This window comes from Solenopsis invicta, chromosome 2, assembly GCF_016802725.1.
Source record: "Solenopsis invicta isolate M01_SB chromosome 2, UNIL_Sinv_3.0, whole genome shotgun sequence".
Classification (NCBI taxonomy): domain Eukaryota; kingdom Metazoa; phylum Arthropoda; class Insecta; order Hymenoptera; family Formicidae; genus Solenopsis; species Solenopsis invicta.
Genome location: NC_052665.1, coordinates 22,188,530 through 22,432,322, shown reverse-complemented (window position 1 = coordinate 22,432,322; position 243,793 = coordinate 22,188,530). Strand labels below are relative to the sequence as shown.

Sequence of the window (243,793 nt, the reverse complement as noted above, 5' to 3'; positions counted from 1 at the left end):
ATGTCGGAAACAAATCAAAATTAATAAAACAATTATTAATTATTAGGTACATATTAAAGCATATAATATTTCAAGCATATCATATAGAATTCCTGTTTATTATAAACTTAGTAAACATAACTTTGAAATTATTCAACTACATTATACATTAATCAATATTAATTTATATGTTAAAAATCAATAATGTTTCTAAAAATGTTCTTTTTATTCTTTTCCAAATCGTAAATAAACTTCAATTCCATGAATAAATAAAAATTACTGGAAAATGGATTTATATGAAGAGGGCATTATTGAACAATATCAATTTGTGCTAACTTAAAATTTGTAAAATCTACTTTTCTTTATTAGTTGTTTATTAGAGAGTAATAATATAAAAATGTAATATACGCATCATATATGCATACAATTATTTTAATTTTATTTATGTATATTCCGTTCTTATATTATTACTCTCTAATGAACAACTAACAAAGAATAGCAAATTTTACAAATTTTAAGTTAGCACAAATTGATAATGTTCAATAATGCCCTTTTCATGTCAATCCATTTTCCAGTAATTTTTATTTATTCTTGGAGTTGAAGTTTATTTACGATCTGGAAAAGAATAAAAAAAACATTTTCAAAAGCATTATTGATTTTTAACATATAAATTAATATTGATTAATGTATAATGTAGTTGAATAATTTCAAAGTTATTTTGACGGAGTTTATAATAAACAGGAATTCTATATGATATGCTTGAAATATTATATGCTTTAATATGTACCTAATTAATTTAATATGTACATAATTAATAATTGTTTTATTAATTTTGATTTGTTTCCGATATAACCACAAACTTTAGAATAGATTAATTAATTTTTACAAACAGAAATTTAAACAAAATCCAGTGTTTAGACAAAAAAATTACAATAAATCTAAATTCAAATCATTCTTTTTAACTTTATCTTTGATTTTTTGTGTTATTATTTAAAAAAATAAAGAGACTTTCCAAGCATGCTTCTCGGTCTCCACGCTTTCGTCATCAATCGGATTACATTTGAGACAGCAATCGTCAATCCGATTAGCCTAGGGAAATTTTCTATACCTACGTTGAGTACCATTGTTCAATCCAATCCGAGATCCGATTAGTTATCGTAAACACCCTCGAAGTGTTGTCAAAGTTCAAACGTGAATTCACTTCGCAAACATAACATCGTGCAGAAATGAAAAGACTTCAAAATAGTCCAAAGAAAGTATTTTATGTTTAATAGAGGCCTACTAATAGGAACCATGTTTATATGCGATAAACACACCAAATTACCATAATAAGCACAGTAAAAGTAAGGCATTAAAGAATGTATTGACTGTCGACTCCATAAACGTCGGCGATATTTATTTTGTTGTCGCAATTTTTCAATAATTAAAAATAATGCAATAGCAATTTTACGACAATGTACAACTGTTGCAATAATTTCATCCATCTCATCTATCTCATCCATATGTAAGCGTGCCGCTTCTATGAAACAAATTTCAGTTGCTCAGCCCGTACGAAAACTCACACCGTGTGAAGCCACGGCCAGTAGCACTGCCAGTACCATTGCCCGTACGGTAGCAAGTAAGAAAATCCAGTTAGAAATCCAGTAAGAAAAAACGTATCGTCTGCGACAGGCTTTAGTGCGCGTATCAAGTGCTCGGTGTACACTAGGCCAATATGTAACGTATACTATGGTTTTCGTTACACCGAATACTTGATGCGCGTAATATTTAGTAACTTTCTATTCAATTATGTTAATTTCGGTAATAAATTTAATGATTAGTATATTAAGCTGGTACAATATGAATCAAGATAATTAATTAAATATAGCCCTAGTTTACACCGAGTACTTGATACACGTACTAACTAGTAATTTTCTATTAAATTATCTTATTTTCGGCAATAAATTTAAAGAATAGTATACTAAGCTGGTACAACATGAATTGAGATAATTAAATATATGTATCATATATACACGCATCGTCGAAAATAAGATAATTTAATAGAAAGTTACGAGTTGGTACGCGTATCAAGTACTCGGTGTAAACTAGGCCATAGATATCACGTATACATTTACACGTATTGTCGAAATTAAAACAATTTAATAGAAAGTTACTTGTTAGTATGCGTGTCAAGTGTTCGGTGTAAACTAGGTCTATAGTCCTAGTTTACACCGAGTACTTGATACGCGTACTAACTAGTAATTTTCTATTAAAATATCTTAATTTTGGAAATAAATTTAAAAAATAGTATATTAAGTTAGTATAATATGAATCGAGATAATTAAATATATGTATTATGTATACATTATCGAAAGTAAAATAAATTAATGACCTACTTTACATCGTTAAAACTTTGGTACTCGTATTAAGTTTGGTGCGCACCAATGCTTTAATACAGGCTCGTTTACATCGTACGTACTAACGTTTCTTACACGACATTTTTTAATATGTTATCGTTTCAGAGAGACCAAATAAGATTACTTATCATAGACCGGTCAATTAAGGTTATATTTAATAGGCCTAATCCGCTATAAAATACGTTTCAGTGTTTACATCGTCATTTGTATCATTTGGTACGCGTATCAGTTTGGTACGATACTCTTGCTTGATACGTTCGTACCAATTTGATCCAGCATCGTTTACATCGTGAGTACTAAAAATTTAGTACGAATTTAATACGAATATAATGCTTACTACGCGTATCAAGTGCACGATGTAAACTAGGCCAATAGAGTTATGAGTTAGTACGCGTATCAAGTGCTTGGTGTAAACTAGGCCATAGTATTTTCGTATATTTTTGTATGCGATATTTTTCGAGAATAGGCCCCTAGTTTCTACCAAGGTATTAATCCGCATTTAATCCGGTGTAGCAAATTGAAGTCGATGGAAATCGGCGGGTCCCGATAGCACACATCCCGATAGGACACAAATCACTCACAATGGCAGATGCCTAGAGATTTTCCGTTGGGTTAGATAAGTCTAAGATGATTGGTTGATGGGCTATCGGGATGTGCGCTATCGGAACCCTCCTGATGGAAACGTGTCGAATTGACTTCAGTTAACTCTCATTTCGATCCACAAGTTCTAGGGTGCTTTTCAGCTATGACACAAGTCGACACTGGCTGCGTTCCGAAATTCACTGCCAGTACTGAAAATCTATAGTATACGTAACATGAACTATAGATTTTCAGTACTTGCAGTGTATATCGGAACGCAGCCACTGTGTAACACAGTGTCCATTAGTGTAAGTAAGACAAATAAAATTTTCTCTCTTACACTAATAAACAGTGTTACACAGTGTCGATTTGTGTCATAACTGGAAAGCACCCCTAGTAAAGTGGCAGCAAATTAAACCCGGTGGAAAGAGTTACAACTAGTTTAAACTGAGTAATGCCAATCTGTACTTATCTCATTCCATGTTTGCAGGTGCTGGGTGTTGTAAAAGTCTAAAAAGGTTAGAAATCGCATGTAATTTATCATAGAATTTTAATAAAAACCTATAGCTTTAGATAAAATGATATAAAATAATTATATATATGTGTATATATATAACACATCGTTCAATAAGTCCCGAGACTAACCCAGAGATAACGCTAGTAGTATAGGGAGGGTCCCAGATGCGCACAGACCCAATTGGACACCACCAATTATAGCGGCCGATGCCTAGAGTATTTCCGTTGATTGGGTTAGATTAGATTACGTGATTGGTGGTGTCCGATTGGGTCCGTGCGCATCTGGGATCCTCCCGGTTGTGTCAACGTTTTACCATAGGAGCATGATTTACCGATGGATATATATTTCTAATAGCGATTTTGGCTGGAGCGCACCGGTGTGCCACCTTACCAGTGGCACACAAACTGGATCCGACTATTTTCTCGGGTCCACACTTTGTGTACACCCAATATGCACTTATGAGGTGTATTAAGCCTAGACGAACACGCGGCTCCATTGACAAAAGTTGCTGCAGTTGCTATTTAATTGGTTCAATTTTATAGATTCAATGTACTGAAGATGACTTGTTATTAAACGGTCGAAACATTTACTCTATTTACATATGTATTTATTTTGTATTGGCGCACAACACTCTGAACGGCCCTGAAGCTCTTCCTGCCTCATTAAAATATTAAGCATTTTGATATTGAAATAGTGCTTAATACATGTATCAAAGTGCTCAGGTATTTGTGTTACTCTCGTTCCTCTTTCAACTCCCTCTCACAGACACTGTGACTTTGTACGCATGCGCAAACGAGAGAACGCACAATCACAGACACAGTCTGTCTTTTTCTACCCGAGCATTACTGCCAGTCCTCAAAAACTTGAGTAAATACTACACACCCATAAATTTTATTTTGAGTCCGTTTGGGACTGTTAGCGTGTTGGGACACTTCGGACGTGTTTGTCCGTTACCAAAATATTTTTTTAACCGTCGATTGCAACACAATCAGCCAGCCGGAGCAATTGATGTTGCTTTGATTTCTTAACTGATTATCTGACACTGACTTTGTTTTCTAATACCGATTTTTATTTAAACACAACTCGAAAGTTCTTGACTTTGCTTTCAATATTTTTTACTTGAGGGATGGCCGTAAGCCTGGATCCTTATGCAGACATCGGCGCTTTGTCATCAAACGTTGATTGGTGAAAAATGGCTGGTGGGGATAAATAGTACTAGTTTTATTAGTTTTTCACCAATCAGCACTCGGTGTCAAAACGCCAGTGTCTGTATGGTTTAGTTTCCATCGAGGCATTAATCCGCATCCAATCCGGTGTAGAACCAAATTGAAGTCGATAGAAACATGTCGGATTGAGCTCACTTCACTCTTACTTCGATCCACAAGTTCTAGTGGAGCGAATTGAACCCGGTGGAAACGGTTGCCAATTGTTAAAACTGAGTAGTGCCAACCTGTACTTGACCTAGTTTACACCGAACACTTGACACGCATACTAACAAGTAACAAGCCCTTATTTCATTCCATGCCTTTGTTTACACCAAATACTTGATACGCGTAATATTTAGTAACTTTCTATTCAATTATCTTAATTTCGGTAATAAATTTAATGAATAGTATATTAAGTTGGTACAATATGAATCAAGATAATTAATTAAATATAGATATCACGTATACATTTACACGTATTGTCGAAATTAAGACAATTTAATAGAAAGTTGCTTGTTAGTATGCGTGTCAAGTGTTCGGTGTAAATCATGTATGCGGGTACTGGGTGCTCACCATTGAACTATACTCTAACTGGAATGGGCACTAGCCGCCAGAAAACGTGACGAGAGAGAGTCATTTCGAAGGGCCACCTCTCTTTATCAGTAGAGTCACGTTAGAAAGTTTTGCAGTACCGGCACATAAGAATAGATAAACGAGCGACTTGAGTGACATACATAAATAAAACAAAAGCAAAATTGTATTGTATTTTTTTAAGTATTTAAGTAACTTTTTAAGTAAAAGTTAATTTCTTCCTCGTTTCCACGAATTCCGTTACATGCTGTATCAACATGAAAACAAAGAAGAAATTTAACTTTTGAGTAGAAATGTAAGGTGAATGCTGACGCATGCGCAGAGGACGCTTAGAAAAAGAGAGGTGGCCCCTCGCATCATGCTATTTCTATCACGTTTTCCGCTTACGAATGTTATATGGCAGTGCCCATTCCAGTTAGAGTATAGTTCAATGGTGCTCACCGAAGTGAAACCGAATTGAGCGTATCAGTGGAAACTAGACCTATGAAGATCCAGCCTAACGCTTCTGGTGCAAGGTTCAGAAACGGGTGCCAATATTGCCTAAGAAGAAGAAAATTTTATTAAAATCGGCGAGATTACTTTCAAGGGTTTCCCTTGTCAGTCCTAGGCCCGGTTTTTCATTATCTGGTTAACTTGTGGTTAAACTTAACTTGATGTTTTAACCAATGAGCTTCACCTATGGCATCATCATGGGTAAAGCTCATTGGATAAAACATCAGGTTAAATTTAACCATAAGTTAACCGGATAATGAAAAATCGGGCCCTAGAGATCCTATGTCTATGAGACCACCACACCGTTACCGGCGTAATCAACTCTGCTTCTCGAGGCGCTCGGAATGGAAGAAAACGCAACTGAGATCTGGTAATTTCCCAGTCAACTATATAACTGTTATATAACGGGGGAGTGTCCCAATTGCGCACAGACCCGATTGGACCCCACCAATCATAGCGGCCGATGCCTAGAGTATTTTCGTTATATTACGTGATTGGTGATCTCTGGGTCTTACCCTTCCAACTAGAGTCCTATATAAAGAGAGAAGCGACATCAAACCCCCACCACAACTTTCAGTATCCAATTGAGTCCTCCATCCCATTTTGGGACCGCTCTAACGACCTCCGCGCCGCCAGCTATCGGACTAACAGATATAACAATTTTGAAGGTGTCATTCGTTTGCTAGTGTTTGCATGTTTTTTTGTTTCGTTTGTATATTAATTAGTTTAAACAAAAAATCGAAATTAAAATTTGGACAAATTTGGACAAGCAAAAAGTCGTTTTAGCCTTTACCTCATGATTTCCTGAATAATTCAGTGTCGAATCGTTTGCTAGTCGTTTGCTAGTTCCGAATATATAAGTATTATGGGGTGCGCACGATTGGACACCACCACTCATGGCGGCCGATGCCTAGAGTTTTTCCACTGGTCAAGCGCTGTGAGTGGTGGTGTCCAATCGTGCTGTGTCCAAAAGGGTGTCACCCAGTATTATTCTAATTATATCGATAAATAATGTAATAATTCATTTATTAATAAAAGGGATTTTTATAGTAACTTTAGCCTTAGTAACTTTCTAGGTGACTCGATGCGCATGCGCTAGTTTTATCTCCAGTAAAATCTGTGGGTGGCATAAAATCAAAATTAAAATTTGGACAAGTAAAAAGCCGTTTTAGCCTTTATCTCGTGATTTCTTGAATAATTCAGTGTCGAATCGTTTGCTAGTTCCGAATATATAAGTATTATTCTAATTTATATCAATAAATAATGTAATAATTCATTTATTAATAAATGGGATTTCTATAGTAACTTTAGCCCTGGTAACTTTCTAGGTGATCGAGTCACCTAGAAAGTGATCGAGTCACCTAAGGTTAAAGTTACTATAAAATCTCATTTATTAATAAATAAATTAGTACATTATTTATCGATATAATTAAAATAATACTTATATATTTGGAACTAGCAAACGACTACCAAACGATTCGATACTGAATTATTCAGGAAATCACGAATTAAAGACTAAAACGACTTTTTACTTGTCCAAATTTTAATTTCGATTTTTTGTTTAAACTAATTAATATGCAAACAAAACAAAAAAACATGCAATCACTAGCAAATGACTAGCAAACAAATGGCACCTTCAAAATTGTTATATCTGTTAGTCCGACAGCTAGCGATGCGGAGGTGCTCTAACATCATCAAACACCATTCGTATCATTCTGCAAACAGTTGTGGTCACAATATGGCTGCTCGCTTAGCCAATCAAGTATCAATCAGATTACAAATCAGAGCTTCGGACATCAATTGCTTCTCTCTTTATATAAGACTCTACTTCAAACCCCATTTTTCTTTTGCGAAGGAATTTAATAGTTGTCTGACAAAAGGTTATAGAAAATGAGGGAAAGTATTTTTCAAATTAATTTAGTCAGTGTATTGTATAATAAAAACAATAATAAAATACAATGTAAATATAACTCAAATAAATCAATCAAATTAATTACAAATATAAAAGCCTTTCTATAAGCCATAGTTGTTATTAGTGCATACAAAGTAATAATATCCTATTAATGTTACAATATCCAAACGTTTCGATCCTTTTATTAGATCGTCTACAGTGAATGGCGTAACTTATAGATCACATCCACAATAGTAACTCGGCATTTAAACCTCCTCCCGCAAGCTCAAAAAGTCAAGTGTATGGAATTAATTATTATCGTTCATGATAGTCTAAAGATGGAGCAAAAGTATTAAAGTCAACAAAGTTAAATTAATTTAAAACATGAAACTTATAAAAAACGGAAAGCAGGCCAACTGACAAGGGCACCACACACAACCCGGGTCACCGATTTTGATGAAACTTTACAGTTATGTAGTATTAGTATAGAAGTACTAAATGCTAAACGGAGACGATGCACTACTCAACCGTTGACGTGAAATCGTTGTTTGAATTTCACCATATAGCTTTAATACCGTAACATTGAAGGAGTTTGGCAAGTAGCAGCGTGGTGTGGCGGACAGCGCGAGCGCCTATAGTTTTGCAGGTCGCAGCCGTCGCGGGTTCGAGTCCACAAGTTTTTTCTTTTTTTTCTTTTACCCAGTACTCTTATTGTTACAATATATATATATATAATAAAATATATAATAAATAATACACAGATATAGATATAATAATACGCAAAAAATCTTCTCTGCATTCGAACTTTTGTTAGTTTACTTTATATACATTTATATATATATATATATATATATATATATATATATATATATATATCACACACATAGATTTATATAGATGGCGAGATATTTATATGATATATTTGATTGTGAGAGTTAATATGCATATTTATTTATGTGTAAGTACAAAAACAATTACAAATGAATTTATTCGTCGTCTTGCTCTGTAATTTTGCACACTTTCGGGTCATAATAATTACAAAAACAAGTAATAAAATTCACAGCTAGTTTTAAGAATGTCTTTTATGTCTTTTATGTCTTTTATGCATTATTGAAAAAAAATGTGCTTGCGAAAAAATTGGATTTATAAAATGTTCGTGGTGTAAATCAGTTTTATGTTTTACTTGTTTTTATGATTATTATCACCCGAAAGTGTGCAAAATTACAGAGCAAGACGACGAATAAATTCATTTGTAATTGTTTTTGTACTTACACATAAATAAATATGCATATTAACTCTCACAATCAAATATATCATATAAATATCTCGCCATCCATATAAATCTATGTGTGTGTATATATATATATATATATATATATATATATATATATATATATATATATAATGTATATAAAGTAAACTAACAAAAGTTCGAATGCAGAGAAGATTTTTTGCGTATTATTATATCTATATCTGTGTATTATTTATTATATATTTTATTATATATATATATATATATATATATATATATATATATATATATATATATTGTAACAATAAGAGTACTGGGTAAAAGAAAAAAAAAAACTTGTGGACTCGAACCCGCGACGGCCGCGACCTGCAAAACTATAGGCGCTCGCGCTGTCCGCCACACCACGCTGCTACTTGCCAAACTCCTTCAATGTTACGGTATTAAAGCTATATGGTGAAATTCAAACAACGATTTCACGTCAACGGTTGAGTAGTGCATCGTCTCCGTTTAGCATTTAGTACTTCTATACTAATACTACATAACTGTAAAGTTTCATCAAAATCGGTGACCCGGGTTGTGTGTGGTGCCTGTTATGTACACACACACACACCAATGTCGTGCACGACCCACACTTACACAGTTCGATAATGTCAAAATGACCATTCATAGCTATGAATCATATTATATATTTCACTTTCTAAAAAACGAACGATATAATTCATAGCCGAGGAGATAACGGGCGAGTTTCGGACAATTGCCGAATGTTTGTACACATGCATTCCTTGAAAGGCGATAAAGGGTCCGACGCCGCGGCGTCGGACTCTTAAACCATAAAAACGATGACCCGGGAACGGCTATTGTCGCGTTCGTCATCCTAGGTGCGGCGATCGTTGTCTTAGTTGTTCACAGCTCATTCGTCAAACTAAAAACTGGTCGGTTTCGATTTGTTATCCTGGACGTACGCCTACCCGACCTGAGTGCCAATCAGGACGAAGGGTCGGGAATCAGAAGTTATAAGAACGGCGTGCCCAAGGATGAGGGATCGATTCCATCAGATTACGAAACGCGCAACAGAAATCGCTCGAACGTGTCAAGTCCGAGCCTAGCAGTGTCCGAACGGTCCGATCTTCCTCGACTAAGAATATCTAAGCGAGTTCGCGACTCGGGACAGCTACCCCTAGGCGTCGTCTCTTTAGACTCAGGGCCGCTGCTTCCCTGAGGCGTTTGTCGCGACGAAGCGTGTCATCTCACGCACATACAAAATATCACGTCACACGTGAACATTGATTATCATGCGAGTGGATTGAACCTTTGTTACTTCGAAAGAAATAAATTCATAAACGAAAGACGAAACTCAGTGAGTGAATTTTAAGTGATTCCCCACACTACATTTTGGTGCCTCCTGTGAGGTTTCACGATCTACGCAGAGGACGAGCAAGCGGGACGGAAACCTTCTACATACACGACAACGGCCTTCCACATACACGACACCAGCCAGTCTTCAACAGACGAGCGCATCACGGGTCGACCGAATCAGATCAGCCAAAGAGTTGAGCGGGGAATACCGAACATCGAGCAATCACACATAAAGTAAGCCATTCGAATTCAATTTATTACGGTCGCTAAAATGCCTGATAGAGTCAAGCTTCTATTACAAAAACGGACTTCATTGAAGTCGCAGATAACGAATTTAACGAATCTCCTCGATAAGAATGCGTTAGATAATGCTGCAATAAAACTGCGGATTGCCCGTTTAACCGAAGTATACCACGCGTTTGAGGAACAAAACGACGAACTCGCGATCTTGGATCCGAATGATAACAATCAGGAGGAATTTTTAACTCTACAAACCCGGTTTTTCGATCTCGCGGGCAGAATCGAGAACATCGTGAACGTTGGGAGCACGTCGGATCCCGGCACGTCGAGTAACGGATCACAGAGCGCTGTCGCGGATTCCATAACCACCGCGAAAAAACGGCGAATCAAACTACCCGAGGCGCCGCTGCCTACCTTCGACGGCAAATTTGAAGGTTGGCTATCGTTTAAAAATGCCTTTCGTAGCATGATCGGCGATCAGAACGATCTAACAGACATTGACAAATTACATTATTTAAGATCGGCGTTAAGGGGAGAAGCTGCAAATAAAATAAAAATTCTTGAGATAGACGGAATAAGTTACGCGAAAGCATGGGAGTTATTAGAACGCTCTTATGAAGTTAAACGAATTCTAGTTCAGCGGCACATTTCGTGCATCGTAAACTTACCGGTATTAGATAAGGAAACCACCGCCGGCTTGACTAAATTGGCAGATGAAACTCAACAACATCTCGCTTCGTTATCCGCGTTAGGAGCATCGGTCGGATCCGATGTGATCGTCTACCTACTTGAAAGCAAACTGCCGAAAAATACGTTAAATAAGTGGGAGGCGACTTTAGACAGAGAGGAACTTCCGAATTTAGACCAATTGTACGAGTTCATATACAAAACCGCGGTCTGTGCATCGAGACGCGAGAAGACAAAGACATACGATTCAGATAAAACTATCGGCGAGCCCGCGGCAAAAAGAAAGCGAATGCACCCGGCGAATCGAATTTTTGTAACAAACGCGTCGCGTAATTGCGTGACATGCAAAACTAAGCGACATCCGCTTTATTTGTGCGATGAATTCAAGCAATTACCTGTGCCAAAGCGTATAGAAACGGTAAAACGCGCAAAATTATGTTACAACTGTTTACGTTCCCACCGCGAAAGCCCGTGCAAATTTTCTAATTGCACAATTTGTCAAAAACGGCACAATACGCTGTTGCATCTTGACAATTTCTCGAAACCGATCAAAGCGACTGCATCAAATACCGAGGAGTCCGGCACTAAGACCGAATGACTAACCGACAATCGAACAATGAATTTCGCGACCTTACACGTTTCTACACCACAATTAATGACGAGCGCATTAATTTACATTCAAGGCGATAATCACAAGCAAATCAAATGTCGTGCACTCTTGGATACTTGTGCCACTGCTAATTTTATTACGGAATCGATGGTAAATCGTTTAAAATTGCCTGTGACGATGCAATCGTTATCAATTAGCGCAATTAATGGCACAAGCACTGAGTCGAAAGGCATAGTGCATATCACAATACAATCCATACACGACGATTTTACAAAAAGTCTGACGTGTTTAACAATTCCGTCGATTACCGATTTCGTTCCATCCGAAACATTCCCACGTAACTCAGTTAGAATACCGCGAAATATCAGACTCGCAGATCCAGACTTCCATTTACCGCAGCCGGTCGACTTATTAATCGGTTCCGGAGCGACGCTTTCCTTGTTCGCAGTCGGTCAAATAAGTTTATCAAACGAAAAACACGATCTTTACATACAAAAGACGCGACTCGGATGGGTAATCGCCGGGAATGCGACATCGCAAAGACCAGCAAATCCAATATGTCATTTAACGCGTTTAGAAGAATTAATCTCTAAATTTTGGAAAATCGAAGAGGTCGCGACAAATAAATCACTTTCCCCAGAGGAAATCGCATGTGAAGAACATTATCAAAGAACGGTATCGCGTAACGAAGACGGTCGATACATAGTTCGCTTACCGTTTCGAAAAATTAACGCCCGTCTCGGCGATTCCCGAGTCATCGCGCTTAAACGTTTATCGGCATTGGAACGCAAACTTAACGCGAACAGTACATTAAAAATCGAGTATACTAAAGTAATAGACGAATATATAAATCTAAACCACATGTCCGAAATCGAGGAACCTGAAGATGACGGTTATTATATGCCTCATCACTCGGTAATTAAAGAATCAAGCAATACTACGAGAGTGCGAGTAGTGTTCGACGCATCGGCAAAGACAAGTAACGGTACATCTTTAAACGATGCGCTGATGGTAGGCCCGACCGTACAAGACAAGTTAATTTCGCATTTACTTCGCTTCCGTTCTTACAATTACGTCTTAACAGCAGACATCGAAAAGATGTACAGACAAATACTCGTACACGACGAAGATCGACGCTATCAGCGCATATTATGGCGCAAAAACGGGAAAATAAAAACGTTCCAATTAAATACGCTCACTTTCGGGATTGCATCTTCGCCGTTCCTGGCAATTCGAACCATCCAAAAACTAGCAGACGACGAACGATCGTCATATCCGCGAGCAGCCGAAGTAATCGAGTCACATTTATACGTAGATGATCTATTAACCGGCACTGAGACAATAGACGAGGCTCGAAAATTACGAGACGATATAATATCATTACTAGCTCTCGGCGGGTTTAGTATAAGACAGTGGGCGTCCAACGACAAACGCGTAATTAATGATTTACCGATGAACGCGTTACACGAGAATTTCGCGTTAAATACAGATCGCGCTCTAAAAACATTGGGCGTATCGTGGAATACACGCGATGACGGAATATATTACTCGACGAATCCGATTAAAAATATCGGAAAAATTACCAAAAGAAGTATATTATCCGAAATCGCGAAGATATTTGATCCTTTAGGATTATTAGGCCCGATTATTCTATACATTAAGAAAATAATGCAAGACGTGTGGCGGTGTGGTCTACAGTGGGACGAGTCTGTGCCACAAAACATATATACCGAATGGTTAGAGTTTATAAAACAATGGGAAGCAATGAGTCGAGTTTCCTTCCCGCGTAAACTGCTAATTGAAAATTGTCAAGACGTACAATTGCACGGATTTTGTGACGCGAGCAATGTAGGCTACGGTGCATGCATATACGTGCGTTCGACGGGAGAATGCGGAGACACAATAGTTAGACTACTGTGCGCAAAATCGCGAGTAGCACCATTAAAAACAGTCACTATACCACGGCTTGAGTTGTGCGGCGCATTAATAGTAGCGCAATTATACAAAGAAATAAAAGACGTGCTAGATTTTCCCATAAACAAAATCGTTTTTTGGTCGGACTCGACTATAGTATTGCATTGGTTAAACACATCGTCGTACTTATTAAAGACGTACGTCGCGAATCGCGTAGAAAGCATTCAGGAAATCACCGGATCACATGAATGGCGACATGTCAGAACTGCAGATAACCCCGCGGACGCAATTTCGAGAGGACAATTACCACGAGCGTTTACCCAGAATAAGGTGTGGTCGTCCGGGCCTTCGTGGTTGGTCGAGGAGGAAGACAAATGGCCAAAACAAGATCCCCAAATAATTGAAATACCAGAACTAAAAAAGAATGTATGTCTAATAACCGAGGCACACGATTTCGGATTCGGATTAATTAATAAACATGCCTCCTATTACAAATTGCGTAAAATTGTCGCGTACTGCCGTCGTTTCCGGCCCCGTAATGAATACTCCGGTCCATTACACGCGAAGGAGCTAGACGAAGCCGAAATTCGAGTATTAAGGTGGCTACAGGCTAGCCGTTTCGCCGACGAGATCGCGAAATTAAAAAAGAACAATTTGAGTCACACAAATAAAATCGCGAAGTTGAACCCATTTTTGGACGAAAACGGAGTAATCAGAGTCGGAGGACGGCTACAAGCCTCGAATATGTCTTTCGCGCAAAAACATCAGATTTTGCTTCCTAGCCGGCATAGCTTAACTGATAGTATTATTCGCGAAACACACGAAAGACATTATCATCCCGGTATAGTAACTACATTACACCTCGTTCGTCAAAAATTTTGGTTACTCGATGGCAGGAATCAAGTACGGAAAATTATACGCTCCTGCGCGCGTTGTTTCCGATTCAATGCCCAAGTAGTCGAGCACAAAATGGGAAATCTCCCAATCGCACGCGTACAGGAAGCAATACCGTTCACTAACACCGGTATTGATTTCTGTGGGCCGTTTTACATTAAGGAAAGAAAGTATAGAAATCGAACGCGAATCAAGGTATACATCTGCATATTCGTGTGCATGTCAATCAAGGCGGTGCATCTCGAACTCGTGAGCGATTTGTCGTCCGAGGGTTTTATTGCAGCGTTGCGACGATTTATTGCAAGGCGCGGAATGCCAGCGCATATTCACTCCGATAACGGCAGCAATTTCGTGGGCGCGAATAACCAACTCAAGGAACTGTATGCGTTGTTCAATTCTGAACAACATCAGACCGTTCTAAATAAATTCATAAGCGATCATAAAATTACATGGCACTTTATACCTCCCGCCGCTCCACATTTCGGTGGAATTTGGGAGTCGATGGTTAAACTTTTCAAACACCACTTCAAACGAGTGGTAGGAGATTCGTTATTCACATTTGAACAATTGAATACATTTATTACTGAAGTCGAAGGCATTCTTAACTCACGGCCGATCACATCTCTATCATCAGATCCGAATGACTTGCTTGTGTTAACCCCCGCTCATTACTTAATCGGCAAACCGTTGACGACCCTTCCGGAGGGCGATTTGTCATGTGTTCCAGTTAACCGGCTATCTGTTTGGCAACACATCTCGAAGATCCGACAGGACTTCTGGGCTCGATGGAACCTGGAGTATTTAAATGAACTCCAAATCCGGAACAAATGGACGAAAGATGGACCCAAGCTCGAAGCGGGGAGTATTGTCTGCATAAAGGACAAAAATCTGCCCTGTAATCAATGGATGCTAGGCAGAATCGTAGAAACACATCCGGGCGCAGACGGAATAGTACGAGCCGCCTCCATAAAAACTGCAACCGGCATCATCAAGCGAGCGGCAAGGGCCTTATGTCCACTTCCCATCGAGCGATAGTCATGTAATGATTTGCGTAAATACATGATCAAACACAATATGCGAAAAACCACTGTAAGCGTTATCACGGATCGACTCAGGACGTCAGCCCCTTGATATTGTCGTGAAAACAATTGTAAACTGATCCCAAGATTATAACCATTCGATTTATAAACTCATCATTTGAATGTACAAATAACATTGATTACATTATGCGAATAGTTGATCGGCTCACCCTCTCAACGGGGGGAGTATGTTATGTACACACACACACACCAATGTCGTGCACGACCCACACTTACACAGTTCGATAATGTCAAAATGACCATTCATAGCTATGAATCATATTATATATTTCACTTTCTAAAAAACGAACGATATAATTCATAGCCGAGGAGATAACGGGCGAGTTTCGGACAATTGCCGAATGTTTGTACACATGCATTCCTTGAAAGGCGATAAAGGGTCCGACGCCGCGGCGTCGGACTCTTAAACCATAAAAACGATGACCCGGGAACGGCTATTGTCGCGTTCGTCATCCTAGGTGCGGCGATCGTTGTCTTAGTTGTTCACAGCTCATTCGTCAAACTAAAAACTGGTCGGTTTCGATTTGTTATCCTGGACGTACGCCTACCCGACCTGAGTGCCAATCAGGACGAAGGGTCGGGAATCAGAAGTTATAAGAACGGCGTGCCCAAGGATGAGGGATCGATTCCATCAGATTACGAAACGCGCAACAGAAATCGCTCGAACGTGTCAAGTCCGAGCCTAGCAGTGTCCGAACGGTCCGATCTTCCTCGACTAAGAATATCTAAGCGAGTTCGCGACTCGGGACAGCTACCCCTAGGCGTCGTCTCTTTAGACTCAGGGCCGCTGCTTCCCTGAGGCGTTTGTCGCGACGAAGCGTGTCATCTCACGCACATACAAAATATCACGTCACACGTGAACATTGATTATCATGCGAGTGGATTGAACCTTTGTTACTTCGAAAGAAATAAATTCATAAACGAAAGACGAAACTCAGTGAGTGAATTTTAAGTGATTCCCCACACTACAGTGCCCTTGTGAGTAGTAAGACACTGAACCCATGTCGATGTGAAGACATAACAGTAATGATGTGAAGATAATCCATCGAATAAAGAGCTCTCCCTACCACGTTTAGCTCACCGCCTTATAACCAATAAAAAACTCATTATCTATGAGATTTCATCTAAAAAATTCCGTTCTGCTATTATGAATGTGATCTATAATTTATCCCGTTCACTAAAGAGGAACGAATAAGAGAATTAATATTCCAGTCTTGAGGCTTTCGTAGCCATTGATATCGTTAACCGAGAGGGTTTCCGGAAGGGAGCTCAGTATCGGAGCTCTCAGCCCTGATGATGCAAGCTGCAATGTTTGCAAAACGTCGGCAAAGTGCCCAAGACGCACATGGCATCAATTCGGAAACCCTCTCGGTTAAGAGAATTAAAATGTTTGAATATTGTAACAATTAATAATAGATATCATTACTTTGTACACACTAATAACAACGGTGGCTTATAGAAAGGCTTTTTTATATTTATAATTTTTTGATTAAATCGATAAGTTTTAAAAATATAAATAAATAAAAATAAATATGAAACATAAATAAATAAAAATTTGAAAAAAGGTAAAAACTTTTGCATTCTTTACATGTAATATTTTTTACGAAGTATATATTATACCCTTAAGTATTATAACCTGAAAGAATTTTGTTTTTATTTATTAATATCAGTTATAAATTTTTACACAAAAATAGAAGGTTTATATTAGTCACAGGCGGTTTTTGATGCCGAATAATAATTTTTAATTTTTACAATTTCCAACTCAAACTGCGTGCCGCATATTCGTCAGACTTAAAACACAGTCATGGAACCAAAATAGTAATATTAATACCTTTAGATGCATATATAATATCCCCCCTCTACAAAATAAAAACTGTCAAGTATTTTATTGCAAAAAAATCAGCCAGGTTCAAATCTCCTGGATCTCTTGAATTTCATGCGGGCGTCCTACCACTTCGACCACCAAGGTACATGCCTCGGTAGAACGCCCGCACAGAACTCGGGAGATTTAGGTTTGAACCCTAGCTGAAGTGTTATTTTTTTCCGGAGAAAGGGGGGAGATATTATATATGCTTCTAAAAGCGTTAATATTACTGTTATGGCTTTATGACTGTATTTCAAATCCGACAAATATGCAGCGCGCAGTTTGAATTAAAAATTGTAAAAATTAAAAATTATTATTCGGCATCAAGAATCGCTGTGACTGACATAGGCCTTCTATTTTTATGTTTTAATTTCGCCAGTTTCATATAACTTATTATTGTTTATAACTTTAATCAATATTGTTTGTTTTTAATTTTTTTAAAACTCCTATTTGAATTTATAAAAAATAAATATACAACTTCTATAATAGTAAAAACTTTTTAAAGGATCAACTAGAAGTATACTAAATTTTTTTTCGATTTTTATATAATCAGGAAAAATAAAAGAAGTTACTCTGTTTTTTAAAATTTCTTATTGCAAACGGTAAGGTCAAAATTCTATCCCGATAAAGGGTTAAAAGGCAGAAAACAAAAATAAATTTCATTAAATCTTTACAAGCACAGAAAATTTAATTCTTCAAAAAAAATTACGGTTGGTTTCAAATAATCGTTTATAATTATATAATTGGTCAAAAAATTAGGGGATTACTTTTCCTTAGAAATTTTGTCATTTTTTAAACTGTAATTATTTAGCTAATAATTAAAGTAAAAATAAATAAAAGAGTTTTACAAATTTTCTACTATAAAGTGTTTTAGTACAATTTTATTCAGATCATTACACAAAGATGTGGTCAGCTTCGAATAAGAACGTATTTAAGATATCAAAAATCTGGAAATTTACAGTTCTCCGTCGCCTAACAAAAAAATTAGTGAACATAATCATTAATATCATCTCTCAAATACGGAATTTGTCCTTTTAAATAAAAAAAAAAACTTTGATCTACATCTATTATTTAGTAAAATATCGCAATTTGAAGTATCCCTGTTTTTTATGATTTCTACACGATATCACCGGCATTTGCGTAACCCGATATGCACCACGGGAAGCTGATCGATCAAATTTTGAACATTGCGCGCGCGCGCGCGCGCGTGTGTGTGTGTGTGTGTGTGTGTGTGTGTGTAATGACATGTACATGTATGTATATGTAGAAATTTTTTTTTAATAAAATGTGTTGTCACTACTTCAACGTATTACGTTGCGCAATATTAATTTTATGTTGATGCACTTTTTTTATACCAGATTAAGAAATTTCATTCCAAATTTAACACAGTACCTCTTCTAAATTTACCAAAGTAATACAAGATAATACAACAAAGAGATGGCAACATTTCTTATTAAAAAAAATTCTACATACACATACACACACGTTATCATAGACATATACGCACGTACGCACGCACGTGCGCACATATGATATGTAAAATCCGACCAAGTAACCTGTCCGTGGTACACATCGGCGGTTATACAAATGTTGGCGGTTTTGTATTAAAATCATAAAAAAAACAAAAGATATCCCGGGTGGAAATGTGTCTGGGCGATCAAAATTTTTGTATTGGGCCCCGTGGGGAATGTCGTGGCATGCCAGTATCGAAAATCTAGCCGGGCGCTGCCTAGTATGTCATTTAGGCGCTAGACAGAATTGTGCGGGTGTGCCAAGATGGAAAAATCAGCCGGGGGCTAGCTAGCGCCCGGCCAGTGAGGCAGGATCATGGTAGTCATATTTTAATGTATCTAATATTATTAAATAATATATAAGAAAAATGTAAAATAATTCAACATTTCGTAAAGGTATTCGACACTCAAGCTATTATCGTGGCCTGTATCTAACTATCAACCCCGTTGCACGTACAGCCGTTGCATGTAGTTTGAGTTGGCCACAGCTACAGTCTCCTATTGTACCTAATTTGTATTGTACATTGCACATTGCACCGACTGTATATGGGACTTCTTTTGAGTCTTCAGGCGCAGATTCGCAGCCCTCGACATTAGGGCTGCGTTTTGTTAGGATGCTTTTTATGTTTACAGCGCTCACTTCATCTTTGTTGTTTATCAAATGTTAAACAAAGAACAAATAATACTCACAGCGTGTGAGCGTCCAAACGGAACGCAGCGGTGACTACAAACAGTTGCGTGTCACTTGGCAACTGGAATCGACAGAGTAACGTTACGAGCTTTAGTTTGTTTTGTGATTACAAGTTGCACCTTAACGTGAAATTTGGCGATTGTGTGATAATTCTTGAAATCTGGGGCTACACCGCATAGCGAATCAGGGCCTAGATAGTTTTCCAATATTGGGGCTGGCCATTATAGCCGTTACCGCCCAGTATAGTCCCAGGCTAGCCTTCCATCATAGCGCCCACATTAACTTGTGGAAAACTAGCCGAGGCCCATACAGCGCCAAGTCGTAATTTCCACCCGGGATTTTAAACTGCAATATCTAAAATTTTGGAAGTTATTATTATTGGTCTTTTTCATAATATACAATAATAAATACAAAAACTCATGACAAACAGCAATTCAATGTTACATACTAGCTCATATATCGAAATAATGGATGTAGAGCAAAAACTTTTTTTATTTGAAAGAATAAATTCCGTACTTTCAAATGGTATTAATGATTAGATTCATCAATTTTTTAATTAGATAGTGAAGAACTACAATTTTTTAAGATTTTAAATATCTCAAATATATCCTTATTCAAAGCCAATTACATCTTTGAGTAATAAATTGAATAAAACCTAAAGTATAGTAGAGTTTTGCTCTGTAAAACACATTTTAAATTAATTTTTGCGTTAATTATTAACTGAGTAATCATAGTTTAAAAATGGGCAAAAATTTTCTGAGGAAAAGCGATTCCCTAATTTCTTGAGTAGTGTATATTATGTTATATAAATTATAATTTAATATAAAAATACATATTTTTTATAACATAATTAAAAGCAAAATTAAAAGTTTGTTTTTATACGTTTAGTAAAAAGGGAAAGATCAATATTTGATCGTAACGCATTTTTTCATCCTTATTATACAATTAATATGTATATTAATCTATGAAAGTTTAAATTTTGGAAGTTATTATTATTATTGCTCTTTTTCATAATATTACACAATAATAAATACAAAAACTCATGACAAACGGCAATTCAATGTTACACAGTAGCTCATATATCTAATTAAAAATATATGTTAGGCTAATATAAAAATGTGAATTAAAATGAACTGAAATTCAGATATGTATACACGCGAATGAGATTTGTAGGATATTTTTATAGAACGTTTATAGTTTTATAGCTCGTTACCACGTCATCATACACAAGTTCTACAGAATTCTATCGAGTTAAGAATTAAAAAGTTTTAAATTACGCAAGAAATTGTATCGATTTTTCGATTAGATTGTAAAGTGCTAAGGCACCAGAGGTAAATGTAAATAATAATAGTGATTGACACTACGTTACGTTTCTATCAACATTAAGATCATTAACTGCAGAAGTTTTCTTTGCGTGTAAATATGTTGAATAATAACACATATTTTGTAAAGATATTTATTCTATGTTTCTCGATAGTCTCAGACTTCTCGTTCTCGTTTAATTTCGGAGAAAAAAATAAATTAATCTTTTTTGGATGCACTCATCCCGTTAATTGCCATTACATAATATTCATTACAACTTTAAAAATTATATTGTCGGACTGAAAAAATAAATTGTCTTATTGTATCTTTTTTTTTAATTTTCTCTTATCATATAATTTTTATAAATTATTTTCATAAACACAAATAGACAATAATCAGTATAATGATTAGAGCAGTGATCTGAAAACAAATATTTAATTTTATTAAATATTATAATGTCATCATATTATTAAGGTATCACGCACACGCGCGCGCGCGCGCGCGTGTGTGTGTGTGTGTGTGTACAGGGTGTTTCAGAATAACCTTATGTCCTTGAAAAGACATTCCTGAGGTTATTCTAAAACAACTTTTTCTTTGGCAAAAACTTGTCCGAAGCATAGTTTTTAAATAATAAAAGGAAATAGTTAGCCAATAACTGGGCGCGTATAGCAGTGAGACAGGGCCGGCTCAACTCACCGTTCGATATGGACGATTACGTAAGGCAATCGCAGTGACAAGCTGACAGCTTTCCTCAACACTGCTTTCCTCTCTTCCCCCTCTCTCTTATTCTCTCTCAAAACTTTTATCACATTCTCATTCTCATTTTTTTCTTATTTATTTATCAATTCATACACTAACACTGAAATAATGCTAGAATTAAAAACAATATTTAATTATTTGACGCCTTGCTTTTAATAATTCTGTACGTGTAAAACAGGCATGGCACACAAATTATAGCTCGAGCTTCTCCGCTTCCCCTTCCACACGCGCGAGTCACGTGCACATACTGTAGCATAGTAGGGATCGAGAGCGGTCGTATGGAGGGGATAGGTGGATCGCGGAGTCAGAAGGAAAGACGAGAAGAAGCAACCGTGCGAAGAGGGAGCATGTTCTCCTCCTCGCATGCTTCGTGGGCGCCCACGGGGCCATGCCTGGTGTAAAAAAATATTGTTTTTAAGCCAAAAATATGGGCGATTTAAAATGGTGAATAAAAAATAAAAATGCAGAGTGAGAAAGAAAGAAAAAGAGATGAATTTGATCAAATTTGAACGTGTATACTCACTTATCATTTTGCACAGCAATCAGCCTTTATCTTCGCAAAGACAAAATATCCATATTAAACTCGATATTTTTTTCTTTTCTTCTTAAATCACATCCGTCCGGAATAACCGTGAAATCTTCGAGTTCATGGTCACAGGCATAACACACGGGAGCAACAGTATTTTTAATTTTTAGTTATCGCTTTTTGAACGTCAATCACGCAGTGATACCGCGACTAATAAAATTAGTCGACTGCTCGCTCGTGAAGCAAAGAGGATATAACCTAACCCAACCTCTTTGTTGCAAACACGTGTCGTGTGTTTGTCGTGTAAACACGTGTTTCTTTCTTTGAGTAATTCTCACGCGTGATTAGTAGTGACTAATAGTAATTGACGATAGTGATTTGTATAAAGTGATTAGTAATTATCGATCAAGACAATGATTGCAGTGAATGTGACAAGTGATGTGATTTAAGAAGAGGAAAATCTTGAGTTTAATATGTGTTCTTGAGTTTAAAGGATGTTCTGTCTTCGATAAGATAAAGCTGATTGCTGTGCAGGATGATATGTGAGTATACACGTTCAAATTTGATCAAACCTCTCTCTCTCTCTTTCACTTTGCATTTTTATTTTTTATTCACGCATTTGAAATATGATTTTGACTTAAAAAAAATATTTTTTTACTCGTACAAAATTATTAAAAAGATGTCAAATAATTAAATATTGTTTTTAATTCTAGCATTATTTTAATGCATGAACTGATAAATAATTAAGAAAAAAATGAGAATGAGATAAAGGTTTTGAGAGAGAATGAAAGAGAGGAGGAAGGGAGGAAAAGCAGTGTTCGAGTTGTCTGCTTATCTCTGCGATCGCCTTACGTAATCGCCCATATTGAACGGTGAGTTGCGCCGGCCCTGTTTCACCGCTATATGCGCCGGTTATTGGATAACTGTTTCCTTTTATTATTTAAAAACTATGCTTTAGACAAGTTTTTGCCAAAGGAAAAGTTGTTTCAGAATAACCTCAGGAATATGTCTCTTCAAGGACATAAAGTTATTCTGAATCACCCTGTATATGTATGTATGTATAATACCTACATATACATATATACATACACACACGCACACGCGGCGTGCGTGCGTGTGTGTGTATGTGTGTTTATGTATATAATTTCTGTATTATATAATTATAAACAATGAAAAAGGTAGCATCTTACACATGGCAGTTAATAAGACGAGTTCAACACTTGTAATTGTACGTTCATCACTTTCGATTGTTTTAATCACACGTGAATAAATTAGTTTTCACTTCAAAAACATTTTTTATAATTCAGTGTTAGATGCTTTACTGTGAAGTTATAATCTAATGATATACATGGACCGGACAATTTTTCTTGTACAAATAATGATTCTAATTAAAAATTGATGTATAATTGTGCCTTCATAAATGCCTAAACAATAAAGCCATCTCACACACATCGCTCTCTAATCTCTACTGTTTGTTGTGCTGCCACGACCGCAACAAAACTGCTTCTACATCAAATGTTCTAGAATTTTTGTTCCGATCCACAAGATCCAGTGATTCCTTACGATATCATAATATTTAAAAATTTATAGTCTTTCTCTAAGAAAGACGAGAAAATTACGGTATAATATCGAAGATAATGCTCGAGACATCGTGATCGACAAACGTCTTAAAATAAAACTCTAGATCTGAAACTGTTATGTACAATATTTATTGATACAATTATAGTCAAATTTGACAAAATTCCTGTCAAAACATATTTTCTACGATACTGTCCCAATACGTGGATGCACTCCATATTTCCTCGTTTACATAATTTGTATCTTTACACACACCGATCCTAAGACGGAATTTTTCTTTTTATTCTCTACTCTGTCGTATGACCTACTTTAATATCGTATTATGCTGTGTCACATATTTTTAGATTATTAGCTCCAACGTTAAATCATTCAAAGATTTTAATCGAGATAACACAACAGATACTACATATGGATATATAAAATATACTTAAAGAGACTATGAATCAAAAAGAAAGTATACACGAATGTGATATAATTACGCTCGATGATTGATTTTGGTTTTAATAATTGCAGGCGATTTAGCAGTTGTTGCTAAACATATAGATTCTTCCCCTTTCCCCCTTCTCTCTGTTACCTCTGTACACAGTAGATAGTTAAGATTGACAAGAGGTATAAGAGAAGTAACTGCTACAGAAGGCAGTAAAATGTCAGTACGACAATCAACGGGACAGCATGACAGTCAAATGTCAGTGTGACAGTCTTTTGAACACCATGAGGTCATGGGAACACTGAGAACTGGCCGCGTTGTAGTTCGCTACGATACCATCTCGTGCCAACCGCTGCTATTTGAAGAGTTGGTTTCGAGTGAAACTGTGAAAAGAATAAGAAGTATGAGAGAGAAAGGAAGAAATGCGAGAGATTGCGTATTAACATGACACATTGGACTGAATTTAGTGAATTTCTTATTTGCTCATACAGCATTATTTGCTGCGAAAAGTCTTTAGAAATGTTTCAATCTTTCGCATTTCGTGCAATAATTCTGAAAGAATTTTGTAAAATGTCATATGAAATGTTACAACAAAAATGTTTCTAAAATCTTATAATTTTAGAAACAATTAAAATGTTGTAATGTTTTCATCACATGGAATAAATTAAAAAATATCTAAGCAGAACAAAAAGCTATCTTGATATCAAAATAACTAGGTATGTGCTGGAAATCTGATAAGTATTCGGTATCTGACTTATCCGGTTTTTTTATTACTATTCGGATAACTGAGTATCGTTAGTATTTGGCAATATATCTGACCATTATTTTATTTTAAAAGTTTACACCATAAATGTAAGATTCGAGATTCAAAATTTTCTAGAAATAAACTTTTATTACATATTATTAAATAAACTTTTATTACATAAAACGTGTTAAAATAACACGTTTAAATATCTCCAATTTTAATATACTAAACTGGCAATTTAAATTAACACATCAATGTGTGTTGAGTATTAAGCCATTCACATGATATGACAAATATAGATGACTGACATAACTGGAGTTGGCGTACAGTATTTTTTCAATATTAGTGTATGTACATTAGTCATTTTCTCTGTAAGGATTTATCATTAACTCTTTGCTATACGAAAAAGTGGAAGGACTTTCGAAAGTTAATAGAATTACAAGAAGGGTTAATGAGAGTCAAGATGCTGATGTTGGTGCGTATATTCTTTTTTGAGTTTATTCCAAATGGATTCAGTACGTTTCGACTCTGTTTCGAGTCATCTTCAGCAATAAAATCAAGGTCAGAAAGCCTCCATTTCACATGGCCCAATAAGATATAAGACCAAGCCATGTGAAGTGAAGGCTTTCTGACCTTGATTTTATTGCTGAAGATGACTCGAAACAGAGTCGAAACGTACTGAATCCATTTGGAATAAACTCAAAAAAGAATATACGCACCAACATCAGCGTCTTGATTCTCATTAGCCCTTCTTGTAATTCTTTGCTATACGATATAGCTCTGGGAGCTATAACTATCAACCAAGTTTGTTTTACCAATAAATCAATTGTCTCACGTATTCCTTTAGCATGTTTGGTATTACTGGATTGTTACAAGTTTCCTCTAATAAATAAATCAATTTTTAAAACCATATTTTAAATCAGTTAGTGCTTGCAACAAAATGCACATTTCGGGCTAAAGTCTGAGAAGATACCTTACCGCCTACTCTCTCCCCACTACTGCTCGAGGCTCAGCGGCCAAACCGCCGATTGCACGCAAAGCGCTATGGCCTCAGGGACGTGCCCATCTCGTCAGAAATATGCTGGATACCCCTTCAGCTAAACCATTATTAGAGCATTTATCAAAATAATTTATTTTCATACTTAAACATTAAATTTTCTAAAGACTTTGTTAGATGGCGAACTTGATTAAATGGCGCGATGATGTATGGATGTGAATGGAGATAGAGTGAAACTGAGTATGAGTGTTTGTAGTATAGGGACTGTCCCGATTGCGCACATAAACTATCGGACACAAGAGCATTTCCCAATCGGACACGGACCCGATCGGACACAGTAATGATCGGACACACATCGGAAATGCTCTTGTGTCCGATAGTTTATGTGCGCAATCGGGCCTCACTCGTAGTATATTAGGAAGTATTGGAAAGTAAAGAGGCACGAACTAGAGAGGTAAGAAGGTAGAGAAGACGGGTAATTGGAGGCGGATGTAGGGGAAAAAGAATTGAGAAGATATTGTAAGACATAGGTGGAAGGAACAGGAATAGGTTAGAGCGGACAATGAGGGGGGAGAATCCGGAAGGGCCGGTAAGGTAGGAATTAAACATGGAAGGTAAGGAAAACAAAAAGGGCAAAGAGAAAGAGTGTTAGGAGAATAGGTTAGAGGAATAAAAGGTTAAAAATAAAGGCAGAAACAACTATAGGAAAGAAAAGACGATAGATAATGCAAGAAATCAGGCAGAATGATTTATGGAGAATGAGTGACATATTGTAAATGAAAGAAGAAGGAATGAATGAAAGAAAAGGAGATTGGAAGGAATGTATAGAAATACAAAGACGGTGAGAAGAGTGATATTATAGGAAAGAAATAGCGAAAGGAAATTAGAATGTAAGGTAGGAAATAGGACCAGGTATAGACATAAGTATAGAGATAGATATTGTAAAAGTAAACGTAAAGGAAATGGAAATGTAAAGGTATAGTTGAATTGCATAAGTAATTGGTTAATTAAGAATCCTGGATGACTTGGTATGTGAAGAAGGAGACCAAGGAAACTCAGATCACCGGCCGTTGGAAATTGAGGTTACAAAGCATAAAGGATGGAGAAAGAGGTACAGGAGATTGAGGTTATGAAGCATAAAGGATAGAGGAAAAGATACAGGCAAAAAAAAAAGAAAAAAAAAAGGAAATAGAATAAATATATAGGATAAGGAGGCGACAGAGGTGTAAGCAGAAAGGAAAGAGAAACCGGAATTTTAGTAAGAAAAAAAAGAGGCTGTTGGATTGTTAAAGGAGAAAGAGAAATGGAGCCGGATCTTTTGCCTTTGGAGACTGTGCTTACAGAGGTTGAAGAAAGATTGTATGGAATAAGACAGCAGAGGTAGATGCAGAGGGGACGGAAGTGCGCCGTGGATCTCCTCTGCAGCAACAAGTTCACACTGTGGGTAATTCTTGTCACGTTGTATTGGAACAATTCCATAATTTCTGCATTTCTGCGTAGAGATAATAAGTAATCTCTGGAAGGCTGAGTAAAAAGGAGGCTATAAGAATTATTAAATATATTTGGTATAAGAAACAGAAAAGAGAAGAGAGAGGAGAGAAAAGAAAGATGAAAGAAGAATCGAGAAGAAGAAAAGGAGGAACCAAGGAATGGAGGTACAAAGAAAGAAGAATGTGAGGATACGCGAAAGAAGAATGTAAATTAGGAGTTAAGATGGAAACAGAATTAGGCATAGGTATAGGTATAGATATAGGAATGTGTGCGGTGTGTTGCTAGAGTTCGTTCGGGACAGACTTGCTGTACATGGTACGGTGTTTGTTTGCCTGGGCGGACTGTTGCGCCGTGATGTACCAAGGATGGGTTATAGAATAAGTATAGGGAGTTAGCACCGCGAGCGCGTGGAAAAGAAAGAGAAATGCGTATAAAGAGTAGGAACAAAGATAGGCTAATATGGAATGGAACAAGGTATGGATGGATGCGTGAGTTAAGGATAAAGATTGTAAACCAAGTCCCTTTATGGCTTTTTTGTAAGCTAAAGTTAATAAATATCATTAAATTTTCTAAAATTATAAACAAATAAAAAAGTCAAGACTCCTCTAAATGACAATTCAAAATAGACAAAACGAACTTGAGAGCTGTGCTGGATGTTGTACGCAAAAACAAAAATAATCATCAAAATAAATGAAGTAAACGTTTCGATTAACCTTTAATAAACGGTCTTCTTTAGTAGAAATCTTAGAATTTATAACAACAAATAATTAAATAATTAAATTACAAATCTTATCATAAACTTAACGCATCGAACTTATTAAGAAGGAAGTATGTTTGGATACAAAAATAGATTCTAATAAAAATAAAAAATGTAGGAAACAATGATACATGATCTTGATAACGCATTGTAACATCCGTGTGAATTGAAAAATTATAAATAAATAAGGGAGTCAAGGCTCTTCTGAATAACAATTCCAAATAAAAAAAACGAACTTAAGAGCTGTGCTGGGTGTTGTGCGCAAAAATCAAAATAATTATTAAAATGAAGTAAATGTTTTGATCTTTAATAAACGGCTTCTTCAGTACAAATCTTAGAATCTACAACAACAAATAATTAAATAATTAAATTATAAATCTTATAAACTTAACGCATCAAATTTATTAAGAAGAAAACATGTTTGGATACTAAAATAGATTCTAATAAAAGTAAAAAATTTAGGAAACGATGATACATGATCTTGATAACGCATTGTAACACTCGTGTAAATTGAAAAATTATAAACAAATAAGGTGGTCAAGGCTCTTCTGAATGACAATTCAAAATAGAAAAAACAAGCTTAAGAGCTGTGCTGGGTGTTGTGCACAAAAATCAAAATAATTATTAAAATAAATAAAGTAAACGTTTTGATCTTTAATAAACGGCTTCTTCAGTACAAATCTTAGAATCTACAACAACAAATAATTAAATAATTAAATTACAAATCTTATAAACTTAACGCATCTAATTTATTAAAAAGGAAACACGTTTGGATACCAAAATAAATTCTAATAAAAGTAAAAAATTTAGAAAACTATGATACATGATCTTGATAACGCATTGTAACGCCCGCATTAATTAAAAAATTATAGTTTTGGGCACAACACCCAGCACGGCTCTCAAACTCGTTTTGTCTATTTTGAATTAAATTTTCTATTATTAATGTATTATATGTATTCCTCGTAATAGTATAATTGTAACAATATTTAATAATTATAATGTGTTAATAGTTTCCCATATCACCCATAAGGTACTATTGTTTTTTCTTTCATGTTGGTTCCCCAGTAAGCCTATTCCAATAAAGAAGACGAGAAAATATGGCATGGCAAAACAGTAAAATTCTATATTGCAAAATATATATTTTATGTCGTTTTTATGTTGTTTGTACGATTGTACTAAAGATAGCATATATCCACAGAGATATTGAAGGAACTAGTTCGCATAATAATTCTTGCTGAGGCGCACTAATTCTTCCTATCTCTGGTAGCTATACTATCTTTGTTACATCATGCAAACAACACAAAAAAGAAAATTAACATTTTTATGCAAATTGGTTACTATTTTTTTCTTTTTTTTTAATTTTTCGTTTATTTCAAATATAATATGTATATACTTTACAATATAGAATTTTGCTTTCCTGTCGAGCCATATTTGCTTATCTTCTTTTTTAATGGAATAGGCCTACAGGAAAAGTGATTAAAAGAATGCATTAACAATAGTACCTCATAAGTGATTATGGAATGATATTGTAAACACTGTATAATTATTATATATTCTTACAATTATATTATTACACAAAACACATAATACATTAATAATAGAAAATTTAATAGTAAAGAGATATTTTGACCGTTACTGTATCAATACAAATTGAACAAGAATGCCTTCAACGGTCACAACTAGATCTTCGTGGTTGTATTGTTTGTGTGATTTTATATACTTTACTCAAATTCAATAAACTGCGTGCCAAATTAATTTTTAGTCATAACAGTTCTAAATTGAACAAGATTAAGTAATATCACGAATTATTAAATTGAGATTAATATTACCCCCCCCCCCCTGAAAAAACTGTAAAGAAATTATTGCAAAAAATATAGAAAATTTAATGTTTAAATATAAAAATAAATTATTTCGATAAATGCTCTAATAATAGTTTAGCGAAAGAGTCTACCCAGCATATTTTTGAGATGCGGACGCTCCTGAGGCTCCAGTGTTTCACGCACGATCGGCAGTTCAGCCATCAAGCCTCGAGCGGTAGTGGGGAAATAGTAGGCGTGGCCTCAGAAATCGGCCCGAAATGTGCATTTTGTTGCACTGTTTTAAATAAATAACTTGTTAGTAATAAATATATCAAAATAATTAGTAGTAATAAATATAACAAAAAAATTGTAATTTTTAGAGATTAAATTCGTTTAAACAAAGTTTTAGTTAATAACTATATTTTAAAAGCACTATCTGAGGATTTTTGGGATCGCTGATTACAAATCCAAAGTCAAAAATTCAAAATGACTGATACAATATCGTAGACAAAATTATTAAAATTGACCAGATTTGCTTGAAACTTGTTATTCAGGTGTTTTCAAGGTCTCTGATTACTCGCGCCTGCTCGAGGGTGCCTGTTGGTTGAAATGCCTTGCGATACCGAGGCGCCTCCCTAAGTCCCTGTATAGGATGGACCACCACGGGGTTTTTAGCCGGTAAGAGTCCGGCGTAACCTCCCTCTCCGTTCCAAAAGGGGGATATTTTATGAAGATTTCCCAATGTAATAAAAGGTCACTGATTATGAATCAGCTGTCAAAAATACAAAATTTGAAAGACGTAATATAGCGGGTCAATATGGCAAACGTAATTTTCAAAACTGCGGATTCGCTTGAAAATTTTGTCCGCTAGATTGAATGGGTAACTTTAAATTTTGTATTTTTAACATCGAATTCGTAATCAACAACATCCAAAACTCTCAAGTAACAAGTTTAACAAAATTATATTCACTAGAAAAAAAAGTACGACAAAGAGTTAACATAAACCAAATAAAAAATAAAATTATTATGATAAAGGTTCCAATCAAGGACAAAGCGTGATTTTAACAACATTCGATACCATCTTCCAAACTTCCAATAATTATAAGATTTTTATTATCACTGATATGCTATATATTTTTATTATCACTGATATACTTTTTGAAATTAGTATTAAATACCGAAAAATATTCGATATCGAGCTAGATAATTAGGACACCAGATATTTAGCCGGATTTCAGTTTCTTAATCAAATAAGCGTAATCACATGATTACGGTTAATCTAGTATCAGACAATTTCACTATCCAATACACCCGGAACAAAATATTTTATATATAAATAAATATATAATTATATATAATTACATATAAATGAATATACACGATTATATACAGAGTGTCCCAGACTAATGTATAAAAATTATCACGATGAGGTAGAAGGGATCGAGATAGATGAAAAAGTCTATTACCATATTGCGATATTTGTAATAATTTTTGAGTAATAAAATATTAAGGTCAGCCGAATAAGAGCGCGGGGAGAGACAAGCGGTCGCTTGTCTGAGCCGTAGGACCGCCCACTGCGGCCCGATTGTAGACGACGGTAAGTGGCGCGCGGCGAGGGAAAGGATAGCTTGGCACCGCACCGTGTCGAGCCGGGCGGTCTTACGGCTCAGGCGACCAACTGTTTGCCTCTCCACGCGTTCTTATTCGGCTGACTTTAATATTTTATTACACGAAAATTATTGCAAATATCGCAAACTGTTATTAGACTTTTTGATTTATCTTGATCCCTTCTACCATATCGTAGTACTATCTTTATACATTGGTCTGGGACACCCTGTATAATTATATATAATTATATACATTTGGACATATTAGACATATTTTATATATGATTATACATAATTATACATAAAAAATTTTTTCCCGGGACATCACTAAAAATAATATTACGAATTTCCGAAATAATTATTAAGGTTAATTATTAAGTAGTCGCCGCGGCCATATTGAATAACACGTAAAAGTTTGATCCGTGACATTTAAAAATAAAAAGAATTTGGATAAAATAGAATAATAAAATTGCTTTGAAACACTTGTAAAAATGGGCGTCGGCTATCCTTTTTTCTTCTAATAGTTAGTAAATAATCATAAAAGGCTGGTGAAGTAAAGCCTATTCAGGAGAAAAATACACAGTTGAGCTAAAGTTTGATCCGTGCCATTTGTAAATAAAGAGAGTTTGGATAAAACAAAATTCTATCTTATGAAATTGCTTTAAAACATTTATAAAAACGGGCTTTAACGGGATTTTCTTCTTCCAACTAACAGTCAATAAATAGTCGTAAAGAGCATATAAAATGAAGCCTATTCAGGCATGAAAACACACGAATAGCTGTGAAAGAAATGAAAAATATGCTTTTACGTATAAAATTCAAAGACAACTTTACTTGTAGTCCATTTTTACGAATTTGGTAAATACAAGTGACATTTTTACAATAAAATATATAATAAATGACATGCAAGACAAAATTTCATTGTAACTATATTACATTTCATGTCTATTAGTTTTAATTTTCTCCGTGATACTATGTCGCCATTGTCAACGTGGAGTTCTCGACTCAGAAGCCTTAAAAGTTAATTTTTAATCAGTTACAATTCTTTTCAATGTTATTTTGATAATTGATTTGTTCTACTTAGATAGAACTTGTGGTAGTACCAGTGTAACAGATTGATACAATTATATGTATTTTATATAATTAGATTATGGAATGGTAATAACTAATAAATAACCATATTAATAAGTTAGGTAGTGTATTCGTTAAATAGTAAATTGCAATGCATTAAAATAGCTATTATGTTTTGGCTTTGTTTTTTCTTAATCTTTAATTACACTAGTAGGGTACAAACATCCATACAAATATAGACTTCAAAGAAGGATAAAAAAAGGTTATTTTTCGGCCCGAACCGACACCAAAGTTATTTATTGGTAGCTGTTTATGGGACTATTTACAAGCAAAAAATTATTTGTCTATCAGGTTCAGAGAAAGTTATGAAAAATCGAGATTAATTATTATTGATTGCCGAAGTAGTCATATAATTGGGTAACATGTTTTTTAAGTTTTTTACTATTAAAATAAAATTAATTATGTATTTATGTGCTAAAAAAAGTAAGTAGTACATGTAAAGAGTATGAGATTTTTCTTCGCATAATATACAAGGTGTCCGAAAATTCCTGTACCCCTACAATGTTTGAAGTGTAAATACTGTTTTCTCATTAAGTATTTTCCAAGTTATGAAACGTGAAATGTACAGTACATGCATGTGCTGGACACCGCTGTAAAAAGCAGACCTTCCAGATCCTGAGATTCGGTATCTGCTTATTATGTACATACATACACGTGTCATTCTCACTGATGTCCGCGATGCCGAAATTTTTACAGAAGAAATGTTTCCAAGTTTGAACGATGACGCAGAATAAAAAAATAAAAAAAAAGGTAATAAAAAAATAGATGATACAAAAGATAAAGACAAAAAATTATAAATTATAAATAAAAAAAAATGCAAATGCGTATATATTGACACACACATACATGCAACGACACGCACGTATGCACACACACGAGATGTAAAACTAATCAAGCAATTTTTGCTTGATACGCCTTTGGTGATGTTAAAGTCGGTTGTACATTCAAAATCTCATAAATTGAGAAATATTAGGGAAACATTTCAAATAATAAGGAATTTGAGAATTTTCAAAAACATATTATGCAAAATCTCATACTCTCCACATTTCCTACTTACCTTTTTTTGTACATAAATATGCAATTAAATTTATTTTAATGACATAAAGCTTAAAAAAACTCACATAACTACTTCACCAATCAATAATAAATCACGATTTTTCGTAATTTCCTGAATCTGGTAGGCAAATAATTATTATTTTCTGCTTTAAAGGGTCTCATAAACAGTGTTTAATGAATAATTTAGGTGCCGATTTAGGGCGATAAAAGGTCTTTTTCAACATTCTTTTTATTTAAAAATACAAAAATGTTACGCAAATAAAATACCAGATTGGGTTATGTATGTGCGTGCATATATGTGTATATATATATACATATATATATATATATATATATATATATATACAGGGTGTTCCAGACCAATGTATAACGATTATCACGATGATGATAGAAGGGATCAAGATAAATGAAAAAGTCTAATACCATTTTGCGATATTTGCAATAATTTTTGAATAATAAAATATTAAGATCAGGCGAATAAGAGCGCGCGAAGAAAGCGGTCGCTCGTTTGAGCCGTAGGACTGCCCACTGCGGCCCGATTGTAGGCGACGGTAAGTGGCGCGCGGGGAGGGAAAGGATAGCTTGGCACCGCACCGTGTCGAGCCGGGCGGTCTTACGGCTCAAGCGACCAACCATTTGCCTCTCCGCGCGCTCTTATTCAGCTGACTTTAATATTTTATTACACAAAAATTTATCTTGATCCCTTCTACCTTATCGTAGTAATCTTTATACATTGGTCTGGGACACTCTGTATATAGAACACTTTCCAAAAAATTAGGCGCGCGCGCGCGCGCGCACGCACGCACGCACGCACGCACGCACACACACACACACACACACACACACACACACACACACACACACACACACACACACACACACACACACACACACATGGTGTCCCAAAATTCCAGCGTCCCTAAATTATCTTGAAAACTAAGCATTTCTAAAAAAAAATTTCAGATAAAAGTTGCAAAGTTTAAAATGATCTATTTATTGATAATATCTTTGACTTTGGGTAGCGTTGTCAAGTATAGGTCAAGGTTACGTCAATTTTTTTCATGCTATTTCTAATTCTAGAATCTAATAGCTAATATCATAAATTTTTCAAAATATGTAATAAAGCTCATCTTCAGTATTTTTCAAATTATAAAAAAGAAAGTTACAGAAGTGCTGCAATTATGATTGTAAAAGATCTTATGTATAAGCAATTTGTAAAATGTGGAAAACAATCATCCCACACTACCCTAATTAATGAAATAAGAATCAATCAATTGTTACTTTGCCTCAGGTAGTGCTATTAGATATACTTAAACTAAGCCGAAAACTACATAAGTTAGAGATCTGTGGTACTGCAAATCCACAGACGTCGGAAGAGCCTAGGAAGTCCTAAAGATTTCTCCTCTCACACTCATTCGGTTGCTACACGTCTTTCTGAGATTTATAAAATTTGAAATAGTAATGCTTACTGAGCAAGTGTGTAATCCCTTTTGATGATACAAGGAAAACATAGGTTGAATTTGAATTATATAATAAAAATGTTTTTATTTTTTTTCTTACGTGCCCTACGAGTGAATATATATTTCACTTAAAAGGGTAAAAAAAATAGTTACTTTTACAAAAAATTTTTTCAAAAAATTTATAAAAAATGAGAAATTCTTTCAAAGTCCTAGTAGTGAGAAGTTGGCAATTTTCTTTTCTTAGAGTCTCTACAACAGATTCAAGTGAAAATCGCCGAGAGTTGGAAGGACATAAATTAGGAGAATATAGATAAAAAGAGATGCTTTGCTAAAGTGCGTCAGTGTATATACGTACGTATGCACACGTGCAAACACAAACATACGCACGTATAAGAAGAAGAAATTTAATCGAATTTTAACACGATCTTGAGTAATGGCAGCGATTCTGTAATTTTTAACCCTTATAACTTAAAAAGTACCTAATGAAAATAAACTTTATTATAGCGTTTCGGAAAGCTCTTGGCACCAGTTATTAGATTCTGGAATCAGAAAGATGTTTCATTAAAACCAATTGATGTAACTTTAGCGACCTAAGGTCAAATTGATATCATTAATAAATACATATTTTTAAACCCTACAATTTTTGTTTGAAACTTTTACAGAAATGCTTAGTTTTCAAGATAATTTTGAGACACCCGGAACTTTAGAGACACCCTATATATATATATATATATATATATATATATATATATATATAACGTGTTGTTTTTATTGGATATATTTCAGAAATTAAATTTACATTTATAATATTGATTAAATTACAAATACTAAATAAATATGTGTAAAAAAAATATATTTAGAGATGATTTTGTTGTATTTATATATAATTCATTGAACATAATAAATTTAAATATCATTTCTAAAGCACTTTAAATTTATTAAGTCACACAAAGTTAAAGTATTTCAGAAATGATATATAAATTGATTATATTTAAAAGCTAATATAGGTATGTATATAATCAGCAATATTTTAAAAAAATTTTAGCCATTCTTTACTTTTTTGATGACATTTCAGAAAGATTGCAGATTTTTTCAGTAACGTTTCAACAACTTTTCTATAAAGTTTCAAATCAAAGAATCGGCTAGACATTTTGCTATTTTAGAACTGTCTTAGAAATGTTGCAAATATATTTCGTAACTTTTATAAAATGTTTTATTTTTCAGTTAAAATATTTATAAGATACCTCTGAAAAATTTCGCTACAGTATATCACGTTATTTTAAACTGATAAAGAATACTGATAGTATTAAAAATTCAAATCTTCAAATATAAGTTTATATTTAACATATTTATAATTGAAGAGTTTTCTACAGAAATCAAATAAGTCCCAAAAAATTAAATTTTCATGAAACAAAAAAGCTTCTTCTTCAAACGTTTTTTGTACAATTTTCGGGCGAATATATAATAAATAAAAAAAATTGGACCAATATTTTGAAAGACCATTTAAATGAATAAATAAATAAATAAACTTCTAGACTTGTTTGTGTACGGTTCTTGTGGATTTTATATTTACTATTTATATATCACATAATTTACATTTACTTTCTTTAAACATTAATAATGATAAAGGTGGAAAAAGAAATATTATTTAAAGCAGAACCTTCTAACTCTTGCACAGCGTGCTGTTTACACCATGAGATTCCTCTGCTTCTCGCCTGCTTGCGCTTGCTCTTCCATGTAGCTCGATTTTCCTCCAAACGATGCACCATCGGCGCATGTTTCTATTTTTATCAAATCGAAGACGCGATTTCGCCGAAAGAAAGATTATAAGAAAATACGTTGTAATAGTACAGCGACGTACATATCCGCTTGATTAAGAGGGAGATTACTTATTATTTTCAAATTTTGAATATAATAAATAAACTAAATAGCAATAAAATATCAAAATTTAAAATTTAATGAGAGTATACGCTCGGTAATTGGTACGTGCGTGCGTTACGTGTGTATGTAGAACCATAGGATGCATCATATGAAACAGACCGGACGAATGTTAATAATCGAACATGAATCAAAATGAGATCCGGAGAAACACCGACAAACATTCAGTTATCATTATACATAGGATGCAGCACAATCATGACTTCAATTGGGAAAATGTGGACATTCTAGAACAGTTCCTTTATAAACGCCGAATTTCTGAAATGTTGCATAGTTAGATGCAAAATAATGGATTATTTGCAATCAGATACTGAATTTTTACACCACAATTATATTTCTATTTTAAATAACTTAAATTAAATTTTATCTTTGTAATGACATGACAACTGTTCATGCACAAACTTGACATCTGTCTTATTTAGTTATTTATTTTTTGTACGTCCTAATGTTATTGATTCTTTGTCTCGGATGTCTTCAATCGATCCATGTGTCAGTAACAAATCGTTCACCGTTTACACTAGTCACTTTATATTACATTACATCAATCGTCTTATTTTTTTTCAATTAGTGCGGTTGTATGTACAATGGTTTTTGAAGAATTTTCTTGTAACGTACACCCTCCATGGCATGGATCGGTGAGTCCCCAAGTTTTGCTTATTCCATTATTTGATTTGGCATCATCAAATTTTAAACTTTAGAATCATTAAATCTGTTACGGGTCCTTTCAACCATGTGCCAACGTAACATCATTGATTCATCGAGAGAAACTCGCTGATCCTGCCTCGAGCATTGTAATCCAAAATTTATTGTTATGCTGAGAATGGCCCTAGGAAGCGAGGACAAAACGTTTATGTAAAAGATAAGTTGATTAAATAAAAATTTTTGCGCATCAACTACTGCGCGTTTAATCTCATTAGCTCTTTAAATTTTAAATTTTGACAATTTTAAAAGTCTAAAATGTCTGCTATATTTGCAATAAAACATATCTGTTTTTTTTTAAATGGCGAAAAGATTAAAAAATTTGCAATTGTAAATAACATGGAAAAATAATTTTTTGCTCTCAATGATAATGTTAATGTCGGTATTACAGATTTTTTTAAACGGAGAATTAATTGATATGTAGTCGTGTGCAGGACGAAATAAGAGGAAGAAGGGAGCGCTCTTGCCATTTTTTAATTTCAGTGCCATCTAATGCAAGATTTGTCGCATAATTGCTGTTGTGTTTACCATGATTCATTTTCGTTGCAAGCACACATTTTTAGGCACGTTAATCTTTCATATCATGCGGGATCTACGATATAATTGTTACTATGTTATAACGCTACGACAGATCAAAGAAGAAAATATCATATATTCTCCTCTTTAATTGATCCGTTGCAATAACAAGCATCATAATGACTGCAATGTAAACACCGCATTAGAGTTTTAAAATAAATTTCGAAAACTATAAACTATTGTTTCTATATGTAATCTGCATCTCACACCATTCTGTATGAACAGATTGTTAAGCATTTGAATGAAGTAAATATTACCATCTGTTGACAACTCTAGATGTCATATTGGACTAAGATTAGATAGATAAAAAAATATTTTTTATTTTAGGCATAAAGTCGATCTGTGTGAGGTACATTAATGCTTTAAGCAAAAGGATTTTTAAATCTGTAAATATAATTAGAAAAACAGTGCATGCAAAAATTAATCTCTTTTAAACAGTAAAAAAGAATGCTTTTAGCATTCCCTTAATGTGTCTTTGTGCAATGCACAACTTGCACACTTGTTTGCGGCGCCGGCGATAATCGCGTACGATGTGAGGAATAACTTCAAGCAGCAACCGTTTACTGGTAGAATCTTAGTGGGGAAACAGTCACGTGACTAGTTGGAAGGCTCTGAATTTAAAATATAAAATAATAATTTTTTCACTTTTCATTTACAAAATTTTATAAAAATTAATCTTAAGAAAATATCTTATATTTCTGTTTATATTCGATAATTTTAATCCAGATATATAATAAGTATAAAAACAAAGTTTTAGACTTTGATTAATATGTTAATACTTCATTAAAAAAACAAACTTCTGGACTTGTTCGATTCTTGCGAAATTTTATTTCCTGTTTTCTGTTTAATTTTTATCGGAATAAAATTGTTTACGATGTGACACTACTAATAGAGAATGATTTATAGTATTATAACTAAAATATAAAAAAAATATTTGTTTGATTTTTATAATTCTTCGAAGTTTTTATACTATAAAAAACCATCAACTTTAGAAGATTTAATTATGTAAAGACTTACTTGTCGCATCATTTTCTCCATCAGAAGAAAATGATCTTGGGCCCCATATCCTTACTGTAAAATCATCCGATACTGAAGCCATCATTTGATGATATACAGGATTCCAGGAAACACAATTGACTGTTCTACTGTGCCCCGTAAGAGTCGCTATAGGCAGTTCTCTTTTGATATGCCATACATACACTTTATTGTCTATAATAGAAAAAAAAAGAGAAAACAATTATCTTTATTAAGCATGTTGCATAAGTACTTTAAAGAAACTATCAAAATATGATGATATATCTATACATTTATATAAAAACTTATTAATTGTAAATAATAGATTTAATTGAAATAAATCAAATATAGTGTGTAATGCCAATAAAGAACCAAATGCAAGATGTTCGCGTGTATATTAATTATAGTCTTCATGAAATTGTTACATATAATAAAGATGTTTCCGAAATTTCTATCATCCTCAGTACAATAAAATATTTATTAGCGATATTAATCGTAAATCGAGTTACATGCAAACAATGATTTAGACTATCTGTCATATAACAAATTAATTGTCAACAAAAATATACTAATAATTTAAATATTTTTTCTAAAAATCTTTACTGTACTCACATAAATATTTGAAATTATTCCATATTTTAAATTAACGTTTAAAAAGGCTTGCTACTTTGAATCTGGCCATCAATTTTTAATTTTGGACTCAATCAAAAATTAGAAAAAATTGCAAAGTTTAGGCAGACCATACAGAGTACAATTACCTTAATAATTATTTCACTTATTAATCAAGGTCCACTAATTTAATGAACCTAAAGAGTATTTGCAAGCATTTGTCAAGTATATTGCAAAGCATGAATAATTCTAAGGAAGAAGTTAGTTTTCCGCAAAGTTCACTTCGTTCTGTATAACATTATTTTCGCATTTTGAATGCTTAGATTTATGCCTTGTAATATGCTTAACAAACGTTTAGTAAACGTTCTTTCAGATCATTCGATTAACGGACCTCAAACTAATAAGCAAAATAACTATTATATTTTGATGTTCAAATTAACAGTTAGATTATACAGGGTGTAACAAAACAAAGGGACCTGAAGTATACCATGAGTTAGAGGACACAAATCCAAGTCGAAAAGTCCTAAGTCATTTTTTGATCTGAGCCTTCTGTTCCATGCTATATAATGTTAAAGTTAGCGCCCGTCTATAGAAAGAAAGCAGTGACGAACAATAGACGGGCGGAGCGGAGCTGACAAACTACGCGGCGGGAGAACAACGATGAGCAGCGAAACGGTTGTAATCAAAAACACACTCTCTCTCGCACTCTCTCTCTCTCTCCTCTCTCTACCTTGTTAAAAAAAAACCTAAAAGATCCCAAGGTGCATAACTAAAATAAACGTTTCGGTGTTATTGTAATTTGTCAATTCAACCTGAATTAATTATTTATTTCCTTATAATTATAATAAATATTCGAAGTGTGCTCCTCCTACTTCGATTCACGTTCTTGCTCTTTTCTGTACATTTTGCATAGCTCTTCGAACTTGAACATTACTAATTCCCTCAATAGTGCAGAATACTAATTCCCTCAATAGTGCGGAATACTAATTCCGTCATCTCGTCATTAAATTTATTCAGTAAATGTTTGATGTGGATTGTTGGGAGATTAAATCGTAAGTATTTTAAGACAATTTATTAATCACATTAAATTTAATCTATTTTTCTCTTTTTGAAAGTTTTTTTCCTGATATTACATTTTTTATTATGTCTCTTAACGTCTCTCCAAATTTGAAATTTTTTTCCTTACAAAATTAGCTTGCCTTCTTTGATACTTTAAAAATGTCTATTTAATCGAAATAGAAGAAGATTCGATTGTCTCGAATTAAATATCACTGTTTGTAATAAATGTTTTAGTGCAAGCAACTATTTAGTGATGAAGATACTTATTGTTAATAAAGTGAACAAAATATGATTCTAATGAAACATTTAATTCATTCTACTGGATCTTTTTTCTCACAATCAATACGATAATAATGTTATCTCATGTAACTAATGTTATTGATGTTACATTAATAATAATATTGATGTAATCTTATTAAACAAATTCTTAGATTGAGCCTTTTATATTACCAGAACGATTAAATTCGCAAAGATATCTCGACTTTTTAAGAAACGATCTGCCGAATTTGCTAGTCCCAGAAAATAATTTCGACAATGTAGCACTAAATAGAAAAGCTCCAATATTCATGCACGATGGCGCACCTGCCCATTCTGCACGTAAGATATCCTTTTATTAAAAAAATATTTATTACTTATAAAATTTAAAATCTATCGAAATTACAAGAACAAAAATTTTCGTGATTCATGTAAATATGTTATTAGGACCATTTAAGCAAATCGTTTACTTCTCACAAATAAATATTACTTCAAAAAAATAAATAATACTTTAAAGAAATAATATTTTTTACAAACAAGTAATATTTATTTATGTAAAGTAAATAACTTGCTTGAATGTCCCTAATAACATATTTACTTAAACCACAAAAATTTTTTTCACAGTGTACATACATAGAATAACTTGCTTTTATACAATGATTTCTCGTTAATTGGATTAATTAGAATTAGTATTAAAAACATCGTTTGTTTGAGACAAACTTTATATTCAAGTGTAATTATCCATTAAACTACTTTTAATATCAATTTCAATAAATCTTATTTAAAGGTATAGTTCGCCGTTATCTCGATGAAACTTTCCCCCAAAGGTTCGGAAGAGATTCGATAACTCCGTGGCCTGCCCAATCTCCGGATTACAATACGTGTGATTTTTTTCTTTGGGGAGCAATAAAAGAAAATATATTTATGCACACTAACATCGAGACAGCTGACGAGATGACAGAATTAGTATTCCGCACTATTGAGGAAATTAGTAATGTTCAAGTTCGAAGAGCTACGCAAAATGTACAGAAAAGAGCAAGGACGTGTATCAAAGTAGGAAAAGCACACTTCGAACATTTATTATAATTATAAGGAAATAAATAATTAATTCAGGTTGAATTGATAAATTACAATAACACCGAAACGTTTATTTTAATTATGCACCTTAGGATCTTTAAGGTTTTTTTTAACAAGGTAGAGAGAGGTGAGAGAGAGAAAGAAAGAGAGAGAGAGAAAGAAAGAGAGAGAGAGAGAGAGAGAGAGAGAGAGCGAGAGAGAGTGTGTTTTTGATTGCAGCCGTTTCGCTGCTCATCATTGTTCTCCCGCCGCGTAGTTTGTCAGCTCCGCTCCGCTCGTCTATTGTCCGTCACTGCTTTCTTTCTATAGACGGACGCTCATTCGTTAACTTTAACATCATATAGCATGAAGCAGAAGGCTCAGATCAAAAAATGACTCAGGACTTTTCGACTTGGATTCGTGTCCTCTAACTCATGGTATACTCCAGGTCCCTTTGTTTTGTTACACCCTGTATATAATGTGATTCACATACATTTTTGTTGACAATTAATTTGTTATACAGAAAATAGTCCAAGTCTTTGCATGTAACTCGATTCATAGTTAATATCGCCGACAAATATTTTATTATATTGAGGATCATAAATCTCAAAACTTTATTATACATATACAGGATAACCCATTTTAATCGATCACCCTAAATATTTCCGTTCCCTTGCATTTTACAAGAAAATCTTTCAGATAAAAGTTGTATGATTTCGAGGAGGACATAAAATGGTGTCATTAATTTAACCTTGAATAATTGCTTGAAGGTCACGTAAAGGTCAACTTCAATTTTTAAAATAGAACTGCCTACTTTTTATTGCATATTATTGTAGCTTATCTTGAGACCTTTCCAAAACACTATAGATAAATGTTTTTTTGTTAAGTATTTTTCGAGTTTCAAGACTTGAAAGTTACAGTACCGCCGACATTATCATCACTTAAAGTGTACCACTTGGAGATTGCCTAGTTCGATTTATACTTCTTTTGTGTTCGAAGAAAGATTAAAAGATGATCCAACCAGTCAAGGTAAAATCAGTCGGTAATCCAGTCAGTCAAGACAAAATTGATTGGTAATCCAACCAGTCAATGTAAGATCGGTCGGTGATCGAGTTAGTCAAGATAAGATTGATCGGTGATTAAGCCAGTCGGGAGTATCCCGATTGGACACGGAACGATTGGACACCGCACAATTGGAAACCGCACGACTGGAAACTGCACAATTGGAAACCGCACAATTGAACACCACACGATTGGAAACCTAACCTCGTCGGTAGGAAAAGACTGAGACGGGGTGGGTGCGGGCCGTTAGGTGGGCCACACCAGCCAGTCAAGGCAAGATCGGAAAAGATCCGGTCATTTATGACAATAGTCTATCGCAAGAAAGCTGTAACTTTCAAGTCTTGTAACTCAAAAAATACTTATAGAAAAACATTTATTTATAGTGTTGGAAAGATCTCGAGATAAGTTACAACAATATGCAATAAAAAGTAGGCAGTTTTTTTTAAAAAATTGAAGGTGACCTTCACGTGACTTTCAAACAACTATTCAGGGTCAAATTAATAACACCATCTTATGTTTCCCTCAAAACCATACTTTTGTCTGAAACATTTTCTTGTAAAATGCAAGGGAACGGAAATATTTAGAGTGATCGATTAAAATGGGTCATCCTGTATACAGGGTGTCAGATAAAGTTCGCTCGTGGTCTTCTGGGTTGATAGAGCAAGTCAAACTGAGCAAAAAAGTCCTCTACCATTTTTCGATATTCACAATAGTTACCGAGATAAAAATTAATAAAATCAGCAAATGAGCACGTACTTTCCCTATCCACACGCGGGAACCGCCCGTCGGTCGCCAAACCAGTGGCAGTCGCGAGAAGGGAGAGGCAGCAAAGGCTATCTTACCCGTCGCTATCTCACCATGCCGCGAAAGTATGTGCTCATTTGCCGAGTTTATTAATTTTTATCTCGGTAACTATAGCAAATATTGAAAAATGGTAGAGGATTTTTCTGTTCAGTTTGACTTGCTCTATCAACCCACGAGACCACGGGCAAACTTTATCTGACACCTTGTATAACGTTTTCATGAAAAATCTGTCAAGAGATTGATATATACGCTTTGTGTTTGGCCATTTACTGGTTATATAGACTATATTTGATTATTATTATTATTGTTAAATGTATTCTTTCTTATATTACATTTTAATCGTAATTTGTATATTTTTGTGTAAAAATGTTCCTACTCGGGTAGAATGTGTAAATACCGGAATGGGCCAAAATGTAAAAATGTAAAAATGTAAAAATGTAAAAATGTATTAGGAGTTAGGTTTAGTTAAGGGGAATGGAGGGGAGGTAGAAACCGTTAGAGAATTAGGGGCAGGGGGCTGTGAGGAATGGCGGAGAATGTTAGGTGAGAGTATGCGTGAGAGTGTGGAAGGATGCGTGGGTTTAAGTTTTATATGTAAACCAAGTCCCGCTTCCTGGCTGCAGCTGAAGTGTAATAAATTTCATTCATTTTAATCGTAATTTTTAAATAGTTAACAATATTATAAACCAAGTTATAAAAATTATAAAAATTAAACAAAATTAATTTATATTTACACATCTATGTTTAGAGTTTGTATTTATGAACGTCTTAATTTATTTAAGACGTTCTTACAATCTTTTTAAAAAACGTTTTTGTTAAAATATAATATTGATTATAAATAAATTTATATTTTGTATTTATTAGATATTTTTGGCCAAATATTGATATATTGATTCATTCAGATGCAAGTTTTTATTATTTTGGGCATAATTTAAACATTTTTCATATTTTTGTATGTTAATAATAACGTTCTATATTGCATATTTCAATTAACAATTAATTAGATCACTTTATATCGTAGATCCTTACAAAAATTTTACTAAATCTTGGCTTTGTATTGTTACATGTTCAATTACTGGGACATTTATTTTTACTTAAATGTATAAAAATACATTCGATTCTTGTGTTTCACGAACCTTCACTGCCAGAGGCAATAAAATCTTGATTGACTCCTCCGAAACAACTATGGATAGTAAAATGTCCTTGAGTGACGCCTTGAAAACGTCTTACAAGGCATTTATCTTCTAAGTCCCAAAGATGCACACCTTGATTTGCCACGTTAAGTAGTGCGAGTCGATCTGTCTTGTTGACGCTAAATGACATAACGGGATGATCTTCTTGTAATCTACAACAATGCAAAAATATCTCGTTAAAATATTCGTTCAATAAAATTATACATGTTAAAGGTTACTATAAATCGTACATAGTGGCATCGCCCAAGTCGTCAAAAGTGTAGCTACGAATTCTATGGTGTGTATCAGCCGCTAAAACGGTCCGTCCGTCACTGCGACACCATAGACATTTCACTCTGACTCCTTCCCACGAATCCGAAACATTGCCGTCCATATCCTAAATATTTTTATTAAAATTTAGTACATTGAGGAAGAATATTGGGATTTTAACTATGGCCGCCTGAACAAGAGTATTCTATGTCTATGTTCGTACTACACATTCATATTTGAGAGTGTAGTATAAACATAGACGTGGAAAATCCTTATTGATGTGGCCATAGTTAAAATCCCAATAAACAAAGAGAATTTAAAATCATAGAACAACACAAAATTTTAATATTTTAATTAATCAATAAAATAAAAAAATTAAAATAAGTAAATTGTCCTAAAATATTAAAATTATTTGATGTCCATTTTGTCCTACAATTACTATCACTTTAAATTTTGAAAGAAAAATTCTCTATGTGCATTCTTTCTCAATGTAAGTAAAAATTTTTTGATATTTATACGTTGTTCCATGATTATAATAAATTCTAGTAATAATAAAAATCTAAACTTTTCTTGTTAACTATTTGACTCCAAATTGCATGTATAACTCTAGCAAGAATTAAAAATTTTTAAACATAAAATTCTTAAATAAACAACAGTGTAATAACAGCGTACCTTGTTCTTAAATTATATTATTTTATATTAATTAGAAATTTTTAAGATTTTGCGATTGTAAAAAATTTCAATTTTACTAATTAAGATTTTTTAGAAAATAATTGTAATTTTATAAAGTTAACATTAAAAAATTGTACATATTTATCGAGCTTGAAACACAGTCAAAGCCGGAATATAAATGTTTTAGAAGTATATTATAAGATCCCTCATCGGAAAAACTAAAAAAATTTATTGCGAAAAAATAATCTGAAGCAAGATTCAAATCTGGATCTCTCAGCATTCTGTGCAGATATCCTGGCAATTCAACTACCAAAACATGCTCATGATTGTGTTTCAATTTCCACGAATATGCGGTTTGAATAAATTAGACATTGTACAAATTAAAATTATTATCCAGCACCAAGAACTGCTGTAACTGACATAGGCCTGCTAACTTTATGTTTAATTTTGTCAGTCTGCTGTGACTTATTATTGTATAAAAATTGTATTTGTTATTTATTTCTTAGAAAAACGTACACATTGATAAAATTGACCGCGAAGGCCTCCTGCTACAAATTTGTTCGAATCGCGATGCCAGGCGCACGCCGTCAGTGAATCGTCCGTGCTCTGCGTCAGTTTTACGCGCAATTCGCAGTCGGGCGTGTCAATGCTCCAAAGCCACAATTCCGGGCAATCTTCGGGACCGCAAGCGATTAGATGACTGCTGTCGGGGCTCCAAGCGATTAACGCCACACCATATGTGTGGCCTTCAAGGGTTTTCCTATGTGTCACTTTTAGCGTTTCCTGCACATAGAAAAAATACTGCGAATTACTTGAATTAAGTAAATATTACTTGTTTTAAGTATTTCCTAAGTTTATATATTCGCAAACCTATCGTAAGTTCATCGTAAACATTAAATTTATTAATATGTATCCTAGTAAATATACACTTTAATCAAGAATATTAAATTAAAACAAAATTTCAATTTATTTATTATTTCAGCTTTTCTTTGATAAAATTTTACAATATTCTTCGAAAGAGTATAAAGAATCTCACCTATTGTATGTGTGCGTGAGTACGTGCACGTATTGCGTGTGTGTTAAATATATTGTAATTTTATAAAATACATTATTTTATTTTATAGTTTGAAAAAAACTGTTTTTGTTCAAATCACTGAAAAAAACCAGAAAAATTTCGATTTCTTTAAATTGCATTGTTGCAAAAAATTTCTGTTTTTGTTAATGACATGCTATCTAATTTTACAGTATAATTAAAATAAGACACCTAGATATAGTGCTGGAATTAATATTTGCTATTATTTTTATTTAAAATTTACATATTACATCACTTAAGATTTACAATTATTAAACAAACTATTGTAAGAATGTAATCATAAAAACTAGTTTAAAGATTAAGTTTAAAGATTAAGTAATATTTATGTTAACTATTTTATGAAGAATTTTAATTATATCGTAATTATCAAGAAGCATACGATTTATTTTATTTAAAAAATACATTAATTCTGTTTTTATTTATTTTCGTGGTTTGCTTTTTGTTTCGTTCCTTTACTTATATTAATATAAAAAAAGTAAAAAACTTTACAGACAGAAATTAACATTATTATAACTTTATATGGAACATTGTTTAGTTATTTCTCAAGATGGATTTTTAAACAATAAAAAATAGAAAATAAAGCAAGTGAGACTACAGCGCAGGTATAGATACGCAATCACAATTGTAATATTACTATAAATGTTTATTTATTTTAAGTAAAACATGCAAACGTTGCGAGATAAATAAATATTTATAACAATATTAACAATTGTGATTGCATATTTATACTTGTGCTGTACTCTCACTAACCCTATTTTCTATTTTTTATTGTTTAAATTTCGAGAGTCCTGATTTAATTATATATTACTTGTACAGATTTTTAACCCTAGTTTGCCTAATCTGGTGAACTCCTAAAGTATAATCTCGTTTTACGCAATAGAAGTTTTTCACCTCCTCTCAGGAACATGGGCGTAAATGGGCAATCTTTAGGGTGGGAGATATTGCCGTCCGTGGACATTTCCGTAAGATGCGCATGCGCACTTTTGCCAAGAAATTTTGAACGTTTCGTGACGCATGCGCTGAGCGTAGAGTTGAATGCATGTACGAAGATAGTGCTAAGCTCTCATAACCTGTAATCGGGACAGACAGCAGTGTTGCCAGGTCTACCGCTTAGCGGAAGATATACCATTTTTTTAGCTTCAAATACCGTGTGACTACCGTTCCACCATTTTTAAATCACGCCGGTTACTACCGCTTTATAAAAATCAGTTGTCAATTGATAACCACAGTTTTAAATTAAGCTAACGGCAAAAGGCGCATTCGGAAACTACTCAGATAGAGTAATTTTGAGTGACCAATTAGGATAAAGAAATCTTTGCTTCTTTTGTTCTGATTAGTCAATCAAATGCTGCTCTATACAAATTCTACAAATGAAATTTACGAACGCAAACACGATGTGTTAATTGTTGAACAGTAAACAATATCTAATAAGAGTTCTGCTTTTTCTAACATAGCAATGTAATATCTAAAAATACAGAGCTTTTATTTCTTGTTTTTGTTTACAGATTATAACATTTTATTTCTTATTTTATTTAAAAAAAAAACAAAAAAAACAAAAAGAATTTAATATACATTTTATAAAGAAATAAACAGTTTTGTTTAATTTTGAAGTAATAGAAATGCATTTTTTTATCAAAAAAGACAAGAGTGATTTAAAAATTTTATTTGTAGTATCATTTTTTTCAATAATTTCTACAAGAATACAAGAGTCTTGTCAACTTAATTAAAGCCCGGTTGTTCCACCTTTTGCTAAGTATCAAATAAATTTAACTATTAGGTAAACGTATGCGGATGCACTGACAGACAGTGGAATCCAACGCCCGTTGCGCCATGCATCGAAGTGTTCAGTGAAGCCTATAAAAATTGTGCGTTTTTAAGCAGCTAAAAGAATGAAGAACAAAGAAATGTAATCCCACACTTTGGAACCGCTATATGCTGAAAGCTGAGATCAAAAGGAGAACATCAATATTGAGAATTACACGCTTTTTCGATCAAGATTAAATATTTAATGGAAACAATGAAAACTTGGGAAAAATTTTTATATAAGAATTTAATAATGGTTTCGTTAGAATCAGGGAGGCTTTGCCCCCTGGACCCCGATGGGGGCTTTGGCCCTCCAGATCCCCCTCGTCTCGCAACATAGCTGAAGATGTTGCAATACTCATCTGCGCTTGTTTTTCCTGGTATGCCGCAAAAAAGCGTACTTCTATTGCATAAAATATGCACCATGGAGCCGAGCGCGTTCGGACGCTGTTTTCAGTCGAAAACGGCAAAGCTCCGGGATATATAATGTACTATTATAGTTTACTTTGTCCTGTTATAAATTTAATTATTTCAAATTATTCTCTCGACCTGCTATTATCATATGAGTATGGTATTATTTAGACTATATATTTTTAATTTTTACAATACAAGCTTTAAAATATTAATTAGAATAAAAGTGACAAGACCAAAAATAGAGCTGTTTCACGGATCAAAGTATGGCAAACTACTGATTCAAAAATAAGTGTGGCGAGCTACGATTAAGAAATCATATCACAAGTTTGATACTAATGAGAAACCACCATAGTACAATACTTTTTAAATTTTTCCAATGCATTTTTCTATTATTTGAGAAAAAAATCGAAAATATCCATGGAAAAATTGAAAGAAAAAACAAGTTTTTTCCAAGCCTTTAAAACTATATTTTAATTTATAAAATATATATACTATATATTTTATATATAAATTTAGGCCCTTCGCGTAGAGATAAATAACAGTACGTCAAATTACAGAGCATAAAGACTAGATTAAAATTGACATAGATGTCAACTATAAAGTTATAAAACATTAAACTTTATTGGACGTTTCGGCTCATCTTTCGAGCCATCTTCAGCATAAATACATCAATGTAATACAAAAAGAAACGGCTGATGTTGAGCTTCTTCATCAGGAAAATGTTTTAAGTTTAAACAAGTTGTTAGGTTCGAAAATCAAGAACATGCTTCAAGTTGTGAAAAAAGAATATAATGAATCATGATTTAGTTGAAAAAGTTATTTAGAATATAGAAAAACTCACCTCAACATCAGCAATTGTCCATTCTTTACAAAAGATTCTGGCGTAAAAAATGTGTCACGTGCCATTAAAACATCACAAATTGAAAGGTTAAAATATGAATAAATTAACAATAAAAATAAATTAAATAAGAACTGTAAACAAGCGATAAGCACGTCTTGTAAGTACAATAGTCACAATTACAGTAAGAAAAGAAAAGATGCGAACAGGTCAAACTAATATTCAGATAAGATAAACAAACGAGAAAGATGAAAATAAATAAAGATAACAACACAAACCATAAGCTGTCAATGATAGATAAGTACGCGTGATGTAGATATTCTGTAAATAATTGTACATTGAGCCCATTACATTGTTGTTTAATGTATAAAATTTCCCAAATAAACCGCTTGTAATAAAATCTCTCGTGGTTAAAGACTCTTAGTCCATCCCAATCAAATTCGTGAACGTACAATAATCTATGATCGGTAATAATCAAATGAGTGAAAACATCTCTATGAATGATTTCAGTGTTCTAAAATGCGGATTTTAACTTGTCTAAAAGTCTGTCTCATGTAAGATGTGTCACAATCATGACACGAGATTTTATAAACAATACTCCTACAAGAAGAAATTGAAAGAGCATCCTTTTGTACTGTAATAAATCTGCAAAGTTTGTTTAAATTGTAAAAAGCAGTTTTAATAGTAAAAGCAGTTGTTAGAATTTCTAAAAATATTTTTGAATTTGAAATTGAGGGAACATACGAGAGTACAGTAAACCAAGAAATTGTTTCTACTTCTTCAGAAGTTTAGTCATGCAATTGTTTTTCAGATCTCGAAAAGAGACATCTAAATCGTTCGCGAATGATATAAAAAATAAAATCCAGATAATAGTCATTCTCTAACAGGATGTTAACAATAAGTTCTACATTGTTCTTGTGGAATTTCGGATGAGACAAAAGAAACGCTCGATCAATGAGGCCTATAACTACTCCGCGTTTCTGTAAGACAGAATGCCAAGAATAGAAATTAAGATACCGGCCTGAGAACGTTGGCTTGTGATATCAATCAAACTCAACGGAACCATAAGAATGATGATGTTACCCAACAAATTCAGTTTTTTTATATCCAATTTCAGTAGTGAACTGTAAACGTGGATGGAAAAAGTTAAAAGCTTCTAATGTAAAGTTCACTATATCACGAGAAACCACCATAGTGATATCATTTACGTATCTAAAAAAAAGAACGGAACGTGGAAGTTCAGCATATTTAGTACATCAATCTCTAGATCCTGCAGCATCAGATCAGCAATAACAGGGGACAAGGGAGAGCCAATGGGAGTATCAAAATTCTATTTGTATGTAATGTTGTTAAATTTAAAATAGGTTAATTCTAAAACAAAAAGTACTGCATTTAAAAATTCTGTTCTGGGAATACTACAGTTTTTGGATATGTGTTCCCATCTATTGGAAATGCTGTTTATGACTAACTCAATAAATATGTTGGTAAAAAGAGAGACCACATCAAAAGAAATAAGGATATAATTCTCTTCAAGCTGTATGCCTATGAGTTTTTTTTTTTTATTAATTGGAAATTATTTTTAATGTGACTATTAGCAACTAAAACGTTACTCAAAATTGTTTTGTGTAAAAAACCCGCCAGAAAATGTAGCGAACTGTCAATGGAAGACATAATAATGGAAGACATAATTCTCAGAGGTTGACCATCTTTATGCAACTTCAGTAGACTCCTAAAAAGCATAATATGATTATTTGAATAATAATAGTGTGAGATGTGATCTTAGAAATAAGATATGGCTTTGAGCTGCGCGCGCGATTTCGACGTATCAATCGTGTTGAGATCGATATCGGGAGGATCGTCGTCTAGCGAGAAGACTCAGGAGGAGAAAATATCATGGCGTAGTGCGTGTCAGAAGCATCCTAACGTGCTGTATCCAATTTACTCGTGATATCGTTCTCTGAAGCTTGTCTCATTTGTTTCATCCAATAAATATTGGACTCTCACACAACAAACCTTGTAATATCATTATTTTTAATCGTACAATAGTATTAAAAAATTAAAACTTTAAAAAATATATTGTAATTTTTTATTCGAGATTTTATTCTCTTAATTCATAAAAATTATTATTGAATAACGATGTTTCTTGATGAAAACTACATAATATGTTCAAAAAAAGATTGAAATTTTGTAATAGCGCGCTAACCAGTACTTTATTTGTAAAATCGTGATTTGTTGATTTTTCAATAACGTTTATTTTCGATATTTTAAATAATTAAACATAAACATTTTAGGGCGATTCATATCGTACTATTTTTTTATTAATCTAACTAAAAACCCTATTTTTATGCTTGAAGGTTAAATTTAAAAGTATGCAAATTTTTTTAATTCAAGGTAGTCGGGTAGCTTTTTTGCAAATTTTTATGGAATAAAATTTGTTTAACCAATTGTAATTACTCCAAAATAAAACATTTTTTATCTCTGTAAAGTTGGCCCCACTTTTTCAAAATTAAAAAAAAATAAGCACAGTTTTGGTTGCCCCACGAAGAGTTCTATAGTTCTCGATCAATTAAAAAAAAAGTTCCATCAATTAAAACGATCAAATATCATTTGAAGATTTGAGGGGAAGAAGGGGGAGCCAACTTCACAAATTTCCAACTTCAAACGGCTGTAACTTCTTTGTTATCAACTTTAATATATTTTTTCACTAAACATAATCGATAAACCTCTTTGGGGAAGGAGGAGCTATCAGAACTCTAACAAAATTACAGAAATTTAAAAAAATTTTTGAAAAATTTTTTTTAGTTTTTTTTTCGGAAATCTGGTTTTCTGCCACGAGTTCTGAGAGTACTCCAAAGAGTTAAAATTCGCAAAAAAATTTTCGATCAACAGGACTTGGAAAATTAACAATCTTCAATACGCAAAGCACCAGAACGTTGTTTTTGACTTTAACAATTCGATCCTTAATGATAAAAGTTAGAACTCTTCGGGGGGCTACCAGAACTCCGAAGAAATTAGCTAAATTCGCGAAAAAAAATTTCGGTCAACGGGTCTACAACTTCTCAGCCACGACGCTTTCTTGGATAGTAGTTCAAGATTCCAGTACTTAACGTACAGTACTGTGCTTATTTTTTTCAAATTTAAAAAAAGTGGGGATAACTTCACAGAGATACATTTTTTAAATTTTTGATTATCTATCATTATCTTACTCTGAAGTATTGATTTTTCACGTATTAAGCTAAAAAGTACTTTGAAAGATATAACGTGACAAAGTTACAGAATTTTACAGACTCTGGTGTGATAGGAAAGATAATTAAAAATAGTTGGTGAGCTATTTAATTAATTAATAAAATGACATTTTTTGTTAATAAAACACGACGCCAACTTCACCTTAAATTATCTACACAAACACGCGCGCATGCGCACGCACATGCATACATACAGGGTGTCCCAAAAAGGTCCGGACACCTAAATATCTCGGGAAATATAAGTTTTACAGAAAAATGTTTCAGACAAAAGTTGCATGGTTTTGAGGAAACATAAGATGGTGTCATTAATTTGACGTTGAATAGTTGCTTGAAGATCACGTGAAGAACACCTTCAATTTTTTAAATGAGACTGCCAACTCTTTATTACATATTCTTGTAGCATATCTCGAGACCTTTCCAAAACACTACAAGAAAGTTTATTTTTGTTGAGTACTTTCCGAGTTGTGAGGCTTGAAAGCTACGGTGTACTGTAACTTTCAAGCGTCACAACTCGAAAAGTACTTAACAAAAATAAACTTTCTTGTAGTGTTCTAGAAAAGTCTCAAAATAAGCTACAAGAATGTGCAATAAAAAAATATATATTGTTAGAGAAGTATCGATACTCTTTAATTAAAGAACTATCAATACTCTAATATTGTATTTTTTATTGCGCATTCTTGTAGCTCATTTTAAGACTTTTTCAAAACAATACAAAAAAGTTAATTTTTGTTAAGTACTTTATAAGTTGTGACGCTTGAAAGTTACAGTACACCGTAGCTTTCAAGCCTTACAACTCGGAAAGTACTCAACAAAAATAAACGTTCTTGTAGTGTTTTGGAAAGGTCTCGAGATAAGCTACAAGAATATGTAATAAAAAGTTGGCAGTCCCATTTAAAAAATTGAAGGTGTCCTTCACGTGACCTTCAAGCAACTATTCCAGGTCAAATTAATGACACCATCTTATGTCTCCTCGAAACCATGCAACTTTTGTCTGAAACATTTTTCTGTAAAACTTATATTTCCCGAGATATTTAGGATGTCCCGACCTTTTTGGGACACCCTGCACACCGAACCGCATACATATTATTAGCTAAAATGTTTTAATACTTTTTCACACTACCTACCATTATAAAGTATATATAAATGATAATACCAAAGTATTTGTATTTTACAGTTCTATCAATTCTTTGAAAAAGATCGAAATTTTGTAAGCGCGCTAACCAGTACACGGAACGTATTTCAACAAATGGCATTAGCTAGCGGCAACTTTTACGTCATTTTTGGTGTGTTACGTTACCATTGATAGTATTTCAGATAATAACTGAGATAAAAACGTGTATTAACCTTTCGTCGAATTTTTAACAAAAATAAAAAAAATTTGTGTAAAAGTTTTACCGAGTTTGAAACAAAATTTAATACAAACACACTGCTCTTCAAGAACTGTATTCATAATATTTATGTATATATACTCACTGGATCCACGTCCCATACTATTACAGTCATATCCTTAGAACCTGTGGCAAGCTTGAGACCATCGGGTGAAAACTTGCAGTACCAGACTTCATCGCAGTGATCGTGAAGTACCTGTATGGTATGGCACGGAAACTGCTCCTTGCCACAGTTATGATCGACGAGCAAAGAGACATTCTCTAGACTTGCCTGCTTTAAAAAAAGAAATCATTTTATTTTCAACCATCACAAAATAAGATAATATCTAAAAAAATCAATAATTTACGAACTAATTTAAGTTTTGATATAAAATACATTAAAAAATATTGAGTTTTTGATTCCCTTTTTATTTTAATCAAATGATATTATTACAAAAAAACAAAATATCTCCAATATAGAAGTGTTTATTAAAAAATCGATTTAAAACTTCCATTTTTATAACGGTATGTATACAAATAAGAAGCCTAAATGTGCAAACTTTTTGTGGGAAAATAGAAAGAGACGGCAAAATTGCGTTTTATGTTATTGTAAAGATCATCCTTTTCATTACTTAATATTAAAATTTTATTTAAAATTTTAACATATTTATTTAAATTTTATAAGAGAATTTCTTGAGAATGTTCACATTTTCCAGAAATTTTATTTAAGAATCCAGATACAATTACAGAATTTTTAATATAATTAAATTTTGAAATAAATTTATTTTATATAATTAACCCTTATTATCATGGGGTTACTCGCGTCCGAGAAAATTTTGTTATGTACGCCGGTACAGTATGTGCTACATGCGCCTATATCCCGCCTAAAAAATCTTTGTTGGCAAGAGAATATAGCGCCGCAGTAGCGCTTTTTAACGAATGTTATTTCAATAATTAGGTCGGTGTGAAAAATTCACAGTGCATGACTGACCCTAGCATGCCGGGTAAAGTTGCTAAAATTGGAAGTAAATAAATTTTATATTTTTTTAATTTTATCAATATATTTACACAATATTTCTAGTTTTTAATTTTTTATTAAAAGTATTTGATTTTTGTTGTTATAGAAATGTTGCTTCATACATACACGCACGCATGCACGTACGCACACACACAGAGTATCAGAAAATATTCACTTGTGCTCTCGTGGATTGATAGAGCAAGTAAAACTGAGAAGAAAAGTCCTTTATTATTTTTCAAAATCCGCAATAGTTACCACGATAAAAATTAATATAGTCGGCAAATGAGCACATACTTTCCCTACCTAGCGCACGCGGGAACCGCCCGTCGGTCGCCAAATCAGTGGCAGCCGCGGCAGGAGGCGCGGTGAGACGGGTAAGAGAGCTATTGCTGCTTCTCCTTTCTCATCGCGTGTCTACCGCGGCTGCCACTGGTTTGGCGACCGACGGGCGGTCCCCGCGTGCGCTAAGTAAGAAAAGTACGTGCTCATTTGCCGACTTTATTAATTTTTATCTTGATAACTATTGCGAATTTTAAAAAATGGTAAAGGACTTTTCTTCTCAGTTTGATTTGCTCTATCAACCTATAAGAGCATAAGTGAATATTTTTTGACACTCTATATGCAAGGTTAGATACCGGACCTCTGATTATTGTAAAAACTAAGAATTTTAGAAGAAAGTTTCAGATAAAAGTTGTAGAGTTTTAAAAGATCTATTTACTGATTTTATTAGTTTCACCATAGATGGCGTCGCCAAGGTCATATCAAAATCACATTAATTTTTTTAACTGAAACACCCTATTTTTAATTCTAAAATCTAATAGCTGGTGTCAAGAGCTTTCCAAAACACTATAATAAAGTTATTTTTCGTTAAGTACTTTCCAAGTTGTGAGGCTTGAAAGCTAAAGTGTATTGTCACTTTCAAGCGTCATAACTCAAAAAATACTTAATGAAAAATAACTTATTTGTAGTGTTTTTAAAAATTTTCAAAATCGACTACAAGAAAATGCAATAAAAGATATAGAATGTTAGAAAAGTACCGATATCGTTTAAGTAGGAAACTGCCGATACTCTAACATTCTATATCTTTTTTTGCATTTTCTTGTAGTTGATTTCGAGAATTTTTTAAAACACTATAAAAAAGTTATTTTTCATTAAGTACTTTCCGAGTTGTGAGGCTTGAAAGCTACAGTGTACTGCAACTTTCAAGCCTTATAACTCGGAAAGTACTTAACAAAAATAAACTTTATCATAGTGTTTTGGAAAGCTATTGACACCAGCTATTAGATTCTGGAATAAAAATAAGGTATTCCATTTAAAAAAGTTAATGTGATTTAGACGTGACCTTGGTGACGCCATCCAAGATCAAACTGATAAGATCAGTAAATAGTTTTCATAATCCTATCTAACTTCTCCAAATTTCAACTTTCTATCTAGATTCGTTCAAAAGTTATGAGGGTGTATCCAGACTTTTGTCCCACTTTATATACCATATGTATATGTGCGTGTGTATGTATTATTTAAAAAAATATAAAAATAAAGATATAATATTTACTTTTCAAGATTAAATTTGTATTAAAATTTATTAAACTCGCAGAACTGAAGCTATAATTATTGTAAATCCCACATTTTCTGCTAATTTTATATTTAAAAAATAAGCATTATTCATGTTGCAAAATTAACTTTTAATTATAAATCCAAATTAATAGAACGTTTTAAAAATAAAAATATGATAAAATAAAATAAAATAAAATAAAAATATATCCTTTAACTTCAACTTCTTTTTTGAATTAATTCTTGATAAGTTTTAAGAAAGTCATAATTATTACAACACGTTATTACAAATAATGACTGATGTAACAAGAAATAAGATAAAAAAAAATAATAAATCAATAAACATAAATTAAAAGATAAAAAAAAATAACTTATTATTTTTGTTAGGAAAAAAATAAGAATAATTAAAAAATTACTCTGCATTTGCTGTAACTTTGTTCACATATTTGTCATAATTATATACTTTTACCAATTGTTATTGCCATTTCACTTTTTAATCATATACTAGAAGGTTAAGATTAAATAAAATTACGATTGAAAACCATCGCATTACGGTGTACCTTTTAATAGAAGCGTAAAACGCGAGTAACCCCACGATTGCTAATGAGAGACAAAAAATTACAATGGCTAAACAAGTATCGACTTTTTAATGTTCCTTAATCATAAAAAGAAAAGATATTTAAATTTTAAAGATTAAGTTTGAGAAAGTATTGAAAAAAAATAACAAACTAAATGATATAATGATCAACATACAATATATAATCTGTTCGCAATACATTAATTTAGTTCACTAATAATACAGAATTTAAAAGATAATTAAACAGACAACTTCAATTTGAAACGATGTATTGTCTTTTAATTAGGGATGTGCCAGATATCCGGTATCCGGCTATCTTTTTACAATCCGGCCGGATAATCAAATAGTTAATCATTAGTCAACTATCCGGCCTATTTTGCCATTTTCTATAATCCGATAATAATTACATTAAAAAAAATAAAAGATTGTGCAAACAACTTTATTAGTGGACATTAGCTTACAAATAATCATTTATGTATATCAAAATTACTTATTTTTTAAATTTTATATTTTTTATACGGAATATAAACATTTCTGCATTATTTGGAAGTAATCTATTTCTGTCTTCTGTATAAATAGCTGCTGCGGCGCTAAATAACCTTTCAAATACCTCTTAGGTACAAAATATGCAACTAAAAGAACAAGCAAGCGTTTGCCGCTTTTTCTTTAAATAATTCAAAAAATTTATTAATACTATTTATATAAAATTAAAACAGTTAATTATATGTGCAAAATAATAAAATATACATATAACTTTAATTTTAATTATTTCTTTACTATAAAACACAGTTACATTAATTTTTTCAGTTTCTTTGCATAATTACCGAATAATATACAGTTATCCGGTAATAATAAGTGCCGAATTATCCGGTATACGATTAAGCGATAAATTCATTATCCGGCACATCCCTACTTTTAATGTTACTAATTTTTTTACAAAAAATCGCAAGTCACGCAAAAATGTACGTAAAGGGTATAGCCGTATTTGTATATAAAATCTATCCTCACCCCAAAATAGATTTGTCATACATTAATCCTTAGCTCTCTATGAAAGAACAATTTTCACCAACTTTTAACTCGCTATCCTTGCTATTACGATAGTGACAAATAAAAACACAATTATTCAATTATATTTTTTTCCTATCCTTCTAATTCACGAAAAATGATTTAAAAAAATCATGATGTTTTAGTCATCAAGATACATATCTAGAAATTTTTCGAGATTTTTAAGATGCAAGTACAAATTTTTAAAAATTCAAGAAATTTAAAATTGTTAATTTTCAAGTGAAATTATTAAGTGACTAACTTCATATTTTTTTTGGTACTTCTTTTCAACATTATTTACCTCAATTTTTTTTCGATTTTAAAAAAATATGCGTATTATTAATATTATCAATATTAAAATATTAAAAATAAGATTTTTTCAAGTTTTTACGCAGAAGATTAATTTAATATTTAATCTATGAATTTTCTAATGTTCTATTTTATGTGTCTAATTATTAATTGTATACTTCAATAACTTAAATTTTGTTTATATAAAAAGATAATATAATAGTTTTTTTTTACTGAAACTTCTGCATTTGTTGTAGGATAAAGTCGCCTATTATGAGATAGGTTCCTAATATGAGGTAGCGAGGTTTCTACTATATTAATAAACGCATGTAATTGGTATCATTATAAATTTATTACTCTTGTGAAATCTAATTAGTAAAAAATTCATTATTAGATCATGCGTGCAATCGGTAAAGAAAAATAGTTTTGAAATTGTATGTTGTCAAGATTTATTGAGATGAGTCTTTAAACCTTGTTTATTATAAAATAAACAAATATTTAATAACAAATTCTGTATGAAGTGATAGAGTTAAGTCGTATTAATAAAAAAATACGGGATGTATTAGGTGTAACTTTGCTTCCGCAGTTTTCCAATAAATGGCTTTAGCAGTATGTAATGGTAGAAATAAACAGATGTAGACGTCATACAATAAGCTTGGGCATTTGTCAATATAACCCTATCAAAATATTAGTCGATTTGTGTCCGCATCGTAAAGTTATTCTCGATTGAAACTGTCAGTTTACGAGCCAAATTCTCGTCATTTGCGGGAGGTTTTAATTTTCTGCTTCAATATGAAAAAATCTGCGGCTGAGGCTCATCAAATACTTTCAAATACTTATGGCGAGACCGCTATTAGTGAAAGAACATGTCATGAGTGGTTTCAACGCTTCAAGAACGGTAATTTTGACATCGAAAACCGGCATGGCGGTGGAAGAGAGGTTTTCAAAGATGCAGAATTGAAAGCATTACTTCATGAAGACTCGTATCAAACGCAAGAAGAATTAGCAGAATCATTGGGAGTGACTCAACAAGCCATTTCAAAACGCCTGAAAGCCATGAGAATGATTCAGAAACAAGAAAATTGAGTACCGTACGACTTAAAGTCGAGAGATGTTAAACGGCGTTTGTTTGCTTGTGAACAGCTGCTTGAAAGGCAAAGACGGAAGTGATTTCTGCATCGCATTATGACCGAAGACAAAAAATGAGTTCATTACGATAACCCCAAGCGCAGAAAATCATGGGGACTTCCCGGCCATGCTTCCACGTCAACGGCCAAACCGAATATTCACAGTTTAAAGGTCATGCTCTATATTTGGTGAGACCAGCTCGTAGTGTATTATGAGCTGCTAAAACTGTCTGAAACAATCACAGGCAATCTGTATCAAAAGCAATTAATGCGTTTAAGCCGAGCATTGAAAGGCAAACGGCCGCAATACGAGAGACACGATAAAGTGATTTTGCAGCATAACAATGCTTGACCCCATGTCGCAAAACCGGTTAAAACATACTTGGAAACGTTGAAATAAGAAGTCCTATCCCACCTGCCGTATTCTCCAGACATTGCTCCCTCTGATTATCACTTGTTTCGATCAATGGCACACTAATAGGTCTGGCTGACCAGCACTTTCGTTCTTATGAAGACGTCAAAAATTGGATTAATACGTGGATCGCCTCAAAAAATGAGCAGTTTTTTCGACGCGGGATTTGTACGCTGCCCGAAAGATGGGAGAAAGTAATGGCCAGCAATGGACAATATTTTGAATCGTAAATGTATAACCAGTTTTTTTTACAAAAAAAAACCTCAAATGTCGAAAAAAAAACGGCGAAAGCAAAGTTGTACACCTAATACAATTGGCACATAAAAAATGTTCATGTGTAATTTCTTGCTGATGACGTCACAATTTCAATATAGACGCAGCGACTACTTAGAAGTCTTAAATTGTAGTTTATGTCATTTGCAATTCATTGTCATTTATACACGCGCACATTTCATTCATCTTGTTTGTTCACATGTTTTCTGTATAAAATGATAAACAGAATTCTGTTGCAGATTATAGATCGTGTAAAGTAGGCATGTTTCACATTCATTTTATTCAATTTTTTTAACAATATAAAAGTATTTGTAACAGAAGGAAATACGAATTTGTTTCCCGTGCTAAAGATTCATCTAACTCAAATCCACCCAAAACAATATAACTCTAAATTGGTTTTTACTCGGTTTTTAATTTAAAGGTAATCGCCACCTCTTGGAAGACAAAGGCAATCCACCAAGAATAACTGCCTTTTTTTTCCATCAAAAAGAAAGTCTCTTTTAATAAGCTATTCAAAATCGGCGTTAGAACTATAGATCCCATATAACTACGGATATATATAGAAGAGATTGCGCTGACAAACGTATGGCACGCAAACAAGAAATAAAAGTATTTAATCTCCAAAAAAGTAAAAATTATGTAATTAGGGTTTTATTAATAAATTACATTTATATATTATATTTCTTTCTATAAAAATATCCATATTTTCTTCCTATAAAAATTGTATATTTTTTCTGCACAAAAAAATTATATCTTTAAAATTACAAAATGAGCTACCAATTTAAAAAAAATATTTTAAATTTTAATTAAACTTAGTAAGGTTAAAAAGTTTAAAAATATTATGTTTTGTATAAAATCTTAGACTAATCTAGTTAGTCAAATAATAATAAAAATAATAATTTTTAGAATTTGTCCATTTATCTTTATCTATTTTTTGAGTTGGAAAACCAAATTAATGAAATAAAGTTAGTTCTATTCTCTAAAAAAAAAAAAATTTATTCGTTCATGTAATAATAACAAATTTGGAATAATTCTCCATTATCATTCCTGTGCAAACGTTCGAAATCTTTGAAACCGTGCCAAAGGCCAAATCAATTTTTATCCTTAATTAATCTATAATTCAAAATAAAGTACTATATGTTTACTTTAACTGTACAAAGTCGCATTATGGGAGGCTCATCCAATTTAAAATATAATTTCAAAAAGAAAACGATGTAATAATAAATTTAAGTATTTTTCTCAAATTCATTATTTTCTGTTTTGGTACAAGTATCCATTTAATTTCTCATAATATTTTTATTTACATCTACGTAAATCTTTAAAACCGCGTTGTAATTAAGGGCCGATATTAATTTTTATCCTTAATTCAACTGTGAAGTACGACAATATACTTTAATTGTACATAGAGTAAAAATGCATAAAAAGAGAGCAACTTTTGATGATATTGAATTCGCTACATGTTATCAAAGTCATAGTTCTGAATAAACTTCAAAAAGTTTTAGGTCATAGTCACTCTTCATTAAAAAGTTATTAACAAAAAATGTTTATTAACATTCCACTATAATGTACCGTTTTATACAAGTTTGTAACATTCTGCGCAAAGCAAAGTCCACCTCACACTCCTTCCCTCCTCTCTCTTCTGCTTACGGAACAAAATAAAATCTATAATTGTATTCTTCTACGCAAGTTTGCAACATTCCACGCAAAACAAAATTAAAAAAATTTTTATAGTATTTTAATAACTTTTTAATAAAAAGTGACCATCATCTAAAACATTTTAAAAATCCACTCAGAACCTTGACCTTGATAATATATGTCAAAATCATCAAAGGCTGATTTCTTTTTATCCCTTTTACCATTTTTACAATTAAAGTATACTGTAATACTTTAGTTCAAATTATTAAAGATAAAAATTGATATTGACTCTTAATAATGGCGTGGTTTCAAAGATTTCAAACGCTTGAACAAGAATAATAATGAAAAGTTACTCAAAATTTGACATTAGCACGTAAAAGGATAGACAGTATCACGTAAAACATTTATTTTCTATAGAAAACAAAATTAACTTTATTTCATGAATTCCTTTTCTCACTCTAAAAAAAACTAGATAAAAATAAATAACAAATTCTAAAAATTATTCTCTTTGCAACTATTCAACCAGTTGGTAAGTTTAATAATTCAGTAAATAATGATCTCAAGTAAAGTTGGGAAGAAAACTTTTAGTTAAAAATTTTATCCTCTTACCCCCCGCAATATTAATTAAGAGTTATGAAACAGCCTGTAAGCGCGCGCGCGCGCGTGTGCGTGTATTTATTTTTTAGATACCAATACATGCACACGCGCACGCACGCACGCACGCACGCACACACAAAAGATTCGTTAATTATGAAGCGACAAGACAGTGTAGTTAAGATTTGATGACAAATAAAAACTAGCTTTATAATCAACGAATTATCTTTACTTCTTAAATATTCTTTGGATATCAATCTTTCAATATATTGGGTTGTTCAAAAAGTTATTACGTTTTTGTTCAGTAATTTTCAAAACCGTTTATTTTATATAAAAGATTAAAATTAATCAATGATATATTGCTCACTTTATTCGATGACATGCCATCTTTCAATAATTCATGATTCCATTCTTGAAAAACTTCCTATCTCTATTATAAAAAAATTGAACCAAGTGCCTTTTGTTAACGTCATCTAAAGCATCCACTCAAGAAGTTTAGTAAAGATCAAAATAAATAGTAGCCTGATGGTGCAAGGTTTGGTGAATATGGTAGATGATGCCACACATCCCAATCAAATTTTAACAATTTTTCGCCAGTCATCATCTTGTGTGTTGTAGAGCCATTGTCGTGATAAAAAAGCACTCCTTTACGATAAAAAAAAAGAAAAAAAAAGAACGGTTCCAAGCCTTTTTAGTATCTTATAAATAGTAACACGTCTATTAGTTTCAACGACTGACTTTATTTTCTCATCATTAATATCCGATGATTGACTTGAGCAAGATACAGCTTTCACACTGTAATCATTAGAACAAAAACGAGCAAACCAGTAGTGATATTAGCGTTCTTTTAGAGAGTTTTATCATCGTAAATTTTATGCAACTTTTCGCAAGCCTGTACATTCTCTCCTTTCCGAAAGTAATGAAGTAATACTTGGCGAAAATGGTTATGTTCTCTTTTCATTTTCAAAACACTATAGAAAAAAATTGTTGATTGATTCGCGCACTTTTTTTAATGGAAGCTAGAAGTGTCAACTTAAACGCGCGTGAGCTCATGAATTTATAGAATCCATTATAAATATAACTAAAACCATTTATGTGTGTGTGTGTGTGTGTGTGTGTGTGTGTGTACATTAAAAAATAAAAATAAAAAAAACCCCGCAATGACTTTTTGAACAACTCAATAACCGTCATTAAAGAAAATCTTCAGAGAATTATAAACTTCATTTAAAAAAATAAAGACATTTCTCTCCATCTTGACTTTCGTGAAGAAAGGAATTAATATTTATTTTAATTTAGGAAAAAGTTAGAATTTTTATTTTAAAAAATAGAGAATTTAATGATCTTTTTGTGCTAATTTATTGATCTAATTCTAATCATAAAGAAAAAATAGAAAAAAAATTGTCGAAATATAGCCATAAAACAAAAATAAAAAGTAATACCGTAAGAAACAATACAATTTATAATTCAAATTGTAATGCAGTCGTTAATATACCTGCGAATGCGTTATATGGTACGTGCAGAGTTGATTTTGCATTTCCACAGCCTGACAGAGTAAAGAATGAAGTCTGCGTGGCGGTAACATAATGGAAGGTGGCAAGAATCTCTGCAGTCTATCCATAAGCGCAGCTCTGGAAGCTGGCCCTTTGCCGTCCCAGCCTGCACGTGTCTGTCAACAAGTGTCCATTTGCTAACGATCAAATTTTCAATTCTAAGTTAGTTTTATCAATTTATATCTTAAGGATAAAATTTCAGTTTTCGTGGAAATTATTAGTAGAGGACATCCATAGTTCAACAAAATTAATAACAATTAATACCATTACTACGTAATTTGCGCTCGTTATTTAAAGCGAATATACCTGTAATTCATCTCGTCCACTGCACATCATAAATAAAGATAATTGATGAACACGACCGGTATTATGGCCCAAAGGTGTAAGTTCGTTGCGTAGTACGTGTAACGCGTCAAACACCATGCCTTCTTCTAAATATTCTAAATACTTTTGTTCTAACAGTAAGAATTTCATCTCCTGCAAATAAAAAAAAAATATTGATAAAATTGTCAAATAGAGAATAAAAGAATTCCAGATAAATAAAATATAGGTAAAATATAGGTAAAATATACCTAAAAATATTAAGTACCTATACTTTATTTATTTGGAATTTTTTTATCTGCATTATTTTCTTTTATTCCCTATTGATTACTGTATTATATTATACGTAAGTTTGAAGTATTCTGAAAATAAAAAATAATTCGCATTTTAATTTTTATTTAAATCCCTCTAATTTAAAATATTTTTTTTTAATTAAAGTGTCTAATATTTTTTATTAAAACTGTACGCAAATCTGACTCAATTAACAATTAACTCTTTAAAAGTGCATTGTCTTCTTTCTTTTATCATTACTTAAATATAATTTAACAGTATTTAAGTGTGTGAAAAAATACTGTAACTTTGAAACAACAATATTTTCGAAGTTAACCAAATCATATTAAAAAGTTATCACTTAGAAAAAAGAATATTTTATATTTACGTATTAATTTTAAATAATTCCAAATTCTCATAATTAAAAAAAAATTTTTTTGGAAAATATAATTGAGAAAAATTGCAACTTTACAATGATATTTTGAATTCGACCAAATGATGATAAAAAGCAGATATAAAGAGTACAAGTAACCATTATTTAATGTATTACCATTATTTTTATTTTTTTATAACAATTTGCTAATGACATTACAATTTTCTCATAATGGTAATAACGTCAGAATTGGGATAGTCACTTTTAACAAGTAACTCATTATTATTACTCATTAAAAAAAAAAAATTAGTAAATCTATTATGGAACAAGTTACAACTGATGTTACCATTATCGTTATAAAAGTATTGTATAACTTCATTACTAAATCATTATTATAAAAAAAGTCGCAGCAACAACTTGTATGTTACTTATAACTCAATACTGTCTATCCGTGATAAAAAATTATCGCTTAAAAAAAAATAAAGCTTTATATTCAGGTATCAATTTAAAAATAATACAAAAATACACTTGATTTAAGATATTTTTTGAAAGAATATTATTGTAAATGAGTCTTCTAGAATGCTAAAATTTTGTAGTTATAATACACTTTTCATTAGAGTCGTCAAACTGTTCACGTTTTGCTATTGTATTTGAGCAATGTCAGCAATATAAACAATGTTTAGACACACATTTGTCTACAGATTTAAAATTCATGTCAGAAGCTGTATACTAATATAATTTTCAGTGTATCAGAAAATACATAGATTATATTTCACGATCTAGAAAAGTTAAAAAAAAAAAAAAAAAAACAGAAAAAGATGCTATGACATAATGCTTAACTTACATAAATGTTTTCAAAATTTTATAAAAATTTTTTATGCTTAATTTTCCGTAAAATAAGAACATTTTAAGCGTATTAAAACTTTGGAGAGATAATTGGAATGTGCGCATATATTTCGCATATATGCATACAGCAAAAAGAAATGTACATATTTTATCTTGTATATCAAGACACGACACAAATTGCACCTTTCGGTCGATTTTCAGCTTGATGCTTTTCCTTTACCTCATTACTCCGAGCGCAATCCAAATCCTGCTTGATATTCGGATTGTGCGCGGGTTAGTGAGGTAGGACAAATAGCGCTAGATAAAAATCGGCCAAAATGCATAATTCGTGCCGAGTCTTGTTATATATGATAAATATACATGTATATATAAAAAAAAAACTAATAAAAAATGTATAATATAATAATAAAAAAGTAACAAAATGTAAAAACAAAAAAAATCATAAAATATATAATAAAAAATGTATGTAAAAACTATTTACATATTTTATTTTTCTGTTATTAGTTGGAATATGTCAATTTGATCAAATATTTTAGAAAACGCTATGACAACGCTACGTTTGGAAACATCACCTGAATGCACTCATGAATCAATTTATCCTTGTTTATTTGATAAATAAACATAAAATTATAAATGGAAACACCAGTGATATTTCTAAACGCAGCACAATCGTCAATTATATGAGGAAAGAGATTTACCACTAAACTCTGGTTTGCACTATTTAAAAAAGACTTGAGTTCATTAAGATCATGATCTGCCTTGTTCCAATCGCCGTCCATAACGTGCTGCCTAAATTTCGCCGCGGCAGGATGATCAAGACGACAACCTGATTCTTGCATAAGTAAATCTGCTGTCCGACTAAAAAATAATATTTTTGTTACTTACTAATCACAAATTGTATATATCTTAATATTTAATCTTACTAGAAACTTTTTTGTAAAATTTCTTAAAAATTTGTATTAATAAATATACAAAAACGAATGTAAATACTAAAATAAATATAAATATTGTATCTTATCTATGTCAAAGTTATTAAATAATAATAAAAATAATAACACTTACTATTTATCATTAAAATAATTTAAACATACAATTTTCTCGAATTTGTGTTATATACATCGTAATCTCAACTATTGTTTTAAAGATATAATTCATAGTTACATAATTATTTTAAAAATATAATTTAGTTTTACTTAAAATTTAAAGAAGGGCGCTGGCGTCGTCAATTTTACCAATTAAACTTGACTTATACATATACAATTTACAATACATACATACGATTTATGAAACAGTAACTAATCTATATACCATTTCATTGAGATCTTTCGTACACACAATTTGTCAAACATTACATTCTCTTAAATAGGCTTCTTTAATTCTAACGCTTAAACATTATTTATTTCACATCTGGCTCTGCCTTTATTTCGCATAACTTTTCCACGGAGTAAATGTTTTCATAACTTGACAACTTTGATAGTAAGAAAGCCTTCTTCGGTCGTAGCTAGGTCTTAGTGCTTATATTTATTTATGTGATTTTATATACTTCTCCAAATTCAACTAGAATGTGCGCCAAATTAATTTTCGGTTATAACACAGCATGTCAAATAAGAATTAGTAATATCACTATTTATATTAAATTAATTAATTTAATATAATAATTGATGCTGATTTGCATCTATATACCCATTCCCCCCTGAAAAAACTGTAAGAAATTTATTGCGAAAAATAACACCCTACCCAGGGTTCGAACCTGGCACCTCCGGAATCTCCGGTCCCGGTGTCTTATCACAGGGACACAGTGATATTTCTCGCAATATTAGTATATGAGTGACAACGCATTCTAGGCGCGTGATTCAAATTACAAATATGTTATTGGACCGATAGTGTAACAACACAATGATAGTAAGAAAGCCTTCTTCGGTCGTAGCTAGGTCTTAGTGCTTATATTTATTTATGTGATTTTATATACTTCTCCGAATTCATTTTCAGGGGGGAATGGGTATATAAATGCAAATCAGCATCAAGTATTATATTAAATTAATTAATTTAATATAAATAGTGATATTACTAATTCTTATTCGACATGCTGTGTTATGACCGAAAATTAATTCGGCGCACATTCTGGTTGAATTCGGAGAAGCATATAAAATCACATAAATAAATATAAGCACTAAGACCTAGCTACGACCGAAGAAGGCTTTCTTACTATCATTGTGTTGTTACACTATCGGTCCAATAACATATTTGTAATTGACAACTTTGATCGCCATATTGAGATAAAAGTTGATAAGGTAATCTATAATTTTTTACTTTTTCCTGTTTCTTTCAAAAAATAGACTAAATCTATATACATTAGCACATGTAATTTAATTGTGTAAAAGAAATTATTTTTTCACACTGCTATCATTTTTTTATAATTTGAAGACCTAGATTGAGGTTCGAAACAAAAATTATTAACACATAAGCCTGCAAGGTAATTTTTTGCATTATTCTCAATATGAGTGTACAAAAAGAGGTACCTCATACCCCCATGTTTAACTTGTAAGTTTTCGAAATTTCTGATTATTCTTTTATTTTTTATTAAACATAGAGGAAAGAAAGTGATGGTAGAATACCATTTCGTTTTTTAAAAATAACTTAGTAAATATTAACGTAACACAATTTTTATCAATACCAGTTTGTTAACCATAGAGCTCTACCAATCATCTTCGTAAAAATTCATCAGGTATATAGAACAAAAGTAAATTGCAATTTATTGAATAAAGAAAAAAGGATGCGTTTGTGAGATGGAGGGTCGTAAAATACTGTAAACAACTGATGTCATAAAAGCAGGTATGAAAAGTAACAAGTTACTTGTAACGCCGTTACCATTACAGTTACTTTTTTTGGTAACAAACTGGTAACAGCGTTACTTTTTATTTTTTGTTATCTTTAACGATAACGTAGTTACATTTTCCTAGTAACGAATTTAACAATTACTTTTATCGTTACTTTTTAATTTATGATATAATTTTCAATCTTTATTTTTCAATCAATATTCGAAGCTCGTTATTATATTTAAGGTCGTTTTAAGAACAGTTGTAATATAAACCACAACTTTCATCAATCAAAATCGGCTTCTGAATCTGAAGAAGAACTGCAACAATTTTTTTAAATCGAAAAGGTCTAACATCGAATTATTGAAGAATTTTCCCAAATTAAAAAAAAAAAACATTCATTAAATTTAATATTGCGTTACCCAGCAGTGCATCAATCGAAGACTGTTTGGTGTAGATAATTTTGTACTATCACATTTAAGAAGTCATCTACAAAATAACATAATGGAGTACCAACTTGTTAACAGTAAATAGTAAATTAATACCAATAAAAATGTAATACTATAGTAAAACCTTTAGATGGTTTTACTTTTATATTACATTACAAAGTAAAATCTTCAGACACACAAAAATCAAACCTTTGCGACATAATTAACCTTTGTAATGTAATTAGCTTCCTATTAAAAATATCGATAAAAAAATTTATTAAGTTTATATTTAATAAATCCTATATAAATCTTATCCAGAAAATCCTATATACTTTTTGTTTATTTATTTATTTTAAGAACTGTAGATTTAACATTATATTAAAATTTTTTAAACATAATCTAATTTTATTTTAAAATTAAGTAACAAATCATTACTTTCTATGTAACGATAACGGTAACTAGTTACTCTTTTTTATTCTGTAACGAGTGACGGTGACGAGTTACTTTTAAAAAGTAACTTTCCATTCTCTGCATAAAAAGTACCTTAAAGTTAAAAAAAATCACTAATTAATAATTCTTTGTAGATTTTACACATTAATAAGTGCTACCAAACAAGGTTTTATAAACAATTTATAAAATGCATTTCATTTAAAAATAAAAAGTATATATTAATAATTATTTTATAAAATAATTTTTTTTACTTGAAATTTTTAAAATAATTTCTGTGCTGGTAATAAATATTATGCAACGTCCATTATGAAATTGTAAAGTCGCAAGAGCGGTCTTACACTCGTAATGCAAATGTCTCTCTCACTACATGATATAACTTTATATTTATATCAAATTCATACACATCTTATGATACACATTAAATTCAATTACATAATTTAAAAACCATATTCAAGATCTTCAAACTAGACTAAAGTTTAAAAATCAATATTTAACAACATACTTCTTAAAATTATATAGAGAATGTATATTTGTAAATATTGCTGTAAAATCGTAATTCAGCTTTTATAAAAAAACAATGAATACTAATGACCAGTAGTCATACTGTAATGTCTAAATAGACTGTAAAAAAGTAATTTTAACGGTTGTTCTTAGAATTCAACGCAAATTATATATCACAATATCTCAGAATCCTACGCGTATTTCACGACTCTCGTTTTTTCTTTATGGTTAGATTAGGTTAGGTTAGAATAGGTTCTGAAATTCACTGCCAATCTATAATATACGTAACGTAAACTATAGATTTTTAGTGGCAATGTATATCGAAATGTAGTTTATATTTACTAAAGATAGTATAAAAATAAGTGCTTGAAATTCTAGAATTAAAAAAAAATTATTTTAGTATAATGTATGTGCATTATTATATACCACATTATTACGTTCTTTCGCTTTTTGCATACTACCGTATGTAAACACTGAAACATTTAGGACCTTCTTCTCGAGATCCGAGTTTCTTTAATTATGTATACAATGATCATTATATATAAAATAATATTATTTATTCATTACAATCCATTATCCACCATTTTATATAGTTCAATTAATACAAATTTGCTCATTATTTGTAAAATCGTGATATGTTGTTTTTTCAATATCTATTTTCAATATTTCAAATAATTAAACATAAACATTTTTTTGGAGCGATTCATATCGTACTATTTTTTTTATTAATCCAACTAAAAATCTTATTTTTGTGCTTGAAGGTTAAATTGAAAAGTATGCAAATTTTTTAAATTCAAAGTAGTCAGTTTTTTGCAAATTTTTATGAAATAAAATTTGTTTAACCAATTGTAATTACTACAAAATAAAATATTTTTTTGATTTTTGATTGTCTATCTTTATCTTACTCTAAAATATTAATTTCTCACGTATTAAGCTAAAAAATGCTTTAAAAGATATAAGGTGACAAAGTTACAGGATTTCACAGACCCTGGTGTGACAGGAAAGATAATTAAAAATAGTTGGTAAGCTAGGTTTAATAAAATGACATTTTTTGTTAATAAAATAGACGACGCCAGCTTCACCTTAAATTATCTACACACACACGCACACATGCGCACGCACATACATACATATACCGAACCGCATACATATTATTAGCTAAAATGTTTTAATACTTTTTCATACTACCTATCATTATAAAATAAATATAAATAATAATACCAAAGTATTTATATTTTACAGTTCTATCAATTCTTTTCTGCTATTCAAATACAGTTTATATAATTTTCTTGATAAATTAATAAAAAAACCAAAAATTATATGATATCTAACTCAGGTTCAAGTACTTTATGTATTTAAATTAAATATATAAATGTATATACGTGCGTATATGTATACATAAATATATATGTATTTTAGTTACACACATACATTATAGATCTAACATAAATATATGTACAGAGTGTTGCAGATACATACAGTGCAGTCTGCGAGTTGCATACCCAGTAGCGGGATTCTGTAACTCCTTAGCGACAATTCGGTATCGTTAAAGCGTCGTTGCGCACGTATTATACATAGTAGAAAAGCTGCGCAACGACACGTAACGATATCCCTAGCTGTCGTTAAGAGTTACAGAATACGTCTACAGCATCGTTGTACAGATATTATATATGGTAGAAAAGCTGCGCAACGACACGTAACGATAACGATATCCCTTTCTAGTAATATTGTTGTCATGAAGTTACAGAATAGAGCTACTGGCAGTATCTGGGTATGCAATCCGCAAACTGCACTGTACGTATCTACAACACCCTGTATGTAACTGAAATACTTATACCTATTTCCACCAATGCAGATTAACTTTGATCTCAGTTTAACTTATTCTTTATCTTTCTTTAGTTGTAAGAATTGAAAAAAAATAAGAAGTAAGTTAAACTGAGATCAAAGTTAATATTGTTGGGAATGGGCATTAAAAAGTAATTGCCGTATCCATATTGAAATTGTGACGTCATAAACGAAAAATCACATGTCAGTTTCTTGCGTGCTATTCGTAAAGAGAATTTAGATAAAACAAAATAATGAGATCATTTTAAAACACTTGTAAAAATCAGCCTCAATTTTTCTTTTCGTACATGACAGTTAATAGTCATAAAAAATATATAAAGTAAAGTCTATTCAGGCAGAAAGATACACGGACAGCTGTCGAAAGAAGTAAAAAATATGCTTTTATGTATAAAATTGCAAGATAATTTTACTATACTTGCGGCCCATTTTTATGAATTTGGTAAACACGAAACAAGTGGCATTTTCACATTAAAGCACATAATAATGAAGTGACATGCAAAACAAAATGTTCAATATGTCACTTTCACGTCTATTATAAATAGGTCTAATTTTTCCGCGATACTACGTCGTCACCATCAACACGGAATTCTCGGCCGACACTCAGGTGCTTTAAACGTCAGTTAATAATTGATTCACTTGACAAACATATTTGTTTCGCATATATTATAATTTAAGAATAACTTTTTTTAATCTTTTAAAATTAGGAAATAACTCGTTACATATGAAGTTAGAGCAACTTTTTTTAGTAACTGTAATTTCATTCCTTTTTTATTTATAACTGTAATTTAACTTAGTTTACATTTTTGCTATAATTAGTATCTAATTTAGTATTTTTTCAGTTTTCAGGTACTTTTAAAGTTTATTTTATACATTTAAAATTTATTCATCAACATATGGATTGTATTTAGCAGAATTAAATGATAATTTATCTTCAAAAGTGCCTATCATATAAAGTGAGACTACTCTTTAAAACAAGCCTTGGATCATTAGTTTATGATTTTATTACAAACCAATGAGATAAATTTGTGTGTTTAAATTTGACAAATTTTTTAGCTGACAAATAATGTTCCATGTAAATTAATAATAATGTTTCATGTATATTAATTTATTGTAAATTATTAATTTAGCTATATATTAAACATATTTTGTTCTTAATATAAGTTCTTAAAAATAATTGATTCATTATATACAAAAAAATGCAGTATGTAATTGAATATTTAGTATAAGTAAAATAACTTACTAATATTAGAAATGTAAAATTCTTGTATGGAAAATAGCAATGTATAAACATACCAAAAATTTAATAGAAAAGTAACGGAAAAGTAACGGCTCGTTATTTTTTGAGTAGTTGTAGCTGTTACGTGTTATTTTTCGAAGTCAACAACTTACTTTTAGTCAATAAGTTACTTTTTGAAGAAAAAAATTATAACTAATTATTTCTACAAAGTTTTCCTAATCCTGATGTTTTGACTAGATTTAAAAAAGTAGAAAATTAAATCAACGATGTTACATACTCCAAACCGACTGTCTTCAAATGTTGACCGATAAGTCTCACAATGTCTTGATTAGTTTTGTCCATTATTTTTGGTGGTCCCAAACTTTGATTTATATCTCCGTTCACACCATTAATGTCACTGTCCGATTCCGGTAACAGATTACCATTGGTATGAGGCCCACTGGAATCTGCTTTGGCTCCATTTTGCTGCAGTCCAGAAGACACACCACCATTTGAGGCCTGCTGCTGCATTATGCTGTCGTGCATACTGTAACGTTATTCAAAATGGCAATACTAATGATATCATTGTTATTTACTCAAGGATATATCAATTAGTACAAACATTTTCTTATTTTGATGGACACATTTTCTAGTAATGTTAAAAAGTTTGAAAACAAAAGGGTCTCATTAGCGGACGATAGCATACATTTACTCTAATTAATCATTGCCTAAAAATTTTCTATTAATTTTATACTAATCAGAAAATTTTATGTTAAATTAGCTAATTACCGATGTGGGATATCGGGAATTTCTAAAAATCATGACTTGCATGTCAGTTTAAAAACAAAGATAAAGTATAAAACAATAATAATAATTTTTATAATTTATCTAACTTATGTAAAGAAAAAAACCTTATAAAGAAGTTGTGTGCATGGAAAGAGAATATAGGAGAAAGAAACAAATATACAAAAATGATTAGAGAGTCTGAGAAACACGAATAAATATATACTAAAAAACAAGTATTACCTAAATTTTTCAGCTTAATTAAATTTTATTCAATTCAAATGTTTATGTAAATTTTATATTTTGTTTGCAATTAAATTATTTAAAATTATCCTTCTTTTAAAACTCATTGTTATTTTACAGTTATACAGTTTAATTTTAGATATTTCTTAAGATGCTGCTAGTATCATTATTAAATTCATGATTAACTTAATTTGATAATATTATATTATTTCTAGTTTCAGTTTATGTTTGTATTTGAAGACGGTGTTTCAATCCCCTGTATTATATATCTTAAATATATGTTATTTAACTTAAATTTATCTTAAGTACACAATAAGCATTCCTGAGTTTTTTCAAATTTTTTGATCTTGTAGTTTTATTTTAAACTTATAACAATACTAATTTAAATTAGATCATAAGTGTATTCACACAAGTAAGTAACAAAGTGTTAATTAATAATTAAGACTGGATCTTGATACGTAATATTATTTTATATGTAAATCTTGATACATTTTCACGTTTTTACAAACTGTGGGTTAAACATCATTAAATTTGAAATACAATCATAAACTGACGCTAGAAATAATATTATAATATTATCAAATTAAATAAATAAATTTAACAATAAAGCTACCAACACCTTAAAAAATTGTAACAACCATGTAAAATAAAATATAACTATTTAAAATAGCAATGAGTCTTAAAGAAAGTTTTAAATAATTTAATTGCAAACAAAATATAAGAATTTTGAAAAACTATGTAACAAAGGCCAGAGCTTAAAAAATTTTTTGAAATTAAAAAAATAAAATTTTACTGTTACTATTTTATCTAAAAATATAAATTATATTTTCTTTAAATGTGACATCATGTAAAATGCAACCACAATGCTTGTCACTACATTTCAATTATTATTATAATTTTTCTTCAATTTGTTCCACATCAATTACACTAATTTACAAACAAAATACATTTTTTAATTTTGCATCAGTCAAGATGTTTCTGATAGATTTCTGGATGCTGAAAATGATGCTACAAACCAATTTCACCAGCATGTCAAGTTTTCAAAGTAATTGAGGTTTAATATGCAAAAAAATAGCTTTTATTGCAATATTTAAAATCTTTTATAAAAATGGTCAATATTATCTTGAAATTCTGATCAGAAGTCTTAGTAAATATATACAGTGGATCCATTGGAAAAGGTGACTTAGGCTGCGGTCCACTTGACGCTACAAATGCTTCGAAGCGTTTGATTAACCAATCAAAACAATGAATTTTACAAATTAACCAATCGAAAAATACTTAGAAGCATTTGTAGCGTCAAGTGGACCGTAGTCTGGTTCTATCTCCACGCTGCTTACAGTGCCATTTCTGAATATAAACATGTGTAATGTAGTAACATATTTCAGCTGGCACCAGCTAAAATTTCAAGGCGTTAGCGTGTCTGCTTCATTAGTTATAACATAAAATGTTGCAGTATCTTTTAAGTGTTGGTCAAAAAAACATGATGCAGTAACATTAAATTTTGTTTTAAATTGGGCAAAAGTCACAGAAACATTTCAAATAATTCAAACTGCCTGTGGTAGTAAAGCTAAGAGTAAGAACGTTTTAAAGTAGTTTATAAGATTTTGTGAAGGCAGAAAAAGCATTAAAGATCGATGGCTAGGTCCATCAAAAAACATTCAAATCGTAAAGATTGTAGAAAGTAGCTGAAATTCTTTGAAAAAATCGCTGTGTATCTACAAGACTTATTGAGAAACTTACTGGCATTCCTAAATCTGAATATCATTAACAGGACTTTTGATTATTGTGTCACAATAACGTACCAGACCACAAAGCCGAAATTGTACACGAATTTTTAGTCAAAAGATATTGTAATGTTTGACCATCCACCTAACGTATTTGCCTGACGTGGCTCCACGTGACTTCTGACTATTTCCAAAACTGAGTTTGGTGATAGAAGAAATACATTATGATTCGATTAAAGACAACCAAAAAGCTTTGATAAAGATTTTAAAGGTGATTCCAATGGAAGACCTTAAGGACTGCTTCAAAAAGTTTTACAATCATTTCCAGCAGTGTATTGACTCAAAAAATCTATTTCAAATAACTAATAATAAAAAGAAAACAAAATTAACTTGTATTTCATTTTACACCAGTCACCTTTCTTCACCACCATTGGACACACATGTATTGTTTATTCCCTGTAAAATGCATTTTTTTTATTTCAGTATCTTACTTTTTAGTCATGATATAAAGTAATTTAAGTATAGAATTTTGCTGAGATAACACATATTCTACTTATAATGATAAAATCCATATACTTATAATATCTGTAGTTTGAGATTATTGAAAGACATATGTATTTCTCTTATATTTATTCTGCTAAATTACACTAAATGCATATTTATATTATAGTGTCTCGCTTTAATTGCTCACTTCAAATTTTCCAAAACAAATGCATTAAAAAAAAAAGTTTTAGACAAAAGTATGATCTAAAGGAAGAGAAATAATGATAAAATCATTCTTTTCTTATCGCCCCTCAATAACTGAGCTGTTGATTGTGCGTGCAACTCTACCTCAAAAGTAGTTCCAAGCTTTAATCTTTCATAGCACAGCTTAAAAATAAGATGTTGAAAAAATTACATTTTATAAGGGATGAACAATACATTCAGAACAATGACAAAAATTTCTAGATGATCCTTGCTTTCCAGCTATGTACACAAGCAACACTGTGTAACAGTAAATTATTTTATACTTGTTTATCAATATTTAAAAAAATGATTCATTGTGTTACAATGTTACTTGTGTCATGTAGCTGGAAAGCAACCAATGTTAATCTTTTCTACATAAAAAATCTTAAATATTGCAAAAAAACCATTTTTTATAAATAAAACCTCAATTATTTTAGAATGATATGTGGGTAAATTTTGGTTTATGGCATCATTTTTAGCAGCCAAAAATCTGTAAAAAATACTTTTTCTAATTTAACATAATTTTTGGCTGTAAAGTGTTCTAGTATTATATTTTGACAAATTATTGTTTTTATTGCTTAAATTTTATTCATTATTTATTATTTTAATGACAATGCCAAAAACTCCTTTGTTAGAAAATATATATAAATGAAAAGACATGAAAACTTTCCTCTATCTTTTTAAATTGTTGAACTTTCTTAAATGATAGATAATATGAAATACTTTGACTTCAGCTCCATTATTTATATATTCAATTTAAATAACTAGAGTATTTAAATTTTAATTCAATTTTTTATATAATATTTAATTGAAATATATAAAAGACTTAAACAGAAATAATTTAATTAAATTAGTAATTTAGTCAAATCAACAATTTTTTTTTCAGTGTACGACAAAATTCTACCGTGTACTCGCGCGTAGAAAGATGCCAAGAAAAATCTGATACATTACCGATAATTATCCATGTCCGGACTAGGGGAGTGGTGCTCGTCCGCTGGTCGTAGGGTAGTCGGTACAGAACTACGGGACCTTTTGCGCGGTGGCGGAGCGAGTCCACCGTCGTCCGACTCGCTGCTCGAGGCCAGGCTTACGCGCGTACCGCCCCGTTTTTCACACTATTATTGTCCCCCGGGATAGCCGTTGGCGAATAACGCGGCGCGGACCTGGGACTGGGGCCGGGGGTTTTGAGGAAGCCACGCGCGCAGCCACGATTGCGTCGGGATAGCAAGGAAAAAAAGGGACCTGGCTTAGCTTTCCCCCCGTTTTTTTTCCCGTCTCCTCTCTCGCCACTTGTCGCGTCCGCAGATCTTCAAAAACGTTCGCACTTCCTCGCGCGCGTCCCTCTCGCGCGGACCAGCCACTCTTTAGTCGCAATCTTCGCCGTTTTTGCCAATCGCCAAGACTCGATGATAATATTTTGGAGAAAACGGGATCTGTCTACCGAGACCGACACGAATCAGGGGAACAATGACTGCAACACAGCTGATACTTGTTTGGATCTGTCGTTTACGTCACGTCGTGCTCTCTTTGCGAATAGATTGGCGATCGTCGCGCCTACTACATCCGCTCGTTGCGTAGGCTGCGTTCTAAAGCCCAAATCACACTAGCGATTGACAATTGCAATTGACGATTGGTGATTACTTTTTAAACCAATCAGAGCAAAACAGTCGGTAGCTGCTTTGCTCTAATTGGTTGAAAATTAATTGCCAATCGTCAATCGCAATCGTCAATCGCTAGGTGTGATTTGGGCTTTAGGCTGTGTTCCAAAATTTAAGCCTGCCGCAGACGATACGTTTTTTCTTACGGGATTGCTTACGTGCTCTTATACTGGCAGTCTTACGTACTCCCGTACTGGAAATGGGTAGCTTACGGGCTACGCTACTGGCTCGCGTACTGGATTTTTGAAATAGAACATGTCCTATTTTTCTTACGTGATTCTATACTGGTTTATTGTGAGAGCCAATCAGGACGCAGTTTGTATAGGTTATACTGGGTTATACCAGGTTATACTGTCGAAGTGTTGTCAAAGTTCAAACGTGAATTCACTTCGCAAACATGACGTCGTGCAAAAATGAAAAGAATTCAAAATAGTCCAAAAAAAGTATTTTATGTTTAATAGAGGCCTATTAATAAGAACCATGTTTATATGCGATAAACACACCAAATTACCATAATAAGCACAGTAAAAGTGAGGCATTAAAGAATGTATTGACTGTCGACTCCATAAACGTCGGCGATATTTATTTTGTTGTCGCAATTTTTCAATAATTAAAAATAATGCAATAGCAATTTTACGACAATTTACAACTGTTGCAATAATTTCATCCATCTCATCTATTTCATCCATATTTAAGCGTGCCGCTTCTATGAAACAAATTTCAGTTGCTCAGCCCATACGAAAACTCACACCGTGTGAAGCCACGGCCAGTAACACTGCCAGTAACATTGCCCGTACGGTAGCAAGCAAGAAAATCCAGTTAGAAATCCAGTAAGAAAAAACGTATCGTCTGCGGCAGGCTTTACTTAAAATTTACAGTTTACGTTACGTATACTATAGTTTTTCAGTACTGGCAGTGAATTTTGGAACGCATCCATAGTATTCGGAATATATCAGGCTGAAGTCTATTTTAAAGGGTCTCGCACATAAAATGCATAACATAACATAAGCACAACATAAGACCAATAGACCAATGAAAATGTTATGTAAATAAATATGGCGACTTTATGCTGGATGCTCATTGGCCCATCGGTCTGATGTTGTACTTGTGTTACGTTATGCATTTCATGTGCGAGGCCCTTTAGTGACTGCTATTTTTCGCGTAAAGGGCCTCGCACATAAAAAGCATAACATAACATAAGCACAACATAAAGGGCCTCGCACATGAAATGCATAACATAACATAAGCACAACATAAGACCAATGGGCCAATGAGCAACCAGCAATAAGTCGTCATATTGATTTACATAAGATTCCCATTGGTCCAGAGGCCTTATGCTACGCTTATGCTCTGTTATGCATTTCATGTGCGAGGCTCTTAAGACCGACGGACCAATGAAAATGTTATGTAAATCAATATGGCGACTTTATGCTGGATGCTCATCTCTTTTATGTTGTGCTTTGGCGAGTCCTGATAGCGCACATCCCGATAGCACTCACAATAGCAGATGCCTAGAGATTTTCCGTAGGTTGGGTTAGATAAGTCAAGATGATTGGTTGGTGGGCTATCGGGATGTGCGTTAAGCTGCGAATTCATGCAGCGATAAATCGCTGGCGACTTGGAAGAAGTGGGGGAAAAGTAACGCCAGCGTCAAGTATCTGTCGCTTTCTCCCAGTACATATTCATGTGGCGACAAATCGCTAGCGACTAAAAATACAATAAATATAAAAAAAAGTATTAAAAAAGTATAAAATAAAATAAGTATTATTTTTATTAAAAATAATACTTATTAATCTGTAATTATTAACTAATAATTTACTGAGTTGATTGCAAAAGGCGCAATAGGCGTTTAGTGTCAATAGGCGCAATCAACTCAGTAAACTATTAGTTAATAATGACAGAGTAATAAGTATTATTTTTAATAGAAATTGAAAAGTGAAGAAAAATGAAAGTGACAATACGTTCAAATAAGGTGTATTCTGCTGAATGCGCAAATATTTTGGGAACAGCAGTAGCAAGAGCAATTAATAAGCGACAAATAGTGATTACAACTGCTATAATGTTGGAATTGCAAAAAACACAAGAGAAACGGCATTACAAAAAGAAGCAGTATTGGGTAGCTCCATACTTAAAAGACCGTCAGGATCATAGCTTTTTTCACGTATCCGTTCCTAAACTAGTATTTGAAGATTCCATACTGCTCACGATTGTGTCGACTTGTCGCTGAAGTTCAACCAAGTTGAACTTCTGATGATTTGTCGACGGATTCGGCACAAGTATGTGTAGAAGGGGAAAATCGAGGTAGAAGGGGAAAGTCGCCAGCGATTTATCGCTGTATGAATTCGCACCTTTATCAGAACCCTCCCGTGCACTCGACTCACGAGATCTCTAGAGGTAGAGAGTCTGGACATCTGCCCCTAAAATGTCGGTGATGAATATGCCAGTGTATGTACGTGAGCTTTATGTGTGTGTATGTTTATCATTGTGTGCACTAGTCGTGTGTAAGCTGTTATCACATTGGCTAAAGAGGATTAAACAAGGATCCGTATTGGTGCTGCCATTTTAGGTGCACAATCACGTGCATCCAATCACGTGGAACCCCGAGATATCCAGATTCTCTACTTCTAGGGACTCTAGAGGTTTCCAGCGGCGCAGCCACCTAGCGGTGGTGCCAACACTCAGTTGTTTGCATGGATTCTTAGGCCGATATTCATAGGCCGGTATTCGTAGTCGATTCTTATAGCGTTTTCGATTGGGAAAAAGTTAGTGCGCACTAGAGTCCTATATAAAGAGAGAAGCGACATCAAACTCCCACCACAACCTTCAGTATCCAATTGAGTGCTCCACCGCCATTTTGGGACCGCTCTAACGTCATCAAACACCATTCGTATCATTGTGCAACAGCTGTGTTCACAATATGGCTGCTCGCTTAGCCAATCAAGTATCAATCAGATTACCAATCAGAGCTTCGGACATCAATGTCGCTTCTCTCTTTATATTGGACTCTACTCTACGCGCTTCAAGCGTAATGGCTCTTGCAGACCAGCGCGACGACGCGACACGCGATGCGCGATACGCAACAAATCGCGAGATTAAAATTTTCTATCTATTCACACAGACGCGATGATGTGCAATATATGTTTTTACGCGACCAGCAAGTGAGTTATTGTAATTCTACAAGTGTATTATAAAGTAATATAAGACAAATCAATAACGTGTCAATAACAAATAAAATAAGGTAATATAAATATAAAATTTTTATTAAATTAAGTCATACAAAATCTATAAAATATCTAAAATTTAATAAAAATATTTAAAAATCTAATGGCTTTACATTTTCTTTTATTTGTTATTGTTTTTACATTTTCTTTTATTTGCTTTTCATAATACGAGCTTATTATTTTTATTTTTATACATTCTATATTATTTTTTAGAATACTAATGATGAACAGTAAACAGCAAAAATGGTTTTTACTTTTATTATATCTTTTACAAAAAAAAAGGTAAAGAAATTGATACAAATATGAAATTATTTATAGTTATTTGGTGGATTAGATTAAAGAGAACTAATATAAATGAACGAAAACTTCGATGGTGGGTTTGACCTATTAATCAAAAACGTAATAAACAAAGTGATGGCAATCACTTTATTGAAGAAATGATCTGCTTTCTATGCCTCTTCTATGTAGCTTTTGTCTGCATTTGATTTTGAATGAAATTCAGATTTATTTAAATCTGTAATTATTTGTATATTGCTGAATGTTCTGAAAAGATAAGCAAAAATATTTTTATACAACATATCTGTATAAACATAACTCTAATTTATTCTAAATCGCTATCAATTATTATGAAAATAATATTACTAATACAAGATATAAAATACAAAATGTAATTAAAAGTTCTGACCAAACTTGAATAGTAGATACTATATGTATAAAGTATTATATATGTATATATACATGTATAATACATACATACATACATACACATATCAATAAAATGTTTATATACACAGAAAACTTTTTTTTAAGATCTTATTAATTTTATATGAATTTCGTTTAGAGATATCAAATTTAATAAAATATAATCAAATCTTTTGATTGCATCCTGTATATAACAGAAATAATGAAAATTATTTGAGCAAACTGATATCTTCTAAAGTTTTAAACATACCTTCTGTGTTTTGTGGTCGGTTTTAAAAATTGCATTTGTTCATAATATTTCCAATTCGTTATTTTTTTTGTGGCTGCCCTACCACTTGCAATATAACTTCTCCCATCTTTATATTTCCTCAAAAATGTATCACGTAAATTTTTCCATTTTTTGGCAAATTTTTGAATCTGCATCTTTTTGAGTAAAAATTATATATTAATATATTATGTATAATATATTAAGTAATAAATGCCATATAATTTTTAAACTCATAATATAAAATCTATATAAAATATATAATATAAAAAAAATATAAAAAGAATCTAGGTATACATATTGACAGCTTTACCGACTTCTTCCCATGCTTTTCGTATTGTACTCATTCCTCTCATGTTTATATCTAATTTATAATCCCATAAACACGGCCTCTCTTGCACTTCTAATATTAATATTTCTTCGAACACTTGTGAGTTAATTGTTAAAGAATCATTATCGGGCTGAAATTGTATATATGAAAATTATTTACAATAATAATAAAATTGTGAAATGTTTAAGAGAAAGACAAGGAACAGTCACAGCTGAATTTTCCATCTTAGTTCTAAATAAAATTGTGTTTAAGACTAAAAGTAAAACCGGCGTGCAATTTGAAAAATGTATTATATATAAGCAGGGATGGGAAGTAACTCGTTACTTGTAACGAAGTTACAGTTAGAGTTACCTGTTTTTGGTAACTGTAACTTAACTTCGTTACTTTTTTTCAACTGTAACTATAAACTTAACTTAGTTACATTATTTGTGTAACTAGTAACTAAATTAATAGTTATTTTTATAGTTACTTTATATATTTCAAACTCATTTGCCAATTTAGATAGCATTTGCAAACATCACCCGAGTGGCGTCGTGTATCATTTTATCTTTATTTAACAATCGGTAAACAACAAGGATAAAATGATATATATGAGGGTACTCAACTGATGTTTTCGAACGCAGCTTTAATGTGATTGGTGATTGGTTAGACCTAAAAGAATACACTAATAGCAGTAAGCGCTCACTCAACCACTGAGTTTGCTGAACGCAGCTACTGTTGCTCGATGCAGTGACAATTCTATGTTCTATGCCTCTTATGTGATCCGAGAGAGATGATATGATGAGAGATGATGTGATCCGAGAAAAAGTTCTGTCTAGAAAGATACACGTGACAATGAACGGTTATATGTTATACATTTGGCAGCCCCGTATCAGTAGTCATAGGTTACAAGTTATTTACATGTAGATACACGATTGTATGTACATACAGTCGTGAGCTAAAAGATTGAAACACATTTTCTTCGATGGTTTTTAAAATATAGACTTGCTCATCGAACGGCGAACGTAATTGGTTCTTACTTGTGGATTCAACCAATTATGTTCGCCGATCGAGGAGCAAGTCTACATTCTAAAAACCATCCAAGAAAACGTGTTGCAACCTTTTAGCTCACGACTGTACTTGTAGGGCCCGGATATTCAAGTACGATTCCGGGATGCTCGCGAAGAATCACTGCGTGTTGTGTGATCGTCTGGCTGGTCTATCGTGTGATAATCAGCCAGCAGAGAATTGGTTACTAAGAATGCCTTTGAGTCTAAATTCTATACTTAGTCTTAAAGTTAGTTTATAATAGCCGTTACCATAAGAAATTGATCAATCATAGTCAATTATTCTTTTATAAATCAACTATGATTGACCAATTTCTTACGGCTATTATAAACCAACCTTTATCCTCAAAAAATTTAGAACATAATTCACATAGTTTTCATCTGTACATATAGGTAATTAATATTTAATATATGTAAAAATGTCACATGCATCTTATGCGTCGTCAATAAAGACTATAATAAAGACTTAAGCCTTTAGCCTTAAGAAATTGGCCAAACACAATCGATTATTCTTCTATAAATCAATTATTATTGGTTAATTTCTTAAGGTTAAAGGCTTAAGTCTCTATTGTAGATAACGCTTTACACAATTAAAGATAGAAAAGACTTTACGTGGATGCTCTTCAGTAAAAGTCTCGTATTTAAATTATTAATGTTTTATAATATTACAAAAAAAAAAAAACAGAAAAGTAACTGAAAAGTAACTTTAAGTTACTTTTTCAATAACTGTAACTGTAACGAGTTATTTTTTAAAGTCAGTAACTTGTAACGGTAACTAGTTATTTTTTGGAAGACAGAAACTGTAACTGTAACTAGTTATTTTTACAAAGTAACTTTCCCAAGCCTGTATATAAGATCACATAAGAAATATTATGCATTAAGAGCTTGTTTCGTTCCTTAACCCTTTTCTTCAATTAATTGTATTATAAGTATTTATTTAAAGTGACTATTGTTAAAATAAGTATTATCATTAAGTAACATGCCTAACCTCTCATTTTTTAATGAATTGATTAATATTTATACTTACATCAATATTTTCTGTATCAAATTCTCCTGCTTCGTCTAAATATTCGTAGTTTTCACAATCTGACATGTTTCTTATTATCTTTAAATTCTCTTTAAATTCCCCGTGTCCCGTGTTTGCTGCAGTCTACCGGTTCTGTTGGCCCGTGTTGATTCGTTATTTGTGTCGATTAGAGGACTAATGACTCTGGCAGACCAGTGCGATTTGCGACACGCGACGCGCGATTATCCAATAGGCGTTTACAATTTTTTGAAAAGACGTACGCCTATTGGATAATCGCGCGTCGCGTGTCGCAAATCGCGCTGGTCTGCCAGAGCCATAAGTTGGGTTGTGTCGCTTGTCGCGTGCGACAAATCTTCAAACTTGGCCAATTTTGTTGCGATGTCGCGATCCCTAGTGCAACGGATATGACGTGGAAAAGCTGTACGCTCATTGGGTATCGCGTGTCGCGTATCGCGTTGTCGCGCATGCTGCAAGAGCCATAAGGCTCAATGCACACAAGCTGCGTCAACGCGTTATGCGTGGCGGATAGCCAATCATTCTTTTGCTTTCTTATTTCTTTCTAGAGTCCTATATAAAGAGAGAAGCGACATCGAACCCCCACCACAACCTTCAGTATCCAATTGAGTCCTCCACCGCTATTTTGGGACCGCTCTAACGTCATCAAACACCCTCAAACACCATTCGTATCATTCTACAGCTGTGGTCACAATATGGCTGCTCACTTAGCCAATCAAGTATCAATCAGATTACCAATCAGAGCTTTGGACATCAATGTCGCTTCTCTCTTTATGGCTGCGTTCCGAAATTCACTGCCAGTACTGAAAATCTATAGTATACGTAACGTGAACTATAGATTTTCAGTACTTGCAGTGTATATCGGAACGCAGCCTATATAGGACTCTATTTCTTTCCATAAAAGAGAAAAAATGATTGGCTACTTCGCCCTACGTAACGCGTTGACGCGTGCTGTGTGCATTGAGCATAATTCGGAACGCACCCACAGTGTGTCTAGCTGGAAAACGACCTATAAAAGAGCAAATTTACTAGGTGTTGACCAATGAAATTATAAATACTTTAGTAAATTTGTTCACTTTTATAATTTTTACTCTAGTAAGGGTGCGTTCAGATTCCTCACTCGGGTGCACCCAGATGTCATTTTATTTTTGTTGTTTATCGAATGTTAAACAAGGATGGAATGATGCCTGAGTGCACCCGGGTGAGGAATCTGAACGTAGCTTAACGTGATACACAAGGCTTGTTTTCTATTCCTGCACTAGACTGCACTGGAACGTTCTTTCTTGCTTTCGCTAACTTTGAAACATCTATCTATTTCATTTTAAGTGTACACTTATTTAGAGAGGTCAGGAACAGAAAACAAACGGACAATCGACTCTCTGCTGAACGCATCCATTCATGCGTGGTGGGAGTAGTCTATTCCCGCATTCATGTATCTCATCGTAGATGCCACCCGTAGCAGTGCTCGTCACTGCATGATAAGTAATTTTAGTTAGTCCACAAAATTTGTGTATTTTGTGCAAGGATATTTTTACTTTTTCAAATAAAAAAATTGCTAATAAAAATGGTAAGTATCTAATTATTGATACACATTATATTTCGATTCCATTCATTTAACACTACAAAGAGAATTTCTAAGTCTTTTTAATGTCACCATTTTTATGGTTATGTGTATTTGCACATAATAAACGTCAAAATACACATAACTATGGCAAAAAATAATCGCATTTTTGTTATAAAAACGACATTGCGTGTGTAAAATGCGATTAAATATTTTTCTTTATGCATATGGTTATTCAGCTATTTACTTGGAGCTTCCTATAGGTACACGAGAGAAAGAAACTTATCGTATCGGTTTTTAGGTAACGAGAAATATTTTTGTAACTGTTTATTATTTAGAACGAATAATATTTAAAAATTCGTGCGTTTGCCGTTTTATTCATTACATTCATTCATTCAGATTGTACTATTGATAATACACACTATGATAATAACATACCTACATAATTGCTAATCATGTGTGCAATTCAAAGACAGGATATATTTTATGATCTATTTAAATATGAAAATAGCTTAAATGGAAAATTCAGTATGGGCAACCAATGGTACACATTAGGGCCATTACTTTTGATAATTTCCAAAAATTCTTTCAAAGCTTCAAAAAATACAGGGTGTAACTAAAATAAGATAACAAATTTCAGGGTTAAGCATCCTACACCAAAACATGAAAAAAAGTTCATACATCTGAACATGTCTGTAAACCTACAGTTACTGAGATATAGCTTAAAATGTTCAAGTATTATGTCCGCTAGCCATTGTAGGAGGATCTCAATCCTCTAGATTTTTATTTGTGATGACACTTAAAATCCTTAATGAAGTTCCAATCATCAACAAAGATATGCTATGTCAATGCTTTTTTGATGCTTGTAACACTATTTGCAATTGCTCTGGGATCTTTGAAAGAGTGCGATAGTACATGATCCAACATATTAAAGCATGTATCCAGATAGCAAAGTGTGTAGAAGCAGACTTTACGTGTGGTGTACTATCAACTTTTGATGATAGAATTTCAACAAATTGCACACAGTGTTTGTATTATCTGATGCTATTGACAAACTGCTGTCAAAAATAAGATAAAGCCTGCTGCTCATGCTATGTCAGCAGATTGGTTGCAGAAATCAATCAGGATATGCAACTTATACTTGTTTTCTGCTATTAGTCTACCATCAGATTGCCCCCCCCCCCTACACACACACACACACACACACAGATCAGTGCAGATTCTGCTCGATTTTTGCTTCCAATCTGCTTAACATGTTAGCAAGCTTTGTCGACAAATCCTGAGCTTAATGTGAACACAGATGGCTATGAATCTGCTGTCATCATATCTAATTGAATCTGCTGCCACTGCGCGTAGTTTGCGCGTAGTTTGCGCGTAGTTTGGTATCAGGGATATTTAATCAAATGGAAGATACTTTGAACATTCATTGTAATTAAAAATTGAAAATAAGTATTGAATAATAATAGATATTACTTTTTTATTTTCCCATATTAATAAACATTTTGAGCTATATCTCAGTAACAGTGAGTTTACAGACAAGTTTATATGAACTTTTTTCATGTTGGAGTGGTGAGATTGGCCCTGAAGTTTGTTACCTTATTGTTACATCTTGTATATTCGTGCAAATAACGAATTTGTTCAGAAAATGCTAAAAATATTATAAATAGAAAGAATTATTATTTATATATGTATATTAGGATGATCCTTATTTACTCTTTAACAAAAATTTATTTTTGAATTTTTTTCGCGACATTCTCCAAAATGGTTCCAATCTACAAAAAAATAATTCTTGCCAAATTTCAACTCGGTTGAACAATAGAAACCCGTGTCACTGGCTTGTTGAATATTTGAGTTCTCTTGTATTAAGCTTTTAACATTGGTTTTTACAGTGTATTTTCCACAAAAATCAACCTAGAGAACTTTTTTTTTTATATGTGTATCTTATTCTTTTGAAATGTTTGAGATCTTATACATTTCATTTAAACAATTAGGTCAATTGTTAATGACTAAAACAAAAATGAATAGTTATTTTTGATTTTTTGAGCTGGTAAAATAATCCATGGACTGAAAAAGTATTAGTATGTTTGGGGACAAAATGAATGTCAAACATGAATCTCACCTGTTTTCATTTATAAAGCAATTTTTACATTTAACATTAGAAAATAACTAATAATTATATTATAAATATAATTGTTAGTCATTGACACCATCTTCAATAAGTCCAAGTCACTATTCATACAGAACAAAGTTTGCAGCAATGTTTTAAAAATATTGTATACTATACTTTACCCAGGATCAGTATGCGCCACCGTTAGTAGACGAACTTGAAGAGAGTTTTACTTGTCATAATTTAAAAAAAATTATAAGATAAAAAAAGGTGCAGTGACAGATAATTTTCTGGTGTTAATTTTTTACTCTTGATGTTTTAATAATGGAATTTTCCCTATTTGTATACACTATTTGTTATAATGATTTTAAGAAATAATTTGCATAACAAGATATAGGAAATTATTCCCAGCAAATTATTAGAAGTAAATTGCTATTTGTTAAATAAGTTATGCTGTTTTACAATTTTTGATTAGTAAAATTGAGTATACGGGATAGTGCATTATTGATGATACAAGAAGTGAGACATTTGAAAAATTACGAACAGCTTGAACTTAGCTTCAATATCTCCATTTTTCATATAAAACTTCTAATTTAGCAAAGCAATGCTTCACTTCTTTAGATAGAATTCACATTTTCTCTCAGAAAATTAGCACACTTGTATCACCAATCTTGCATTATCTCGTATACTCAATTTTACTAATCGAAAATTATAAAACGCACACTCAAAACTTGTTTAATACATGGCAATATACTTTCAATAATTTGCTTGGAATAATTTTTTATGAGATATATCTTGTCACGCAAATTATTTCTTGTATTTCTTTATTATGCATAATATCAAATAAGAAACATTTTACTATTAACTTCAAGAGCAAAGAATTAAAGCAGAAAAATTCTCTAACGGTGCGCTTTTTATTTTATCTTATGATTTTTTAACTTATGAAAAGTAAAACTCTTCGTGTTTATTTAATGATGTATATTGCTCGTGGGTAAAGTACAGTGTACAATATTTTGGAAATGTTGCTGCAAACTTTGTTTTGTATAAGTAATGATCTGGATTTATTAAAGATGATGTCAACGACTAACAATTACATTTATAATTATTAGTTATTTTGTAATATTAAATGTAAAAAAATAGCTTTTTTAATAAAAACATGTAAAATTAATCTTGTTCGACATTTATTTGTCTCCCAAATATACTAATAATACTTTCTCAGTTTATGGATCAATTTTACCAGCTCAAAAAAATCGAAAAACACAATAACTATTTATTTTTATTTTAATTATTAACAATTCACCTAATTGTTTAAATGAAATGTATAAGATCTCAAACGATATAAAACAGCAAGATATACATATAAAACAAAAGTCCTCTAGGTCGATTTTTGTGGAAAATACGCCTTAGAAATCAACATTGAAAGTTTAATACAAGAGAATTCAAATGTTCAACGTACTGGCAGCACGGGTTCTCGTTGTCCAATTGAGCTGAAATTTGGCAGGGATTATTTTCTTGTAAATTAGAATCATTTAGGGGATGACGGGGGGTGCCGCGGAGAAAATTCAAAAGTTGAAAAATAAGAACCATCCTAATGTATATACACAAAAATATGGAATTATTTCTAAATTACAATTTGGAATTATTATAATATGAAATACTACACATTACATATAATATTTGATATATTAGAGTTTAAAATAAAGAATCCAGTGATTCTCATTAAATAAACTTGAAGTGAATTTTGATTAGTTAATCAGATTGACTGTTTACGTTTATATTTATTGTCATCTAATTAAGTATTATTTTGATTCACATTACTGATGATTCAGAAGGCTTCGACATTCAAACGTCGAAGTTTTAAATTGTCGAAGAATTAAAGTTACACAATTATTAATTTAATATAATAATAGCAATAGTATCGTATGGCGTTACATATTTATACAATTATATGATAAAATCCGAAATCAAATTTTAATGTTGTAATTCTGTTGTTAAATTATAAATACATAATTTTAATAACATTTATCGATTTTACGATTCTACCTTAACTTTCCATTCTTAAGATTATTATTTTATGCTGAGGAAAAAACTTGATAAAGTCCAAACATTCTTATTTTGTTCTTGTTATTTTATTTTTATTATTTAAGTAATGGTTAATAATACGATACACTTAAAAAGATTAAAAGTAATAGTACGAGGGTAGGCTGAAAAGTAATGCACACATGCTTGTAGAGCGCGAACAAAAACAAATAGCAAAATCGGGCCAAAAGTACATTAAAGTACAATTCTTAAGCTTCAAAATCATATATTTATTTTTCAACATAGTTACCGTTAAGGCTAACACATTTCTCCCAACGTGTAACAAGTTTTTTTATTCCATCACTGAAAAATTCTTCCGACTTTTTTCGAATTCAGAACTCGACAGCTGCTTTTATTTCATCGTCTGAGGTGTAATGATTACCCCTGAGATGTCTCTTGAGCAGATGAAAAAAATAAAAATCGCAAAGCACGAGATCGAGGGAATAAGGAGGGTGTGGAATCTAACTTCAGGTTTTACAGAGCCTCTCTAGTTGCGCGAGAGGTGTGTGGACGAGCGTTGTCATGTTGCAAGATTATTGGGGCTAGGCTGCCTCTAACATGTTTTTGAGTGATTTGCCGGTTATTTTGAATCAAATCGTCAACGAATTTGCGGTGATTATTGTCGGTAGCAGTGATCAGCCGTCCGTTGCGTGTTTCATTAACAATTATGGCTTTGCAGGCTTGCAACCACGAAATTTCATTACCCATCGATTTACAGTAGACTTATTAATAGCATCGTCATCATAAACAATCTTTAAACGACGATGAATTTTAGTAAGACTCACTTTTTTAGCAGTTAAAAATTCGATAACAGCACGCTGTTTAATTACCGTTGACATAGCACTAGAACACGTCTTCATACTTCCGCTTCTCGAAATACACTGGATGAACGCAACGACAAAAATAAATATATGATTTTGAAGCTTAAGAATTCTACTTTAATGTACTTTTTGCACAATCTTGCTATTTGTTTGCGCTTTACAAGCATGTGTGCATTACTTTTCAGCTTACCCTCGTACATTATGCAACATGCAAAAATATTTTTGCCTGGGTAAGCTAACCTCGAAAAAAACCAGAGACTCACAAAAACTTTATAGATCTAGATGACTTTAGAGATTGTTATTAATTATACCTGTTTATTGCTACTACTACTACCATATAAAGAATTTAAAAAAGATGTAGATTTTTTCAACATTACTGAAATGTTCCAATTTGTATAAAAAAATCTGAGAAATTTTTTAAAAAGTTATAAAATTACTTATACAAAAATTCTAAAAAAATTTGATATTAATGTAAAAATTTTGAAAAATTATGATAAATTCTGAGAAAATTTTCACTAAAGATTGAATATAAATATGTAAATAATTTCTATTAATTCGATGATTGAATATCCTTTCATAGTTCCGCAATCAGTATGATAGTGACGTGACAGTATGGAGTCCGCAAGGACGACTGCATCAGGTGGAGTACGCTATGGAAGCTGTAAAGCTGGGATCGGCTACTGTAGGTCTTAAGAGTAAAACACATGCTGTTCTTATTGCGCTGAAAAGAGCGTCATCGGAATTGTCGGCTCATCAAAAGAAAATCATACCTATAGATAAACATATGGGAATCAGCATCTCAGGTTTAACAGCTGATGCAAGAATATTGAGGTATACTGTTTGCTAGTTTCTTGTCATTCCGTTCTTTCTTTTTTATTATATAAACTGGTTATACATATATACAGGGTGTTCAGAAAATCGCTACGAATATTTAGGGACGTGATTTGGGACCCCAAAAGAAGGAAAAAGCTATATAGACAGACATTATTTCAAATATTATTACTTGAATTCAAATTCCCTTCAAATTAAATTTAAATTGAAGTTTAGAAAATGATATTAAAGTAAATTTTCTATTTTAGAAATTAGCATACTATATTAATATGATCAAGATAAATAAATACATTTATTTAAAAAAAAGAAAAAAGAATATTGCACACATCCGGGAGCGAACCCGGATCATACGATTGTGAAGCAAGCACCTAACGCACGGAGCCGACTGCACTGGTTGCGAGAACAGTTACTGGGAAGGTTCATATAGCGCGCCGCGGTATGGCCAATTTTCACAAATTTATTATTTCAAAACTAAGGCCTATTCGATGAAACGCCGGGAGACGTAAACTTTTTTTTTTGTCTCCAGAATAACTAAAAAAATTAGGATCAAAATCCCAGGGTCTTTTACCTAGTCCCTAGTCCTCCCCTTGTTAGTCTCCTTAGTCACGCGCTTTAACCTATCGCACAATAGTACTTAACGTACCGCGCGGCGAATGCCAATCTTCACATGCAAATTTCTCTAAAACGAAGGCCCATGCACTCAAACGCTCTGACACTTTTTATACCCTCGACTCTTCCTTTCGAATAAACCATGGCTCATCTCATTTTGTATTTTACAGTTCGCGACATCTTGTTAACGAAATAATTCTTTAATAAATTGGTTGTCATTCTACAAGCTTTCATTCAAAAACTTTAGAGATATTATTTTATTCTTGTTTAATGTTAAACAAGAATAAAATAATATCTCTAATGTTTTTAAACGCAGGAATTGTAAACCAATGGTATATTTAGAATGTTTTTTTACCTTTAGCATATACAAAACCGAGAAGGAGACTAGGTTTACAATTGATACTAAGGATACATTCATCTATTCATACCTTTACATATCAGTGTTAACTATACTTTTTTATATTTATCCTATCCTTATACTTATACCTATGCCGCCTATGCCTATGCCTATGCCTATGCCTATGCCTATGCCTATGCCTATGCCTATGCCTATGCCTATGCCTATGCCTATGCCTATGCCTATGCCTATGCCTATGCCTATGCCTATGCCTATGCCTATGCCTATGCCTATGCCTATGCCTATGCCTATGCCTATGCCTATGCCTATGCCTATGCCTATGCCTATGCCTATGCCTATGCCTATGCCTATGCCTATGCCTATGCCTATGCCTATGCCTATGCCTATGCCTATGCCTATGCCTATGCCTATGCCTATGCCTATGCCTATGCCTATGCCTATGCCTATGCCTATGCCTATGCCTATGCCTATGCCTATGCCTATGCCTATGCCTATGCCTATGCCTATGCCTATGCCTATGCCTATGCCTATGCCTATGCCTATGCCTATGCCTATGCCTATGCCTATGCCTATGCCTATGCCTATGCCTATGCCTATGCCTATGCCTATGCCTATGCCTATGCCTATGCCTATGCCTAATATCTAGGGGGCGGATGTTCGTGCATAATTTCGTGTCGCGCGCGAAGAACCGCTGCGGCCTATTTAACGCGATCTACTTCATGTGAACATAAATATAAACAAAACACGAAAAAATTTTCTGCATTAATTCGAGATTATGTAAAAACACATTTCTTCAAAATGCCGAAATTTTTACACGAAAAATTGGCAATGTCAATTAAAAATGACAAAAATGTTTATGATGTGTTCACCGGATTCAATTTATTAACAGATTCTGATTCTATTAAATTGGCAAGCATTGGGTCTTCTCGAGAGAAATGCAGCGAGCACTCGATTCACTCGCACGTAGCGGTTCTTCGCGCGCGACACGAGAACATCCGCGCCCTACTAATATCCATACTATGCCTATGTTTATGTCTAATCTTCTTTCTGTTTTATATTCTAATTTACATTCTTCTTTCCTGCCTGCAAATATTACTCTTCTCAACTCCTCCATATTTCCAAACTTTGGCTTCTTCCTCCTTCTAAATTCTTCCTCTACCTTCCTTTTTTTGCTCTTTTTTTAAAACAATTTTTTAATATTCTTATCAGCCTTCTTTTTTTCCAACTCTTCCAAATTATTCTTCCGACTACAACTAAACACAAGGAATATTGTCAAAATACGTATGAAACGGGCCATCGACGTTCCACGTGGAATGAGGCTGATCTTACAAACTATCAGTACTGTTCCGCGCAGTGTGCGCGTGCGTGTGCATGTGCGCGCATAATCTAACCTAACCTAACCCATAATTTCAAATCTAATGTCATTACAAATTTCAACAAAAATAGGGGTAGGTTAGGTTAGAAAAAATATGGGGAAGGGAGCTCCTCCCCTGCTCACCTGTTTTCTGTACCACATTTTTATGTGTATATGTGAGTATATGTGAATATATGTGAGTATATGTGTAGTTATCGCTTTTAATTTTTATAAACTTTTTATGATTATAACTTTTTAACGAAGGGTGAGCGACGGCTGAAACTTGTTGGACGTTACTCAGGGTCATGATCTTGACAACATATGTCAAGGTCAAAGTCATCGGGGCCGTCTCCCCTATTTGATATATTTACCTGGAAGACTTTCTATAATTCCTAACAATTCCTAACATTTTCTGCTTGTTTTTACTTAGTTTTACGAGAAATTTAATGTTGGTTATGACATCAAATAACGCTAGATTAAAACATCTTGTTCCATTTCGACTGCGCAAAAAAACTGCATTCACAAACAGAAAAATAGGTATGCCAAACTGTAGTCAAACTTGAATTGATGACTCATAAGGCTTTCCCCTCGACATCGAACTAGCATAGAAGCCTACATGTTATCACATCGGTAGAAAAAATTCAGTGCACGAACGTTTTGTTAACTTCTCGTATGTTTTATTATCTTTCGAATTTTGTATTTCTAATAAGAGATCCATATATATATTATAGACACAGATTTAATACTTTTCCCAATTTAATAGTCAAATCTCAAGTATCTTTTCATTATAATATTGTGTTTATAGAATATTAAAAAGTACATGTATAATAAAATTTTAAAGCTGTACGAGGTGTGTTCAAAAAGTATCGCGAATTTTGAATTTTCGCGGGTTACGTATATTCGAATTTCGATCTTTTTGTGGCGTTATGTTGGTCTCTCACTTATGCCGACAAGCTCGGCCATTTTGAATGTTCACTTAATTGTTGACAGCTGCTTTGCTTGCACGTGTTTTGGATCGTCTTCGATTTTTACCTATTCAAAAAAATGGATCAAAGAACCTGTATCAAATTTTGTGTGAAAAACGAAATTAAGTGCGCGGATGCATTCCGAATGTTGACTGTGGCATACGGAGAAGCTACCTTGGACCGAAGCAACGTTTATCGGTGGTACAAAATGTTCTCAGAAGGCCGAGAAGATGTGAACGACGAAGAGCGTGCCGGACGCCCGAGCACTTCAACAACAGACGAAAAAATTAATGAAGTGGAGAAAATGGTATTGGCCAATCGTCGAATCACCGTTAGAGAAGTTGCTGAGGACCTAAACATATCGATTGGCTCGTGCCATTCGATTTTTATCAATGATTTGGGCATGAGACGGGTCGCCGCGAAATTCGTACCAAAATTGCTCAATTGCGACCAAAAACAGCATCGCATGAACATTGCTAATGAGATGTTGGACTCTGTCCGCGACGACCCAAATTTGCTCCAGAGGGTCATAACTGGTGACGAATCGTGGGTTTATGGTTATGACGTGGAAACCAAAGCTCAATCATCTCAATGGAAGCTGCCGCACGAACCAAGATCGAAAAAAGCGCGCCAAGTTCGGTCGAATGTGAAAGTTTTGCTGACAGTTTTCTTCGATTGCAGGGGCGTGGTGCATCATGAGTTCTTGCCACAGGGTAGAACGGTCAATAAGGAATATTACCTGCAAGTTATGCGCAATTTGCGCGAAGCAATCCGCCAGAAACGCCCGGATTTGTGGAAGAACAAAAATTGGCTTTTGCACCACGATAACGCCCCTGCTCACACATCGTTGCTTGTGCGCGACTTTTTGGCCAAAAACAACACACTAATGATGCCGCAGCCACCGTATTCCCCAGATCTGGCCCCCTGTGACTTTTTCTTGTTCCCTAAACTGAAGAGGCCCATGAAAGGACGACGTTACGCTACGCTTGACGAGATAAAGACGGCATCGAAGGAGGAGCTGAACAAGATAAAAAAAAAATGATTTTTTGAAGTGCTTCGAAGATTGGAAAAACCGTTGGCACAAGTGTATAATATCTCATGGGGATTACTTTGAAGGGGACAAAATAGATATTCATGAATAAATAAATAATTTTTGAAAAAACACAAAATTCGCGATACTTTTTGAACACACCTCGTATTAAAAAGTTTTCTAAACTTACCTGGTTTTGTTTAACTCTCAGATGATACACTGGTGCCCAGTTTTTTATTATCAGGTTAACTTGTGGTTAAACTTAACCTGATGTTTTAACCAATGAGCTTCACTTATGTCATCATCATGAGTGAAGCTCATTGAATAAAACATCAGATTAAGTTCAACTCTAAGTTAACCGGATAATGAAAAACCGGGCCTGGGTGTCGTACATCCGGGTTGTTTACAAAAATGCTTGGCATTTGTCGTTTGCTCCTTCTCTTTTGAATATTTTGAATATGTGCAACTTCTTGTTTTTTGCACCTATTTTGTCTTCTTCTTGACCTAGTGTATTGATTAAAAAAAAGTTTAAAGTCTATGTATTACATACCGAGATGTACGCAATTTAAAACGATTGGGTGACGTACACCCATATGTGGCAAAATATCGAATCTAATATAGTGTGTTAACTGAGGGTTAACCCTTAAACACATATTGAAAATTCCCTTAGATTTTTGATCGCTTACTGTGTGAAGACGGATTGAGAAAAAAGATTTGGGCTAGGTGGAAAAAAAGTTTTAAGTCTCCTCTATCGACTGTTACAATTAAATAACTTTATTGCTTAACTAAAATAAAATGGCACGAAAGTAAAGTTTTTTGGGAAGGTTTCCCAGACCTACTTGTGTTTAAGGGTTAAAATTGCTGGAAAAAATCTGGAATTTTTAGGGAATTAATTTATTTTGAGCTGACATCCTATAATACGAGTAATTTTAACTTTTAATATAATATAAAATATTGATTGCTAATAAAGTTATTCAATAGAATATAAATGGATGTCCATAATATCACTTTCACTTATACTAAAAAAATTAGATTTTTTTGAAGAAAGCAAAATTTTATTAGAAAAAAATCAGAATAATAATTAAAATAATTTGAATTTATTTCTTGATTGAAGTATTAAATCATTTTAGAATTTAGAATATATAATAAATTTGACGCTTATGATGAACTTATAATTTACGGATGTATGAACTTATGAAATATTTATGAAATAAGTAATATTTACTTAATTGAAGTAATTTACAGTATATATCTTTCTATATGTACACAAAAATTTACTTTAAATAAATGATATTTTAAGTTAATGATGAGAATATATTTTAAGACTATTATTAAAGAAACTATCTTATTGTTAGGTAACAATTGCTTAAACGAAAAAAAAAAAAAATTAAAATTTCGCTTTTCTTAACATTAGAATGATATTTTTTATGTAGTTCTTTTTAATAGCGAAAGAGTTAACTTAAAATAGCAAATTATTATTTGCAGCCGTTATATGCGAACTGAATGTCTGAATTATAAGTACGCTCACGATGACACATTACCTGTAGGCCGTCTGATTACATCTCTAGGAAATAAGATGCAAACGTGCACGCAAAGATACGATCGACGTCCATACGGCGTGGGTTTACTTGTGGCTGGATACGATGTAAGAATTTATTGAAAATCATAGCATATTCATTCTCTAATAATGATCTTCAACAGGATCAAGGGCCGCATATATATCAGACATGTCCATCAGCGAATTATTTCGATTGCAAAGCAATGGCTATCGGAGCGCGTTCTCAAAGTGCAAGGACATATTTGGAGAAACACCTAAATGAATTTTTGTCGTCCGATCTTGACGAGCTAGTCAAGCATGGCCTTAGAGCGTTACGTGATACTTTACCGAATGAAGTCGATCTATCAGTGAAAGTAAGTAGACTTAATCTAGTTTTTCGAAAAAATTATATTGTTTGCAAAAAAGTAACTGTATGTATTTTTTTATATCTATTGATTTTTTTCATTAGTCTGTACACAAAAATATTAACATAAATTTATTTAAAAAATTAATAGTTTACAAGATATTTAGTGTTTTACATCAAAATATTATGTCAGAAAAAATATAAAATATCTATATAAACTACTGATTTTTTGATAACTTTAATACTTTTATATGCAAAATAATTAGAAGAATCATTGTGGGAGTTTGTGCCCTTTGCGTTATGTGCAGTGCTATTTTCTTCAACCGTGTGGTTGCACGTGGTTGAAGATGGTAATTGAATGGCTTGTTTTTCAGTTAGTCGTTTACTTCTTTAGGATTTTATTCACGCTCGTGATGAGCTAATCTTATAACCTTTATACTTATACAGTAAACTCAATCTAACAAAAAACTTAAACATGTACGGACGCCTATGCGTTGCTGCCGATATAGAACGCTTCGATAAGAATAAGACTCAGATAAGACGGCAAGACAAAAGCAAAGCGCGCCCGAAGAGGCTCGCGTAGAGAAGACGGAAGCGCGATTAGCGACATCAGCGGAACCGCGGTGACCACTCGCGTGACGGCGCCAAATTGGTGATTATTGGTGGCGGTAATAACGTTGTACTTGTGCGCAGCGCGTATGTACAATCATTATTATGTAGCGGAAAAAATAATGGGTTTTTTCAAAAATTAATTTTATTATTATTTGTCCTCCTTCAGATATAAAACTTTTGTCTAAAACATTTTTTTTTCAAGTTTTTTTTATTAATATGAGACATCTAATATATAAAAGTTATTAAAAATTATAATACATACGTGCGCGCGTACATAAATGCGCACACGAACGCGCACAGGAACCTCGAGAACTTGAAACCATCTGAATAACAAATTTCAAGTGAATCCGCTTGATTTTGATAACTTTGTTTGCCATATTAAATCCGAAATTTTAAATTTCGAATTTTTGACATCGAGTTCATAATCAACGATCTCAAGAACCTTCAGATAGTGATTTTGAAGTATAGGTACGGTAATCATTCGTCCTTTATTTAAAAGAACAGTCCTTTATTTCAAGTAGCTGTCCTTTAGATTTATTCATTTCTTGAAAACTCAATTTTGTCCTTTTTTTTTTTAAATTGTATCCTTTATATTACAATTTTGTACTTTATTTACAAAATTACAGTCTTAATTTGACACTTAATTTGTCTCAGAAAAGGAAAAGTAAAATTAATTCTGATACATTGAATTGCTATTGGCACTTCTGCGAATTTATTCGATTAATTTAACTAAAGGTTGTTGAAAGAAAAAAAATGTTTCAAAAATTACAGAATTTTATTTATATTTTCCTGACTCAAACGCTCCTACTAAGAGAATGTTATCAATAACAAATAATATTTGGAGTAAAGAAACAACCCAACTTGAAGTTGAAGATTCTTGAAGCTGGTATTTATACAAAATGCAATTATAAAATTGTTTAAAATTTCATGATTTTTAAAACAATTATCATCATTCTTTAAAACAAATACATTTTTCTCGGGAATACATTCAAAACTTATTATTTTTGTTAAAATATATATATGTATAAATACTATTGTTAAAAATGTATAAAATATAAATATATATACATAAAGATAATTTTTCTTATATAATTATATACTTGGTTGAAATTCAGATTAGATCCGTTTAATTTTTTTTTTTTTTTTTTTTTTTTTTCATTTCAAACCTATTCCAAATTCAAAGAATTTATTCCAACGCAATCAAACCAGTTTAAAATTATTAGAAAATTACTAAGTGCTTTATTTTGATACACAACACAAAAAAATTTTGAAATGCTTCGATTCCTAACTACCATAAAATGATTTAGAAACATTAGGAATAAACCCTTAAAATTTTGTCCTTTATTTTCTCGAAGAAAATATGGTCACCGTAAGTATAGGTTATGTTAGGTTTACATTTTATGCAAACAAATTTAATTTCTAAAAATGATAATTTTTCAATATTGTTATGCTCGCTTTTTGGCTGAGCTTGAGAAGCTGGCCGAAGGAAGATCGATCGATTTGATAAAAGAAGCGCGGTCGGCTTTTGTTCTGTTTCGGGACGCGGAGCTGTCAAGCGATATTTAAATAATTCCGCTACGAATTAATTGTACATAGTCATTTGATTAGAGTCAGTGTTCCTTTTTATAAAAGAGTGTCTAATCATTTCTTGTTGTGCGTTCGTTCTTTTCTTCGCGAGTGTTTTGTGTGCTCGTCTCGTCGAGTATAACATTATGTATTTATTAATAACAAATTATTTATTTTACAACGTACTTTTTCTGCGCTTGTCAGCCGTAAGAGAGTACGCTTAATTGAAACTTAAAGGGACGGTAATCGCAACTAGATTTTTGGGCGCCAGGCACGAATTCTCGCGCCACTCAGAAATTCGTTAAGCGGTACGGTATACAAAAATCTCACTCCCTCCTCGCTCACAATCAGCCAATGGTAAAGGTTCTTCAGAGTAGCGGAGAAGGAAGGAAAAGGAATGCAATTATGACACGCAATATCTATAATGACAATAATAATATATTTAAAGTATCAATTTATCAGTGGTACAACAAGGATAATGGTAAAGCAGTTTCGGTGGAATTCTAAACTAAGGTCGTTACTACAATCTTATCGGAATCAATTCTAAGTTAACGAAGTAACACAAGCGCGGCGGAATCAATTCAAAGTTATTATCGTAACATAATCGCGGCGGAATTAATTCGTAGTCAACATTGTAACAAAATCACAGTGGTATCAATTCTAAATTAACGTCGGTAATCATCCAATGCCTCGCGCATGAAGTACTCTAATAATGGTTAAGCTTCGTAATATGATAGCCGATTCTTTAAACGGTAATTTCATAGGGGTAACGAATCTCGCAGAGATCGACGGGGTCAGTACCTCAAATCTTGCGGAGATCGTGGAAATTCCGTGCACCGGACTGCTTTTACTAATTTCTGAAGCGGCAAGACTCACACGATATACGGTAGATCTGTAGTAGAATTTCTGAAGAAATGGTAATGTCCTCGCGGTAATGCCACGCATAAGCCGCGATTGCACGAGTTTTGCACACGCAATTCGCCCAATCAAATACGGAATAACGACAATTACACTCTTAATGACAGTCTGTGCTCATTCCCCCCCCCCCCCCCAAGAGGGATCCAGTATGGTATTGGGTCCTCGGCTGATCTCTCGGTACTTAACACGCAATTAATCCCGACAACTAAGCCGGTACGTAGTTTGGTACTGCGGAAATATCGGCGGGACGAAATCGGAGAAGATCAACCTTCACTTAGATTTTATGCGTTAAGGTTATCGGAGCAGCAGCTTACAATAGTTTCGGTAGCGGCAGTTGTCATCTGAGTTGCTTCTTTTTGGTTGTTGACGCACCGAACAGTGACGAGCCGGACCGCGCCTCTCAGTCCCGCCAAATTTTCTGTGGTATTGGTGGGGGTAGCGCCGTGACATATTTCTTTCTTTCTCTCCATTAACGGTTACCCCAGTAGTGAATTATCTCTTCTCCTTTGCGCCTCTTGCCCTCGCTCGCCGATTGTCGCGGTAGCGGGTTTATCCTTTTCTATCGTTGACTCTTGTGGTAGTGGATCCTCTCTTTTGATATTAGGTTGGCTTGCGAGCGGCTATTCGCCTGGAAATTTCTCGTCGGTAGCGATCTGTTCTCTCGTTTCGTTCGGACAGGATGTTGTCGGGCTGGCCAGGCCTTGACAGACCTCGACCTTCCGCTTCTCGCCCCGTGTCCTGCAGTACGCTCGGTCGTGGATCGTTCCTCTGTTGGTATTTCTACAAGATCAATTACAGTTGCGCATATTCGTAAATGAAGAATACTCGAAAAGAAGAGAGAAAATACAGAAATGAGTGGAACTCTGAAATTAGCTTTCATACGCGTCGCCGGTACCAGTATGGCTCCTCGGGTTCCTCCCACGATGTCCTCCATCCGGACGACCACCTTTACATACTTCTCGATACCGACCGCTCGAACGAGAACCTACATCTCTCTCGCATTTCCTGTCTTTTGACAATTTACATAGAAGGGCGAAGCAGAAAGAAAAGGAGTAATGATACAAAAAAATATTGCAATTAAAATAGTCGCGTTTCCGTTTTCCTTCCGGAGAAGAAAGGCGCAATCCAAGGTACCACAACCCGCCTCGCGGCCATGTCTTCGGTGTGACGACACTTGCGAAGCGTCACATCACAATTTAAAATATGATTCTAAAACTTAATTTATTAGTTAGAGGAAATCTTTAGCAATTCAGCAATACCAAACATGCTAAAGAAATACGTGAAACAATTGATTCATTGATAAAATAAGCTTGGGTGACAGGTGTAGCTTTCAGTTACATTGTGATACAAAGGATTAAGATGCTGGACTGGTCTCTATACGCGATTATTTTTGGACACTCTGATCTTTTAATTGATTTTATGGATTTCAAAATTCTTTTCCACAATTAAAGTAATGACAAAAATATACAATGGAAATTATAATTTAATACGAAAAACAAAAGATTAAAGAATTATAGTTTAATGGTCGGCTTCTACAATTGACTCGTGACATGTGTCCCATATAAAAGTTTTAGTACAGTTTTAGTAAAAGAGCATCAATAAAAAGACTTGTTTTTTTGGTCCATTTCTTGGACCTCGAATTTCAAACTTTTCTTTATGCCAAATAGTATTATATAATGGAACATTAATCCCAGAGAAATTTTAAGATGAGCATAAGCGCGATTTCAGAGCTATAAAGGATTGAAAGTAATGGTTTCTCATAACACAGGATGCCGTTTTTAGATTTCTTTTCTGTTGTTTGAATAAAAGTTGCCATTTCCCTTGTATTTTTGCGCATTGAACACGAATCTGGTAAGTAAATTGTTATCACACCAGATTTCTTAGAAAAGTGTCAAAAATGATCATTTTTACTTCACCATGGCGTTAAAAAAGTCTATTTCTATCTATCTAAAAATCTATCACTCACATTAAAAAAGCACCCCAATCTGTGAGAGGCAAGGGAACTCTTAATAGAAAAGCATCTCGATTCGTGAAAGACGGTGTCACATGTCACTTCAACTCCATCTATCTCGGGGAGTTTTCATACTAGACGAAAACTGTGATAAAAATCTATAAGAAACAATGTTTCACTTCGTTACATATATTTTATTACTAATCTCTAAGAACCGTGAGAAAGTCTTAGTGTTTGTTTACTTAATCATGAGAGAGACTAAGGAGAGGCGTAGGACGGAACAAACTGTTGGTTTCGCGTACACATGTTATAGGGCGTGTGCAACAAGTCGAACGCAGCAAGTGAGCACGAAATGGGTTAGTGTTACGAAGACTATGACTCCTTTTTGAACTTATGTGTCTGTTAGGTCCTTATTGTGTGTAAGTGAATCGAATCGCTTTTACACGGGATCGGACCAAGTGCTATCTTTTTACGAGAGAGAGGAATCGGAGGTCTCGGGTGTCAAATAAAGTAGAAAGGGTTTGATGTTAAAATTTATACATGTATTTAAAAATAAAAATAACATTATTCTTTAACATTTAAATTTACTTGCTATTGAAATCATAATATAAAAGAAATTTATAACTTCAGATCAAAACTTAAAAATATACATATGCATACGATTATTGTACATGTGATTTTATAAATGAGTATACAGAGTGATTATTAATGACTGTTTTCATGTTTTACCATAGGAGCATGATTTACCGACGGATACGTATTTCTAACATATTAATATATTAGAAATTACAAATGCGTGCTCCTATGGTAAAAAGTGGGAACAGTCATTAATAATCACCCTGTATGTGGGTGGGTGTGAAGTGAGTGAGGTAACATTGTAAGAAGTTTCTGTTTTACTGATGTAGAAGCAGGTTTCGTTTGTCGCTATTGTAGAATATTTGAAAGGAAAAAATCCAAGTATAAATTTAATTAAAATTTATTGTGACTGACTCGCAGAACAGATCTAAACAGAATGTCTATATTAAAATGACGCTCACTTCTTTTTCTTGTAGTTTACATTCGTTGCTACACGACGCTTTCTAACGCCGTCTTCGCTCGCTCGAAGAGCGAAAATCATATTGACGGATAACTTCGCACAGCGCGTTCAAGATAATTATATAAATTAACCTTACACTATGTTGTTGTTACATTGATTATTAGAATTTAATTTGCGAAATCTTCGCATCGGGTCGTTGCGAATTCCGAGACCCCGTGCCGACATTCGCCGGCAGCACGTCGATCTCCAAATTCGTGTGTGAATGAGAAGTATTTACTTTAACATGGCATCTGATATGACAGCTTCTCATATCGCACTTTTTTGCTGTACTCGCTGGACGGTACCCGTCATAGGCTTTCGGTATAAATTTCAGTGCGAAAGCCTACGCGGTTTTTGCATCGAGCGCGTCGAGCCATCCCGAGACTTTCTACCGACAGTACGAGTGAAGGAAAAGAATCGTGGAGCTCGGACGTAATAATTTTTTTTAGATAGATTTTTAGATAGAAATAGATTTTTTTTAACGTCATGGTGAGGTAAAAATGATCATTTTTGACACTTTTCTAAGAAATCTGACGTGACAGAGCAATTTGCTTACCAGATTCGTGTTCAGCGAGCAAAAATACAATGGGAAATGGTAACTTTTATTCAAACAATAGAAAAGAAGTTTAAAAACGGCGTCCTGTGTTATAAGAAATCACTTTCAACTTTTTATATCCCCGGAACCGCGCTTATGCTCATCTTAAAATTTCTCTGTGATTAATAGTTCCATTATATAGTACTATTTGGCATAAAGAAAAGTTTGAAATTCGAGATCCAAGAAATGGACCAAATTTACTGATGCTCTTTATTTCGTACTTTATACGTATGAAATAGTTTCCATGATGTGAATTAAACAAAAGAACAATACGGTACTTGTAGAATTATCCTACATAAAATCTGATATGTTGCTAAGTGTACAAAAGAAATTGTAAATACCTGCAATAAGAATCTTGTCAATCTTTAATTTTAAGAATTTAATTTTTTGATTTAGAAGATGTTGAATCCGGTTTATATGTTTCAGAATGTATCAATTGGAATAGTAGGAAAGAATTATGATTTCGCTATTCTCGATGAAACCACAACAGCCGCTTACTTATCCCAAATTGAGGGAGATGATAAACGTGGACGGCCTATCGAACCACCTGTACAAGATGACAGCAGACCACCACAAGATCCACCGGCTGACGAAGGTCCTCAGGATCCTCAAATTGCTATCGCCATGGAGACGGATTGAAATAGTAATCTGAACTTTATTTGCATTCAATTTATATATAACGTAAAATTACATTTTACTACATTTCAATTTTGTAAAATCTAAACAAAAAACAGAATATTTATTATCAATATATTAACAGTAATATGTTGGCTTAAATCATTCTATCACTAAAATGCAACAATTTTTTTTTCATAATATCTGTGAATTTATTGTTTACTCAATCCTATTGTACCTTAACTAAACACATCTACATTGTAGTATTTTTCAATCACAATGTAGTATGGTCATCAATTTGCTGTTTCTTTCGTTGTTTTAATATGTTTGTTAAGAAGTATTCCCCGGCTTTGTATGATGACCGAACTAAGGGACCGCTGGCTGTATATAAAAAGCCCAGTTGATTTCCGATATTTTCCCACGTTTTAAATTTTTCGGGTGGTATATATTCGATAACTTTCAAGTGTTTCTTTGTGGGTTGCATATACTGTCCCAGTGTTACAGCGTCCACACAGGCGTTTCTCAGATCCTGCATAGTCTGCTCGACTTCCTGATCAGTCTCACCCAACCCCAGCATTATCGACGATTTCGTGATTAGATTGGGATTGAACTTCTTAGCTGCTTTTAGTACGGCAAGCGACTGCCTGTCAATAGTAAAGTACGTCAAGATTAATTCGAATTAACAAGCGTAAATTCTGTATATTTCATTGAATATAATATACAGGGATTTTGGCAACAGATGAGAAAAAATCTAAGGATGATTTCCAGATGATACAATAGACGAGAGTAAAGGGTAATAAAGAATAATAAAATTGCGATTAGGACTTCGCTTTTTAAATTATAAACGTTTAAATATTCATATACTTCAAAGGCACTTTTTAATATTTAAAATTACAAAATCCAAACTAATAAAATTTCGGTGCAAATTTTGTTTTTTAATTATAAATATTTAAAAGATAGGACTTTATAGCAAATCGAAAAATAAGGTATTTTTCAATATCATGTAAAATTTTTATTTCAAAGAGATAAATAAATATTTCTATAAGAAGATGCAAATTTAGAATATGAAAATAAATAACAATAACGTTTAAAAATTGCAGTTTTGCATGGTAGTTACAGGTAGTCTCGAAACATCTGCAATTATAAAGGTAATTTTTTATCTTATTCTTTTTACAGAGATTTTTTTCAAATTTAATTTTTTTGAGATGAGATTACACACATTTGAATTTAAAAATTGTTTTTCTGGAAAAAAATTTGGTTTTTTTTAATTTAAGAACAAAATTAAAAATCAGGAAAAACCTTTAGGAAATGATGTTGAATGTTATTAAAAATATTGCTTTAACATTTCAGATCAGATAGATCATCTTTGAATTATCATGGTTTTGAAAAATAACATTTTGAGAAAAGTGCATTTAAAACTTAACTTTTTCAATGTAATTTTATATCGGTAATTATTTAGAAGATATCGCACTAATAACTTTTGCTTTGATATATGTTATAAATGCAAGGATACCGATCAACTTTTTCTTATAAATTAACTTTTAAACACATTAGTGGGTCTGGGAGACCTCTTATGAAATTTCGATCGCTTGCTGTGTGAAGACAAATTGAGATAGGAAGTTCGAACCAGGATGTAAAAAAGTTTGAAATCTCCTTTTAATTGATACAAATCAATTTTAAAATTTAAACACTTTGAATTAATAAAAAATACTTCATATTCTCCTTGTTACATATTATTCGTTTTCAAAGAAACAACAGTGACATAATTTTTTTGAAAATATATATCATTAACTTTAAAACATCATATTTTAAAGTCTTTAAAAGTTTTTTGTTGCAAAGTTATGATTTTTTAAAGAAAAAATGGATTTTTGAACAATTTTCGCTCGATGGTTTTTTTCTTTATAACTTTACAACAAATCATTTTTTGTTAATGCCGATTGTACAGTCACATTTCTGAGATTCTAAACTTTCATTTAAAAAAACAGATTATTGAAAAATATTGATTAGAATCCAAAGTTATAGTTTCTCAACGTTGAGTAGGGCCACTAGACGAGAAATGTATTAACATAATTCTCTCAAGATCGAATGTGTTTAAGGATTAATCAGTGATTTTGTATAGTTTTCGAGATTTACTTATATAAAACTCATTTATGAAATTTCATTATTTTCATTATATGACATTTTATATGTAATGGATAATGAATAAATACGCATTTAGATTACAATTTACTAATTTTATCTGTGATTATAGCTTTGTTTACATTCTTAAACAGAATAAATTATAAATTTTGCTCCATAAGGGGGGAGGCCTCGCTTCTCAAAAGAAAGTTGTAAACCCACATGAAATAGTATACTATTCATCATATACAAGATGTCATATGACGAAAATAATGAAATTTTGAAAATGAGTTTTATTAAAAGTATATCTCGAAAATTAGTCGAGATCGCCGAATAATTTCTAAAAAAAAGTTGATCAGAATTCTTACCTCTATAAGATATGTCAAGGTTAAGATCATCAGCGCCGTGCCTCCTAAACTAAATAATTGTCTTTACATGTTACTTTTTTAAATATACATATTTTCAAAATAAAAATACATTGTTTATCTTTTTAAATAAAAGTTTGACGTAATATTGAAAAATATCTTATTCTTCAATTTAGGATCCTGTAATTCTTTAAACACAATATTTCACGTGCTTTAAGGGATCACTTTTGAGAGTATTTAAATACTTATGATTAAGAATGTTCTCCAATTTTTTCATATTATTATTTAAGAGTTAGATCAAAATTGAGAAATTTATGATTAATAAAAACATTCTTCAATTTTTTAAATTTTTTGAGCGTAATTCTTTTTCAACTTTCTAAAATAGCATTGAATCTAATGAGAAGAGTTTCAAATAATTTAATTGCAAATAAAATACAATTTTGAAAAATTTAGATAACATTTTTTGGAATTAAAAAATGAATTTTAATGTATTATTTTCGTATACGAGTATAAAATGTTCATAAATTATATAATTTTCTTTAACCTTTTGCAGTATGACTCTCAGAGTTTCATCGTTTTCCGCTTTTTAATTATTTTGATGAATTCATTGATTTAGGTATAGATTTTTTATTTTCGTAGAAAATATTTTTTATCTTCCTATTATACAAACAAGTGTAAAAATGTGAGTCAACAATCAATTTTTAAGTACATAATTGCTGTAAATTATCAAAATTTATGCTGTTTGTGGAAAAAAATATACATTTTCTACTAAATTAATATCAATTTTGAATCTTAGAAAATCTAGAGCAATATAAATTAAATACGTACGGAATTGAATTTCTATTTTAGACATGTAGATAATATTTTAGCTGTCCCGCGACAACACATGAACATACAATAATATACAATATATTTAACTTTTTACATCGAAGGCTACAATTTACCTCAGAAATGAAAGGGAACAAATTGAATTTATTAGATACTACAATATTAATAAAATAGAATTTGACTGGTTTCACAAACCGAATTTCTCGAGATGGTACTTCATTTTTCTATCGTTATACTCATTATCACAAAAAGGACAGTGATAATGAAGCAGTATTTTAATTTAGAATCACTTTAAATTTTCTCCCATTAGTTACCGATCACCCTGTATATTTGGATTGTATGGATACATTAAAATTTAATGATTAAATATACCTATATTGAGCGCGCGCATCGCGGACGAAAGGAGTTAAACGCTCCACAGTCTCGATATTGTGCGCGAATACGTCCAGATTAGAATTTACAATCGTAGCGATGCAATCCTCGTCACCTCTGAAGTCCGGCACAAGGCATTCTACTAGAATATTGCTCCTATGACGAAATATGAAGTATTTCTACAATGCGATATAATTTTAGCAGTAACTATTTTATTTCTCGTTTATTTTTTTAATAAATCGCCTATTTTATTAAAGAATAAAAAACATAACAATTGTAAATAAAATACCTTTGTTTTATTTCCTTAACGGTAGATGCAATATGGCTAGCACCACCGTCCTTCAAATCTGAAATAAATAATTTTTGAATTCTTAATCTATTAAGTAGATACAATTAAAAATGGTATAATATACAGGATAATCCTTGAATATACTGAAAGATTTTAAAAGATAATTCTTTATATTAATTCAAGCCGAATATTAAGCGAATGGTTATATTGTTCAAAAGCAGATCTTAATAATAATTTCCTAGGTGAATTGTATTCAAGAATACTTCACATAATTATATATTCAAAACGATTAACAAGGGGAAGATCAAACATATAAAGAATCGATTAAAAAAAAAATTTGTTATAGCATATTGGTTTGTACATCAAGTAATACTGGATAAAAAAATATGATGCATTTCTTAAGCGTTTGTAAGAAAATCAATGTTAAAAAAGTCCGCGCGCTTTACCAGTAGTTTGAGTAGAGCGCTTAATTGACGAGCGCGCCAACGAAGAACGCGTTGTAATCGCGAAATCGCTCGAGTTTCGATGGATGAATTTTCTTATCAATACACTTTTTTACATCATAATGTGCAATTAATATACAATAAGTGTAATTCCTATGGATTAACCATGTATTATCTATAATTTATATATTTTATATGAAAACAGTGTTTATTCTTGTTTAAATCATGGGCTTGGAAATTGCGATTGTTTACTATTTGTTTACCATTATAAATTAATGTAATTCTGGATTGTGTTTCTGTCCAACAACAAATGCATATAGGCAAGAGTTGCCAAATGCATATCACTTAAGTTAGCTTTTATTATATTTCACGTTGTTTTAGCTGTAAAGTTCGAACTTGTAGCTTGATGTTTCAGGCATCTATTATTACATGTTAAATCGAAAGATTTTCAACATAACAAATTAATTTATTATAAATTTTTCATATTGCAAAAGAATTAAAAAAATCAGTCGCCTAAAGCATTTCTATAATTTCTTAAATCATATCGTCTTCGAAAATATTTATGATCAAATGACAAGGTAATAAGAGCATAACATAATTTACATCATATTTAAAATTTAAATTGCAGATGTTTCGACTTTCCACGAAATCGTGTCGGATTAAAAATATAAAAATAGTGTCTCGACAGAAGGCAAACTAGCGAACATGCTCTCTTATTCCGACGGGAATCTAACCATAGTTGACAAAGGTTACAAACGAAGGTGATAGAACAAATGGTAGAATTATAAAAAGACAGGTCTAAAGATCGAAAGTGGTTAGGAAACTTGATACAGTTTATAAAAATATTGATTTAATTTTCACAGTAATTGTAAATATATGTTTATATACACTGAATATAAAATTCTACAAGTCTTCTTTTATGTTGATATAATTTAAAATAAAATGCATAATTGCGTATTATCAGCTATGAATTGAAAAAAAATTTTGTTAGAGATAAGTGGCTCGCCACGTGTGGGGATTGTCACCACCGCTTTTCCCTGGCGCTGCTGTGGCAGCGAGCTAGGGTATTTTATGCGATGTAGCATGCCTGCGTGCAGTTCAACGAGATTCAGATTCTTCTGGCCGCTTGTACTGAGCACATGTACGAGCCGCAGCAGTATTCCTCAATAAATCGTTTCTTTACACTAAGTAGTGCCAAGTTCCATTCGTCCTTCCTCACGCACACGACGGATGTGGTTCCGTCTTGGAGAGTCAGATACACCTCTCTCCCACACACAATTGGATAGTACCGCCCTCTGCGGTGTTCTTTTTTTACTTTTCAAGTTTGCCTTTCTTGGTCGTAACGTGATTGTCGCGGAGACCCCTTTTTCTGTATCTCTATATACGCAATATACGCTTAAAAGGGGGGCACCAGGCATTGTCCCCTCCGATTTCGTTGAACTTTATATATGTTATAAACCTATCCTCCCACTAATTCATCTTAAAGTAATAGGACCCGCCTCTCAAGCATTTGCGAGAAAAACGTGTTTAAAGATTTACGTGTGCGTAATGTACTGTGTAGTAAAAACAGATTGACACCTAAGCAGCGTAGCCTAGTCGCTAAGGCGCCTGACTACAATGCTGCATATTACTGCTTCAAATCTTACTTTTTCCATTTTTTTTTTTTTTAATTTTCTCGCAACGTATTATTGTGTGGTGTATGTTTTTAAATATTTAGCTTATAAAATGACTGTTTTAATTATACAATTAATTATATTTCAGAAATTATAAAATTCATCTATTTATTAATGTTTTTAAGTTTTTGTGAATAAAATTTATGTAATTTCAGAATGAGTTAATAAAATATTTTATAATACATAATGAAAGGAAAGTAAGGAAGAAAATAAAATATGTTATAATACGTAATGAAAAGAAAGGAAAATAAGAGAAGAAAGTCAAAACCATTTAAACAACCTTATAGTGTTACAAAGAAAACAAGTTCTCAGGTAGCGCGCGTATAACTACACAGATATCCTTGCCAAAAGGGACTGTCTGTGTAGCCGAAATTCGTTGCGACAAGAAAAAAAATCGTGGCAAAAATAATTTGAAATTTGTTTAATTGAATAGAAAATAAATTTCAACATATAATTAATAATATTTTATTAACACATTCTAAAATTATATAATAAAATTATATTATTTGTTATTCACAAAACCTTAAAAACGTTAATAAATAGATGAATTTCATAATTTCTGAAATATAATTAATTGTATAATTAAAACAGTTATTTTATAGGCTAAATATTTAAAAACATACACCACACACAATAGTACGTTGCGAGGAAATTAAAAAAAAAAAAAAAATGGAAAAAGTATGATTCGAACCAGTAATATGCAGCATTGTAGTCAGGCGCCTTACCGACTAGGCTACGCTGCTTAGGTGTCAATCTGTTCTTACTACACGATACATTACGCACACGTAAATCTTTAAACGCGTTTTTCTCGCGAATGCTTGAGAGGCGGGTCCTATTACTTTAAGATGAATTAGTGGGAGGATAGGTTTATAACATGTATAAAGTTCAACGAAATTAGAAGGGACAATGTCTGGTGCTCCCCTTGTTAATTGAAACTTGGTCTTGTTTAATTGACTGAATCGTAATAATCCTTAACACTAACAAGTTATGGGCTCAGATCCGCGAAAGTAACGGAGAGTGACTCTTTTTTGTCGGACGTAAACGCGCGTGAAAAAAAGTTTCGAGAAACACCATTATGGTTGCCGCGAATGTGACCAGAATTGAGCCTTTCGGTAAGGACAACTTCGATACGTGGAAGCTACAAGTGCAGGCGATCCTCACAAAAGCTGATCTGTGGTAATACGCTAGCAGGGCGACAACGAGGCCCGCGCTGAGTGCAAACAATGCAGCTGACATGGCGGCATGAAAACGCAATGACCAAAAAGCGCGGTCAGACATTGTTTTGAGCATCAGCCCGAGTGAACTCAAGCAGGTCAAAAACTGCGTCACATCGCACGACATGTGGGTAAGATTGGAGGAAATCTACCAGTTCAAGGGTCCCGCGAAGAAGACAGCCTTACTGAAAAGGTTGACCCTCCAGAAAATGGCGGACAATGGTGACGTGCGTGTGCATCTCAATGATTTTTTCGACTCCGTGGACAAGCTGAGCGATATGGGCGAGGACATCAACGAGGATTTGTTGACTGTCCTATTGCTGTACAGCTTGCCGGCATCCTTTGGAAACTTCCGGTGCACGATCGAGTCGCGCAATGATCTGCCCAAGACGGAAGCGTTACGCATCACAAAACCACAAGAGCTCGTGGAGTTCGAGCTCCGTTTTCTGCCGAAGCCAGTCGAAAAAGATCGAGGAGAACGACGCTCGATAAAGTGACGTGTGCGGTGTGTTGTCGGACGCCATGTTCGTGAAAAAGAACAATGGCGGATAGAACCAAAACAAACCAAATTCGAACAAAGGTAACAGTAAGAGTGGCAAAAGTGACGACGCAGTTCGTTATTTTAAGTGCAAAAAAATGGGACACCGAGTGAAACATTGTCCGAATAAAGGTCAGAGCGCGGAAGATGCAAAATGCGTGGATGACGTGTGTTTGAATGTTTCGGCGCATTATGTGGACGGTCCGATTTTAAAGTGGTGCTTAGACAGTGGCGCGACCTCCCATTTCTGCAATGAGGCGGAGCATTTCCGGAAAATGTACGACGCGAAGCGCGGCATACTGAACCTCGCGAACAGTGAAACCACTGACACAGCCGGAACGAGAAAAGCTCATTTTTCTGCAAACGTGCCCAGCCCTATAAAGGACGTGACTTTGGTACAATGCGTTATTAGTCCTTGTGAACGAATCTATTATCGGTCGGTAAAATCACGGATCTCGGTTTTGAAATTAGATTTCAAGAAAACGGTGCCGTTGTGATTGACCGAAAGGGAAACACAGTATTAGACGCTCCCAGAGTTGATGGGCTATACTATGTGCGCGAGTATCTTTTAGATTGTTGCATAGACGGTTGGGTTACACGAATGTGCGCGATATCTCGAAGGCCATTCGAAGTAGACTCGTGAAGGGCATCCAACTTCAAAACTTCGACGAAAAACTGGATTGTGACGTTTGCCTGCGAGGAAAGATGACGAGGACCCTATTTCTCAAGAAATCGGAATGTCAGACGAAGATTCTGGATCTGGTGCACACTGACGTCTGCGGCCCAATGAGAGAGATCTTTCTTGGCGGAGCGAGGTACTTTGTCGAATTTATCGACGATTGCTCTAGTTGGTGTGAGATTCGGCTCTTGAAGTTAAAGGTACAAGGTAATGACCGAGTACGTGTCGAGAACCAGAAAGGCGTCAAGCTGAAATGTCTGCAATCTGATAATGGGTGTGAGTATACTAGCAACGAATTCAATGATTTCCTAAGAAAAAGGGGGATTATCAGGAGGTTGACGGTACCACACAATCCTGAGCAAAATGGTATGGCGGAAAAAAGAAATCGCACACTCAATGAAATGGCTAGATGTCTTCTGAAAGAGTCAAAACTACCCAACTCGTTTTAGGCCGAAGCGGTGAATACTGCAAACTATATCAGGAACCGCTTACCTACCAAGAGCTTGAATGGCCAAACGCCATATGAGATCTGGATGGGAAAGGTCCCAGACATCTCATGTTTCAGGATGTTTGGATGCAAGGTATTTTATCTTGACAGACATCTAGGGAAGGGGAAATTTGATTCGCAAGGGCAGGAGGGAATTTTTCTGGGCTATGCGGACAAATCGAAGGCATATCGCGTCTGGTCGTCGGTGAAGCAACAAGTGCTGATCACCCGCGATGTACGATTCATGGAAGATATATTGCCGCGCCCGACTGTAAGCGATGGAAACAAGCCCAAAGAAAACGTAACGAAACCACAAGAGCTCGTGGAGTTTTGAGTTCCTGCCGAAGCCAGTCGAAAAAGACGTCAACGAAGGAGAAGAGGAACTTCTCGAGGACAAATCTCCTGATGAGGATGACGGCGCCGCTTCTGAGGTTTCCCGATTCGTACGAAGACATTTTTCGTAGTGCCGACAAAGATGTTTTCGAACAAGACATCATCGATGTGACTACGCGCAGAGGTCCTGGCTGACTTAGGATCATCCGATTTGGTTCAAGGGGAAGATCGACGAAACAGTACCATGCTGCAAGGAACTCAATCGTAAACGTCGAGGGAACGCATCGATCACTCTTGTCGGAGGTTTCTATGAAGGAAGCTATGAATGGTGAGAATGCTGGTAAATAGCGTCAAGCGATCGCAACCGAGATGAAGAGCATTTTATGAGACGTGGACGTTGCTGGAGCGACCTGGTCAAGACGTCGTGAAAAGCCGAATCATTTTGTGGGAGCAAGTTCAGACGGGTTGGTACACTTGAGAGACGCAAGGCGCGTCTAGTCGCTCAAGGCTTCAAGCGACGATTTGGTATCCAATTTGCGGAGACATTTGCACCAGTGGCTCGGATGGGCACCATCCGTCTCATGGCATTCCTGGCTACTAGAAATGGGATGACGATTGAACAACTCGACGTCGAGACTGCATATTTAAATGGACGTTTGAAGAGAGATGTTTACATGTATCCGCCACGAGACCTGGAGAGAATTCTGCAGGACATCATTGACTCTGAACGCCAGACTGAACCAAAGCGAAGAAAATGCTTTCGGACCTGCGTAAGGGAAGGAAGTTCTGCTTGCTGAAGAAATCCTTGTACGGACTACCTCAGGCTGAAAGAGACTGGTACGAGAAATTTAGTAGTACCATGAAGAAGTTGGGTGCTACGCTATCGAAGGCTGTTCTACGTGGATTCTGAAAAAAAACATCACACTAATCGCTGCGTATGTCGATGACATACTGATCGCCTCCTGGAATTGTGAGAAGATAGTCGAACTGAGACGAGGATTGAGCGAACACTTCAAGATCAAGAACCTCGGTCCTGTGAAACAATGCCTCATAGAGTTTGATCAATCAGATGGAAAATTAACGATAAGTCAACCTAGATACATTCGCAGCGTACTGGAGCAATTCAAGATGACGAATTGCAACACAGTGGCTACCCGGTGGTTTCTGGTCTGAAATTGTAAAAGAACGAAGCTCAATCCGACGAGGACCTGAAATTACCGTATCGCGAGTTAGTTGGGACGTTAACTTACCTGGCCTCGACTACTCGACCTGATGTCTCGTTCGCGGTGACCTACCTCGGACAGTACAATAACTGCTTCGACGTGGATCACTGAAAGGCAGCGAAACAAGTGTTGCAGTATCTGAAAGGGACCATCGATGTGGGTTTGACTTTTGGCTCCGACTCTGGATCGATTGTTGGTTTTGTTAACGTAGATTGGGGTAACGCTGCAGATAAGAGATCCTTCTCCGGGTACATCTTCATGTTCAACGGAGGATCCGTGTCCAGAAAACAACGAATCGTGGCTTTGTCGACGACGGAAGCGGAATACATGCTTTGTTGGAAAGCACCAAAGAGGTCATCTTCCTACAAGGTTTCTTGAACGAGCTTGGATTCAACGAGCTGAGCGACATGATCTACTGCGATAATCAAAGCGCATTGAAGCTGGCGGAGAACTCTGTATAGCAAAGAGCAAGCATATTGATATACGCCATCACTTCATACGAAAAGCTGTCGGGCGAAAGAAGTTCCGCCTGAAACATATCTCTACTGAGGATCAAGTGGCTTTCTAACCAAGGGACTTGTAAAAGTTAAACACGTCAAATGTGCAAAGTTGGCCGGGCTTAATGGTTTTAAATTAACTGTTCAGATTGGGTTTAAATTCAGTGTCGTTTTACTTAATCGTTCTTTCAACTTAAGCTTTGATCTCATTTATTTAAACATTGATTTTCCTATTTTGAGCATTAAAGTAGTAAAAATGTTTGTTTTGATAGCAATCGGCTCGAGGGAAAGTGTTAGAGATAAGTGGCTCGCCACGATTGGATAGTGTTGCCCTCTGCGGTGTTCTCTTTCTACTTTTCAAGTTCGCCTTTTTCGGTCGTTAGGTGATTGTCGCAGAGACCTCCTTTTCTATATCTCTATATTTGCAATATACGCTTAATTAAAACTTGGTCTTATTTAATCGACTCTCAGTGTTGCGACAATCCTTAATACTAACAAATTTATATTAGATATACCTGATTTTTTTAATGTTGGTAAAATGTAAATAACAAAACAAAACTTGTTAAAATTGCATAGGCACACGATTCAAGCAGGGTTAAATACTATTGTTATATAAAATATATAAACAACACGTATTTAACCAATAGCAATTACATTTATTTTATGTTAATTGCACATTGTGATGTAAAAAAGCACATTGTGAAATATAAAGAAAATCTATCCATCGAGATTGAAACTAGTGATCTTACAGTTATGAGTTTAGCGTGATCTCGCTGCGCCACGCTCTGTCGCTCTTCGATCAAGCGCTCTAATCAAACTACTGGTAAGGCAGGATTTTTTCCAACATCGATTTTCTCACAAATGCTTGAGAAGTACATTATCTTTCTATCAGTGTTACGATTTGTATGATCTACCATGAGTTTCGTTGAAATCGATTATTTACTAGTCCTCTCCTTATTGGTTTTGAAGTGGAAGGAAAAAATTTATCTTAATTTTTTTTTTAATTTTGAAAACCACTTGGGTTATTATGAAAATTGCGCAATTTTTGGAAAATGACATAAGGACGTTGAAAAAAGGTTATTTTTAGCTCAGAAATGACACCTAAATTATTTATTAAAAACTGTTTATAGGATTCTCTAATAACAGAAAAAAAAATTATTTGTCTCCCAGGTCCAGGCAAAGTTACAAAAAATCGGAATTTACAATTGATGTTGAAGTAGTCATATGAGTGTTTTTTAATTGTTATTCTATTAAAATAAAAAATAAATTGCGCATTTATGTGTTCAAAAAGGTGGTAGTAAATATAGAAAGCTTGAGATTTTGATTTGCATAATATACAGGTTATCCGAAAATTCCTTTAAATAATACTAGCCTACGAAAACAGACAATTTTCTTGCGAATGTAATAAAACAACGTGATTTTAATAGAATAACGATTAAAAAACACTCATATGACTACTTCAACATCAATTGTAAATTCCGATTTTTTGTAACTTTGCCTGGGCTTGGGGGACAAATAATTATTTTTTTCTGCTATTAGAGGGTTCTGTAAACAGTTTCTGATAAATAACTTAGGTGTCCGTTCTAGGCTAAAAATAGCCATTTTTGACATCCTCCTTTTTCTTTTAACTTTTGTGTCTTGAATTAATGTGTGGAATCACTTTTTTAAAATTTTTTAGAATTAAATTTTAAGGATTATCTTGTACATTGATTTGTATAGCTAACCGTCACGATCCACGGATGTTAGAACGATATAATCCAAACCCCAGTCCGCTATTGCGTTAGCAGTATTGACTGGTTCCTCCGCATCCAATGGCGATGGTTTACGTGCAGTTTTAACGGAACAGAAGCGACAGCCACGAGTGCATGTGTCTCCCATTAACTAAAGAATAGACCCATTCAATGATTTTTTAATGACTTATTTATTCCCGATGACTTTACAGTATTTATTTGACTCATTCGACACAATAAATGAATAAACGACTCTGCATATCACTTTACTTACAAAAGTTTTAATCCTTTTATTAGCCTTATACGTTTTAATTTTAATTTGAAACATCTTTCCGCCGTTTTGTTTTTGTAAGGTTAGTATTAAACTTATTAAAATACCATCCATTATAATTTGAGGATGCACATAATGTTCAAAATAACAGTTTATACAATGAGCGACAAAAAACTTATTCAAACTTTATATTCACTATCTTCAATATAAATTCCAGCAAGGAAAAATGCTGCTAAAGCATATGAATCCATTTACTTTATTACTGGGAAAAATAGTGTGTCCCTCAATACGTGCAAATATTGATTTCGTCGCTTTAAAGGCAATAATTTTGACGTGAGTGATCGTCTGCGCTTTAGAACGTCATGAAAATTCTGGAACGTTTGAGGTCGATTTGGAAACATAATTGAATGAAAACACAAACCCAACACAAATAGAACTTGCAGGATAGCTTGGAGTTGACCGAGTAACAATTTCAAGGTGACTGTATGAAATGGAAAAAATTCAAAAGCTCGAAAAATGAGTGCCGCAAAAGTTATTGCGAAACATCATTATCCGTCAATTGAGTGTTATTGTTTCCTCGGCAGCACAAGAAAGATTTTTTGTCGAAAATTGTTACTTGCGATGAAAAATGGATTATGATATCCTAAACGCAGACATTCGTGGATGAACTTCGGAAAATCGACTACATCAATGACAATACCAAATATTCACAGCAAAAAGATTCTTTTGTAATTGATAAGATACGAAAGGTGAAATTTATTACGAATCCTTCAGCCGGGTAAAATGGTTTATACCGAACGCTATAGTCGTCAATTGAATGATTAAGTCGACAAAAATGAAGAGAAAAGGCTATTTATTGGACAAGGGAGTCGGAATCATTTTGCACGGCAATGCTAGACTGCACGTTGCTCAGATCACTCGATAAACTGTTATTAACTTTGGCTGGCAGTCTTCTGCGTGCGGCGTACTCTCTTGATTTGACGCCTCGGATTATCATCTATTCTGATCGACGCAGCACTCCTTAGCAAGACAGTGCTTTCGAGATATGGTAAAAATACAAAAATGGTTTGATGAATTCATTACTTCGAAATCGATCTTTCGCGACCTTTCTTTTGCGAGATAATCCAACAGGTGCCCGAAAGGTGGTAGATTATAGAAAATAAATTGATTTACAATCATTGCATTAAGCAAATAAAAATTTGGAAAAAGGTCTAAAACTTTTACACTTAATATAACTGTTTACAATTAATACAACTAATGATAATTTTAGATTTTTACAAAATGTTTCTGCATAATGAAACACACTAAGGTGAAGCCTTAACATTTATTAGAAAAATTAAAAATAATCTCAAAGATATTAGTTATATATTGATATTTTTCATAATTTCAAGATGTTAATATACATAAGTACACAAGATTTGATGTTTTTTTAAAACTAAATTAAGTTAAAGTAAATGGTACAAATAATAATATAAAATTCAGTCAACTTGCTAACAAAATGCGTTTATTAATAAAATGAATCCACAACATTTTGATCTCAGATTTAAGTCTTTCTCAAGTTGCAACATAAACTTTAAAATATATAAATGAAGGCAACACGTCAAACAGTGAATTCTTTTCAAAGATTCAAAACGGAGATACTAAAAAATAACATACTCTAAGTAAATATAATGCATACTCTAAGTAAATATAAATTCATTTAAGGATGTACTGACAGTAACGTCTAACATTGACAATGCCTTGAAAATTTTATAAATTATTTCTATTGATTATCTGAACACACGTTTAAAATTTGAAATCGATTCTCTAACTGGTTCACGAATTATTCAATTTAAAATTTTCATCTATTCTTATGGTGTAGCAGTACATTTTCACTTATATTAATGAAATTATAAAGAAGCAACATTGCCAATATTCTGAAACTTTGTTTATGAGTAAATAAAATATTGAGCAATATTTCTAGAAAATGTTTGTATCGATTTACTAACTCGTTTATTAATGATAAAACGACGCTAAATTTCAATAAATGTCAAATTTCTGAATAGGCTACATATTCTATTTCGACTTGTATAAAGTGCTAGAAAGGCAAATATTATGTTAATGATTTTATTTAAGTAACTTATAGATTTTTAAATACCATTGATATCTGATATACATTAAATGGAATTAACTGTTATCAATATGTGTCTCGTTCTTTCATTTCTTACAGTTGTTTTCTAGTAAAATTTACGTCCAAAAGTTTTTTGCCGACGATCGCAAAAATTGCAAAATAAACAAATATATTCATTTGTAGTGCCAAATATCATGTTAACTGGCATTATTTAAGTAAGTATTATACATGATACAAGCACATATGGTGCACGTCTTAAGTTATAAAAACGTAGAATTTCATCAATTTAAAATTTAAGCAACTTTTGTCTGGGATTGTATAGCCAGAGCATTCTTAAAAGTTATTAAGATTAAATTGGCTTAAATAAAATTAAAAATTAATTTTGGAAAGCATTATATATGTAAATCTATTAATTCTCTATTAAATAACGAGAATGGCTAGATCAAAAGCAGATCTTACAGTTAGTACTCGATAATTTTTTAGGTAAATTTACAAACATTTACAAGATTCCATAAACTGTACACTGCATACTTGCCTGACTTAAAACACAGCTTAAAAAAAAGAACCAAAATGTGATACTACAAAAATGAAATTGTTAATCAATTTAATAATTTTGATATTTACAAGCATCTTTATGATCACCCTTTTACCATGAAAGTTACCTCGGTTAGGATAAAAATATTACTGCTTTCGATTGGTATAGGGATAGCCTCCGTTTGTACACCCAAGGACTTTGATTTTGTCCATGGGGAAATTTTCCAAACTGAGAAGTCACCACTTTCTACATACTCGCAGTTCATGATTAATAAAATGACTAGAGCTTATTAGCCGTTACGTTAATCATGAACTGTAAGTATGTAGAAAGATAGCGACTTCTCAGTTTGGAAAATTTCCCCATGGACAGAATCAAAGTCCTTGGGTGTACACGTAACAATTGGCCATGGCTCTAAAGATCGCACGCTCAGTGACGGTATGGCGCTCAATGACAGTGGGTGCTCTTGCACTTTTGTAAACCTGTTATTACATTGAAGTAATTACGATGATATTGAAATGCTTTATTGATTGAATCATATTTAAATATAAATTAGTATATGCACTATACATGTCATAATCATATAAAAATATTACAGGACATTAATAGTACATTATGTACCCCAGAGCCGAGCTTTGCCGTTTTCGACTGAAAACGGCGTCCGAAATTGAGAACACGCTCGGGTCCACGGTATTTTATGCAAAGGAAGTACGCTTTTTCGTGTCACACCACAGAAGAGTATTGCAACATTTCCAACTATGTTGCGTGGCGAGAGGGGGGCTGGGGAGGCGAAACTCTCAGTTGGGGGTCCAGGGGGCGAAGCCTGCTGATCATGGGGACTTCGCCCCTCCCCCCCCCCTCCCGGCTCAAACATAACTATTTCTAATAAACTGTTTGTTTTCTGTTCCTGAACTCCCTGAATTAGTGTGCACTTAACCCTTAAACACGTAAGTGGGTCTGAGAGATGAATCCCCATATGAAGTTTTGAATGCTTGCTATGTGAAGACGGAATGAGATAGGAGGTTCAGATCAAGACGTAAAAAAAGTTTGAAATCTCCTCTTTTGATTGATATGGTTGATCAACTTTTTTGGTCAACTAGAATTCGAACGGCACGGCAGCAAAGTTTTGTTAGGGTCAATGCGACCCATATAGTGTGTAAGTGAAACTTTTTTTGTGAGTATGTTACATAAAAAAGCTGGACAAAATACGTTCGAACAAGTCGATTTGCGGATGTTACTTGCATATATTTTGTCTAAATTTGGAATACTATAAAATGCTGTAGAAGAGGGAGTTTTTCCGAAATAGGGGAGACCGGGGCAAATCGTTAGACGGGGTAATTCGATAATTGGAAATATCTTTTTATGGGTACATATTAAAAATTTACTTTTGAACACTGTAAACACGTCCTAATGTAACGATGTTGCTAACAAAGATTTGTTGGTAACGGCGTCATATTGAAGTCGTAGTAGTGAAAAATGTGTTTTGCGACAGTCGAAGTAATTTCTGATAGTCGGCATTTCTTCGAAATTTAAATAAGATAATAAGGTTTTTTTGAAAACTTTGAATGTATCGTGTCCAGTTGAACGTATTTGAAACATTTCGTGTTTACTTTTTGCTGTGTGATGTCTATTTTTGTCGATCATACGCAATAATGCGCACAGTTGATGTTGGGGCTATTCGTAATACCGAGCACCGGGACGATTCGTTAATACTAATTGCAGCGCCTAACCTAAGTTGGGTAACCCTAACCCTTCGGCTGTATTACGAACGTCTGCGCTACGCAGAGTTAAACATTGAGGTAAAGTTCTTCATTGATTTAGTTCAAACATGATAATATTGTGTCTTTTAGTACATAGAACATAAATGTGAATATAAAATCGCTCTTAAGCAGTTAAAAAGTTATAAAGCGTTAAAGATTGACACTTGTGAGGTTAGGAAATCTGTCACACCGATGGCATAAAAGAACATGCAAACGTGTATGTTTGCATTTGTTTTTTGTACCTACATCCTTTTTAAATAAAAGAAAGTCTTAACAACAGCTTTTTTACAGACTTTCAACTTAAAATATAAATTTCGGAATATTCCCGGACTAGTTATGAATTACCCCGGGCTTGGGGCTATTCTTAATTCTTAACATTGGTCGACGTTTTTATATGTACTTTAAAACAAGTACATTTGCATGTTCTATTTATATCGGCATTGTGAAGGGGAAGGTTCAACCTTTCAAACCGGCTCATGTTTTTTTTTTAATTAATATAGGACTCAGGAGACACAAGAAAAAAAGGTCTAACGATTTGCCCCGGTCTCCCCTATATCATAAAACACATCAATTTCCAATTTTAGAAACGATTTAATCAAAAATACCTCATATTCGCCTTGTTACATAAGTACATTTTTTAATAGAAATGACAATGATATAATTTTTTTTTTTAAGTATGAATCTTTAGCTTCAAAACGCCATATTGTAAAGTTTTTCAAAGCTTTTTGTTGCAAAGATGATTTTTTTTTAAAGTGAATTTTTAGATGCCCAAAAATACCTCATATTCTCCATGTTACATAATTATACTTTTTAAAAGGAATGACTTTGCCAAATTTTATTTTGAAAGTGTGAATCTTTAGCTTTAAAACGCCGTATTTGAAAGTCCTTAAACGTTTTTTGTTGCGAAAATATGATTTTTCGAAGGAAAAGTGGATTTTTGAACAATTTCTCATTTTTGCTTAATGGTTTTCCTTTTATAACTTAACAATAAATTGTTTTTCGGCAATGCCGATTGTGCAGTCACACTCCTGAGATTTTGAACTTGTTTAAAAAAAAAATTGTAGAAAAATATTGATTGTAATCAAAGTTATTGCTTCTCAAAGTTGAAAAAGTCTCCCAAACCCAAAAATGTGTTTCCGTATTTTACAGGATCGGTGTGTTTAAGGGTTAAAATGAAATAGATATATATTTGAAAGTTAGTGAAAGCAAGAAGGAACGTTCCAGTGTAGTCTAGTGCAGGAATAGAAAACAAGCCTAAAACCACTATTTCTGATGTTACTGAACTCTGAAATTTGTAACGATACACTTCACCACACGCCAACACTCCGGTCCGAACACCCGACCATCATGCGTAAACCGAGCGTGCGCCCGGCTAACTTCTCCGCAATCACGCGCTACCACATACGCCACGCGCCGCGTTCGCGAAACGTTCCCACTTCTTACGATTATTACTCGACTCTTTGAAATATGCGCACAACACATTCTGCGTTGTCGCCGTCGTTTTATGTTGTTTTTTATACTCGGTAAATGCCGAGTACGCCGTGTCGTATTTGTTGCGTGAGACTTTTGGCAAAGTGTCGACGCGTGAACTGTTGGCCAATTCAGCAAGCTCCGGCGGCATGCACTACATCAATTCCTCTTTGTCTTCGTTCTCTATTCTTCAACTGCTTGAAAACGCACAAGACGTTACTGAACACTTCGACGCGTGGCGTTTTCCTGTGACTGTTTCGGTTACAGGTTATGAGAGCTCAGTGTACTACCTTCACTCATGCATTCGATTCTACGCTCAGAGCATGCTTCACGAAATGTGCGGAGTCACGTGACAAAAGTGCGCATGCGGAACCATACGAGAATATTGATTTTGCTCATTCTGCTGTCCACGGATGGCAATATCTCCCACCCCAAAGATTGCCCATGTTACCAACTGTCCCGCAATGTCGCAAAAAACGCGCTTCCTTTGCATAAAAATAATTATAATAAATTGTCAAAATTCACAAGATGTCAATGATTCACAAGACAGCTAACTTCAGAGAAAAGATACATGTATGTCATACAATACTTAATGAAAAATGTGTTGATAAGAATGCGAAATTCTTTGATACATAATTACATTTTCATTTATATGAAATAATGTTTTATATCATTACATCATACTACGATATTTATAGTCTCCAATAGGTTGTGACGTGGCGGTTTTATCTGCCTCGCCAATTCGTCCTCCGCCTAACCGTAGCGCAAGGAGGCGCGTATGACCGGGTCGGGCACTCAGCGAGAGAGCGAAATCTCCGGCGGGACTGCGTAGCGTTTTATTTTATTTACTCATTCGCGGCTTATTTCATGTAACCGCGGGCACCTCGACAAACATCGCCTAAGGACCAGCAGCGGCGAGGGAGACGGACTGCGGCAGGAAAAGGAGAAAGCGATCGTCCAGGGCCGGCGCACAGGAAACCGCCGACAGAGAGGAGGACGAGACAAGACGTGGTGACAGATAAGCGCCACGCAAAAGAGATTCGCAAGTGGCACAGCTGATGGACGCATCGCCTTTGGCATGACGCATTATCGCGTGTTGTGGATCCGTGTTTAGAGTTGAACAGTGAACCTGGAGACGCGACCGGTATCATCGCGCCTGGCGCCCAATCTCGCGATTTGGTGCGAACGTTTGGTGTTTCTCAGTTCGTTCGTCACTCCCGCGCGTGTTCGCGCGTCATCCCTTTGTTTGATCGCGTATTTCGCCATTGCTCTACGGCGTCAGAAAAATACGTGACAAGGTATACTGTGCGAATATTATTTTGTATAATGGTATTACGAATTGACGAACATTTTGAATTACGCTAAGGTGATAACGTTATAACGCAGCAGTTTTGTGTCCAAATAAAGTTTTTAAATAATATTCATCAAAAAAAGAGTATACAAATTTTCAAGGATTTTGTCCAATTCGGTGATCCTTCCATTTCTACATTTTTTTGTTTATTTTTCTTCGTAAAAACTGAAAATTATGCATTATTACTCGATTTGACCTAATTTTGTATTAATTTCTAAATTATTGAAGCATAATTGACGATTTCATGACGATGCGAATAATGATTCATTCATTTTATTTCAATATAGCAATTTTTTTATTAAGTGTGGTGTTATTCTATAATTTTCGGTTCCTACAAAGAAAAATACACAAAAAAATGTAGAAATAAAACGATCACCGAATGGGATAAAATCCTTGAAAATTTGTAGACTCCTTTATTTGATTTTTGATAAATGTTATTTAAAAACTTTATTTCGACAAAACTGCTGCGTTATAACGTATCATCTTAGCGCAATTATTTAATATTTTCGTCAATTCGTGATATCATTATACAAAATAATATTCGTACAAATGTGCCTATTGGGGAATATAAATATCGTAGTATAATATGATATAAAACATTATTTCATATAAATGGAAATGTAATTATGTGTCAAAGAATTTCGCGTTCTTATCAACACATTTTTTATTAAGTATTGTATAACATACATGTATCTCTTCTCTGAAGTTGGCTGTCTTTTGAATCATTGACATCTCGTAAATTTTGACAATTTATTATAATTATTTTTAATATCCTGTAATATTTTTATATGATCATGACTGGTATAATGCATATACTAATGTAGGAAATATTTCTCGAAACATATCCTGAAACGAGTTAGGAAACATTCTTGTAACATGTCCTAACACGTTCGTACAGGATCCAACCGTTACGTAAGCACGTGAACCGCGGAGCTCGGGCCAATAGGGCCGTAGGGCCACCGAACGCGCAGTATATATGCGGGTGCGTGATAACGGTCGACAGCATTCGATTTTTGAGATGTTGGTGTATAACTCTTCCTAGCAATAAACAAGTGTTACATTTCAACTCTGACTTGTCGATATCCTCTACTTCCACATCAACATCCTACAAATTTGGGGGCTCGTCCAGCCGGAATCGACGCAACTAGATTGAAATACTGCGAGCTAAGAAGAAACAGCGAGAAACAGCGAGAAAACAGCGAGAAACAGTGAGAAAATAGCGAGAGACAGCGAGAAACGACGAGAGACAGCGAGAAACAACGAGAGTCGACGAGAAACAGCAAACAAGATGAGTGGCAGAGAACCGAGCGATTTCACCATCGTCGAGTTGAAGGAGAAATTAAAGGATCTTGGTTTAAGCCTAACAGGAAACAAAGCCGAGCTAATCGCCCGATTGATCGAAACGGATCCAACGGGAGCGTGGATGCAAGACGCTCCGGAAGTTGCAGAGACGAACACGACGGGCGCAGCAGCTTTGCCAACCGCCGACAACCACCAAAGAGAGATCGAGTTATACCGGCGGGAAAAAGAGCTTGCTGATCGTGAGTTGGCTCTTGCCAGAGCAGAAATACAATTACTACGAGATATGCAGCGATTAAATGTGTCCGACCGAGAGCAGCGAGTAGAACGGGAAACAGTATCGTCTAAGTTGAACATAACGGCCGTAGCAGATCTACTGGGTCACTTCAACGGAGATACTGGCGACTACAGAAACTGGGAGCAACAATTAACATTGCTGAGGAGGACGTACAGCCTAATGGAGAACTATACCAGAGTCTTAATCAGTATGAGACTCAAAGGAAAGGCTCTAGAGTGGTTCCATTCTGAACCTACTCGCGTAGAGTCCGCCGTCGACGACCTGCTGAGTGAGCTGCGTGAGATGTTCGACCATCGACCGAACAAGATAGAGCTGAGAAAGACGTTCGAGCAAAGAGTATGGCAAAGAAGTGAGACGTTCCACGTTCACGCGAAGACAATCCTCGCTAACCGAGTTCCTATCGACAAGGAAGAGGTACTAGACTACATTATTGACGGCATACCAGTGGTGAGCCTGAGAGATCAGGCGCGCGTCGGAGGATTTACATCGAAAGCATCATTACTGCGAGCTTTCGAAAAAGTGAATCTGAAGGAGAGACTGCCTGCCAGTGTTACGAAAAAGACGGAGCCATCCGGAGGTCGTCGTCAGGATGCAGAGAAAGCGGGCAAGAAGGAGGTCCCGCAGAACGAGAGACGGTGCTTCAACTGCGGCCAGCGGAACCACGTGAGTGCGGACTGCCCAACAAAGGCGGAAGGACCGAAGTGCTTCAGTTGCGGCGGACGCGGGCATCTGGCGAAGTGCGATAAGCAGCAAAAGACGGTGAGCGACACCGACGTTGTTACGAAAAGCGTCCGAAAAAGGTATCTGAAAGAAGTGTCAATTAACAATCGGAAATTAGAAGCACTCATCGACACCGGAAGCGATATCTGTATAATGCGCGCGGATCAATATATTAGAATAGGCGCTCCGAAATTAGAGAAAAGTGAAATTCAATTTTGCGGTGTAGGCTCCAGAAATAACGTAACTTTAGGCGAATTTAATACAGTTATAACTATTGACGATAAGAACTATCCGATGCTTATCCGTGTCGTTTCGGATACGCTCATGAAACACAGCCTGCTCATCGGTGCAGATTTTTTAAAGACTGTAAAAACTACGATAAATGCGGAAAAAATCACTATCGATGCACTGGAATCCAATTCAAAAAATAAAGAATTCAGCGAGATATCTAAGATAGATTTAGATCTCGACGAAGCAAACAGTATAGACGTAACGCATATATCGAATACGGAATGTAGAGACACGGTTAAAATTTTAATTGACGAGTATGAGCCAAAGAAAACGCGAGAAGTCGGATTAAAGATGACGATATTATTAAAAGACGATGAGCCTGTGTATCAAAGAGCAAGACGATTGTCGCCGTTAGAAAAAGAGCAAGTAAACGCGCAAATAGACGAGTGGATACGCGAGGGCATTGTGCAACCATCTTTGTCGGAATACGCGAGTCCTGTCGTATTAGCAAAAAAGAAAGACGGTTCAATCAGATTGTGCGTGGACTACCGGCAATTAAACAAAAAGATAGTTAAAGATCGGTACCCTTTACCGCTCGCGGAGGATCAATTTGACTCATTGCAAGGCGCGAATTATTTTACTACGCTCGATTTAGAGAACGGGTTTTTTCACATTCCGATGGACGAACAAAGCCGGAAATTCACAGCCTTTATCGTGCCAGATGGGCATTTCGAATTCTTACGAGTTCCTTTCGGTTTGTGCAATTCTCCAGCCATCTTTCAGAGATTCATTAATATAATTTTTCGAGATTTAATACAAGCCAAAACAGTATTAACTTACATGGACGATTTAATTATACCGTCCGTTGATCTTAAAACAGGAGTGGAGAATCTCCGAATAGTATTAAAAGTCGCGAGTGAAGCCGGATTAAAGATCAATTGGAAAAAGTGCCAATTCTTGCAACAGCGAGTAGAATACCTCGGTCACGTGATAGAAAACGGTTGCGTGAGACCATCGGAGCGCAAAACGGAGGCAGTAAGAAAATTTCCCGAGCCCAGTTCGACGAAACAGGTTCAAAGCTTTTTGGGCGGGTATTTCAGAAAGTTCATTCCTCAATACTCAACTATTGCGCGCCCGTTAACGAATCTATTAAGAGCGGATTCGAAATTTGAGTTTGGCGAAAGAGAGAGAGAGTCATTTGAGCGATTGAAGGAAATCCTTTGTAATGGTACGATTTTAAATTTATATATAACGGGCGCGGAAACCGAGTTGCATACTGACGCGTCGACACACGGATACGGTGCAATTCTTTTACAAAAGAATAAGAGCGATAACGCGATGCATCCGGTCTATTATTGTAGTGGTAAAACCACGCCGGCGGAAGAAAAATACACGAGCTACGAGCTAGAAGTATTAGCTATCATTAAAGCACTCAAAAAATTCCGAGTCTATTTGTTAGGAATACCGTTTAAAATCATTACCGACTGTCGTGCGTTCGCGGCTACAATGAACAAAAAAGATTTATGCGTGCGCGTAGCCCGATGGGCTTTACTGCTAGAAGAATACAATTATACGATAGAGCATCGGCCGGGTAACAATATGGCACACGTCGATGCCTTGAGTCGCAACCCGTTACCGCAATGTATGCTAATAGAAGCTCATAAAGACGGTTTACTAGCGCGATTAGAGAAAGCTCAACAAAACGACGCTGACATTAAAAGAATTTTTGATATCGCTAAAACACAAAAAATTGACGGGTATGTCATAAGAGGTAGTATACTTTTTAAAGAAGTAGACGATGAATTACGAATTGTTGTACCTGCCGCGTTGAGGTCTCAAATTATCCGACGGGCACATGAGAGGGGACATTTTTCAGTTGCAAAAACGGAGGCATTGTTAAATAAAGAATACTGGATTCCACACGTCAAAAGTAAAATTCAAGAGATTATTAAAAATTGCATCCCGTGTATATTAGCCGATAAAAAGCAGAGTAAACAAGAAGGATTTTTAAATCCGATCGCGAAGGGAGAGGTACCACTCGATACCTATCATATTGACCATCTTGGACCGCTTCCCTCTACAAAAAAAAGCTACAACTACATATTTCTTATTGTCGATGCATTTTCTAAATTCGTATGGTTGTACGCGACTAAGACTACCAATACAGTAGAAGTTTTAAATATTTTAAAGAAACAGTCAGTAGTTTTTGGAAACCCCCGCCGAATAATTTCAGACCGAGGCACAGCCTTTACGTCGAACGATTTTCGAAATTACTGTAAGGAGGAAAATATCGAGCATGTGCTTATAACAACCGGAATACCTAGAGCTAACGGTCAAGCGGAACGAATAAACCGTACATTAATTCCCCTGTTAACTAAGCTCGCGGATCCGAAGCGAGAAGAGTGGTATAAGCATTTAGGTTTAGCACAGCAATGTCTTAATACAACATTACACAGAAGTTTAGGTGCATCTCCATTCAATGTTTTATTTGGAACTCATGCGCGTCTCCGGGATGCTTGTGAAATGCGCGAGTTGTTAGAACGGGAATGGATCTCCGAATTTCAAGAAGATCGCGATGAGATTAGAGATCGCGCTAAAGAAAACATTGCGAGAATTCAAAAAGAAAACAAACACGGATTCGATAAAAAGCGAAAAAAAGCGACGAGTTACAGCGAAAACGATCTAGTAGCGATTAGACGTACGCAGCAAGGCCCAGGACTGAAATTAGCTAATAAGTATCTAGGCCCTTATAAAATCATTAAGATACTACGCAATAATAGATACGTAGCCAGGAAGGTGGGCGACCATGAAGGCCCATCGGAGACATCCACTGCCGCCGATTATATTAAACCGTGGGCGAGCATAATAGATAAGTCTGAAGAAATGAGCGATTTAGATCTAGAAAATAATGCGGACTAACGGATATTCGGGGCGGATATCAAAGCAGAATGGCCGAGTGTAGGAAATATTTCTCGAAACATATCCTGACACGAGTTAGGAAACATTCTTGTAACATGTCCTAACACGTTCGTACAGGATCCAACCGTTACGTAAGCACGTGAACCGCGGAGCTGTGCGCCCAGCGCGCCCCTCCCGCCCAGCTCGGGCCAATAGGGCCGTAGGGCCACCGAACGCGCAGTATATATGCGGGTGCATGATAACGGTCGACAGCATTCGATTTTTGAGACGTTGGTGTATAACTCTTCCTAGCAATAAACAAGTGTTACATTTCAACTCTGACTCGTCGATATCCTCTACTTCCACATCAACATCCTACACTAATTTATATTCAAATATGATTCAATTAATAAAGCATTTCAATATCATCATAATTACTTCAATGTAATAACAAGTTTATAAAAGTGCAAGAGTACCCACTGTCATTGTACTGTCACTGAGCGCGCAATCTTTAGACTACATCAGTGCTCGCAACGATCTGCACATTTCGGGTCGATTCCTGAAGTGACGCCAACTGCTTTCCCCACTACTGCTCGGCAGAGCGCCTGCCGCGTATTCGCGAGTTGGACTTTTGAGCGGCCAGCGGTAGTGGGGAAGCAGTAGGCGTCGCTTCAGGAATTGACCCAAAATGTGCAGATCGTTGCGAGCACTGGACCACATGATTCGCCTACTGTAAATACTTCTCATTTGAAAAGTATTATAGCCTCGATATTTTCGTATTAGGATTTTTGCCTTATTTTTATGTAAAGAATCTCGTAGCGTATTCAGTGTTAGGTATTTTTGAAACACCCTGTATATTATAGCAAAATTGCAATTTTTTTACACTTAACTTTATTATTAAACATAAAGTATGAACAACAACATTAAAATCACAATTTTAAATAAAAATTGAGTTATCAAGTTCTAAATATATATTATGTATTTCGAAGCATTAAAATAATAATAAATTATAAAATTAATGCGATATTATCAGCTAATCATTTAAGAGGTTTTTCTGGTTGAGAGGGTAAAAAAAATCGATTGTGTACGTACGCAGAAGTAGAAGTTCTACTTTATGATCTTTAAATAGCCGATTAACGATTGGTAAAAAAGAAAACATTTGAAGATGTGTAGTAAAGTAATTTAAAACTTTAAGGCTCCTGAGTACTCGCCGCGGCCATATTGAAGTCGTGACATCAGAAGCGAAAAATTGCGTAAAATGACACGTAATTTTGTCCGACATGCCATTTGTAAATAAAGCCAATTTGGATAAAACAGACTAATCATATATGGCTTTAAAACACTTCTAAATATCGGTCACGATTATCCTTTTTTCGTCTAGCAGTCAGTAAATAGTCGTAAAAAGCATGTAAAGTAACACCTATTCAGACAGGAAAACACAGATAGCTATTGAAAGGAGTGAAAAATGTACTTTTATATATAAAATTAAAAGAAACTTTACTCGTGGTCCGTTTTTACGAATTTGGTAAATACGAGACAAGTCATATTTTCACATTGAAACACATAATAAGAAAATGACATGCACAACATCTCATCGTCAATCTGTCACGTTTCACGTGCATTAGTTCTAATTTTGTTCGCGACGGAATATCGCTACCGTCAACGCGAAGTTCTCGGCTGAGGAGTCAGAAGCCTTAAAGCTGATTTTCTCAAAACTATGTTTTTAAAATCACGGAAAACTCCTGGAAAACGGTTTGATCGATTAATTTGCAATTATTAATGATACCTTTTGGCAGTTCGTGAACCATAATTTGTTTATATTTATCAATTATTTAGCTTTTTTTAAAGTGCAAAAAATGTTTAAAATAAAAACATAATTTTCTCTCTCTCTCTCTCTCTCTCTCTCGTTGCTATTTTGTTAAATTTAAAAACTTTATCCCAAATGATGGTTCAGTAATTGTGCATATCAATGTACGAGGTGTGTTCAAAAAGTATCTCGAATTTTGTGTTTTTTCAAAAATTATTTATTCATGAATATCTATTTTGTCCCCTTCAAAGTAATCCCCATGAGATATTATACACTTGTGCCAACGGTTTTTCCAATCTTCGAAGCACTTCAAAAAATCATTTTTTTTTATCTTGTTCAGCTCCTCCTTCGATGCCGTCTTTATCTCGTCAAGCGTAGCGTAACGTCGTCCTTTCATGGGCCTCTTCAGTTTAGGGAACAAGAAAAAGTCACAGGGGGCCAGATCTGGGGAATACGGTGGCTGCAGCATCATTAGTGTGTTGTTTTTGGCCAAAAAGTCGCGCACAAGCAACGATGTGTGAGCAGGGGCGTTTGGTACGAATTTCGCGGCGACCCGTCTCATGCCCAAATCATTGATAAAAATCGAATGGCACGAGCCAATCGATATGTTTAGGTCCTCAGCAACTTCTCTAACGGTGATTCGACGATTGGCCAATACCATTTTCTCCACTTCATTAATTTTTTCGTCTGTTGTTGAAGTGCTCGGGCGTCCGGCACGCTCTTCGTCGTTCACATCTTCTCGGCCTTCTGAGAACATTTTGTACCACCGATAAACGTTGCTTCGGTCCAAGGTAGCTTCTCCGTATGCCACAGTCAACATTCGGAATGCATCCGCGCACTTAATTTCGTTTTTCACACAAAATTTGATACAGGTTCTTTGATCCATTTTTTTGAATAGGTAAAAATCGAAGACGATCCAAAACACGTGCAAGCAAAGCAGCTGTCAACAATTAAGTGAACATTCAAAATGGCCGAGCTTGTCGGCATAAGTGAGAGACATGAGTACCAACATAACGCCACAAAAAGATCGAAATTCGAATATACGTAACCCGCGAAAATTCAAAATTCGCGATACTTTTTGAACACACCTCGTAGAATGCTGATAAAAAGGAATTATAGGGTCGCTATGAGTAATTGTGACAATAGGGTGATTGTGACATTGCAATTTTTTTGAATGAAAAACAAACTTTTGATTATTTTTTAACACAACAAATAATTAATTTCTTTATGTAAAAAAAGCTAACTTTATGAATTTATATTAACAATGTATGGTAAAACTTCAGAAATGTTATACCACTCTTGACAACCTTTACCTTTATATATGTTATAGAGGCACGGATACTGAACAACTTTTTCTTATAAATTAATCAGCGGTTTTGTACAGTTTTCGAGATATACTTAGAGAAAGAAAAAACAATTTTTCTTAAATATTTCAGAAAATATTCATATTACAAAAAAGGGTCAAACAAAAAATGAAGCTCGTGATAAGTTCTACAAAAAAGATCATATACATATTTTACCCAACTTCAATACTTTAGTCGTTATAGTAGAAAAAGCTGTTGTAAAATAAGTATATACACACTTGTAGTAAATGACCACACAAAGCAAGGTCTACCCCACCCTCCTCTGCCTTGGGAGCGAAACAAGTCGCACGCACGCACACGGGGGGAGGGGGAGGTGCAAGGGGGTGGGCCCACTTCCTCCCGCATCCGCCCCGTCGTTAGTGGACCGACTTGTGAGATGAGGTGGGTGAAGGAGAGGGTGGGCCGTCAGGTGTGTGTGTGTGTGCGTGCGTGCGTGAGTACATAATATGTAGTTATTATACGCGCATGGACCCTACTTGGACATATTTATCCATTTATATGCTTGATTTCGCACAATTACGAGCATGCGCTATTTAAAAGTATGATTACGCATATACCGTTGCGATTACGAAAATTATGCTTTATCGTAAATAATTTCAAAAGTTTTATTTTTTATTTGACACATTTTTGTATAAAATGAATATTTTCTGAATTAAGAAAAATTTTTTTTCTTTCTCTGAGTATATCTCGAAAACTGTACGAGACCGCCAATTAATTTATAAAGAAAAGTTGTTCAGTATCTATACCTCTATAACATATATAACATATATAAAGGTCAAAGTCGTCAAAGATAATATAGCTTTTCCGAAGTTTTATTCAATATATAAAATATTTTTTTAAAAGCAAAGTTTTTAAAAACTTAGATTAAAATTAGGTTATGAAAGTCTGTATGCTTATATGTTTAAAGTTCGTTTTTCGATAATAATTTCATTATTATTCATTAATTTTTTCTCATATTTATAAATCACAATGATTAATTAATAATAATTTTCAATAAAAATTATGTCAATACTTCTTTTCAAAATTTTAAATGAGAATCACAAATACTTTATAGTAAATTTGCTGTGCGGATTAAATGTGACACCTAAAAGAATTCTAATCTGCGTGTTTGATATACTGCGCTGATGAATTCACCTATAATCTTTCCTATGTAGTCAATAGAAGCAGCTTTGTAAGTAATAAAAAAAATAGACAAAAATCAGATAAATTTAAGAGGATACTAAACTAACGGGAATTATCGACACACACATCAGTTTTTTTATTCTTCGAATTGGCTCAGCAGATCACAAGATCCTTTTGTAAAATAAAAATACGCACAAAAAAAGGGTGATACGATTTTACGAGATTTTACGAAAAAATAAAAAAAAAAGTTCAAAAATTTATTTATTTTCGGCTCGTGAATCTGTCAATCAAAATTAACTTTTGTTATTTACTGACGTTCTGTAACTCGTATGTATGAAATGAGATCATTCCACCGCGCAGAAAACTTTAACAAACAACACTGACTGTGTACCATTCCAATCAAAAGTCTAACAAAAAAGTTTAGTCCCTAAATGGACCGCGAGTAAATTTCGCTTAGCGCACGTAAACGATGGCAAGCAGAGTAAATGTATGCAATAGTAGTTGATGGGTTTTTTCGTAGATGGCGCTACAATCAAGAAACAAAGACAGATGTGTGTTGGATACAGAGCGTTAGCTTGTTAGTGCTCCTTCTTACCCCGCGCGCGAATCTGCCGTACTGACGTATTAAGAAAGTTCAACTGTAGGTTAGCATCCTCTTAATCTAAAAGGTTGGTTTATGCAGGCCGTAACCGCTAACTTATGTCGGAATCTGTAAGAAATTGACCAATCATAGTCGATTATTTTTTTATACATCGATTATGATCAATTTCTTACAGATTTCGGCATAGGTTAACGGTTACGGTCTGCATAAACCAACCTTAACTCCACGCATGGATATGACGTATTCTATGTGATTTTTTTTTACACTGCTGTAACTTTTTTATAATATAATTTATAAAGATTAGGATTGAGATTAAAAAAACTATCCATAGATATAATAAGCCTGCAGGCATTTGTTTCATTATTCTCAATGAAAGAATGCACGAAAGTTTAAAGAGTACCCAATATCCTTGTGTTACTCTTTTAAATTTTTGACGTTCTGGACCCTTCTATTTGTTATTAAATATATATTTACTAAGTTCCAAATAGTAGAAAAGTATATAAAATTGTAGAATTAAAAAAAATTACGTTCTTGACAGATACATTATCGAACCATAGGCTTTTAAGAAAAAGAAAGATGGTCAGGAAAATGCCACCAACTACGATTCTTCATAAATATGTTGGACGCTGTTTGTCAGCCATCTTAAGACTCCTGACTCCTCAGCCGAGAACTCCGCGTTGACGATAGCGACATTTCGCGGACAAAATTAGAACTAATACACGTGAAACATGACAGATTGACGATGAAATGTTATCGTGCATGTCATTTTGTTATTATGTGTTTTATTGTGAAAATATGACTTGTCTCGTATTTACCAAATTCGTAAAAATGGACCGCGAGTAAAGTTTCTTTAAATTTTATACATAAAAGTACATTTTTCACTCCTTTCAATAGCTATCCGTGTGTTTTCCTGTCTGAATAGACGTCTGAATAAACGAAACGTCATTTTACATGCTTTTTACGACTATTTACTGACTGCTAGGCGAAAAAAGGATAGTCGTGACCGATATTTAGAAGTGTTTTAAAGCCGTCTGATTAGTCTGTTTTATCCAAATTGGCATTATTTAGAAATGGCACGTCGGACAAAATTACGTGCCCATGTGTTTTCCTGTTTCAATAGCTTCACTTTACATGCTTTTTACAATTATTTACTGACTGTTAGGCGGAAAAAGGATAGTCGTGACCGATATTTAGAAGTGTTTTAAAGTCATCTGCTTAGTCTGTTTTATCGAAATTGGCTTTATTTACAAATAGCATGTCGGACAAAATTACGTGTCATTTCACGCAATTTCTCGTTTCTAACATCACAACTTCAATATGGCCGCGGCGAGTACTCAGGAGCCTTAAGTTAAATTAAAAATTAATTTTGAATAATATATTAAATTAAAATGTCATAGTTAAATTATATTATTTTAAATAACAAACAATTACAGTAAATAATCAAATAAATGTTATGTTCTAGAACCATCTAAATCTAGAACCATAAAAACATTTATAAAATGTTTATGATAAATGTTTATAATATATTAAAATAAGTATTATAAATATTTAGTAAATATTTTAGAAATATATTATGCTATCTGGGTACGTATTCATAATTATGTACTAGGATAGTTTTGTGACATGATACTGTAGGATTAGGTCACAAGCTGCATTCCGATGTATACTGCCAGTACTGAAAATCTATAGTTCAAGTTACGTATACTATAAATTTTCAGTAGTGGCAGTAATTTTCGAAACGCAGCCATAGTAATATACAAGTAAAAAAGAAAAAAGAAAATAAAAAAGAGTAGTCAATAAAAAGTAGAAACCAAAAATATCTAAAGAAATTCAATTAATATGTAATTGTGTTTAATATAAAATAAATACGTACTTTTGATTTTAAAAATACATACTTTTGAGAACATTATTATTCCTTAATATATCGTTCTTATATCGTTCCTTAATAAAACATTGATTACTATCATTTTTAATATATCAATGGTACAATTTTCCCACAATGATCTCATATTATAAGATAATTGTGACAAATTATTTAGGTTACTTTTTTCCATATTTTTTAATTAAAATTAATTACTTTCTCCAATTTATTTATATTTAAAATGTTTTGTACAACATGCTCAAAATAGAAAATTCAAAATTAATTTGGTAACTACAAAGTTATAGAATGCTAAATTTGAACTTTAAATTTTTTTGTCACAATTATCATAGTGACTCTATTAAAATATTTTCATTACAGAACCGTCAAGAATTTCCGTGATTTATATATTTTTTTCAACATGTCAAATTCAATGGACCAGGAAAAAAGGATGGAGAGGAGAAATGTTATTTTAACTCTGCAACTTATAAGACAAAATTTCGTATTAAAATAAACAAAGTTTTATCTTAATCAGTTTGTTCAAAACCCACTTTTAAAAAAACAATCAATTTTTAGGTATGATACTATGTCTTTAAGTTGAAAGATCTCTTATAGCGAATTCGGTTGGACTGCACTAGTGCGCACTGGTACATGTTAAAGCTGCTGTACACTGATCTAATCTCTTTTACAAATAAAATATAAGTATCTTGAATGATAAAATAGATATTTTACCAAGTAGCATAATGAAATATCGATTGAGTATTACACAATTTAATCTGTTTAATGTATTTATATTAATACATACATTTAATATATTTATATTAATACATATCGTTCGTCGATTAGTGTACAGCGGTTTTAATGTGCACCAGTGCGCACTAGTGCGTCCAACCAAATTCGCTATTAAACTTTAACAGTTACACAATATAAATTATCAGTCTTTAATAGTATATATTAAAACACAGATTATTGTGAATAATTTTTAGAAAGCACTGGATTGAAACTGCATATAAATTCAATTGGAACAACATACAAATATTAGATGAGAAATTTATAAGAAGAAGACTAACATCTGAAATGATTTAAATATATAAATGTATATATAATAGATGATAAATACAGATATATAATAAAAACACTAAATTTATTTACATAATTTTTATGTAATTTTGTAGTATTTACGCGCGCAATTCACTGAATATCATAAATTTGAATATCATTTCTGAAGTACTGTAAATTTATTAATAAAGTTTAAATTTATTATATTCAGAAGACAGTCAGCAATATTTCAGAAAGATTTTAGTCATTTCAGTACTACTAACTTGTTTAGTAATATTTCAGAAGATTTTTTGGAAATTTTGTCAATAACTTTTTAGCACTTGTTTACAAGATTTTAAAGGTAAAAATCAGACTTTTGTTATTTCAGAGCTATTTCAGAAATATTACAGACATTTTGCAACTTTTGTAAAATGTTTCATTTTTCAACTGAAATATTTCTGAGATAAATTTTTCTAAAAATTTTTGTTGCTATATAGAATCTCATAAGTGATCTCAACTACCAGTAACATTATTTTTGAATATTTAGTTTCTAGGTTATCATACAAACCATAATAGTAGCTGTTGCTGTACCATGACTACCTCCGCCCCAGCATTCCCCGATGTTAGGACATCTGGCTTCTTCACAGACAGTGCTCAGTCGTAATTGCCTTAGCTGTGCTTTTATTTTATTATAATTCTTGCCTATAGGTATCTCTGTTTTCAGCCATGGCGGTAGTCTTAGTCGCCCTGACTCGCCTACCTCCAACTTTAATTTGCCATTATACTCTTTAATGTCGTTCTTAAGGAAATCTTCAAATTGTGGACCATCTGCTAGCTTCTCGGAGAATTCTTTATTATTCTTTGCCAAGGCATCTGCACACTATAACGTGACATTCTGTACTATTTTAAATGCTAATTATTATTTGCATAATTTAACAATAAATTTATTATAACAAATAATAAGTTTTTTGGAATTAAAAAGAATAGTAGATATGTGCAAGCATAAAAAAATAATTAAATTGATTAGCAATTTAATTTCATGATATTACATTCAAAATTCTTAAAAATATATTTGTTTAAAGTCCAGAAAAATAATTCGGCAGTTTGAGGAATCTTGTAAATGTAAATTCACCTAGAAAAATGTTGAGCACTAAGAACTACTTTCAATCGGTATTGTCGTTTTACATTAGTTTAATTTGTTAATAAGTGTATTTACTTTCTGATTATATTAGGATTATTTGTATTGAATAAATAAGAATTGATTCCTAGGTAATGTCATTTAACATTTTCCAGAATTGGAACAAATCCAAGCAGAACAAGTATCATCATAGCATCAAAGTATCTTCTGATTTGATTATATTAAAAATCACTTTATTTAATTACAATTTATTTTAATGTTGATGTTATCGTAACTTCTTTTATTTGGAAATAATTGAAACTTACCGCCAGATGAAAGTGACAGCTCAGAATACCTTTAGAATTCGTAGCGCCGAGTATCCGTATCATGTTTAAGTGGTGAACAAAATCACATGTACAGTTACAAGGCTAATTTCTTCTCTCACGGTCCAGTAATTGTCAGTAATCTATTGGTACTCGTTCTTCACTGTAAAAACCTAGACGATACGACCATTTCATATAAAAAATCGGATAAAGAATCGAAAGCTTCTTGGACATAAAAAAATTTAGCAATTATAATTAATACAGAACGGTTCTTAACTCAAATTTTGATGAAAAAAGACTCATTCGACGTGTTTTTGCACGAAGTGAAAGAATTTAACACAAATAATTGTTACTTTGCCTCGCGAAGCGGGATATGAATCGTTGAGGTTGACGACTATTTAGGGTTAGAAAACCTTGACCTATAAAGGGCCTCGCACATGAAATACATAACAGAGCATAAGTGTAGCATAAGGCCTCTGAACCAATGGGAATCTTATGTACATCAATATGGCGACTTTATGTTGGATGCTCATTGGCCCATTGGTCTTATGTTGTGCTTATGTTATGTTATGCATTTCATGTGCGAGGCCCTTTAAGCCTATTCCATGGTGGAAGGAGAACATGGTGTATGCTAGAGTCTTATATAAAGAGAGAAGCGACATTGATGTCCGAAACTCTGATTGGTAATCTGATTGATACTTGATTGGCTAAACGACCAGCCATATTGGCCTAGTTTACATCGTGCACTTGATACGCGTATTAAGCACTATGACCTTAGGCTTGTTTTCTATTCCTGCACTAGACTGCACTGGAACGTTCCTTCTTGCTTTCGCTAACTTTGAAACATCTATCTATTTCATTTTAAGTGTACACTTATTTAGAAAGTTCAGGAACAGAAAACAAACGGCTTGTTTACACCGAGCACTTGATACGCGTACTAACTAGTAATTTTCTATTAAATTGTCTTGATTTCGGCAATAAATTTAAAAAATAGTATATTAAGTTGGTACAATATGAATCAAAATAATTAAATATATGTATTATGTATACACGTATTGTCGACAGTAAGATAAATTAATAGAAAGTTACGAGTTAGTACGCGTATCAAGTGCTCGGTGTAAACTAGGCCTATATTCGTATCAAATTCGTACTAAATTTTTAGTACTCACGATGTAAACGATGCCGGATCAAATTGGTGGGTGTTTACGATAACTAATCGGATCTCGGATTGGATTGAACAATGGTACACCCAAAGACTTTGATTCTGTCCATGGGGAAATCTTCCAAACTGAAAAGTCGCTATCTTTCTACATACTTACAGTTCATGATTAACGTAACGACCAATAAGCTCTAGTCGTTTTATTAATCATGAACTGCGAGTATGTAGAAAGTGGTGACTTCTCAGTTTAGAAAATTTCCCCATGGACAGAATCAAAGTCCTTAGGTGTACAGTCGTGAGCTAAAAGGTTGCAACACATTTTCTTCGATGGTTTTTGGAATGTAGACTTGTTCATCGAACGGCGAACATAATTGGGTCTTACCTATGGATCCAACCAATTACGTTTGCCGATCGATAAGCAAGTCTACATTCCAAAAACCATCGAAGAAAATGTGTTGCAACCTTTTAGCTCACGACTATACACCCAAGCCGTTTGTTTTCTGTTCCTGAACTCCCTGAATAAGTGGGGTGACACTCTTTTGGACACAGCACGATTGGACACCAACCAATCATCTTGACTTATCTAACCAAACCAACGGAAAAACTCTAGGCATCGGCCGCTGTGAGTGGTGGTGTCCAATCGTGCGGTGTCCAATCGTGCGTACCCCAATAAGTGTGCACTTAAAATGAAATAGATATATATTTGAAAGCTAGTAAAAGCAAGATGGAACGTTCCAGTGCAGTCTAGTGCAGGAATAGAAAACAAGCCTTTGGACTTTGATTCTGTCCATGGGGAAATTTGCCAAACTGAGAAGTCACCACTTTCTACATACTCGCAGTTCATGGTTAATGAAACGACTAGAACTTAGGCTGGATTAGAGTCCTATATAAAGAGAGAAGCGACATTGATGTCCGAAGCTCTGATTGGTAATCTGATTGATACTTGATTGGCTAAGCGAGCAGCCATATTGTGACCACAGCTGTTTGTAGAATGATACGAATGGTGTTTGATGACGTTAAAGCGGTCCCAAAATGGCGGTGGAGGACTCAATTGGATACTGAAGGTTGTGGTGGGGGTTCGATGTCTCTTCTCTCTTTATATAGGACTCTAGGCTGGATCATCATGCAGACACTGGCGGTTTGACACCAAGCGCTGATTGGTGAAAAACAGGTAGTGGGGGTAAATAGCAGGTAAATGGCGCTAAAGGAACGGCATTGTCATGAGGATTGAATTTTTCATAGTTTTTCGGCGCTTAAGCGCTGAAGTATATTTATTTAACATGTTCATCTGTTACCGAAACATGTTTTTTGTAATCGTTGATTGCATCACAATCGGTAAAGTATTCGAGTTTCTACATTTAGTTTTGCGTTTCTACATAAAATACAATAATATCTTTTCTTGTAAATTGCGTCTAGCACGTGTCAATAACCTTGAGCTAGTTTTGAAGATTTATAATAAAAATTATATACACACCAAAGAGAGAGATCGCCTACAGAAGGTAAGTTAATTGATCAATTAATTTTAAAAACGCAACTATTAAAATGGAATTGTATGTAATTAAAAGCTTATCTTGTTTACGGTTTGACAATAATCTAATTTAAAACGCTCAATTTATTTTTTAGGCAGTCAAACAGTTCCCATGCGGCACAAATAAAAGTTTGCAAAAATATTGTTGCATGTGGCTGCAATTATTATTCGTATAGACTGTTGTGCTCGCACTAGTCAAGAAATTTGAGCTATTGACCTAGTTTACATCGTGCACTTGGTACGCGTATTAAGCACTATATTCGTATCAAATTCGTACTAAATTTTAGTACTCACGATGTAAACGCTGCCGGATCAAATTGGTACGAACGTATCAAGCAGAAGTATCGTACCAAACTGATACGCGTACCAAATGATACAAATGACGATGTAAACACTTGAAACGTATTTTGCAGGGGATTGATTCTAACCTTAATTGACCGGTCTTAGTAGCTTAGTAGTCTGATAAATAAACGATAACATATCTTTGAAAAAATGTCTTGCAAAAAAGGACTAAACTGGGGAGAAGAAGAAACAAGAATTTTTTTAGAATTGTGTACAGAAAAACAAATTATTTTATTAATGGACGGGAAAAAGCACAAACATGTAGATATTTTTCAATCTTTAGTGGAAGATATGGAAAAGAAGGGTTTTTGTAAAACAGCCCAACAAATGAAATTAAAATTGAAAAATTTAAAACTTGCTTATTATAAATGTAGAAGAGACAATAATGTTAGTGGTGCAGCCAAAACAACCTGTCCATTCTATGAACAATTAGATATTTTATATAGTACATGGCTAAATGTGCAAGTTCTTAATGATTCCTCGGGAATCGACATTGCAGATGTGCAAAATGAATCATGTACGTATTACTTAAATTTATATTTATATGAGATTAGTTCATTTATTTTAAAGGTTTTCTTAAATTTTTTTTTCTTCGAATTTGTACTCAGAACTTAAATTAAACAGTTTGGATTCCTGATATGTTATCAAGTTTATTCATCTTATTAGTTTTCAATTATTATAAAAAAACTAATAAATAAGAGAATCTAGTTGAGAATTAGTTACATTACATCTAAAATAAAATTAAAATTTTGCATTCAACAATAAAAATACGGTATAGCAACCGTGTTATGTCTACATTGTTAAACATGAATTTTAATAAGATATAACTGATACTCAGTGATGCTTGAGAAGATAAAACTCTAGTTAACGTAACATAACATCCACTCAGAATCCTAGTCGTGAAATATGTTTGATGTTAAACCTAATTATTATTTAGTATTGATTAAAAAGTATTGATTGAGTGTCATTTCAGTGTATGAAAATACAGAGGATTGTGCAACTGTGAATGATAGTGAGGTCCCAGAAGAAAGCGAGTCTAGTTCAACCATCAGCAATGAACCTCCTAGAAAGAAACATAGATTTAACAAGCTTCCAGGTATGTATAAATGAATAATATCAAATACTTTTAAACATTTAGCTGTAATTTAATTATAAGACCAATTTTAAATATATGTATAATGTACATACGTATACTTAAGTTAATTAATCTACATTATAAAATATAGTTAGATACTACATCAATGTTATATTCATAGTATTGATTTTGGCAGATAAACGGTTAACAATAATACATAATTATAACAACATTACAGGCAGAAAAAGCTATGAAACGATTCTAAACAGCGGGTGATACTCTTTTGGACACAGCACGATTGGACACCAACCAATCATCTTGACTTATCTAACCAAACCAACGGAAAAACTCTAGGCATCGGCCGCTGTGAGTGGTGGTGTCCAATCATGCGCACCCCCTAAACAGCTATACAGAGAATATGATGCAATCACAACAACAACTTTTAACGGATATTATTATAAAACAGAATAACATGCAGAAAAAGATGATAAAAGATGAAATGGAAAATCAAAGATTATGGAAGAAAGAAATAATAGAAAAAAAGCATGCATTTCAAAAAGAACAGATGCACTTCTTTATACAAGCAATGCAAGCAATAAGTTCTCCAAATTATGGGACGTCGCAAAATTTTTTGCCTCAAAATTATGGAATGTTAACAAACTATAGGCTACCACAAAACGTCAAAATTATTCCGGTATATTTATAGTAAAATTATTCTTGTGTCAAGCGTGATTTACATAAGCCGCAAACTTAACGAATTTAATTGTAAAGATTGAGAAGCGGATTGATTAATTCTGTTAAATCTGACAAAATTGATCATTTTTCTTCTGAATATACTTAATAGTTCAAATCATTAAATTTTTGGATACGACTTATATAAACTACACTTTACAATGGGAGGGTCCCAGATGCGCACAGACCCGATCGGACACTACCAATCACGTAATCTAATCTAACCCAACCAACGGAAATACTCTAGGCATCGGCCGCTATAATTGGTGGTGTCCAATTAGGTCTGTGCGTATCTGGGACCCTCCCTTTACAATTATAGCAATATACATACGAGGTGTGATCAAAAAGGAGAAGGTACAATCAAAGCGGCTGGTGCTTAATGATATTTTTCTGTTCAAGCGCTGAGTGGTTGTGAGTGGTTTGTGTGCAATAGTACTGTGCGCTATCAGTACCTTCCCATTAAAAAGTAAGGTGACTTTTCATTTTTATAAAAAAATATTCATTTATTCATCCAAAATTATCTTATCCCCTTCAAAATAATCCCCCTCTGATACAATGCATTTGTGCCAGCGCTTTTTCCAGTCGTCAAAACATTTCTGAAATGCAATTTTGGGTATTGCCTTGAGCTCCTCCAGCGATGCAGCCTTAATTTCCTCAATCGTCGCAAATCTTCGTCCTTTCATAGGCCTTTTCAATTTTGGGAAGAGGAAAAAGTCGTAGGGGGCCAAGTCTGGTGAATACGGTGGCTGAGGCATGATAGTATTGTTTTTGGCCAAAAAAGTATTCACTAGTAACGACGTGTGCGCAGGTGCATTATCATGGTGCAGAATCCATGAATTTTCTTTCCACACTTCCGGACGTTTTTTTCTTATTGATTCACGCAAACGCCGCATAACCTCAAGGTAATACTCCTTGTTTACCGTACGACCTTGTGGTAGGAATTCTTGATGCACAATGCCATGGTAATCAAAGAAAACTGTGAGCAAAACCTTCACATTCGAACGAACTTGGCGTGCCTTTTTCGGTCTTGGCTCTCCTGGGCTCTTCCACTGGGATGATTACGCTTTGGTTTCGACGTCATAACCATATACCCATGTTTCGTCACCAGTTATAACCCTTTTGAGCAGATCAGGATCATCATTGACGTCGTTCAACATGTCTTGGGCAATGTTCATGCGACGCTGCTTCTGATCAAAATTAAGCAGTTTTGGAACGAATTTCGCTGACACACGTGTCATACCCAAAACATCCGTTAAAATTGATTGGCATGAGCCAAACGATATGTTAAGATCATCAGCTATTTCTCTAATCGTGATTCGACGATTTTTCAACACAATTTCTTTCACTTCCTGAACATTTTCGTCGGTTTTTGACGTGCTGGGGCGTCCAGAGCGAGGTTCATCGTTAACATTTTCTCGGCCCTCTTGGAATAACTTATACCATTTATAAACATTTTTTTTGCTCAAAATTGACTCACCGTACGCCACTGTCAACATTTCAAGAGTTTTTGCACACTTAATACCATTTTTTACACAAAAATTAATACAAACTCTCTGCTCCATTATTTTCAACAGCAAAAAATCGCCGAGCACACAAACATGAGTCTAACCTTTATGCCTCTCACATAAAAACAACACATGCTATATAGTGAAAGGTGAGGTGCGCACGATTGGACACCGCACGATTGGACGCCACCACTCACAGCGGCCGATGCCTAGAGTTTTTCCGTTGGTTTGGTGAGATAAGTCAAGATGATTGGTTGGTGTCCAATCGTGCTGTGTCCAAAGGAGTGTCACCCGTGAAAGGTTATCCTTTCGAATTTCGTTTTCGCGCCCGAATCGCTCTCTTCGATCCGAGACGACCGCGCTACTTACGACGACGACGACAGGGTGACACTCTTTTGGACACAGTACAATTGGACACCAACCAATCATCTTGACTTATCTAACCAAACCAACGGAAAAACTCTAGGCATTGGCCGCTGTGAGTGGTGGTGTCCAATCGTGCGCACTCCACGACGACACGGCACCGGACACCCTGCACTCGTGCAACTCCGGTTCGCGAGCGAGACCGCGTGCTCCACTGACAAGATGGCGTAGCCGGCTTCTTACCGTAATCGGATGCTTGGGAAAATGGAGCAGGATACTGATCGACACGCTTCAGATTCACTCCCGTTTATTTAGACGAGTTCTTACAGACGTTACGTTTAACAGACCATATAGGACGACAATCGACTCGACAGGACTCTCGCAAAAAGGAGCGTCTTGCTCCAACGCCGACGGAATCAAGAGTGTTCGCCGCTGTCCGTTACTCCGGAATTCCGGAGGAGGGGTGGTCGACCAATCGATCAGATTGGTCGATACGCGCGGTGACGAAAACATGACGTTTTGATCGGCGTACACACATCGCAAACGCGCGGAAACCTCGCGATCGTCTCCGCGAACTGGCGCCATCGGGCGGCCGCCGCGTTTCGCCGCTTACAATAGTCAAAACTGTGAACATATGATCGTGGGTGCTTTCCAGCTACGACACAAGTCGACACTGTGTAACACAGTGTCCATTAGTGTGAGTGAAACAACTAAAATTTTCTCTCTTACACTAATGGACACTGTGTTACACAGTGTCGATTTGTGTCGTAGCTGGAAAGCACCCCGTGACAAGTGTACCAACACAAAAAAAAAATTTTGAAATTAGAGTGTACAGAGCGCGCGAAATTCAAAAAGTCACCTTACTTTTTGATCACACCTCGTACATACATCATACGGGCGGATCCCGATAGCACACGGGACCGATAGCACACCACCATTCACAGCGGCTGATGCCTAGAGTTTTTCCGTTGGTTGGGTTAGATAAGTCAAGATGATTGGTTAGTGAGCTATCGCACCGTGCGCTATCGGATCCCGTCCACATCATACATGTATACATATATATATGGGTCATTCCATGTGAAATCGAACACCGCAGGTCCAGAACAATTCTTCACCTAACAACTTCTATCTGGGCGCAAAAAATAGGTATTGATATAGACTTTTAAATGCCGTGTGGCCCGTTCCCGGATTCAAAATGGTTGATCCAATATGGCGGCTGAAAGCAGTAAAATTGCGAAAAAATGTAAATAATTGATTGTTAAACCTTTGTGAAAATGTTGTTCATGTCTCTAGAGGCTTTTTTGGCACGATAGAGATATGATATGCCTTGATGTTCAAAAAACAAGATGGCGGATGCAATATGGCGGACAGAAGCAGTGAAATTGCGAAAATGCAACGACCAACTTGGCGTAGTAGATTTGAAAAATGCTTGACATATTCCCACAGCCTCTTACGGGCACGATAGGGATATTACACGCCTTAAATAATTATAAAAATCAAGATGACGGATTCAACATAGCGGTCAGAAAAAGTCAAAGGTACATCAAAATTAGTTTTATATAAAAGTTCGTTACTCAAAAGGATAGAAAATCTATTTTTGAGACCTTACTAATTTTTAGTAATTTGTTTAAATAAGCATTGTTCTAATAATATTAATCATTGTCGTATTATTATTTTAATTATATAAGTTTTATCATAATTAATTAATTCTTATTGTAATAATATAATCATGCTCTCACACATTGTGTTGTGTAGTTACGTTCGCGTCCGCTAGGAGGCGAGCATAGGTAGCGGCGCACTCGCAAGAGAAATTGCGACCCTGCGTTCTTAAGTATGACTGGCTGTGGAGCTCGCAGCTACGGATATATTTGACAAATTTTCCATGTCAGTACTTTCTACATTTGCAAACAGTTCTTCTTAGGACTACTTTTTCAATCACTTTTTTTGAGAAATACTTTTTAAATCAGTTCTTTCTTGTGACTACCCTTCAGAACAGTTTTTTCAAGATTACTCTTTGAATTAGTCCTTTTAAGGACTATCTGTAACGATGAGCACTATTTCTCAAAAATTGAGGCATGGTGATAGGTGTGTTAATCCTTTTATGACCAACGACGCTGATAATCATATCGGAAAAAACTTACGTTCCATTACTTCGTCATTGCTCAAAAAATTCCCTTCATTAAATCCGAAATCAAAAATTTGCCATTCATGTAGAAAGAGAGCATATGCATTGAATACATTCGATCTTGATGTCAGTGATGAAAACCTCAACACCACTAATCTTAGTACTGAACAATCAGAAGGGAAGCGTTATCAAAAAACGATTTCAAGAGAAGAAGAGTTGGAAGAGATATTGAATGCTTTGAAAGATAAGTTCTCCAGCTTACCATACAATGACCCTGATCGAATGCGCATATTAACTATCGCTCCTCTAAGTTGGTCCATTCGAAAGATTGCGTCAAAGTTCGGTACCACAATACACATGGCTAAAAAAGCGAAAGATCTCAGATCTTCAAAAGGGATTCTACCAAAAATAACATCTAAAGTTGGTCAGAGCTTACCCGACGAGACAGTTGAGAAAGTGAAACAATTTTACGTCAATGACTCAAATAGTAGAATCATGTTCGGAAAAAAAGTAGTTTCTTTAAAAAGTGATGGGAAAAAAACTATAGAACAAAAACGTCTTGTACTTTATAATCTGAAAGAGCTTCATGCTAAGTACAAGGAAGAAAATATTGATCATCCTGTTGGTTTTTCCAAATTTTGCCAATTGCGTCCAAAATATTGTGTTCTTGCTGGTGCATGCGGTACTCATTCCGTGTGCGTTTGTGTTACGCATCAGAACTGTAAGCTGATGCTTGATGCGATCAATGTAGCTTATTTAACGAAGAACTTGGAAGAACCAATTAAAGATTACAAAGACTGTCTCAAGGCTATTATGTGCCAGAAACCGAAACCGGAATGCCATTTGAATAATTGTGTATCCTGTCCTGGAACAGATAAACTTTATAACCTCTTTACTCGCCTTCTCGATGAAGCTGAGGTTACTGAAGTTCTTTTTAGCGTTTGGGAGTCAAGAGATAGAGCCACTCTACGGACTGATAATTTTCCTGTGGAAGATTTCATGCAAGAATTGTGTGAAAAACTGATCAACTTAAAGACTCATCACTTTATCGCAAAAGAACAGTCATCTTATTTGGAAAACCTAAGGACTAATCTAAAAAATGGGGAAGTACTCGTTCAGTGCAACTTTTCCGAAAATTATGCATTTATCGTGCAAAATGCAGCGCAGGCATTCCACTACAATAACGACCAGTGCACTGTGCATCCAATTGTTTATTATTACCGGAAGGAAAGTGAAGTCAAACATCGCAGCATTCTCATCTTATCAGACTGTCTTTCCCACGACACGGCAGCTGTTTACGTTAGCCAGAAGATTATAATGCAGCAAATAAGAAAAGATTGTAATGTACAAAAATTAATATATTTCACAAATGGAGCGAAACAGCATTATAAGAATCGTTTTAATATGGCGAATTTAATACATCATGAAGATGACTTCGGTGTGAGGGCGGAATGGCATTTCCATGCTACAGCACACGGAAAAGGAGCATGCGATGGTGTGGGTGCTGCCCTGAAAAGAGGAGCAACACGAGCAAGTCTTCAAGCTTCTGCCACACATGCTATACTAACCCCAAAGGCTCTCTTCACATGGGCCAAGAAAAATTTGACAAATATAAAAGTATATTTCTATACGAAAGATGAATATGAACAAGTAAAGCAGTCTCTTGAGAAAAGATTCAGCATAGCTAAATCGATTCCGAATATACAGAAAAGTCATTCTTTCATACCAACGTCTGACAAGCAGATTGTCATCAAAAGATTTTCTAATTCTGCTACAGAAGTTATATTTCCCAAACATGATACAAAAAACGAAAGACAATGTAAACATGATTTTCTTGAATTTGAAATTTGAAATTAAAGAATATTATCGAAAAAAAACAGAAACGGTTAGGAAGAGATAAAAAACCGAACGAGATTGAGTGAGAATGCTCATACTTTCACGCACACACGCGCGCGCGCGCGCGCACACACACACACGCGCACGCACACATACACACACACACACACACACACGCGTACATGCACACACAAACAAAGGGATCAGATATCCGCCACGTCCTCGTCGTTGATCCTGGATAAAGCTAAGAGCGGGAATCTGATGAATAAGCGTAAATGATCAATGGAGACACTGACAATACTTTCTCCTCTTTTGATTCTCAGATCCTTATCATTTGTCACTATTCTCTAACTTTTTCATTTAGTCCTGACGGATCATATTTGTTGTGCTATTTCGAAATCCGAAATTTCGATATCAAAATCGTAATTAGCGACCCCGACAACCACCACGAATCAAGTTTGAAGGTGATCAGTATAGTGGCGTAAAATATCGCCATTTTCAATTCATTATGTTGACCATTACAACGTGGACGACAGCCGATATGGTTTTATCTCGGAAAAAATTGATCAATTGATGTAATGAACACTGTTTTCCTATAATTTTCGTTACGTTTTTCAGTTTTGATGTACCTTTGACTTTTTCTGACCGCCATGTTGGATCCGTCATCTTGATTTTTATAATTATTTAAGGCATGTAATATCCCTATCGTGCCCGTAAGAGGCTGTGGGAATATGTCAAGCATTTTTCAAATCTACTACGCCAAGTTGGTCGTTGCATTTTCGCAATTTCACTGCTTCTGTCCGCCATATTGCATCCGCCATCTTGTTTTTTGAACATCAAGGCATATCATATCTCTATCGTGCCAAAAAAGCCCCTAGAGACATGAACAACATTTTCACAAAGGTTTAACAATCAATTATTTACATTTTTTCGCAATTTTACTACTTTCAGCCACCATATTGGATCAACCATTTTGAATCCGGGAACGGGCCACACGGCATTTAAAAGTCTATATCAATACCTATTTTTTGCGCCCAGATAGAAGTTGTTAGGTGAAGAATTGTTCTGGACCTGCGGTATTCGATTTCACATGGAATGATCCATATATATAATATAAAATTGTGGTTTACAGATGAAACAAGGGCCAAGTCAAATAAATGCACCAATGACGTCTACATTTACATCGTTTAACATTAATAAAGAGAACAACGACAGTTTAAACTCATGAACATTTGTTGAAGCGTATTAACAAGTAATAATTACAACTACTGAAGGCAAAGTATTATAAAATATATTAAGTTTTAAATACGCAATGTATAAATTAAGTTTTATATTAAGTAACGTACTGAAATCAAAGTATCATAAATGTTATGTTTATTACAATATATTTTGATAAAATGTTATTCTAATATTCAAAAGCTAATCCACCCGAGCAATACACCGGCAGAACGCCACGTGCGCGCACCAGGCTAACCTGTCGTTACAATCAAGGTCCGTGGATTGGCGTTGGAGGGGAAGGAAGGTCGTTGCATCCACTTCAACGATGTGGAACGAAAATGGCGGCGGCCATACTTTTACTGCACACTCGCTCACTCACACAACTAATAGCTGTAGTACCTTACTATCTACGTACATACACTAACACTGACTCGCTGTCTCGAAAATGGCGGCTATGCAACGACCTTCCTTCCCCTCCAACGCCAATCCACGGACCTTGGTTACAATCACGCGGCAGCACGCGCGTCGCCCGTGGCGTTCGGCAACGCTCCGGGCCAGCGGACCGAACGCGCGGATTGGTCCGCCCAACCGTGCGTTCGGATATATAAGCCGGCAGTGGGAACGCCGAGTCAGATCTTCCCGCCTCCCGGTCCGCCGAACCCAACAGGTCGAGAATCATCGACCGCAGCTCTGACTCCCAAGAGGACGAGAATACTCGCCTCATCCAGACTCCCCTCGACGAGAATTCTCGTCGTCCCGGCTAGCTGAGGATCCTCGGCTAATTCTGTAATACCGAATACCGCTCCGCAGCCAATCATGGCGAGCATCCTCGCCGTGCTCCGTAGCCGAGTATCCTCGGCGAATCACCGTCCGCGACGAGCATCCTCGTCGAGTCCGCAGGCTAGGTATCCCTGGTCAATCACCTCCGTCCTCTCCCTTCAGGGAAGATTCTCTCGTAACTTAAAGTCTCGTCAGGGCATCCGCGCTCGGACGAGATCTTCGCCTCACATATTTAATTTGTTATAGGTGGAGAAAGAGAAAAACGGACAAAAAATACCTTTCATGATAGTTGGAGATTCGGCTTATCCATTTTTGCCATGGTTAATAAAGAGTTATTCTGGTTCAGTTTCACGTGAAGAAAAATCATTTAATGTTTATCTAAACTCCGCAAGAGTTTCTGTAGAAATGGCATTTGGAAGACTAAAAGCCAGATGGAGGATGTTACAAAAAAAAATTGATTGCCACTATAAATTTGTACCTCAAGTTATAGTTGCATGTTGTGTGTTGCACAACTTTTGTGAAGACAATAAAGACAGATTTCTTGAAGAATGGTTGCAACAGATTGAGTTAAATGAAGTATTTATGCAACCAAGACAACAAATAAATCGTGAACGAGACAATGTACATTCTACTATTATACGAGATTGTCTAAGAGACTATTTAGCTGAAAACTTTCCTCTTTGAAAAATGCAATTAAGATAAAGAAATTTTCTTTTATGTATTGTAAAATATGGTTATTTTTTCGTAAAGATGTTACTTAAGCCTACCTCGAAAAAATTGTCTTAATTATACATAATAATTTTCATAAATTTAAACTGTAAATAATAGAGATAAATATCCTCATTTGTTCTATATTCAAATTAATAAATGTATATATATAATAAATGTAACTATTAAATGTATTTATTTATTTATATCATATTTTATACTATTTAATACTTCTTTCTTCATATTTTCATATATATTTATATTTTAATAACATCTTGTTTAGTAATTACTGGAGCAACCAGTATTAACAGATCTTTGAATTGTTCTGTGGTCATGCAACAGTAATTTCTAAACATTGTTGGATCATTTAAAATTATAGGGTACACTTTATAAAAAGCACCAAAATCTTGTCTATTGTGACACAATTCTAATATTCAAAAGCGCTTTGGTTTGTATGTCTTTTTTATCATACATGATAACGCAGCTATAGTCAATAATTTACGTCGTTATGAGATATACAGATTGTACATGTAATAATCTCGTTTATATTTAAGTACTGCTACTTGCACTTGCTATTGATAAAAAAACTTTGGATCCATAACTAGACATAAAGTAATAACATATTATTAGTCGTTCTTCAAAGGGCTTTTCAACAGCGATGAACGCAATACGTATAATTAGAATTAATTAAAACCAACTAACTTACTTGTTTCTGTAGGTGATCTCTTTCTTCGGTAGGTATATAATTTTTATTACAAGTCTATACAATTAGCTCAAATTTATTGATTAGTGCGAGCATATCAGTCTATATTAAGAATAACAATTCTAGCCACATGCAATAATATTTTTGCAAACTTTTATTTGTGCCTCATGGGAACTGTTCGACTGCCTAAAAAATAAATGGAGCGTTTTATATTAGATTATTGTCAAACCGTTAACAAGTAAAGTTTTTAAATAATTTCATACAATTCCACTTTAATTGGTACCTAGTATTTGTACTAAATTTGTTTAATTCAATGTTTTTATAGTGCAAATATCGAATTAAAAAAATTTTTATATAATTTATACCGAAACTTTGATGTACGTACTAAAATCTTTACCAATTAGCTTAATAACCTCAACCAAGTGTTTTGGTACTGGTGTAATATAGTACTTAGTAAGCGTATCAAAGTAATAAATTTAAATTAAATAATTGCCTTTCAATGTATATTGTACAATCGAAGATTTTTATACATACGCTGTCTGAAAAGTTGAACATTGTCAAAGTTTGGGCACCGCTATTGTCATTAGAATGTCACTAGACAGTTATTATGGCTGCTGAAGATCAATTTTTTTTAATTTTATAAAAAACGTAAAATCAAATAGGGCTGTGTTCCGTTTTTACTGGCAGTACTGAAAATTTATAGTTCACGTCACATATACTATACATTTTCAGTACTGGCAGTTAATATCGGAACACAGCCTAGATTTGCATATCATTAAATACAAAAAAACATAATAAAGATAGTTTACAATTTAAAAGTTCATTTATCAAATTAAGTGAAAATTATCGTTTCTATTATTCTCAATTGAACATCTTTCATTGGCTGTTGTTCAACATTTGAAACAGCGCTTGAGCGCTGGGGAGCATGGTGGAAGTAACATGGTGTGTGCAGTTTGCAAGCATCTCTCTCTAATTCTTTGCCCTCTCGCTTGTTTTCTGACCGTTCAGACCCCAGGTGTACCAATCTTATTTAACTCCACAAAGTTGTTACAACTGAATGTAGTTGTCTTCGTTGCACGCACATCATGTTGTATTCTCTCGGTCTTTTTTTATCGCATACGTGAATATCGTACGAGAGCCTCGAACAGAAGGAAAAGTGTGATTTGCATGTAAGTAATATTTTTTAATATTTTACAATAATTGAAGAAGTTTGTTCATATATTAACATAAATTAAACTGGAAAGGCTTCAAATAAAATTACATAAAATGCAATAAAATGACTCTTTGAAGGTCTCTTTCAATATATAAAAAGAAAAAACAAATACAAAAATTTAATTTTAAAGAATTCTCAGTTAATTATCTTCCAAATTAGTTCGATCCGCCATAAGGCCGCGAACTGCACTATATATAGTGCTTTTCCTAGATCGCTCCGTTTGAAAAGTCGCGATTTTTTTACTCAATCCGCATAAAATGCCGCGAGTAATGTATAAAATTCTTAAGATCGTTCCGCTTGAAAAGCCGCGATCGTTTTACTCGATCTGCACAAAATGCCGCGAATAAATGTAAAATTGATATTTTACAAACTTTGATTAATTTTTGTGGAAGTTTGACTTGTATAGGTTGCTCATCTACCACGAAAGTCGATGCAGTCTTGTTGAGATAATAACACTCTAAAGGAAGCAGGATCAGTCTTTCTTTAAAAATTTTCGCAAATCGTTGACTAAGTCACCAAAAGTTGGTCTATGTTTATTTTTTGTTGCAAAAATTATGTTTTTGTTGCGGAAATAATTTTTTCATTTTTTTATTTTTTCTCCTTTCATCATTTTTTAAGTATTGCTTCTTATTTATTTTACAATGCACCGACGCACCATCTTCACTAAATTTCAGATAAAATCTCTCGAATTACGTACGTCTTTCGAAATCACGCGTACTACAAACGGTACAAACTGCAATTCTTTCAGAGAAAAAGACACAACGAACATATAGCAGAGTGGGACAAAGATGCAATCATAACAGTTGTAGTAACCTGATATTATCAAACATTTAATTTTTCGAAGTTGGTACACCTGGGGTCTGAGCGGTATCCGAAGCGAAAAAGGGGCGTGGTTTGCGGATTTTGCACACACCATGTAATACTTCCACCATGCTGGGGAGCTATTCTCGAAAAATATCGCATATGAAAATATGCGAAAATACTATAGTATATGTTACACATATTATAGAATTCCCTAGTATTTTCGCATGCGATATTTTTCGAGAATAAGCCCCCTGGTGCTAAAGCGCCGGTGTCTGCATGACGATCCAGCCTTATTGGTCGTTACGTTAATTATGAACTGTAAGGGCCACTTTCACCAACGTCGATTAACTTAATCGCTGATTAGTCTATCGGAAATGACCAATCGCATTTGTCGTTTTTACTTAGCGACAAATACGATTGGTCAATTCCGATAAACTAATCAGCGATTAAGTTAATCGGCGTTGGTGCAAGTGGCCCTAAGTATGGGTGTACACCCAAGGACTTTGATTCTGTCCATGGGGAAATTTTCCAAACTAAAAAGTCGCTATCTCTCTACATACTTACAGTTTATGATTAACGCAACGACCAATAAAATCTAGTCGTTACATTAATCATAAACTGCGAGTATGTAGAAAGTGGTGACTCCTCAATTTAAAAAATTTCCCCATGGACAGAATCAAATTCCATGGGTGTACAGTCATGTTCATTATAGTTGCGACACTTTTTCTTTGATGGTTTTTAGAATGTAGCCTTGCTCATCGAGCGGCAAACGTAATTGGTTGAATCCATAAGTAAGAACCAATCATGTTCTCAGCTCTTGTTATAGTTGCGCGTTCAGAAATGCATCCAAAAAAAAGTGTCGCAACTATAATGAAAACGACTGTACACCCAAGGACTTTGATTCTGTCCATGGGGAAATTTTCCAAACTGAGAAGTCACCATTTTCTACATACTCGCAGTTCATGATTAATGAAACAACTAGAGCTTATTGGTTGTTACGGTAATCATAAACTGTAAGTATGTAGAAAGATAGCGACTTTTCAGTTTGAAAAATTTCCCCATGGACAGAATCAAAGTCCTTGGGTATACAAATGTATCAAGAGTATGGCTTTGTTTACACCGAATACTTGATACGCGTAATATTTAGTAACTTTCTATTCAATTATCTTAATTTCGGTAATAAATTTAATGAATAGTTTATTAAGCTGGTATGTACAATATGAATCAAGATAATTAATTAAATATAGATATTACGTATACATTTACACGTATTGTTGAAATTAAGACAATTTAATAGAAAGTTACTTGTTAGTATGCGTGTCAAGTGTTCGGAGTAAACTAGGTCATACAGTAGCGACAGTAGCTGTCGCTTCTTTGATGTCAATAGTCCTCGATCAGGTGACTGTCAGCCATTTTGAGGATTGTAGGGCTGAATTTAAACGACAACAAGAAACGTTACAATATTTTTTAAACTACTTTTACAATTCAGATAAATCCAATATATAATTTTCAATATACAACTATATATACTAAAATAGATTTATTTTTTTAATGTCAATGTATTTCTGGAATAAATTAATAACATTATAACACAGTATGTGAAGTGTGATAATTGTAAGTTAACAACTTAATAGCAATCTCAGGTAATACAAGTTTAAAATCGAAATATAAGGCATCTTTAAAACATCATAACTTAAGTAGTCTGTAAGATGTTTTATATCTCAATTTTAGATGTATATACAAATTTATGCTATCTGGTATTAGAATAAGAATAGGGAAAATAATAAAATAACGATAAAAATGTATTTAATTATCATTAATACCCTAAAGTCTAAATAATTCCCACTTACAAAGTAATAAAAATCCAATATTACATTTTTCACATTTTTTTGTATGAAATTATTTATAAATTGACTCTTGCAGTATGTAGCAGCATTTTCATCGCAATAGATAATACGTATCTTGAAAGATTCTACGTATCTTGAAAGATTCCAAGATATTTGGTGTTATTCTAAAAAAATATTAAATAAATTAATCATAATTAATAATTGTTGATAATAAACATTTAGTTCCCATTACACGGAAGTGTAGGATGATGCAAATGAGGTTAGCAGTTGACATATATTAGTTAAAACCCAGAAATAAATAAATTAATTAATAGAAATTTGAAAGCAGAATAAATAAAAAAATAAGAAATAAAGTACAATAGAAATTGTAGTAAGATTATGAATGATTTTTTGTCCGTCTAGAAATATTTTTGCATGTAGCAAAAACACAAGAATAGCCTCCTCTTGCATTCATTTTAAATAATAATAATAAAATTATAATTATAATATAATATTTTCCTTAGCTTTACTAATTTTTACACTTATTTTATTTGCCGGTATATCGTCGCAGTTTAGTGCAGCTTGACTACATATGTAATATCATGAGATATTGTTATGACAGTCCGCCATATTCTTGATTGTATAGCCAACGCATGCGCAGAAGAAATTTGACCCATACTTTTCTCGCACTGTCGCTACTAGGTGCTTTCCAACAAGAGTGCCACAGTGTGACACAATGTCACACAGAGAGACATAGTGGGTGTTTACGATAACTAATCGGATCTCGGATTGGATTAAACAATGGTACTCAACGTAGGTATAGAAAATTTCCCTAGGCTAATCGGATTGACGATTGCTGTCTCAAATGTAATCCGATTGATGACGAAAGCGTGAAGACCGAGAAGCATGCTTGAAAAGTAAGTCTCTTTATTTTTTTAAATAATAACACAAAAAATCAAAGATAAAGTTAAAAAGAATGATTTGAATTTATTGTAATTTTTTTTGTCTAAACACTGGATTTCGTTTAAATTTCTGTTTGTAAAAATTAATTAATCTATTCTAAAGTTTGTGGTTATATCGGAAACAAATCAAAATTAATAAAACAATTATTAATTGTTAGGTACATATTAAAGCATATAATATTTCAAGCATATCATATAGAATTCCTGTTTATTATAAACTTAGTAAACATAACTTTGAAATTATTCAACTACATTACACATTAATCAATATTAATTTATATGTTAAAAATCAATAATGTCTCTGAAAATGTTTTTTTTATTCTTTTCCAGATCGTAAATGAACTTCAACTCCAAGAATAAATAAAAATTATTGGAAAATGGATTGACATGAAAAGGACATTATTGAACAATATTAATTTGTGCTAACTTAAAATTTGTAAAATCTGCTATTCCTTGTTAGTTGTTCATTAGAGAGTAATAATATAAGAACGGAATATACATAAATAAAATTCAAATAATTGTATGCATATATGATGCGTATATTCCATTTTTATATTATTACTCTCTAATAAACAACTAATAAAGAAAAGTAGATTTTACAAATTTTAAGTTAGCACAAGTTGATATTGTTCAATAATGCCCTCTTCATATAAATCCATTTTCCAGTAATTTTTATTTATTCATGGAATTGAAGTTTATTTACGATCTGGAAAAGAATAAAAAGAACATTTTTAGAAACATTATTAATTTTTAACATATAAATTAATATTGATTAATGTGTAATGTAGTTGAATGATTTCAAAGTTATTTTTACTAAGTTTATAATAAACAGAAATTTTATATGATATGCTTAAAATATTATATGTTTTAATTTGTATCTAACAATTAATAATTGTTTTATTAATTTTGATTTGTTTCCTATATAACCACAAACTTTAGAATAGATTAATTAATTTTTACAAACAGAAATTTAAACGAAATCCAGTGTTTAGACAAAAAAAATTACAATAAATCTAAATTCAAATCATTTTTTTTAACTTTATCTTTGATTTTTTGTGTTATTATTTAAAAAAATAAAGAGACTTACTTTTCAAGCATGCTTCTGCGTCTCCACGCTTTCGTCATCAATCGGATCACATTTGAGACAGAGATCGTCAATCTGATTAGCCTAGGGAAATTTTCTATACTTACGTTGAGTACCATTGTTCAATCCAATCCGAGATCCGATTAGTTATCGTAAACACCCCGTGTAATAGCGTTTTTCATTGAGAAAATTAGTGCGCACTGAATGTGCACTTGCTGCAGGTAATTGGGCGTTTCCGTTGGCACCGTCATCGCGCGAACCGAAACGTCCAATTGCCAGCGGCGAGTGCACACTCAGTGCGCACTAGTTTTCCCAATGAAAAACGCTATAACACAGTTGTGTAGTCTAATTAGAACAGATAAGTTACCAAACACGGTCACTAGAGTGCGTAAAACATTGACTTAGTAAAAAACACAGATTCGAATTGAATCAGAAATCTATCCGTAGAAAATCCAGACCCGTTAAAGAAGGAATTTTACATTATCCAATGTAGGAATAACTTCTTTACGGGGTGCGCACGATTGGACACCGCACGATTGGACACCACCACTCATAGCGGCCGATACCTAGAGTTTTTCCGTTGGTTTGGTTAGATAAGTCAAGATGATTGGTTGGTGTCCAATCGTGCTGTGTCCAAAAGAGTATCACCCCTTCTTTACAATGCCGACAAAAGAATAAACATGCAAATTAATCCGATGAAATACGCATGAATAATGAATAATCAACGAATGCATTGTTTCTTAGGCTTATACAATTCTTTGAATAAAAATAATGAATATTGATTACCATCTAAGAATTCTGGGTCTGGTTCGTTATTTTCGAACACGAAACATTTTTAGTAAAAATATAAGTCCATTGTGCTAATTTAAAAATGTAGTATGTAAAGAAACGAAAAGTTCAAACTATAATTTTAATTTTGTTAAGGCATAATATGTTAAGGCAAAACATAACTGAACATGACTAAAATGTACCAGTACCACACTTGAAAAAATAATTTATTTGCCCGATGTGTTGGCACTATTGATGGCTGACACGGCCAAACTAGAGTCCTATATAAAGAAAGAAGCGACATCGAACCCCCACCACAATCTTCAGTATCCAATTGAGTCCTCCATCGCCATTTTGGGACCGCTCTAACGTCATCAAACACCATTCGTATTATTCTGCAAACAGCTGTGGTCACAATATGGCTGCTCGCTTAGCCAATCAAGTATCAATCAGATTACCAATCAGAGCTTCGGACATCAATGTCGCTTCTCTCTTTATATAGGACTCTAGGCCAAACTTAAGATTGAGCTGTGTTTTGCAGTGTCGCTCCGTGTCTCTCTGTGTCATAGTTGGAAAGCACCAATGTAGACACTGTGTTACACAGTGTCGCCTGTGTCTCTTGTTGGAAAGCATCCACTGTATATACTGTGCCCTAAGCGCGTTTTTATTGTATGGTACACCCACGGAATTTGATTTTGTCCATGGGGACATTTTTTAAACTGAGAAGTCACCACTTTCTACATACTCGCAGTTTATGATTAATGTAACGACTAGAGCTTATTGGTCGTTACGTTAATCATAAACTGTAAGTATGTAGAAAGATAGCGACTTTTTAGTTTTGAAAATTTCCCCATGGACAGAATCAAATTCCATGGGTCATCGATTCTGTCCCTCGGAAAATTTTCCATGTTTTGTGTACAGTTACCTGCATTATAGTTGCAACACTTTTTCTTCGATAGTTTTTGGAATGTAACCTTGCTCGTAGAGCGGAAAACATAATTGGTTGGATTTAGAAGTAAGAACCAATCACGTTCTCAGCTCTTGTTATAGTTGCGCGTTCAGAAATGCATTAAAAGAAAAGTGTCGCAACTATAATGCAGGCGACTGTACACCCATGGAATTTGATTCTGTCCATGGGGAAATTTTCTAAACTGAGAAGTCACTACTTTCTACATAATCGCAAGTTTATGATTAACGTAACGACTAGAGCTTATTGGTCGTTACGTTAATCATAAACTGTAAGTATGTAGAAAGATAGCGACTTCTTAGTTTGGAAAATTTCCCCATGGACAGAATCAAATTCCATGAGTGTACAGTGCGTTGCATTGATGTCTGGGGTACCGATTTTAGGGACCACGTTTCTTTCTTGATTATTTTTATGTTCATGACTGAATGCTGCGGTGAGCGTTGATAGCAGCATTTAGTCATAAACGTAAAAATTACTAAGAAAGAAACGTGGTTCTTAAAATCGGTACCCTAGGCGTCAATGCAACGCACTGTACAGTCGTGAGCTAAAAGGTTGCAACACATTTTCTTTGATGGTTTTTGGAATCTAGACTTGCTCATCGATCGGCGAACGTAATTGGTTCTTACCTGAGGATCCAACCAATTACGTTCGCCGATCGATGAGGAAGTTTACATTCCAAAAACCATCGAAGAAAATGTGTTGCAACCTTTTAGCTCACGACTATACACCCATGGATTTTGATTCTGTCCATGGGGAAATTTTCTAAACTGAGAAGTCACTACTTTTTACATACTTGCAGTTCATGATTAATAAAACGACTAGAGCTTATTGGTCGTTACGTTAATCATAAACTGTAAGTATGTAGAAAGGTAGCGACTTCTCAGTTTGGAAAATTTCCCCATGGACAGAATCAAAGGGTGTTTCCGAAAGTTCTATTGAAAATATTTCTTTTAATAATAAATTTGGTAACACTGTAACTAACTACGCTGTGTTCCGTAATGTAAGTTGAATTTGTGATTATCGTTGGCTTGCAAAGATCAGCAGAGAGGTTAGTTTAATTTCTTGTAATTTAATTATTTATAAAATAATTTTAATGACGTATTATTTATTAAAATAATTCTAATCATGTATTATTAAAATAATATTTACTAACAATAATTTTTATTTTGAAATAAGAATTAAGCAAATGGATTTCCGAAAAATCCGTGATGTTAAAAATCGCAAGTTCTAATTAATTTTAAATTATTAATTGTAAGTAAATTAGATTATATCTGTTTGTGTGCACTAATAGTGCATGACAAAATTTATTTTGTTTAAGTAGTTGGAGAGGCTACAGTAGCTTAGCTGGCATGCTTATAAATGTTAGACTTTTATTAGATATTATTATAATATGTAACGATGCACATCCCCGAAAAATGTTATGCATCGTCCCCAGCCGCCGACAGCCGAAGAGAGAGCCGCTGGGCTATAACCGGGGATGTCTCGGGCACCCAATTATAAAGATGAAAAGAACTTCGCGCGGTAAAACCGTGTCGAGCCATTGCGCGCGTCAAGTCGGCGCGCACGCGCATACGAAGGAGCGTGCGTTCGTCCCACTCCGGCGACCCCGCGGTCAAGCGCCGAGAATGACGGAGGCAAACGGAGTCGCCGGGTATACGAGGTGTGTTCAAAAAGTATCGCGAATTTTGTGTTTTTTCAAAAATTATTTATTTATTCATGAATATCTATTTTGTCCCCTTCAAAGTAATCCCCATGAGATATTATACACTTGTGCCAACGGTTTTTCCAATCTTCGAAGCACTTCAAAAAATCATTTTTTTTTATCTTGTTCAGCTCCTCCTTCGATGCCGTCTTTATCTCGTCAAGCGTAGCGTAACGTCGTCCTTTCATGGGCCTCTTCAGTTTAGGGAACAAGAAAAAGTCACAGGGGGCCAGATCTGGGGAATACGGTGGCTGCGGCATCATTAGTGTGTTGTTTTTGGCCAAAAAGTCGCGCACAAGCAACGATGTGTGAGCAGGGGCGTTATCGTGGTGCAAAAGCCAATTTTTGTTCTTCCACAAATCCGGGCGTTTCTGGCGGATTGCTTCGCGCAAATTGCGCATAACTTGCAGGTAATATTCCTTATTGACCGTTCTACCCTGTGGCAAGAACTCATGATGCACCACGCCCCTGCAATCGAAGAAAACTGTCAGCAAAACTTTCACATTCGACCGAACTTGGCGCGCTTTTTTCGGTCTTGGTTCGTGCGGCAGCTTCCATTGAGATGATTGAGCTTTGGTTTCCACGTCATAACCATAAACCCACGATTCGTCACCAGTTATGACCCTCTGGAGCAAATTTGGGTCGTCGCGGACAGAGTCCAACATCTCATTAGCAATGTTCATGCGATGCTGTTTTTGGTCGCAATTGAGCAATTTTGGTACGAATTTCGCGGCGACCCGTCTCATGCCCAAATCATTGATAAAAATCGAATGGCACGAGCCAATCGATATGTTTAGGTCCTCAGCAACTTCTCTAACGGTGATTCGACGATTGGCCAATACCATTTTCTCCACTTCATTAATTTTTTCGTCTTTTGTTGAAGTGCTCGGGCGTCCGGCACGCTCTTCGTCGTTCACATCTTCTCGGCCTTCTGAGAACATTTTGTACCACCGATAAACGTTGCTTCGGTCCAAGGTAGCTTCTCCGTATGCCACAGTCAACATTCAGAATGCATCCGTGCACTTAATTTCGTTTTTCACACAAAATTTGATACAGGTTCTTTGATCCATTTTTTTGAATAGGTAAAAATCGAAGACGATCCAAAACACGTGCAAGCAAAGCAGCTGTCAACAATTAAGTGAACATTCAAAATGGCCGAGCTTGTCGGCATAAGTGAGAGACATGAGTACCAACATAACGCCACAAAAAGATCGAAATTCGAATATACGTAACCCGCGTAAATTCAAAATTCGCGATACTTTTTGAACACACCTCGTATATAGGGCCGCGTGCTCCGATAGAGGCACCTGTTTCCCGTCAGCCAGCATCACCCGTTGTTCCGCTGCGTCTGACACTCCTGGAGATAAAAGTGGTCGAAGATTGTTTGGCCACGGCGGTGGTACTTCGCAATTTCCGCACCGCTCCTCATCCTCCGCATCCTCGCGAGCCCGAGCGTCCAACTCTCGTCAAGGTCCTTGGCGAGGGGAGGACTCCCGACCAGCTCTCGAGCCGTGATTACCTCCGCTCCTCCACGAAACGCAAGCAAACGGAATCGCCGATACGGGGTTTTGGCCGAGGTACTCGGCGCTCTTCATGGCATCCCAGCCGCCATCGTCATCGGCACGCACGCGGCCGCCGTCGTCCTGCCGATTCGCGCATCGCCGCCTCGCGTCGCGGAGCTCCGCCTCCTCACGTACAGTGCGTTGCATTGATACCTGGGGTACCGATTTTAAGGACCACGTTTCTTTCTTAGTTATTTTTACGTTTATGACCGAATGCTGCCATCTTCTTCTTCTTCTTTCTTCCTTTTATTGAATTAGCACCCGTCCCCAGTAACTAGTAGGGCAGGGACGATTTGGCCATTAACCAGAATAATTTTTCGGGTAACAGAAAGGTATAAATGGTGGGATGAGAGATATAACGGGTAGACAGTGATTATGATAATAGAAAAGAATTGGTGATGGCGGAGCAACCGGAGTTCTGGGAGCACGCGCGCGCGCTCCAAACAGCTACGGAGCCACTTGAAGTGAGTATTGAGCGCCCTCCCCTTAAATCGTGTCAGAGACGTGAACTCGTGCTTATACACGAGGCGGGAGGGTTCAAATGTTGAGTTCACTTGAAATACGAAAGCATGAGGCGGCATAATTTAGTAGTAGGGTAGCCAAGAATGGAAAAGATGTTGATTTGGAATGAAGGGTATTTGTCTTTAAGATATTGTCTGAGATTAGATGATTTCGGAGTGTTAATAGGACAATAAAAAATGATATGGTTGGCGTCCTGCCGACCTTCCCCACAGGGGCAATTTGGTGAGTCTGACATGTTTTTTCTGAATAAGCTGTATTTCAAGTTGTAATGGTTGCTTCTGAGTCGGTTGACTATTACTATTTCTTCTCTGTCAAGAGGTTTGCGGTGAAACCAAGGGCGTTTATGAAGAGTATGATGGTATAAGGAAGCATGTTGGATGCCATTAACTTGTGCCGCTTCTTCCAGATAAGCTCTGAATTTATTGGTAGTACACCTCAGCAAAATAGTCCGCGTATGGAATGGGAAACGGGGGAATGAATCCTTGACGGGACGCGATTTTGGCAGCTTGATCTGCGTTTTCATTTCCAGGAATGCCTTTATGTGCCGGGACCCAGCATAGTGTCAGGTTGAAGTTTAATTTATCTAGAAGAAAGAGCTTGTGTTTAAGTCTGTATATAATGTGATTGTCAGCCTTGTGATTGTATTGTGAGATAGCTTGAAGCACACTTAGTGAGTCGGTGAAAATGACGGAATTGATCCAGTGGAGTTCCTCGATGATTCCTATGGCTTCAAGCAACGCCCAAGCTTCAGCAGAGAAGATGGATGTTTCTGCAGGAAGTTTATGCATTATGGTTTTATTTAGATTAGGGATGTATACGCTGTCTCCGACAGCCAGAGAGAGTTCAGATTTTGAGCCGTCCGTGTAAAGGTGAGTGTGTTCTTTGAAGAGTTTATCAGTCATGTGCCGAAAACTTTGGTTGACAAGGTCCTGAGGGGCATCTTTGTCCAACTTCATGAGAGAATTGTTGATATGTGGGGAGAATGAGTAGGCAGAATAAGGGTATTGGAATTTCGGAGGAATAGTGCTGCGAAATATTTTTATTAAGTCTCCTGAAGCTTGGATATAAATTCCAAAGATTGGGAATTTTTTAATGAGATTGATTTTGTGGTGACACCACCAGATCCCTGAGAGATTTAAGGAAAGAAGTGGCAGGATTACTTTTGTTGGCAAGGGCTTTGTAAATGTATTTAAAAGAAATATGGGAGATTCTGACTTCTAATGGAGGTTCTTTGGATTCGTATAGCATTATGTTGATAGGGGAAATTCTATAGCCGAGGGCAACTCTGATGCATCTATAAATGAGTTTTTTAAGTTTCAAAAAATTTGAAGAGTTGTTGCGAAATTGAAAGATCTGACCTCCATATTCAACAGAGCTTCTGAAGATAGCTCGAAAGATTTGCAGAAGTAGACGGGGATGAGCCCCCCACCAAACGCCGGAGAGAGATGAGATAATGTCCTCTAATTTCCTGCCCTTATGAATCAAATATTTTAAGTGTGTGTCTCCTTTGAGTTTTTCGTCAAATCAGATACCCAAGAAACGGGCGCTAGGAACTCTGAGAACTAGGGCACCATTTATGAAGATATCCGAAGGACCGTGCATATTTTGTGAAGAAGAGCGTTTCCGGGAGAAAATCAAAAGTTGAGATTTGGCGGGAGACAAAGTCAAGCCTCTATTTTTAAGAAAATTGGAAACTCGATCCAAGTTATGCTGAAGGGAGCCAAGCGCGCTGCTGACGTTTTCAGCGGATACAAACAGTGCGATGTCATCTGCGTACTGCAAAATCTGGCCTTCTTTGGTTAAGTGTTTGCCGATATGCCTGAGGTATATATTAAAAAGGTAGGACTTAATGTGGATCCCTGAGGGGTACCCTTGCGTGTAAGAAATGGGCCTTTGAGTTCCCCGTCTGTAATAAAAAAGAGTTTTCTTTCCATAATGAGGTTGGCAATAAATTTACAAAAATTAGGGGGCAGTCCAATGTCCACCAGATCTTGAATCAATATATAAGGAACAACGTTGTCAAATGCACCCTCAATGTCTAAAAACACACAAGCAACAATTTCCCCCCTAATGAAAGCAGAATGTACGAAACTAAAGAGAGAGACGAGATTGTCAACACAGGATCTGTTTGATCTGAAGCCAGCCTGAAAATCTGGAACAAAACAGTCACCCTCAACAATCCATCTAAGTCTGTAGTAAAATATCTTTTCCAGAATTTTGAGGAAACTTGACAAGAGTGAAATAGGTCTTACCACCTTGAGGCTTAGGGATTAAAACTATCAGTGAGTGAGACCACCTTTCTGGGAAGGAACCTTCCAATACATTAGCGTTGTAGAGATCCGCCAGAGTGGAAAGGAAGGAGTCAGGAAGAGCTTTGATCATGTTGTATGTAAATTAGTCAAGGCCCGGAGCGAAATGAGTCTTCATGTTTTGTAATACAAAAGCGATATCTAAGGTAGAAATATCAGAGTTCAACAATTTATACCTTTCGGTGTGATTTTCGTCTGAATTAGTATTAGGATGATGTTTTGTAAAATAAGAGGATATGGTGCGTAGTGCTTGAAGGTCGAGTAAGCACGAGGGTGGACATAGTTTGTTAATACATTCCAGCTATGAGCTGGCCACTACTGATGAGTCTTGTTGATGTAAAGATTGAGCAAGATTGCGTTTTTTAAAAAGTTTTATCAGTGACCAAAGTTCTGCCGAAGGGGTCTTAGAGTTGAAAGATTTACAGAGATTCTTCCAGCTGTTTCTTTTTTGTTTTTTAAGAATTTTAGAACACAATCTTTTGGCCTGAATAAAAAGTCTGTAATTTTCAAATGTAGGAAAGCGTTTGTATATGGCAGTGGCCTCTCTTCTAGAATCAACAGCTTTCTGGCAATCAACATTCCACCAAGGAGGAGCACCTTTAGAAGGTTTAGATGTGGCGGATTTAGGAAATCTTCGATGCTCTGGGATAAAATTGAATATTAGATTCGTGATATGTGTGATAAAGCTATTATATTTTTCACAAGCGTTGGCACCGGAGAGGTTCTCATAGGAAACTGGGTTGTTAAGACAGAGGGCTCCAAAGGCGTTCAATTGATCGCGAGAGAGGGACCATTTATAAATGAATTTTTTCTGCTTTGATAACGTGCCGTTAATTTGAGTAATTACAGGAAAATGGTCACTGCCCCAAGAGTCGTTCAAGGTCTTGGAAAGGCATAAGGAGGCTAATTTATGAGAAGAGAGAGAAAGATCAATGGTCAAGTCTCTATAACAGGAAGGAAGCAAAAGCGTAGGATTTTTGTCATTAAGTATGACGTAATTATGTTGATCAATAGCCTTAGCCAATAATTTGCCTGGACCATCATCATATGAGTTATTCCAATAGGAATGATGACAGTTGAAATCGCCCACTAATAGTACTAGTTGAAATTTATCCTGAAGTTCTAGTATCTTGTAAAATACTGAGAAAGGTGTACGTCTACTAGGATGGCGATACAAATTAACAATAAGGCATTGAGTGTTGTTGACGTTAATTATAATACCTAGAATTTCAATAGAAGGATCCGCGATGTGTTCGAGATTGACGTTGGAATATGAAATGTCATTGCGCACGAGTGTGCACAATCCGCGTTTGTTGTGAGTGTCAATGTCTTTTCTTATGATTTGAAATCCTTTCAAATGGAAGGAATTGTTTTCATATAAAATGGATTCTTGGATGCAAATGATTTCGTAATTACAAGCTACAAATTGTAAGGTGGGAATTTTACTGCGGAGGCCTTGGCAGTTCCATTGTAATATGTTAAATGTTTTATTTGAGGGATTACGAGAGTTATTTTTGTGAGAAGAGAGGGAGGGGGAGTTGGAATTCATAGTGTCATTAAATTAAGAATAATCAGGGGTGTTTAAGAGTGAATAGTTAATAATATGTGTAAATAAAGTTTAAATTAAGAAAAGTTGATAAATTTAAGAGGAAAAATTAGTATTAACGAGTTTAGGAAGGGTTAAATTGGGTGATGAACGGCCATCATTCCACATGACGCAGGTGCTCACCGGGCATGGCTGCTTCGGTGAGCACCTGCACGAGAGGACCGGACGGGAGGCCACCACAAGGTGCCACCACTGTCCGGAGCCGAGGGACACGGCGCAGCAAACCTTAGAGGTGTGTCCAGCATGGGACAATGAGCGCCGTGCCCTTGAGGCAGTGGTGGGGAATGACCTCTCCCTACCCACGGTTGTGAGGGAGATATTAGAGAGTCCCACAAAGTGGGATGCTTTTGCCTCCTTCTGCGGCAATGTGATGCGGCAGAAGGAGGCTGCTGAACGCGTACGGGAGGAGGCGCCTGATGCGCCCCCTGAGAGGAGGAAAAGGGGGGGAGACGGAGGAGAGTATACCTACAACAACATCAGTGAGTCCTCCTCCCTCTCCCCCCCCCCTGTGGGAAGGAAAGGGTAGAAAGGGGGTGACTTCGTCGCCACCCTTCCTGCCCGCTGGTTATCGCCGGTTTCGCGGCGACGACGTCAGGTCGCGGCCGTGACGCCGGCGGGGCTCAACGATCCCCTCACCGAGGGTTTGAGCTGGAGCCGGGAAGGAACAGTGGGGAGGGGGGACCCTCACAGCGCCGGCCAGACCGGACAGAGGGCCCTACCCTCTCCACTGTTGAGGAGGTAAGCCTCGGACGGAATTAGCGGCGGGGTACTTGCCCGGCTGACCCGTCTGGGGCTGGGGGTGCGGAAGTGCGTACCTAGGGCCCTCTCCCAAGGGGGTCCGGCGCACACCCAGCATCCCGGTTCGGGCGGCTGGGGCTCGACTTCGGTCGGGTCTCGGCTGCTAACTCCGGAGGGGGGTCTCTGCTCTTTGAGCGGAGACCCGTTTGGGTTAGGACGGATCACCGTGCATGCTTAGGCCGATCCCGTGTTCCGTCCCAAGCCCAGACGCCGGAAACGGTCAGGTTTTAGTGGGTATATCTTCCTTCGGGGAGGGAGCCCCACATACCCCGCGCCATGTCCCCACATGGCGCGGAAATGCAGTAATGCATTTCCTGACATAAAAACAAAAAAAAAAAGGGTGATGAACGGCCTGGGCTATTTCTGTTCGACTGGGAAGTTGGCAAGCTTTCCGAATATTGATTTGAGGGGTCATCAGTGTTAGAAGTGTCAGTGTCATTAAATTTGCAGTTAAAAAGGTTTTTTATTAAGCAGATAATATTATTCGTGTTGATATGAGCAGACAGAAAGTTAAGTGAGGCATCAATAATTGCTGTAAAATCTTTTTTGAGTAATAAAGGTAAGAGATCATTTATAAAAAATTTACTTAGATTATCCATAGAGTTATTGGGATTAACAAAGTTAACTGATGAGTCTACAGAGTTAAAGGGGCTTCTACGAGAGGAGGTCGGATTAGTGTTATATTGTTCGAATACAACACCGTTCCTGGAAGAAAAAGAGGAGCGACCGTTTGGGTAAAGGAGGAATTCTTTGTAAAAGTCTGTTTGTTGTCTGGTCTGGGGGTCAATCATGTAATTTCACGTGGAACTTTTCACGTTTCACTTTTCACTTTTCACGTTTCACTTTTCACTTTTCATTTTTCATTTTTCACTCATAAAGAGTTCACGTGAATCTTTTCACGCACAGCGATTATGTATGAATAATGCGCGGAAGTTTAGTTTGCGTTCCGAAATTCACCATTAGAGGCTCTGTCATTGCAACTATCAAGCGATCGTGAAAAAGGTTTCTCCCTTCTTTTACAGTATAACTTTTACTGTAAAAATTTTATTATATAAAAAAAAATTGTAAAAAAAATATTCATAAATAAATAGCAATATTTCTTAGTTATATTGCATAAACTTAATTTACAAATATAATATATATTACATTTATTTTTAATTATCCATATATTGTAACAACTATTTTATTATGTAGTAATCTAATACTCAAAATTACATTGTAATTTAATTCAAACATTGTTTTTCAAAATTAATTTTAATTAGTTTTTTATGTGTGCAAATTTTAAAGTAAATTAATTTCATTAGTCATTAAATTTAACTTTGTTTAATTAAAAAATATTGAATAATTTAGAATACGACCTTGATCAAAACTGAATTCTCCGCTCACACATGTATTTTCCAAATTTATAAGTTATAAACACTTACATGATTGATTAATATTCTATGTCACAAGACGCACCTTTCTTATATCATTGTGTATCAAAACGCGTTTAAAGTATATTTTTATCTAAATTTGCATTTGATGAAACCTCATTCTATGTAATTATCAAAATATCAATTTGTCAAATATAAATATCAAACCTAATTACATCACAAAAGCATTATTTTTATTTATGTATGTATTACTTTATCCTATCAACGAAATGCGGTAAAAGATTAACCTCTTCAATAATACCTCTTCAAACTGTTACCACACTGTTACCACACTTTCATTTTTATTTCAAAATACGTACAATTTATTAATTCCCTAAATTTTCACCTTTTCGCCATCACGACTGATGGCGAAAAAGTTCACGTGAAAAAGTTCATATTTCCGCTCATGAGTGAGTTACATGATCCCGTGGAATCGTACATGATCGTGCAGTTCACGTGAAACTTTTCACTTTTCACGTTTCCGCCCTAGGGGAAATGTTACATGATAGACCCCCTGGGCGGGACCGCGTGGTAGCGAAGGGCCACCGCGGCCTTGGTTAGAGCCATTATTGCTTGTAGGAAGATGAGAAGGAGCGTAGTCATTAGAATTCAAGCGAGTGTGTTTTTGGTTAGATACAGTATTTGCGTAAGAATCTGAGGAAGAATGACGTGACGACTCGAAAAAGCCATAGGAATTCATGTTATTTAAGGCTTCGTATTTATTGTTGCTATAGAAAGACGACGGGAGAGCGTCAGTGTAAGAATGATGACTGTAGGAATTTTCAGGTTGCTTGTTGTTTAGGCGAGGAAAGTTTTTATAGTCCACTCTAGGGTCGCTAGAGAGGTCCGAGGAGCGAGAGTGCATGGCGGAGGCAGGTGGAGGGCTGGCCATAGTCGCCGATCCTTATAGGATACCCGAGGGCAACCCCAACTGGGTTGGAGATCCCTTGGGGAGGGTGGCGATGGTCAGCCATCATGTGCCGGGCGCTCCGCCGATGATCCTGATATCGGCTGGTGAGGGCTTCGTCATGGTCGAGTACGGACCCATCGATGTCCTGGGTTGTTATCTCCCCCCTAGCCTAACCAGGGGGGAGTACGAGGCGGCCTTAGATGGCGACATACTCAGTCGCTCTCCAAGGCCTGTAGTTGTGGGGAGAGACCTCAATGCCCACGCTGTGGCTTGGGGCTCCCCCCGCACAGACGTCAGGGGCCGCCTCGCTCTGGAGTTTGCGGCGGGGCTCGGTCTGGTTCTCTTGAACCGGGGCCGGGTCAGCACCTACGTGGGGGCCGGGGGAGAGTCCATTGTCGATGTGACATGGGCCTCCCCCGGGACCCTTAACAGGGTCCAAGGATGGACAGTGGAGACCGGCTCCCTTGGAGAGACGTCCGATCACAGACTAATCTCCATGGAGCTGGTCTCCCCCCCCCCACGGAGGTGCAAGAACAACGCCGCTGCACCCGGGACAGGAATCGATGGGTCCTGAAGAAGCTCGACCCCGAAACCCTCGAGGTCAACCTCCTTGCCTCCACTTGGCCGGAGGGAGGAGCTGACCTCAGAGCCGAGGAGGAGGCGGAGCGCCTATGTGCGACGATGTCGCAAGCCTGCGACGCCTCCATGCCCCGCAGCAGACCAATGGCGCGTCGTGCAGCCTACTGGTGGTCCGCTGAGCTCGCCGAACTGAGGCGGGCTACAGTGGCCGCCAGGCGGGCTCACACGCGCGCCAAGCGGCGGGGCATGGAGGAACAGTTGAACAACGCCGAGGCTCAGGGAAGCCAGGAAGGTCCTGAGGACCGCCATCGCGCGGGCGAAGGCCGCGGCCTGGGAGGAGCTACTCTCCGAGCTGGATCGCGACCCATGGGGGAGGCCGTACAAAATAGTGACGAAGCGGCTCCGCCCATGGGCGCCTCCAGTCTCGGAGACGCTGGACCCCCAGTTCCTCGGAACGGTGGTGAACACGCTGTTCCCCACCAGGGGAGGGACATACCGGAGAAGACCGGCCCTCCCCCGGGATGGACCGAGGAGCTGGAGGTGTCCAGACACGAGATGGTAGCGGCCTTCGCCCGCATAAATGCAAGGAAGGCGAAGGCACCCGGACCGGACGGAATATATGCCAAGGTCTGGGTCCGGGCGTCTTCGATTATCGGGGAGGCACTTCGTGTCACGTACACAAAGTGCCTCCGTGAAGGAACTTTCTCCAGGAGGTGGAAGAGGGTCCGGCTTGTCCTCCTCAAAAAAGAGGCCAAGCCAGCGGAGAGTCCCTCTGCATACAGGCCCCTTTGTATGCTGGATGATGCGGGCAAGATCTTTGAGCGAATCATTGCCAACCGCATCATCCGGCATATGTCCCGGTACGGTCCCGAATTGTCCCCCGCACAATACGGGTTCCGAGAGGCGAGATCGACTGTCGACGCTGTCAGACAAGTCCGATCCTTCTCGGAATCCATCACGGGGGACGGGGGGGTGGCGTTGGCGATATCCTTGGATATCGCCAACGCCTTCAATAGTATTCCGTGGGGCGAGGTTGTGGCGGCGCTTAGCGAACACTTTCGCTTGCCGCCCTACCTCGTCGCCATCGTTCGGGACTACTTCCGGGACAGGGTGCTGTAGTTCCGGGATAAAACCGGACTCCAGCAGCAGAGGGACATGTCGTGCGGCGTTCCACAGGGGTCCGTGCTGGGCCCCCTGCTATGGAACGCCGCATACTACAAAGTGCTCCGTGTGGCCCTCCCCCCTGGCTGCCACGTCGTTGGTTAAGCGTACGACACGTTCGTGGTAGCCAGGGGAGCCTTCAGGGGAAAGGCAGTTGCAATGGGCAACTGAGCCGTGGCCTACGTCGTCGGCTCCATAAAGAGTCTGGGCCTGCGGGTGTCCTGCCCCGGAGGGGTGGGTGCCGATAGCGCACATCCCGATAGCCCACCAACCAATCATATTGACTTATCTAACCCAACCTACGGAAAATCTCTAGGCATCTGCCATTGTGAGTGGTTTGTGTGCTATCGGGATGTGCGCTATCGGGACCCACCCGCCCCGGAGAAGACGGAAGCCATCTTCTTTCACGATGGCTTCTCCGGGGTACCGCCCGAAGCCTTCGTCCGGTGGACGACACCCGAATCCGAGTGGGGGCAACCCTCAAATACCTGGGGTTGTAATTGGACGGTCGCTGGGCCTTTGTCGAGCACTTCGACAAATTGGCCCAGCGATTGAGCAAAATGACGAACGCCCTCCTGGGGTTGATGCCCAACCTCCGAGGTCCGGGAGTAGGTGCGAGGCGCGCATACGCTTACGCGGCCATGGCCGGGGCCCTGTACGATGCTCCGGTCTGGTTTCGCGAAGCGTTGGCCAGCCGCCGCAAGAGACGTGCTGCACGCCGTGCAGCGGCGGCTGGCGCGGAGGATCGTGCGCGCCTATCGCACCGCCCCTAGCGCGGCGACCTTAGTACTGGCGGGGCTCCCCCCGGCGGAATTCACGGCCGACGCCCTGGCATGGTCATATGCCAGGGCTAAGGCCGTCCGCCTGCAGGGGGGATGGTGGACCCCCCCAGGGTCGCCGCGCTATTGCGAGAAAGGGCTCGCCGGCGGGCCATGAGGTCTTGGCGGGAGAGTCTCGCCAATGACCCGCCGGCGGCGGGATCTCGGAGGCCGTCCTACCCAACTTGGACGAATGGGTGGGCCGCCCCTGGGGCGGCTTGTCCTACCGGACGACACAGGTGCTCACCGGGCATGGCTGCTTCGGTGAGTACCTGTGCAGAATAAGGAAGGAGCCGACGATGCAGTGCCACCATTGCGACGCCGAAAGGGACTCCGCGCAGCACACGCTGGAACACTGTCCAGCGTGGGAGGAGCTGCGCGGAGTTCTAAGAAGAGAAATCGGCCACGATCTCTCCCTGCGGGCCATCATTAGCCAGATGGTCCGCAGGGAGAGCGCTTGGGTCGCGGTCTCCTTCTTCTGCGAGCAAGTAATGCGGCAGAAGGAGGAGGCCGAAACCATTAGGGAGAGGAGGCCGGGGGGACGCATGCCCCCCGGCGACAACAACGACGACAGGGGCGGCCGGGACGGGGGCCATGACCCACCTTGGTTCCCCCCGCCTCGAAGAAGAAGAAGGCCCGCCCTCCGCCCTTCGGGCCGCAGTGGCCCGTCTGCCAAAAGGCGGCGGGGGTGCGGGCGATCAGCTGCCGTCGCCCCCTCCCTTCCCACCATTAGGGAGGAGGAGGAGAGCGACGGCGCTAACACAGAGAGGGGGCGACCCTCCTCCCTAGCGACTGCCGGCCCCGCCTTTGGGACGCGCAGTCGTGGGAGGAGGGGGGCCCCTCGTTATAATGGTGAACACGGCGAGGCAGACCCGACCTGACGGGGGGGACAACTCTGCGATGTAACGCGGAGCCGTACCCCCCCTCTGCCTCGCCGGGGTGGGGGGAGAGGGAAGTTTCTCCCTCTCAGCCCCCAGGGTAACTAGGAGGACCGCGCCGCCGCCAGTGCGGCGCGAAGAGGCCCGGGGCTACGGCGGGGGCCAGATACCCCGGGCTTTACCACCAAACCATCAGGGGAAGAAGCGGGGGGACTGGAATTGTCCCCCTCCCCGACCTAGGGCAGATTAGGCCCACAAGCCCTGCCGGGTGCGCCCACGGTAAGAGTGCACCCGGCGTGTCGAGTCGGCCCAGGCCGACTGGGTCCGGAGGGCTCCGAAAGCATGCTGCATGCGTTCCCGGAGCCCCCCAGTCACGGACCAGGGCAGAACACCCGGAGAGGTTTTAGTGGGTATGTCCCCGCCGACACGTCGTCGGCGGGGAAGAGCCACACATAATCACCAGGCCTCCCCCGGGGCCTGGGGTATGCGGTAACGCATTTTCTCTCCGTTATAAAAAAAAAGGGGGGCTAAGGGGGAGGGGGGGAGGAAAGAAAGAGGGGACGGGGGGACGAACAGGTATCTCAGGTTGCAAACGGCGGGCATCGCCGTTATATGCACCCGTACCGCCGCCCCCTGCCAAAGAGGCAGGGGGATTATTATTCATTGTTACTTGTACTCAGGTGTAACTACGAGATCACTATACGCGGACAAATAAAGCCCAAGCAGAGGGTGAACGGCTCAGGAGACTGAGTAGCCACAGAAAGCTCGAAGAAGATCGAAAATGCTCGCACAACAACTACGTCGCAGAGGAACACGTCCGCTCAACACGAGCCACCATGATCGAATTGAATGCTGCCGTCAACGATCACCGCAGCATTCAGTCATAAATATAAAAGCAACCAAAAAAGAAACCTGGTCCCTAAAATCCGTACCCCAGGCATCAATGCAACGCACTGTACACCCAAGGACTTTGATTCTGTCCATGGGGAAATTTTCCAAACTGAGAAGTCGCTATCTTTCTACATACTTACAGTTCATGATTAACGTAACGACCAATAAGCTCTAGTCGTTTCATTAATCATGAACTGCAAGAATGTATTAGGAGTACAAATTGAAAACCGCCGTTTTCCAATAAATGGCGCCAGCGTAAATGCTGGCGCCAAACGTTAGATCAAAAATTTTAAATGTAAAGTTGGGCATCTGGCAACACTTCCTTATCATTGCAGTTGTGAATTTTTATCGGCGTTATATATTTTTTTGTGATCGAAAATGTCGAAATTTGTGCCCAATAAGCGTCATTTGCGGGAAGTTTTGCTTTTTGCCTTAAATTCGAAAAAATCTGCGGCTGAGGCGCGTCGAATGATTGTAAAAACTTATGGAGGCTTCCATTAGTGAAAGAACGTGTCGAGAATGGTTTCAACGCTACAAAAATGGATTTTGGCATAAAGGACAAGGAGCGTCCCGGATCGGTGAAAAAGTTTGAAGGCGCAAAGTTAGAGGTATTATTGGGGTGAAACCATCACAGAACGTCGCTATCTAGCACAACTAATGCGTTTGAGCCAAGCATTGCAGGAAAAACGGTCACAATACGAGCAAATACACGAAAAAGTGATTTTGCTGCACGACAACGCTCGGCCACATGTTGCTCAGGTCGTTAAAACCTATCTGGAAACATTGAAATGGGAGGTCTTACCTCATCCGCCGTATTCTCCTAACATCGCCCCTTCAGATTACCACTTGTTCCGATCAATGGCGCATGGCCTGGCTGAGCAGCACTTCCATTATTACGAAGAGGCCAAAAACTGGGTCGATTCGTGGATCGCCGCAAAAGACGAGCAGTTTTTTCGACGCGGGATTCGTATGCTGCCCAAAAGGTGGGAGAAAGTAGTGGCCAGCGATGGACAATACTTCCAAGAATAAGTATGTAACCATTTTTCAACAATCAATCCTCAAATTTTGACAAAAAACGGCGGTTTTCAATTTGTACTCCTAATAGAAAGTGTTGACTTCTCATTTTGGAAAATTTCTTCATGGACAGAATCAAAGTCCTTGGGTGTACAGTCGTGTTCATTATAGTTGCGACACTTTTTCTTCGATGGTTTTTGGAATGTTGTTTTGCTCATCGAGCGGTGAACGTAATTGGCTGGATCCACAAGTAAGAACCAATCATGTTCTCAGCTCTTGTTAAAGTTGCGCGTTCAGAAACGCATCTAAGAAAAAGTGTCGCAACTATAATGAACACGACTGTACCACTATACCGCGGGAAAGCCGCGCCCGCATCTAAACTTCACTCGCGTTCCGTCACCTGGCGACACCTCGCGAACCATATGTATATATAAACATGTAAATAGCCACGTTTTCAAAGATCCGTCCGTCCACACGCCGTTCTAAATTCATGTATCTTGTCCGTCCGCGCGCACCAAACTACTGTATTCTTTCGGTTCCGTAAGAGCCTTGTTAATAAACCCGCGTAGATTATATCATACACATCGCCGACTCGTCATTTATACACACACGACTCTTTTCTCTCTTCCCGTTCGAGCCCTTTCTTACCGCTCCGACGAGCTAATCCGCGCGAGAGAAAGTCGGCAACATTACAAATATAATTTCATACTTATTTTATACAAAATTAAATAAGATTTTTAAAAAATAATATCAATATTGGCAATATCAAAAAATTTATCCTACAAAATTTGCAGTTAATTGCCAGTTTTTGGAAGTTCTTGTGCTCTTTAATTCCTATTTTAAAATCAAAATTATTGTTAGTAAATAATATTTTATTCAATAATACATGATTACAATTATTTTATAAGTAATTAAAATACAAGAAATTAAACTAACCTTTCTGCTAATCTTTGTAAGCCAACGATAATCACAAATTCAACTTACATTACGGAACACAGCGTAGTTACTTACAATGTTACCAACTTTATGATTAAAAAGACTATTTTCAATAGAACTTTCGGAATACACCCAAAGTCCTTAGGTGTACAGTCGTGTTCATTATAGTTGCGACACTTTTTCTTCGATGCGTTTCTGAACGCGCAACTATAACGAGAGCTGAGAACATGGTTGGTTCTTACTTATGGATCCAAGCAATTACGTTTGCCGCTTGATGAGCAAGGCTACATTCCAAAAACCATCAAAGAAAAAGTGTCGCACCTATAATGAACATGACTGTACACCCAAGGACTTTGATTCTGTCCATGGGGAAATTTTCCCAACTGAGAAGTCACTACTTTCTACATACTTGCAGTTCGTGGTTAATGTAACGCCTAGAGCTTATTGGTTGTTACGTTAATCATAAACTGTAAGTATGTAGAAAGATAGCGACTTTTTAGTTTGGAAAATTTCCCCATGAACAGAATCAAATTCCATGGTTGTACACCCAAGGACTTTGATTCTGTCCATGGGGAAATTTTCCAAACTAAGAAGTCACTACTTTCTTCATACTTGCAGTTCATGATTAATGAAACGACTAAAGCTTATTGGTGGTTACGTTAATCATGAAGTATAAGTATGTAGAAAGATAGCGACTTCTTAGTTTGGAAAATTTCCCCATGGACAGAATCAAAGTCCTTGGGTGTACACTTAAAATAAAATAGATAGATGTTTAAAAGTTAGCAAAAGTAAGAAGGAACGTTCCAGTGCAGTCTAGTGTAGGAATAGAAAACAAGCCTAAAGTCCTTGTACAGTCCTGGGGGTCAATCATGTAATTTCACGTGGAACTTTTCACGTTTCACTTTTCACTTTTCACGTTTCACTTTTCACTTTTCATTTTTCATTTTTCACTCATAGAGAGTTCACGTGAATCTTTTCATGCACAGCGATTATGTATGAATAATGCGCGGAAGTTTAGTTTGCGTTCCAAAATTCACCATTAGAGGCTCTGTCATTGCAACTATCAAGCGATCATGAAAAAGGTTTCTACCTGCTTTTACAGTATAACTTTTACTGTAAAAATTTTATTATATAAAAAAAAATTGTAAAAAAATATTCATAAATAAATAGCAATATTTCTTACCCAGATAGCACACAATATTTATGATAAATATTAATAAATATATATCATAAATATTTTTTATAAATATTATAGAAATATTTTATACATATTTTATATATATGACGGAAAATGATTATAAAAATCTTTATCAAAAATATTGTTAAAATATTTTCTAAAATATTAGTCGCGATTTGAATGGGTGACCGCTTCGGAATTTCCGAAAAAAATTCCTAAGAATGGAATTTTTTTGCAAAAATTGTTTTTGAAAATATAGAAATATTGTTTTACTCATTGAGATTATGTGGTGTAATATAATATTTATGCGGATATTTTAAACATTTTCAAATAATTATCATAAATCATAAATATTTTTAAAATATTTATGATAAATATTTATGATCAGTCCAATCTACGGCCATAAAAACATTTATTAAATGTTTTGATAAATGTTTATAAAATATTAAAATAAATATAAATATTTAGTAAATATTTTATAAATATTTTGTGCTATCTGGGTAGTTATATTGCATAAACTTAATTTACAAATATAATATATATTACATTTATTTTTAATGATCCATATATTGTAACAACTATTTTATTATGTAGTAATCTAATACTCAAAATTACATTGTAATTTAATTCAAACATTGTTTTTCAAAATTAATTTTAATTAGTTTTTTATGTGTGTAAATTTTTAAGTAAATTAATTTCATTAGTCATTAAATTTAACTTTGTTTAATTAAAAAATATTGAATAATTTAGAATACGGATCTTGATCAAAACTGAATTCTCCGCTCACACATGTATTTTCCAAATTTATAAGTTATAAACATTTACATAATTGATTAATATTCTATTTCACAAGACGCACCTTTCCTATATCATTGTGTATCAAAACGCGTTTAAAGTATTGTAAGCGGCGAAACACGACGGCCGCCCGATGGCGCCAGTTCGCGGAGACGATCGCGAGGTTCCCGCGCGGTTGCGATGTGCGTACGCCGCTCAATATGTCATCATGTCTTCGTCACCGCGCATATCGACCAATCTGATTGATTGGTCGACCACCTTACTCCGAAATCCCGGAGTAACGAACAGCGGGGAACACTCTTAGTTCCGTCGGCATTGGAGCAACACGCTCCTTTTGCGAGAGTCCTGTCGAGTCGAGGGTCGTGATATTAAGTCTGTAAGCGTAACGTTTGTAAGATCTCGTCCGAATAAACGGGAGTGATTCTGAAGTGTGTGTCGATCAGTTGCCTGTCCCTTTTCCCGAGCATCCGATAACGGGAGGGAGCCGGCTTGCCATCTTGACAGTGGAGCACGCGGTCTCGCTCGCGAACCGGAGTAGCGCGAGTGCGGGGTGTCCGCTGCCGTGTCGTCGTCGTCGTGAGTAGCGCGGTCGTCTCGAATAGAGGAGAGCGATCCGGGCGCGAAAACGAAGTTCAAAAAGAGAAACATACAGTATATTTTTATTTAAATTTGCATTTGATGAAACCTCATTCTATATAATTATCAAAATATCAATTTGTCAAATATAAATATCGAACCTAATTACATCACAAAGGCATTATTTTTATTTATGTATGTATTATTTTATCCTATCAATGCAATGCAATATCAAAAGGTTAACCTCTTCAATAGTATTGTTCGTTTTGTCTGTCCTGGGTCTAGTTCAGAGCAGATCTGAATAGACCTGGGTATGTTTGGGTTAAGATAGAAGAATTCCGGAAATGGATCGTAGAACAGGAAGTAGATTACTGATATTGCTCTGAACGACTCTGAAGAACTCGGGTCTACACGGACGGCTGTAAAAAGAACACGATAGCGTAACCTAATCTGACTGAATATAATCCCCGTGAAAATCTTTTTCAGAATTTTTTATATAATTTTTCAGAATATTTGTAAAATTGTATAACTTTTTCAAACTTTTTATACAAATTAGAATACTTTTTAGAAATACTAGAAAGTTTATTTTTTTTCTGAATTTTTTATACAGGGTGATTCAAAATAACCTATTGGTCCCGAAGCTGGCATATTCGTAATCGAATTTTGAGACGATTTTTCCTTTTGCAAAAATTTGTCCGGAGCTTAGTTTTCAAGTTACAATAAGAATTAGTTAGCGTATGACGGGTCAGGTACAAGTGGTAGACAGGGGCGGCGCGACTCACTGTTACACGCGGGTGTTTCCGTGGGGCACCTCCTGCGCTCAAATGACTGACAAAAGTATATGGACAGCACATTCCTATTTAAACTTTCTCTCTCTCTCTCTCTCTCTGTCACTTTAATTATGCTACATTTAACTTGTCAAATTTCGATCTGTCATCCGGCCGTCAAATATCGGGATGACCGTGAAATCTTCATGTAAGTTTACATTATTATAATAAATGTACGCCCGCAAATAATAAAATTTAATGCAAATTAGATTATTTAAATGTGCACTTGCAAGTTAAAAGTAGCACTTTTAAAACGCACAAAAAGGGATAGAAAGAAGAGAGAAAGAGAAAGAGAGACAGAAGGGGGGGGGGGGCCCTTCGAACAAGTTTAAGCATGTTTACTTACGCACACGGCGATCAGCTTATTGTTTCCACGATGCGACAGTTCAATTTAAATTTATCCTTTATCCAGATCTATCCCTCGAAGTTGTTTCATAGTTCACCACATTTACACTATTTACTCTGCATTTAATTGATAAACGCGGAACTATGCGACGAACCGATCGATCGACTTTATTAATTACTATTAATCACTACTGTAAACACTACAATCATTCGATGCGTTAAAATTACTTGAAGAAACACGTATTTACGTTATGATCACACAACACGTGTTCACTCGACGATATGAAGCAGTCAACTGAATCAGACTGAATGTTATTGGTTATGTCGTTATAAGAGTGTCGAACGATTGGTTAAAGCCATAAGTCAAAACGCGGTAATTCAAAATGAAAATATTGATTAATACGATTTACATCGATACAATTTATTAGAAAAATGTAGCAAATGCATATTTATTATTACTTGTTAAAAATTGTAAGTGACTTTATCAAGACAATTATTTAGAATATTTATTATAAAAAAAACTTCAAGGATATAATTCTTGAAATCTCCTTGCAGCAACGGATAATCTGCCCTTTTCAGGGCAACCAAATATTTTATTTCGAGGAATATTTTCACAGTTTTCGCAAATATTCAAAAATAAGAAATAAAAAAATATATTTAGAAAAAATTGATTTTGATAAAATTATTTCTTGAATATTTAGAATGAATAATAATTATCTTGATAAAGTCACTATCATACAATTTTTAACAAATATTGATAAACATACATTTGCAACATTTTTCTAATAAATTGTATTGATGTAAATTGTATTAACCAATATTTTTATTTTAAATTGCCGTGTTTTTACTTATGGCTTTAACCAATCGTTCGACACTCTTATAACAACATAACCAATAACATCCAGTCAACTGCTTGATATCGTTGAGTGAACACGTGTTGTGTGATCATAACGTAAACGCGTGTTTCTTCGAATAATTTTAACGCATCGAATGATTGTAGTGATTAGAGTAGTAATTAATAAAGTTGATCGATCGGTTCATCGCGTAGTTCCGCGTTTATCGATCAAGTGCAGAGTAAATAGTGTAAATGTGGTAAAATATGAAACAACTTCGAGGAATAGATCTGGATAAAGGATAAATTTAAATTGAACTGTCGCATCGTGGAAACAATAAGCTGATTGTCGTGTGCGTGAGTGAACGTGCTTAAACTTGTTTAAAGCCCCCTTCTCCCCCGTCTCTCTCACTCTTCTTTCTTTCTTTTTTGTGCGTTTTAAAAGTGCTACTTTTAACTTGCAAGTGCACATTTTAGTAATCTAATTTGCATTAAATTTTATTATTCTCGGGCGTACATTTATTATAATAATGTAAACTTACTTGAAGATTTCACGGTCATCCCGATATTTGACGGCCGGAAGACAGATCGAAATTTGACAAGTAAATGTAGCATAATTAAAGTGACAGAGAGAGAGAGAGAGAGAGAGAGAGAGAGAGAGAGAGAGAGAGAAAGTTTAAATAGGAATATGCTGTCCATGTACTTTTGTCAGTCATTTGAGCGCAGGAGGTGCCCCACGGAAACATCCGCGTGTAACAGTGAGTCGCGCCGCCCCTGTCTACCACTTGTATCTGACCCGTCATACGCTAACTAATTCTTATTGTAACTTGAAAACTAAGCTCCGGACAAATTTTTGCAAAAGGAAAAATCGTCTCAGTATTCGATTACGAATATGCCAGCTTCGGAACCAATAGGTTATTTTGAATCACCCTGTATATACTAATTATAAAATATTCTAAAATTTTTCTAAAGATTTTTTGTTTTATAATTTTTGATGAAATGTTATAAAGTCTCAGAGTTAAAAGTATTTTTATAAAATTATAGGATTACTAATTAATGATTTAATGATTTAATTTTTAACTTTAACTAATTATTTTTAAATTTATTATACAAATTATAATTTTGTAATTTAATATAAAAGTTTTTTAAAATTAATTTTTAATTTAACTCAAGTTAATTTACTCTTAACGTAACTTTTAACTAGTTAGTTTTTTGTTTATTTAACTTTTAACGCTAACTAAATTAATTTTATATACATATAAACCATTAACTTTAACTTAATTTAGTTTAAAAAATGTATTAACTTACCCAATCCTGCACTTTTCACACGCTTTATTTACGTTCTGATGCCCCAATTTACACTCCCGCTTGCTTTACGCTATCATTTTCGCCACGGCAATAAACGTTTATATATTTCAAAACACGCGGTTGTTTATTGTATAACCTAAATGGAACCGACTTGAACTGTCGTTTCGCGGTGGAGCATTACAGGGAAACTCTGAGTGGACCTGTATTACATCCCATAGACATAGGATCTATAGACCGAGCATTCGAGGAGTGGGGACGTGAAAAACTAAAAAGAGATAGCAAGCTTTGGACCACTATTCTGTCTTTGTCTAATGATGCGCGTGGGGAATCTTCACTTGTTTTTTTTTTTTATATTTTGACATCTACAAACGTAATAAAGAAACTGATAAATTTAACATTAATAAAACTAAGAATAAATGATTTATTTACTGAAAAGAAACATGCTTTTAATCAAGCTCCATTGATGGATCATAGAAATCAATTGATTTGTATTCTCTTAGAAAAGTTTTTCACTCTTTGTATACATCATTATGCTTCTAAGAATAACAAAATTAGACAAATAAGATCTAAATTCACAAAACTCATTTTATTTAAAAATCAATAACATATATTATATATATAGATATATATAAAGATCAGCAGAGTTAATTTTTTTATTACTATTATGCCAGGTGCTTTAAATGTTTATTCAATACTTTATTGTTTAAATTTTAATACATAATTTTACATTATATATAATTTTATATTTTGGCACTTTTTCCAATGCTTTTCAATTCCCCTTCATTCTTTTTTCACATTCACTTACATTTCCCTTTTCTTTTTCCCTAACCTTACCGAGAGTTTCGTTACCTTTACTGTACCCCCACGCGTGTCATTAGACAAAGACAAAATAGTGGTCCAAAACAGGCTATCTCTTTCTAGTTTTTCACGCGAGAACTTTACCCCCACTCCTCGAATGCTCGGTCTATAGATCCTATGTCTATGTTACATCCACCGTTTCCTGACATAAATTTTTGCAAGAGTAGTTGCCGAATGAGGCTTGAAACGTGGATTGTTTTTTTATTTCTTTATTTTATTTCTTTATTTATTTTATCCTTTATTCAATAGGATCAGCAACAAATAAGGAACTAAAGGTGATCTTCAAGGAAAACAAGTTGGAGATCTACAGTAACAGGCTTCTCGCTGTAGGAATCAAGCAAGCAAATAGTTGTTATAAAATGCTATTTAAAACTGTCAAAAATTCTCAGGCAAACGTGTCAACAACTAATTCCATCATGCTATGGCATGAGAGGTTAGGGCATGTCAACTTCCAGACACTCAAGAAGATGATAGAAAATAAGCAACTACCAGGTGTAACAAGTGGCTCAATCGATGAACTATTTTGTGAGGCATGTCAGCATGGCAAGTTAACTCGACTACCATTCAAAAGGACTATAAAAGAACGAATCTCAAGGCCAGGAGAAGTCATTCACATGGATGTCTGCGGCAAAATGACACATTCTTCAATTGGCGGCGCTCACTATTTCGTGCTATTCAAGGACGATTGCACATCATTTAGAGTTGCCTATTTTATAAAGAATAAAAGCGATGTATTTTCAAAATTTTTACAATTCGTAAGTATGAGTGAAAGGCAAACCGGAAATAAGGTACTCAGAATAAAAAGCGATAGAGGACTTGAATTTAACAATGATCAATTCCAACGATACTGCATCAAGGAAGGAATCATTCAAGAGTTTAGCTCTCCTTACACTCCTGAACAAAATGGGAGAATAGAAAGAGAAAATAGATCTATAGTAGAAGGAGCACGTACTATGCTTTTTGCAGCAGGATTGCAGCCAAGTCTATGGGCGGAGGCTGTAAATACTAGCATCTACTTACTAAATCGCCGTCCTCGAGAGTTAGACAAACAAATTCCATACGAATTATGGACTAACAAGAAGGTTATTCTCAAACATTTAAGGAAATTTGGATCAGAAGTTTTTGTTCATACACCAAAGCAATTCAGATCAAAATTTGAAAGTGAAGCCAAAAAGACGATCTTCGTAGGATACGACGGAGAAAGTGCCAACTACAGGGTTATGGACCCTCAAACATTTAAGATAACTGTAACAAGAGATGCTGTAATAAATGAAAGGAGCAAAGTCGAAAGTTCTACAGAGAAATCAAAATACGCAATTATCTCAATTGAAAATACGCAGGAAGCAGAAGAAAATGAAATATTAAGCGAAGACGAACAAGAATATATATCAGCTGATGAAGATCTAGCTTTAGTTCCAGATATGAAACCAAAGGTACAACAAGATAATAGTATTGAATCATCAAGAAATCTACGAGATAGAAGCAAACTGAAGAAACCAACACGTTATTCGGAATGTCATTTCGCATGTATGGCAGTAACTGCAGAGGAACCGCAAACATACGAGGAGGCTGTATCAAGTGATGATGCAGCAAACTGGCAGCAAGCAATGGAGGAAGAGTTCAAGTCCCTCACAAGCAACAATACTTGGTCTTTGGTGAAAACTCCGAAGAACGCAAAGATACTCAACTGCAAATGGGTCTACAAGCTAAAATACAAGTCAGATGGGTCAATAGATAGATATAAAGCCAGACTATGCGCGAAGGGATATCTACAAAAAGAAGGTATTGACTATAAAGAAATATTCTCGCCAGTTGTAAGGTATGATTCTATCAGAGTATTAATAGCGTTAGCGACAGAATATAACATGCATATTTGTCAATTTGATGTAAAGACAGCATTCTTACACGGTGATTTAACGGAAGAAATTTTTATAAAGCAGCCTAAAGGTTTTATAACTAATCCAACACTTGTTTGTAAATTACACAAAAGCTTGTACGGACTCAAGCAGTCTCCAAGGTGTTGGAACATTAAATTTGTCACGTTTCTAAAATCATTTGGTTTCAGGCAATGCGAAGCAGACAGATGTGTTTTAAAGGCACAGATTGATGGAAATCTTGTTTTTCTCGCAATTTATGTAGATGACGGACTTGTTATTTGTGAAAAGTCGGAAATAATTAACAAAATATTAACGTATTTAGATGAACAATTTAAAATATCCGTGAGTAATCCAAACTGCTTTGTAGGACTCGAAATACATAGAAATTCCGCAAATAAGGAAACCCTTATAAATCAATCTCATTATATTACTAGAATGTTGAATAAATTCAATATGCAAAATTGTAATCCTATACAAACACCGGCCGACTCAATTATAGTCTTAAGTACTAAAGATTGTCCTAAAAATGATCAAGAAAGATTAGAAATGGAAAGTATTCCATACAGGGAAGCTGTAGGTAGTCTTATGTTTTTAGCCATAGTATCACGTCCAGATATTATGTATGCGGTCAGTCAAGTAAGCCGTTTCTTGAACAATCCCGGAAAAAAACATTGGATAGCTGTAAAGCGTATTCTGCGCTATTTAAAAGGCACTATGGATGTTGGAATAATATATAGTAAAACTTTGAGCGAACTTAAAGCCTATACAGATGCAGACTTTGCAAATAATGAAGATAATCGTAAGTCCATCTCTGGATATATTAGTGTGCTAGCGAGTGCACCAGTTACATGGTCATCAAAACAGCAAAGTTGTGTAGCTCGGTCTACAGCAGAAGCGGAATACGTTTCAGCTTCCAATGCAACACAAGAAATCGTATGGTTGCGTTTATTATTGTCTGAATTATTGGGGAAACAGCAGTCTCCTACTAAGTTACAAATAGATAATCAAAGTGCTATAAAACTAATGAAAAATACAGAGCACCACAAATTAACTAAGCATATTGATGTTAAATATCATTACATTCGTGATTGCATTGAAAACAATGTTCTTGTGCCAGAATACATTCCCTCTGAAAGACAACTGGCAGATTTCTTAACTAAAGCATTATCAAAGCAAAAGTTTTCATTAAATTGCAAAGCCTTAAATATAAGTTCCTTTTGTAAAAGACAGGATCAATAAAAGTGGGAGTGTTACATATTAAGAGTTTTATTGATCTTGTCTTATTATCGCATTTATCTCCTTGTGTTTATAATATATTCTAAGTATGTTATGCATTCCATGCTCGGTGCGCTGCGATCGTTTTCTTTTCTTGTACTGCATAAAAGTCCAGTAGTATGTGTGTGAGTGACATCTATCAGTTTTTTCGTTTTCTAAGTTCGCTCGTTCTGTTGCACACACGCTCTTGTACGTTAAGTTCTAATCGAACCAAGCTTTTCGTTGCGCAGTTGTAAGAGGCATAAATACTGTATTATTCTGTAATAAATACATTCTTACAACGAACTCAAAGAAATAACAACATAAGTTAAATGTAATCAGCCGTAAGTTGTAACTCCGGATTTATGTAAAGTTAAATGATCTTTTGTTATTAAATATTGCATAGTGTGTAACAATAGAGTCTGTGTCAATTTTAAATACCCAGTGTCGTCCAGTCTAATTTGATTCAGTCGATCCTAAATAATACTGCGCAACATTGCACGACGACACGTGTTTCGTCCACGCGTGTGCCACATCATCACCTAGAGTCCGTGCCGAGAGAAGGAAGTCCAGTGGCCCAGCATCTGCTTCACCAGGGGAGCCACGGCGTGAGATCGAGCGTTGCTACAGGGATATGAGGTTTCTTTCTATTCTTTCAATAAATAAAGTCAATTTCGGGATTTAATCATTTGAATTGCGACGCGTCAACTTTCTTGTCGAGTAGGTTTTAAATAATGTGCCCGCGTATCCCAGCCTCCCAATCACGTCAAGTAATTACTAGGAATTTGCCGGCCGCTTATTATGATTGGCAACCGCTCGTTGTGTGCACGCCATATTTTTTCGCCATCGGTTGGACCGCTACAACATCATCTGCGAGAATTGCCATCAAAACTTTCCCTTGAACATTGCCGAGCATTATAACAAAAGAAACCATTATATAAATATTATATATTATATATTATATCATTATATCATTATATAAATATCGGCACAAGTCATAACCCGGAACGGTGCATACTCTGCCGGGTCTCCCTCACTAATATTCGAGTAATTCGCGATTGCGCAACGTGCCCCGTAGATTTAATGTTCTTTTTAGAGTTCCTCGAACGCGAAAATTCCGCCTTATACGAAGATCCCGAGCCGACAATCCTCGCGATATCCGAGGAGTCTGTTTAGAAAAAAAAAGGGTTTTCCGCCTCCCTTTTTTCCCCCTAGCAACCGCTCAGGGTCACCCACTCACTACGATTGGGAATCGGCCCAGTGCGTACACGCCGCCATCTGGTAGCACTTGGGTCGTAACACCTGAATGGTTCTCAACAGCTCTAACGACAGGTAATAAAACAGAACCAAGTTTTCACTCCAATTGCCCTCTATATCACTTCCGTCTAAAAGAACACTATCAAGTCGCTGGGTTCGTTCAGAGCGACTCCGAGCAGCTCCCGAGAGACTAAACGAACAATACTAATAATACCTCTTCAAACTGTTACCACACTGTTACCACACTTTCATTCTTATTTCAAAATACATACAATTTATTAATTCCCTAAATTTTCATCACGGCTGATGGCGAAAAAGTTCACGTGAAAAAGTTCATATTTCCGCTCATGAGTGAGTTACATGATTCCGGGGACACGTACAGTCGCTTTCATTATAGTTGCGACACTTTTTTTTAGATGCATTTCTGAACGCGCAACTATAACGAGAGATGAGAACGACTGCAGTTGTGGAGGTTAGCGCGAAATGTCAAACGTTGATATACAAGGTGTCACAAAGAAAATTTGGGCACCTTGGAGGAAATATAAGATAAGTATACTCGCAAATATTTTTCAAATAGAGTTTATAAAAAAATATTCGCACATTTTTCGTATAGGATCGGCTTTGGTCTAATTGAGCTTTATATATTCGTCATTACAGCAACGATGAGCTGAGATGCTTAGATGTAGTTAAATAAATTATAACTACAATAAATATAAAAAATTAAAATTTTAAATATTTGTTACAGTTATAATTATAATTTATTTAACTACATCTAAGCATCTCAGATCATCGTTGTTGTAACAACGAATTTATAAAGCTCTAAAAAAAAAATATATATATATATTTTTCTAACTTAATACATGCGTTGTTTCTAGGTGAATTAATTTGGCGTCAAAAATGTGCGAGATTTAATACCAATAACGTAATACAGTTATTGTTATGGAAAAGATTTATGTATACATATATAAAGCTAAAGATTACACTGAAATAATCATTTTTTACCTCCATGGAGAATGTAATATTTTCAATGCTGTCGCACAAGCAATGGGTGCAAACATAATTGGAATAAATAAATCACTTGTCATAAGTTCGGTGGTGCAACGAATATTTTATCCTCTATGTGACAGGATCTGGCTTCCCTTCTTCCAAAGACATTTTCGTGAGTAAGGTAGCTTTCCCTTCTTCTAATAAACCAGTCTTTATATCCTTTTAAGAAATAATGCAATAGATAAATATTATAATAAAATATAAAGAGCCGCATACTTTAAAATAATATTACCTTCAATAGTTCCAGCTTTTCTCAACTGGTGGTCTGGCCAAGAACTCGTCAATAAATCAAGAATTTGAATATCAAATTCATTCTTCATCACTTTACCATCCATCTGTTTCAAAATGTTACGTGCTTGTTGCATCAATGGACCAGAATTAAAGTGATACCTATGCAAATAATAAATTGTATATTTATTACAAAATTTTTCTTACATCTTACGTAATTAAACTAAAATCTTATTTACCTTTCTTTCAGTATCATCCTTGTGTCTTCTACTCCTTCTAAAAATAAGAAAAAGTTAGCTTTAATTAATAAATAACACATTTTCCATATCGACTTTGGTCTAATTGAGCTTTATAAATTCGTTGTTACAACAACGATGCTTAGATGTAGTTAAATAAATTATAATTATAACTGTAACAAATATTTAAAATTTTCATTTTTTATATTTGTTGTAGTTATAATTTATTTAATTACATCTAAGCATCTCAGCTCATCGTTGCTGTAATGACGAATATATAAAGCTCAATTAGACCAAAACCGATTAAATACGGAAAATGTGCGAATATTTTTTTAAAAAATCTATTTGAAAAATATTTGCAAGTATACTTATCTTATATTTCTTCCAAGGTATCCAAATTTTATTTGCGACACCTTGTATACCAACGTTTGACATTTCGCGCTAACCTTCCGCAACTACAGTCGTTCTCATCTCTTGTTATAGTTGCGCGTTCAGAAACGCATCTAAGAAAAAGTGTCGCAATTATAATGAACACGACTGTACAGTTATGAGCTAAAAGAATGCAACACATTTTCTTCGATGTTTGGAATGTAGACTTGCTCATCGATCGGCGAACGTGGTTGGATCCACAGATAAGAACTAATTACGTTTGTCGTTCGATGAACAAGTCTACATTCCAAAAACCATCCAAGAAAATGTGTTACAACTTTTTAGCTCATGACTGCACAAAACAATAATTTGTTTCTGAGGACCAATTTTCAAGTTCATACAAATAACTTTCGCATACGAAAATAGCAATTTTGTACACAATCAGCTAATCACAGTCGAAAAACTATTATTTTTGTATGCAACAGTTATACATATGTAATTAGTTTAATGCTTTAGTAACTCACCCACATAGCACGTAATATTTCTGTGATATCACAGAATCATTGCAATATCACAGAAATATTACATATTACTGTGAAATATCACAGAAATATTACTGTGATATTACACAGTGATAATGACATTGAAATATTCCACTGATATCACAGAAATATCACAGAAATATTATTGTGATATTACACAGTGATAATAACATTAAAATATTCCAATGATATCATTGCAATATATTGTTGCAATATTTAATTTCAAAGAACAAGGTAATGTCAAATGACGTTTTTATTATGTCTTATTAATGCAACGTCAGTATCTCTTTGATTAATTTCGATATTTTTAGTATCCTTAATATTCTTGGTAATTTCGGTATTCTATAAAAGAAATCAACTTACAAATAAAATAATTATGTCTTTACCCATTCGTGGAATAAAAGTAAATGTTAAGAAAAAAAATTAATTAACTTTATTATTAGTTTAGATATTTACTTAGTTTATTCCTTAAACTGTATATATGTATAAACTATAATGTACGCTCTTCTATGTAATCTATCAATTTAATTATTGCTTTACAACTCGATCAATACTGATTTTATTAAAAAATTACAAAAAAAACCTTTGTATTTGTCTTATTGCCATTTATAATTTTTACAGGAGCACAAAATTGATTTTAATTTTTAAAAATTTTTATCATGAGGAATTTAAAAAAAAAATGTTTACAAAAAGTTTTGTTAATACACATTTATTATTCACTTGACAATAAATATTTCAAAGTATATTTAGAAGTTTTTAAAAAAATATACATTTTTACGTCATTTAATATTTACTAATCGGTACATTATTTTGTGAAATAGTTTATTCATTAATATTGATTAGACTATTATACACCACAGTAAAAGATTTTTCAAGTTAATTAAAATATTAAATTTCCAAAAAATTTTTCTTTAGATTTCACTTTTTTTTCAACTTTATTAAAAAATATGATTATATATATTCTATCATTAATTAGGTATTTTACAATGTTCATTAATTATATGTATGTATATAATGTTGCGGCTCGGTCACCGACCGTCACAACATACGACGAAACAAGCGAGCGCGTGCACAGCCGCTATGCGGTCCCGCCGTGTGTATAAGACTCCACGCAAACAAGTGAGTGCTGGCACCACCGCTAGGTGGCCGCGCCGCTGGAGACCTTCTCGTGAGTCAAGTGCAGCCACAGGTGTTATATCTAGACGCCACTGCGGCTGACCGGGCCGGCTCACCACGACTCACTAGCTCACACTTCAGTGAGATTTTAAAGAAAATCGTTGCTTGTTGTAATTTGGAAACGAATACTTGTTCTAATTTTTTTCCCAATGTAACGTCCCCTGAAAAAAAAGTTGATAAACTTGTTTCAATAAACTGATTACTGATTACTGATTAGTAACTGATTATATTTTGTCAGTTACTGATCAGTAATCAGTTTATTGAAACAAGTTTATCAATTTTTTTTAAGGGGTACGTGTGGAACGCTGTTCCATATAAAATTTTATATTTTTACATGTAAATAATATTTTGTATTGTTATTTAATCTTGAACATAAATTAAAATTATAATTCAAATTGAATCTTTTTTAACAAAAATGAAAAAGGATACAAGAGATTTTTTTTTGTAAATTAAACATTTATTACGTTTACATTATTGTATTCTGTTTTAATAAATATAATTATTTTTTTTATGTTCAATATATATTACATGTAACAATATGAAAATAATATTAAGATTAAAAATAAAATAAATTGAAATAATTTATTTATTTAATTTCTTGCAATATTATTTAAATATCACATAAACATCACAGAAATATTGTGAAATATCACAATGTGTAATATTACTGTGATGCGTTTTCGCGGACATTTTGATATTACTGTGCTATCACAGTAATATTTCGTGATATTTCTGCAATATTTCATTTGTAATATTGCAATGTAAAAGTGATATTGCTATGATATCACTGCAATATTACGTGCTATGTGGGCAATTAAATGTAGCTGCAATAAAAAAAAAACAGTATTCGAAATCTAATCGAAATAGAGTCGAAATCGATCATTTTTTAGTCAATAATTCATCGAAAAGTGTGACATAATCGAATCGAAATTGATGAGTATTTCGATTAGTTTTTGATCACTATTTTTCATGTCGATATTGATTCGATGAGTCATTTCTGGCTGGGTTGCATTGAAACATTCCATTTTTTCAAAATATTCACATAAATATTATTACATCACATAATCCCAATGAACAAACAATATTTGTGTAACGTTTTAAAAAACATTTTTCGCTAAAAAAATCTCGGGAATATTTTTTAGGAAATTTTCAAGCGGTCACCCATCCAAGTCGCGACTCCGGTCGTTGCTTGACCTCCGTGATCGCTGCCGAACTGATCCCTCATGATGACCTGTGATCACTTTATACTGATATGTGTATATACTATAACTGGTAGATCAGGTCAATATACGTTATCGAAAAAATAAAATATGTATAATTAAAGCACAATATTTATATAAACAAATATAAAATTATAGTTTTTTTTACTAATTTTGTAAATGCAGAATAGCATCTGAAATAACTTTTCTGTTATTTGTTTAAATAAGATGCAATTAAAAAAAATATATCAAGATAATACAATAATTAAATTAAATATGAAAAAATTTTTATTAAAAAACAATTAAAAAATATTGTTTGTTCATTGGGTTGTAGATCGAGGTTTCTTCATATATGGACCTATTTCATCTATTGATATAAATATTTATGTTTCTTAACAATACTATTATGCACACAGCACCACGGGACTGCATGCCTTTTTCTAGACGTTTTAGAGTCAACATTTAAAGGATGTCTGTAGACGTCTATGCAAAGTCGATTTGCAGTCAACTTTGAAAGCCTGACTTGGACGAGTCGACTTACAGTCGATACATGGACGGTTGTACTGTTAGGGAATGTAGAGATTCAGCGGAAAATTTAGTAATGTCGCCCGACCTTAGTTTGCTAAATGCGGATGAATAATTATGGATGAGTTAAATTAATATATTATTATACGCGAATATTCTGCTTTGGCTTTTTATTGCCACTACTTTATTAAAAAATTATGATATTGCAACGTTTCCGGAATATCCCAGCAAACGAGAAATAATTGAAAAATATTTAGGATTATTAAATAGAACAAAATCAAATCCAGTTTTTGGATTTTTTGAATCCGTTTTCTATTCGTAATCTATTTGAATCAATAATTACGGATTGGCTATTTGCTTTCTGTATCTTATTCAATATACATAAAAGTAAAACGTGCGACCTATTTATTTGAATCCTTAATTGTGGATTGGTTATCTGCTTTTGATATCATATTCAATATTCAATGCAATGAACGTGAGTCTATTCGTTTGAATCCGTAATTGTGGATTGGCCATTTACTTTTGGTATCATATTCAATGTACAATGTAATGAATTATATTTAACTACCCTAACAGCACAACCATCCATATATCAATTGTAAATCGACTTTTCTAATTCATGCTTTCGGAGTTGACTGCAAGTCGACTTTGCATAGACGTCTGTAGACGTCCTTCAAATATTGACTTCACGACGTCTAGAAAAAGACATGCGGTCCTGTAGTCCTGTGTGCATCATGTATTGTTGAGAAACATAAATACTCATATCAATAGACAAAATAGGTCCATATATGAAGAAACCTTGATCTACATCCCAATGAGCAAACAATATTTTTTAATTGGCTTTTTAATAAAAATTTTTTCATATTAGATTTAATTATTGTATTATATTGATATATATTTTCTAATTGCTTTCTGTTTTAAACAAATAACAGAAAAGTTATTCCAGATGCTATTTTACATTTGCGAAATTAGTAAAAAAACTATAATTTTATATTTGTTTATATAAATAATATGCTTTAATTATACATATTTCATTTTTTCGATAACGTATATTGACCTGATCTAACAATTATATACATATATCAGTATAAAGTGTTCACAGGTCATCATGAGAGATCAGTTTGCAGCGATCACGGAGGTCAAACAACGTTCACCGGAGTCGCGACTTGGATGGGTGACCGCTTGAAAATTTCCGAAAAAAATTCCTAAGAAATTGATTTTTTTTTTACAAAAATTGTTTTTGAAAATATTACAAAAATATTGTTTTACTGACGTAGGTTCTATTTGAATGATTTACGTAAAAAAAATGCAATGAATTATATTTAATTAGAGATATAGGAAACGGATTCAATGTGTTCAGTTTCTATAAAATTCAATACTTTTTTGCGGATTCAGAAACATGGTTCATATAGATTTATCCAATCTAATCATTTCTCGTTTGCCGGGATTACTGGCATATGCCATGCGATGTTGCAGGCATATTGTTAATTTATGTTTCTGCAATGTCTCCGTAATATTGCATTGCAATCTGCAACACTGCAACGTTGATGCAATGTTGCTGGAATTTTCTGTGCTGTATGGGACGGGGTCCACGGGATCAATCAGTCGCCATTTGTTAGCTTTTTGATTACATCGCAAAAATTTTACTGGACATATTTTGAGGTCTCTGTTCTTTATCATCCAATAATTTTTTTGTTTTATTAGAATTTAACATAATAAAACAATTCAAATAAAAAAACTGCAAAATTACAAAAATATTTATAAAATTTGTAATTTTTGAGATAATTCAATAAAAATTTAAAGGTGTATTCTCAAGATAGTATACTTTCAGATAAATTTAACATAATGAAAAGATTCAAATAAACATAAACTACAAACTTTGATTTTTTACAAAAATATTCATACAATTTTTAATTGTTAAGGTAATTCAACAAAAATTTAGGAGTGTATTCTTAAAATTGTATACTTTCAGATGAAAATTAATTTCATAGAAGGTTGTTCGATTTTGAATGGTCTCTGTACCTTTGAAGTTAGCGTGGGGTCCTTTGGATCCTGAGTGACCATTACGGGTTAAAGAATAATTGAATAATTTCGAACAGAATTCATTCCAAAATCTGGATAGTTTCATCAGAGAGGAACCTGAGTGCGGCCACGTCGGCCTTTTTCTTATAACGTTAAAATTCTCGACGCACTAACGACGCACATCCATTCTGGTCGAAATATGAACTAAAATTACATTCATTTTGCGACACTGCCGATAAAAATGATTCAAGTCTGTGCTAAAATCATATGGTGGGGGTACCCCCACTACTGGTTTAAGAAACCATTATAGAAACGTTTTTTTTTACGGATAAAGAAATTTTAAAATTTCTACTTTTTTAGAATTTCTAATTAATTGTCAAAAACAGTTTTCTTAATGTTAAATAAAATAGAAATATTATTTAAGGTAATAAAAAATCGGAAATTTTTCTCAAGAATTTTTTTGAATTTTCAAGCGGTTACTCATCCAAGTCGTAACCTCGTCCAACGTTGCTTGGCCTGTAAGACTGCTGCAAACTGATGTCTGGTGATGATTTGTGAACACTTTGTATTAATACGTGTATATCGAAGCAATATGTTATTGAAAAGATAAAACATAATTAAAGCATATTATTTATATAAACATATATAAAATTATATTTTTTTACGATTACCACTTGAATGAGTGACTGCTTAAAAATTTCAGAAAAAAATTTTTGAGAAAGATTCTCAATTTTTTTACGTTAAAAACATTTTTATTTTATTTAATGTTAAAAAAACAGTTTTTTACAATATTAAAATAAATTCCAAGTAACACATATACGTTTCAGAAACGTTTTATAAACGTTTTTCCGAAACGTTTTATTACCGATTTCTAGAAATGTTTCTCATGCATTAAAATATCTACTCAGAAAAACGTTAATTGAAACGTTCCTTTTTCGATAAAATAACGTTTAAGAAACCGTTATAAAAACGTGTTTTTTACAAATAAAAAAATTTTTTAATTTTTACTTTTTAAAAATTTCTACAATAATTGTCAAAAACAGTTTTCTTAATGTTAAATAAAATAGAAATGTTATTTAAAGTAAAAAAAATTCGGGAATTTTTCTCAAGAATTTTTTGGGGAATTTTTAAGCGGTCACCCCCATTCAAGTCGTAACCCCGAACATTGCTTGACCTGTAAAACTGCTGCAAATTGATGCCTGATGATTGATCTGTGAACACTTTGTGTTAACACACCCATACAACACAGAAAATTCCAGCAATATTGCAGCAACGTTGCAATGTTGCAGATTGCAATGCAATATTATGGAGACATTGCAGAAACATAAAATAACAATATGCCTGCAACATCGTATAGCATATGCCAGTAATATTCCGGAAACATTGCAAAATCATAATTTTTTAATGAAGTAGTAGCAATAAAGAGCTAAAGTAGAATATTCGCGTATAATAATATATTAATTTAACTCATCCACAATTATTCATTCGCATTTAGCAAATTAAGGTCGGGCGACGTTACTAAATTTTCCGCTGAATCTCTACATTCCCTAACAATACAACCGTCCGTATGTCAACTGTAAGTCGACTCATCCAAGTCAGGCTTTCAAAGTTGACTGCAAATCGATTTTGCATAGACGTCTGCAAACATCCTTCAAATGTTGACTCTATGACGTCTAGAAAAAGGCATGCGGTCCCGTGGTGCTGAGTGCATCATAGTATTGTTAAGAAACGTAAATATTTATATTAATAGATGAAATAGGTCCATATATGAAGAAACCTCGATCTACAGCCCAATGAACAAACAATATTTTTTGATTGTTTTTTAATAAAAATTTTTTTGTATTTAAATTAATTATTGTATTATATTGATATATGTTTTTTAATTGCATCTTATTTAAACAAATAACAGAAAAGTTATTCCAGATGCTATTCTGCATTTGCAAAATTAGTAAAAAAAACTATAATTTTATATTTGTTTATATAAATATTGTGCTTTAATTATACATATTTCATTTTTTCGATAACGTATATTGACCTAATCTATCAGTTATATACACATATCAGCATCAAGTGTTCACAGGTCATCATGAGGAATCAGTTCGCAGCGATCACGGAGGTCAAGCAATGTTCAGCGGAGTCGCAACTTGGATGGGTGACCGCTTGAAAATTTCCGAAAAAATATTTCCGAGATTTTTTTTGCGAAAAATGTTTTTTAAAATGTTACACAAATATTGTTTTGTTTATTAGAATTATGTGATGTAATAATATTTATGTAAATATTTTGGAAAAATGGGATGCTTCAATGCAATATTTCAAAAAGCGGACATCTTAATGTTGCTGCAATCTTCCAGCAATGTTGCAGCAATGTTTCGCAATCAAAATGCAATATTATAATGTTTCAATAAAATCATTCTGCAATGTTCCTGCTATCTCTTTGTGATGTATGGGCATATATACCCAGATAGCAAAATGTCGATATTATGCCAGCATAGTGCACTCCTGTCTGCGGCATGGCATGTCGGCATATTTGCAACAATTGAGTCGCCATATGAGGCGTATGTGAGCAACACGCTCTGCTGACATATTTCGACATGATTTGCCGTCATAATGCTGACATGACTCGCCGTCACAATGCTGACATGATTCGCCGTTACAATGCTGACAAGCTTTGTTGGATTTATGTATAGTAATAACGATAGGAAAGAAACGTACAAATATATATTGACAAACAATATATTTATTAAAATATACAGACAATTCAACATATCAATTAAAACTTTCTTCATTTAACAGAACATATAATTCAATCAAGACACAAAATTCTAATACACATTCTAGAATACATTTGGTGTCATATTTTATCTAAAAAAAAAAGAATAAATAAAATTTTATAAATCATATTTTAACAAAATTTAAATCATATTTTAATAAAAGTGACTATTTGACAAAAGTGACCACTTATAAAAAAAAAGGGATTTGCTAGCATCCCTATTCTCTTCAATATATGATTGTTTCCTCCTTGAAATCTTGTTACAGTCATGCTTGTCTTTCTTATGTGACTTTTTAATAGAGTTTACGTTACAAAGCGGCTCCGTCGTCGACATATTTATCGGAGTTGATGTACCATTTTCATCTTTTCGATTTGGAGTATCCGCTGCTTTCGAAACGCTTGTATTAGTCTCGAATATTTTAACGTTATCGCGTTCTGATGAAAGATCTTCGTTTTTCCTCAATTCTTTGAAACGTCCTACTGGTGTCACACATCTGGAACAATCAATCTCTTTTGATGTCGCTCGTGCAAGTTTGTTTTCTTCCTGCGACATCTTGTCATGACTCGACAGTGAGCAGGATCGGCGACTTTTTAATAGGCGTATGAATCTTAAATTCCTCATCTATATTTTTGCATCCCAAAAGCTTGAAGTCACTTGGCATCTTGATGTACTACTGTGCAAGGACATGCTTGTCGACTTCTTTTTAGGCAGCATGTCAGGTAAGTCTTTTAATCCAAGAGACTTATCCCTATATAAGATGTCGTTTTCCTCTCCATATTTACTGTTTTTCTTGCAATATTCGTAATTACAGCTTTCATTAAAACTAAAAGTCCTTTTGTTACACTAATCTTTAAATTTATTTTCAGCAGCAGTGCTACAACTAGCTTTTACAATTATATCAGTTTTCTTTGTTTTGGAAATCAAGTTATCATCTTGTAGAGAAACATGCATCCGCTGAATAGATAACTGTTCTTTATGACTGTACCACTTATCCTGTGAAAATATTAGTATAATTAAAATTAATGATAAGTAAATATGTTGCATATAAAATTTATAATTAATTTCAAGAAAGAATGAAAAACATCTATGTTTGAATCTATTTTTATATGGTATTGAATTTTGTTTTAATAAGATAAACATATAAAATAAAAAATATATATGTAAAGTTCAATAAAGATTTGTACGAATTGATTTAAAAATAAGAATAGCAAAGCAAAGAATAATAAAATATAATTGTGTACATAATTAATTGTCGGTGTTTGAAGAGTCACCAGTTTCGCTACTATTCTCAGCATTTTCAACATTTCTGCAGCTCTTGTCGATTTCGGAATCGTTGTTTTGACGACCTCAATGCTTCTGTGATAGCATCCTTGAATACAGTTTGCGTTAATTGAAAATTGGGGTTTGCCGCCATTGCTTCTGTGTGGACAAAAAAATAATATAAATTAATGCAATTTTTCCATGTTATTATGAGCTAAACTTTTTACAGTTTTCTTACATTTTTCATCTTTTCCTCTTCATATTGGAAAAATGTAACAAATTTAAAAGAGACTTATTTCATTGTTGAAATAAAAGGTAAATGGTTGCAGTCAGCAGAAAAAGCAGCTTTGTAACAGTTGTAATATTTTTTGATTTGATGAGTTCTTGCCTGATCTGAATGTATAAACCAATCATACTAAAAAATGTGACGTTAGTTGAAAAATTGTTTCTTCTATTGATTGCAACCATGTTAACATATTAGCTTTTGAAGAAATATACGCACCTTCACAAGCTTTTGCAAAACATAACCTTTTGAATATGTTTTTTCCTTTATATCCCGTGAAAGTAAAGTCGATAAAGACTTTATCATTTGCAGACTCCTTTAATATAGAGTTGGCACAACTCCGTGCTGTCCAGCCACCAACATGACTAAGATATCGAATCTACAATAATCAGAAAGAAAGATTTCATTGCAATACTTATGTTATAATCATTTTGTTATAATCATTTTGTTATAATCATTGATATTTATTGAATTAAAAAATTTTTGTAGTATTATTCTATATTTAACAGTATATTGCATACAAACAAAAAATAAAAAAATAATATCCCAATTATTACATTGGATATGCATATTTTTACTCACAACATCGGTATATACTTCGTTTGATAGTCTGTCGAAATTCATTAAGTCTTCTGGAGATTTGAAAGGAAGACATGTTGGTTTGCAAGGAACCTTGGCATTTTGAATAAGAGCAGCCTTAATTGCCCTTCGGACTTCGTCCCGAATTGTTGACCTTAAAAATATACATGTTTCATATATTCTAATCTCTGTTTCTCTTCGACTTATTATGTAGTGTTGTCACAATTTTATAAATCATGTCCTAAGTAATAAATAATATTAAATTTATAATTTTGAGACTAGAATCTGTTAAACAGTTAACGTGCATGCGTGCGTGTGCGTATAGTTGTCTCTAATAAACTTACCCGAGTTGATCAGTTATCTTTTTGGGTAAATCATGTAATTCCCGCACAATTTTTCTGGAATGACATATTTACATTAAGTTAAAAAAAGTATCTTTAAACAGTACGGTATACATGAGCAAGTTCAAGTTTACAAAGAGGCTACGTCTTGCCGAGCGATTAAACATGATTGATTTTTATCCGCAAATCCAATCGCTTGGCCTAACAGCTTTATCAACTTGAGCTTCTCCAATGCAATATTTAATAAATAAATATATTTTTCTTACTGCACATTGTCTCGGATTTGCAACATCGTTTGATTTCTTTGATTGAATTTGGAATAGAGAGACATCATTAGTATTGTAGATACGTCGAGTTTGTAAATCTGAAATTTTAATTGTCCAGTGATTATTTAAATTGACACAAATGATTTCGATATTAGTTAAATAGATAAAGGATATAGGAAATTTACCTTTTGGAAATAATTCTTGATCTTGAAGAGACGATGTATCACAACAAACAGATGTGAAATTATAAGAATCCGAATCCCTTTGTTTTGTTTGTGAACGCTTGCCAGAGTAGGAAGTACTTTGACGTGTTTCAGTATGCTGAAGTTGACCAAATGAAGAAGTTGGGGAACGATCAATTTGAGATACATGAACAGTACGATTTGATGGTGAATGTGGAGTCAGAGAGCAGTTATAATTGGAACCGACATCAATAGTACGGTCAGATAAATGTGGAGTTAGAGAACGGTTCTCGTGAGATTCATGAATAGTGTGATTTGATGATGAATATAGAGTCGGAGAGTTATCAGATTCAACATGGACAGTATAGTTCGATAATGATTGTGGAGTTATAGAACGGTTCCTATGAGAATCTATATAGGTTGTGCAATCTGATGGTGAATCTATGCGGGCAGTACGGTTTGATGATAAATGTGCAGTCAGAGAGCGGTTGCTACGAAAATCTACATGAACAGTACGATCAGATGGAGAACGTGGAGTCAGAGGATTTCTTTGTAAAAATGACGTGCTTAAAGGTTTAGAATGAGAGGAAATATTTTTTAACAAAGGTTGTGACAAGGAGTGTTTTGGCAACATGAGTTTTCCGACGTGTTCATCTTGTTTTGGTTCATTTTCTGAAGATGTTCGAACGTGTTTATCTTGTTTTGATTCTTTCTTAGAATATGTTCGAACGTGTTTATCTCGTTTCGGTCCTTTCTGAAAATGACTAGCCATTGCTGATTTGAGTTGTTGAATATCATCCTTAATAGATACTGAATCGTTTAATAAACGTTTTCGTCTAGGTGACTCGTTTTCAGATGAGGAGGTTGCAAATGGGACCATATCTGCAAAACGCGTTGGCTGCTTTGCATTCCTAATTGCTCGTTTCATTATGTCCAATCTAAAATAAATATAATATGAAATTGATATTGATGATTCATGGAAAAACGTCCAATTTTATTAACTTTTCTTGACCAAAGAATAATAAGCGTCAATATAATATTAAACTGAATTAAAACAAGTATAATAGTACTTAACGGTGATCATATTTACTTATTAATTTGTGTGTGTGTGTGTATGTTTGTGTGTGTGTATGTTTGTGTGTGTGTGTGTGTGTGTGTGTGTAAAATTTTACTTATTTATTAATAGATTAATAAGGTAACTGTATCTTATATGGTTTACTTCAACTTTGTGACTTTTAATAATTTTTGGCTGAATCCAAAATTAAAAACATGGATAAGTTTAAAATAGGAAACATTTCTAAATATTAATTTAAAAAATTAGACAATTTCAAATATTTACGCGCATACAGTAAAGATAAAAAAAAGTGTCATTTAGGTCATATTGAGTACATACGTTATTTAATGTGGCGTAATTATATTTTTTCTTTTTTATCAAGTGTGTAACGGTACGCGGTTTCGGTCGGTTCGGTGACGTGCGGGAACTTCGGGATCGGACCGGATAAGGCTCGTCGGTTGGTCAGGTGTCCGCAATGACTATACCCAGTGTTTTACGTAGCAAAAGACAGTGGATGCTTTATTGATAATAATAGTTGCAAAAGAGTTGACAGAATGAACGGAACGGAAATAAAAGAACTAACAAAATAGCGAGATATGAAAATAAAAAATAAAAGATAATGATCGCGCTAATAACAGAGAGATCGCAAAGCGATACCGATAGAGGTAACAATATGGCTGGTGCTCGGCTTACCAGTTACGCGGCGCGGTTTATATCTAATGCTAGAACTATCTATGTACAAGTTTTTCGGCTACGCTAAGAAGTTATGCGGGCGGCTTGCCTGTACGGTCGGGGGGTCGCGGGGCGCGGCGGGATTGGCTAACGCGGTCGTGTAAGCGTGTGCGCAAATGCGGGTCGTTGCCGGCGCGGTCGCCGCCGCGATTCGCCCGAGCGCGCCCCGTGCAAGTGGGGCGCTCGATCGACAGGTTGCTTGTGCCCTGCCGATATGGGTTACGAAGTTTGTCGGTTTGATGGTAACGGTATTCGAGGACGACGTTGATTGGTCGAGAATGCTCGGCCGGTGATGATGACGAGAATGCTCGTCGAGGATCTCGGACGTGATTGGTCGAGGATGCTCGGCCGGTGATGATGACGAGAATGCTCGTCGAGGATCTCGGACGTGATTGGTCGAGAATGCTCGGCCGGTGATGATGACGAGAATGCTCGTCGAGGATGTCTGAGACGACTGGTCGAGGATACTCGACCGAGGATAGCGACGGGAATGCCCGTCGAGGATATCGGAGTGCGACGAGAATGCTCGTCTTTAAGGAGCGATCGAGAATGCTCGGTCTGTGGACGGGTCGGATAGTCGGACGGATCTGACTTGTGCGTTCCCACTGCCGGCTTATATATCCGAACGCGCGGTCGAGCAAGCCAATCCGCGCGCTCGGTCGGTTGAGCCGGAGTGAGAGCGTTACGGAACGCCACGGCCGGCGCGCGTGTCGCCGCGTGGTTGCACGGCGAAGTTCGGCTGTGCGCGCACGTGGTCCTCGGCTGCACTCGGCGTTCGGTGTTCGGTGGACGGAACGGAGGCGCACGGACGGTGGAGGGGCGTATCGTTACATCACCTCTCCCCGTTTAAGTGGCGAACTTAGGCCACTACGCCGGGAATTCCCGCACGTAGTGGCAACGCCCGGTGCGATCGAAACGCAACGTGTAGCGGCGTGTCGCCAACCGCACTTTATACACTCGCGACACTCTCGCGGCGTGGTACGGCACATGTATAATTAGATCGTCATTGACGCGTACCGGTACGGACGGAAGGGATCGCGGTGTGGTGGCCACGGGAGTACGGATCGTGGATGTTGGCGTGTCCTTTGGAGTGGCTGGTGTTTGTGACCCTTCCTCGTTGGCGTTGGCAGCGGCGGCTGGCTGGGTTGACAGGGCGGCTGGCTGGGTTGACGGGGCGGATGGCGGAATCGCTCGTTCGGTGGTCACCGGTCTCGTGTCGCTGTCTGGTTGCGTGGTGATGGAGGCGGTGACGGGTGCGTGGTCCTCTTCCTCTAGATCGGAAAGGGTCCCGCCGAATACGGCCAGTAGGGTTGCCCTAGCCTTTTGTCGTGCCGTCGGGTGGTGTGGAGGTGGTACTGGCTTCTTCGGCCGGTCCCGGTCTTTCGGCGCGGTAGCCGCAGAGTACTGCACCTTCCCGTCGGGGTCGTCGGCCGGCGTGGCCGAGATGGCTGCCGGCGTCGTTTTTCTGCTCGTTGGTGCGCGGGGTCGGCTTAGCGGCGACGGTGGCTCGGTCAAGAGCGCCGCCAGTTTCCTCGCGTTGACAGCGGAGGATCGCTGCACTCGTACTCCGACGACCGGTGCGCTTTTTGGTCTGTGACAGGCTGGTTGGGCCGGCTGCGGGCGGGGCACCAATTTCGTGGCTGCCTCGATGAGGGCATGCGGCGGCGCTCGGACGCTAGCGACTGGTTTCCTGCGCCTTTGGATTGGAGCTGCCCCAGATGACCGTACGGGTACTCCGTATGAGCTGGCGGTCGGCAGCGGTGCGGCTCTGGACGCCCGGTGGTTGGGGGTCGGCGGGAATAAGTCCGGCTGTTGCGTAGCTGTGGCCATGGCTTGTGCCCACAGTTTCTCGAACTCCTCGTCGTCGTCAGCTGGTGCTGATAGTAACGCGTCTAGTTGCTCCATCGCTAGAGGTAACTTTCTGCGGTTTCCGGGTCGGTTGGTCTGCCTTATATACCTCTCCGGGTCTGGGAGAGGGTGCTCCTTCCCTCGGGATGGCATGGCTCCTGGACGTGATTTTCACGTGTTCATCTCCTGGCAGGGTCATCGGCATCGGATTCTGCTGTCTCATGGTTGCCGTGGGTTTCGTCTGCTCGGTCGTCATCTGCCCGGTCGTCGTCCGCACGGTCGCCGTCTGCTCGGTGGTCGTCTGCTCGGTTGTCGTCTGCTCGGTCGTCGTCTGCTCCGGTGTGATCGCTTGGTTCGTCTTCGTCATCCTCGGCATCGGTCTGTTCGGCAACGGCTTCTTGTGTGCCCGGCTTAAGGTCTTGCACGTGGACTCGACGGTGCCATTTGCCCTGCGGGTCTCGGATGTCCACGATCACGGGGGAGTGTATTTTGCGGACTTCGAACGGACCGGCATACTTAGGGGCCAACTTGGCGTTAAACCCCTGGCCCTTATTGGATAGCAGATGTTCTCGCTTCCATACGGTGTCCCCTAATGCCGGTTTCCATGCGCGCCTACGTAGATTGTAGTGCCGCTCTTGCCGGTTGAAGGCACGTGCCAGGTTGGTTCGCACGACTTCGTAGGCCTCCCCCAATCGCTGTTGATTGGCGATTGGTGTTGCTGCCGGTATGGGCCGTTGATCGCGGAGTCCGGTCGGTTCTTCCAATTCGCGCCCGTGGTTTAAATAGGCGGGCGAGTATCCGGTGGCGTCGTGCGGAGCCGTATTGTAGGCGAACTGCAGGGCGCCTAGTTGCTGGTCCCATAGGCGGTGGTTGTTCCCCACGAACTGTGCTACCATTGTCTTGATCGTCCGGTTCGTTCGTTCAACGGGGTTGCAGTGAGGGGAGTAGGCCGGTGTGGTACGATGTTCTACCCCTAGTTCCTGCAACAGGGCTTTCATTGGTCGCCCTATGAACGGCCTACCGTTGTCCGAGATGACCTGCCGGGGACATCCGTGCCGGTAGACGATGCGGTCGGCGACGTGTTGCGCAATGGTCGCCGCGGTCGCTCGCTGCAGTGGGCTTAGCTCGACCCACTTCGTAAAGCGGTCTTGCATCACTAGTAGCCACGTATGGCCACTAGTGGACCGCGGAAGGGGTCCCACCAAGTCCATCGTGACTTGCGTCCACGGTGCGTCGACATGGGACGTGTGCAAGAGTCCGGCTGGCCGTGTCTGCGCGTGTTTGTGCCGCAGACAGCTCCGACAGTTTCGGACGTACCGGGCGATGTCGGCGAACATCCCCGGCCAATAGTAACGCCGCGCGGCTCGGGCAATAGTTTTCGCGATTCCCAAGTGCCCGGCGGTGGGGGCATCGTGCACCTGGGTCAGGATGGTCGGTCGCTTCGGTCGCGGGATACACCGTTTCCACTGAGTCTCGGCCGGCTCGTCTTTGAAATCGGTCGAGTGAAGGATACGACGGTAGAGTCGGCCCCCCCGAATCTCATAGTCAGGGAAGTTTTCTGGGCGCCCACGCACGTGGCGGAACTGTCGGCGGTACCAGGTACACGCGGGCAGTGTTCGGTTGCAACACACGGAGGGCAGGCGGGAAAGTGCGTCTGCCACGCGGTTGAGCTTCCCGGCTCGGTACCGTACGTCAAACGAGTATTGTTGGAGCTCGAGTGCCCAACGCCCGAGTCGTCCGGTGGGAGAATCCATGCGGCGTAGCCACTGGAGGGCCTGGTGGTCGGTGATGACCGTGAATTCGTAGCCCTCCAAGTAGCCCCGCAGGTGTCGGATTCCCCACACTACGGCCAGGCACTCGAGCTCGGTCGCGCTATAATTTTTCTCGGCTCCGTTCAATGAGCGGCTTGCGTAAGCAATGACGCGTTCGCCGTCTTCGAACTATTGTGACAGGACGGCGCCTAGCCCGTGCTGGCTGGCATCCGTCTGCAGCAGGAATCGTCGCGAGAAATCCGGACACGCGAGGGTGGGTGCGGTGGTTAGCGCCTCTTTCAAGCTTTGGAAGGCGCGCTCCTCCTCCGGACCCCAACGCCACCGAGCGTTCTTCCGCGTGAGCTGGGTAAGGGGTGCCGCGATGGCGGCGAAGTTCGGTGTAAACCGTCGATACCACGAGGCCAGCCCCACAAACTGGCGGATCTGGCGGATGTTAGTGGGAGTTGGCCACTCGGTGACGGCCCGGACCTTGTCCGGATCGGTGCGGATACCTTGTCGGTCCACGATGTGCCCGAGGTATTTTAGTTCGGTGCGGCAGAAGTGGCACTTCTCTGGATTTAATTTTAGGCATGCTTCGCGCAGTCGGCGGAACACCTCCTCTAGGTGTTTTAGGTGGTCGGCAAAGGTCGGACTGGCAATAATAACATCGTCCAAGTACACAAACACGTGCGGCTCGAGTTCGGGCCCTAAAATCCGGTCGAGGAGTCGTTGGAAGGTGGCCGGGGCCGAGTGCAAGCCAAACGGCATCACCGTGAATTGCATCAGGCCGCGACCCGGTACGGTGAAGGCCGTGATGGGACGGCTCTCCGGCGTTAGGGGGATTTGCCAGTACCCCTTTTCTAGATCGAGGGTCGAGAGGTACTTGGCTCCTCGCAACTTGTCCAGCGTGGGTGTAATATGCGGCAAGGGGTAGGCGTCCCGCTCGGTCACCTCGTTGACCTTTCTGAAGTCGATGCAGAAGCGGTGTCGGCCGTCCTTCTTTCTGACGATGACCACCGGGGAGCTCCACGCGCTGTTGGAAGGCTCGATCACCCCGGCGGCCTCCATTGCATGGACCTCCTCGTCGATGATCCGTTGCATCGCGGGGTTCCGTGACCGATACCTTTGTTTAATGGGGTGTTCGGTCTTCACCCGGATATGGTGCACGGCCTGGTCGGTGGGTCCTTGAACGTGTTCGAACTTAGCGAGCTCGGTGGCCAGAAACGCCTGTAGTTCCCGCTCCTCCTGCGGGGTGCGTTCGGTCATCCCGGCGGTGACCCCATGCGTGGGCCGAGGCTCTTGGTGTCGTCGGGCTCGAGGTGGCGGCGGTGGTGGGATGGTGAGACCAAGCTCGGACCACAAATCCGTCCCAATCAGCAAGTCACTCTCCAGGGAAGGGAGGAGCTGGAACGTGTGCTCCAGCCTCCGCCCGGCGACGTGCAGCGGGAGGCGGACTCGCCCCGGCGTGGTAGCGGTGGTCCCGTCGGCCAGGTGGATGGTCTCGTTCTGGACCTCCGGCCAGATGCGCAAGGTCTTGGCGTGTTCGGCGACCCGGCGGTTAATCATTGAGATCTCGGCCCCGGTGTCCAGCAGGGCCGAGAATCGGCGCGGTCCGACGCGCACCGTGATGTGCGGTCGCGGCTGGTACTTTATCCGGATGCGGGCCGAGGGGCGGACGCGTCCTCGGCCGGTGGCGCGTTTCCCGCTCGGGGATGGCACTCCCTAGTCAGGACTCCATCCTTGCCGCACTGCGAGCAGAACTTTCGGGCCGGTTGCTTGCAGTTGAAGCGGCTATGGCCGCGCTGCTTACACCGCCAGCAGGCGGTGTTTCGGTCGTAAGGCTCAGCGGTGGTGGCGGCGGCCGTGGTGACTTTCCGCTTCTCTGCCCGGTTCTCGCTCTCCTGAGCCTTGGAGATCTCCTCGAACTCGGCGGCCTGCTCTGCCAGGTCGGCGAGGTCGGTAGCGTCGGTGAGGCGCACGTAAAGTTTATATTCGGCCCTTAAGTTCTCATATAACCGGTCGACCTTCTCGGCCTGTGTGAACCCGCCTGCGCGCCGCATTATGGTTTGCAGGGCGGTCGCGTATTTGGCGTAAGGCTCCTTCGGTTGTTGCCTGCGCTCCTGGATTTCTCGGGCGAGCTTGGCCTGGTATCGCCGGGGCAGGTATTGCCGTCTGAGGGCGTGCGTAAAATCGGACCAGGTGTCCCAGCTGTCACGCTCGTCCCGGTACCAGGCCAGCGCTTCGCCCTTCAGAAGCTCGGGTAGGCCAGCCTTCATTTGGCTGTCGGTATATCGGTACTCCTCTTGTAGTTCGGCTATCCGCTCCAAGAAGGACAGCGGGTCCCGGCCGTCAAAGTGGCAACCCCACTTTCTCATTTGGTTCATCACCTTGCTATGGGAACCGTGGTCGGTCGCGTTTGTTAATTCGGGGCCCGGCGGTGGCCCGGAGGGACTGGGCATTGCGACAAAATGATTTTTCACGCGGTGGCGGAGTTCCTCGGTGGTACCGGAGGCCTCAATCTGATACGATTGGGCCAAGACTTCGAGTTGCTCTCTCGGTAAGCGATCTATCCATTCTGTCAACGGCATTGTTGTATCTGGGTATAATCAGTCGGTCGTTTAAAACGGTCCCTGTTCGGGCGCCATGTAACGGTACGCGGTTTCGGTCGGTTCGGTGCGGTGCGGGAACTTCGGGATCGGACCGGATAAGGCTCGTCGGTTGCTCAGGTGTCCGCAATGACTATACCCAGTGTTTTACGTAGCAAAAGACAGTGGATGCTTTATTGATAATAATAGTTGCAAAAGAGTTGACAGAATGAACAGGAACGGAAATAAAAGAACTAACAAAATAGCGAGATATGAAAATAAAAAATAAAAGATAATGATCGCGCTAATAACAAAGAGATCGCAAAGCGATACCGATAGAGGTAACAATATGGCTGGTGCTCGGCTTACCAGTTACGCGGCGCGGTTTATATCTAATGCTAGAACTATCTATGTACAAGTTTTTCGGCTACGCTAAGAAGTTCTGCGGGCGGCTTGCCCGTACGGTCGGGGGGTCGCGGGGCGCGGCGGGATTGGCTAACGCGGTCGTGTAAGCGTGTGCGCAAATGCGGGTCGTTGCCGGCGCGGTCGCCGCCGCGATTCGCCCGAGCGCGCCCCGTGCAAGTTGGGCGCTCGATCGACAGGTTGCTTGTGCCCTGCCGATATGGGTTACGAAGTTTGTCGGTTTGATGGTAACGGTATTCGAGGACGACGTTGATTGGTCGAGAATGCTCGGCCGGTGATGATGACGAGAATGCTCGTCGAGGATCTCGGACGTGATTGGTCGAGGATGCTCGGCCGGTGATGATGACGAGAATGCTCGTCGAGGATGTCTGAGACGACTGGTCGAGGATACTCGGTCGAGGATAGCGACGGGAATACCCGTCGAGGATATCGGAGTGTGACGAGAATGCTCGTCTTTAAGGAGCGATCGAGAATGCTCGGTCTGTGGACGGGTCGGATAGTCGGACGGATCTGACTTGTGCGTTCCCACTGCCGGCTTATATATCCGAACGCGCGGTCGAGCAAGCCAATCCGCGCGCTCGGTCGGTTGAGCCGGAGTGGGAGCGTTACGGAACGCCACGGCCGGCGCGCGTGTCGCCGCGTGGTTGCACGGCGAAGTTCGGCTGTGCGCGCACGTGGTCCTCGGTTGCACTCAGCGTTCGGTGTTCGGTGGACGGAACGGAGGCGCACGGACGGTGGAGGGGCGTATCATTACAAGTGTTAAAATTATTGACTAGGCTACATTGGTTCTACCTTACAAAAAGTTTTCTTTTTTCGACTATGAACAAAATGCTATGACGAAAATATACATTCAATACAGTGTTATTAATATAAATATATAACTATATTAATATGAACTGTGGAGATTAATAACTATTATTTGATAGTTATAGAAAGCAGTAATTTTCCTGCAAAATATTAGATCATGAGAAACATATAATTAAGAAAATTCTACTTTTGACTATAAACAACAAAATATACAAACTGAGTAGTTAACTGTTGCAAACAAGTCACATTAACAATCTCTAGGACATACCATCATTATTTGTTCAATTCATCATATAACTACTTAGAAACAACAAGTAAGCCATATTGGGTACTAGGCCGTATAGAGTACAATTACCTTATAACAATTTGCGAATGTTTATTACCTATTTATATTGCAGATGGTTAAATTATACGTTGAATCAGAACAATTGTGAAAATTACTATTATAGTTAATAAATTAAGTATAATATAAAATATTTTATACTATTTGATACAATAAATTAATTTACTTATTTCTTATACATATACTTAACGTATTTTTTATGTGTAATATACAATGTTAACTTACATTGATATAGTTGTACATTTATTAAAAGTTCAACATTTGTCGAAGAATATTCTTCAGTGTGCAATACAATCACGTCCTATAAGTTAGCGGAACAAAGTGAGCAGAATCAATTCAAACTAATTTTTTTATTTGTTGCTCATTTGTTGCTAAAAAGTTGCCAAAGAACAAAATTTGTTGCTCTATTAATTTTATTTTTTAAATAATGCTTTGCTAAAGGAAGTTTAAGTTAGTGGAACAATACCTTTATATCGAAGAAATAACGTCAAAATTTGTTGCTCACAAAATATGCTACTCTCAATATTATTACTTGCAAAATAAGCAACAATAACAATAAACAATCACCAATTGTACAGACAGTTACAATGGTAACCTACAAGAAATAAATTTGTTAGTTGGATAACTATGTCTTCAAAATAATCCTCAACCATCGTATTATCGAAAATGTCTAGATCTGAATTTGTTGTTAACAATAAAACACTTTTTTTTTGTTTTACAATGAAGAGGAAAATCTTCACATGCCCCGCTCTACGACGAGGGAGTGCCACCGGACTAATCAGCAAGGCCAACGCAATCGGGTTTAATCCTGTCAAGACCACCCCCACCGGTCCGCCACTATAGCAACACTTACCCAACGAGGAGGGGAAAGACACCCCGAAGCCCGTGCTCCGAAGTGTGAGGAATTCGATGAGGGTACATCACCAACGATACTACCTCCATCGCCTACCCCCTAAAAACCTCTCCCTGAACGTATTCACTCCGAACTATGAGTGCCTTCGGCCAACAATACGTTATTCCTTCTAGAGAACAATAAAACACTAAAATTAATTAATTTATCAAGAAAACGCAAGCATCGCGCGCTATAGGCAGCGATATCAAGAGTAGCATATTTTGCAAGCAACAAATGAGCAAAAAATTTTGACGTTATTTTTGCGTGTAATTTTTTCAATATAAAGGTATTGTTCCGCTAACTTAAACTTCCTTTAGCGGAACATTATTTTATAAAAAAATTAATACAACAAATTTTTTTCTTTGGCAAGTGTTTAGCAAGAAATGAGCAACAAATAAAAAATTAGTTTGAATTGATTCTGCTTGACTTTGTTCCGCTAATTTATAGGATGTAATACAATCTAGATTGAAGTATACATATGAGCTACTTTTTTTTATGTAATATATCATAAATGGTTTTTTTGTGCAAGTATAAAGTGTAATGTATAATATATTTATTAATAGAATATTTTTGCATTTTATTAAATAATTTCTTAACGATTTATTAAAATATTAATTATGTATATGTAATAAAATATTCAAATTATTATTTTTGGTGCGGAAGTAACAAATTAGAAAATAAGAAAAGCCTATATACACAAAGTATTAAAATATTTATATTAATGCCATAACAATGAATTTATCAGTACTTTGTGCACTTGATGTTTTGTCGGAACTACTGAAATCTTCATTAGCACTGTTATTTTGCCAATATGGCATTTGATAACATTTTGCTTCAATTGTACTTGCAGACACAACAAAAGTTTCAATACTCAAATTTGAACACTTAAAAACTCCTATACAAGTTAATGAAATTCCGAAAAAATTATCTATACAACGAAATTTTTTAACAACCAAGTAATGAGTTTTTTGAAATATCAAAATATTGACAATGATGCAAATGGATCTATCTTGCAACAAGCAGCAACAATTATGAAATTGAAGTCCTAATGTAAATCTGTCTGTCTGCAACTTGGAATATTGCTGTGCACCTGATAGTTCTTTTGGAATTGGACCAGTCTTGTGTTTTTTACGAACAGTTAATAGTTTGCTAGTTTGGTGATCTCGAAGTGACTTCCTGTTAATCTGTCTATCATGGTTTGATTCTTCAACCCTCCTGCGTGCAATTTGTTGCAAAGGAAGATGAGGTTTTCTGCAATATCTCTTGAAAGTATGCATATTATTTTCATATGCGAAAGCAGAGTATGACTCAAGAGGCCCCAGAGTCTTAACATCTTCTATGACATGTAACAGTCCATGAACATTAAACGACATAAAAGATATTCCATAAAATGTTGAACATTTTTTAACGTACAAACGTAAAGCAAGTTCTGCAAAAATTAAATATTCCTCAGTCGGCGAAGTATAAGATAAACAGCGCAATGCTGTGTGTAAAAGCAAGAAATGTTTATATAAATCATCCGGCAAAATACCATTCAAAACCACTGGCCCGGTATAAAGAAGAAAATGTCGAATTTCGGTAGCTTTATAATTGGAATATTCTTCAATTCGTCTCGGAGGTCGATTAAAATCCCTCGGATAATATTTAATAAGATGAATAAGTCTTTCTGAAATCTCAGCTATTTTAAAACTTGGAAGTCTACTCGAAACTGAATACTGGCCACTAACCCATGCTGAGAATAACTTTTTCCCTATACCAAGATATATGAAATGCATGCTTTCAAAAGGAATTTGACTAACCATACTAATTGGGATGTGTGACAACGGAGTATCTCCTTGTTTAAAATGATTTTCGTCCCGTCGTTCTGCATAGTCTACATCTGTACGAGCAACATGATCAATTCCAAGAAAAACAGGTCGTCGTTCATAAAATTCGCCGGATACTTTGCATTTTGAACACGGGTGAAAAGACGTATGACTTTGTGGTTCAAAATAAATGCTCGCGCTGGAGCATCGGCTATAAAAGATCTCAGGAAATTGGTAGTCTCTTACCGTTAAACACTATTCCACCATCTTTAATTACAGTATTAACTTCATCGACAAAATCTTTAAAGAAGTCAACAGCACTTAGAAGTTTATGCTTTCCTCGGTAGATTCCAACAATTTCTGGTCTACTACCAGAAATGTTGGCAATTCTACATTGTATAGGCCAAATTTGAATTTGACCTGACCTGTTCAAGGTAGCATCATCGGTGCTAAAGTCAATTTCCAAATGTTCGGGTATCAAAGTTTGTGAAACGTTTTCAAGACTGTTGTTTAGCCCAATTACGAAACCCGTATGCAGATACTCTCCAGGAGGAACGTTTCTTAACTCGACGGATACACGAGGAGTTTTTAACAAAGTTCGTACATCCTTTGGGAGATATGACAGACAGTTATGGGAACGTAATGTCTTAAGAATTATATTCCCTTGTACGTGATTAATTCCACACTCAATAAAACAAGTCGCAAGTTTTTCTGCGAATGTAGAAGTAGAGTCTACATTATCCTCAATGCTGTATTCACTATCGTAGAAAGTATCAGAATCTGAAGAACTTAAAACATTTTGAACTTCTACTTATATTGAAAAACTAAATCAACTGACTGTTCTTCAGTCGTTGAATCTATTGAAGAAAGATGCTCAAAAGAATCCCTACGTTCAAATATATTGTTACGATGATTGTGTAACAAATTATCTGATACCTCAACTATGCAAGTACGTCTCAATTCAGCTGCAATTCGTTGACGTTGACGAAAAGAAATGTGGCGAAAAGCCCGACGACTACAAAAATTACTGTGCACAAGTTGTTTATATTGTTTCATTATGTTGCTAATATTTATATAATTATTGCAAATGTAAATTAAAATAATTAATTGTATAAAATACAATTAAAATAATTAATGTAATTAAAATAATGTGTAAATTGCACAGCACGGGAAAACATGAAAAAAATTGGAGGACGTCTACATGCAGGAGTGGACTGCGTGGATTGAGGAAGGCAGTAAAATAATCTGAAAGTATAACAAAATTGAGAGATTGATTTTTTGATTTTGACAGACAAAAAATAGTTTTAAAAAGTATTATACAAAAGAAATGTTTTATTAGTTCCTACATGACTCATCATATGATAATTTATCAGTTTGTGAACTGCAAAAACATTTCTCGTATAACTTGAGAATCGAAAATAGGTATACAGAATACGATTCTCACCTTCAATTTCGATGAAATTAGGCTCCTTGGACGCGTTTGTACACAAAACAAAAAACTCTGATAGAAATAATTAGCACTAGCAAAGTAAAATATAAATCGTTGAACTTAACAACTATTTAGGGTTAGGAAACTCACGAGATTGCGATGTTAACTGTTCGGTGGTTACATGCGCACGCTCCGTGGCAACGCTTCCAACTCGGAGAAGTCGTAGCTCGGAGGTGGGAATCAAATGGTAGTTAAATTTCTTTTCGCCAACGTCAGCAAATTGCAGCTGAACTGAAACGTAGTTGCATTGAAGCATTAAACAATTTGTTACACAATCATCATAATAAAATATTCGAACGTAAGGATTCTGTCGAGCATCTTGCTTCAATTGATAATTCAACGACTGAAAAACAGTCGTTTGATTCCAATGTAGTTTCTCAATCTAATGTAGTTGATTTAGAAGTTCAGAATGTTTTAAGTAAGAGTGAACAAAGCTTTTCAGATTTTGATACAACCTACGTTAGTGATAGCAATAAAAACAGCGTTGAGGAAAATAAGGATATTGTAGACTATACTTCTACATTTACAGAAAAACTCCTCGTGTATCCGTCGAGTTAAGAAACGTCCTGGAGAGTATCTTCAAACGGGTTTTGTAGCTGGGATAATTAACAGTCCTCGAAACGTTTCACAAGCTTTGATACCTCAAAATTTAAAAGTAGGTTTTAGTCCTGATGCTACCTTAGACAAGTCAGATCAAATCCAAATTTGGCCTATTCAATGTAGAATTGCCAATATTTGTGGTAGTACACCAGAAATTGTTGGAATTTATGAAAGAAAACGTAAACCTATAAGTGCTGATTTCTTTAAAAATTTCGTTGAAGAAATAAATTCAGTAATGAAAGATGGGGGAATAATGTTTAATAGTAGTGAAAATGAACTGAGTGATAAATGAAGTGAAGCTATCCGACGTCTCAAGACTTATTTTTTTTTGGTTTGCGAAGAGGAAAATCTTCACAACGCTTACTTCAGAATTGACAATACCATTAAATTAAATAGCCAAAATTAACCCCAGTCAGAACAGCTATCGTCTGACCAGGAAAAGACCCTAGAGTCTGTACTCCATTTTACATGTTTCAGATGTAAATAATTTTTAACAATAGAGAATGAAAAAATATTTACCTTGAAAACGTACACCTTTATTGATTGGACAGCCTTCATATGACTCATAAGGACCTTTCTCAGTAACTATTTCAAAACTTGCTTCTAGAGCATAATAGTATCAAAAATTGGGCGTTGAGTTCCTTAGCTCCATCGCTTTCAAATGTATTAACATCAACGCATTTGTTAATCCTTGTACACTAATATCTGAAATTTTAAAAATAAATTAAAACAAAAGCATTGTATATAATATGCAAATTATTATGTAAAATATCTCAGCTTCGAGTATATTAATTTTTACTCACATATTCAGACTCATTCGACTGAGCCCTTAAGTTCGTCATGTTGCGCATGATGAGAATTGTCTAATAACTGCCTACTCTCTTAACGTTTCCGCTTTTTAGTTATTCTTTGCACCTCAGTCGTCCGAGCTGAGAGCCACTTCCTTCTCCTGTATCCAGGTAATGGTCTCATCAGCTGTCCTATCAAACATGTACATCTGTTTGGCACCTGCCAATGCGTTTTGTCGAGCGTGCGCCAATTCTTTCAAGTCCTCCCACTGTTGCTTCGTTTTGTCAATTTTCTGGAGTATCTTGTTTTTCTCTGGATTTTTCTGCTCAATCAACCTTTGCCCCTCATCAAGAACAGCTGATACATGTCACTGGTCATTAAACCAGCTAGGAAATTGTTTAATATCAGCAATTCCACGTGTTCTACATCACAACTGTAATCCTTGGATGAAGCAATCTTTAATTATAATATTTACTAATTATCAATGCCAAGTTCAAAATAATATATTATATTATTAGGAGTACAAATTGAAAACCGCCGTTTTTTGTCAAAATTTGAGGATTGATTGTTGAAAAATGGTTACATACTTATTCTTGAAAGTATTGTCCATCGCTGGCCACTACTTTCTCCCACCTTTCGGGCAGCATACGAACCTCGCGTCGAAAAAACTGCTCGTCTTTTGCGGCGATCCACGAATCGACCAAGTTTTTGGCCTCTTTGTAATAATGGAAGTACTGCTCAGCCAGGCCATGCGCCATTGATCGGAACAAGTGGTAATCTGAAGGGGCGATGTCAGGAGAATACGGCGGATGAGGTAAGACGTCCCATTTCAATGTTTCCAGATAGGTTTTAACGACCTGAGCAACATGTGGCCGAGCGTTGTCGTGCAGCAACATCACTTTTTCGTGTCTTTGCTCGTATTTTGGCCGTTTTTCCTGCAATGCTCGGCTCAAACGCATTAGTTGTGTTCGGTAGCGAGCTCCTGTGAGGGTTTCACCCGGTTGCAACAGCTCATAATAAATCACGCCGAGCTGGTCCCACCAAATACACAGCATGAGCTTCGAGCCATGGATGTTTGGCTTGGCCGTCGATGTTGATGCATGGCCGCGGTAGCCCCACGATTTTTTTCGCTTTGGATTATCATAATGGATCCACTTTTCATCGCCGGTTACAATACGATGCAGAAAACCCTTCCGTTTTTGCCGTTGGAGCAGCTGTTCGCACGCGAAAAAACGCCGTTCGACGTCTCTCGGCTTTAATTCGTATGGCACCCAGTGTCCATGCTTTTGGATCATTCCCATGGTTTTCAAACGATGTGAAATAGATTGTTGAGTCACGCCCAATGAATCTGCAAGCTCCTGTTGCGTTTGAGATGAATCTTCATTCAGTAATGTTTCCAATTGTGCGTCTTCAAACTTTTTCACCTGTCCGGGACGCTCCTTGTCTTCTACGCCGAAATCACCACTTTTGAAGCGTTGGAACCATTCTCGACACGTTCTTTCACTAATGGAAGCCTCACCATAAGTTTTTACAATCATCCGACGCGCCTCAGCCGCAGATTTTTTCGAATTGAAGGCAAAAAGCAAAACTTCCCACAAATGACGCTTATTGGACACAAATTTCGACATTTTCGATCACAAAAAAATATATAACGCCGATAAAAATTCACAACTGCAATGATAAGGAATTGTTGCCAGATGCCCAACCTTACATTTAAAATTTTTGATCTAACGTTTGGCGCCAGCATTTACCGCTGGCGCCATCTACTGGAAAACGGCGGTTTTCAATTTGTACTCCTAATAATTATATTAATATCTATAAATATAGATATTAATATATAAAAAAATTAAGTAATATACCCAAGCAGAACAACAAGTCAAAATGACATCAAAGTGATTCACGATTGTGTCAAAATGACATCAAAATGAATCGTAATTGATTAAAAAGTGACTTGTAATGATCATTATGCAGTCACTTTGACATCATTTTGACATCGTGATGACTCCCTGTTCTGCTTGGATATAATTAAATAATTATAAGCTTACTATTGTTTGGTCCCCGATTCATTCGATTACTTCATCTGCCTGTCTGATAAATTTATAAAACTTCTCGCTCTCAGATAATCTCTGCATTCGATATTCTTTCAATTTTTGTAATTTTTTGAATTTGAATTCGATATCTCTTTCCAAAAAGAATTGTCTCGAGCGGTTTCTGTCGCCGGTTGCACACACCACGTACTTAACTTCACCGATTTCAGTCGACTCGCCCATTACACCATGGACTCCACACCAGTCAGCCAATCGGTATCGCAGAAAGTAAAAATGCGACCGCGAAAACGCACTTCACAGATTTTCACTAACTTTTTTATTTAGGATATTTATCAAAATAAAGAAATATAAATATTAATGTACACCCAAGGACTTTGATTCTGTCCATGGGGAAATTTTCCAAACTGAGAAGTCACGACTTTCTACATACTCGCAGTTCATGATTAATAAAACGACTAGAGCTTATTGGTCGTTACGTTAATCATGAACTGTAAGTATGTAGAAAGATAGCGACTTCTCAGTTTGGAAAATTTCCCCATGGACAGAATCAAAGTCCTTGGGTGTACATACTTTAGCGTTGCTTCTTACCTATTAATAGCAAATTTCTTGAAATATGCTTATCATTTTTCTGCACATGATATGACATCCATGTTGTAAATATGCCGACTTGATTATCCAACACTAATACGAATAGTTATGCTGGCATCAATCATGATAATCATGATGCAATTTTTCATGTTAAAACTTTAATTTTGATAACATTTTAGAATAATATCATTAACAAAACAATATTAATATTTATACAAGTACGTTTCATTATTAAAATCACAATTTTTACATATGTAAATTTCTGTATGCAACATATGCTGCACTAAATCCAGCATAGAAGCAGCACACAAATCCGACAAGGTTTGCTGCTTCTATGCTTCAGTACGTTTTGCTATCTGGGTATATTGAGTCAATATATGTTATTGAAAAGATGAAACATATAATTAAAGCATATTATTTATATAAACATTTATAAAGTTATACTCTTTTACGATTACGACTTGAATGAGTGACCGCTTAAAAATTTCTGGAAAAAATTCTTGAGAAAAATTCTCAACTTTTTTTACTTTAAAAAACATTTCTATTTTATTTAATGTTAAGAAAACTGTTTTTTACAGTATGACTTCTCAGTTTGAAAAATTTCCCCATGGACAGAATCAAAGTCCTTGGGTGTACACTCAAGGACTTTGATTCTGTCCATGAGAAAATTTTCCACACTGAGAAGTCGCTATTTTTTTACATACTTGCAGTTCATGATTAATGTAACTACCAATAAGCTCTAGTCGTTTCATTAATCATGAACTGCAAATATGTAGAAAGTGGTGACTTCTCAGTTTAAAAAATTTCCTCATGGACAGAATCAAAGTCCTTGGGTGTACGTTGAAACGCTTTTCAATTTTATTATTTAAATTTTTAACTAGTTACTATTCAACTCTGATATGATGTGACAGAGGTAACCAATGTTCTCGAGTCTCAAGATAAAAATGGGGGTGCGCACGATTGGACACCGCACGATTGGATACCACCACTCACAGCGGCCGATGCCTGGAGTTTTTCCGTTGGTTTGGTTAGATAAGTCAAGATGATTGGTTGGTGTCCAATCGTGCTGTGTCCAAAAGAGTGTCACCCTAAAAATGTACCTGATGTCATTGAAATCGAACACTAGACAGCCTACGATGAAAAAGAAACCTATGCAGCAAACGCTTTTCAAAATGCAAGTTGTACAGGCGTGTAAGCTTATAAATTTAAGCAGAGCAAAAGTATTAAACCACCAACTAATAAAAATGATAGTAAAAGAATATCAGCCTCTCAAATTAGTGGAAGATGCTGAATTTAAAAAATTCGTAACAATGTTATGTCCTGAATATTCTTTACCGTTTTGAAAAACCATTTTATTTAGTCTTATTCTACAACTCATGAATATTACCAAAGAAAAAGTTTTGGATAAATTAAATGAAGCATTAGCAGTTTGTTTATCAACTGATAGATGGACCTCAGTGAACAATAAAAAATTCATTGGAATTATTGTTCATTACATCGACAAAAACACCAAATTATGTTCAAACTTCCTAACTTGTATTAAATTTGATGAAAGACATACGGTAATCAATTTATCAGATTTATTAAAGGAGGTGGTTCAAGAATGGGGTCTTAGCAATAAAATTACTGCAGCACTAAGCGGTAATGCTGCTAATATTGTGAGTACAATACGTCAATGCGACTGGAGATATCTTCCATGTTTTGCACATACAATAAATTTGGTAGTTCAAACAGGGTTAGAAGACATTAAAATAACAACACAAAAAGTAAAAATTATAGTGGAACTTTTTAAATAAAGTTCTCAGGCTTTGGCTAAATTACATGCTATGCAAGACCAAATGAATGTACCACGTCTTAAACTAAAACAAGATGTTTGTACCCGGTGGAATTCCACGTATGATATGATCCGTCGAATATTATTAAACAAGGATGTTGTCATAGCAACTCTTGCTGTAGTAAATAATAAACTGAACACGATTACTCCCAACAAATGGAAACTTTTAGAAAATTCAAAAGACATATAATAATAGAAATCTTTAATGTAATAACAATAGAATTAAGCAGCGAAAAATCAGTTTCTTTATCAAAAGTTATTTTATTTGTAGATGCAATTAATAAAAATTTAGATAAATATCAACAAGATATTACTATAAGTGTACGTTGTCAAAATATGATAACTACTCTAAAAACACAAATGTTAAAAAGATTTAAGAACGTAGCAGATAATGATTTATTGGCACAGGCTACATTTTTAGACCCGCGCTTTAAAAAATATGGTTTCACAAAAGAACATAAATTTGAACTTACAATACAATGCGAATTAAATTAGCTACTGTGAATATTTTAGTTCCAGTATCAAATAAAAATGATAATACAGCTCGTCCAGATACATCTAATAATAAGGCTAAGGGTACTACTGTCTTGTGGGAAGAGTTTAATAAAAAATTGAACAATTGGAAAATAACAATCCAACAGCAGCTGGATTATTGAAATAGATAAATACTTGCAAAAACCTTTAATTGGAAGACTAAAAAATCCTTTGATGTGGTGGCAAGAAAAAAGAAATATATATCCAAGATTATATCAAATCGTTTTAAAGGGATTGTGCCTTCTTGCCACTTCCGTACCTTGCGAAAGACTGTTTTCTAAAGCCGGACAAATTTTAACAGATAAAAAAAGCAAATTAAGTGCAAATAAAGTGTCAGAAATTTTATTTTTAAATAGTAATTTAGAATAGTAATAGCGAATTCGATTGGATGCACTAGTGCGCACTGGTGCGCACTGAGTGCGCCCTCTTTTAGTGTGTTGTATTCGGTTGGCGTGCACTCCACTGGTTCAGAAACTATGGTGTGTTCGATTGAACGCACTACACTAGTACAGAATGCACTGAACCGCACCGAGATTTTCGGCAGCGCGGTTCAGTGCGTTCCGTACTTATAGTTTAGTACAAAATTGATACAATGTATATAATAGTAGGAGATGGCAAAAATATGATGAAAAAAATATTGTTATTAGACGAACTATTAGATAGTTCAAGCAGTTCCAGCAATAAAGAAATAATGACAATATTAATGAAATGTGAAAATATTCCAAAAGTAAAAAATATGATGGAAATTATTAATAAATAATCTGACAAGGAGATATGCTATACGAAATTTCAACATATCTTAAATATTTGTTATTTTAGATTTAAAACATCTCTTATTAGTTTCAGAGACATTTTCGTTTGAAACGAAGCACGTTCGATATATTGAATAATATATATTTAAATTTGGAAATTTATAATACAACAACAGAGTATGGTGGGCGTAAAACAATAAATAGTGATGTACAGCTATTAGTCCTCTTATGGTATGTTTTTTATATATTTATGTAATTAATATGTATATACATAAGTATTTAATAATATTATATTTACAGGTTTGCAGGAAACAAATGTGTGATACGGAACATTGCATCTAGATTTAATGTAGCAGAATCTACTTTTCGTTCTATCATAACAAATGTTATGAACTATTTTAATTATATTGCTCCAAATATGATAAAGATGCCAGATACAGAAGAGAGAAAAAGATTAGTTCGTAAATTTGAAGATGTGCGTAGTGTTTTTATGTTTAAAAAAATGCATAACAGTTGACTAATAATTTATTAGTAGTAGTAATCAATAGATTAATCAACTAATAATTATCAATATATAGGAATTATAGTTCAAGTTATCAGTTGCACTTAGAGTCCTATATAAAGAGAGAAGCGACATCAAACCCCCACCACAACCTTCAGTATCCAATTGAGTCCTCCACCGCCATTTTGGGACTGTTTTAACGTCATCAAACACCATTCGTATCATTCTGCAAACAGCTGTGGTCACAATATGGCTGCTCGCTTAGCCAATCAAGTATCAAACAGATTACCAATCAGAGCTTCGGACATCAATGTCGCTTCTCTCTTTACATAGGACTCTAGTTGCACTGAGTTGGGTCAGAGTAAATAACTTCACCTAAGGTTAGTGTAAATACCCGCACTCAGTTCGGGTGACACTCTTTTGGACACAGCACGATTGGAAACCAACCAATCATCTTGACTTATCTAAGCAAACCAACGAAAAACTCTAGGCATCGGCCGCTGTGAGGGGTGGTGTCCAATCGTGCGGTGTCCAATCGTGCGCACCCCACTCAGTTCAATATAAAAATACACACTCCGAGCAAGTGCGCCTAGTAACAAAAAGTTACCAGCCACTGGAACGGGGCGAGTGCATGCCAATCGAATTCGCTATAAGTTTAACAAAACTGTTTTTTTTCTTAAATTAATATAATTTAGATAAAATTTATGTTCTTTTGTTACGAAAAAAAGTATTTATTATTTTTGTTACTGTATATTTTTATTTGGTATATTACAATATAAATAAAAGTTATTTAAAGTCGGACAAATTTTAAAAGAAAAAAGAAACGAACTAGATGAAAATACAGTGTTGTATATTTTATTTTTAAATTGTAATACAGAATAGTAAAAAAGTTTGATTAAATAGTATTTAAAACTGTTTTTTAAATATTATTAGGATAAAGTTTGTTTTTTTATTACCAAAGTTTTTACATTTTTCTCACTATATATTATGTATGGATATATAGAGTTAGAGATATATAAAGTTTTTGTTTCTTTATTACCAAAGTTTTTAAATTTTTGTCACTATGTATTATATATGGACATATAATTATATTATAAATGGAAGTATTTTTATAGTTTAAGAATATGATTTGAGTTTTGTAATTTCTATTACATATAGAAAATTTTATTTTGTATTCTTTCATCCTAAGTTCTGTGTAATTTTCTAAATTTATAGCAAAAAACATAAATGTTTTAATATTTTAAGAATAAAGTTTTTGTACTTACAAAGAGAAAAATATTTTTTTAAATAAAAAATGTTTAACAATTAATTATATTCTATATTTAAAATATTACCCAGATAGCATAAAATATTTATAAAATCTTTACTAAATATTTATAATATTTATTTTAATATTTTATAAACATTTATCAAAACATTTAATAAATGTTTTTATGGCCGCAGATTGGACTGGTCATAAATATTTATCATAAATGTTACAAAAATGTTTACTACTGTGTCCAAAAAGTAAGGTGACATTGCATTTATTTCGAAAATTCTTTATTTATTCTTGCAAATCAATTTCGTCCCCTTCAAAGTAATCCCCCCCTGATATAATACACTTATTCCAACGGATTTTCCAATCTTCGAAACAGTTGTAATAATCGATTTCAGGAATGGCCTTTAGCTCCTTCTTCGCAGCGGCTTGAATCTCTTCTATCGACTCGAAACGGTGATTCGTGATTTTTTAACCAAAAACTCGACTAATATCTTTCCACAACCACCGTATTCACCTGATTTGGCTCCATGCGACTTCTGGCTATGGGGACACCGTTTCGAGTCGATAGAAGAGATTCAAGCCGCTGCGAAGAAGGAGCTAAAGGCCATTCCTGAAATCGATTATTACAACTGTTTCGAAGATTGGAAAATCCGTTGGAATAAGTGTATTATATCAGGGGGATTACTTTGAAGGGGACGAAATTGATTTGCAAGAATAAATAAAGAATTTTCGAAATAAATGCAATGTCACCTTACTTTTTGGACACAGTAGTATGATTTATGATAAATATTTTGAAAATGTTTGAAGTATCCGCATAAATATTATATTACTCCACATAATCCTAATGAGTAAAACAATATTTCTGTATTTTAAAAAACAATTTTTACTAAGAAATTCTATTCTTAGGAACTTTTTTTGGAAATTCCGAAGCGGTCACCCATCCAAGTCGCGACCAATATTTTAGAAAATATTTTAACAATATTTTTGATAAAGATTTTTATAATCTTTTTTCGTCATATATATAAAATATGGATAAAATATTCCTATAATATTTATAAAAAATATTTATGATAAATATTTATTAATATTTATCATAAATATTAATAAATATTTATCATAAATATAATGATGACTAATAATATATTGTTCATACATTTGCAATAATATTTTAAAAAGTGAAAACTAAAATTTAATTTTGGTGTTTTTTTTATTTTAACAAAACAAAAAAAAGGAGTAAAGTCCCATGAAGATAGAAATCACGGAACGGAAAGGTAGTGGAAAAGAAATTCAATAATCCTATCTTTTTTCCATTATCTTTCCGTTACCGTTCCGTTTCGTAATTTTTATCTCCATGGGACTGCATCCCAAGGTTACGGTCTTCATAAATCGACCTTAATATGATCGCACTCATAGCTCCATTAGTTACATCTTTAATTGTTACTTAGCTGGCCAATGAAAGGTCGTGCTTCTGGATGCACCTAATAAGTCTGTTCGAGTTGCTTGAAATCCCCAAAAATTTTTGCACTCGAGATGAGATAAATATTCGATCGTAAGAAAGAGAGAGACGACAAAGAAATTAATTCAAAAAGAGCAGCAACACGAACAGGCCTAATGTCATTCGTCGTTTCATAAGTATGTACACCCAAGGACTTTGATTCTGTCCATGGGGAAATTTTTCAAACTGAGAAGTCACCACTTTCTACATATTTGCAGTTCATGATTAATGAAACAACTAAAGCTTATTGGTCGTTACGTTAATCATAAACTGTAAATATGTAGAAAGATAGCGACTTCTTAGTTTGGAAAATTTCCCCATGGACAGAATCAAAGTCCTTGGGTGTACATATGTACAGTCGTGAGCTAAAAGGTTGCAACACATTTTTTTTGATGTCATCAATCGGCAAACGTAATTGGTTGGATCTACAGGTAAGAACCAATTACGTTCGCCGTTTGATGAGCAAGTTTACATTCCAAAAACCATCGAAGAAAATGTGTTGCAATCTTTTAGCTCACGACTGTACACCCAGCGACTTTGAATCTGTCTATGGGGAAATTTTCTAAACTGAGAAGTCGCTATCTTTCTATATACTTACAGTTCATGATTAACGTAACGACCAATAAGCTCCAGTCGTTTCATTAATCACGAACTGCGAGTATGTAGAAAGTGGTGACTTCTCAGTTTGGAAAATTTCCCCATGGACAGAATCAAATTCTATGGGTGTACAATGCGTTGCATTGATGACTGGGGTGCCGATTTTAAGAACCACGTTTCTTTCTTAGTTATTTTTACGTTTATGACCAAATGCTGCCGTCAACGATCACCGCAGCATTCAGTCATGAACATAAAAATAATCAAGAAAGAAACGTGGTCCCTAAAATTGGTACCCCAGGCTAGAGTCCCTAGAAGTAGAGAGTCTGGACATCTGCCCCTAAAATGTCGGTGATGAATATGTCAGTGTATGTACAGTCGTGTTCATTATAGTTGCGACACTTTTTCTTCGATACGTTTCTGAACGCGCAACTATAACAAAAGCTGAGAACGTGATTGGTTCTTACTTGTGGATCCAACCAATTACATTTGTTGCACGATGAGCAAGGCTACATTCCAAAAACCATCGAAGAAAAAGTGTCGCAACTATAATGAACACGACTGTACGTGAGCTTTATGTGTGTGTATGTTTATCATTGTGTGCACTTGAACGTGTTGTATGCTGTTATCGCATTGGCTAAAGAGGATTAAACAGGGATCCGTATTGGTGCTGCCATTTTAGGTGCACAATCATGTGCATCCAATCACGTGGAACCCCGAGATGTCCAGGCTAGAGTCCTATATAAAGAGAGAAGCGACATCGAACCCCCACCACAACCTTCAGTATCTAATTGAGTCCTCCACCGCCATTTTGAGATCGCTTTAACGTCATCAAACACCATTCATATCATTCTACAAACAGCTGTGATCACAATATGGCTGCTCGCTTAGCCAATCAAGTATCAATCAGATTACCAATCAGAGCTTCGGACATCATTGTCGCTTCTCTCTTTATATAGGACTCTAGTCCAGACTCTCTACTTCTAGGGACTCTACCCTAGGCATCAATGCAACGCACTGTACACCCAAGGACTTTGATTCTGTCCATGGAAAAATTTTTCAAACTGAGAAGTCACCACTTTCTACATACTCGCAGTTCATGATTAATGAAACGACTAGAGCTTATTGGTCGTTACGTTAATTATGAACTGTAAGTATGTAGAAAGATAGCGACTTCTCAGTTTGGAAAATTTCCCCATGGACAGAATCAAAGTCCTTGGGTGTACATGCGTCAGCGCGCATAACTAGAGGAATCAGTTAAATTAGGGACTCTAAGGTTCCGTTCATTTTTATTGTAACTAGAATCTTTCAGTTCAGTAAAAAGATTCGTTCATAGTGAACGGAACGTTCCTGAACGACACATTTCTATAAGATTACAACAAGCGACAATTTTCCTAAAAATCTCATTGAAGTGTGAGCTGGTGAGTCGGCCGCGGTGGCGCCTAGATATAACGCCTATGGCCGCACTCGACTAGTGTCCCTAGAAGTAAGAGTCTGGCCAATGTTGTCTCATTTTTCATTGGTTCTGAAGCAAAATGGCGGAACCAATAAATTCTTATGGATACTGTTATAGCCACGTTTGAAGTATATCAGTAGGCTTATTCGTGTTGTTCGTACTTTTTGGCATTATGGAATGAAAGAAATAGAGAAAAAGGATATTTTTTGTATATAATTATTAAAAACTACAAAATTTATTTTAATATTATAAAGAAACATACATTAAATATTTAATGATAACAGTAGACAATATTAAGGTTGCCAATTTGCCCTTCCAATCTTTTTTATCCATAATGCTGGCAGTTCTAAATTGGCTGAAAAACGTCTCATAGATTTACCTTTTTCACTAGTGTTTGTACAGTTAATTATGCAGCAACCAGTCATTTTCTGCAAAATAAATAAATTTGAAACTATTAAATAAAATTACTAAAGAAAGGTTATGTCATTTTTTATTTTACAATTGTCTGTACATACCTATTTTTTTTCTAATATAATTGTTATTGTTTTTTAAATTGTTTTTGTTATTGTTTATAATGCGTATAAATAATTTTATATATATATATACGAGGTGTGATCAAAAAGTAAGGTGACTTTTCATTTTTATAAAAAAATATACATTTATTCATCCAAAATTATGTTATCCCCTTCAAAATAATCCCCCTCTGATACAATGCATTTGTGCCAGCGCTTTTTCCAGTCATCAAAACATTTCTGAAATGCACTTTTGGGTATTGCTTTGAGCTCCTCCAGCGATGCAGCCTTAATCTCCTTAATCGTCGCAAATCTTCGTCCTTTCAGAGGCCTTTTCAATTTTGGGAAGAGGAAAATGTTTCGTCACCAGTTATAATCCTTTTGAGCAGATCAGGATCATCATTGACGTCGTTCAACATGTCTTGGGCGATGTTCATGCGACACTGCTTCTGATCAAAATTAAGCAGTTTTGGAACAAATTTCGCTGACACACGTGTCATACCCAAAACATCCGTTAAAATTGATTAGCATGAGCCAAACGATATGTTAAGATCATCAGCTATTTCTCTAATCGTGATTCGACGATTTTTCAACACAATTTCTTTCATTTCCTGAACATTTTCGTCGGTTTTTGACGTGCTGGGGCGTCCAGAGCGAGGTTCATCGTTAACATTTTCTCGGCCCTCTTGGAATAACTTATACCATTTATAAACATTTTTTTTGTTCAAAGTTGACTCACCGTACGCCACTGTCAACAGTTCAAGAGTTTTTGAACACTTAATACCATTTTTTACACAAAAATTAATACAAACTCTCTGCTCCATTATTTTCAACAGCAAAAAATCGCCGAGCACGCAAACACGAGTCTAACCTTTATGCCTCTCACATAAAAACAACACATGCTATATAGTCAAAACTGTGAACATATGATCGTGACGACTGTACCAACACAAAAAAAAATTTTGAAATTAGAGTGTACAGAGCGCGCGAAATTCAAAAAGTCACCTTACTTTTTGATCACACCTCGTATATGTGTGTGCGTGCGTGCGTGGGTGTGTAATTACACTCAGTTGACGCAGTCACACAAAACATATATAAAGTCACACGCAGTCACACGCAGCGTGCGATATTAAGTTTGTTCGAGTTGCTTGAAATCTCCAAAAATTTTTGCACTCGAGATGAGATAAATATATATTCGATCGTGAGAAAGAGAGAGACAACGAAGAAATTAATTCAAAAAGAGCAGCAACACGAACAGGCCTATTAGTATGTACTAGAGTTCTATATAAAGAGAGAAGAGACATCGAATCCCCACCACAACCTTCAGTATCCAATTGATTCCTCTACCGCCATTTTGGAACCGCTCTAACGTCATCAAACACCATTCGTATCATTCTGCAAACAGCTGTGGTCACAATATGGCTGCTCGCTTAGCCAATCAAGTATCAAACAGATTACCAATCAGAGCTTCGGACATCAATGTCGCTTCTCTCTTTATATAGGACTCTAGTATGTACTGTCGCCATTTTGCTTTAGAACCAAACATTGGCCAGACTCTTACTTCTAGGGACACTACACTCGACTCACGAGAAGATTTCTCACGGCGTGGCCGCCTAGCGGTGACACAAGCACTTATTTGTTTGCGTGGGGCCTTACACATACGGCGGGCCCACAGTATATACAGTAGCGACAGTGCGAGAAAAGTATGGGTCAAATTTCTTCTGCGCATGCGTTGGCTATACAATAAAGAATATAGCGGACTGTCATAACAATATCACATGATATCACATATGTAGTCAAGCTGCACTAAACTGCGACGATATACCGGCAAATAAAATAAGTGTAAAAATTAGTAAAGCTGAGGAAAATTTTACATTATAATTGTAATTTTATTATTATTATTTAAAATGAATGCAAGAGGAGGCTATTCTTGTGTTTTTGCTACATGTAAAAATATTTCTGGACGGACAGAAAATAATTCATAATCTTACTACAATTTCTATTGTACTTTACTTCTTATTTTTTTATTTATTCTGCTTTCAAATTTTTATAAATTAATTAATTTATTTCTGGGTTTTAACTGATATATGTCAACTGCTAACTTCATTTACAACATCCTACACTTCCGTGCAATGGGAACTAAATGTTTATTATCAACAATTATTAATTATGATTAATTTATTTAATATTTTTTTAGAATAACACCAAATATCTTGGAATCTTTCAAGATACGTAGAATCTTTCAAGATACGTATCATCTATTGCGATGAAAATGCTGCTACATACTGCAAGAGTCAATTTGTAAATAATTTCATACAAAAAATGTGAAAAATGTAATATTGGATTTTTTATTACTTTGTAAGTGGGAATTATTTAGACTTTAGAGTATTAATCATAATTAAATAAATTTTTATCGTTATTTTATTATTTTCCCTATTCTTATTCTAATACCAGATAGCATAAATTTGTATACACATCTAAAATTGGGATATAAAATATCTTACAGACTACTTAAGTTATGATGTTTTAAAGATGCCTTATATTTCGATTTTAAACTTGTATTGCCTGAGATTGCCATTAAATTGTTAACTTACAATTATCACACTTCACATACTGTGTTATAATGTTATTAATTTATTCCAGAAATACATTGACATTAAAAAAATAAATCTATTTTAGTATATAAAGTTGTATATTAAAAATCATATATAGGATTTATTTGAATTGTAAAAGTAGTTTGCAAAATATTGTAACGTCTCTTGTTGTTGTTTAAATTCAGCCCTCCTATACAATCCTCAAAATGGCTGTCAGTCACGTGATCGAGGACCATTGACATCAAAGAAGCCGACAGCTACTGTCGCTACTGTATATATTGTGGCGGGACCGTCTAGCGGGCATGCGCGCTTATATGCCATCAGTTTGCAATTATGTTGTCGGCACGATACTGTATATGAAATGCGAGATCATCGCATGTTGTCATCTTGCTATCAATATGACACGTTATTAATCCTCACTATTTGCTATTAAAATTGTTGAAGTTAGTGGTTATTGAGAGAGGAGAGAGGACACGATTATTCACTTGTAATTAAAGAACACACGAGTTTTATTCAGAATAATCAAGCACGGCTTTTACAGACAAAGAACGACCATGATAAGTCAAAGAAGAACTTAGAACACACAATTATATAGATGGCCGAGTTACCCAAGAAATGAATATGATTTGTAGAAAAATAACTATAATAGAGAATGTTACATAGGGAATTAATAAGTAAAATAGAGTGCGAAAAACTTCTATGCAACACTCCCGCCGTTTGAGCACATATTACGTTCTATAAGATTTATGAGTTGACATAGAGCTTTGAATCTATTTCGCGGTAAGGCTTTTGTAAACAGATCAGCCTTTTGTTTCGTTGTGTTAACATATTTAGTATCGATTTCCCCGCTTAACACTTTTTCGCGAATAAAATGACAACGTACATCTATATGCTTTGTACGTTTGTGAAACTCTGAGTTTTGTACTAGTCTCAATGTACTTTGATTGTCTATAAAAACTTTCGTTGCGCGGTTACAATTACGTCCTAGACCACTGAGCAACCGTCGAAGCCATATAGCCTCTTTAGCTGCTGCTGCTGCTGCTACATATTCGGCCTCTGTGGTGCTAAGTGTGACCATCTTTTGTCGTTGAGCTGTCCATGTCACAGCACCATTGCCTAGAAGAAATACGTAGCCTGTCGTTGACCTCCTTGTCTCCAAGTCTCCCGCGAAGTCTGCATCCACGTAGCCTTCAATTTCTTCATTGCTTCTGCCGCTTTCGTACAGGACTCCTCTGTCGACTGTATTGAGTAGGTAGCGGATAATGCGTTTTACTGCATTCCAATGATTTACATCATGATTATTGAGGAATGCACTGACTTTCCCCACTGCAAATGCTATATCGGGTTTTGTAACAGTGGCTAAGAACATTAATGACCCGACAGCTTCTCTGTAAGGTACTAGTCCAGGCTTAGCTTGTTCTTCAGCTGGTACTAGTGTAACATTCGGATTCAGTGGCACACTAACAGCTGTTGCTTCTGTTAGTCTGAAGTTCTTGATGATTTGCTTTGTATAGGCTGTTTGATGAATGAACAATGTCTTCTTCATCCTGTTTCGTTCAATTTCAATTCCTGCAAAGTAGTGTCCATCTCCTATTGTGATTTCAAAAGTAGTCCTCAGGTAGTCAATTACAGCATTAATAGCACTTTGCGTCTTTGCAGCTATGAATCCGTCATCCACAAACAGTGCAAGTAGCACTTTTGTATTGTGTACTTTACCTTGGTAGATGTATTGATCTGCGTCAGAAAGTTTCAGATTGAATTTGGTCAGAAACTCGTTGAACTTGATGTTCCAGCACCTGGGTGCCTGCTTTAATCCATAAAGCGATTTCTTGAGTTTACACACTGTTTTGTTACTATCCGTTGATTCCTTGAGTCCTTCTGGAATCTCCATATATATGTCTTCAGGAAGATCTCCGTAGAGAAATGCTGTCCGTACATCAAATTGACTCATTTCTAAATCTTCAAGTGCCACAATTGCCAGAAATGTACGAACAGAGTCATATCGTACTACAGGTGCAAAAGTTTCCGTGTAGTCTCTTCCTTCCTTTTGCATAAAACCACGAGCCACTAGTCGAGCTTTATATCGAGAAATATTACCACTTGTATCTGTCATGACTTTAAATACCCATTTAGAGTCTATTGGTTTTATTTCAGAAGTCTTCTGCACAATGACCCAGGTTCCATTTATCGAGTGTGCATCGAGTTCCTCTTGAACGGCTTTTCTCTATTCATCTGCCTCATTTGTTTCTAGTGCTTCACTCAGTGTATTTGGAATAATAAGTTCGGCTACATTTGCTGAGTACTTCAGCGATTGACGTAAACAGCTTCTATCACGCAGATTATATGATGCTGTACGATACCACGTATATATATACATAGTATCTTTAATTTAATTCAATAAGTTTCGCGCCGTCCGGTATTCGCGCCACTCTTAGGCTCGTCCTGCGCCTTGCGAGCAGGCATCGCCATCTCTTGGGTCTCGCGACCTTTTTCCGCGATTTTCGTTCGTTTTTCGGCTGCGCCTTGTCGCCAAGCGCGAGCGCGACTTCACTTCTCGTTGTGAGCCGCCACGGTGCGTGTCTATAGACATTGTTCTCGTCATCTCTTGTGATCGTTTGTACTACGCGAAATACAGTTTTACACATGGTGCGCGGATTTTCTTCTTGTTCCCCAGCGAGTACATCGTATCATAAAGGCAGCGGACATACAAAACGTAGAGAGACACATGTCTTTCGGCCACGGCCACCGAGCACATTCCGGTGGCATTCGTGGAGAGGCACAGCCTCACGATTATACATTTGGTCCTTCGAGCCGGATACGCGGCACATCTGCAATTTCACCGCTGCTAGACACGCAAGGGAGTATCTAAGAGGTGAACTACACATCACACGAGACGCAGCCGGCGGGAATGAACATAGGCGTTCCATCCTTGTTCGTCTTCTGCGAGAGGCGTCGAGAGGTCGGCAGCTCGTAGCTCAGACCGAGCTACGAGACGAAACGGTGAAGTCTTCGCCGACGAGGAATCTACGACGAGGTCACACGAGGAGGGCCTTGCCGAAGAGGGCGGCGGCAACGGCAGGATCCTGCAAGCATCGGACCATCTCCTGCATCGCCGTTTCCCGCCACCGAAGGAGAGTGAGCGAGACGGAAGGAGTGCGCGCGAGAGAAAGGGAGACTGATCGACGCGGGAAGAGCGCGCACGCGAGAGAGAGAAGGAAGACCACGGCCCCGCGCGGTTCGACGTTCAAGTTTTCCAGCGGAGACTTCCAACGCGGGCAAGCCATCCCCCCCCGCGCTACCATCGAGCGCGGCAGCAAGCGACTGTAAGTAAGGTTAACATTTACAAGGTTGTGCCGATCGATAGCATTGATACGGTTTTCATCGCACCTTCAATATGCCGAATGACGGCGACGATCTAACGGCGCTCAAGCGTCGACGCTCTACGTTGGTAGGATCGTGCACGCGCATACGTACTTTCGTGGACGCAGTCGAGTCAATTACACCGTTTACACTAGCTCAACTCGAGGAGCGCAAAAATAAAATAGACGGTTTCTGGGCAGAATACGACGTCGTGCAAATTAAGCTGGAGTTATTGGACATTGCGGAAGCGGATCATCGCATTTCGTTCGAGGATTCCTATTATACGATATCGGCCAAGTTGCGCGAGTTAATGAATCCCCCGATTGTACCACGTTCTCAGTTCGCACCGTCCACCTCGAACGCCTCCAACACAGTGGAACATTTCAATCATATAAAATTACCCAAGTTAGATCTCCCAAAATTTATGGGAAAATACGACGAATGGTTTCCGTTCTTCGACACATTTAATTCTCTCATTCATGTAAACGCGGCGTTAAGCAATATTCAGAAGTTGCAATATTTGAGAGCATCCGTCATCGGCGACGCGAGCAAAATAATTTGTGCGCTAGAAATTTCCAAGGCGAATTACGAGGTAGCGTGGAATTTATTAAAACAGCGCTACGACAATAAGCGAGTCATTGTTCAAAGTCATGTCAAGGCCATAATGGATTTGCCATCCATGGTCAAGGAAAACATTGTCGAATTGCGGCAAATCGCGGACGGTGCAACTAGACACATTCACGCCCTTCAGGCTTTAACGCGTCCTACGTCTCACTGGGACGACATATTGGTCCACGTTTTGAGCAGCAAACTCGACGCGCTTACGTCACGGGAATGGCAACTATCATTAACGGGCTCCGAGTTGCCCACTTTCAAACAGTTCATCGATTTCGTCGCGCATCGATGTCAGACTTTGGAAACGAGCTCCAAATCAAATGCCCCCTCAAAAAATGCAAACGCTTTGGCGCAATCTAACGCGAGGCGCCATTCGTGTGTTGCAACGCTAAAAACAAAATGCGGTTTTTGCAAGGGAGAGCACCTCATATATTACTGCCAAGATTTTCTAGCATTGCCGGTTTCTCAAAGAATCTCGGAAATCCGGAAAAGAAAGCTTTGCACTAACTGCCTGCGATCTACAGAGCATGCGTCCAGCAAATGCTCATCAGGCGGCTGTAAAATTTGCAAATTAAAACATAATTCATTGCTTCATCTTGCGACCGTCGCGACGGCAAAATCCGTTACTCCGGGATCCGAAGATGAAGCCAGGGAAGGGGTTCCGACGAGTTCTCCGGCAGCGCTTGTTTCACACCGCTTGAACTCCTTCGATAACAAGCATGTTATGTTGTCAACCGCTGTCGTTTATGCGTACGATAGTCAAGGTTCACAAAAATGTTGCCGCGTGTTGTTAGACAGCGGCTCTCAAGCAAATTTCATCTCGCAACGATTCCTGACAGTGCTCGGCCTCAAAGCGCGTTCTCTCGATATTTCGATTTCGGGAATCAATAAAACAGCGACGAGATCATTTGGGGCAGCAGAGGTCAAACTGCAATCGCGAACAAATCCCTTCAGCATTTTGGTGGATTGTGTCGTCACTGATCATGTGACTGACAAAATTCCAGCAATCACATTAAAGCGAAGCGCATTCGAATTTCCTCAGAATCTCAAATTAGCCGACCCCCAATTTAATGTGTCGGCGGAGATCGATGTTTTGATTGGCGCCGAGCATTTCTGGAACCTGCTCTGTGTGGGACAGGTAAAATCTTCTCCAATGCATCCAACCTTGCACAAGACGCGATTCGGATGGATTTTGGCAGGTCAATTGAACGCCTCACCGAATTCATCACGTAAGGCGCAATCCTTTCACGCATTGATAACAAACACGCAATTGCATAATCAACTAACGCGTTTTTGGCAGGTAGAGGATGTCTCTGAAATTTCAAACAAATATTCCGAGGAGGAGTCTCTATGCGAGCAACATTTTTTGCAAAACGTGTCGCGAGATAGGCAGGGCAGATTTATCGTCAAGCTCCCGTTCAAGGAGCGGGCATTTGACCGTCTTGGAGATTCGAGGGACATCGCTCTGAAGCGATTTCGTAATCTAGAAAAACGATTCCTTCGTGATCCCAAATTAAAGAGTCAATATTCTCAGTTCATAAACGAGTATCTGGCATTAGGCCACATGAAGCTAATTGACGAGCAGTGCGACGATGGCGCGGAATCATTCTATTTACCCCACCATTGCGTTTTCAAGCATACAGCAGGTTCAAGCAAAATACGGGTAGTCTTCGAGGCCTCGAGTAAAGGCTCGACAGGGGTGTCATTGAACGACACGCTCATGGTAGGCCCAACGGTACAGCAGGACTTATTTTCGATTCTTCTGCGATTCCGTACCTTCCGCTTCGTCCTGGCGGCGGATATTATTAAAATGTACCGCCAAATCATGGTGCACCCTTCACAAACGCGCTATCAACGCATTCTTTGGCGAGACAATCCTACTTCCGAAATTAAAACGTATGAACTCATCATTGTGACATACGGCACATCGTCCGCCTCGTATTTAGCCACGAGATGCCTCAAATGGCTAGCTGAACATTACGCCAACGACTTTCCCATAGGTTCCATGTGTGTAGGACGGGACTTTTATGTGGATGACGTTCTAACTGGAGCAGATACAATTAGCGAGGCAAAAATGCTGCGAGAGCAAACAATTCAGTTATTGCGTTTAGGAGCCTTCGAGCTCAGCAAATGGGCATCTAATTGTCCGGGCCTGTTAGCGGATACTAACGCCCAAAACGATAGTGTCTTCACGATTGACACCGGCATGGACTCATCCATATTAGGAGTCCATTGGAATCAATTTCAAGATACCTTCCATTTCTCATACAAACCTGACGACAACCAATCAGCCGTATCTAAGCGAGTCATTCTATCCGAGGTCTCCAGACTCTTCGATCTACTCGGGTTATTGGGTCCTATCATCGTGCTAGCTAAATTGATTTTGCAAGAGCTCTGGCAATTGGGCATCCACTGGGACGAATCTGTCCCGCAGAATCTTCATTCGCGCTGGTTGAAATTCAATTCACAATTATCTAGCATCAATCAAATTTGCATCCCACGTTGCGTCAAGCTCGACACAAATCCGCAATCAATACAAATTCACGGGTTTTGTGACGCGAGCGAAAAGGCCTATGGAGCGGCAATATACTTGCGAACCAAGCTAGAAAACGATGTATATCACACCGAATTGTTATGCTCTAAATCTCGTGTCGCGCCCCTGAAGGCCGTTTCCCTACCGCGCCTTGAACTGTTGGCGGCGGTATTGTTAGCCAGGCTAGTAAAAAAGGTCGATACAGCATTCAGCCTCTCTGATGTACAAACCTTCTTATGGTCGGACTCCACAATAGTCCTGAATTGGATAGTCTCGCCATCGCGAAAATGGTCTACTTTCGTAGCCAACCGAATCAGCGAGATTCAAGGGGCTACGAATCCCAGCAGTTGGCGCCACATTAGGTCACCGGAAAATCCTGCTGACATTCTATCACGCGGTCTCGACCCGCAAGAGTTAACAAGCTCGTCGTTGTGGTGGCACGGACCCGCATTTCTCAAACTGGGCGAAGAATCTTGGCCCAAGTCCGATTTCGCACGCGCACCAGAAGACATGCCAGAGCAAAAAAGGTGTACCACGGCTATTGCCGTCATCGAGCATTCAATCGTCAACGAATTATTAAACAAATTTTCAAACCTTAATAAGGCATGTCGCGTACTCGCATACTGTTTGAGAATTACGAGGTCATTCCGCCCAGCCGCACCTACTATTTTCATATCTCATCACGAGGCGTCAACCGCCCTAGAGGTCATGTGTAAATCCGTGAAAGAACAAGTCTTTTCAGATGAATACAAGGCCTTATTAAAAGGTCAAACCATTAACCCGGCCAGTCGCATATTGTCCCTCTCACCCTTCGTGAACAAGGACAAGATAATCCGCGTGGGCGGTAGGTTAGGCAATTCTAATCTAAGTTCTGATATGCGTCACCCTATTCTATTGCCACAAAATCACATTCTCACTCAAAGAATTATAGAACGGGAACACGTGCGTAATGCACACGCTGGCGCGCAGGCCAAGATGGCCGCAGTAAGGCAGCGCTTCTGGCCAATATCTCTTCGATCGGTTACGCGAAAAATATTAAAAAACTGCGTGACGTGTTTCAAGATGAAGCCGGTGCCTTCGGAAGCAATCATGGGCTCATTGCCCGCCGGGCGCGTAAATATCTCAAACCCATTCGCGCATTGTGGCGTCGATTATGCCGGCCCCTTTGTGATTCGAGAATCTAAGCGACGCAATGCTGGAAATCACAAGGCATATTTATCAATTTTTGTATGCTTTGCGACAAAGGGAGTGCATTTGGAGCTCGTTTCCGACCTCACATCAGATTCCTTTATTGCCGCACTCAAGCGTTTTGTGGCACGTAGGGGTAAACCGGTCTGCATATATTCCGATAACGGAACGACGTTTGTCGGAGCTCAAAGGCAACTTAAAGAATTTTTCGACCTCTTGTCTCAAGATCAAACCCAAGCTAACATCAATCATTTCCTGCGTGATCACGAAACTGCGTGGAAATTCATTCCACCTAACGCGCCGCATTTTGGCGGACTTTGGGAGGCCGCAGTAAAATCGGCGAAGCACCACTTATACCGAATAGCCGGAAAGTCGCCTTTGACCTTCGAAGAGCTTCAAACAATATTCTGCGAAATAGAAGCGATCTTAAACTCACGTCCTCTAACTCCACTAAGCGACGATCCCAACGACCTGTCGTATTTGAGCCCAGGTCATTTTTTGGTTGGCACGGCCTTGAATAGTTTTCCTTACACTGATGTTACTGATGTAAGCGAGAATAGACTGGTCCGTTGGCAGCGTGTCGAACAAATCAGACAGCATTTTTGGCGCAGGTGGAGCCAAGAATACTTGCATACCTTACAGGAGCGCACGAAGTGGAAGATCAACAAGGGCGAACGATTAAGGCCTAAACAGATGGTCCTGCTCAAATCACAGGGATTGGCCCCCCTACAATGGTCAATCGGTCGAGTGGAGGAGGTTCATCCCGGACCAGACAACATCGTTCGAACTGCCACTGTCCGTACAGCGCGGGGTCTGTTTACCAGGCCATTGTCAAAAATTGCTATCCTACCCATTGAGGAATAGCACGTAATGAGATTTTTTTTATAATCCGACCAAACAAACTCGCGTAATTTTAAGTTTATTTTGTAACCTGCGCCATTTCATTTCAGTAATTATTTCAAGTTTTCGAACAAGTTATTTGCGTTCAAACAATTATTGTACATGCTCTTCCAGCAATCGCCTTCTCAAACGATCACTCAGTGATCCAAGCTGTAACATAATGTTGAAAGTATGTCCTTTCAACGGAGGGGCGGCGTTGCACGTATAATATATATACATAGTATCTTTAATTTAATTCAATAAGTTTCGCGCCGTCCGTATTCGCGCCACTCTTAGGCTCGTCCTGCGCCTTGCGAGCAGGCATCGCCATCTCTTGGGTCTCGCGACCTTTTTCCGCGATTTTCGTTCGTTTTTCGGCTGCGCCTTGTCGCCAAGCGCGAGCGCGACTTCACTTTTCGTTGTGAGCCGCCATGGTGCGTGTCTATAGACATTGTTCTCGTCATCTCTTGTGATCGTTTGTACTACGCGAAATACAGTTTTATACATGGTGCGCGGATTTTCTTCTTGTTCCCCACCCAGCGAGTACATCGTATCATAAAGGCAGCGGACATACAAAACGTAGAGAGACACATGTCTTTCGGCCACGGCCACCGAGCACATTCCGGTGGCATTCGTGGAGAGGCACAGCCTCACGATTATACAGATGCATTTTCTTTTGGTTGTAGATCTTCTGGTATTTCCTCAACTTGCTCCAGTTCTTGACCTACTTCTTCCTTATTGTCCACTGAAATCTTCAGGCTTGTCTCTTTGTTTTCATCATGTTCTTCATTAAATCCTTGTACCTTCTCATTAAATGTTACATCACGTGATACTATAACGGTTTTCGATACTGGATTATAAAGTCTATAATT

The 243,793-nt window shown here is 35.8% G+C and overlaps 9 protein-coding genes and 2 long non-coding RNA genes across 21 annotated transcripts; 5 read left to right on the top strand and 6 right to left on the bottom strand.

Annotated features, from left to right (window-relative positions):
* Nucleotides 1-11,801: 11,801 nt before the first annotated feature.
* On the top strand, nt 11,802-15,638 carry LOC120356999. The gene has a single exon (XM_039446178.1). The coding sequence runs from the start codon at nt 11,802-11,804 to the stop codon at nt 15,636-15,638; it is 3,837 nt and encodes a 1,278-aa protein (XP_039302112.1).
* Nucleotides 15,639-23,606: 7,968 nt separating this feature from the next.
* Nucleotides 23,607-79,147, bottom strand: LOC105204990 (WD repeat-containing protein 26). 4 transcript variants are annotated; one of them, XM_026140046.2, is made up of 11 exons: nt 78,913-79,147; nt 74,784-75,032; nt 67,928-68,087; nt 65,726-65,896; nt 65,362-65,535; nt 55,457-55,645; nt 47,107-47,373; nt 45,900-46,045; nt 45,613-45,821; nt 39,635-39,826; nt 23,607-24,744 (listed from the first exon to the last, which is right to left on the bottom strand). In XM_026140046.2, exons 1-11 carry the CDS (start codon nt 78,924-78,926, stop codon nt 24,689-24,691), a joined length of 1,827 nt encoding a protein of 608 aa, XP_025995831.1. In that variant the 5' UTR covers nt 78,927-79,147; the 3' UTR covers nt 23,607-24,688. The 4 variants fall into 4 exon arrangements, with proteins under 4 accessions (XP_025995831.1, XP_025995832.1, XP_039302052.1 ...); XM_026140047.2 differs by having other exon boundaries at nt 24,495-24,744; nt 55,457-55,642; XM_039446118.1 differs by lacking the exon at nt 23,607-24,744 and adding an exon at nt 37,305-38,168.
* A 3,941-nt stretch (nt 79,148-83,088) lies between these two features.
* On the bottom strand, nt 83,089-86,431 carry LOC105204987. The gene is made up of 4 exons (XM_039446116.1): nt 86,212-86,431; nt 84,121-84,268; nt 83,793-83,965; nt 83,089-83,383 (listed from the first exon to the last, which is right to left on the bottom strand). The coding sequence occupies exons 1-3, from the start codon at nt 86,275-86,277 to the stop codon at nt 83,922-83,924; spliced, it is 258 nt and encodes an 85-aa protein (XP_039302050.1). The 5' UTR covers nt 86,278-86,431; the 3' UTR covers nt 83,089-83,383; nt 83,793-83,921.
* A 1,044-nt stretch (nt 86,432-87,475) lies between these two features.
* Nucleotides 87,476-107,336, top strand: LOC105204986 (proteasome subunit alpha type-1). Of its 2 annotated transcripts, none has more exons than XM_026141306.2 (5): nt 87,476-87,793; nt 93,375-93,625; nt 99,427-99,586; nt 99,643-99,852; nt 106,986-107,336. In XM_026141306.2, exons 1-5 carry the CDS (start codon nt 87,791-87,793, stop codon nt 107,196-107,198), a joined length of 837 nt encoding a protein of 278 aa, XP_025997091.1. In that variant the 5' UTR covers nt 87,476-87,790; the 3' UTR covers nt 107,199-107,336. The 2 variants fall into 2 exon arrangements, with proteins under 2 accessions (XP_025997091.1, XP_011172573.1); XM_011174271.3 differs by lacking the exon at nt 87,476-87,793 and adding an exon at nt 92,517-92,585.
* LOC105204985 (lipoyl synthase, mitochondrial) lies at nt 107,195-142,573 on the bottom strand. 4 transcript variants are annotated; one of them, XM_026141305.2, is made up of 7 exons: nt 142,411-142,573; nt 142,137-142,296; nt 141,262-141,573; nt 119,958-120,114; nt 111,147-111,204; nt 110,858-111,013; nt 107,195-107,818 (listed from the first exon to the last, which is right to left on the bottom strand). In XM_026141305.2, the coding sequence occupies exons 2-7, from the start codon at nt 142,197-142,199 to the stop codon at nt 107,449-107,451; spliced, it is 1,116 nt and encodes a 371-aa protein (XP_025997090.1). In that variant the 5' UTR covers nt 142,200-142,296; nt 142,411-142,573; the 3' UTR covers nt 107,195-107,448. The 4 variants fall into 4 exon arrangements, with proteins under 4 accessions (XP_025997090.1, XP_025997089.1, XP_039302049.1 ...); XM_026141304.2 differs by having other exon boundaries at nt 142,137-142,306; nt 142,411-142,572; XM_039446115.1 differs by having other exon boundaries at nt 142,487-142,505.
* LOC120356987 lies at nt 139,908-140,798 on the top strand. The gene is made up of 2 exons (XR_005574193.1): nt 139,908-140,231; nt 140,642-140,798. It is a non-coding gene; the product is annotated as an uncharacterized LOC120356987 (long non-coding RNA).
* Nucleotides 142,574-144,332: 1,759 nt separating the features above from the next.
* Nucleotides 144,333-154,362, top strand: LOC105203978 (zinc finger and SCAN domain-containing protein 20). 2 transcript variants are annotated; one of them, XR_005574138.1, is made up of 6 exons: nt 144,333-144,627; nt 144,709-144,791; nt 144,916-145,679; nt 146,136-146,258; nt 146,476-146,931; nt 153,931-154,362. XR_005574138.1 is itself a non-coding variant. In XM_039445840.1 (3 exons), the coding sequence occupies exons 1-3, from the start codon at nt 145,313-145,315 to the stop codon at nt 146,511-146,513; spliced, it is 528 nt and encodes a 175-aa protein (XP_039301774.1). In that variant the 5' UTR covers nt 144,333-145,312; the 3' UTR covers nt 146,514-147,442. The 2 variants fall into 2 exon arrangements, 1 of the variants encoding a protein (XP_039301774.1); XM_039445840.1 differs by lacking the exon at nt 153,931-154,362 and having other exon boundaries at nt 144,333-145,679; nt 146,476-147,442.
* A 1,554-nt stretch (nt 154,363-155,916) lies between these two features.
* On the bottom strand, nt 155,917-157,134 carry LOC105203979. Of its 2 annotated transcripts, XR_005574139.1 has the most exons (4): nt 157,017-157,134; nt 156,742-156,821; nt 156,211-156,393; nt 155,917-156,105 (listed from the first exon to the last, which is right to left on the bottom strand). It is a non-coding gene; the product is annotated as an uncharacterized LOC105203979 (long non-coding RNA). The 2 variants fall into 2 exon arrangements; XR_851191.3 differs by lacking the exon at nt 157,017-157,134 and having other exon boundaries at nt 156,742-156,924.
* Nucleotides 157,135-203,007: 45,873 nt separating this feature from the next.
* On the bottom strand, nt 203,008-220,671 carry LOC120356961. 2 transcript variants are annotated; one of them, XM_039445969.1, is made up of 7 exons: nt 205,065-205,384; nt 204,880-204,977; nt 204,617-204,670; nt 204,276-204,426; nt 203,913-204,072; nt 203,392-203,569; nt 203,008-203,143 (listed from the first exon to the last, which is right to left on the bottom strand). In XM_039445969.1, the coding sequence occupies exons 1-6, from the start codon at nt 205,248-205,250 to the stop codon at nt 203,448-203,450; spliced, it is 771 nt and encodes a 256-aa protein (XP_039301903.1). In that variant the 5' UTR covers nt 205,251-205,384; the 3' UTR covers nt 203,008-203,143; nt 203,392-203,447. The 2 variants fall into 2 exon arrangements, with proteins under 2 accessions (XP_039301903.1, XP_039301902.1); XM_039445968.1 differs by lacking the exons at nt 203,008-203,143; nt 203,392-203,569; nt 203,913-204,072 and adding exons at nt 219,910-220,095; nt 220,194-220,671 and having other exon boundaries at nt 204,299-204,426; nt 205,065-205,999.
* Nucleotides 207,715-208,848, bottom strand: LOC120356998 (proteoglycan 4-like). Its single transcript, XM_039446177.1, has one exon. The coding sequence runs from the start codon at nt 208,846-208,848 to the stop codon at nt 207,715-207,717; it is 1,134 nt and encodes a 377-aa protein (XP_039302111.1).
* Nucleotides 220,672-237,740: 17,069 nt separating the features above from the next.
* On the top strand, nt 237,741-242,906 carry LOC105202968. The gene has a single exon (XM_039446175.1). The coding sequence runs from the start codon at nt 237,741-237,743 to the stop codon at nt 242,904-242,906; it is 5,166 nt and encodes a 1,721-aa protein (XP_039302109.1).
* Nucleotides 242,907-243,793: the final 887 nt, after the last annotated feature.

Coding starts and splice junctions, on each gene's coding strand:
- LOC120356998 (XM_039446177.1), bottom strand. CDS start 208,848: ATGCCATCCCGAGGGAAGGAGCACCCTCTCCCAGACCCGGAGAGGTAT.
- LOC105204985 (XM_026141305.2), bottom strand. CDS start 142,199: ATGATACGGATACTCGGCGCTACGAATTCTAAAGGTATTCTGAGCTGT. Junction 111,205..119,957: donor AACATCCGTGGATCGTGACG/GTTAGCTATACA, acceptor TATTTATTTCAG/ATTTGAAGGACGGTGGTGCT. Junction 111,014..111,146: donor GTTAAGGAAATAAAACAAAG/GTATTTTATTTA, acceptor ATTTCGTCATAG/GAGCAATATTCTAGTAGAAT.
- LOC120356961 (XM_039445968.1), bottom strand. CDS start 205,989: ATGAAACGAGCAATTAGGAATGCAAAGCAGCCAACGCGTTTTGCAGAT. Junction 204,978..205,064: donor TCAAGAATTATTTCCAAAAG/GTAAATTTCCTA, acceptor TTAAAATTTCAG/ATTTACAAACTCGACGTATC. Junction 204,671..204,879: donor CAAATCCGAGACAATGTGCA/GTAAGAAAAATA, acceptor ATGTCATTCCAG/AAAAATTGTGCGGGAATTAC.
- LOC105204986 (XM_011174271.3), top strand. CDS start 92,532: ATGTTTTTGAGTGATTTGCCGGTTATTTTGAATCAAATCGTCAACGAA. Junction 93,626..99,426: donor GCTGATGCAAGAATATTGAG/GTATACTGTTTG, acceptor TATTATTTGCAG/CCGTTATATGCGAACTGAAT. Junction 99,853..106,985: donor AAGTCGATCTATCAGTGAAA/GTAAGTAGACTT, acceptor TATATGTTTCAG/AATGTATCAATTGGAATAGT.
- LOC105204990 (XM_026140046.2), bottom strand. Junction 39,827..45,612: donor TATTGCCTCTGGCAGTGAAG/GTTCGTGAAACA, acceptor TTTCTATTATAG/ACAATAAAGTGTATGTATGG. Junction 24,745..39,634: donor TGGAGAAAATGATGCGACAA/GTAAGTCTTTAC, acceptor TTCTTTTCACAG/TTTCACTCGAAACCAACTCT.
- LOC105202968 (XM_039446175.1), top strand. CDS start 237,741: ATGCCGAATGACGGCGACGATCTAACGGCGCTCAAGCGTCGACGCTCT.
- LOC105203978 (XM_039445840.1), top strand. CDS start 145,313: ATGTCTTGCAAAAAAGGACTAAACTGGGGAGAAGAAGAAACAAGAATT. Junction 145,680..146,135: donor AGATGTGCAAAATGAATCAT/GTACGTATTACT, acceptor GTGTCATTTCAG/TGTATGAAAATACAGAGGAT. Junction 146,259..146,475: donor TAGATTTAACAAGCTTCCAG/GTATGTATAAAT, acceptor ACAACATTACAG/GCAGAAAAAGCTATGAAACG.
- LOC105204987 (XM_039446116.1), bottom strand. CDS start 86,277: ATGTCAGATTGTGAAAACTACGAATATTTAGACGAAGCAGGAGAATTT. Junction 84,269..86,211: donor TTGATACAGAAAATATTGAT/GTAAGTATAAAT, acceptor ATACAATTTCAG/CCCGATAATGATTCTTTAAC. Junction 83,966..84,120: donor AAAAGCATGGGAAGAAGTCG/GTAAAGCTGTCA, acceptor TTACTCAAAAAG/ATGCAGATTCAAAAATTTGC.
- LOC120356999 (XM_039446178.1), top strand. CDS start 11,802: ATGAATTTCGCGACCTTACACGTTTCTACACCACAATTAATGACGAGC.